At 39.6% G+C, this 243,812-nt stretch overlaps 4 protein-coding genes across 14 annotated transcripts; 2 read left to right on the plus strand and 2 right to left on the minus strand.

Moving 5' to 3' along the window:
* Positions 1–1,017: 1,017 nt before the first annotated feature.
* Positions 1,018–9,602, minus strand: LOC124139811 (mitochondrial import inner membrane translocase subunit Tim9-like). Its single transcript, XM_046507146.2, has 3 exons — positions 9,423–9,602; positions 3,758–3,853; positions 1,018–1,450 (listed from the first exon to the last, which is right to left on the minus strand). The coding sequence occupies exons 1-3, from the start codon at positions 9,453–9,455 to the stop codon at positions 1,277–1,279; spliced, it is 303 nt and encodes a 100-aa protein (XP_046363102.1). The 5' UTR covers positions 9,456–9,602; the 3' UTR covers positions 1,018–1,276.
* A 560-nt stretch (positions 9,603–10,162) lies between these two features.
* Positions 10,163–31,526, plus strand: LOC124139812 (arfaptin-2-like). 3 transcript variants are annotated; one of them, XM_046507148.2, is made up of 6 exons: positions 10,163–10,226; positions 13,091–13,364; positions 18,124–18,528; positions 19,273–19,366; positions 19,518–19,692; positions 25,995–31,526. In XM_046507148.2, the coding sequence occupies exons 2-6, from the start codon at positions 13,109–13,111 to the stop codon at positions 26,145–26,147; spliced, it is 1,083 nt and encodes a 360-aa protein (XP_046363104.1). In that variant the 5' UTR covers positions 10,163–10,226; positions 13,091–13,108; the 3' UTR covers positions 26,148–31,526. The 3 variants fall into 3 exon arrangements, with proteins under 3 accessions (XP_046363104.1, XP_046363103.1, XP_046363105.1); XM_046507147.2 differs by lacking the exon at positions 10,163–10,226 and adding an exon at positions 10,276–10,457; XM_046507149.2 differs by lacking the exon at positions 10,163–10,226 and adding an exon at positions 10,316–10,457 and having other exon boundaries at positions 13,091–13,316.
* Positions 31,527–37,870: 6,344 nt separating this feature from the next.
* On the plus strand, positions 37,871–123,403 carry LOC124139814 (telomeric repeat-binding factor 2-interacting protein 1-like). 5 transcript variants are annotated; one of them, XM_046507158.1, is made up of 13 exons: positions 38,242–38,388; positions 39,447–39,493; positions 41,182–41,286; positions 101,264–101,347; positions 101,476–101,590; positions 108,609–108,741; positions 109,732–109,847; positions 110,082–110,294; positions 111,243–111,321; positions 113,997–114,071; positions 114,847–114,908; positions 122,248–122,362; positions 122,865–123,403. In XM_046507158.1, exons 1-13 carry the CDS (start codon positions 38,272–38,274, stop codon positions 122,993–122,995), a joined length of 1,392 nt encoding a protein of 463 aa, XP_046363114.1. In that variant the 5' UTR covers positions 38,242–38,271; the 3' UTR covers positions 122,996–123,403. The 5 variants fall into 5 exon arrangements, with proteins under 5 accessions (XP_046363115.1, XP_046363114.1, XP_046363117.1 ...); XM_046507161.1 differs by having other exon boundaries at positions 109,732–109,820; XM_046507159.2 differs by lacking the exon at positions 38,242–38,388 and adding an exon at positions 37,871–37,930 and having other exon boundaries at positions 109,732–110,294.
* A 1,162-nt stretch (positions 123,404–124,565) lies between these two features.
* Positions 124,566–186,404, minus strand: LOC124139813 (neuronal PAS domain-containing protein 2-like). 5 transcript variants are annotated; one of them, XM_046507153.1, is made up of 15 exons: positions 186,123–186,404; positions 162,423–162,479; positions 153,197–153,345; positions 150,370–150,461; positions 143,382–143,471; positions 142,929–143,046; positions 140,059–140,178; positions 139,405–139,591; positions 139,001–139,107; positions 129,057–129,204; positions 128,256–128,449; positions 127,806–128,062; positions 127,537–127,611; positions 127,246–127,420; positions 124,566–125,809 (listed from the first exon to the last, which is right to left on the minus strand). In XM_046507153.1, exons 1-15 carry the CDS (start codon positions 186,227–186,229, stop codon positions 125,547–125,549), a joined length of 2,139 nt encoding a protein of 712 aa, XP_046363109.1. In that variant the 5' UTR covers positions 186,230–186,404; the 3' UTR covers positions 124,566–125,546. The 5 variants fall into 5 exon arrangements, with proteins under 5 accessions (XP_046363109.1, XP_046363107.1, XP_046363111.1 ...); XM_046507151.2 differs by having other exon boundaries at positions 127,195–127,420; XM_046507155.1 differs by lacking the exon at positions 186,123–186,404 and adding an exon at positions 180,613–180,646 and having other exon boundaries at positions 127,195–127,420.
* Between the last annotated feature and the right edge of the window lie 57,408 nt (positions 186,405–243,812).

Below are 243,812 nucleotides of genomic sequence, written 5' to 3' on the forward strand. Positions count from 1 at the left end.
GAGGCCATGTGCTCCTCCTGACACTCCACTGTTCTTAAACATGATGCCTCTCCTTGAGCTTTCAAAAGATTTGATTTTTAAAATATAGCTGTTCATATACTCTGTAACCATTCTTACAATTGAGGTCAATCACTTTATAGACAAATGTGTAAAGACCTCTAACTTGTAAGTGGAAGACTGAACAAAACTGAGATAGATTAGCTAGAATATAACTGAATTGATTGAACTCATTGATAAATTGGGCTCTAATGGATCACTGATATGTACGATATCATCGATACTAAGGTACAGACAATACTTGACTCACTGTGAGACCATGATATGCTATAAATAGAACAGAATAGATAAAGTCAACTCCCGTAATGGCAGAAGTAGCATAGCGCAACTTCAAAGGATGTGGTAATCGAGGATGTGCATGCTACTAAACTATTAAACCATCCCTTCATCTGAAACTTTCTTTTTTTAACAAGTTTTTGTTGTCTGTCAGTATGTGTCTGTTGGTTAATAGTAAGTGTCTGTTGGGTGAGGTGAGGTGAAATGGGGTTTAACGTCGCGTCCAAGATTATTGCACTTCTATAGCGATGTGCATGCAGGTGTATGTGTGTGTGTGGCTGCTTGTACTAGTCCGGAATGATACCGATTTATAGTAGTGTCTGTTGGGTTATTGTTTTTGTTTTTGAGATAATAATAAGTAAATGTATGAATCCAGAGGTTTTAGAGGTATATTTCAGTGATTTCATAGTGTTTCCTATTTGTTGGTGTAGCGTGATACCAGTGGCATCATCAGTCTGTATCGTGATACGCACTGTATCGCAAAACACCAGGCGATACTCAGCTCTATTGATAAACATCTAAGAAAAGCAAAACAGCAAATGCCTTTTGAAGATGTTCCTCATATCACTGTGCATGTTGTGCATATGTACAATCAGCCATCATGTGTGTCAAGTATCATTCTGACAGTGAGTGCATTACTGAATAGTTTCATCCCCCCGAATAAAACACAAGACAACTTTCAGGTTGGCTTGAACATTCTTTATGATAAATAACTTGTGCATTATATAATCAATCTGCCGCTCCTGCAAGCCTTGCTACCATCCCCGGGGCCTGAACAGTCACATGATTATCCAGGTTCGTGCACCTACAGCCAGTGACTGCTGCATGCTGGGTCTTGTAACACTCCACAACACTCGTGTTCCCGATCTAGTAGTACTGTAGTATTGTAACCTCCACTCCATGGCTAATAGGTATGAGAGGTGAAGGCCGAGACTGTGGCCTTTTAGGAGTTGGGAGTGTCCCCCGCCGGGCTGGGAGCGACTCCGCCCTGCTGGGCTGCTGCCTCCGTTTCTCGTGCTGCTGCCTGCTGTCTCAAGTTCTGGTGCTCCATGAACTTCATCATCAGCTTCTGGTTGTAGGTGACATAGCGGTCTGTACACACACCGACACAGTCAGTCTAAAACATAAACACTGGATTTATGTTCATCTTTGAGAAACAGTTGGAAGTTGGATACATAACTTGCTTCATAATGGCGTTAGAAATAGAATCTACACACACAAAATACCACAACTGTTATGAAGAAGTTGATCATCTGCATATCTTGTCATCAATCGGACATATCTTGTGAATCAGCCAGTGCATTGTTTTTTCTGTGCTCAATATTCTCTGTACAGCTTGTCATTATGCACATAAGCACTAGGATATTCCTGTATCTATGTACCATGATACGCCTATTACATCACATATGTTTCACACTCTGCTGTGATACATATATCCCTGAATTATGCATACATTTTAGAAAAAAAATGAGAAATTATAATTTTATACGTGTAGCATTTTCTCCTATTTCTAGAGATCTATTCATTTCTTCTTTGCATACATTGGCTCCATTTTGTGAGCATATGCATTGGAAGAGTAGTATAGCAGGAATTAGGGAATTAGAAAAAGATACAGTTTGACATGGTTGTGTCGACTTTGATGTGTCAAACTAACGCTTGTCTCAAAGTAAAAGCTTGGTCCCTGCGTATTCCTTCTTTATTCATCAGTTTTGGTTTTGGCAAGCCTTGGATAACTTGAAGTTTTTACGTAAGTCCCTTCAACTTCGACACAACCGTGTTTGACTATACATTATGATGATTTAGTAAATACAAAACAAATTGTCAAAGTTTCCCTCCTATCTGGCTCAATGAATGACCCAAAATTATGCACAACAACTGTATTTATCTGCATGTCTTATTAATTAAAACAGAAAACATAAAAACAATACGCAGATTGTCAGATTGTTTCTGAATACTTGCATGAGACATTTATTTATGTATATACGATCCCTGAAATCCTACATACTGCTCTCAGTGAACACGCTGTTTTTACAACATTGTTGTACATATTTGGTCATTTCTTAGAGTTGAAGGTCAGATGTATATTGACAGATTCACTAAAATTTTCAGTCAATATAAGTACTGCCTGCAAATGAGACTGGATTGTAGACAGAATGACTGAAATAAAATCCCGTTTTTCGACTTAATAAGCTCCCAGGGCACTCTCAAAATTAGAAATAGGGGGCACTTATTAGAATAAAATTTTGGAAATAATTGAAAGATAATAAATTTCGTGGTTTATACTGACAGCCTGTAATGATACAAAAGAAAAGTCTGTGCGTACACCACAGATATATTCTTATATTTTCCAGAACTGATTTGCCCATAATCAAGGATGCATATATAACACACATATTATATACACGTCTTGTGTACATTGATCAATCAGAAGGGGTGCTAATACGGATTGTTCACTAACCAATATATTAGCAAATATCACCGTGGGCACTTATTAGAGCGGGGCGCTTATTACGTCGAATACGGTAGATTCTTTATTCTTCTCATTTTAATTTGAATCTGTTTTGATCTTACAGTGTTCAAAGTAACTTCTCTAACATCTTCCCAAGGCAAGAGAGTTAACTGACTTTAAAAGTCCAGTTTCCACCCTTGCCATACTAGGCTGGAATTACTGGGCTCGATCGTAGCACCACCAGTGGCTATTACCAGTTATGTCCCTTCTAAGCCTCTCCTATGGACCAATCAGATGCCATCTCTCGTATCACTTGCGTTTGCTTCACACAAAATGGTGGCGCCCGGTCAGGACGATTTGATCGATAATCTGGATCTATATTGTGATAAAACAGGTCTTACATCACGAAATGCATCAAATCATGTGAGCACCTTGATTAAAACCATGAAAAGATTTGGAATAATATCTGCTGACAACGAGTTGGCTGTGCACACGCTTTGCAAATACTGCAATCGATCGAAATCTGCACGAGAGTTTACGAACCGGATTTCGATTTCGGTGCGAGATTTTGATTGGACTATGCATAGACTCGTTAGTCCAGCCAAAATGTAACTCCATAATACCAGCCTAGTTCGGCAAGGGTGGAAACTGGACTTTTATAGTCAGTTAACTATCTGCTTCAGGAAGATGCTTCTCTAAGTACATGTATGCAGCTGACGATAAGCCAAGGTTCAGTTGAACAGTTCAGCTGATGCAAAGGACATCTACACTGCATGGCTAAGGAACAATATTCAAAAGACTGGTCTATGCAAAAGCATTCACTTTTGGGCACTTGCAAAAATGTGCATCGGAAAAATAACTCATTATCCAGGGTGGTGTGAGACTGCTACAACAGACATTACCAAATGTTTAGTAAACTTCATTCACTTCAACTGGTAATGCCTTGTTAACTCTTGTCCATAGCTTGACACCCACCTCTGCCTTGGACACACCCACATTGTTCAGGTTGTATACACATCTCTCAAAACACTGCTCTGTTAATTTGTTGTACAGCAACAAAAAATCTTTCAACTGAAACAAACAAGGATACATTCAAACATTGTATGCACAGTGTGATACGACATGGTCGACTTATGTGACAATTCAAGGCATTGAGTAAGTATTTTACAGTCATAAACTCATAATTCATGCCCTTCTTCATATGTTGCACAGCTATGAGATGAAATAAAGCAAAAAGAATGAATACTTAATAACTAATAATACTATAAACTTAGTAAAATCTAAATATATTTTACATTTGTATACTTATCCTGCATTACTCCTTAATGCATGTACTGCTGTTTTCCGACAGAAAGACGAACTGTGTGAGTTGTTCCAAACATTAGAGGCAGCACCCTCGCACAGTCGGCACGTGAACCAGAAGTTATGACATCACTTCAAGACACATAACTGCTTGAAATGCAACATCTGAAACTTCGTGGGGAGGCAGCATAGCAAAGGGAGGGTACTTATATGTCGTAATGCAGGATAGGTATACAAGTGTAAAATATATTTAGATTTTACTAATTTTTTTAACTTATCCTGCATTACTCTGATCTTTATCAGATGTCACGGCTTGGAGGATGACCGCCCAGAGCCACTGGGAAATAGTATTTCAGCTGACCTTCAGCCGTGACAAGGGGGAGACCAGCAGGAAAAGGTGCTTCCTAGACTTCGCAGGCTTTAGACTGTCGTAGGAAAACCTTTAATGCCCTAACTGGGCATAAAAAGAGCTAAACGTCCACACCCACAATGGGCAAGTAAGAGTTGAGATAACCAGGCGCCAGTGGCACCGCCGAAGTCATGAAAGTCAAGGGTGCCGGTGCTGCTGTGGTCGACATAGATGGCAGAGGAGATGGAAAACCTGGTCCTGTAACACTGTTACAGGTGTCACCGGGGAAGATGTTGTCGACAAAGGTGTGTGCAAGGGAGGCGTAAAAGGTTGTCGGTCATGATGAGGGAGACAGTCTCCGAGTTGTAAGCCATGTCAGGGTCTCAACGAGCATGTTGAGTGAGACGTTTTCTGGATACTTGCAGGTAAGAGTTGAAGGAACACAGCAACAAGGGACTGCAGTATCGGCACTGCACCGTGATGGTACAGGGAGTCGTACAATCAAGGCAGCGGGTGTTCCCGCAGTTGCCGCAGCAGTAAGAGGAACAAGGCATTAAGTCTGGAATTTAAGCAAAAACACAACAGGAAGCATAATGTAACACAAAAACCTTTCATGTTATAAAAAGTTTCTAAGAGCAAACAAAAAGGTAGTGAAAAAGCAAGGCTTTAAACTAGCCTACACAAAATAAATAAATTTAGTGTAATACTCAAGCCAAATAAAGAATTCAAAACGCAAACCACGAAAGTATGTGGCCACGGGGTTCATCGCAAAAATGGCGGGAAACAACAATACGCCCCTAAATAACTGTGACTAGAGTCACAAACGAACGATAAACATTACCAATTACAAAAGGGAAGACCCCAAAGGTAACAAACCATAAACAGGTAACAATATAGCAGCTAATGATGAATGTAGAAACATGCAAAGTATAAAGAGCTTTAATTTCCTCAAGGATACAAAGTACGTCCATCCGTGGAGGTGACAAAGCAGTTATGTGTTTTGATGTGATGTCATAACTTCTAGGTCACGTGCCGACTGTGAGAGGGTGCTGCCTCTACTGGTTGGAACAACTTTTCTTCAGCAGCTGGATCTCACACAGTTCGTCTTTCTCTCAGAAAACAGCAGCAGTGCAGGATGTGTCTGGAGGCATCCTAATAACTGCCATACAAGCATCAATATAATGATCACAGATTCGAGGGTGGGTCTGTAATATTCGGGTGGGATCACTATGTACCACAGAATACTGTGCTCACTTTTTAGGTTTCACCAAGGCAAGACTGAATTTAACCCGGTGCAGCTTAGAGCGCTTCTTGGCTCTGGGTATGGCTCTTACTTCACTGAGTTTGCTGTGCCTCTTCGATCCTCATGGTTAGTTGGCTTAGGGTAGGTTACCCCCAATTCTTTCCTTAGGCCTGAGTTCCTTTCCAATCAAGTACCCCATTGCAATTATTTGGGTAAGTACCCCCTTCTATCAAATATCCCTTTGCAATCCTTAGAAATGGGTACCCTTTGCCAATCAAACACCCCTTTACGTTTCCTTGGGCAAAGTACCCCTTTAACAATCCTTGTGATGAGTTGTGAGTTGGATGAGGGGATGGGTTAGCTATCTCATCTATTTTGTAATTTGAGGAAAATTTGTAAATCCTTATAGTTTTGCACTGCACAGAGAAAAATGGCTACTCAGCATGTGCTTCATGGTAAAAGTTGACCAATCTTAGCACGTTACCTGATTTACATCATACTTCGGCTGACCATACTTGCCTAGACCTAATGAACCCCTTGGCTGCAGTACTCCGGAAAGCAGCCTCCAAGTGATGTCATTGTTAATGAAAACTATACTCACATGCAAAAGAAACGCAAGTCGAGTATGCAGTATACATGTTATTTATTTTCAACAGTAAAGACAAGAAATACTAATAGGGCAAAATTGACAAAAATGTGACTGAAGACAGTTTAATGGATTAAAAGGCAGATGACATAATTGTTTTTTTCAAATGTTAAGGGCTTACACAGTTTCGGGTCAATACCCAAAATGTCAGTCAATACCTGGTGTGACCACCATTAGCACTGATCACTGCCACACATCTCCTGTACATTGAGTGGATCAGGCAATTTGTGAAGGCCCTAGGGATCCTCCTGCACACATCCAGAGCAGCTGTGCGTAGTTCATCAGCAGTTGTAGGGACTGGGCGCACATCGTGCAGACGCCTTTGAACCTCATCCCACAAGTGTTTAATGGGGTTCAGATCAGGGCTGAGGGCTGGCCACCGTAGAACACGGATGTTGTGTTGTTGCAGAAAGGCCATGGTATCTCTGGCAACATGGGGACGAGCGTTGTCCTGCTGGAAAATGTGTTGTTGATGTTGTGCAAAAAATGGAACAACGTGGGGTCTGATCACTTGGTCAATATACCGCTGAGCAGTGACGCCGTGTCCCCGACCTTGACCAACATTCAGAAGGTCTACCCCATGGATCCCTTTCCACAACGTTTCTGTCAGCGAAACGATCACTTCGACGCCATCAAATTCTGACTCTTCCGTCTGCATGGGAGACACAAAAGCGACTTTCATCAGAGAAGATGACACGCCTCCACTCACGATGAGGCCAATTGCGATGACCCTGTGCCCACTGAAGTCGTGCTTGTCGATGCCGTGGTTGGAGAACAGGGCGACGTGCTGGTCGGCGACATCTGAGGTTGTTGGAACGGAGTGTCCTGGCTAATGTGTCGATTATGTGTTCCTATGGTCTGTCGAGCACTTTCACTTGCAGTTAGGAACAGATGTCGCTGGTGTTGATGGGTAATCTGCTGATCTTGTCGAGGTGTGGTGACCCTACTCCGAGGAAGGTCATCTGTGGTCTGTGTAGCATTGTATCGATGCAGGAGACGGTAAATTGTGGTTATGTTAACGTTGAAATGAAGGGCAACATCTTGGACAGACTCTCCAATAGCCTGGTTTCTCTGAATTTGAGTTAGGCCTGGTATTGTTGACAAAGGAGTGGTAGGTCCAAAAATAGGCCACAGTTTTATACCCACTACAGTTCGTGACAGTTCATGCATTTTCGATTTCACGAGAAATGGGTGCATGATACCCACATATTCATTGAAATAGTGCGTTTTGGCGATTCGTTTTTTATGTTGCATTTTTACTCAGGGCTTCCAAAATGCAACCAAAAATATTGATAACACCATCAGGCTTCACTACATGCTAAAACTCGTATCAATTTATGGTTCCGTGTTTGTTACTTATTTGCTTAAAACCACTTGCATATCTTTTGAGTGTGAGTATAGTTTCATTTATTGATTCAATCACAAATAAAAACATTTAACAATTATAATTAATTAGGTATTGATACTATACATTAATAACTCAACTATGTTGATGCATTTGCATCTCTGTTTTATGTTCCAAGTTATTCCGAACCTTCTCGTCACTTAACAAGAATTAGAAGACCAGTACGCCAACGGTTCTAGGTGCTTTCAAATCATGCATGAAATAATGTCTGAGTGTGATGTTACACTGTTTGTTCACGGACTGATTCATTTCTCAAAAGAATATTAGGGGTGAAATGATACATTCTAGCATCGTGAGTTTTCATGCACGATACATTTTTTCTGTATAATTACACTTGGTGAAATATATTACATACTACTAGTTTAACAACCTCAAACATTTTTTTCAGTCAAATATCGCAAAATATTGACGTTTTAGGATTTTTTCTCAATGGAAGTTAAATGTTTCATGACATGATTTCCTAAGTGTGTAGACTCTTCAATAACAGAAGAAAACCATGTGCAATATCTTGAACATAATCGGCTTCACATGACCGAGGCATTTCTATTGTAATATAGACTTTGATAAACACTGGCTTCTAATCCTATCAAGCTGGCAATTAGTATTTTGTATATAATATAGGTATGAAATGATACATAGGTCATGATACGATATGTACTGTGACAAGCAATTTTACGCCATGAAACTTCTTGACTATAATTAATTCTGAGCAGCTTGAAAAAGAAAAGCTAGCTGTAGACACATGTTTGTAGAGACTCTTTTTTACAATAAACATTACAATAAACTATTTACATCTGCACGTTTACATTGGTTGCATGGCTCCACATGCTGTCATCGGAGCCCTACAGTGAAACAGCAATACAGTCACTGAAACGTGTAAAGCTATATTATCATGTTCACTGTAGCAGTTGTAGTAGTATATCAATATAATTATGAAAATAATATGTAAAAAGCAAAGAAAGGCTTCCATTAGGCCTGCCTGTTCATCTTTCACAATAAGCGCATTTGTTTACGAACAAGAGAAAGGTCAGGCCACGTGATATGCAATTCCCATGCTGTGGTCACTGGAGCAGAAACTTCTATCGCAGAACAAGGGATTGGGGAGTTATCAGCTGCTGCTTGCAAAAATATTCTTCAGAACAGTCGACTTATTGGCCCTATGTCAAGCAATAAAATGCTTAATGTTGTTAATCTCTCATACTTGTGTGATCTTATGTATCCTTGGTAATACTGTGCTTCCTGTTTATCAAGATTGTGCATCCACACCAATTATTGATCAGTGAAATTGTTCCTGATATAACATTATATATGATTGTCTGATATAACAATAATAGTTCTGGGCAAAACTATACTGTATTACACTACACAAAGTATATTTCACATGGCTCTTGTCAGACTTATGTTTCTCCGAGCAACCATTTTGTATGGTGAACATATCTTAGGTTTTATCTTTTATTTCGGTACTACGCTGGGTTACCCACAATTAACACTGGTTAACTCAGGTTAAACTTTGTCAACCCTGGTTTCCAGAAATGTGCTAACTTCGGTTGACCTTGGTAAGTGCTGTACTCCAACACAGAATGTGATGTTCGGTACTGGTACGTTACTGTAAATATCGCCAGTATCGCCACTATCGGTGGTCAAGTGGCTTTCCCATGCCTAAGATAATAATACATACTATTCCACATTACTAACGTTTCTTTGTTGCCCTTCGTCTGCTAAATTCATTCTGTTCAATATGGCCACTGTATCAAGAAAATGATTTTTGACTAAATAGGACAGTCCCGATGTCAGTGAAACGCAGGCCTTCTTAGCTTGTTAGTCACACATGTGCTTTCTGCTTTGCCCTGAGTTGACAACAAACACAAGATACAACCTTCGTAACAACATAGTAAGTTAATAATTATTGAAGAAAGTATTACGTGAAATAAGACAAGACGTTGTGTATATATATATAACCTACGTTTTTTATCTATCCCTTCTACGGAAAAAAATGTAATGTCTTAAGCATGTACATACATGGGAATTCATGTGTGAGGCAGTGGCTTTTGCATCTTCATAGGATAGGGAACTGTACAAAAAATTGTTTTGTTTGTGTGTAGCTACAAATTCCTAGATTTGGATACTCTGTGGTATAATTTCATTCCCGTTTTTTTATATCGTTGATACGATGATTTTGCTCCACCCACAATCATGATATTTAAAGAGGTAATTTGATCACTGCTCAATTTTTTGGTGTCTGTATTCTTTTTGTAGTCATCACTTCATCAAATTTGTTTTAAAAACGTCATCACGCTTTTCTATAATTTCACTTCATCAAACACAGTCGACGGAACATTGGAAATGAACTCGGTGAGTGCATCTCCATCTCCATCTGAATGCCACAAGCAAAATACATTAGTAGTTGTAGGAGAAGCACTTCCATAACAAAATAACGGGATTTATCGCGAGATGACGTCATTAGCCAACACGTCGATGGACACACAGACATCTCGGCAGGTGAGTATTACCACAATATAAAACTAGTACTGATTTATTTTTATTTACTTAGCGTGAAGGGGTTTTGTATTTTAGTAACTACTGATTATATTCCCGCGGTGAATGCATTGTCCTGCTGACTTATAGGGTGGCCATTGTTTGAGAAATAAGGAAATCGGCTGGAAACTCGTCGATGCAGCGGTCACTCTCAGAATGTGATCACTGGTGCACACAATTTCATTTGTTCGTCAGGTGACTCGTTCGTCAAACTATTTTTGTAAACTTTGCTTGCACTCCTTTGATGCTCTGCTGTCCATTTTATGCTTCCCGTTCATATTAAATTGAACACGATAGAAATTTTGTATGATATCCCTTGCTCTTCAGACAACGTCAACTTCTCAGTATAGCCATTAGTCCCATTGACTATTGTTTACTGTGATTGTGCGAAACATGCATATAAGGGCTGGACGGGTAACTCGGATCGGGTGGATTCTGAGTAGGACCCGTATATCCACAGGACTACAAGTGGTTAGTCACATTGTTTAATGACAAAAAAATTCCAGAACTCCCATGTTTACGCTACAAGTCACTAATGTTTGCATTTCTCTCTGACTATACACACATTCCTTCTGACTTTCATATGTTTGAAAAAAGATAAGGCTTCAGTCAACTTCAGTGTTTGCATGACCAAATCTTTCTATATGTGTATCTAATTACATTTTGCCAAGGCTACGGTCAAACTAATCCCAATTGGATATTTTGTACCCATCTCTTGAGACCTACAACAGGTACCCGGGTAGGGTAATATAAATTCAACGAAGGTTCTTAAATACTTTCAAAACTAACATATCGCTTAACTGGAGAATCGACCTACCTTAAGAATTCAGCACCACGAAAGTTAACAAACACAATACCCTATGACGCAATTTGTGAAATTTTGTTGCAAAAGACACCTGCAAAACAATGCCCTGTGTGGCCAGCCTAGCAACAGAGTTGTTGGGGTCGTCTAGTGTGTATAAGCTCCTCTCAGTGATCTATCATCTCTGTATCATTGAATAAGCCCAGCAATGTTCACAGTTTTGAATATTTGTTTATGAAATATTGCCTGTGACAGCGCATATTATAGCAAGCGCTATAGTTTATGAAAAGCACATTTTTTAAAATATATTTTATATTTCGATTTCAACTAAATTCATGTGGCTAAAAGGATATATTATGTATACAGTATACATATTTCATTTTTTTTATTCATTAATTTTCATTATTATGCACGGGAATGCAGTTTATTAGGTATGTTATTTTGATACTGCACACATCCAAATGTCGCCAGCTGATTTACCTTGGAACATCTTTTTCACTAAATCAATTAGGTTTGTAGATTCCATATTTCTTGTGGCTGTGTCTCTGGCTTCACTGATCGTCTATCCTGAGGGTTAGTTAATTGTGTTGGGCAGGTTACCCCAAAATCCTTAGCCCTTGGATCCCCTTTATGATGGATCGCCCCTTTACGAGTTAGGTACCTGTTTAGTGGCTATTACCGGTAGATTCTATAGCAACTCCTAATATTCTTCACATAAAAAAGTTGAGAAAGCAGGATGAAATGGTTTAGTGTCAATATTTCCGTTACTGGAAACTGTCCTGGAACATCCACATAAGCCACTTTCACCTGCTACATTTGTTCAGTAATGATTCAAAAGCAGACTCACCAGCCATGCTTATGCCTTCCTTGACATCCTCCTTCCTCACTATGATCCACATTTTCCTTACAGTGATCCCTCCCACATTTTTCTGACACAAAATCACCCAACAAATGATTAAATATCATGTTATTCATATCATGTACCTGTGAATACGACTCCTGGAGCCGTTTTCAGTTCGTGCCATATTGGCTCATTCCTCACCACTTGGAATCTTGTAGATTACGGATTGGGACCAGTGTGCCAAATGGCAGTAGGATCACTCGTAAGTGTCCGTAGACTAAAGTCACGTGACACAAAGCCAACCCGTAACCTTTGTAAGAGTGTGTCACATATTCGACCCTTCTCGTTCAGATCCTAACGTCTTAGACATGACTAGGTAAATTTAACAATGTGGACTAGAAGTAGCTCAGTCTGTTGGCTGTCAGGCTAACTATCTTAAGGTTGAACATTTAGAATTTAGAATTAGCACCTGTCGAATGCATTATCACAATGTCTCCTGAGGATGATCTCTGTCCCGGGTCACGTCTTCAAGTGACCAGCAACCATTTTTTGTGAGAATCCGTAAGAACACTGTAAGGACAACTCGAATCATAGTAAGGAACTACAAAGTCATAGGCATGGCTACTGCCGTCACTAGGTTGTTGGCTTTTGAATAATTAGTGAAGAAATGTAGCAAGTGAAAGTGGCTTGGGTAGAAGAAATTCAATATGACAGTTTCCTGAAGTCAAAATCTTTGACATGAAACTACTTCATACTGTTAATTCAAATACGTTTGAGATTTGTTTAGAGATGATAGATCACTGATAGGAGCTTATGGACACTCGATGTCCCCTTACATCACAGGGTATTGTGCCATATATAAAAACTTTGTGGTACTGTATTCTATAGGTAGGCCGATCGATTTTACACTTTAGATCTAACAGTCATGTGACTATCATGACTATGGCTATTAACATTTCATTTGCTGAAGTGAATTTTAACTTGTAAGTTCCACCAAAGTCAAAACATAGAACCCTGAGGATAAATAGTTATCAAGTTTTAAGTTAATATTTTAAATGTTTTACTGATCAAACATTGAGAAAAATGGAAGCTGATAAAAAATTTAGTTCATTTCTAATATATACAATATTGTACAAAATGTAAGTTCTGTGTATAAACCTGTATTTCTTTTGTTTTGTTTACAAGGCAATGTAAATAGTCACCATGGCTAGAGAAGGGCAACAAGCAATACCAAATGGAATGGAAGGGGAAGAAGACACATTTGAAAGAGACTTGAAAGAGATGTTAGATGATGGGCCAAATTTGAATGATGCTAGTTCCAATGTTCAAGGTGGGACACCGACCAGAATGACCGCATCCTATGCAGGAAGTACAGCCTTGAGTTCATCATTTGAGTCTCCAGCAACGAGAAGTGCGTCACCCCAAGCCCGATTAACTCGCTCCTACACCATGCCTCCTGGTGTGTCTTCTCTCTGCTTTCCTTGCTTCTGACTTCATAACCTTGTTAGAGGTGTTATAACATTGCCCCGCAATGAATTAATTACCTTATAGTTATCCAAGCTAAAGCACCTTATCATCTGTCTAAATGAAGTTCTAGTACTTAACAGAATCATACCAACATGATTTGGAGGAAGCTAAGAGTGCAAGGTTATTAAAGGAGAAATAATACCCTGGATGAACAAGGATTGTTGATAACATGTTTGTTTAATCTTTGTACTCTTACAATTGCTCTCACAAAAGTTCAGAGAGTTCAGATGATGTCCAGTTGGTTTGAAGAATGATCATTTTTGATTTGGGGTGTCAATGCTTGGAATTTGAATAGTATCCATATATCGACTCAAAAATGTCACCATATATTATTGAATAACAAAATTAGTTATTTTATGGATACAGATGAAAACATCCTATATCAAGTACATGTATAAGCACCTGTAAATAATCAAGTTTATGTTGAATATGAAGAAGGCTGATCCATTTAATTGACAGTTTCAAATAAATATTTTTGCCTTTCTATCGTGCTTATGGTACATATAAATTTAAAAGTCATACATTTGTATAGATAGAGAATAAGTATTAAAATTGTACCAATACATCAGTTTTACACAATATACGATGGCATCCCTAGTTTTGATATTATCTGATCATGCTGATGTTGATGCTGAGATGTAGGCTATGAGCAATATAATCCGTGTAAATTTCTTTAGCATTGTTTCATAGTTTCACCTCTGACCAAATGAAATTGGGTTTTTTAAATAGAAATCAGCATGTTATTATATATTCTGAATATAAGGACTTCGTAAACAGAAATACATGCACCGGTAATGTTTTGCACACTCTACCTAACCATGTTACCTTTCCTCAGCTCATGCTTACTTAACAAACCATTGCTGTAAACATTACCTTCCCCTTCATGCTTGATAAAAAGATGTAGTTATACTATTCTACTATTTCACCACATGGCTTTAATTCATGTTTATATGCCTTTGACAATATATGGAATTACATCTGATTTCTGTCACACATGGTCACCTTAGTCAACTCTATATTTTAGTAAAATTTCAGAAAATCAAAATGTAGAGAAAGGCATGTGACCAGGCATATTTATTAAGCAGTATTTACTGAGAGTTGCTGTTGAGCATGTTAAGGATTAGAGAGGAGAAATTTGTAATTTCTGCAATTAATTGTTTTTTAGGGTTTGTTGTTTTTTTACGGCGCACTCAGCAATATTCCAGCTATATGACGGCGGTCTGTAAATAATAAAGTCTAGACCAGACAATCCAGTGATTGATATCATGATATTCGATCCACGCATTTGGGATCGATGACAAGCATCAACCAAGTCCGCAAGCCTGACAACCCGATCCCGTTAGTCGCCTCTTACAACAAGCAGTCGCCTGTGCTTCCTACTCTTACAAGGACACCTTCAATGGCTTTACTGTCATTTTTCTTGTTGAAAACTAGATGTCAGTGACAACTAGATGAAGTGAATGTAGATTCTAACTGATTATCGAGATAACTGTAGCAGCTGACACTCAGTCTGTCATGCACATGGCTGATGGCATTAAACATGAACAGGGGTTTTCAAGGCTTTCCATTAGGCAGGAATACTGCATATTTCCCATGCATAAACCAGCTCCCACAAGCAAACCATCAGCGTCACATCTCATGTATCTGTATTTGCCCTCGTACAACGTTACTATGAAAGAAAGTAGGTATTATTTAATCATTGCTATCACCCCTGGTTCTCTGTCTGGCTTGCATAATGTTTGCCTGTGAGTCAAGAGACAATAATCACATTGACATCTGAAAGACATATTGTCATCACAATTACTGTTATTAGACGATTTTGACCTACCTTTTAGGGGAAGGCTTGCAATGACATAATTATGCTGAGTATTTACACGTTTTTTAAAACAATTTAGTATCCATGGGGTAACTTACACATTTCAAAGGTTTAGGGGGTAAATAAAATCCTGACTCAGTCAAAGGGGAATATTTAAGAATGCATCCCTTGCATTAATGTTTCATTACTGGTATTTATGCTTGAAAAATGTGAAAATCAGTGTTGACAGTTACTTTTGTTCTGTGGCTGTGTTTGTTTTTGAACTGTTGACAACATGTAGGTGAGCTACAGTGCTGTGACACTATTTTTTAAGCACTATATACGGGGTATGATTTGGTTTCCTTATTTCTGTTTAATGTAAAGCATGATGAGTAAAACATGTGTCTACAGAACATTTTAAAAATAAGCATTCTTAGATTACACATATTCTTGATAAAACACTGCTTGTCTTGCTTTGATAGCCAGTAGCTCTTTTGCCTGAATATGTAAATAAGAAAACCTATTCTGACACAATGCTCACCATTATGCATGTGTATGATCTTGGGTTTGAATCTTGGTTGGCCCTGATAATGTTTCCACAGGGCTCGAAAAATCCACTTGTCCGCTCGTATTGATGAGTGGCAGCATGTGCTCATCCCACCGGACGAGTACATATTTCAGTCATGTCAATTCATCGCTTTTCGTTTTCAATATAATATGCAAAATAATTTCGAACCTAAAATAATCTCTCGCACGTTTTCAGCAGTAACAACAAAATACATGTCACTCATATCATAAAAAGCCAGCAAACTTGACAACTTTCTGTTAAAGAAATGAATAGTATTATGTGCAGAAATAAATTACATCGTATCACTTCAGGGTATTCGACCGCCTCCGTGGTCTTGTGGTAGAGCGTCCGCCCGGAGAGCGGAAGGTCCAGGGTTCGATCCCGGGCCGCGTCATACAAAAAGACGTTAAAAGATTGTACTTGTTGTTACCCTGCCTGGCGCTCGGCATTAAGGGGCTAAAACAAGGACTGGTCGGCTCGGAGTCAGTATACTGTGTCTGAGTGGGGTATTCATGTTAAACTGCGGCATGGTATCTCAGTGAGCTAGCACTATAAATCGGCATTAGTCCGGACTAGTACAAGCAGCCACACACACACATACACGTGCATGCACGTCGCTATATAAGTGCAATAATCTTGGACGCGACGTTAAACCCAATTTCACCTCACCTCACCTTCAGTGTATTCAGGTAAATGAAAGGGTGAAAACAAACTCAGTCACTTCAAATTTGAGATAAAACATCACTAGACGTGTTTATTTATCCTTTAAATTATATTTCCTGCTCTGCTAGGCATTGTTTTACATGCAGAAATTATGATAAAGTGTGTATATCTCACAAACTAAACCAGAAACAGCAATCAGCTGTACACACTTTTTCTTCCAATCTACTGGTGAATTGGTTAAAAATCACCCAATAATATAACTTCAAAGAATTTTGATGCAATGATCAGAAGTGTACATGAAAATATTATTTTATATATCTTCCAATATTGTGTTATTTTAGTTGCAGGTTGTTTATATATATTTCTGATTACAATAACCATACGCGTAGAACTTTGGTACAACTGATTGCTATTGCTGGATATTTTTTATTGTATGGAACATTTTGACCAGTCACGGTCGAGGTGATTGCGATAACTTTATGTTGACATTTTATACTACAACAAATATGGCTTTTAGCAAGTCAAAGTATGACATTTATGTATATGTATCCATTCACTGTCAACTAAAATTTGTTTCAAGGCATCAGTAGATGTAATCTGACAGTGGTTGCTGTAAATAATGCTGAGTTGTGGTTGCTGTAAATAATGCTGAGTTGTGCAATCTACCAATCACTGATCACCGACAATATAGAATGAAATTTTGAATAGAATCAATAAAATAGATTACAGACATAAGTCCACATGTACAATGAACACTCTTCATAGCCAGACTGTGTAATTACAAGATTAAATGGTGTACTTCAGTACAGATTTGTTGACATGGTATTTCCGGTGTTACATGCTCACAATAATGTCAAAGCGAAAGTGAAAACACTTTTAAGGGCAATGGTTGATGTACAAGTTTTTGATCAAGGACAATAGTGTTTGATGAGGAAAAACGTGATTTGATTATCAAACAGGGCGAAAAAGGAAATTGACTTCAATTACAGAAAGAAAATGTAATAATAACTGGGAACATAAAATTATCAAATATAAACTGGCAAGTGAAAATATTGCAGTACAAAATAATATCTACTAGCCCTGCAGGACAAGTTGAGTTTACAAGATTTTTCGAGCCCTGTTTTCAGGTTTGCCGGCTACACACCATTGCGTGTGGGTTTGACCAAAGTGTTAAAGAACTAAGACCTGCATCACTTCGGATTTTCCACCAGCAACAAGCTGGCATGTCATGATATAACTGAAAATGAAATACCGAACTCACTCGCTCAGAATCTAATTGCAACATGTAATATACGTTTCATTAAAGATGACAAGCTGACCTGAGCACTGCTGATGGTATATGATCAAGTTAATTCATTGATAATATTCTAGAGGTGGATCAAGTTTTAACTGTTTGCCAATTTCTTAACTAACCCAATGAAAGCATGATGATGTACCAATACAGTTTTATTACGTTTAGGCTTGGTGTCCTGATTTCTGACATGGTCACTATTGACATTGCATTGTCAGATTGATATAGGATCTTCCATAATACTCCCTGTAATCAAAATGTTGTTCTAATGATGTATGCAAGAAAGTTATGATGATACTTTTTGTCTAGAATGAAACGTAGTGACAATTGTGTTTCATGTCTGCCCTTGTTAACCACATGTTTTGTTTGTGCAGCCACCAGCAATGTGCCGCTGTCCTCACCACAGACAAATGGTGACTTTGTACCCAAGTCAATCACTCAGGCTGCAACCAAGCTGGAGTCACTGCGAGAATGGAGTATCAACACATTCAAGTGCACCAAGCAGATGCTGTCAGAGAGGTTTGGCAAGAGCTCTAAGACAGTGGATCTCGAACTAGAGGCTCAGATAGAAATTCTGCGAGACACCCAGCGCAAGTACGCCAGTGTGCTTCGTCTTGCCAGGGCTCTGACAAACCACTTCTTCTATGTGGTACAGACCCAGAGAGCCCTGGGAGAGTCTTTCTCTGATCTTGCACAGAAGGCTCCAGAGTTGCATGAGGAGTTTACATACAACTGTGAGACACAGAGGTCCTTGGTCAAGAATGGAGAAACCCTGTTAGGTTAGAATTTGACAAAATAGTTTAAAACATAATTTGCATACCACTCATTGGAAATCACACACATTTGGAAAGCATTTAGGAAAAGAAATTTCAAATTATGATTTGTTTAATGTACATGTATTTACAAAATACGAAATGTCTGTGTTTATTCTTGTTGCCAAATTGGTGGTGTCCTTAATGTTCATGCAGTGGGATGTAGCTTGACATGGCGATGCTGATAGTTTCCAATGTAACCGTACCAGGAAGTGATGCACATTGACATTGATGCTAGTACGGGTTACTTTATGCTGCAAGATTCTTGTATCTTACTGCTGCACATCTTGGATATTTCTTGCAGCGAAGTGAAGTAGACTAGGCATTACAAAGACTTTGTACAAGTACCAATTTTGGTCTTCACTATTTGATAGTTTTCTTAGTACATGTATTTGTATATGATATGCAGTTAGGGTCCAATGTCAGTATAGGGGCGGTCAGGTGGCCTAGTGGTTAAAGCGTTAGCTCGTCACGCCGAAGAACCGGTTCGATTCCCGACATGGGTACAATGTGTGAAGCCCATTTCTGGTGTCCCCCGCCGTGATATTGCTGGAATATTTCCAAAAGCGGCATAAAACCATACTCACTCACTCACTCACCTAATGTCAGTATTCATATGTTACATAAGTTATGATTCAAGAAGGAATAGGTATAGTTCTGATGTATAATACTGGAAACAGCTAATCAGTAACATATGGTGCTACGTTGCAGGTGCCCTGAACTTCTTTACCTCCTCTGTCAACACGTTGTGTAACAAGACCATGGAGGACACACTTCTCACTGTCAAGCTGTATGAAACAGCAAGGTAAGGGACAACTTCATACCTTATATTTCCTTGCGTTTGACTTTGAATAATTTTCTTTCTTAAATGGTAACTACGTTTTAACATATAATTTGTGTACATATCACATGCTCCTTGTTGTGTCCCACATCATACTGAATGGTCTTTGTTTCAGGCTGGAATTTGATGCGTATCGTAATGATATGGAGACTTTGAGTCTTGGTCCGAAAGATTCTACAACCGCCCAGAGACTTGATGAATCCAAACGGAAGTTTGAAGATCACAAGGTCAAGTTTGAGAGATTACGAGGAGATGTCTCCATCAAGCTAAAGTTCCTTGAAGAAAACAAGGTTTGCTTTAATGACATGATGTTAATTCTGTATAATTTAGTTAAATAATGTTATTCCCAGTCATACCAAAGCCGAACTGTTTCTTGTTTTCACTTCTGTGGAATCAATTATTTTTCTTGTTTACAATTCTGTGGAATCAATTATTTTTCTTGTTTCCAATAAGTCAACAAATTTTAAATATCTTCATGCAACTGTAAAGTAGTGATGCATTGGCTATTTTGCAAGCAATATGACATCTTCCCGAGGCAAGGGAGTTAACTGATTATATTAATAAGTATCCCATCCACACTGGGCATGGGGATAAGTCTCTGGTCAGATCGTAGGAGGCATCGTATCGCCCTTGTCTCACTTACAAATAGGTACAACCAGTCTAGAAACTATGGCTGGTAAAGCTTCTCAAACGAGAAACTGTATATTGGTGTGTATATTGGTTTTCGTACCTAGAAATAGGGGGCTTTCAAGGGGGACCGCCCTATACACAGGGTTGAAGAGTTTTGATATTTTTACATTATCGTGAGCACATAACACCAGAAATACCATGTAATCAAATCCATACTGAAGTGTTCATTGTATTATTGGACTTAGGTTTGTAATCTATTTTATTCAAAATTTCATTCAAGTTTGTTTCCACTTCATTTTGGCGAAAATGAGTGAAGTGATCAGTAGATCGCACAACTCACCAAATTTTTTACTTATCCTGCATTACTTCTCAATGCATTCACTGCTTACCTTATGACAAAAGACGGGACAGCACAATGGTCCTGTCCCTGGGTGAAGAAATACAATACTGTTATTTGTGGTCCCACTTTTCAAGACCATCACAGCTGTCCTGTGACCTTGATGACCCGAGGTCACATCACTGCCTCTCGTGCTACAGCACGGACGTCTACCAGCGGAGCTTTCATTTTGGATTAATTTAGACCTTCAGTTTTTGTCTACAATTGATCTGCGACAGGTGATGTATTCTTTTCATAACACTCTCACCATGTTGTGCAGTTTCATATGATCTATTTAGGCATTTTTTTCCCACCACATGCTGTTTGTTCACCGCCATTTTGAATTGTGTTACAAATGTTTGCCTGCAAGGGTAGTTAATTTGTTTACAATTCTCAGCTACTTATGTATAACATATTTATGTGTTCTTAAATACTACTAGCTTTGGCGTTACAATGAGTTGTGTATATACAAATTAATGACTACACCCTCAACTCGCTACAATATTTTTGCCGAGATTAATTCAATTCTATGGCACTCTTCCAGTTCCACATCATCAAAAAGTCTTTATTTGCGTAACTTATGCTTGCGCGTTGTACTAATTGTCGTGGAAAAAAATCTGCCAAGGATCTTCATCCACGTTGTTTGACATGCATGCAAATTTGTGCACCAAACTCTAAATGTGTCTTTTGCGTAAATCTCTCTCCGACGAGTTCTGCAATTTATAGGCAGGTCAAACATATTTTGCAGCAATCCCGTCGTGAGAAGATGACACATTTGCTGAATAGAGAGGGACATGGTTAGGTCATTACTACACAACCATTATCTTCGGCGGGTTATATGTCGGCCATTACTGTTACAGCTAAAGTGCATGTTCCGCCGAAAACCTCAATCCAGGGGATTTTGTGAGTATCATAACTGACCCTAATTTTCGGCCGCCTGAGACATCTAGTTCTGCTAGATCTGTGAGATCTCAAGACGCTTTGATGGGGGTAGCCCAAAACCCAAGCCACATTCCAGCCAACACCTACTATCCAAGCACATCGACAATGACATCAGCCCCAGGGCTATCCATGTACAATGCTATTCAGGCAACGCATGATCAGCTTACCAACATATCCAGCACAGCAGATACACGCTCAGGCGCCAACACCGTTCTGGAACACTGATTTGATGCAAGTCCATGTGGCAGCAGTCCATGACGCATTTGTATCCTGCGCCCACGCCTACGCCTATGTATCAGACTCCTGCGTCAGTTACATCTACGGCACAGGTCTTAGCACCTACGCCAGCGCCTAACGTATAAATGCTCCTGTTGTCAGTCATAATACAGCACATTCATCGTTGAATCGTGCCAGTGCACCTGCACATACTTGGACAATGACGCATGATTCCTATTCACCAGACGGATCATCTAAGCCCTCGGTCAGAGGTAGCACTACACATAGGAGTACAAGTCATTCACCATCTAGACGTTCACGTCAACATTTTAATGGTGAAGAGAAAGATTCTTCCACAGAATGGAATACTCATCTCAGTCTGGCACAGGTACCTGATTGGGAAGAGGATCGCCTCATTTCAGTGCCTTCCCCAGGTAACAGGCTGGATAAAAAGGACACACTATGGACACATCCTAAGTCGATCCGGTCGGCCTGATGAGGACAGATTAGATTAGACTTATGAATGAGGGCTTTTCCAGGCTGACGCTTACGCCGTTGTTTAAGCCACCCAAGTTTAGGTAGGATGAATTTCTATCCATGCTTTTGAGATTGCAGACCAGGCACATAGTTTGGATGAGGTTATACAGAGAATCACAGTAGGCTGCTACGTCACCCTTTGTCTTCCACATCTCTGTTTAATGAACAGATTACGAACACGCACGCCAAAGTTTCCAGTTACGCTAGGGATGAAACGGCACAGAACTTTGGAGCACGTTTCTCACAGTTTCCCGGCAGGTCAGGCAATTATAAGCCTAGATGCAAGTCTCTCAAGGAAGGCCAGACGCAGGACTCCTTTCATGGAATTCAACAATTCCTGAATCCTTACATCAGGCGTCAGGATCCACTCAAGGCCATTACTCTACCCGCTCAACTAAGGCCTTACCTCAATTGGTGGACGGTAGTCGAATGTCTTAGGAGCAGTCTCTTCATCCGGTTATCCCTGAATCTACACCTGTTCGTAGACGCCTCCCTTCAGGGGACGGGTGCTCACCTGTAAGGCCAGACAGCCTCAGGGCTATGGTCAGGCGCTCATCAAAAGTGGCACATAAACAACCTGTAGTTGGAAGCGTTTATTCTGGCCGTATCACATTGGCAGAATCAACTACATTCAGCCCAACTTGCAATATCCACAGACAACAGCACTGTGGTGTGGTGCCTGCGCAATCAGGGAACAACACACTCCCACTCCCTGCTTCAACAGACATTCAGGTTTTTTCATCTAGTGGAATCGGTTGCAACTAAAGTTCATAGTTCAACACATCCCAGTATGTCTAAACATGCTTTATCCATGCTTTATTGCGTCCAGACAGGGTGGTCCAAACCAAGTGGAAATTTCACTCAGAAGCATTCCAGGTACTGCTTCAGAAGTTTGGGCAACCAAACACCGTCCTGTTTGCAACTTGTCAAAATTACTGACTCATGACGTATGTCTCCCCGTTACCCGATCCGCAGGCTTGGGCAGTAGACGCGTTCAGCATCCCTAGGGAGGGGCTAAAAGCAAACACTTTTCAACCACCAGTTTTACTTCCCAGGGTAATGCAAAAGATCAAAGAGACAAGGAGTCTTGCTCTAACTTTGGTCACACCCTGGTGGCCAGCGAGATGATTGTTCGTTGAGCTCAGAAATCTAGCAGTAGACGATCCACTAACCCTCCCACAGTGGTCCAACCTACTTATCCACCCTCACAGCAAATTGCCTCATCCAACACCAGACAGGTTTCGTCTGCATGGTTGGTATGTCTTAAAAAGGCGTTAAGTGCAAAGGGCTATTCGGCACAGGCAGCAATCGTCCCTCTAATAGAGGTTTATACAATGACAAGTGGGGATTGTTTGAAACTTTGTGCAAGGCGAAAAGTCAAGACCCTACAACTACGTCACCACAAGTTCTCGCTTAATACCCCCTACATCTGTGTACCCAAATACACTTGAAAGGTGGCACCATTACCACGTAGTTGGGGCCCGTGAAGATGCGGGGTAGAATAGGTCTTCAGCAACCCATGCTTGCTGTAAAAGGCGACTATGCTCGTCATAAAAAGGCGACTAACTGGATCGGGTGGTCAGACTCGCTGACTTGGTTTGATGCATGTCATCGATTCCAATTGCATGGATCGATGCTCATGATATTAATCACTGGAATGTTTGGTCCAGACTCGATTTTTTTACAGACCACCATCATATAGCTGGAATATTGCTGAGTGCGGCGTTAAACAACAAACCGACCGACCAACCAACCAACTATGTACTTGGTTGCACTGAACTCAGTGTTGGCCATTCCGGAAAATCACAAGATGACTAAGGAAGCGAAGATGAGGGTGAACTTCAGCTATGCCCCTTGTGGGCATTACGAGTTTTCATCCGCCGTTCCAAGACTAGGCGTGGTTCAATGAAGCGGTTATTTATACCTGTTTCTCCTATGTCCATGACCGAAGTTACTCCATATCTCTATGGTTACGCACAGTCATCCTTCAGGCCTACGAGATCGCCAATCTGGATCCAGCAAGAGCGAATAATCCTCACGAGATCAGGGCAATAGCCTCTACCATGGTGTTGCACAGCAATTGCTCGATTAAAACAATCATGGAAGGATTCTGACACAGTTTTCGCCAGTCATTATTTTCGTGAGCACGTCTAAGTCATATGAAGTTTTGGAACGGTTGTAGCCCAGCAGGTTACCAACCTCCGGTACAAATAATGAACTCGCGCTATACAGAGCCATTCCATTTCCGGTGCAGTCGCTTAGATTTTGCCAGTGGAAGAATATTAGACAATTGGTTGTCTACAAGGACTCTATGTTGCTGTAAGTAAGACTTAGCTGGTAAGCTAATTTGATTTTATTGCAATGGTGTATAGGGAGCTATTCTTTAGTTCATGTTTTTTTCACATTGAAATACCCTGACCCTAATGGCGTTTTTCTGAACTTTTCCGCATCACAGTTTATTGGAGGGTTTCCCACCTCCAAACCGTCCGATACAGATGCAGACCATTCCAATATTTGGCAAGGTCATATTTCCAAGCTTGGATTTGTTTGGTTTGTTTGGATTTGTTTGGAAATGTTTGGAAATGTTTGGATACAACATGTCATAATCATAATGCAGGATAAGTAAAACAAATAGTAAAATCTAAATATTTTTTACATTTGTATACTTATCCTGCATTACTACGTTGAAGGCCCACCTGTCGCAGACTTGCCTCCCCACTTTGGCTTCAAGACCTCAACAGTATGTTGAGTGGGACTATGAGCAACAGTATTTTATTTCTTCACTCAGGACCATCGCCGTTGTGCTGTCCCGTCTTTTGTCGTAAAGTAAGCAGTGAATGCATTAAGGAGTAATGCAGGATAAGTATACAAAAATATTTAGATTTTGCTAGTAATACAGCAACCACGATCTGATTACTGTTATTGTCGCCTTGAAACAAACTTTCATGGACAGAGAATGGATATATGTATCATAACTGCCACACTTTGACTTGTTGAAAGTCATATCATATGTCAAATATAAAGATTTTGCGAGTGCAGGAGCATCAACGGTGATTGGTCAGATTGTTCAATACAAAAAAATATCTGACAATAGTGATCATCTGTACTAAAGTGTTATACTTATGGTTATTAATTTATTTTTAATATATATATATATAGAAAAGCTACAACTAAAATAACATGATAATGGAATATATTTTTCCTGATAAAATAATAGTTTCAGATACAAATCTCCCAATCATTATATTATTATGTTATTAGGTAATTTTTAACCGTATCACCGAGAAAACGTGTACAGCTGATCGCTGCTTCCGGCTTAGTTTACAAGACATTACACACAGAAATCTTAATCTCTGCATATGAAACAATTCCTAGCAGAAAAGGAAATACAATTTAATCGGTAAATCATGTCGTCTAATATTTATCACCTGTTCGTTTTACTGAATTCGCTGAAGGGCTACAAATGTAGGGATTGTGTATGCGGTGGTGATGTGCTTCATTCCGATTCACTTTACATATGGGGTATATAAATTAGCATCAATTTTGAAGGCTTTTACAGGGGGTTCGCTTTATGGATGGCGATATACAGTATGTCTTGGAAGTGAATCAACTACTGTAAACAAGCTCCTCACAGTGGAGCTCTCTGTACTTGTAAGGTAATGAAGGTGTCAAGCACTGGGCGCAACTTGGACAACTAAGGGAGATCACTCCAATGTACCAGCTGCCATGGGAGTATCACTGTGGGCCACCATATTCAACATTTTATGAGCGTTTCAGGCTGTGAACACTAACAATCATCAGGAATGGCATAACAAAAGGTTACTGTTATACTCGTAAGTACTGTTGCCATTTGTCTTGTGGTTGTGTTGATGGTTGTGGTCCTTGTTTCAGGTGAAGGTGATGCACAAACAGCTGCTGCTGTTCCATAACGCTGTGTCTGCCTACTTCTCGGGAAACGAGGCTATGCTGGACACGACACTGAAGCAGTTTAACATCAAACTTAAACGTCCAAATGCTGAGAAGCCATCATGGATAGAACAGTAAACATGCAGAAGATACCTTGGCTAATACTAGACTTTATTGTAAGGTGCTTTACACACATCAGACATTTGTTTAATGAACTGAATCTCTAATAATGTACACGTACATTGTGGATGAATGTTTGTATCAAGCACTGTAGATCCTTTACAGATATGAGTATGATAACATGTATTATTTGCTGACTGAGGGAAAACGTTTATGATGTACTGAGTTCATCAAATTGTGATGTAAGGATTTACAGCCATTAGATGGCTATTGATATGTTGTGCCTATGCTGGTGTGTCCACTCTTTCCATACTGGTGTGTGGGTTGTCTTGGTGTGTGCACTCTCTCTCCATGCTGGTGTGTGCTTACTCTGTCCATGCTGATATGTGCTTACTTTCTCTCTATGCTCGTTTTTGCTTATTCTGTCCATGTTGGTGTGTGCTTACTCTGTCCATGTTGGTGTGTGCTTACTCTGTCCATGTTGGTGTGTGCTTACTCTCTCCATGCTGGTGTGTGCTTACTCTCTCCATGTTGGTGTGTGCTTACTCTCTCCATGTTGGTGTGTGCTTACTCTGTCCATGCTAGTATGTACACTCTCTCTCCATGCTGGTGTGTGCACTCCCTCCATGCTGGTGTGTGCACTCTCTCCATGCTGGTGTGTGCACTCTCTCCATGCTGGTGTGTGCACTCCCTCCATGCTGTTGTGTGCTTACTCTGTCCATGTTGGTGTGTGCTTACTTTCTCCATGCTGGTGTGTGCACTCTCTCCATGCTGGTGTGTGCACTCTCTCCATGCTGGTGTGTGCACTCTCTCCATGCTGGTCTGTGCACTCTCTCCATGCTGGTGTGTGCACTCTCTCCATGCTGGTGTGTGCACTCTCTCCATGCTGGTGTGTGCTTACTCTTTCCATGCTGGTGTGTGCACTCTCTCCATGCTGGTGTGTGCACTCTCTCCATGCTGGTGTGTGCACTCTCTCCATGCTGGTGTGTGCACTCTCTCCATGCTGTTGTGTGCTTACTCTTTCCATGCTGGTGTGTGCACTCTCTCCATGCTGTTGTGTGCTTACTCTTTCCATGCTGGTGTGTGCTTACTCTTTCCATGCTGGTGTGTGCTTACTCTTTCCATGCTGGTATGTGCTTACTCTTTCCATGCTGGTGAGTGCACTCTTTCCATGCTGGTGTGTGCTTACTTTCTCCATGCTGGTGTGTGCTCTCTCTATACTGAGGTGAGCTCTCTCTATACTGGTGTGTGCACTCTCCTGCCAAGGCTGGATCAGTGTGTTTCTAGAACTGGTGTTTCCCTTTATAAACCTATCGAACTAAAATACTGTTCAAAGCAGCATTTAACCAATTTCCTCTCATTATTTAAAATATCTTGTAGTTCCTTTCAATCATTGTTGTGTTGTGAGAATACTTTCATTATTTTCCTGCACAGTGGCATGTGCCATTGTTTCCTCCTCCCAAGTCAGTAGTGATTGATGAGTTGTTTTGTTTTAGTGACTGGCGACAAAATGCTACTGTGTCACTTGGAATAAAATAATGTCAACAATCTCTGAAGTCATTTTCCTCCACAACATCAAACAACCTAGTTGGGAGAATTTTGAGAAAGTAAACTCAAATGACTTTTTTTCATGAATAATAATGGCATTAAGTATATGTTGAATATAGAAAGGGTTATTCATCGTGTTGGACACATGTCATTTAGCAAATAAAAGAAATAACTATTTACATTACTGGTCCTCTCATTATACGCAGCATTTTGCACACAGCGCTTTGCAGAGAGAAACCTTATGTTTGTTATTCCTGATCAAGCAAACACTCGCACACCTTGCTTCCTGTGGTACTATTATCAGTCTGTGACTGGGTTAACGGTGGCAGTGTCACATACCGCTGTACACCAACACTACTCATGGTAGTGTGGGAAGTGGATTGAACCTTCTGTTTGTTTATAGATGTTCCTACTCTCCATGCTCTTGGTGTACTGATGATTATAGTTATTACAATGTAATGTATGAAATGGGTATCTGTTTGCTCCTTGTTTCATTTGAGAATGAATATGAAAGGAAGTAAAATCTGTGGTATTTCAAAGAGAAGTATTTATGACATGTTTCACCAGGTAACATTGTGACTTCATTGGTTATTGTTGGGTAGTGCTTGTCATTGCACTAAGCCTTTTGTAGCTATTTGTACTCAAAGAAATTCACCATACTTTAGCATACATTTCGTTTGAGCACTCTGTTTTTAACTGTTTGCATTGAACTTCCAGGTTACTTTAACCCTACTTCGGTAATACTGGTCCAAATTGTGTAGGTGATGACGTGCCCTGTCGCTGATAAAATAATATGCCAATCCTCGGTTAGTAATGGAGTTTACTACTACTACTACTACTACTACTACTACTACTACTCCTACTATCTAAAGAGCATGTTTCACATTTCATAATAATACAGAAGGGAACAAATCCTTGGTGGATCAGTTTTGGGTATAAAAAAGACTATGACATCAACTAGAACATGTAAACTCTAGTCAGTTAACTGTATTTATGCTTCTTTATCACATGGTGAATTCACTGGGGGCCAGACTTTATACTGATACAGAAGTTTCAGTATTGCCCAAGTTATTCATTGAGTTAATGGTTTTAATCTTGCATGTCCTACTAAAGTAATTCCCTTCACTGACCCTACCTGTGTGAAGCAAGTGACCCTCAGTCGCTTTAGCTTCTGTGTGACTTGCCATGACTTGGTGGCAGCAATGTAAAAATAAATTGTAAATTTTGCTTTTGATTGAAATTGACACAAAGATGTACATTTCAATCACTATTAGCATTATCTGCGTTGTATATACCATCTGTTGTCATTGCCTGTAACTGTACATAGCATATAATGCATTGCTCATTTTTACACTCCTAATGGTGTAAGTTTGTAAATATCTTTGTATGGGAATCCTAGTTTTAGTACCATTTCCTTTCCTATTGTTCAGCATCACGTCAGTGTGTGTACTAATGAATGACTGAATGGATGACAGCTCCTCAGTGTAATCAACATGATGAAATTCAACATCACCAGACCATAAGGGGACAGCAGTTTGAAAATGTTTACATGTTTTATGGTAGCTAATAATCACAGACATATGCACCTGAGTTGTAGGCTGTTGATCTAGATAAAAATGTTTTAAATTTATCTTATTCTAAATTGCAACCTGGCCTTCACATTAAACCCAATCATATTAGTTTCAGTTATAGCTGTATGTTTTTTTCCCAGATATTAGTTGAGCAAACTTCTCTGTTTCTTATGCATGATTGTATTGTTTGACTTGTTTAAGAACATGGTATGTCCCAGTGTCTAAGGGGGAGGGTCATGGTTAATCTGTTGATATCATGGCAGTGGATTGCCTGGTACCCAAAGTATAACATGCTGTAGTTAGTTCACTTTGTGCTTTGACCTTTTATCGGTTTTTCGCTAAGTAGTTTTGCGTACATTTCAAACATATATTTAAGTCCCAAAATTTTATGAACATATTATGGTTTCCTGTGTTACCTTCCAACTGTTTGTGTTGTTTGCTTCCACACAATGATTTTTTTTATTTGTGTTTTTGCAACCCTGAATTCAGTGTTGTGCATTAAAAGACTGCATAAAGAGATAGTTCATCATCACATTATATGTAGTAATTGTGCAGTGCAGGTGTTTGCTCATTATGAAATCCAGTTTGATATGATGTGAAACATTGCTACAGTAGTCCTATTACATGCTTTGTTTATATTTGGGTAGTGCCCTCATGTATCAATCTGATTTCTGTAGTAACTGGTCTTATTAACTACATGTGTGTGATGGACAAACTGAATGGCCAGTTTTCACAAACCTCCGTTAAGACCTCTCAAAAGGAAAAAGAAAAGTTATTAAATAAATAATTATGTTTCAAGAAAACAGATTTGTTTTACAGTTTTGATATTTTATCTGTTTGTGTTAACATAATGAATACAGTATCACATTGTGTTTTCTTTCCAAGTTTGTATGGTAGTTGTAAAATTCTAGATAATCAGAATTAAGTTATGACTTAACTGGATGCAGTGTACTGCCAGCATAGAAAAGGTGGAATTTAGGACATTTAGAGTATTTATTTGGAATATTTTGTTTGCTTTTAGATGTGCCTGGTTATAGATATGTTTTAATTTTTTGTTTGATAGTAGCTGTAAAATATGAAACCCAAATAATGTATAATAAACATGTATTCCTATGGTCACTGTGAATTACTGTCAACATTGTATGAGTAACATTCAGTTTGAAAACAGTGCATCATTGTCTTTGAGTGATATGTCGTCTCAGGCACACATGGACATAACCTTGTGTGTGATAAGGATCTTTCTGACCCATAAGGGAAGCCAGATAGAGGGTATAAAATGTTCTGTAATGATCTGAGGAATTAGTTTGTTTTTATAAATAACTCTGCCTTTCATTTGTTGCCAGTTCTACTTTTCGCATATTCTGGATTCTGATTCTGATTCTATGACTGCAACTTGATCAATATTCCCTATACATCCATCAACTTGTTCAAACTTTAAAATGTTCTTACTGAGCCACTGTAACGTTATGTCAACACTTGTGACCAACATTATGAATTCTCTCACTCGCCAATGTTGACTTATATAATTGTTATCTTACGTTGGTTAAAGTTGATTAATTAATTGCAATAACACGTTTCTTACATTTTTCATCCTTTTGTCTAAGTGCAAGCGATACAAGTATACTAAATTTGAATGGTAATAGTGAGCTATTTAACACAATCACATGAGTCATGACAAGGCCACTTGTTTACTGTTTGTTGTGTTGGGATACATCTGTTTTTAGTAACAGCTGCTTATGATTTCGAAGGTGGTTGGGAATGAGATATCCTGAGACAATTCCAGTGAATGGGAAAGATAAACTAATTCTTCGTATCTCATTAGTTATGCTCATAAACCATCATAGTCAGAAGAGTTAGCTGGGATGACTTTAGTACCTTACAATGCAACAGCTGCTTGTATATTGGCATCTTCAGAGGGGTATGGCTTGCTATTATAAGGTTGAGTCCATAGTACTGTCTTGTAAAGCTTACCAGTATATTGTAATGCAGAATCTGGTAGATTGTTGACGACTTTGCATCTGTGTCTATGAATGGGATTTAGTTATCCTTACTGTAGTCACATCTTGCTTTGCTACACATATATATATGTAAACACTTGGACATTATTACCACTCTTCAACTTCATGAAATACAAAGGTATTTGTTGTTGCCGACTCTGTTTATATTATTTACTTTTGTTTTTGTTTTCATCTGTGATCATAACCTGATTTTTAAAGCAAATATTGATTTCACCATAGCATAATGGATGAGCAGAAATAAATTTTCCATCTTGTCTGAAGAATCCTGTTTTGTTGTATTTACAATCTCATTAAAATCAGATCTTAGTTCTCGCTACCGCTCAACAAAGGTCTGAGGACATCCTATTAGGGATCACGTCAGAACGACCTTTCATCAAGATCATGAAAGTGACAGTCGGAATGTGAATTCTAATCATGCAGCCTCGAAAACTTTAAAACAGAGTATTTCGAATGATAGTTACGGGTTTAACGACTGATTCTATACATTCTAGACCATATATTAGCCATTCAAGAATGTTCTTTTGATCAGGTTTCAAATTTTTCGAAGTGTAGTTGCCAATTTGAAATAAGTGCCGTAAAGCACGAGAAAGCTGCCTTCTGATTGGCTAATGTCGACTTCTTGTCAGTAATTCCATTGGTCGGTCAGAGTTCGCGTAAGGTCGGTCTGACGTGACCCGTTATGGGATGTCCTCAGATCTTTGTTTAGCGGCAGCGAGAACTGAGATCTGATTTTAATGAGATTGTTGTATTTAGTACTTCACACTGTCCCAACATCCCTTCTGATCTGTCCTGTCAAAGCAACATCACAGGTCACTGGAGACAAGTTAGCAAAGTGCTCATAATCAGATTGTATTTGTTGAAGTTCCAGGTAATAATTGTACCCAGCAATTATCTACTTGTAAGTACCATTGTCTCCCTTTGGGCTTTTAATATGTTCCTTCATGTAAGTACTTTTATACTTTTCGTGCATCTTTACACAAACCTTTCCATATCTATTTCAAATCATCCAATAATTTTGCGTGGCATATTCGTTTCCATATCCTCGTAATAGCATTGAGCAATTTCTTTGACACTTTGGTGATGGGTCCTGTCAAGGTAATCCTAGATGTCATAGCCTTAATGAAACTTGTTACAGTAGGGTGGGACCAAGGTCTCAAGAGATCATGAGTGCCCTACTTATAAGATCAAGATCACAGTAAAGATCTTCCAAAAAGTTGTTTGCTGTCTTCTGCCATCTTCCAGGGGCAAGAGAGTTAACTGGCTTTAAAAGTCCAGTTTCCACCTTTGCCGAACTAGGCTGGAATTATTGGGCTCGATCGTAGCGCCACCAGTGGCTATTACCAGTTATGACCCTTCTAAGCCTCTCCTATGGACCAATCAGATGCCACCTCTCGTATCACTTGCGTTTGCATCACACAACATGGTGGCGCCCGGTCAGGATGATTTCATCGATAATCAAGATCTATATTGTGATAAAACGGGTCTTACATCGCAAAATGCATCAAATCACATGAGCACTGTGATTAAAACCATGAAAAGATTTGGAATTATATCTGCTGACGAGTTGGCGGTGCACATGCTTTGCAAATACTGCAATCGATCAAAATCTGCACGACAGTTTACGAACCGGATTTCGATTTCAGTGCGCGATTTTGATTGGACTATGCATAGACTCGTTAGTCCAGCCAAAATGTAACTCCATAATACCAGCCTAGTTCGGCAAGGGTGGAAACTGGACTTTTACAGCCAGTTTACTCTCTTGCCTCGGGAAGATTTCTTCTGCATATATTTTAAATTATTTGTATACATATGTATGACGGGGCACCAAGTTATCAGTCATGGTTAATAACGTGGTGTTTCTGCTCAAACGAAAAAATCAAATCCCTGTCAAAATATGTATATAAGTACAGGGATGTGAGCAGGTTTTGCCGAAAAAAGAGGAAAAGTCTAGGGGGGTCTGGGGGGTCTGCCAGAAATTTTTAAAACATTTGATTGCATTTTAAGCAATTTCATGCAGTTTGGACAACATTCACACCAAGAAATGTAATAAGTCAATGGCAAAAGTCAATAAGTAAAATAAACAAGATGGCAGATGCAGTAAAATTTCGAAGTTAAATCAGTACTTTAAAAAAATCGGGCATAGCTTTCGCGCACCTGGCTACCCGCCAGGTCTGGGAGCAATACTGCCATAAACTTCAACCCCCCATCCCCCAGACACAAGGACAACTGTCACAAGTGTGCAATGTCTGACCCTTTCCCCATGTTGAAGCATATTGAAAAAAAACTTACCTTGTACTTACCTTTTGATGAAAAAAACAAAACTCCATTGCAAACATAAGACATTAATACAATATATATCCCCATGACATGGGGTTTTGGACGCTGAAGAAACATTCATAAATTTCTCGCTTATCACATGAACAACTGTAAAACATCTCATTCACTTACAGGCTAAAAGACAACTTTATCTTAAAAACAAGCCATCAGCTGACTCTGAGTATTTACAATTTCTGTGTGACGCCATGCCCCATGTTATAGTGCAAGTATTCGTGACAGAAAACGTATGATGTACGAAAACCTATGCTGTGAAAGCTCCGATCGAAAACAGGACAATCCGCGCAAATTGTCCGGTTTTCGATCATATTTTTCGGAGTGTTTTTTTTTTTAATTTAATATTTTTTTCCGCGGAAGATGATTTTTTCCGAGGACTACTGTTTTAAAAAACGCGATTTTCCGCGTTTCCGCGGAGATTTCACATCCCTGTAAGTAAACAAAGAAGAAATGGGCATCAGCATATATGCCTGTACATAAATAAGAGATTCTGGTCTACACTTAACTCTTAGATATATTATTTTATACACCTGGAAAGTATAACTGAGACAACAATAACATCACCATTTATGTTAACTGTAATGACAATAGTGACTGACGAGAATAGTGTTTTTGTAAGGATGGGACTGTTTATGTTTGACATTGATGTCGGAATACTTGTGGCATGTGCATGCAGCATTCTACAAAATGCATTATGTTCAGGCCTAAAATGTGGGCATTTAAATGTAAATTCATTCCCTGTGAACATGGAACAATAGAGGATATCAGTGGGGTAAAGAATCCACAGGATATGTGATGTCACAGTGTAACGACAGGGCATTGTTTCCATTAGTATGACTTGGTAATGTTTTGGATTTGTATCTCACATGATTGCAAGCCGTACCTGGTCACCACACAAAGCAACCTCACACGGAATCAGTAAATATGTCCTTGAACCAGTTGTCACTCATTTTGACAACCACCCACTCGCCACAAGGCCTTAGTTCATGGATGATAACGCCAAATCCCATCGTTCCTGAGCTGTGACAACCTCCTCGATCTGAATCCACTAGGACATCCTTTGGAGCTGTTTTCAGGCACTGAAGCCTCCTGTATAGAACCTGCATGAATTGGAAACAGCTTTGCATCCGGAATGGCTGCAATTGCCCCTTCAGTATGCACAAATTCTGACTGGAAGGATGAAACTCAGCGTGGAGGCTGTTATCCAGGCATGTGGAGGGTTTACTTTCCACTAAACCTTTGAATTATGGGTGTCATCTAGGGACTCAAACTTACATTTTTATCCAGAAATAACCAACTGAAATCATCATTTGGCTATATTGCTATAAAATACTTCTCTGGAACTAAGAGATAGATATCAACCATATTTGGTTGGAAGCATTCTCCGATGGTGAAGATTAAAAATTGTACAAATGGTGGGGCTAACCCCTTTAGGGGCTTAGGGGCAGGGCCAAATAGGGGTAATTTGGCTACATTGCTTTAAACGACTTCTTCTCTCGAACAAAGAGATAGATATCAACCATATTTGGATGGAAGCATCCCTAGGTACCATGATTTATCCTGGATCATAACATGGAAACGGTTCAGATTTTTATGCTACATTTGTATCAAGAGAAATACACGTACATGCAGTCCGATTTGCCATGCACCCATTTTAAATGCTGTCCGAGTCAAAATTACGAAATATTTGCAGCATTATGTACATGCACAATGCAAACGTATATTTGTCATGATTGTGTAAATATCCAGGTGAGCGATACAGACCCTTTGGGCCTCTTGTTTTATTTATGTTTTTAAAAGGAAATAAAAACAAAATGTGCAGCACACTTAATGATGATGCAGGCGGTGCCTGAGAACCAAGACTTATTTTTGTTCGCCTAACAAGTACCATCTTTTCACATCTTTTGGATGACATGGCTGGGATCGAACCATCAACTTTCCGCTCTCCAGACATCCACCCTATCCCACAGACTACCGAGGCTGACTGACGGGCATACCTTATTTCAGAAAGAAATATTGTACAGATAATAAGTTATGCTCCGGACACAAACATTACCCTCAATTAAATCCAACTTGCTGCACTGAAAATGCAAGAGATAGAAAATACAAAACTTTTGGAATAACAAAAGGCTCAAGTTCAGTCCATGCCTGATTTGTATACACTTCATGAAGAAATATTGCATGGTTTACGAGTTCTGCTTCGAACACATAATGTAATGGAGGGATGGCGCCCATTTGTACATAAGTGCAACAGCTGTCAAAGTCAGGCAAAACCCCCCAAAATATTCCTAACACTAAATGTTTTCAGTGGCTGATATGCCAACTTGATTGCAGCATCTGTCTACTATATTATCTATCTTGTGATGCTAAGCAGCATCATGGATGTGTCAGGAAGCTGCCTGCCTCAGCTCAAACATCAATAAAGAGAAAATATAAAGGTGTGGCTATTTCTGTTAATCCAACAAAAATAACATTGCATACATTGTTGAGTGTGTGAAACAACCTTTGATCTGGACATTGTGAATAGTTAATATTACAAGAAACTAATGTTCAACGCCAGATCAGGCCTCAAAGTTGTGACTAAAACAGTCGCCCATGCGACCAAAATTTCAATTTGTTTTCTGACTAAAAATGCAGAGGTCGTCAAATGGCTACCTTGAAAAATATCTTGTGGCGACTAAATTCCATTGCTTCATACGTAGACATTAGAAACCAATTTTTATCCAATAAAATTCCATGTTAGTATTGTTACAGATACGAAAAGACTGAAGGTGATGTTACAACCGTGTTGATGAAAAAACAAGCTGTCTAGCGGTGTCTCATATGACAGTCTTCAACGAACGAGTTTTCATACGAAATTTAAAAAAATGGAGGTATTTCTTCATGTTGCTGAGCGCCTTTTGCGGGAACTAAATTATTTTATTGTTGCTAATTTAACAAAAGAGTGAACCTGGAAAAATATTGATTGCATAATGAAATGGTAACACCATTTACAAGAACGGTTTTGGCTTTTAATGTCTTATCACTTTGAATATATTCAGTTATGATCTAAACACATTGTCGAAGACCTATATAGAAATCTGTTAATGACAGATTGTTGTCTTCTGCATGCCAATGAAAAGAACAGCAGATCGTCGAAAACATGTCTGCTAATAATAACCATACTCGCGAATAATTCCTCCTTAAGTCGACAATGTCAGAAATACATAATTATAATGTAATTACCATTTTATTTTAGTTGACAATGCTCACTGGATAAGCAAGGATATACCTATGTCATCTAGTCTAGTCTGTCATCTTGTACATATTATAATAGTTATTTGATAAAAGATAATTTCAAAACTATTTAGCTACTTTACATTTGGGCTTGTCTTGTTGATTTTACCACTGGCTACATGATAAAAAATACTGGTAGCCATATGGCTACTGGTTAAAAAATTAAACATTGAGGCCTGCAGAAAATTCACAAAGCAAATACTAGTCAACAGCTACATATTCATAAAATTATACCATGTATACAGACATTCGGTCATTCTGATTTGGAACTTCTCAAATTATTTATAAATATTGGAAAAATTCAGCCTCTGACATGCCAGACATGAGAAACTGCATCATGCTACAGAGCTTAATTTAACATTTGTCCTAGGCCTATATCTAAAACATAAGGATACAAACAACAAAGTCATACACTCATAAGGTTTTATTCTATGACAAAAGATTATGAACAAGATATGGTGTTTACAGACAGGTTCATTTCAGATTATGACCATCTTGCATAATTGGTAGATTGTCTATTTGTAGACAGAGACCATATGTCTCTCTAAATTACTGTCCGATGCAGCATGTAAGTTGACATTATCAGACAGATACGACCACCAAATTCGTCACATCCCCGTATAATCATCAGTTCTAATCTCCCGTTGAGCTCCTTGTGTTTTCAAGTCTGTTTACAACATAGTTAGTTGTATCTATGAACCTCTCAACACAGTTAACCATACATGTTTCTGTTCTGGAGTCCAGTTTCTGTCCGGGTTTGTCAACACACATTTCAAAACATTTGTCTGTCAAGCCATGAACAAGTTGCTGGAATCGTTGTTTCTGGGTCTCTTGTTCGACAAAGTGTCGCATTCTTGGATCTCCCATCGACTCGCCCATCTTTGAACAACACACTTCAGACCAGAACACACAGTCCTTGCTATATTCGGTCGGCTTCTCGTTTCAGCCCGATAGGTAAGCGACCTCCTCAACTTCCGGCTGAACTTGACAGAAGCTCCACACATAGATATTGACTGTGTAATACTACTACTGTGCATGTGCGTGGATTTGCATAAAAGTAAGGATTTTTGCCGTTCAATTGCTACAAGGTGGTATTCCCTCTACAATCCAACTATTACTGTAAACATTAAATTTGTCTTCATCAAAAGCAAAGCGCAATGCACAGAGTTTGTTAAAATGTCAATGTTACAATATACGAACTAATGAACGAAATGAAATAATCATAGCTTTTAATCTATTTAGCATATAAGCCTTACTTTGAATATTCTAAGAGCCGAAATACAGAATTTTGTAATTTACAATTGCTCACATCATTATGTGCAATCTGTCTTAAGACCAGGATAGAGAGAACATGTGTTCGTGTTTCTGGGAATACTTTTTAACTACCCCTTCTCAGATATGGCGGCAGAAAACTTCAAATTCAGTCGCACTTTGTTCATATCAGAGAATGGTCACCCAGTCACGTTTTATATGCGACCATGTTCCGAAAGAAAAAGGTTGAAGCCAATGATAGAAGTAATGGAAACACGCCTGTGTTATTATGATTTCACCACAGATACTTATATTTGTTTTGCCTACATGTCAGCCGAGAGCCGCGATGTGGTCCCGACAGTCAAGTCACAATGTAGGGTTAGGGTCCACATTGTCTGACCACATTGCGGCTCTTGGGTAACATGTAGGCTAAAAAATATAGTTTCGTCTGTGCATGCACCAGTCACAAGGTCTTAGTCAAAGGTTCCTTGCACGAATTCAACTGTCAAAAGCGGCAACATTGCAGTTTACCCGGTTCATCTTATTGAGCGTTAGGTCCCTATTTGGCTCAGGCTGACGGCTGTGACACTCGCTCGCTTCACGGATATCGCGTGCCTCTTCGATTGTTAGGATTGTGGTAGATTCTATCCGTACCCACTGAATCCCCTTTACGACGATAAGAGTTAGGTACCTCTTTCTGATCGAATAGATCTACCCTTCAGGATCCTGAGGGTCGGACACATCTTGCCGATCAAACACCCCTTTGCGATCCGTTGGGTTGGCCGAGGAACCCCTTATCGATCCTCAGGGTTATATGTGGCCTATCTATCAAATAAGTACAATGTCATTTGAGGAAATCTGGAAGACTTTCACCCATATCCCACCTTAAAAAATATATTGAACTAAAAGGATTGAGCAGCAATGCATACACATACAACTTTTGGTGGTTGGATACGGGCGGAAGTCTTTCTGAAATCTGTTCAGTTTTTAATCAATTTTCGAAAATAGCTGAGTGTCCTTCGTTCCAGTAAGCATAGCCAATGCCAGCCCATACATAAGATATGAAATCTGGAAGGGATGCAGAAGGATAAGTTCAGGCTAGTTGATTCACAAAAAGTTTTGGCACAGACTGTTTCAATGTTAAATAAATCTTTGGGTTACACATATTAGTAATTTTTAATAGATTGTCGTGACATTAACACACAATCCAGATGCTTTAACTTTGAACTTTACTCTATGGATAAGCAGAATTTCTCTGTAATCAAAACATTTATGTATCATTTGGTGAAGTTGTCAATATGTATAAATATCTTTAATTACAGCATGGTGGTGGCAGTGTATCAAGCAAACAAACCAAAACTTGCATCAAGTGAGTTCCAGATATTATTGCATATATTTACATATTGTAACCAGGTAAACATGCCGCACAAATTCTTTCCATGATTGTAGAAGTTCATCCTCAGTTATAACAGTGGAACTTTGTAAAATAGGTCTTCAGCAACCCATGCTTGCCGTAAAAGGCGACTATGCTTGTCGTAAAAGGCGCCTGGCGACTAACAGGATCGGGTGGTCAGGCTCGCTGACTTGGTTGATGCATGTTATCGATCCCAATTGTGTGGATCAATGCTCAAGATATTAATCACTGCGGGCGGTCGGGTAGCCTAGTGGTTAAAGCGTTCGCTCGTCACGCCGAAAACCCGGGTTCGATTCCCGACATGGGTACAATGTGTGAAGCCCATTTCTGGTGTCCCCCGCCGTGATATTGCTGGAATATTGCTAAAAGCGGCGTAAAACCCTACTCACTCACTATTAATCACTGGATTGTCTGGTCCAGACTCGATTATTTACAGGCCGCCGTCATATAGCTGTAATATTGCTGAGTGCGGCGTAAAACAACAAACCAAACCAAACCAAATCTCGTGAGGGCCAATCAGAGTAAAGTTTCAGTACTTGCCTGGTGGGTTGCTTGTATTTGCCATCACTCACTGTCAAGAATCGGTTATGGCATGTCTTGACAAGTCTCATTCATATTATGGACTTTAAAAAGTAATCTTTCAACTGTTTTCAAATCAGAATGCAGTGGTACATCTGTTGATTCGATGATAGTTTCAGATGAATTTGATACAGGTACCAGTAACTTTTTAAATGAAAATTGACCTACCGTATTTGACGTAATATGCGCCCAGGGCGCTCTCAAAATTAGAAGTAGTGGGCTCTTATTAGAATACTATTTTGGTGGAAAAAAACTAGAGTTGAAAGATAAATTTTGTGGTATATGCTGACAGCCTGAAGTGTTTATGTACGACAGATATATTTTTCCAGAATTTAATTGCCCATAATTTAAGGTGCATATAACACACGAGTGTGTATTATACGCGAATAAATAAGTCTTGTGTACATTGATCAATCGGAAGGGGTGCTAATTGGGATTGTTCACTAGCCAATATATTAGCAAATGTCGACGTGGGCGCTTATAAGAGCCGGGGGCTTATTACGTCGAATACAGTAATTACGTGAAATTACAGCAGGCTTTTTGCAAAAACAAAACATGCAGTTTGGGAAACAGGGAAATAGTGATCAGAATGTCCATCCATCCATTCGCTGTCTGTTTTCTGTTTCCAGAGAAGAGCTCCTAAACTGTTAAATATTTCTTGTTGAAAGTTCCTATACAGATCAGTCTAGTGGTGATCTGCTGCCTCTTGATGATTTAGGATTATTATTATTATTTCATTTTATTTCTATTTATTTTAATGACAACAAGTTGGACTTAAACTGGAAATGAGGGCAGTGCTATTTCTAGATGAAACTTGCTTTTACAGATCAGTCTTGTGGTGAACTGGTGCCTTTTGATGATTTTTGGATTTTTATTTTTGTTATGTTTTTTTTTGTTTTTATGATGACCCTATTATTATCAGGAAACAAACACAACAAAACATTGCATGGTTAGCCAATTAAATGTCATGGTATCACTTGCAATTTAGTATGAACATGTATATAGATGTGGTGTGGTGTGATTATGTTAATACTGATATCACTACACTTGACGTTGTATTGCAGATTACTGGAACCAGGAGGTTCTGTGACGACGGGTGGTTTTATCAAATCAGAATTTGTGCTGTGCTGTGTCAAAGAGAACAAGCTGGTTGATATGACCAAGTTCAGGTATCGTAGTGTTGAAATTTTAATAATCATTCCTGAACGGAATTCCTGTATCTGTTCATCTGTCCATACACCATAGACTGTCCATACACCATCGACTGTCCATACACCATAGACTGTCCATACACCATCGACTGTCCATACATCATCGACTGTCCATACTGTCTGATACACCATCGACTGTCCATACATCATCGACTGTCCATACACCACAGATTGCCGATACACCATCGACTGTCCATACACCACAGATTGCCCATACACCATCAACTGTCCATACACCACAGATTGCCCATACACCATCGACTGTCCATACACCACAGATTGCCCATACACCATCGACTGTCCATCCACCGTCGACTGTCCATACACCATCGACTGTCCATATATCATCGACTGTCAATACACCATCGACTGTCAATACACCATCGACTGTCCATACACCATCGACTGTCCATCCACCGTCGACTGTCCATACACCATCGACTGTCCATACATCATCGACTGTCAATACACCATCGACTGTCAATACACCATCGACTGTCCATACACCATCGACTGTCCATACACCATCGACTGTCCATACACCATCGACTGTCCATACACCACAGATTGTCCATACACCATCGACTGTCCATACACCACAGATTGTCCATACACCGTCGACTGTCCATACACCATCGACTGTCCATACATCATCGACTGTCAATACACCATCGACTGTCAATACACCATCGACTGTCCATACACCATCGACTGTCCATACACCATCGACTGTCCATACACCATCGACTGTCCATACACCACAGATTGTCCATACACCATCGACTGTCCATACACCACAGATTGTCCATACACCGTCGACTGTCCATACACCATCGACTGTCCATACATCATCGACTGTCAATACACCATCGACTGTCAATACACCATCGACTGTCCATACACCATCGACTGTCCATACACCATCGACTGTCCATACACCATCGACTGTCCATACACCACAGATTGTCCATACACCATCGACTGTCCATACACCATAGACTGTCCATACACCATCGACTGTCCATACACCATCGACTGTCCATAATTGTTTCGTTTCCGGAGCACAACTTGAAAACAGTTCAATATTTTTCAACAAAACTTGGCAGATATATCAAACAGATCCTGAAATAGTGCCTTTTGCTATTTGGGTGGGTGCTTTTTATTTTTCTAAATTTTCTATGGAAACAATTTAGACTTTGTATTTCTGGAGCACAATTTGAAAACAATGAAAGATTTTTCAGCCAAACCTGGTACATGTATTAACCAAGACCTGAAGTGGTACCCCTTGCTATTTTGGAATTTTTCAAAATTTGATTTTCCCCTGTTTCCATGGAAAGAAGTTAGACTTAGCTGAAACGGAGGTAGGTGTTGTTCCAGAGCAGAACTAAAAAACTATTCAACATTTCTCATCCAGACTTGGTACATCTATTAATCAGGGGTTGAAGTGGTGCCTTTTGCTATTTAGGAATTTTAAAAAGTTATATTTTTCATCTTTCGTTGGCAACAATTTTAACTTTGATTCTGTTCATAGTGTTGTGTTTGTCCAGACCATATCTCTTCGACCACTTTGCACACACAAAGACCAGGTTGTCAAATGTTGCCTTTTTGTACTTAGGGGTGTTTAAAATTAATGTTTTCCATGGCAACAAGTTTGATTTTGACTCTGTTCACAAAGGAGTGTTTGCCTGGACCATGTCTCTAAAAGTAATAGGTATTCTTTTATGAAACTGTGCACACGCAAAGACCAGGTTGTCAACTTGTGCCTTTTGCTTTTTAAGGATTCGTATCCCCTGCCATGAAGTGGAAGGGGGATATAGGAATGGGTGCCATCCAACCGTCCGTCACATTTCGTTTCCGGAGCAGAACACAAAAACCATGAGAGATATCTTAACCAAACTTGGCACAAAGAGTAGTATAGATGATGGGGATTCTGGCTCACTTCCACTGGAGCCAGATTTATACCCAATAGTGTTACTACAGAGGGAACTTTTATGCAAAAATGATGATGCGATTCAACGATCGTCATGATTCGTATTAAAAGAATCATCAATATTAATTAAAAATGAATAAAATTTACTATAGCCCACTAGGATATTGGAAAGGTATAGGAGCAATACAAAAATTAGCCACTGCAGCTACGGTATCTAAAGATGTTGCCAAGGATTGGCTAAAGAAACAAGCGATGTGGCAAATATACTTACCGGCACCGCATTATATCCCGAGGAAGAAGTTTGATATTTTTACAACGAATGAAGTTCATCAGGCTGACCTCTTCTTTCTTCCCCATGATAAGGTAAGACGCAAAACGTATAAATACGCTTTAACCGTAGTGGATGTGGCTTGTTGCTACAAGGAGGCTGAACCGTTAACCTTGAAAGATTCAACAGAAGTAGCTGATGCACTGAGCCACATACATAAATGCGGACCACTAAAATGGCCCAAGTTATTTCAAGTAGATCCCGGTCGCAAGTTTATGGGATCGGTAACTAAACTGTTAACAAAGCACGATGTCACAATCAGGCATGGTGAAAAAGAGGCCCACCATAGTCAAGCTATCGTTGAAAGATTTAACCGGACATTAGCGGAACGTTTGTTTGGCTATCAGTATGGGAATGAAATGAAATCAGAACGATTAAGATCAACCGAATGGGTGACACGATTATCAGCTGTTGTATCAGCGCTGAATAATGAAGTAATGAGATTAATCGGGAAGAAACCATCCGATGCGATTAAAATGAAATCTGTGACTTCTGAATCTTCAGCACCGAGGAAAGGCAAAGAACAAACACTTCCGGATAGAGTAAGCGTAAGATATTTTTACCGGCCCGGTGAACTCGAAGGAGGCCTACGTCGCGCAACCGATCCGATTTGGTCTCTTAAGATATATGCCATTAGTCAGTTGGTTATGAAAGAAGGAGAGCCTATTCTACATTATCTTAAAGATGGACCAGGCAGGGGATTTGTACGAGAAGAGTTGCTCATAGTTCCCAACTATACAGTATTAACACCATAACCATAAGCATAGGTAGTTACACCATCCTTATCAATCCATCTCTTTACATCTAAGGGGGATAATGATGTCTTGTTCATTCTTAATCCATATATCCTATGAGTGTAACTTCTTAAAGAGTTCATTTCATGTTTGAACGTTCTACCGTTGAATAATGCTTCTTTATACTGTTCGTGTTTGATATGCTTTTTACCACATACTTCTTAGCACCCTTAGCTTTTCTTATCTCTCCATTATAGGACTTCTTTATAGAATACATCTTAGGTCTTAATCCGACATACTCTGCTATAGGAGTCCCATCACATTCATCCTTCATCTTACCTAACACCTTTTTATTTACAACGCTGTGCAGTGGATTATCTTTTGGGTAATCGCTCGTGTCGTAATATCTATTTTTTCTGCCATATCTTTATACACATCCTCGGTTTGTATTTCCATCAACAAGGAATCTGTGTTGGTATATAACACCTTGCATCTATCACCGTATTGCTTCTTAAGTTTGTTGTAATAAAAGTCATACATTAAGTGTTTTGACAAGTCGAGAATACTCATACCAACATACACCGGTCTGTTGAATTTTATATTACTCTTCTGCATATGCAACGCGGCTAAGTGGTTATCGAATATCTTGCTTCTGTTAAAAGCCGGACTGGCTATAAGTTTCCTGAGTCTTTCTTCCTCATTAGATCTGACTAATTTAACATCAACACGCTTCCTTAGATTCTCCATAGTTTTACCAAATACTGAATTATTCATGAGCTTATATAGATTCTTTTCAAAATCGCTGGTAGCTATCTTTCTTAAATCTGTGTTCAACCTTATATAGGGCTCCATCCAAGGGCTTTGATCAAACTTTAGAACTCTGTGTATTTTTTCTTAAGTTTCATACCTAACGATAGATATAACTGGAGATTTCTGTAGTGAACTATAGATTTTGTCTTATCCATCAGATTTGGTACGAGTTTTTCTACGTTAGCTAACCTTGTATTACCCATCAAGGAGTGTTGATATTCCGACATCCAATCTTTATTAACCATTAATCTTTCGTGAGCTAGCAGATAACTGTTATGGTCTTTATGTAACGAATTTGGATATTCCAAGTCAACATGTCTTTCTAAATATCTCAATATATCGGCGAGTAACAGTACATTGGTTTTTAAGTACAGATCGTGATAATCGCCTAAATTCTTACAACCTAATTTATCCCACACCTTCAGAGCGTGTTCATAATCGGCATCTGTTGTTTTAGATTCTGTTAAGTTACTATAGAATGATTCAAGGGGTGGTAATTTAGTTTCGTCGAATCTAGACCAATCATCCATATATTCCTAAGGATATACACCTTTCTCAGCAACAAATGACGAGTTAACCTATCGGTATATTGATTTGTTATCGCAAAGTCATCGGGATTGTTCGCATTAGCTAAATTGTCCAGGGAAGATAACAGAAACTGTATGGAGTCTATGAATCTAAGCCCATTACTTTGTTTTATTCTGGCTTTCCCATCCTTGTCTCTATAATGTATAGTTTTAGTCAACGAGAATGATATTTATTTTATATTATTAGGAATGCACATTAAGCCACCGTCGGTCTTTGAGATAGCTTGCCTAATGAGATGTGAATCGTATCCCCTAAGGTTATGAAACACAACGGGGATGGGTATTGTTTGAGAATTCATTTTTAGTTTCAAGTTACACTCGTTATGCGGGCTCCCCGATAATTACCCGTGACGTGGCAATGATTTCTTACGGAATCCCCATTCAGGGGTTTATTACAAACATGATAACTCGTTGACCTCTTATAAGCCCTCCAATTATCCCTCGTCATACACATGGGTTTCTTACGCGATAAATTTTCCCTGATTATTCTATCTTCATTTTGTAGATATTCTAGGAACTTTCCCGCTGCATCAGGACCTCTGTAAATCACAGGCGGGTTTGTTTTCCCATCATACCTTACAACTATATATCCAAACCCACAAGGAATATGTTCCTGAGTTTTGTATGTAAAACTACTATCTTGATTATTATCTTGATTATTTTCTATAGGTTTGATAAGCGCTTCGAAGTCAGCGTAAATTACGTACGGTACTGGCATTTGATTACAATTATGTTCAAATTTTAATATATTTTTCCCCTCTTTAGGCATATCGATCCTGATAGCAGTCTGTCCAACACCTCTACAGTCTTCTTTATGCGCTTCCAATAGATCTTGTCTGCTGTACCCATGCCACGTCCGTCACATTTGGTTTCCGGAGCAGATCTTGAAAACCATACCATATTTCTTCACCAAACTTGACACATAGATAGATCTAGTGGTGAACTGGTGCCTTTTGATAGTTTGGGATTTTTAAAAAAATTATTTTTTGAGTTTCCATGGCAACGACTTTGATTTAGACTGAAAATGGCAGTAGTCCTCGTTTCCGGAGCAGATCTTTAAAACCGTACCATATTTCTTCACCAAACTAGGCACATAGATAGATCTAGTGGTGAACTGGTGCCTTTTGATAGTTTGGGATTTTTAAAAAAGTTATTTTTTGAGTTTCCCTGGCAACAACTTTGATTTAGACTGAAAATGGCGGTAGTCCTCGTCTCCGGAGCAGATCTTTAAAACCGTACCATATTTCTTCACCAAACTTGGCACATAGATAGATCTAGTGGTGAACTGGTGCCTTTTGGTAGTTTGGGATTTTAAAAAAAGTTATTTTTTTGAGTTTCCATGGCAACAACTTTGAATTAGACTGAAAATGGCAGTAGTCCTCGTTTCCGGAGCAGATCTTTAAAACCGTACCATATTTCTTCACCAAACTAGGCACATAGATAGATCTAGTGGTGAACTGGTGCTTTTTGATAGTTTGGGATTTTTAAAAACAATATTTTTTTAGTTTCCATGGCAACGACTTTGATTTAGACTGAAAATGGCGGTAGTCCTCATTTCCGGAGCAGATCTTGAAAAACGTACTATATTTCTTTACAAAAAGGCCCAGTGAACATAGTTCACAGGAGCTAATGCATTGCACACACCCGACATGTCATATTGGCGGGGGATGTGAGTATTTCATGCTTGTTTCTTTTTATAATACGGAGGTAAATCTATATAAGATCCACCTTTGAAGGGCATATAATTTACTGTATCTAAATATAAACTATCGATTTTATCCACACCCCAACCCGAACCTCTATTAGTCCAGCATTCTTAAGTTTTCTGTATCCTCTGAATTGATGTATCTAATGATACGTTTATAGTATCGGATTCGGTTATAACTTCTTGATTGCTTCGGAAATATGGTTCGGTATATTCAGTGCTATCGTCTGTGTTACTTTTACTCAATGACATTTTAATCGTCAGCTGGTATTTTATACTATGTAAATCATCTAACTCCTCGTTAATTTTGCTCGATATGATGGGCTTAACATCATTAACATCCATGTTGGAATTAATATCCAACTTCCAACCTCTTAGATATTTACCAACGCCGGCGGATGTAGGTACAAATTTTAATTCTTGTTGTTTTTTATCTTGTTGTTTATCATCAACATCATCTTGTTGAACATCATTATTATCTAGTAAAGCGATCAATTCAGCTCTTCTCATTCGAGAATAACCTCTCGGCCCACTGTTTTTTGCTTGAGCTTTGAGTTCTCTAACAGTCTGGGGTTTGTTGTATTCCAAACCAAGTAAATCGATCAATTCAGTTTTTCTCATTCGAGAATATCCACGTAGACCATGTTGCTTTGCCAAAGCCTTCAACTCTCTGACAAAAAGCATTGTGATTTAATGGTATATACAAAATGATTCATTTGTCTAAATGGTTGTTTTTCAAATGTAAATACGTATTCTCCCCAACCTATTCAGCACCGTGACTCTTACATAAACTGTAACTACATTTGACTCCAATCCCACATACAGAACAAACGTAATTTTTAAAACCCTTTCTGATGTTATAAGCGTGGGTGCCACAGTAAATACCAACGGATGGCTTCTGACATTGAATCGATTTCCCCATGAGTGTATATTTGCACAGATTCATGGTTATACACATATCATATCATTTGTCTAAAAGGTAAATCACATCTCCACTGGTGATTTATTGATTAGCAGTCAGAGTGACTCGCTCGCCCGCCCTAACTAGGTCATCACACCAGTCAACCCAAATATTATGAATATGACCACGCGTTTTTTCTGAGCCTCTGACGGTGTATAAAACTGACTCATTGTTGGTCTCGGCATTGGGTCAAGTTTTTTCCCATAAACGAGGAAGTATTCGTGCTTGGCAGATTCGACATCCTTAATCGTTTGAATTGAATGTCCCTGTCTACGCAGTTCTTCATGAATAAAATCTAATCTCTCTATTTTCAGTCTGGTCCATTGTGACTGGGCTGCTTCGAGTTGTTCTAATGCTTTATTATGTCGTTTACGCTCCTCTTCTTTAGCGTTTGATTCCCTCATACTAGAAAATAAAAAAATACTCCCCGAAAAAGCTAGAGCATTTACAATAGCTCCACCGACCATCATCGCAATTATTGCCATGTTTATATGAATATAAAATATTCAAATGTTCAATAATATATGATATTTAAATGTTTAATTACTTCATTATATCTTCCGGGATAAGCCCTTGTTTGATGAGCATATCTTTTGTTGCCATTGCTAATCCAATATCGAGAATCATCATACCGATATCATAACCATTAAAATCTAGCTTGGGAGGTGTGGCTTTAGTAATCATTTTAGCTATACGGGCATAGCCAATGGCCAAGCCGCTGACGACCAGTGAATGATAGGTTGCGTTTACCAACATTTTACCGTCTGTAACTGGGGTAGTCATGCTTCTTATAGCATTATATGGGGGCTAACCTCCAATTGAACTTGTTGTGACATCGGGGGTGACGTTTTCTCTTCTCCGGTCTTATAAAACAACCATACAGCCGCTATAGCAACAACTCCAACTAGTGCCCAAGTTTTAATTGGATCAATATTTGAATTATTCATTAGTTTCGCTTTCCGCGCAAGTCCGCCCTTTCTACCAGCCGCGATTTTTGGGGGGTTCTTCCTCGTAACTCTGGCTTCCTCATTCACACGTTGTGCAATCAGGGTTATTATTTCCTCGTTCACATCTGTTGTGATTGTGTTTCCGCAATCTGTTGTGGTGTCACTTGAGTCTCCATTATTATTAAGTGGGCACGTATGTTTAAATTGACAACACCTAGCCGTTATTAAAGCTGTGGTGAGTGGAGCTAAGAACATTCCGTATCTATGATAAAACTCACAGCTCACTGAGCGTGTTTGATGAATGGGTCTTTCTTGAGAGATTCGCATAAATACATGTGATGTTCTGCCGGGATAGGAAGAATTGTACTAGCTATGACTGTGTATAGTTGTAATATAGCCGAACCTATTGTTTTAGTCATGGTAGCTCCCAGTCTAGACTCGTAACGCGCGTACAGTTTTTTAATTTCTTCGTCGGTCATGTTATCAATTTTTTCGATGGTATAATTTTCCCCCAAATATTGGGAACATTTTCGACCGGCTACCAAAGCCGCGAGTCTTTCTCTATGTTTATCTAAAGATTTATCTGTCATAGGTTCTGGCTCATCTTTGAGCATTTGTTCGATGAGTTCGTCGCATTCCATAATGTAATACCTAAGGAGATATTTAAGTCTAACATAATATAATAATTTTAATATGGCATATTCAATACAGCCCGTAATAATAAACTGTTGCGAAAGAATGAGGATTTCAAACCACATTGTCATATTAACCGCTAATATTCAATTTATCATATTTTTACTATATTTGCTATAATTTTGCTATAATTTTGCTATAATTATATATAGTATTCACGACCGTCCGTACGTCCGTCCGTCCGTCCGTACGTCCCACCTGTTTGTTGCCGCGATATCTCAAGAACTAAACACTGCATTGTCTTCATATTTGGAACTATGGTGTATATACAGACTCCGCAGACACCAGTCAGTTTTGGTTACCTTGACCCCATTTTAAAGGTCACAGCAGGCATATCTGCTTTTGGAGTTCGAAAACAGTGTTGCCGCGATATCTCAAGAACTAAACACTGGATTGTCTTCATATTTGGAACTATGGTGTATATACAGACTCCGCAGACACCAGTCGGTTTTGGTGACCTTGATCCCATTTTCAAGGTCACAGCAGACAAATCTGCTTTTAGAGTTGGAAAACGGTGTTGCCGCGATATCTCAAGAACTAAACACTGGATTGTCTTCATATTTGGAACTATGGTGTATATACAGACTCCGCAGACACCAGTCGGTTTTGGTGACCTTGATCCCATTTTCAAGGTCACAGCAGACAAATCTGCTTTTAGAGTTGGAAAACGGTGTTGCCGCGATATCTCAAGAACTAAACACTGGATTGTCTTCATATTTGGAACTATGGTGTATATACAGACTCCGCAGACATCAGTCGGTTTTGGTGACCTTGATCCCATTTTCAAGGTCACAGCAGACAAATCTGCTTTTAGAGTTGGAAAACGGTGTTGCCGCGATATCTCAAGAACTAAACACTGGATTGTCTTCATATTTGGAACTATGGTGTATATACAGACACCGCAGACACCAGTCGGTTTTGGTGACCTTGACCCCATTTTCAAGGTCACAGCAGGCAAATCTGCTTTTGGAGTTGGAAAACGTTGTTGCCGCGATATCTCAAGAACTAAACACTGGATTGTCTTCATATTTGGAACTATAGTGTATATACAGACTCCGCAGACACCAGTCGGTTTTGGTGACCTTGATCCCATTTTCAAGGTCACAGCAGGCAAATCTGCTTTTAGAGTTGGAAAACGGTGTTGCTGCGATATCTCAAGAACTAAACCTCTCGATTGTCTTCATATTTGGAACTATGGTGTATATTACAGACACCGCAGACACCAGTCGGTTTTGGTGACCTTGACCCCATTTTCAAGGTCACAGCAGGCAAATCTGCTTTTGGAGTTGGAAAACGGTGTTGCCGCGATATCTCAAGAACTAATCACTGGATTGTCTTCATATTTGGAACTATGGTGTATATACAGACACCGCAGACACCAGTCGGTTTTGGTGACCTTGACCCCATTTTCAAGGTCACAGCAGGCAAATCTGCTTTTAGAGTTGGAAAACGGTGTTGCCACAATATCTCAAGAACTAATCGCTGGATTGTCTTCATATTTGGTACTATGGTGTATATGGCGGGGGATATTTCGTCACTCTGTGACAAATACTTGTTTTGCTATAATTTTGCTACATTTTTGCTTTAATTTTGCTACATTTGCTAAGCAATTGCATAAGCAGCTGGTTGATCGGTTTTTAATATGAGTTCACAGTGCTTCGTTGCTGCTAACAGTTTTCTGACTTTATCTCGTTCGAGCTTGGTATAAATAACATCATTTTCGCGTAGACATTCCTCGAATGAATCTTGGTCTTTGCAATGACCCAGGGCTACCCATTTGGTCTGCTCTCTGAGATCTTTCAGGACAGAGTTGTATTTTTGAGTAAGTACCCAAACGCTATGCTGAGTATGCCGACCGGAGAATGCTAAATATGAAAGCATATCTTTCTTATTGGTGAGTTCTTTACTCGCACTGCAATCGTCTATTACGAAAAGGGTTGATTCTCCTTTGTATTTTTCGTGACATACCCGTAAACAGTCTTGTAAACGATTGCCCAGATCAACTCTGTGTACCCCGTCGTCATTCATTACCCAATCTCTCGATAGGTATGTTTTATTAATGCTTATAGTCGGGCACAGAATAATAATATGATCGAAAACGTCCCGATAATGACTTTGTAAAATATCTAGAATAAAAGCTGTTTTTCCACTACCCGTTTGTCAGAATATGATAGCGCAGTGCGGTTCTTTAGGTAAAAGATTATCAATAGATTGCTTGCACAAATTGTCCATTCTGTATATTAAGTTGCGCATCCATAATCACGTACAAATATATGTTTAATTTACCAGCTGATTCCTGGAGCTTCGTTATCTGTATAGTGACACCCTCGCTGGCATTTTCTATTTTCTGCCCACTGCCGTGTAGTTGGTCATCGTCCGTGGTTCGCATGTTGAGCCATAGCGCGTACTTCGTGGTTAGGTATTCACCCATAATCCCCGAGAGACAGATCTTTCGCGACCGCGTTAACTTCTGGGCTTCGTTTTTTAGAAGGAATTTTTTTAATCTCATCACATTGTTGATACGCTAGCATTCCTTGACTATATAGTTGATTAGTCGATAGTCAGTTCTACTTTTGTAATCTTGGGATTGTAGAACTTCTCGGTATTTCTTTTAAATGCATCGGAGGGGTCCTCGAACAACATTAAAATACCCTTCAACGACCTCGTGGGGACGTTTAGATTGATATTCCACGTCGTATCTTTTTTGTTCCTCGTGATCTTTCGATGTCGAAGCACGCGGTCGTACAAAATGGCTAAACTTCCTGTATACTGGTTACGAATTTGTCTGGCTAATTTTGGATCTGTTATCATATCATACTCCAGAGAGATTGTCAATGGAATAGCTAGCATCTTCAGCAGCTCTGATTACTCTGCCGTAGTCATTAAAAGTGAGTTCGTATTCTAACCTATCGCCTAGGGAAGCTTGATGGAAGGGCATGTGGGAATCTAGTAATTCAAAGTCGAGCGGAATATAGAATCGGTTACCTAATGCGCCGGCAACAGCGAGATCTTTTACGACGGTATTATCACCATTTTCAGCACCCAAACGCACTCAATGTGTTCCGATTACAAATACCTTGGTACTGTAAGTTTTCCCGCTCTTTATCCGTTCTCCAGAGATCCATGTAGCAATAGTATACATCGCTATCGTCGATACTCAAAACCTCATTACCGCTAATTTTAATCGCGATTTTCTTCACGACCTATGTTCTGAACAGGCTCCCTGTTAACGTCTGTAGAAGTCAAACTAATCGTAAATGCTAGTCGGACAGTTCCCGGAACTAACACATCGTGTGCGCCGAGATAAGGAAAGCGAACCAGAAGCGTTTGAGTCTGATCAATGGTACTCGGGTTATTAGTTATAGTTATAGACTGACGAATTGCTTTGACCCCTAATGGATCTTGAAGTCTACGTTGTGGGGTTAACTTGCGTCCGTATTGCGAAGACATTGTTATATTGAAATTATGTAACCTTATGTTTAATATAAAAATGGATGATTTTAATGTAGATGATTTTGATAACCCTAGTACAATCGAAGAGGGTACTGATGAAACCAGCTTTGGTGGCATGAATCTTAATGATGAACTTTTACAATCAACCGTTAATGATTATTACGATACCTTTAAAGATGTTAGTCCTATTGTTCGTGACTTTTCAAAGTTTACGATAGATAGTAAAGGAATATTGCGACTGCGTGGCGCTCCGGATATTGATCTTATGAATTCTCGTACTTGTAAGCCCCTAGCCTTGCCTACGATAGCTGCTAAACACGGTATCAGCACTGTTCGTGATGAATTAGGTTTTGTAGACTACTCATGAGGAGCAAAACTTCCCGCGAAGACTACTAAGGTTCTTCGGACTGTGCGTGGTGAACTAGGTACCATAGATAATTTGGAAGAAAGCTCTAGGCTGGCCTCGGACGGACTCAGAGAAATCTTGGATACCTACAACGATAATTCCAAGGTCAGTGTATCACCATATTCAGAGTTCAGTATTAGGGAATTACGAGGCCTTGACAAGGCAATGCGAACAATGCTGGGAGAACTCATCAATAATATAGCCATGCTATCCGAAATCGACAAGCATATAGCTTATGAGAAGACAAAACTTGAACAGGCGGGTGATGAATTCAGTAGACGTCGCGTTGCAGAAAGATTACGTAACTTAGACGAAAGACAAAAGATCGGCCCGCCTTGAGGCTACTTCTAGTAATAGAAAGGCACTTCGTTCACAAATCAGTCGAATTCGAGAAACTATCGATCAAGTCCTCAACGATGACACTACACTGGCCTATAAAATCAAAACATTCTTCAGAGAACAGGGAATAACCATTGCCAGTATTTTAACCGCATTGGGATTTATTATATCGATTTTGACTCTCACGCTAACCGGTGGCAGTGGACCTCCCACACCTTCCACACCGCCTAGGTCGAATGGTATAAAAGAGTGGATAAAAAAGCATTTAAAAGCATTAGATTCAGCACTGGGAAAGCTCGCTGGGAAAGCCGCATCTGCACTTCCGGGTATCATAGGGAGTATAATTTCCTGGCTCTTGAATTTATTAGCTAAGACCACCACTTGGCTTAGTCAAAACTTGTGGGCACTGATCGTAGCAATTTCAGGGCTGTTGTATTTATCCAAATCATGAGTAAACCAGCCGCGACTCCACCTACTATAAGCGCTGTTTTCTCATCGATATGTTGTTGATTTTTAGCTACAATGTGCGGTGGCACTTGTGGTTGTGAGTTAGTAGATGTGTTAGTAGATATTTGTGACTTGACTATTCCCGTTTCGCCTGTTTGTTTGCGTTATTAATTTGGTGTTAATATCTGAATTTATACCTGGTTTTTGTTGATTATTATAACCTATCACTTGAACAATCTTAAGTTCCATATTACTCGGATACATGTATAGTCCCGGCGCATATACGTAGTCCACTTTGGATTGAGCATACTGTAATACATCTTGATAACGCTTTATTGAAGATGGTATGTCAACTGGTGAATTAATAGCATCCTCCACGTTTGCGACAAACTGTTTTTGTGCATCGAGCGCCGTCCCAGAACCAATAATGGACGTTCATGTTTGCGATTGTGCACCGAGAATTGCCCATACATAAGTTCTTATTGATTCATTAAATCTTACAAATCCTGGGTTTCTCTCACATTTAGAAGGATGCTTACATAAGTATATAATATTGAAGAAATTACAAACCAACAAAGGAAGAACTCGAAAAAGCTATCGAAACATTTATGCTCAGGGACAAAATTATCAAATGGAGAGAATTACCACAAGGTATATATTATATCAGTGATGTCAAACCAACCAAATACGGTCATCAATTGTTTCTTTCCAATTACCAAGAAGAGTATATAGTCTGGTCTCCTAGTAAAATGAACGTAGAACTTAGTAAAAATGTCGAATATCACTTTGTTAAAAATAATGGTATACGTATTAGTAAAAATAATAGAGAATATTTTCATTACAATTTATTTTAATCTCATGACGATCGTTGAATCGCATGACACATAAAAAATTCCATCTGTAGTGGCAGTATAGGTTTATAAATCTGGCTCCAGTGGAGTTGCGGCAGAACCCCCATTACCTATAAAAATTTATATCCTAGAAGCATTGATTGAGTCCAGGTGGTGGTGAGCTAGAGTCAGTTTAACTTAATCTCATGACTATCGTTGAATCGCATCATCATTTACACATAAAAAATTCCATCTGTAGTGGTGGTATGGGTATATAAATCTGGCTCCAGTGGAGTTGCGGCAGAACCCCTATTACCTATACTACTCCTGGCATGTGTTCGCAAACGTAACAGTGCCCAAGCCAGCTGCAGCTCGCTTGAATTGTTGGAAGTCTCTCTTGCAACGACCTGGATTGAGTACCGGTGGGTGTGCTGTGACGTCATTATCTTCTGGACCAATGACTGGGCTGAAGTGATTCAGAAGTATGTCAAGGGAGGTGAGGTCTTGAAGTGCCTGTGGGTATCTTAAGGGATTTAAAACGATGTCTAGTGACCGCAAGACAGTAAGACTTTCAGCAGGAACACGATTGCGTAATGAATGAATCGAATCTTCAATAAAACCCACTCGTTTGGCTTGAAAGGCGATGACAGACCTCGGATCTGCGTATGTCAACTTGACACTACAAAACTCGCCATCGACTACATTCTCATTCAAATGTTTTTCGTATTTTCAAGTTTCATTCAATAAAGTTTGTAGGCATCCAATGGTTGACTCCACCATAGGCTGTATCATAGCTAGGTTGAAGTTGTCCTTTTGAAAGACGTATGGCAGAACATCAGACAACATGTACGTTGTCGCAACAAATGAAAACGTTTTCATTTTTTTGCGAGATTCACCGCCACTGTGTTACGCTTGGCTGCTTCTTCCTCAATTTCAATGACTAAAGCTGACCAATTTAATCATGTAGAAGTAACAGCTCGAATCAGGGACAACCACCTTACGGTACAGGGCTGTTTGACACTGGAGAATTCTGTGTCGTCCAAAACTTTAGAAAGTTGTTTTAATCTGTCATACCGTGTCGCAGAATACTGGTACAGTTTATACACATCATTGATTGTTGTACCGTAATCGGATAAGCACTTTGATAGTTTAGCTGCATCCTGCAACACCAGGGCAACACGATGTGCAATGCAGTGTACGTGCACTAAGCACGGACAATCACTTGTTTTAAGTCTCACACCAACACCACTCCTGATGCCGGTCATGACGCTCGCCCCGTCCGATCCCAAACCAATTATTTTGTTCATTGGCATACCCCATTCCTCCATCACCTCTCTGATCTTTGCAGTTATTATTTCTGCCATTCCCCCATGAACGGTATAGTTTCCCAGAAATATTGTCTCTGCTTTGCTGCTATTTACCATACGAGCGAAAATGATCAGGTTTTTTTCAGCAGTAATGTTGACAGTTTCGTCAATAATCAAACTGATATATTTGCTATCTGAAAGGTTTTTTTTCAAATGTTCTATTGTCGATTCGGTAATTGCGCTTTCCATTTCTTCCACGCTGTCCCCATGGGTGTATACAACCCCCGATAATGACGAACAGCCATTTCTTTTCTGCAGTTCAATAAGGCTTGAAAATTTGTCTGCGGCAATATTCTCTTTTGCCATATATAACACCGTTCTCATCATCACGGTTAGGTTGTCGTCCGTTTTCACTTTAGCTACGGACCTGTGGCCTGCCATGACTTTTGCATGTTATGCACCCCTTGGTGAACCCATTCAGCTTCCCTGCTGCCTCACATATACAACAAAACATCGTCTCTGTTTCGGACTCGTGGCGTAACCATTTAAATTCATTCAACCAGTCATCGTGAAATTTCCTGATTTTTGTCGTTTTACCTTTTGTAGCAGTTTGGGGCTTTTTAATCCCGCCGTCACAATCAGTACTATCACTGGATGACTTTTCTAATTCATCATTTGTACATTTGCGGGGATTCTCGGGGCTGCCATCGAAAAAATTTAAAAGCTTCGTCTGCTTTGATGGCGCCATGTTACATAATCTCGGAGCACGTGGTTTGAAATGACTATTCACTTTGGTTCGAGACTAAGTCACTACAAATAGATATTTAACCTCCATGCAAAGCGTATTGTTATTTCCTTGCACTGAAAATAGACAACAGGGAAACCCTGCTGATAACAGACAAGCTGGCTTCGTTAAAAAAATATACTTTATTCAATATCGCCGATCTTTTGTTCAACAACAAAGATTTATAAGGCACTTTTTGCCGGTCCAATGGGACTGGCAGGCAAATGAATTACCAGTCCTAGCATAATTTTACCGGTAAAAAAACGAACGTTAATTACCGGTAAATGGGAACACTGTGTCTGGCCCATTGTGACAAGGCTGTTTCGAGTAGTAGTATAGGTAATGGGGGTTCTGGACCACTTCCACTGGAGCCAGATTTATATACCTATACTGCTACTACAGGTGGCATTTTTTATGTGTAAATGATTATGCGATTCAACGATAGTCATAAGATTAAGTTAAATTGACTCCAGCTCACCAATACCTGGGGCCAGTCATTGCTTTAGATGAGCCTAAATGGTAATAAAAATATTCTTCATTATTTTTATCAATAAAGCGATATTCAACATTTTTATTAAGTTCTTCGTTCATTTTACTAGGAGACCAGACTATATAACTACACTCTTCTTGTAAATTGATAAGAAACAATTGATAACCGTATTTGGTTGGTTTGACATCACTGATATAATAAAAACCTTGTGGTAATTCTCTCCATTTAATAGCTTTCTCTATTATTATATATGTATGTAAGCATTTGTCTAAATGTGATCAAACGATAGTAAGCAATCTATTTTTAATCTCCAACCAGTTCTTTGGTTTTGGCACAGAATAATTGACGCGCTTGTTGCCTCCCCTGTTCTATGAACTTTTTTTTCTCGTCTTCGCTAATACCACTGGTCTTATGAGATTTTGATCGAATCTCCTGCTTCATTTCGTTGTATTTGGTGAGTTCCGACAGCACTAAACGAAACTCATCCTCGGATATCTTACAATCGGCCATTGCTGTTGAAATATGATCCTCAATGCTGTTCAACTTTGCTTCGGCTAGTATCCGAATACTATCGTGTTTTAATGCTTTCTTTTGTAACCTACGAGAAATGAATTTTATCGCTATTCCTGCCAGTCCCGAGACTCCAGCGGCTATTTCCATGCCGAGCACGATATGCGCTGCGATTATAGTTGATAATAAACTAACCCCGGCTACACCGAGTCCCATGCCAGCCGTTACAAGTGCAGTGTCAACTCCGTCCAGAGCATTCACGGCTCTGCGATACTTTATATACAATCCAAGTCTCAACTCCCTATCCTTCTCTATTCGATGTTTTATGTCGCTTATTTGATGTAATCGAAATCCATCAACAGTTTCCATCTTTTCAATTGCTTCATCGAGCGCCGGATATAAACTCATAGTGTATGTTACGATCATATAATAGTCTTTAATTGGTCTTGCTTAAATGTTTTGAGACTATACATCAACCTTATCAAATGTATATTATATGGCAAGAATATCTTAGAAAGAGAAATACTACCACTTTTAATAATTTGAACCCCCTCGAGGGTTGCAACGGGCGATGCTCCGATATGAATAATACTGCAACGTTGACGCTCGTGTTTCTTGAGCCATTTAATCGATAGACCTGGTAATATTTCGAAGGCATCTACCGGTACATCTCCGAACAAGACTTCAATAATAAGCGTGGAAATATTAGGTATTGCACTCAAGTTATCTTTAATATCATCGAATTCAGTAACCAAATTTAAACTAACGTTTTGGATTTCCGGACGACTATATAACATATGACCTGGGTTTTCTGGCAGGGGGTAACTAACACACTTTTTCGTTTTGATGGGATATAAGCCGCGAGTACGATGCCACTATTTATTATCTTAGTTAAATTATGTCCCTTACCCATCATCGCATAAGGTGGGGTAATGACGATATTCAGTAGCCACTCGATGTTTGCTTCGACCATAGTCCATTTATTCTTGCCATTGAGAATAATATTGTACGAAGTGTTTTTAATGAGTCTACTAACGTCGACATCGCTTAAATCTTCTAGATTACCCGTGAATGTAACTTCTTTCCGTTTGTATACATTATCATGTAAGTGAAAAGCGTATAACTTACCATTGCTACCGGGTTTATCGAATCCTTCCGTGTCTCCGAGATCGGAAAGCGCAACTGTATTACATTGTCTGAGTGTTCCAGGGTCTGATGCATCAACCATTATTTATAATATGGAGTGTTACACTTAAGTATCCTATATGTACAGGTTGGTGTTTTACATCTAATATAGAAATTTTGAGGTCTGAAATAATACCACGCTTTAATTTTTTATATTGTAATGGTGAGAAAGATTCCGTTCTACCGCTATTATATTTTTCATTTTTCACTGGAATAGATCTGAGCAGAGTTGAAGGACTTTCTAGTTGAATATTATTTGTTGTGCTTATTTGATCAAGATGGATACACAACTCCTTATAGGGAACTAAATCGGGCAATGTATCTCCATCAGGATCTGTGCCAATTAAGCGTTAAAATTCATTTGTAGCTGATTGGTCAAATAAAATTATATTTGTTTTGTCGAATTTCACTGTCCCAGTCGACTCATTTTGTGTTAGACTAACTCCATTAGGCTTTAAAATTTCATCATTGAGTGAGCTTACGCTGTAATACCCATCAGGTATAGTAATGTATTTGAAAATAGTACCATATGAAGTTAATAGTATTATCCTATTATTATCTTTTGCAGCATTTATATGGGTCCACCGTGGGTAATACGTTACATCGCATAGAGTGACTTCGAGTTGTCCATCCGAGTTATCGATAGTACGAAGCAGTTGAATAGACTGGCCATTTGTTATTCCCAGGAGTGTCACATACATATCAAATATACAATGATACTATATCATAACTTAAATATGGAATCAACCATTATTTATAATATGGAGTGTTACACTTAAGTATCCTATATGTACAGGTTGGTGTTTTACATCTAATATAGAAATTTTGAGGTCTGAAATAATACCCCGCTTTAATTTTTTATATTGTAATGTTGAGAAAGATTCCGTTCTACCACTATTGTATTTTTCATCTTTAACTGGAACACATCTGAGAAGAGTTGAAGGACTTCCTTGTTGAATATTATCCGTCGTACTGATCTGATCAAGATGGATGCACAACTCTTTATAGGGAACTAAATCAGGTAAATCGAGTCCCTGATCTGATGTCTTGAGTACTGTTATTTCTCCTCTCCATCCAATTGTGTATGCTAAGTTCTCGTAAAGCTTTACATCCTTTTTTCCAGCGTTTAAAAATCAGTAACCCATTCGACTCATTTTGTGTTAGACTAACTCCATTAGGCTTAAAAAATTCATCATTGAGTGAGCATACGCTGTAATACCCATCAGGTATAATGTATTTTTCACCATTTATTTCTTTCTCATTATTATAACCCCTCGCAGCATTTATATTGGTCCACCGTGGGTAATACGTTACATCGCATAGAGCTACTTCGAGTTGACCATCCGAGTTATCGATAGTATGAAGCAGTTGAATAGACTGACCATTTGTTATTCCCGGGAGTGTAACATACATATTAAATATACAATGATACTATATCATAACTTAAATATGAAATCGAAACAGATTACTAATCTATCGATTATGGTAAATTCCTATGGTGATGATTTTTTTCGTTAAATTCCCTGATATCTTTGAAAAGTACAGGGTCACGGCAACTAGCGATTAAATGGTGCACGATTGGTTTCACAATCCGATGCAATTTTGGCAGAATCAGTTAAACTTTGCCATATGGTGTGCCACAACGGGATGTGGTGTATCTGTTAATGCCCCAGGATTTAAACTATATAAGTCTGTTTTATTATTTCACGTGTACTATCAGATTAGACGTATACTTAAAGAAATTAATGCTCCATTACCGCAGGATCGAGCGTGGAATTCCACAAATAATAATTATGATAGGTCTGCGTATGAGCGTATTTGTCAGGAATTTAATGTTTCTACGAGTAAAGATTGGCGTATTAAAGGAGCAAACCATGGTCTAGGAGTTCCTTACACAGAGGAAAATATATCCGTCAAAGAAGAAAGCGATTATGTATATAAAGAACTTAATAAACTTCATGTTCATTTTAATAAGTTGCGGCAGGACAGCAAACTTTACTTAAGAATATATGATCATTGGCATAAAACCAGTCATTGGTATAAAGGCTGGGAACTTTATAGTAACAATTGGAGAGGGGATATTATGAGTTTTAAGAGTGGATTAATTTATATTGTTAAAAAATTTGTACAACTGAACGATGACGCTTGGAATGAATTTCTTAATGATAAAACGGAAAATAATTTTACTAACCCAGGATTTGTAAGATTTAATGAATCGATAAGAACTTATGTATGGGCAATTCTCGGAGCGCAATCACAAACACGAACATCCATTATCGGCACTGGGACGGCGTTCGATGCGCAAAAACAGTTTGTCGCAAACGTGGAGGACGCCATTAATTCACCAGTTGACATACGATCGTCTATAAAGCGTTTTCAAGATGCATTACAGTACGCTCAATCCAAAGTGGACTACGTTTATGCGCCGGGACTATACATGTCTCCGGGTAATATGGAACTTAAGATCGGTCAAGTGATAGGCTATAATAATAAAATTGTTATTGCTACCGATCAACAAAAAACAGGTATAAATTCAGATATTAACGTCGAATTATTAACGCAAACAATCACGGGCGAAAAGGGAATAGTCAAGCCGCAGTTATCTACTAACACATCTTTTAATGCTCAAACATCTACTAACGCACAAACACAAGTGCCACCACATATTGAGGCTAAAAATCAACAACATATTGATGAAAAAACAGCGCTCGTAGTTGGTGGAGTCGCGGCTGGTTTACTCATGATTTGGTTAGCGAACTGATTTGGTTAAATAGTTCTTAGCGAACTGATTTGGATAAATAGTTCTTAGCGGATACGTACAACAGCCCTGCAATTGCTACGATCAACCCCCACAAGTTTTGACTAAGCCAAGTGGTGGTCTTAGCTAATAAATTCAATAGCCAGGAAACAACACTCCCTTTTATACCGGGCAGTGCAGCCGCGGCTTTCTCAGCGAGCTTTCCCAGTGCTGAACCCAATGCTTTTAAATGCTTTTTTATCCACTCTTTTATACCATCCGACGTAGGCGGTGTACTACCACCTGTACCACCTGTACCACCTGTTAACGTGAGAGTCAAAGTCGATATAATAAATCCCATTGCAGTTAAAATACTGGCAATTGTTATTCCCTGTTCTCTGAACAATGTTTTAATTTTATAGGCCAGTGTAGTGTCATCGTTGAGGACTTGATCGATAGTTTCTTGAATTCGACTGATTTGCGAACAAAGTGCCTTTCTATTACTGGAAGCTGCTTCGAGGCGGGCCGATCTTTCGTCTTCTAAGTTACGTAATCTTTCCCCTACGCGGCGTCTACTGAATTCATCGCCCGCCTGTTCAAGTTTTGTTTTCTCGTAAGCTATATAGTTGTCGATTTCGGATATCTTGGCCGTATTATTCATGAGTTCTCCCCGCATTGTTCGCATTGCCTTGTCAAGACCTCGTAATTCCCTAATACTAAACTCCGAGGATGGTACCTGTAACGTTGAATTATCGTAATAGGTATCTAAGATTTCTTCGAGTTCGTCCGAGGCCACCTTCGAGGAAGCTTCCAAATTATCTGTGTTACTGAGTTCTTCCCGCACAGTCCTAAGAACCTTAGTAGTCTTCGCGGAAAGTCGTGAGTAGTCCACAAAACCTAATTTATCACGAACAGTGCCGATACCGTGTTTAGTGGCTATCGTAGACAAGGCTAGTTCATCGTTAAGATTCGTGCCACCAAAGTTGGTTTCATCAGTATCTTCGATTGGATTCTGGTTATCAAAGTCATCAAAGGTATCTAGATCAAAATCATCCATTTTTATATTAAACACAGGGTACATGTTTTCAATATAACAATGTCTTCGCAATACGGACGCAAGTTAAACCCACAACGTAGACTTCGAGATCCATTAGGGGTCAAAGCAATTCGTCAGTCTGTAACTATAACTAATAACCCTAGTACCATCGATCAGAATCAAACGCTTCTGATTCGCTTTCCTAATCTCGGCGCACACGATGTGTTAGTTCCAGGAACTGTCCGACTAGCATTTACGTTTGGTTTGACTTCTACAGACGTTAACAGGGAGCCTGTTCAGAACATAGGTCGTGTTGTCGTTAAGAAAATCGCGATTAAAATTAGCGGTAATGAGGTTTTGAGTATCGACGATAGCGATGTATACTATTGCTACATGGATCTCTGGAGAACCGATAAAGAGCGGGAAAACTTACAGTACCAAGGTATTTGTAATAAGAACACATTGAGACTGCGCGTGGGCGCTGAAAATGGTGTTGATACCAACGAAAAAGATAAGACCTTGCCGACGCATTAGGTAACCGATTCTATATTCCCCTAGACTTTGAATTACTAGATTCCCACATGCCCTTTTATCAAGCATCCCTAGGCGATAGGTTAGAATACGAACTCACTTTTAATGACTACGGTAGAGTAATCAGAACCGGTGGTGAAGATGCTAGCTATTCCATTGACAATATCTCTCTGGAGTACGATATGATAACGGATCCCGAATTAGCCAGACAAATTCGTAACCATTATTCGGTAAGTTTAGCCATTTTGTACGATCGCGTGCTGCGACATCGAAAGATCACGAGGGACAAAAAAGATAGGATGTGGAATATTAATCTTAACGTCCCTACGAGGTCGTTGAAGGGTATTTTAATGTTGTTCGAGGACCCCTCCAATGCATTTAAAAGAAATACCGAGAAGTTCTACAATCCCAAGATTACAAAAGTAGAATTGACTATCGAGGGCGTTCCTAATCAACTATATAGCCAAGGAATGCAAGCGTATCACTAGTGAGATGAGATTAAAAAACTTCCTTCTATAAAACGTTCCCCGGAAGTTATCACGGTCGTGAAAGATCTGTCTCTCGGGAGTGTATCGATGGGTGAATACCTCACCACGAAGTACGCGCTATGGCTCGACATGCGAACAACGGACGATGACCAACTACACGGCAGTGGGAGGAGAATAGAAAATGCTAGCGAGGGTGTCACCATACAGATAACAAAGCTCCAGGAAATGGCTGGTAAATTAAACATACATTTGTACGTGATTATGAATGCACAACTTAATATACAGAATGGGCGATTCGTGCAAGCAATCTATTAATAATCTTTTACCTAAAGATCCGCACTGCTCTATCATATGCGGGCAAACGGGCTGCGGAAAAACAGCTTTTATTCTAGATATTTTAGAAAGTCATTATCGGGACGTTTTCGATCATATTATAATTCTGTGCCCGACTATAAGCGTTAATAAAACATACCTATCGAGAGATTGGGTAATGAATGACGATGGGGTGCACAGAGCGATCGTTTACAAGACTGACTCCGAGTATGTCACGAAAGATACAAAGGAGAATCAACCCTTTTCGTAATAGACGATTGCAGCGCGAGTAAAGAACTCACAAAAAAAGAAAGATATGCTTTCGTATTTAGCATTCTCCGGTCGGCATACTCAACATAGCGTTTGGGTACTTACTCAAAAATACAACTCTGTCCTGAAAGATCTCAGAGAGCAGACCAAATGGGTAGCCCTGTTTCATTGCAAAGATCGAGATTCATTCGAGGAATGTTTACGCGAAAATGATGTTATTTATACCAAGATCGAACGAGATAAAGTCAGAAAACTGTTAGCGGCAACGTAGCACTGTAAACTCATATTAAAAACCGATCAACCAGCTGCTTATGCAATTGCTTAGCAAAATGTAGCAAATTGTAGCAAAATTATAGCAAATTATAGCAAAATTATAGCAAAAATGTAGCAAAATGTAGCAAATTGAACATTAGCAATTAATATTACATAAAATGTGGTTCGAAATCATCATTCTTTCGCAACAGTTCATTATTACGGGATGTATTGGATATGTCATATTATATTATGTTAGACTTAAATATCTCCTTAGGTATTACATTATGGAATGCGATGAACTCATCGAACAAATGCTCAAAGAATCTGATGCAGATCAACATGCAGATCAACATGCAGATCAACATGCAGATAAATCTTTAGATAAACATAGAGAAAGACTCGTGGCTTTGGTAGCCGGTGGAAAATGTTCCCAATATTTGGGAAAAAATTATACCATTGAAAAAATTGATAACATGACCGACGAAGAAATTAAAAAACTGTACGTGCGTTACGAGTCTAGACTGGGAGCTACCATGACTAAAACGATAGGGTCTTCTATATTACAACTATACACGGTCGTAGCTAGTACGTTTCTCCCTATCCCGGCAGAACATCGCATGTATTTATGCGAATCTCAAGAGAAAGACCCATTCATCGAACACGCTATAAGTGCAGTGAGCTGTGAGTTTTATCATAGATACGGAATGTTCTTAGCTCCACTCACCACAGCTTTAATAACGGCTAGGTATTGTCAATTTAAACATACATGCCCACTTAATAATAATGGAGACTCAACAGGTGACACCACAACAGATTGTGAACGAGGAACAACAGATTGCGGAACAACGAGTGAATGAGGAACCACCACCTGTGAATGAGAAAATACAACATGTGAATGCACCACATGTGAATGCACCACAAACACAAAAACAAGCTGGAGTTACTAAGAATCCCAAAAAAATAGCCGCAGGAAGAAAGGGAGGACTGGCGCGCAAAGCGAAATTAATAAATAATTCAAATATTAATCCGATTAAAACATGGGCACTAGTAGGAGTTGCTGGTATAGCAGCTGTATGGTTCTTTTATAAGACCGGAGAAGAGAAAACGTCACCCCCAATGTCACAACAAGTTCAATTAGAGGTTAGCCCGCATATAATGCTATAAGAAGCATGACTACTCCAGTTACAGACGGTAAAATGTTGGTACCGTATATGACCGCGTATAAGCCGAATTTTGAGGACCAGAAAAAAGATTCTGTAGAAAGGGGTCGGCTTATCCACGGGATACACTTTCATGATAGTATATTTCAGATCGTGATCTGTCAGAAATATCGCCTGAATGACGGTCCGATAGATTACAACTTCCCGAAAGTTTGGAAGTTGCCACGACTAGAGCCATTATTGTTATAAATTATCAATAAAGTTATTATTATACACCAATGTTGTCATTATTAAAAAAATGTTATGCATGTTACTACTTCCGATAATAAGTTTTCAATTGAATGTTCAGATTTATCGTTCTTCGTAAACTCCACAATCTTTACATGTAACAATATATGTAATTCACAGCAATAATATATAATCCCCAGATAAAATCGCCAATAGCTATTACGTACGTTTTGCAAAGTTCATAAATTGATAGTGAACAAGTGTCTACCTTTATTGAAAGAGGCAAATAAACAACTGTATCGGCGAGTTATTCCGTTCGCCATTTGCAAAAACATGTGATCAGCTGTTTCCTGTGACGTCACAAACGGTGACCACTGTGATTGCTTCCTGTTGTTTAAAGCAACACGGTACACAAGGAAATGAGCATTGATAATAACGGGCCGATTGGTATTGTCAGGTTGTTTACACAAACATTTTCAAGTTGTGGGTGCTTAGCGATCGTGTTGGGAATAGGGGCTTAATAATCTTGTTTTCGAGAGATTAGTTTAATAAACTGGAAAAGCCTGTGAGTAAGTGATGGTCATTCAATGTGTTCATAGTATGATAGTTTATTTAATTCAATTGGATTAACATACAATAGTGGTTTTAAGGGGGTTATAAAAGTTGGTATATTTTTACTGACTGACATTTTCATCATGAGTTTTAAACGAAAACGCCATGCTTACGATGCTGAATTCAAACTGCGAGTCTTCGCTCCAGCTGATATATTTTCTCACGGGTTCATAATTCTATATACACCGACTCACAAAATGGCGCTTGGTTGTTGATGGCAACATATAACGATCATTATGAGATTAAAAAAAACCACGAGAAACAGCTTCCCACATTATGAAAGTGGATGACTGGTTTGTTAAATCTTTATTAGAAATAATAATGACTTTTTCAATATAATTACAACGTTTTTCATCTTATATTTTTGAATATCTGCGAGTACCGGCACATGTTTTTCAGTCCGACTTCGCAGTGTTTTTTGTCTTTCAATTCCTGATTCGGCTTATCTGCGGGTCATATCATTTTCTTTCGTATTTCAATGGTCAAAATAACACCTCGGCTTATCTACGGGGTCGGCTTATCTGCGGTCATATACGGTAAACGCGACGTATCATTCAGCGGTGGTCACCGGCTTGGCCATTGGCTATGCCCGTATGGCTAAAATGATTACTAAAGCCACACCTCCCAAGCTAGATTTTAATAGTTATGATATTGGTATGATCATTCTGGATATTGGATTAGCAATGGCAACGAAGGATATGCTCATCAAACAAGGGCTTATCCCGGAAGACATAATGAAGTAATTAAACATTTGAATATTTTATATTATTAAACAAATGGCAACAATTGCGATGGTGGTCGGTGGAGCTATTGTTAATGCTCTAGCTTTTTCGGGGAGTAATTTTTTATTTTCTAGTATGAGTGAATCAAACGCTAAAGAAGTTGAAGAGGAACGTAAACGACATAACGAAGCAATGGAACAACTCCAAGCAGCCCAGTCACAATATACGCGGCAGAGAATGAAGAGATTAGACTTTATTCATGAAAAAACTGCTTAAGGAAGGACATTCAATTCAAACGTTTAAGGATGTCGAATCTGCCATGCACGAATACTACCTCGTTTATGGGAAAAAACTCGACCCAATACCGAGACCAACAATGAGTCAGTTTTATACACCGTCAGAGGCTCAAAAGAACCGCGAGGTCGCATTTGTGATTATGGGATTGACTTCTGTATTGATTTTCAGCTATACAATTATGCATAAGTCAGAGTGACAGCTGTGGCTATGCATAAACCATGACCTAGTTAGCTAATCTATAAATAGCCTAATCAATATCTCACCAGTGTAGATGTGATTTGCATTTAGACAAATGATATGATAGATGTATGAACATTGCATTTAGACAAATGATATGATAGATGTATAACCATGAATCATTGCAAATTTACACTCATGGGTAAGACGACTCTATGTAACCGACGCTGTGTTGAAATTTACTGCGGTATACACAATTATTACATCAGGCGTGGAAACATAAACTATACGTGTTCTGTATGCGGGATAGGGGTCAAAGGTCATTATTGTTTATGTAAGCAACACGGTGCTGATAGGGTCAGGAACCAGATTATTTATGCTAGGAAGAGAGATTACATCAATGAGAGGAATAGGTTGGGGAGAATACGTATTTAGATATATGAAAACAACCAATTAGACATTTGTCTCATTTTGCATATACCATTCAACCACAATGGTTTTTGTCAGAGAGTTGAAGGCTATGGCAAAGCAAAGTGGTCTAGTGGATATTCTCGAATGAGAAAAGCTGAATTGATTGATTTACTCGGTTTGGAATACAACAAACCGCAGACTGTTAGGGAACTCAAAGCTCAAGCGAGAAACAGTGGGCTGAGAGGTTATTCTCGAATGAGAAGAGCTGAATTGATCGCTTTACTTGATGATAATGATATTCAACATAATGATGATGATAATGATGATGTTGATAATAATCAACAACAACAAGAATTAATATTTGTACCCACATCCTCCGACGTTGGTAAATATCTAAGAGGTTGGAAGATGGATATTAATTCCAACATGGATGTTAACTATATTAAGCCCATCATATCGAGTAAAATTAACGAGGAGTTAGATGATTTACATAGTATAAAATACCAGCTGACGATTAAAATGTTATTGAGTAAAAGTAACACAGACGATAGCACTGAATATACCGAACCATATTTCCGTAGCAATCAAGAAGTTATAACCGAATCTGATACTATAAACGCATCATTAGATACATCAATTCAGAGGATACAGGAAACTTTAGAACGCTGGACTAATAGAGGATCGGGTTGGGGTGTGGATAAAATCGATAGTTTATATTTAGATATAGCAAATTATATGCCCTTCAAAGGTGGATCTTATATAGATTTACCCCCGTATTATAAGAAGAAAAAAGCCAAAATTAACGTAAAAAATAAATCCGATGACTGTTTAAGAATGATAAGATCTGCATTGTTCCCCGTAGACAAGCATCCGGATAGACCTTCTAGCTATCCCCAAAACGATGGACTCATTTCGATGGTATAGACGAACCTACACCAATATCACAAATTGATAGGTGGAAAAGCAAAATAATTTAGCAATAAATGTTTTCGGACATTCTTCTAAAGGAATTGTTGTACACAGGATAAGCTCCGCTCCGGAACATATTCCCAGAATCAATTCATTTCTGATCGAAAAAGATGGTAAATATCATTATACGTGGATAAAGAGTTTAAACAGGCTATTATACGATCAAACAAAACATAAGGAAAAGAAATATTTCTGCGAAAGATGCCTACATGGGTACAGCAGACAAGATCTATTAGAAGCGCATAAAGAAGACTGTAGAGGTGTTGGACAGAATGCTATCAGGATTGATATGCCTAAAGAGGGGAAAAATATATTAAAATTTGAACATTATTGTAATCAAATGCCAGTACCGTACGTAATTTACGCCGACTTCGAAGCGCTTATCAAACCCATAGAAAATAATCAAGATAGTAGTTTTACGTACAAAACTCAAGAACATATTCCTTGTGGGTTTGGATATATAGTTGTAAGGTATGATGGGAAAACAAACCCGCCCGTGATTTACAGAGGTCCCGATGCAGTGGGAAAGTTCCTAGAATATCTACAAAATGAAGAGAGAATAATCAGGGAAAAATTATCTTGTAAGAAACCCATGTGTATGAGGAGGGATAATTGGAGGGCCCATAAGAAGTCAACGAGTTGTCACGTTTGTAATAAACCCCTGAATGGGGATTCCGTAAGAGATCATTGTCACGTAACGGGTAATTATCGGGGAGCCGCTCATAACGAGTGTAACTTGAAACTAAAAATGAATTCTCAAACAATACCCATCCCCGTTGTGTTTCATAACCTTAGGGGATACGATTCACATCTCATTATGCAAGCTATCTCAAAGACCGACGGCGGTTTAACGTGCATTCCTAATAATATGGAAAAATACATATCGTTCTCGTTGACTAAACCTATACATTATAGGGACAAGGATGGGAAATCTAGAATAAAGCAAAGTAATGGGCTTAGATTCATAGACTCCGTACAGTTTCTGTTATCTTCCCTGGACAATTTAGCTAATGCGAACAATCCCGATGACTTTGCGATAACAAATCAATATACCGACAAGATTACTCGTCATTTGTTGCTGAGAAAAGGTGTATATCCTTACGAATATATGGATGATTGGTCTAGATTCGACGAAACTGAATTACCACCCCTTGAATCATTCTATAGTAACTTAACAGAATCTAAAATAACAGATGCCAATTATGAACACGCTCTGACGGTCTGGGATAAATTAGGTTGTAAGAATTTAGGCGATTATCACGATCTGTACTTAAAAACCGATGTACTGTTACTCGCCGATATATTCGAGATATTTAGAAAGACATGTTTAAAACAATACGGCTTGGACCCGGCATGGTACTATTCCAGTCCCGGACTATCGTGGGATGCATTGTTGAAGAAGACCGGCGTAGAACGAAAACTACTCACAGTTTACGATATGCACTTGTTTATTGAGAAAGGATTAAGAAGTGGTATATCAATGGCAGCGAAAAGGTATTCTAAGGCTAATAATAAATTAGTGGAAGGATACGATCCGAGTAAACCCAACACGCACATATTATATCTCAACGCTAACAATTTGTACGGATGGGCTATGAGTCAACCTTTACCCACAGGTGGTTTTGAATGGGTCGATGAGAATGATATCCATAATAATGATGCGAATAAAGGGTACATACTAGAAGTTGACTTGGAATATCCAAGTTCGTTACATAAAGATCATAACAGTTATCCGCTAGCTCCCGAAAAATTAATGGTTAATAAAGATTGGATGTCGGAATATCAACGCTCCTTGATGGGGGAATAGTAGGTTAGCTAACTTAGAAAAACTCGTACCAAATTTGATGGATAAGACAAAATATATAGTTCACTACAGAAATCTCCAGTTGTATCTATCGTTAGGTATGAAACTTAAGAAAATACACAGAGTTCTAAAGTTTGATCAAAGCCCTTGGATGGAGCCCTATATAAGGTTGAACACAGATTTAAGAAAGATAGCTACCAGCGATTTCGAAAAGAATCTATATAAGCTCATGAATAACTCAGTATTTGGTAAAACTATGGAGAATCTAAGGAAGCGTGTTGATGTTAAGTCAGATCTAATGAGGAAGAAAGACTCAAGAAACTTATAGCCAGTCCGGCTTTTAACAGAAGCAAGATATTCGATAACGACTTAGCGTTGCATATGCAGAAGAGTAATATAAAATTCAACAGACCGGTGTACGTCGGTATGAGTATTCTCGACTTGTCAAAACACTTAATGTATGACTTTTATTACAACGAACTTAATAAGCAATACGGCGATAGATGCGAGGTGTTATATACCGACACAGATTCTTTGTTGATGGAAATACAAACCGAGGATGTGTATAAAGATATGGCAGAAAAAATAGATATTACAACACGAGCGATTACCCAAAAGATAATCCACTGCACAGCGTTGTAAATAAAAAGGTGTTAGGTAAGATGAAGGATGAATGGCTGGGACCCCTATAGCGGAGTATGTAGGATGAAGACCTAAGATGTATTCTATAAAGAAGTCCGATAATGGAGAGATAAGAAAAGCTAAGGGTGTTAAGAAGTATGTTGTAAAAAAGCATATCGAACACGAAAAGTATAAAGAATCATTATTCCAGGGTAGAACGTTCAAACACGAGATGAACTCTCTAAGAAGTTACAATCATAGGATATATGGATTAAGAATGAACAAGACATCATTATCCCCCTTAGATACAAAGAGATGGATTGATAATGATGGCATAACTACCTATGCTTATGGTTATGGTGGTAATACCGTACCGTCGGGAACTATGAACAACTCTTCTCGTACAAATACCCTACCCGGTCCATCTTGAAGATAATAAAGAATAGGCTCTCCTTCTTTCGTAAACAATCTACTAATGTTATATGTCTTAAGGGACCATATGGGATCGGTTGCGCGACGTAGGCCTCCTTCGAGTTCACCGGGCTGGTATAAATATCTTACCCTTACTCTATCCGGAAGTTTTCGTTCTTTGCCTCTCCTCGGTGCTGAAGATTCGGAAGTCACGGATTTCATTTTAATAGCATCGGATGGTTTCTTCCCTATTAATCTCGTTACTTCATTATTCAGCGCTGATACAACGGCTGATAATCTAGTCACCCATTCGGTTGATATCAATCGCTCGGATTTCATTTCGATCCCATACTGATAGCCAAACAAACGTTCCGCTAATGTCCTGTTAAATCTTTCGACGATAGCTTGACTGCGGTGGGCCTCTCTTTCACCACGGACGATTTTGACATCGTGCTTTGTTAACAGTTTTGTTATCAATCCCATAAACTTGCGACCAGGATCTACTTGAAATAGCTTAGGCCATTTTAGCGATCCATGTTTATATATGCGACTCAGTGCATTAGCTACTTCTGTTGATTCTTTCGAGGTTAATGGCTCAGCCTCTTTGTATCGACTAGCCACATCCACTACTGTTAAAGCGTATTTATACGTTTTGCATTTTACCTTATCGGTGGGAAGAAACAAGAGGTCAGCCTGATGAACTTCATTCGTTGTAAAAATATCAAACTTCTTCCTTGGTATATAACGCGGTGCCGGTAAATATATTTGCCACATCGCTTGTTTCTTTAACCAATCCTTGGCCACATCTTTAGATACCTTAGCCACGGTGGCTAATGTTTTTATTGCTCCTACACCTTTCCAATATCCTCGTTGGCTATAGTAAATTTTATCCATTATTGATAATATTGATGTTTCTTTGAAAATGACTTTCGTTGAATCGCATCATCATTTTTATACTTATAGAAGCAATGATTGGCCCCAGGTATTGGTGAGCTAGAGCCAATTTAACTTAATCTCATGACTATCATTGAATCGCATAATCATTTACACATAAAAAATGCCACCTGTAGTAGCAGTATAGGTATATAAATCTGGCTCCAGTGGAAGTGGTCCAGAACCCCCAATACCTATACTGCTCGAGTTGTTCTAATGCTTTATTATGTCGTTTATGATACGTTGCATTTACCAACATTTTACCATCTGTAACTGAAGTGACTCTGCTTTATAACATTACATGAGGGCTTAACTCTAATTGAACCTCATCTAATTTTTGAACTTGTGGTGTTTTCTCTTCTCCGGTCTTAAAAAACAACCATAACACCGCTATAATGCCTATAGCATAGGGAGCCCAAGTTTTAATCGTGCTATGTTCAGTATTGTGTATTAGTTTTGCCTTCCTCGCTAGCGTACCCTTCCTACCAGCTGTGACTTTTCGAAGATTCTTAGTCACTCTGACTTGTGGTGCAAACGCTTGTGTTTCCTCGTTCACTTGTGGTGTCACTTGTTGTGCAATCGGAGATTGTGCAATCAGTATTTTCGTGTCCATTATTAGTAAGTGGGTACGTATGTTTAAATTGACAATACCTAGCTGTTATTAAAGCGTTGGTAAGTGGCACTAAGAACATTCCGTATCTATGATAAAACTCACAGCTTACTGCGCTTATAGCGCGTCCGACAAATGGATCTTTCTCGAGAGATTCGCATAAATACATGCGATTTTCTGCCAGGATAGGAAGAAACGTACTAGCTACAACTGTGTATAGTTGTAACATAGCCAAACCTATTGTTTTAGTCATGGTAGCTCCCAGTCTAGACTCGTAACGCGCATACAGTTTTTTAATTTCTTCGTCGGTCATGTTATCAATTTTTTCAGTGGTATAATTTTCCCCAAAATATTGGGAACATTTTCCCCCGGCTACCAAAGCCAAACCAAAGTCTTTCTCCATGTTGATCTGTAACTACAGGTTCATCTTTGAGCAGTTGTTCGATAAGTTTGTCGCATTCCATAATGTAATACCTAAGGAGATATTTAAGTCTAACATAATGAAATATTGCATATCCAATACAACCCAAAATAATAAACTGTTGCGAAAGAATGAGGATTTCAAACCACATTATTACATAATAACCGCTAATGTTTAATGCTATATTTGCTATAATTTGGTATAATATGCTATTTTTGCTATAATTTGCTATAATTTTGCTATTGTTGCTCAGCAGTTGCTATATTTTTGCTATAATTTTGCTATTTTTGCTAAACAATTGCATAAGCAGAAGGTTGATCGGTTTTTAATACGAGTGTACAGTGCTTGTCAGCACCATACCCGTGCTCATGGGTTTCACCGAAGTGGTAAACGTCTAAGACCTGCATCACTTCGGGCTTTCCTCCCACATTAAGCTGACATGCCGTGATTTAACTGGAATAGTGTTAAAAGCGGCATTAAACCCAACTCACTCACTCACTGGTAGAATCTATTGGAAGCTTATTGATATACACTTTAGTGAAACAATATAACTGTTAATAAACGAATATAATTGTCGAGCTATTTTAATTAATTTACTGGAAATAATAGCAAGTTTTTTATGAACTCAGAGTAACATGGTTAAGTAATGATATAGATTATAATTTAATCAAGTTATTAATAATTATTCCAACCAGTTATTTAATTGACGCTGTATAAAAGTAAGATTAATATGATTTAATTGCACTAACTAACAAACACTAAATGATTGATGGTACAACATCCACCTGGTATAAAACTTAACTTGTTGGCTCTATCTATAGGACATAATATTATTTTAAAAAATCTTTTTAAATATAATATTTTTAAAAAAGAGAGTGTTGAAAGTGATTGATTACCTGTATCATAATGCATGATGCTTATTTCAAGATACACAGAAATTGTAAAAACAAAGGCAGTATCTCTTTGTCACACCCTGATCAGCCATTACCCACGTCTTTCAAAGTATGTTTATTTCTGCCACTTTTTTAATCGTAGTATATATGTTCCTTTAATCTGGCTAAATATGTCATTAATCGCCAACAGCTGAAGGGATGATGTAAATCCGTCTGAGGTCCATGCAGGTAGCAAAAGTATTGTAAGTCCCCATGGACCCTAGCATGGTGATCTACCTTCAACTGCTGGCGATCTATAGCCCTTTTTTATATTGTACCGTTATATATAGTGATATCATTTTATAGTTGTATGCTAGTTTTAAATATTAATCTGTGATATTCTAGTAATTTTACTGTCCCACTATGACAGGTTTTAATTTAGTTAAAATATATGTATTAAAAAGTATAATAGTATGGCTGAAATATTTGAGATGTGACGTAAAGCTTTAACTCACTCACTTTCTCAGAGTGCCTGATCAATTCTGATACAGAATAAATCTTATAATTCTTAATACATTTCATATATAACTGTGAATTTTGAAATGTATTTAAACCAAAACGTAATTCTTTACCTTGATCTGAGGAGATAGTCAATATTTGATAATTGAGCAAGAGCTAATGTTTATTAAGGATGTTGGTTATTTACATATTGTTCAAGTTTTGGTTATGATTATGTTGAGAATGAGCTTCATATTTACTTCAGTGATTTTGCTGGCTTCAGGACATTTTCAAGTGGGGATTTTATCTTTTGATATGACTTTACCAAATGTTAGAACAACTTTAGGACATTATGGATGACAATCAGTCAGTATCCTAGAAAAGGAACTGGTCTGAATCCCCGTTTATGTGTATTTTTATGATTTAAGCATAAGTCATGTTCACGCCAGTATTTGTGAAGCATACTTGGGATGTGTATCTAATGAACTCCAAGTGTCCAGCTGCCTGATATTTGCATTTAAATGTATGTTGTTTCATGCATAAGTAATACTTGTCACTTCACATGTGATTTGTAAAATGAAATATATATATTATTTAGTGTTATGTCCTATAGGCATGTGGTTTCTGGTGCAATAAAACAATTATTTCTTCTTCATCAGTAACAGTCATGATGTCAACAGGTAATTTTGTTGATTAAAGCTTTGAACTTATGACGTATTTAAGTCTTTGGATGGCATTTAGAAGTGATACACATAAGGAAGAGATTTTAAGGATGGTGGTGTTCCTCATAATTAAGAAGTTGACATCCATAAATTCTCTTCCTTATGTGATATTTGTTATCCCCCGCCGCGCGAAAGCGCGAAGCGGGGGATATAGTATTCACGACCGTCCGTCCGTCCGTCCGTCCGTCCGTCCGTACGTCCCACCTGTTTGTTGCCGCGATATCTCAAGAACTAAACACTGGATTGTCTTCATATTTGGAACTATGGTGTATATACAGACTCCGCAGACACCAGTCGGTTTTGGTGACCTTGATCCCATTTTCAAGGTCACAGCAGACAAATCTGCTTTTAGAGTTGGAAAACGGTGTTGCCGCGATATCTCAAGAACTAAACACTGGATTGTCTTCATATTTGGAACTATGGTGTATATACAGACTCCGCAGACACCAGTCGGTTTTGGTGACCTTGATCCCATTTTCAAGGTCACAGCAGACAAATCTGCTTTTAGAGTTGGAAAACGGTGTTGCCGCGATATCTCAAGAACTAAACACTGGATTGTCTTCATATTTGGAACTATAGTGTATATACAGACTCCGCAGACACCAGTCGGTTTTGGTGACCTTGATCCCATTTTCAAGGTCACAGCAGGCAAATCTGCTTTTGGAGTTAGAAAACGGTGTTGCCGCGATATCTCAAGAACTAAACCTCTCGATTGTCTTCATATTTGGAACTATGGTGTATATACAGACACCGCAGACACCAGTCGGTTTTGGTGACCTTGACCCCATTTTCAAGGTCACAGCAGGCAAATCTGCTTTTAGAGTTAGAAAACGGTGTTGCCGCGATATCTCAAGAACTAATCGCTGGATTGTCTTCATATTTGGTACTATGGTGTATATGGCAGGGGGATATTTCGTCACTCTGTGACAAATACTTGTTGTACTTAATTTACATGTTTAGTCTTTAACAGTAATAATTTTTGGATTCATGACAACTCTTTTGAATAAAAGATCATATATGAATTTTAATTTGTGTTGTATATTTTATCAATGCAAGTTAATTGATGGGAAGTACTGCAGACCCTGTCTTCAGATACTTTTACCATCGCAAGTTTCCCTTTTCAGGAACATAGATCCGATTGATTTGCCATAACCATGGCAGTTACAGGTGCTCATTTTATCTTGGATCCTCTCAATGTAATAAGCGCCCACGGGGATATTTGCTAATATATTGGCTAGTGAACAATCCCAATTAGCCCCCCTTCCGATTTATCAAGGTACACAAGACTTATTTATTCGTGTATAATATGCACTCGTGTGTTATATGCACCCTTAATTATGGGCATTTATATTCTGGAAAAATGTATCTGTCGTATATAAACAGTTCAGACTGTCAGCATAAACCACGAAATTTTTCTTTCAACTCTGTTTTTTCCACCAAAGTAATATTCTAATAAGAGCCCCCTATTTCTAATTTTGAGAGCGCCCTGGGCGCTTAATACGTCGAACATGGTAACATAATTTCCTTACATTCTGCATTATTTTAGGATGGCATAGATATGTTAAAACTTTTGAAGAGGGACAGTTTACTGACATCTGCTAGAGATTTGGGGCTGAATATCAGTCTCTGAGCAGGTCTGGATTTATCCCTGGCGACATGCCCAACCCCATGTTCCAGATGCCCAAATAAAATATATATTATGATTCATTTATTACATAATGAAACCAATGTAGCAGTGGGGGGAAATAATGTACTGCTTTAATTTTATCAACTACCGTATTTTCTTGAGTATAGTGCGCACCCATGTATAATGCGCACCCCCCTCTAGTGGGTTTAATATTTTGGAAAAAAAGAAATTTGAATATTTTGTGTAGAAAAAAATTACACCGTACCCTTTCAGCGAAGTCGGCAAACGAATGGGTGATGAGAAACTTCGTCAGTACAAATTCGAAATTTGAGATAAAAAATCACCAGACATGTTTATTTACCGATTAAATAGTATTTATTGTTCTGCTAGGCATTGTTTTATATCTAGGGATTAAGATTACCTTGTGTATTTTCTCGTAAACTAAGCCGGAAACGGCAATCAGCTGTACACACGTTTTCTTGGAATCGAAAACAAAACACACCCGATGATATAACTTTATAGGATTTTTAATGCAAGGATCGGCAACAATTGTATCTGAAACTATTTTTGTTTATCAGGAATAATATATTCCATTATTTTCTTAATTATATGCAGCCTTTACTAAACATATAAAGAATAATAATAACCCTAAGCGAAGCAGCTGATCGCTATTCCGGGGTATTATTTGTTACATCGAACCAGTCTGACCAGTCACCATCAAGGCTCACGCGCACGTGATCGCGAGAATTTCATGTTGACATAGAACCGTCAAACAAAAACAAATATGACTTTTAACGAGTCAAAGTATGTCATTTATGATATATGTATCCATTCTCTGTCAACTAAAGTTCGTTTCAAGGCGTCAATAGCGGTATTCTGACCGTGGTTGCTGTTAATAACGGTGAGTTCACTGAGTTGTGCGATCTTCCGATCGCTTCACACACGATTTCGTCGAAATTAATAAAAACAATATTAAAAAGAATTTTGAATAAAATTAATGAAATAAGTTACAAACATAAGTCCAGAAATACAAAGAACACTTTTCATAGCCAGACAGTGTAATTACATGATTATTTTGCGTACTTCAGTATGGATTTGTTGACATCGTATTTCCGGTGTTTCGTGCTTACGGTAGTGTCTTTCCATGGGGGAAAAAAACATCCAAACTCATAATTCGTGTATAATGCGCACCCCCTTCTACACAGCTGTGTTTTTTCGGAAAAAAGTGTGCACTATACTCAAGAAAATACGGTATTCTTTTATGTTTATTCATTAAAAGGACCCACTAACTCTATGCCTTTCAGGTTATATTGGTTTTACTTAGAGCACCAGACAAAAAACGTGGGCAATGTAACTGTTGACAATCTATTTATAGATATCCACATGATTTGTAACTTGTTCTTGTGTTTACGGTTTCCGGTACTTTCCATATATTTAAATTACGATGGAAAGTAAAAACAAAATGTAGTTAACCCGCCCTTGAATGAATAATATATTATTGACATGCTGTAAATTGACAATATATTATGCTCTGCCTGACATGAGTGCTTCGATGTAATGCACGCTTCTTAACTTTCAGCCATGGTGACTTCCACATTGACCGATACACCATTACATCGGACACATGACTCATGCTCACTTACCATATGCAATTTGACAACTAAAATAGAACCCAAAACAGATCATATGTAACTCTCTTTAGATATTTTTGACACACGACTGGTAACAAAGCATTCTAAGCCAAATTCATCGCCCAAGCATTCAAGTTTCGCCGGCTGTGACGCCATTGCGAATAGCTAGTGGTTGTCCCCCCTAACGCCTAAAACGAGGACGGCAGCTTGTGCGTGGGCGGGGCTTATCGGTCGGGACTGGATCGGTCTATTGCCGGGCTGTTGTACTTATCCCTTAAAGACTATTTATCCAAATCATGAGTTAACCAGCCGCGACTCCACCTACTATAAGCACTGTTTTTTCATCAATATGTTGTTGATTTTTAGCTGCAATATGTGGCGGCACTTGTGGTTGTGCGTCAGTAGATGGCTGCTTCGGTGACTGTGGCTTGACTATTCCCGTTTCACCTGTGTTTGTTTGCATTATTAATTCGGTGTTAATATCTGAATTAATACCTGCCTTTTGTTGATTGGAAGCAATAACAAATTTTTAAACTTATCCTATCTCACACTATGCATTTCCTCCAATTCTTCAATCTTGGTGTGGAAACGTCCTAGAACAAAGTTTCCAGCTTAAAAAACACCACTCACCCAAACACATCCCTTACATCACCAATCACCACTGTGATCATGGTTCACGCACCACTAAAATCCCGTGGGACATGACCCCAGCGACCTGATCACCTGACATATCCAGCACCCTCATTCTCAATTCTATCGCTATGGTGTTCGGACGTTGTTCTTGAACAGAGAATATTTGTTTGTTTGTTTTGTTTTTATATATATAAAATTTAAATACACGACATCACTACTAAAGTTTACCATTACCACTAAGAGAGAGTGGTATTAAAAACGATGTCCATTGTGTACCACATTGGAGACACAGAAGGATTTGGTAAACCCGCGGTACCTATGGCAAGTTATACGCTTTACACTTACAAGATAATGTATACAAGTGGAAAGAAGTTGTATACACAGCTAATCTAGGAGATTTAAGTGATGTCGACGTTAGTAGACTCAATAAAAACACTTCATACAATCTTACTCGCAATGATGATAATAAATGGACTATGGTCGAAGCATAAATCGAGTGGCCACCGAATATCGTCATTGCTCCGCCATATGTGATGACGGGTAAGAGACATCAATTAAATAAGATAATGAATAGTGGGATCGTACTCGGGCCTTATATTCCCTTAAAACGAAAAGTTTGTTAGTCGCTCCCCTGCCAGAAAACCCAGGTCATATGTTATTGAGTCGTCCAGCATTAAAAAATGTTAGTTTAGATTTGGGTACTGAATTCAATATAAAACAGAACTTGAATGCCTTACCTGATCTTTCTACAATTATTATTGAAGTCTTGTTTGGGGATGCACCAGAAGATGCCTTCAAAATATTACCAGGTCTATCAATTAAATGGCTCAAGAAACATGAGCGTCAACGTTGCAGTATTATTTATATTGGAGTATCACCCGTTGCAACCCTTGAGGGGGTCCAAGTTAATAAAAGAAAAAGCATTTCGCTTACTAAGATATTTATGCCACATAATATACATTTAATAAGGTTGATGAATACTCTCAAAACATTTAAGCAAGACCAATTAAAGACTAGTATATGATATAATATTATACATTAGGGGTTTATATCCGGCGCTTGATGAAGTATCTGAAAAGATGGATACTGTTGATGGATTTCGATTACATCAAATAAGCGACATAAAACATCGAATAGAGAAGGAGAGGGAGTTGAGACTTGGATTGTATAAAAAGTATCGCAAAAGCTGTGAATGCTCTCAACGGAGTTGACACCGCACTTGTAACAGATGGCATGGGACTCGGTGTAGCCGGTGTTGGTTTATTATCAACTATAATCGCAGCGCCTATCGTACTTGGTATGGAAGTAGCAGTTGGAGTCTCAGGACTGGCAGGAATAGCGCTAAAATTCATTTCTCCTAAGTTGCAAAAGAAAGCATTAAAACACGATAATATTCGGATACTCGCCGAAGCAAAGTTGAATAGCATTGAGGACCATATTTCAACAGCACTGGCTGATTGTAAGATATCTGAGGATGAGTTTCGTTTAGTGTTGTCAGAACTCACCAAATACAATGCAATGAAGCAGGAGATTCGATCCAATTCTCGTAAGACCAGTGGTTTTAGCGAAGACAAAAAAAGGTTCATAGAATAGGGTAGACAACAAGCGCGTCAATTATTCCGCGCCAAAACCAAAGAACTGGTTGGAGATTAAAAATAGATTGTTTCCTATCATTGGATCACATTTAAACGAATGATTACATAAGTCTATAATAATGTCAACAAAAACATTTATGCTCCGGGACAAAATTATAAAATGGCATGAATTACCACAAGGTATATATTATATCAGTGATATCTAACCAACCAAATATGGTCATCAATTGTTTCTTTCCAATTTCGAAAAAGAGTATACAGTCTGGTCTCCAAGTAAAATGAATGAATAACTTAGTAAAAATGTTGAATATCACTTTGTCCAAAATAATGGTATGCATATGAGTAAAAATAATACAGAATATTTTCATTACAGTTTAGTTTAGTCTCATGACGATCGTTGAATCGCATCATCATTTGTGCATAAAAAATTCCCTCTGTAGTAGCCAGAAGTGAGCCAGAATCCCCATCATCTATACTACTCATAGATAGGTCTAGTTGTGAACTGGTGCCTTTTGATAGTTAAGGATTTTTAAAAAAAATAAAATTCGAGTTTCCATGGCAACGACTTTTTGACTTGGACTGAAAATGGTGGTAGTCCTCGTTTCCGGATCAGATCTTGAAAACCATACAATATTTCTTCACCAAACTTGGCACATAGATGGGTCTAGTGGTGAACTGTTGCCTTTTGATAATTTGGGATTTTAAAAAAAAATACTTTTCAAGTTTCCCTGGCAACGACTTTGACTTAGACGGAAAATGGCGGTAGTGCTTGTTTCCAGAGCAGATCTTGAAAACCGTACAATATTCTGTCATGGTTGAAAGAAAACGGTATCCAGGAACTTTAGCATTGGGCCTCACAATCCACAAGTCTCAAGGTAGCACCTTTGAGCAGATGATAGGGAACATGACAATTACACAAGAAAGTAACTTTAAAGCCCAGCCTGGTCAAGTGTATACTATGCTCAGTAGGGTCAAATCAAGGAAAGGCCTAAAACTTGAAGGTTTTGCTGAACACAAAGTTGAAGTGAACAAAAAAACATTGGCTGAGATGACTAGATTGTGGAATGAAAGACTGTTCACCTGGACACTCCCTGTAGAGAACATTCATGGTGATGGATTCAAGGTGGCTCACTTGAATGTTCGATCCCTCAGTGCTCATTTTGAAAATGTGAAGGATAAGTTTGTCAGTGTGCTTGGTGAGGAATGTTTCACAGAAACGAACATCAATGATTACAGTGAAAGCGACCTGCCAGGATATCAAGTCTATCCAGGAGACACAACACATGGTATTGCTGTGTATGTTTCAACAAGTTTCAAGAACAGTGTCCAGCTATGTGATGTAACGTCATCTCGCAGTATTGAATACATTTTCTTTCTTGTTGGCAAGTTCTGCATGGACACGGTTGTTGCATTCACTTGCTAACTTCATGCAGAAACTTCAGGATCTCTCCAAGCAGCATGAATGTGAACATGTCTTGGTTACTGGGGATTTCAACTATGATCTGAGTGAAAACTGACACAACTCATTCATTCTCTAACTCACTGTCTTGGAGCTACACTGGACTTGTTGTTTACTGATCCTGCCAGTGCTGTAGCAGTCCAGACTCCAGTCTACTACTCAGATCATCAGCTGATTGGTCCTGTACCTCTCAGTACACCTCATGGTGACCCCTGCTCTCATTGATCTCTAAGTAAAGTAGGATCTCCCTTACTTCTCTGATTATTGTTTAAGTAATAACACAACTCATTACAAAAACAACAGTGTAACTGCATCTTAAACCTACTCAACTATATAAACACTGCCTCCTATCCTGTATATATACTTGTCAACCATAATCTGTACTTCACTTGCTAGATAACAGTGTTAGAACCTATACCGAAACATCGCTCCTAATTCCATCATAAATTGCAGATGGCAAAACACCAGTAATAACTTTTTTAGTGCTGCAATTTGGCCATTTACAAAAAGGTCTAGTGAACATCGTTCACAGGAGCTAATGCATTGCACACAACGGGACATGTCATATTGGTGGGGGATATGAGTATTTCATGCTTGTTAGAATTTGTTTTTTCCATTTCCATGGCAACAAGTTTGACTTTGACTCGTATTGGTTCATATTCATCTTGACATAGAAATACAAAGTTCTAAATCCCAATTCCATAGTGACCCGTGAAGATTCCGGGGAAGAATAGGTCTTCAGCAAACCCATGCTTGCCGTAAAAGGTGATTATGCTTGTCGTAAAAGGCGACTAACGGGATCGTGTGGTCAGGCTCGCTGACTTGGTTGATGCATGTCATTGATCCCAATTGCGTGGATCGATGCTCATGATATTAATCACTGGATTGTCTGGTCCAGACTCGATTATTCACAGACCGCCGTCATATAGCTGGAATATTGCTGAGTGCGGCGTTAAACAACAAACCAACCAACCAACCAATTCCATAGTATTGTTTTGATAGCTTAATAACTACTCTTGTATACAGACAAATTAGATAGAAATTCTCTCATCAAGTTGGGCTTAAAGTAAGTCATGATTTGTTCTTTCGAAGTATCGAAGGGGGGGATTTGTCGTCTTCTGATACTTTTGTTGATGCTGTAGTACTTGGATTAACTCATTGTTTGAATTGTCATGTAGAGATACAAATTGTCTGCATCCATGCTTGTGACTCGTAGTTTTAAATTGTGTTTTGCTCCAACTAGAAAAGTCCCAAATAAAAAAAAATAATTAAATGTATTTGCTAAGGCAACACCACCTTGCGGGCTATTTATAGTCAGCAACTATGCTTGTCGTAAAAGGCAACTAACGGGGTCGGGCGTTCAGACTCGCTGACTTGATTGATGCATGTCATCGATCCCAATTGCGTGGATCGATGCTCATGATATCAGTTACTGGATTGTCTGGTCCAGACTCAATTATTTACAGACAGCCATCATATAGCTGGATTATTGCTGAGTGTGGCGTTAAACAACAAACAACAACAGGGTGGGGCTTTAAGGCATTGGAGCATGTGTCTCATAGCTTATCCCAACGAGCAGGCAGGTCAGGCAACTACAAGCCGAGACACTCGGCTCTCAGGGAGCAGGACCAGGATTCCTGTCGTGGTAAAGGGCGTGGCTGGCAGAGGCAGACCACAAGGCTCCTATCAGTCCTGCCGTGGAAAATTCCAAGGCAGGGGCGAGTATAAGAGGTGGAAACACTGAAGCATTGAACAATCACGACTGGGAACTCCCACCCCCAGTCATCCCAATCGTCAACACCCCTGTAGGTGGGAGACCTCTTCTGGCTGAACTGGACCATACTGGAAGACGCTTTCATACTCAATGTACTACACTACGGCTACCGTCTGAACATAGAGGCAGATCCACCGTTGACCAAAGCTTCTCCATCTTGGGATTATCCAAGGAAGCAACATCTGCTACTAAAATCCACCATGAACATCTTATTGAAGAAAAGAGCTGTAGAGATTGTACACACCCCAGCGTTAACACCAGGCTTTTACTCTCCCATATTTCTGGTACCAAAAAAGGACACAGACAAGATGCGGATGACTCACAATCTCTCTGAAGGACTCATGGCTAAAGATCTTACACCATCTGTCACCTGCCCTGCATCAATCATGCACACTTCACCAATGGTAAGTGTTGCAGGGCTACTCACTTCAGCCCAGGATTTGATAATCAGAAGCCATCTACATCTGCGCCCAATACATCCTATCTGGCTGCTTACATCAGGCATCAGGATCCTCTTGCAGCCATCACTCTAAGGACTAATCTCAACTGGTGGACGATATTGAGTCGAACGTCTTTGGAGGATCTCCTTATCCAGGTTAACCCTAAATCTACACCTGTTCATAGAAGCCTCATTTACAGGTCCAGACAGCCTCAAGAGTAGTATATGCCAAAATGACTATGTGATTCAACGATGGTCATAAGATTCAGCTAAATTGACTCCAGCTCACCACCACCTGGAGTCTATGATACAAATTTTTATAGGTAATGATGGTTCTGGCTCACTTCCACTGGAGCCGGATTCATATACCTATACTGCTACTACAGGTGGCATTTTTTATGCCCAAATGATTATGCGATTCAATGATAGTCATGAGATTAAGTTAAATTGGCTCTAGCTCACCAATACTTGGGGCCAATCATTGCTTTAGATGAGCCTAAATGGTAATAAAAATATTCTTCATTATATTTATCAATAAAGCGATATTCAACATTTTTATTAAGTTCTTCGTTCATTTTACTAGGAGACCAGACTATATAACTACACTCTTCTTGTAAATTGATAAGAAACAATTGATAACCGTATTTGGTTGGTTTGACATCACTGATATAATAAAAACCTTGTGGTAATTCTCTCCATTTAATAGCTTTCTCTATTATTATATATGTATGTAAGCATTTGTCTAAATGTGATCAAACGATAGTAAGCAATCTATTTTTAATCTCCAACCAGTTCTTTGGTTTTGGCACAGAATAATTGACGCGCTTGTTGCCTCCCCTGTTCTATGAACTTTTTTTTCTCGTCTTCGCTAATACCACTGGTCTTATGAGATTTTGATCGAATCTCCTGCTTCATTTCGTTGTATTTGGTGAGTTCCGACAGCACTAAACGAAACTCATCCTCGGATATCTTACAATCGGCCATTGCTGTCGAAATATGATCCTCAATGCTGTTCAACTTTGCTTTGGCGAGTATCCGAATACTATCGTGTTTTAATGCTTTCTTTTGCAACCTACGAGAAATGAATTTTATCGCTTTTCCTGCCAGTCCCGAGACTCCGGCGGTTATTTCCATGCCGAGCACGATATGCGCGGCGATTATAGTTGATAGTAAACCGATACCCGCTACACCGAGTCCGATGCCAGATACTACAAGAGCGGTGTCAACTCCGTCCAGAGCATTCACGGCTCTGCGATACTTTTTATACAATCCAAGTCTCAACTCCCTATCCTTCTCTATTCGATGTTTTATGTCGCTTATTTGATGTAATCGAAATCCATCAACACTTTCCATCTTTTCAAATGCTTCATCGAGCGCTGGATATAAACTCATAGTGTATATTACGATCATATAATAGTCTTTAATTGGTCTTGCTTAAGTGTTTTGAGACTATACATCAATCTTATCAAATGTATATTATACGGCAAGAATATCTTAGTAAGAGAAAATCTGTCACTTTTAATAATTTGGACCCCCTCGAGGGTTGCAACGGGTGATGCTCCGATATGAATAATACTGCAACGTCGACGTTGGTGTTTCTTGAGCCATTTAATCAATAGACCTGGTAATATTTCGAAGGCATTTTCCGGTGCATCTCCGAACAAGACTTCAATAATAAGCGTAGAAATATTAGGTATTGCACTCAAGTTATCTTTAATATCATCGAATTCAGTAACCAAATTTAAACTAACGTTTTGGATTTCCGGACGACTATATAACATATGACCTGGGTTTTCTGGCAGGGGAGTGACTAACACACTTTTTCGTTTTGACGGGATATAAGCCGCGAGTACGATGCCACTATTTATTATCTTAGTTAAATTATGTCCCTTACCCATCATAACATAAGGTGGGGTAATGACGATATTCAGTAGCCACTCGATGTTTGCTTCGACCATAGTCCATTTATTCTCGCCGTTGAGAATAATATTGTACGAAGTGTTTTTAATGAGTCTACTAACGTCGACATCGCTTAAATCTTCTAGATTACCTGTGAATGTGACTTCTTTCCGCTTGTATACATTATTGTGTAAGTGTAAAGCGTATAACTTACCATTGTAACCGGGTTTATCAAATCCTTCTGTGTCTCCGAGATCGGAAAGCGCAATTGTATTACATTGTCTGAGCGTTCCAGGGCCTGATGCCTAAGTATCCTATATGTACAGGTTGGTGTTTTACATCTAATATAGAAATTTTAAGGTCTGAAATAATACCCCGCTTTAATTTTTTATATTGTAATGTTGAGAAAGATTCTGTTCTACCACTATTATATTTTTCATTTTTCAATGGAATAGATCTGAGCAAAGTTGAAGGACTTTCTTGTTGATTATTATCCGTCGTGCTTATTTGATCAAGATGGAAACACAACTCTTTATAGGGAACTAAATCGGGTAATGTATCTCCCTGGTGTGCTTCGTTGATTCTCATAATTCCCGTTTTAAGCCTAAATCCAAGTGTAACTGGTAAGTTACCATAAAAATAAATTGAACCTTTTTCTCCAGTGTCGAATTTCACTGTCCCATTCGACTCATTTTGTGTGAGACTCATTCCATTAGGCTTAAAAATTTCATCATTGAGTGAGCATACGCTGTAATACCTATCAGGTATAGTAATGAGTTTATTTTCTTCTTTTATAAACATCTCATTATTATATTTGCAGCATTTATATTGGTCCACCGTGGGTAATACGTTACATCGCATAGAGCTACTTCGAGTTGTCCATCCGAGTTATCGATAGTATGAAGCAGTTCAATAGACTGACCATTTGTTATTCCAGGGAGTGTAACATACATATTAAATATACAATGATACTATATCATAACTTAAATATGAAATCGAAACAGATTACTAATCAATCGATTATAGTAACTGCCTCTGGTGCTGAATTTTTCGTTAAATTCCCCGATATCTTTGAAAAGTACAGGGTCACGGCAACTAGCGATAAAATGGTGCACGATTGGTTTCACAATCCGATGCAATTTTGGCAGAATCAGTTAAACTTTGCCATATGGTGTGCCACAACGGGATGTGGTGTATCTGTTAATGCCCCAGGATATATGCTGAATAAGTCTGTTATATTATTTCACGTGTACTATCAGATTAGACGTATACTTAAAGAAATTAATGCTCCATTACCGCAGGATCGAGCGTGGAATTCCACAAATAATAATTATGATAGGTCCGCTTATGAGCGTATTTGTCAGGAATTTAATGTTTCTACGAGTAAAGATTGGCGTATTAAAGGAGCAAACCATGGTCTAGGTGTTCCTTACACAGAGGAAAATATATCCGTCAAAGAAGAAAGCGATTATGTATATAAAACACTTAATAAATTTCCAGTTAATTTTGGTAGGTTGCGGCAGGACAGCAAACTTTACGCAAGAATATATGATCATTGGCATAAAACCAGTCATTGGTATAAAGGCTGGGAACTTTATAGTAACGATTGGAGAGGGGATATTATGAGTTTTAAGAGTGGGTCTATTTATATTGTTAAAAAATTTGTACAACTGAACGATGACGCTTGGAATGAATTTCTTAATGATAAAACGGAAAATAATTTTACTAACCCAGGATTTGTAAGAGTTAATGAATCGATAAGAACTTATGTATGGGCAATTCTCGGAGCGCAATCGCAAACACGAACATCCATTATCGGTTCTGGGACGGCGCTCGATGCGCAAAAACATTTTGTCTCAAACGTGGAGGACGCCATTAATTCACCAGTTGACATACCATCATCTATAAAGCGTTTTCAAGATGCATTACAGTACGCTCAATCCAAAGTGGACTTCGTTTATGCGCCGGGACTATACATGTCTCCGAGTAATATTGAACTTAAGATCGGTCAAGTGATAGGTTATAATAATAAAATTGTTATCGCTACCGATCAACAAAAACCAGGTATAAATTCAGATATGAACGTCGAATTAATAACGCAAACGATCACGGGCGAAAAGGGAATAGTCAAGCCACAAACACCACATGTTTCACAAACATCTACTGACGCACAAGTGTCACCGCATATTGCGGCTAAAAATCAACAACATATCGATGAAAAAACAGCGCTTGTAGTGGGTGGAGTCTCGGTTGGTTTACTCATGATTTGGTGGTTAAATAGTTCTTAGTGAATACGTACAGCAGCCCTGCAATTGCTACGATCAACCCCCACAAGTTTTGACTAAGCCAAGTGGTGGTCTTAGCTAATAAATTCAATAGCCAGGAAACAATACTCCCTATTATACAGGGAAGTGCAGCCGCGGCTTTCTCAGCGAGCTTTCCCAGTGCTGAACCTAATGCTTTTAAATGCTTTTTTATCCACTCTTTTATACCATTTTTATCGCTAGGCGGTGTACCACCACCTGTACTGCCACCTGTTAACGAGAGAGTCAAAGTCGATATAATAAATCCCAACACGGTCAAAATACTGGCAATTGTTATTCCCTGTTCTCTGAACAATGTTTTAATTTTATCGGCCCGTGTAGTGTCATCGTTGAGGACTCGATCGATAGTTTCTCGAATTCTACTGATTTGCGAACGAAGTGCCTCTTTATTAGTGGAAGCAGCCTCGAGGTGGGCCGATCTTTCGTCTTCTAAGTTACGCAATCTTTCCGCTCCGCGGCTTCTACTGAACTCATCGCCCGCCTGTTCAAGTTTTGTTTTCTCATAAACTATATGCTTATCGATTTTGGATATCTTGGCCATATTATTTATCAGTTCTCCCCGCATTGTTCGCATTGCCTTGTCAAGACCTCGTAATTCCCTAATACTGAACTCTAAGGATGGTGATACCTGTAACTGAGGATCATCAATGGTGGTCAAGATTTCTCCGAGTCCGTTCGAGGCCACCTTCGAGGAAGCCTCCAAATTATCTGTGTTACTGAGTTCAGTACGCACAGTCCTTAGAACCTTAGTAGTCTTCGCGGAAAGTCGTGAGTAGTCCACAAAACCTAATTCATTGCGAATAATGTTGATAACACCACAACGTCTGGCTATCGTAGACAAGGCTAGGGGCTTACGAGTACGAGAATGCATAAGATCCATATCCGGTTCGCCACGCAGTCGCAATATTCCTTTACTATCTATCGTAAACTTTGAATAGTCACGAACAATAGGACTAACATCTTTAAAGGTATCGTAATAATCATTGACGGATAGTTTCAAAAGTTCATCATTGACGTTGATTGTAAAAGTTCATCGTTAAGATTCATAAAGCTGGTTTCATCAGTATCTTCGATTGGATTCTGGTTATCAAAGTCATCAAAGGTATCTAGATCAAAATCAGTCATTTTTATATTAAACATAGGGTACATGTTTTCAATATAACAATCTCTTCGCAATACGGATGCAAGTTAAACCCACAACGTAGACTTCGAGATCCATTAGGGGTCAAAGCAATTCGTCAATCTGTAACTATAACTAATAACCCTAGTACCATCGATCAGAATCAAACGCTTCTGGTTCGCTTTCCTAATCTCGGCGCACACGATGTGTTAGTTCCGGGAACTGTCCGACTAGCATTTACGATTAGTTTGACTTCTACAGACGTTAACAGGGAGCCTGTTCAGAACATAGGTCGTGCTATCGTTAAGAAAATCACGATTAAAATTAGCAGTAATGAGGTTTTAAGTATCGACCATAGCGATGTATACTATTGTTACATGGATCTCTGGAATACGGATAAAGAGCGGGAAAACTTACAGTACCAAGGTATTTGCAATAAGAACACATTGAGTGCGAGTGGGTGCTGAAAATGGTGTTGATACCATCGTAAAAGATCTCGCTGTTGCCGACGCATTAGGTAACCGATTCTATGTTCCCCTAGACTTTGAATTACTAGATTCCTACATGCCCTTTTATCAAGCATCCCTAGGCGATAGGTTAGAATACGAACTCACTTTTAATGACTACGGCAGAGTAATCAGAGCTGCTGGAGATGCTAGCTATTCCATTGACAATATCTCGCTCGAGTATGATATGATAACGGATCCCGAATTAGCCAGACAAATTCGTAACCATTATTCGGTAAGTTTAGCCATTTTGTAAGATCGCGTGCTTCGACATCGAAAGATCACGAGGGACAAAAAAGATACGATGTTGAATATCAATCTAAACGTCCCCACGAGGTCGTTGAAGGGTATTTTAATGTTGTTCGAGGACCCCTCCGATGCGTTTAAAAGAAATACCGAGAAGTTCTACAATCCCAAGATTACAAAAGTAGAATTGACTATCGAAGGCGTTCCTAATCAACTATATAGCCAAGGAATGCTAGCGTATCATCAGGGGGATGAGATTAAAAAACTTCCTTCTATAAAACGCTCCCCGGAAGTTATCACGGTCGTGAAAGATCTGTCTCTCGGGAGTGTATCGATGGGTGAATACCTCACCACGAAGTACGCGCTATGGCTAGACATGCGAACAACAGATGATGACCAACTACACGGCAGTGGGAGGAGAATAGAAAATGCTAGCGAGGGTGCCACCATACAGATAACGAAGCTACAGGAATCGGCTGGTAAATTAAACATATATTTGTATGTGATTATGGAAGCGCAACTTAATATACAGAATGGAAGATTCGTGCAAGCAATCTATTGATAATCTTTTACCTAAAGATCCGCACTGCGCTATCATATGCGGGCAAACGGGCTGCGGAAAAACAGCTTTTATTCTAGATATTTTAGAAAGTCATTATCGGGACGTTTTCAATCATATTATTATTCTGTGCCCGACTATAAGCGTTAATAAGACCTACCTATCGAGAGATTGGGTAATTATTGACGACAGGGTACACAGAGTCGACCCGGGCGATCGTTTACAAGACTGCCTCCGAGTATGTCATGAAAAATACAAAGGAGAATCAACCCTTTTCGTAATAGACGACTGCAGCGCGAGTAAAGAACTCACAAAAAAGAAAGATATGCTTTCATAATTTAGCATTCTCCGGTCGGCATACTCAACATAGCGTTTGGGTACTTACTCAAAAATACAACTCTGTCCTGAAAGATCTCAGAGAGCAGACCAAATGGGTAGCCCTGGGTCATTGCAAAGACCAAGATTCATTCGAGGAATGTTTACGCGAAAATGATGTCATTTATACCAAGGGTGAACGAGATAAAGTCAGAAAACTGTTAGCGGCAACGAAGCACTGTAAACTCGTATTAAAAACCGATCAACCAGCTGCTTATGCAATTGCTTAGCAAATTATAGCAAAATGTAGCAAAATTATAGCAAAATGTAGCAAAATTTAGCAAATTGAACATTAGCGGTTAATATTACATAAAATGTGGTACGAAATCATCATTCTTTCGCAACAGTTCATTATTACGGGATGTATTGGATATGCCATATTATATTATGTTAGACTTAAATATCTCCTTAGGTATTACATTATGGAATGCGATGAACTCATTGAACAAATGCTCAAAGAATCTGAGCCTGATCAAAATGTAGATAAATCTTTAGATAAACATAGAGAAAGACTCGCGGCTTTGGTAGCCGGTGGAAAATGTTCCCAATAGTTGGGAGAAAATTATACCATCGAAAAAATTGATAACATGACCGACGAAGAGATTAAAAAACTGTACGCGCGTTACGAGTCTGGATGGGAGCTACCATGACTAAAACAATAGGGTTGTCTTTATTACAACTATACACAGTCGTAGCTAGTACGTTTCTCCCCATCCCGGCAGAACATCGCATGTATTTATGCGAATCTCTCGAGAAAGACCCATTCATCGAACACGCTATAAGTGCAGTGAGCTGTGAGTTTTATCATAGATTCGGAATGTTCTTAGCTCCGTTCACCACAGCTTTAATAACGGCTGGGTATTGTCAATTTAAACATACATGCCCACTTAATAATAATGGAGACTCAACAGGTGACACCACAGATTGTGAACGAGGAACAACAGATTGTGGAAACGCAACAACAAGTGAACGAGGAACCACCACCAGTGATTGCACCACATGTGAATGCACCACAAATACAAAAACAACCCAGAGTTACTAAGAACCCCCCAAAAATAGCTGCAGGAAGGAAGGGAGGACTGGCGCGGAAAGCGAAATTAATAAATAATTCAAATATTTATCCGATTAAAACATGGGCACTAGTAGGAGTTGTTGGTATAGCGGCTGTATGGTTCTTTTATAAGACCGGAGAAGAGAAAACGTCACCCCCGCCGCAACAACAAGTTCAATTAGAGGTTAGTCCTCATATAATGCTATAAGAAGCATGACTATTCCAGTTACAGACGGTAAAATGTTGGTAAACGTGACGTATCATTCAGCGGTGGTCACCGGCTTGGCCATTGGCTATGCCCGTATGGCTAAAATGATTATTAAAGCCACACCTCCCAAGCTAGATTTTAATGGATTTGATATAGGAATGATGATTCTGGATATTGGATTAGCAATGGCAACGAAGGATATGCTCATCAAACAAGGGCTTATCCCGGAAGACATAATGAAGTAATTAAACATTTGAATATTTATATTCATATAAATATGGCATCAATTGCGATGATGGTCGGTGGAGCTATTGTTAATGCTCTAGCTTTTTCGGGGAGTAATTATTTATTTTCTAGTATGAGTGAATCAAACGCTAAAGAAGTTGAAGAGGAGCGTAAATGACATAACGAAGCTTTAGAACAATACCAAGCAGCCCAGTCACAATATACACAGCAGAGAATGAAGAGATTAGACTTTATTCATGAACAACTGATTAAGGAAGGACATTCAATTAAAACGTTTAATGATGTTGAATCTGCCATGCACGAATACTACCTCGTTTTTGGGAAAAAAACTAGACCCAATACCGATACCAACAATGAGTCAGTTTTATACACCGTCAGAGGAACAAAAGAACCGCGAGGTCGCATTTGTGATTATTGGGTTATCTGCTGTATTGATTTTCAGCTATACCATGACTACGCAGTGACAGCTGTGGCTAGTTAGGAGAGTCAGAGTGACTGCTAATCTATAAATAGCCTAATCAATATCTCACCAGTGTAGCTGTGATTTGCATTTAGACAAATGATATGATAGATGTATGAACATTGCATTTAGACAAATGATATGATAGATGTATAACCATGAATAATTGCAAATTTACACTCATGGGGAAGACGACTCCATGTAATCGACGCTGTGTTGATATTTACTGTGGTATACACAATTATTACATCAGGCGCAGACACATAAACTATACGTGTTCTGAATGCGGGATAGGGGTCAAAGGTCGTTATTGTTTATGCAAGAAACACGGTGCTGATAGGGTCAGAAACCAGATTATTTATGCTAGGAAGAGAGATTACATCAATGAGAGGAATAGGTTAGGGAGAATACGTATTTAGATATATGAAAACAACCAATTAGACATTTGTCTCATTTTGCATATACCATTCAACCACAATGGTTTTTGTCAGAGAGTTGAAGGCTATGGCAAAGCAAAGTGGCCTACGTGGATATTCTCGTATGAGAAAAGCTGAATTGATTACCTTACTCGGTTTGGAATACAACAAACCCCAGACTGTTAGAGAACTCAAAGTTCGAGCGAGAAACAGTGGGCTGAGAGGTTATTCTCGAGTGAGAAGAGCTGAATTGATCGCTTTACTAGATAATAATGATGATGATGATGATATTCAACAACAAGAATTAATATTTGTACCCACATCCGCCGGCGTTGGTAAATATCTAAGAGGTTGGAAGATGGATATTAATTCCAACATGGATGTTAACGATATTAAGCCCAAATTAACGAGGAGTTAGATGATTTACATAGTATAAAATACCAGCTGACGATTAAAATGTCATTGAGTAAAAGTAGCGCAGATGATAGCACCGAATATACCGAACCATATTTCCCAAGCAATCAAGAAGTTATAACCGAATCCGATACTATAAACTCATCATTAGATACATCAATTCAGAGAATACAGGAAACTTTAGAACGCTAGACTAATAGAGGTTCTGGTTGGGGTGTGGATAAAATCGATAGTTTATATTTAGATATAGCAAATTATATGCCCTTCAAAGGTGGATCTTATATAGATTTACCCCCGTATTATAAGAAGAAAAAAGCCATAATTAACGTAAAAAATAAATCCGATGACTGTTTAAGAATGATGATAAGATCTGCATTGTTCCCCGTAGACAAAAATCCGGATAGACCTTCTAGCTATCCCCAAAAGGATGGACTCAACTTCGATGGTATAGACAAACCTACACCAATATCACAAATTGATAAGGTGGAAAAGCAAAATAATTTAGCTATAAATGTTTTCGGACATTCTAAAGGAATTGTTGTACACAGGATAAGCTCCGCTCCGGAACATATTCCCAGAATCAATTCATTTCTGATCGAAAAAGATGGTAAATATCATTATACGTGGATAAAGAGTTTAAACAGGCTATTATACGATCAAACAAAACATAAGGAAAAGAAATATTTCTGCGAAAGATGCCTACATGGGTACAGCAGACAAGATCTATTAGAAGCGCATAAAGAAGACTGTAGAGGTGTTGGACAGAATGCTATCAGGATCGATATGCCTAAAGAGGGAAAAAATATATTAAAATTTGAACAATATTGTAATCAAATGCCAGTACCGTACGTAATTTACGCCGACTTCGAAGCGCTTATCAAACCCATAGAAAATACCAACCGTAGCAATCAAGATAGTAGTTTTACGTACAAAACTCAAGAACATATTCCTTGTGGGTTTGGATATATAGTTGTAAGGTATGATGGGAAAACAAACACTCCCGTTTTTTACAGAGGTCCCGATACAGCAGGAAAGTTCCTAGAATATCTACAAAATGAAGAGAGAATAATCAGGGAAAAATTATCGTGTAAGAAACCCATGCGTATGACGAGCAATAATTGGAGGGCCCATAAGAAGTCAAAGAGTTGTCATGTTTGTTATAAACCCCTGGATGGGGATTCCGTAAGAGATCATTGTCACATCACGGGTAATTATCGGGGAGCCGCGCATAACGAGTGTAACTTGAAACTAAAAATGAATTCTCAAACAATACCCATCCCCGTTGTGTTTCACAACCTTAGGGGATACGATTCACATCTCATTATGCAAGCTATCTCAAAGACCGACGGCGGTTTAACGTGCATTCCTAACAATATGGAAAAATACATATCGTTCTCGTTGACTAAACCTATACATTATAGGGACAAGGATGGGAAATCTAGAATAAAGCAAAGTAATGGGCTTAGATTCATAGACTCCGTACAGTTTCTGTTATCTTCCCTGGACAATTTAGCTAATGCGAACAATCCCGATGACTTTGCGATAACAAATCAATATACCGATAAGATAACTCGTCATTTGTTGCTGAGAAAAGGTGTATATCCTTACGAATATATGGATGATTGGTCTAGATTCGAAGAAACTGAATTACCACCCCTTGAATCATTCTATAGTAACTTAACAGAATCTAGAATAACAGATGCCGATTATGAACACGCTCTGAAGGTGTGGGATAAATTAGGTTGTAAGAATTTAGGCGATTATCACGATCTGTACTTAAAAACCGATGTACTGTTACTCGCCGATATATTCGAGATATTTAGAAAGACATGTTTAAAACAATACGGCTTGGACCCGGCATGGTACTATTCCAGTCCCGGACTATCGTGGGATGCATTGTTGAAGAAGACCGGCGTAGAACTAAAACTACTCACAGATTACGATATGCACTTGTTTATTGAGAAAGGATTAAGAGGTGGTATATCGATGGCAGCTAAAAGGTTTCTAAGGCTAATAATAAATTAGTGGAAGGATACGATCCGAGTAAACCCGACACGCATATATTATATCTCAACGCTAACAATTTGTACGGATGGGCTATGTATCCATAATAATGATGCGAATAAAGGGTACATACTAGAAGTTGACTTGGAATATCCAAGTTCGTTACATAAAGATCATAACAGTTATCAGCTAGCTCCCGAAAGATTAATGGTTAATAAAGATTGGATGTCAGAATATCAACGCTCCTTGATGGGTAATAGTAGGTTAGGTAACGTAGAAAAACTCGTACCAAATTTGATGGATAAGACAAAATATATAGTCCACTACAGAAATCTCCAGTTGTATCTATCGTTAGGTATGAAAGATAAGAAAATACACAGAGTTCTAAAGTTCGATCAAAGCCCTTGGATGGAGCCCTATATAAGGTTGAACACAGATTTAAGAAAGATAGCTACCAGCGATTTCGAATAGAATCTATATAAGCTCATGAATAACTCAGTATTTGGTAAAACTATAGAGAATCTAAGGAAGCGTGTTGATGTTAAATTAGTCAGATCTAATGAGGAAGAAAGATTCAGGAAACTTATAGCCAGCCCGGCTTTTAACAGAAGCAAGATATTCGATAACGACTTAGCCGCGTTGCATATGCAGAAGAGTAATATAAAATTCAACAGACCGGTGTACGTCGGTATGAGTATTCTCGACTTGTCAAAACACTTAATGCATGACTTTTATTACAATGAACTTAATAAGCAATACGGCGATAGATGCGAGGTGTTATATACCGACACAGATTCTTTGTTGATGGAAATACAAACCGAGGATGTGTATAAAGATATGGCAGAAAAAATAGATATGTACGACACGAGCGATTACCCAAAAGATAATCCACTGCACAGCGTTGTAAATAAAAAGGTGTTAGGTAAGATGAAGGATGAATGTGCTGGGACCCCTATAGCAGAGTATGTGGGATTAAGACCTAAGATGTATTCTATAAAAAAGTCCAATAATGGGGAGATAAGAAAAGCTAAGGGTGTTAAGAAGTATGTGGTAAAAAAGCATATCAAACACGAACAGTATAAAGAATCATTATTCGAGGGTAGAACGTTCAAACACGAGATGAACTCATTAAGAAGTTACAATCATAGGATATATGGATTAAGAATGAACAAGACATCATTATCCACCTTAGATACAAAGAGATGGATTGATAATGATGGCATAACTACCTATGCTTATGGTTATGGTGGTAATACCGTACCGTCGGGAACTATGAACAACTCTTCTCGTACAAATGCCCTACCCGGTCCATCTTGAAGATAATAAAGAATAGGCTCTCCTTCTTTCGTAACCAATCTACTAATGTTATATGTCTTAAGGGACCATATGGGATCGGTTGCGCGACGTAGGCCTCCTTCGAGTTCACCGGGCTGGTATAAATATCTTACCCTTACTCTATCCGGAAGTTTTCGTTCTTTCGTTCTGCTGAAGATTCGGAAGTCACGGATTTCATTTTAATAGCATCGGATGGTTTCTTCCCTATTAATCTCGTTACTTCATTATTCAGCGCTGATACAACTGCTGATAATCTAGTCACCCATTCGGTTGATCTCAATCACTCGGATTTCATTTCGATCCCATACTGATAGCCAAACAAACGTTCCGCTAATGTCCTGTTAAATCTTTCGACGATAGCTTGACTGCGGTGGGCCTCTCTTTCACCACAGACGATTTCGACATCGAGCTTTGTTAACAGTTTAGTTACCGATCCCATAAACTCGCGACCTGGATCTACTTGAAATAGCTTAGGCCATTTTAGTGGTCCGCGTTTATATATGCGACTCAGTGCATTAGCTACTTCTGTTGATTCTTTCGAGGTTAATGGCTCAGCCTCTTTGTATCGACTAGCCACATCCACTACTGTTAAAGCGTATTTATATGTTTTGCGTTTTACCTTATCGTGGGGAAGAAACAAGAGGTCAGCCTGATGAACTTCATTCGTTGTAAAAATATCAAACTTCTTCCTCGGTATATAACGCGGTGCCGGTAAATATATTTGCCACATCGCTTGTTTCTTTAACCAATCCTTGGCCACATCTTTAGATACCTTAGCCACGGTGGCTAATTTTTTTATTGCTCCTACACCTTTCCAATATCCTCGTGGGCTATAGTAAATTTTATCCATTATTAATTAATATTGATGTTTCGTTTAATACAACTCATGACTATCGTTAAATCGCATAGTCATTTTGGCATAAAAAATTCACTCTGTAGTAGCAGTATAGGCATATAAATCCGGCTCCAGTGGAAGTGAGCCAGAACCCCTATTACCTATAAAAATTTGTATCATAGACTCCAGGTGGTGGTGAGCTGGAGTCAATTTAGCTGAATCTTATGACTATCGTTGAATCGCATAGTCATTTTGGCATAAAAAATTCCCTCTATAGTGATGGTATAGGTATATGAATACCAGAACCATCATTACCTATACTACTTCAGGGCTGTGGTCTGGTGCATCATTTTGTAAGGCATAGAATCAAGATCCTACGACAGTGTCACCTCATTTCTTAGCTGAATACCTCCTACACTTGCGTACCAAAAGGCACTTGAAGGGTAGCACCATTACATGTATTTGGTAGCCTTTAATTCATTTTTTTGCGTTCCGGAAACATTGCAAAATGACTACAGGCCCTACTTAGCTCTTTCAGGTTTGAGGATCAGAAGGCCAAATTCCGCTCCCCTGCATGGGATTTGAATGTGGTACTTCAAGGTTTGCAAGCATCCCCCTTTGAGCCCCATCGAGCCCCTTGACACATACTCATTTTATGACCTCACCAAGAAAAAAATATTTTCTCTTGGCTTTAGCCACTGCGGTGTGGGTGAGCGAGATACACACACTTGACATCTACCGTGTCCGTTTTGAGCAGGGTACGCAGGGGTTGTGCTGGGATTTCATAGGAAAAAATCAACTTCGAGGTCCCTCACCATTCCTTCCATTCTCTACGATTGTGGGGTTGGAAGATGAGGGTGAACTCCGTGGGGTTAGAAGATGAGGGTGAACTCCTTGTACCCTGTATGCTCACTAAAAGCTTTCATCTGATTGTTAACCTTGATCCGCCAAGAGCGAACATTCCTCATGAGATGAGTGGTAGCCTTGACTATGCCTCTACACAGCAACTGCTCTATTAGAGCAATAATGGAGTAAAAAAATTCGTAAAATCTAAATCCAATCCATCGCAGACTTGCCTCCCCGACTATCGCTTCAAAAACTCTTTTTGGTAGCTCGGGGGACTAGCAGTAATATGAATTCGATGTAACATCACATGTAGATTTGTATATTGTATTAGTCTGTATATTATGTTTCAGACTCTATGTTTAATTGTATGATATTGATGGTAAATTTCAGATGTGTCCCTGGGAGAGTACCCTCTAGTGATGATGACTTGTCACCTGCCAGAAATATTATCAGGACAAAGAGACCTGTAAAGGGGTATGTTTTTTATAGTCTAGTGTGCCAGAAATATTAAAATATACAATGATATGATGTTATCAGATTCCTAGTAAGTGTAGAGAAGTAATTTTAAGGTTCCATTTTTTTAAATTGTTGTGTTTTTGAAGGAGGCAGAAGTACACCAGAGAAGAAGACTGGAAGATTGTGAGCTACCTGGTGCGTGAACGTCGCTATAATGAGGTGAATGGCAGGAAAGTGTGGCAAGATATGGAACTCTTTGAGGTAAGGCTACAGTCTAGTGCCCTGACCACTTTAGAATTTCCGAACCATTTCCTGCAGATCATTTTAGGGCTCCAGGCTATTATTATTATCAGATTTATTCTGTCTGATAGCTGGTAGACCAGATCACATACTTTGTGTACCCCTCTGATAAGTGTAAATATAACTTATCCTGCATTATTCCTTAATGCATTTACTTATGTTTTTTGACAGAAAGTCAAAGCTGTGAGAGGTCCAGCTGCAGAAGAAGTTGTTCCAACTAGTTGTGTGGCAAATACACTTGCATAGCTGCCACGTGAGTTCGGAAGTGGAGACGTCTTGTATGAGCACATTACTGCTTGTCATTAAAAACGGCTAGACGTCTAAAGCTAAAAAAAATCTACCATTATCCTTTGCTTGTTATTGCTATCTCTATACGTGTGATTGTTTATGGTTTGTGACTTCATGTCTCCACTTTTCATTGCATTAATCACTGGTGCTCAATAGTCAGAGTAATATCAGGTGTATAGTTGTTCCAATAAGCCATTTTTGAATTGTCCATGTGGTAACTTTCTTGTGCCGTGCGTCATGAATTCTTGTTTATTGCCTGGTAATTGTTTCATGTAAATTGCCTATAATATATGCGGGCGTTTAAGTGTTTGTTTGCACTTTCCTTTGCGTAATTTTCTCATTCAACCAATGAGTTTTTTACTTATAATTTGCCTGCCCATTTTCATTGTTCTGTTGCACACATAATGAATACAATCTTTACTTAAATTGCAGATTTATGCCTCGTATTACTTGCATAGTAACAAGTCTAGCAGGGATCCCCACCTTTTGTGTTTGGACAGAACGGACCCCTGTTAGACAATATCTCAGTGCTGTTTCTGCCGTCCCCTCGCCCCTCAAGCCTTCTCCAATTACCCGAGGGTATCTATGTTATGCCAAACGCAGCAGGCGCTGAGACACCCTAAGACGCCTAGCACTGCAGAGACACCCTCTACCCTTGCTATGTTCAATACGCAGGCTACTACAGCTGAGATGCAGAAACCCACCACACCCCCTGTGCTTTTGACACCTGATACAATATACCTGCGTTTACGAGTAGCACCCCTAATAATATGTGCACTGTGCAGATCAAAGGGATTCCACTCAGCTTCTTCTGAAGGCTCTTTTGTGCCCAAGTACGACAAATCTTCCCCTGAGAAGGACACTCATCTAGGCCGTAACCAAGTCCCTGACTGGATGAAGGACCCTTATCCATGGTCCAGTGGAAGAGCATCTGTCCAGAGAGTGGAAGGTCCAGGGTTGAATCCCTGGCTGTGTCATACAAAAAGACATGAAAAGATGGCACTTGTTGTTACCCTGTCTGGTGCTCGGCGTTATGGGGCTAAAACAAGGACTGGTCAACTCGGTGCCATGTTTGGCCACCGTTACTTCATCACCTGGCCAGGGTGTGCATAAATGAGTCCACCTCCATGCCGTCGAATCAGATGCTGAAGGATCTGGTCTTAGCATTGGACGAAGATTTTGCCATGTTATCTTCATTGCCGGTGTTCAAGATTCCTCGGTTTCAGGACATTTTTCCCATCCATGCTTTGGATGTAGCGGACAGGACACACACACGGGATACGGGATCTCCACCGAATGACAGAGTCATCTTAGCAAATGACTATCCAGATCCCAGACACACTTTTGGCTTTCATACAAACAGAGGTCCTTCTTGTCCTTCAAGCCCTTTGTCAGTCCCGCCTGAGCATGGGGTGAAAATTCCTGCCTTTTTTCCTGTCTCTCGGTGTATGATCTTTCTGTACACTCTTTCGTAACTCGCTCTTTCCACCAACGTCACAGTTGTTTGGTGCCTACAGAATCAGGGGACGACACACTTTCACTCCCTCCTTCAACAGATGTTCCAGTTCTTCCATCTGGTAGATCGGCTGGACCTATGCCTTTTGGTCCAGCACATTCCTGGATGTAGGACTCAAACTACCAGGTTGGTCAAACAGACAGGTTTCATCTCATGCCTGGTACATCTGCAAAGGCCCTGACGCACCCATTCGTTCACTTCTGATGTCTGATGTACAATTCTCTTGGGACCCTGAACAAGAAGACAGCTTCCAGAAACTCAAGAAGTTATGCAGTGCACCACCTGTCCTGGCATACTTCAATGTGAACAAACCTGTTGAAATTCAGTACGATGCGTCGCAGTACGGATTAGGAGCTGTTCTGATTCAAGAGGGGAAGCCAGTTGCTTTCACTTCCCGCTCTCTGACTGAAACTGAGAGGAGTTACGCCAAATTGAGAAGGAGATGTGATCCATCGTCCATGCAGCTACCAAGTTTCACTGCTATATATTTGGGAAAGAAACCAATGTGTACAAAAATCATAATCCACTTGAGGACATTTGCAGGAAGCCACTCCTCACAGCACTGATGAGACTTCAAAGAATGCTTCTCAAACTTCAGTGGTATGACCAGACTGTCAAGTATGGGAAAGGCAAGGACATGTTAGTGGTTGACGCCTTGTCAAGAGCCTACCTGACATCTAATCAGTTTGATTTTGTCGACCTGAACGCAGTCAACAGTCAACACGACTACTTTTCGAGGTACATAGACACTGTTGAGCTCAACTCACTTACCACATCTGCAACCATCAATGCTATGAAAGCCATCTTCAGCAGCCACAGCATCCCCACAAAGTTGTGGTCAGATAATGGCCCACAGTTTGACTCTCGTGAGTTCAAGGACTTCTGTAAGTGGTATGGAATCCAACATGTCACCTCCAGTCCTCACTTCTAAAGTTCCAATGGGGAGGCTGAAGGAGATGTTCAGACAGAGAAGAAGCTATGGAAGAAGTCTCAAGACAAAAACCTTGCTCTTCTAGACTACAGAATGACCCCATTGGAAGGTATCAACGTGTCTCAGATACTCATGAGCAGGCCACACTGCCAGCCACTCAAGAACTTCTTGTGCCAAGACCCAACTGTCAACATGAAGTCAAGCGCCACCTTAGCCTTGAGAAACAGAAGAAAAGTGTCAAGGAGCTTCCTGAGCTCAAACCAGGCGACAGTGTAAGACTGTCTCCACTAGGTAACACCAAGGCCTGGACACCAGCCATCGTCAATAGACACCACGAAAGTCCTAAGTGACAATGGTACCTACCATAATAATCGAAAGCATCTGAGAAAGGTTACCGTGTCCGCAAACTATCAACGTACAGCACCTGAAATAGACCACCCTGAGACAGATAGGAAGGATTTACACTCACCCCAGGTGTATGTTCCACCTTCAACTCCACCACCAAGTGACCAGCCCAAAACTACCAGGTGTGGAAGGAGCATCATTCCACCCAAAAAGTTGGACTTGTAAATACCATATCCAGTTGAACTCAGAGTTATCATTACTAAGCCAGGGTCGACAATTGCAAGTGACAGGAAAGTGACTGTATGTAAACCTGTCGAGCCAATTTTATTGCTCAATATTTCATCTAGTTTGTGTTTACAATCTAGTTACAGAATCTAGTGCAAGGGATGAAGGCGAAGTAAGCAAACTTACTATTCTATACTACCCAATTAGACGTTCACTTTGCGTTCAACTGTCATTGACCTGAGGTCACCTCTTCACATCACAATCAAAACAAATACACGCGACTATCTCGAAAGCATTGATCTACAGGATCCTTATCTTCCCGAGGCGAGGGTGTTCACTGACTATAAAAGTTCAGTTTCCACCCTTGCTGAACTAGGCTGGATTTTCGGAGGTTTTTTGGCTGGTCTAAATCAAAATCTCAGATGGCTCAAAATTTTACGCATCCTGTCACCTGCTCTTTATCAACTACACACACTTTGCCAATGTTGTTAGCGTTACTCACCTCGCCGCTGGTCCGGCGCTCTTAAAAAACAACAACTTGGAGTTGGAAGCGTTAATTCTGGCCATATCTGGCCTGTTTGCAACTTCCCAAAGTTACCAACTCATGACGTATGTCTCCCCGTTACCCGATCCGCAGGCTTGGGCGGTAGACACGTTCAGCATCCCTTGGGAAGGCGTAAAAGCAAACACTTTTCAACCACCAGTTTTACTTCCCAGGGTAATGCAAAAGATCAAAGAGACAAGGAGTCTTGCTCTAACTTTGGTCACGCCCTGGTGGCCGGCGAGATGATTGTTCGTTGAGCTCAGAAATCTAGCAGTAGATTATCCACTAACCCTCCCACACTGGTCCAACCTATTTATCCACCCTCACAGCAAATTGCCTCATCCAACTCCAGACAGATTTTGTCTGCACTGTTGGTTCATCTTAAAAAGGCGTTAAGTGCAAAGGGCTATTCGGCACAGGCAGCAAAAGCTAAAACGTTAGCTCATCATTCCTCTACTACAGGTTTATACGATGACAAGTGGGGATCGTTTGAAACTTTTTGCAAGGCAAAAAGTCAAGACCCTACCACTGCGTCACCACAATTCCTAGCTGAATACCTAGGATACCGATATCTGCATACCCAAAGACACTTGAAAGGTAGCACCATTACTACGTACTTGATTGTACTTAACTCAGTGTTGGACGTTCCGGAAAATCGCAAGATGACTAAGGTCCAGGAGCTACAGGCCCTATCACACTCATTCAGGCTTGAGGATCAGAAGGCCAGGTTCCGTCCACCTGCTTGGGACTTAAACGTGGTACTTTGAGGTTTGCGAGGCCCCCCCCCCCCCATTTGAGCCCCTCCATGCATCCTCATTTTATGACCTCACCAAGAAAACAGTGTTTCTCTTGGCATTAGCTACGGAAAGCATGGGTGAGCGAACTACATGCGATCGACATCACCCCGATTCGTTTTGAGCATGGGACGCACGGAGTGGTACATATGGGGTTGTGCTGGGATTTTATTGCAAAAAATCAACTACCTGGCCAACATGATCTTTCCTTCACCATCCCACCAATATCGACTATTGCTGGAAGCCAAGATGAGGGTGAACTGCTACGCCCGTTTCTCCATGTGCACGACCAAAGTTAGTTGCAACACCATATCTCTATGGTTATGCGCAGTCATCCTTCAGGCTTATTCAATCGCCAATCTGGATCCACCGAGAGTGAAGAATCCTCACGAGATCAGGGCGATAGCCTCTACCATGGCGTTACACAGCAATTGTTCGATTGAAACAATCATGGAAGGATGTTTTTGGAGGTCTGACACAGTTTTCACCAGTCATTATCTTCGTGATATGTCTCTCAAGGACGTCGAAGGTGTACAAGATTTTGGGCTGTTGGTTGTAGCCCAGCAGGTTACCAACCCCCGACACAAATAATGAACTCGCCCTATACAGAGCCATTCCATTTCTGGTGCAATCGCTTAGATTTCACCAGTGGAAGAACAAGGTTTTAAAAGACCTTTATTCCTTTATTCAGGAAAACACACAGAAGTCTCCAGAACAACTATTTCATTCTGGATGAGAGCTGTCATTCTCAGTGCATGCATACATACAGATACAGTCTTTGCAGATCACTATCTCAGAGACCTTGCCATAGAATTCATAGCTGGCATTCACCAATTCGGACCATAAGTTGTGGCACAGCAACTCATGAATCCTACCAGATGACACCAGAGATCACACTCACTGCAAATCACGTAGACTCGTTGACGTCAGGTGACTAATCCATTTCCCAACGGCCGAGAGTCAGTTCCCCGTTTTACTCTGTGATTCAGCACATGAGTGATAAATGATTGTGTTAAGTTAAAGTTTATTGAGTTACACCTAATCGTTTAAGGTGAACAAAATTCTAGAATGTATGGAACCCTTTCAAATCCACAAATCTATAAGATTTACTTCCATGTTTTGATACTCACAAAAAGGAATGTGTTACCCCAATAAAAGATAAAAGAAGAAAACAGCGCAGAAGATCAATCAACGTTCCCATTTACAGAACAGATCAGCGTTTATCACACATACAGGTGGAACACATCACCTACTGTGAGATTCAAGCATAAATATGTATTTTTCAGAGTTAAAATATCATTTACATTTATCCTGATTCATTCACATGAGCACCTTCTCGGCCTTCCCCTCGTTCCACTGATGTGTTTTACGGACCATTTCGTAAGTAAATAGAGAGTGATGATTTTTGGGGCTTGGTCATGTGGTTCCGGTGCGCAGTTGAAGCCTACCTCAATCGTGCTATTTTATTGAAAAGAATATGTTACCATATAGTAGTCAACTACAACAAATATGATGCTCAACAAGTCAAAATATGGCATTTATGATATAGGTATCCATTCCCTGACAACTAAGGTTTGTATCAAGGTGTCAATAGCGGTAATCTAAATGAGGTTGCTGTAAATTACTGTGAGTTGGTGCAATCTGCAGATAAGTTCATGTGTTTTTGCTGAAATTAATGAAAACAATGATGAAGGAAATTTTGAATAAAATTAATAAAATAGATTACAAAGTCCAGATGTACAATTAAACACTTTTTATAACCAGATAATGAATGTGCAATAACAGGACTATCTTCCATACTTCAGTATGGATTTGTTGTCATGCTATTTCCTTGGTTACGTGCTCATGGTAACTTGAAAACCTATTCTTTGCTTGTTTTATGCACACCCCCACAGCTGTAGTTTTAAAAAGGTAGTGTACGCTATTCTCAAGAAAACTATCATGTTCCTGCTGAAAGAAATACAAAATATAATGAGAACTAATTTATATGGGACTTGGTTTTCTGTTTAACATTATTTTGTACATTTTTATTTCTGACAGGAATATCGATGGAAGTCAAATCCCAGATCTGCCCATTATGTCTTTGAAGCTGTAAAGTTTGACAAACCCATGTCACTTTGGGCTCGTCTTGAGTGTTAAATTTAGCATGAAACCCTGACTCACACTCTCACTGGATAGTTGTGGCCATGGGTTGGGTACTCCCCAGGCAACCCACCCCTACAAAGTAGTGAGTTTCGTGTCATGATGTATAACGAACATGTTAGTTTCCAATGTTGCCCAATCCAGTCACTATGGATCTGTCACGATGACCCAGGTAGAAATGGTATGTTTTCCAGGTTTCCATGCACCCAGGTGAGTCTATGAGGACCCATTACCTGAAGTTTATCCTGCCTAACATCAAGACGTACACTAACTTCCCCCAGCACTGGGTGGCCTTGCTGACAGGAAACACAGCAGATGCTACTCAAGGTGACTTGTCGGGGAATGAAAATGAAATTGTTGACAATTAGAGTGTGTGAGGATTCCATGTGATTATTATCCTACATTTAAGGTCGGGGAACTGAATTGAAACTGTAGATGATTCTCCAATATCTCAGCTTGGTTTCCCCTGTTGTCTATGCTGCCACACTTCGTTATGCGCTGTGCCAGGATCTAACTGGAATGAACTCGCCCTGATAATGATCCTAGGTCTGTTATCACCATAACTCTGTTGATGGGCCGTACCAACTTTGTAACAACCTGCATTACTTTTGGATTTCTCCCACATTAAACTGTCGTGTTATAACCAGGGGTTTATTTGGACCTGCTCAAAGGCATATATTCGCCCCCAAGCCTGCAATAAATGTTAGTAAGATTCACAAATTGGAATTAAATGTAAAAAGAATTTCAATGAAAGCAAGATTCAGAAGATGTTGGTGATACGTCCATGAGAAGAGTTCTGCATCTGGCAGGGCTAAAACTATGTCCAGAACAAGAAGGCTTCAGAGTGACTGACTGAGCGAACTTCAATGGTTGCGACACATGTGTGATATGGGGTGATATATTGTTCTGTAGAATTGGTGAGGCCGCAGAAAAATTCAATGGTTTTACAAGGGATGTATAAAAATGTACCAATTAAGGAGCATCAGGACAGTGTCACAAGGTTAACTGATAGGACCGGCAAGTTATCGTATCTGTCGGCTTTTAAAGTGCTTCCAGTCCAGTAAACCGGTAAATTTGTAATTGAATTATCCACTGGCTGGTTGCAATGTTAGAATTTCTTCAGAATTTACAAAAATATAAACTTTAAAAAAATCAAATTTTGAACAAAGTAATAAAAAAAATTCCCCAAGGGCACTTAGTTTCAATAGAATCCTAAATAAATCGCTGATAATCAAAAGAGTATGTGTAAAAGATCAACTGATTAATCGAATAATTGTGATGTCCTAAATCTGTATGTTGGCAATCTTCTCGCCCTAGTTGACAGATCCAAAGAGATCCCCAAAACATCCCTAGTTAGCAGTCCAGGGAAATCAGCACAGGTGAGAAGTCCCAGGACATCAGCACAGGTGGGAAGTCCCAGGACATCAGCACAGGTGAGAAGCCCCCCAAAAGAAGTACTGGAAACTGATGACAGCATTGAACTCTCTCAGAGTATTCTAAATGATTACACCTCAAAGACCATATGTACATCACCTGGAAAAGAATCTTCCCACTGTCAATATCAAACAAAACCAGGAAGCTCAAAAACAGTCAAAGATGAAACCCTTTCCATTCCCCCTGCATCACTCCAAGGCCAATCTCCTTACTTTTCTCTCATTGTCAATAAGAATACACAGAACCATTCCGACTCGTCAGAAGTAGATGAATTTGACAAGAACCTGCTTCAGACAGCAATGGCTACTGCTTGTGTAGATGAGGACAACAGGGAGCTGGAGGTTTTCCAGGAGCAGTCTGGACCACCCAAGATCCACCCAGAGAACACCCCATGTTCTGGGAACAGGAAAAGAACTGTCACTGGAGGATCGACATCAAATCAAGAGGTTTGTATCACATGACAAAAATCTCTCTTGTTTTAACAGATGCTGATATCTGCTTGATTTCAAATGCCAAGTACTGAGAGCAATGTATTTGCATTGTCCTGTCAAGAGAAAAATCAGCTCTAACAAAGTTAGTAGCGAATTAGTTATGATCAATGAAATTTTGCATATGGACATTTTTCACACTTTCACCATTGAGCCCAAACCAAGGCAAAGCTCCATGGAGAGTGGACTTGCATCAGTTGATCGGGACCAGAGAACATGTTTTGTTTGTGTCCACATATTGATGTTGCTGCCAAAGTGACAGCTTCTCTATACCCATGCCAGCTTCTCTATACCCATGCCAGCTTCTCTATACCTATGCCAGCTTCTCTAAACCCATGCCAGCTTCTCTAAACCCATGCCAGCTTCTCTATACCCATGCCAGCTTCTCTATACCCATGCCAACTTCTCTATACCCATGCCAGCTTCTCTATACCCATGCCAGCCTCTCTAAACCTATGCCAGCCTCTCTAAACCTATGCCAGCTTCTCTATACCCATGCCAGCTTCTCTATACCTATGCCAGCTTCTCTATACCCACGCCAGCTTCTCTATACCCATGCCAGCTTCTCCATACCCATGCCAGCTTCTCCATACCCATGCCAGCTTCTCTATACCCATGCCAGCTTCTCTAAACCTATGCCAGCTTCTCTATACCCATGCCAGCTTCTCTATACCCATGCCAGCTTCTCTATACCCATGCCAGCTTCTCTATACCCATGCCAGCTTCTCTATACCTATGCCAGCTTCTCTAAAGTAGATTCTTTAGTCTTATACAAACACAATATCATGTGCGTTGACTGGAATCAGACCTGAGACTATTGACTTCAGTCACTGACTTTGTGACTGTCTGTTGTTTTCATGCATGTTGTGGGGAACTGATCATGACGTTGCTCTTTGCCTTGACCAGACTGACTCGACTGATGATGAGGTGAGCCTCCGAAATTCCCACCACTCGGCCAGCAGAACACCATGCAACACAGCCTCAGGTAATCTGATCATACACATGCACTCTGATAACATATGTTTAGACAAACTGGTATACTGATATCAATTGTATGAACATGCATCATGACATGTACACTGATACCACATGTTTAGACATTCCGGTATACTGATATCAATTGTATAAACATGCATCATGATATGTACACTGATACCACATGTTTAGACATTCCGGTATACTGATATCACTTGCATAGGTATGCACCATGACATGTACACTGATATCACTTGCATAAACACACATCATGACATGTACACTGATAACACATGTTTCGACCTACCGGTGTACTGATATCACTTGCATAGACACACATCATGACATGTACACTGATAACACATGTTTAAACCTTCCGGTATACTGATATCACTTGCATAGGTACGCACCATGACATGTACACTGATAACACATGTTTCGACCTACCGGTATGCTGTTATCACTTGCATAAACACACATCATGACATGTACACTGATAACACATGTTTAAACTTCCGGTAAACTGATATCTCTTGCATAGGTACGCACCTTGACACGTACACTGATAACACATGTTTCGACCTACCGGTGTACTGATATCACTTGCATAGGCACGCACCATGACATGTACACTGATAACACATGTTTCAACCTACTGGTATACTGATATCACTTGCATAGGTACGCACCATGACATGTAAACTGATAACACATGTATCGACCTACCGGTGTAGTGATATCACTTGCATAGACACACATCATGACATGTACACTGATAACACATGTTTCGACTTACCTGTATACTGATATCACTTGCATAGGTACGCACCATGACATGTACACTGATAACACGTTTCGACCTACCGGTGTACTGATATTACTTGCATAGACATGCATCATGACATGTACACTGATAACACATGTTTCGACCTACTGGTATACTGATATCACTTGCATAGGTACGCACCATGACATGTACACTGATAACACGTTTCGACCTACCGGTGTACTGATATTACTTGCATAGACATGCATCATGACATGTACACTGATAACACATGTTTAAACCTTCCGGTATGCTGATATCACTTGCATAAACACAAATCATGACATGTACACTGATTACACATGTTTAAACCTTCCGGTATACTGTTATCACTTGCATAGGTACGCACCATGACATGTACACTGATAACACATGTTTCGACCTACTGGTATACTGATATCACTTGCATAGGTACGCACCATGACATGTACACTGATAACACATGTTTCGACCTACTGGTATACTGATATCACTTGCATAGGTACGCACCATGATATGTACACTGATAACACATGTTTCGACCTACTGGTATACTGATATCACTTGCATAGGTACGCACCATGACATGTACTCTGATAACACATGTTTAGACCTACCGGTATACTGATATCACTTGCATAGGTACGCACCATGACATGTACTCTGATAACACATGTTTAGACCTTCCGATATACTGATATCACTTGCATAAACACACATCATGACATGTACACTGATAACACATGTTTCAACCTAGCGGTATACTGATATCACTTGCATAGGTACGCACCATGACATGTACACTGATAACACATGTTTCGACCTACCGGTATGCTGTTATCACTTGCATAAACACACATCATGACATGTACACTGATAACACGTGTTTAGACCTACCGGTATACTGATATCACTTGCATAGACACACGTCATGACATGTACACTGATAACACATGTTTCGACCTACCGGTATGCTGATATCACTTGCATAGGTACGCACCATGACACGTACACTGATAACACATGTTTCGACCCACCTGTGTACTGATATCACTTGCATAGACACACGTCATGACATGTACACTGATAACACATGTTTCGCCCTACCGGTATGCTGATATCACTTGCATAGGCATGCACCATGACATGTACACTGATAACACATGTTTCGACCTACCGGTGTACTGATATCACTTGCATAGACATGCATCCATCATGACATGTACACTGATAACACATGTTTCGACCTACCGGTATGCTGATATCACTTGCATAGGTACGCACCATGACATGTACACTGATAACACATGTTTCGACCTACCGGTATGCTGATATCACTTGCATAGGCATGCACCATGACACGTACACTGATAACACGTTTCGACCTACCGGTATGCTGATATCACTTGCATAGGTACGCACCATGACACGTACACTGATAACACATGTTTCGACCTACCGGTATGCTGATATCACTTGCATAGGCATGCACCATGACATGTACACTGATAAGACATGTTTCGACCTTCCGGTATACTGATATCACTTGCATAGGTACGCACCATGACATGTAAACTGACAACAAATGTTTCGACCTACCGGTGTAGTGATATCACTTGCATAGACACACATCATGATATGTACACTGATATCACATGTTTCGACCTTCTGGTATACTGATATCACTTGCATAGGTACGCACCATGACATGTACACTGATAACACGTTTCGTCCTACCGGTGTACTGATATCACTTGCATAGGTGATAACACATGTTTCGACCTACCGGTATACTGATATCACAAACACAAATATTCACTCACTACATCTACAAGATTCTTGTCACACTAAGATACAACACCTTGATTGTTATGTTCCAGACTCTAAGAAGATGCGTGGCGGCAACTCGAGGTGGAGATTAGAGCACTGTGACACAGAATCACAACAGTCTCAAGGTATCACCACGTTTAGCTCAACTGACCAAAACTTGCACCTTAACTTTTAGCATTTTCAAACTGTAGAGAAAACAACAGTAGAAACTAACTGATGTTAGCCCCCATCCACAGACAAGCAGTTTTGAGAATAACAAATACTGTACCTGTCATTTAATTTGAAACCAGATCCCTGTTTCACAAAGGTATTGTAAGGGCTATGACTGACATTAGTCCATGTTGAGGCGATGGTAGTTACAATAGTCATAGCATTACAATTGCTTTGTGAAATGGGAGTGGATTATTTGGAGGTATTAATTCAATGCAAATCCTTGAAGCAAATTGCTGAATCACTAATAACCTCCTTTGTGCAAAGTATAAGGGTGAGGGTCATTCATCAAGTTATTGCTAAATATTCTTGAAATGTGAATTAATGCAATGCAATATTTAGTTTTCTTTCAATTGTAAATTTATGAAACAGTTTTATTAAGTGTTTGGTTTTTTTTATTATAGTTTAGTTATGGCATTGGTTTTGCCCAGATCTAACCTTGTAATGACACTGTGTCAGCCCAGCACACCACTGCTCTGACTACTTCATCACATCCCAACCATTGTCCTATCCCTGTTTTACAAGTGTGTGAAGTTTCCCCTTCCCTGGTGCAGTAAGGAAAGACACATTGTTTCTGAAAAATAATGTATTGCACCATAATACAATGGAAAAAAAAGCACAATTATATGTGACTGTGGAATATATATGGTCAGTTGATTTGCTAACAGTATCCTGTGTACCTTGTTCCAGAGGGAGACCACAATGCAGCTGACCTGCTCCAGGCAGTGGAGGAGACATGCTTCCACCTCAAGGTAGGACTGTCCATAGCAGGGTGGAGCCTCAGGGACAGCCCTGTACGTTACATCTAGCTAAGGTCGAGTTTCTGTGCAAGGAGTAGGATCTCTTAATACCAACTTCTTCGAGAGGCGTTCAGAAGTTGGAGTACTAAATGACGATGAGATATATGGATGAACAAGTTCTTTATTACAATTAGGAGCAGCGTTTTGGTGTAGGTTCTAACACCATTATCAAGAAAGTGATGTACAGAGTATGGTTGACATTTGACAAGTATATAGACGAGAGAGAGAGATTTGAGGGATTTTACGACCGCTTCAGCCGTCGGCTATTTCGCAGTCGGGGCCAGCCAGGTTTTATATAATAACATAATATTGGGGAATAAAGATGTAATCGGCTGGCCCAAAAAACTATGAATGAAGGTGTGTAAAGAAGAAAGAAATACAGTAAAGGTGGTGAAATGGGATAAGAAGGCTTAGTGACAGAGTATGACGCTGTAAGAAACCTAGTCTACTGGGAGCACCTAATGGGGAAGATTTATGATTGAAAGTGATCAGTTAGGCTGATATGCTAGTATAATAATATAACTGCTATGAAATAGAAATAAAGTAACAGTGGTGGGTTGGGAAACCTACTCTAATAAACGTTGGGCTTACTTGGCAAGGTATGGGGGGACGCGGGAGTCAGGGGTGGGTGGCAGTAGTGAGCGTGAGGATTAACGAGCATGGTTATATGTGGCTGGATATGGGCGAATTTATCGCGCAGATGTCGGAGAAGGCAATCCTCACTAGGAATTTGGATCCCGATCCTAAATTGCAAAAGTGGTGATTTTGTAGATGGTGGTTTTAGCTGAGATTTGTTAGGATGGTTCTAAAGTCTGTTGATAAGGTTTGTTGATTTAAGGAATTTGGCTATATGGGTATATTTAGAGGGGTTATTAGCCGGGTTGAGTAGTAGACTGATATTGTTTTTGTACTGGGGGGGGGAGGGAGTTATATAGCTGAACTTGTTGTTGTTTGTATGTTTTGCAGTGGTTAAATATATGATCTAGGTTTTCAGGTGTATTGCAATGGGAGCAGTTTGGGTGTGGGTGTCTATTTTGTTTATGTAGTATTTCATTGAGGTTGATTTGGCCACTGAGCATTCTATTTATAATTTTTTCAGTGATGATGGACTTTGTAAAATTGTGGCATTTAGTAACAGGTTTAGTAAAAAGAGCTTTTATCCATGCGGATTTAGAATTTTGAATGTTAATTTGGAAATTTTGACTCTTTAGGTTTATTCCTGATTATTGATTTGATTTCGGCCTTACTTGTGGTGAAGTTAATGCAGGGTGATGGGTGTGTGGTGGCTAATTTTGCTGCTATGTCTGCTAAGTGATTGCCTTGTATTCCAGTGTGTGCAGGTGCCCAGAGTAGTGTTATTGTTTTGTTTGTTTCTGTGATTTTATTATGTATGTCTATGATATTGTTTATGATATCTTGACGTGATTTGGATGTTTTGTTTTGAATTTGGGTTAATGAGCCTAATGAGTCCGAAATGATTAGAGAGTTTGTGTCCTTGGATTGTTTGATATAGTGATATGCACATTGGATGGCAAGTAGTTCAGCAGTAGTAGTGTGTGTGTAGTTGGTATAGTGAAAATTTGTGGTAATGAGTACTGGTTGTGTGATTTGGATTCCTAAGCCGGTGATATTATTGTCATTTTGGGAGGCGTCAGTATAGATGGGTGTGTGATTTGGCCAGTTTTGTTGTATATAATGATGAGTTTTTTGCAGTGTGTCTGTTTTAGTTAGGTCAGTTTGGGTAGTGAAGAGTTTGTGTAGTGTGCAGTCTGTATTAGGAGCCGGTTTGTCATTAATGTATGTGTAGCAAAGAGGGGTGTGTTTGATGTTTTCAAGTTTGTGGGTTTTAATGAGTTTATATAGATGTGTTAGAAATGGGGCTAGGTTATGGTTGTTTTTGAACTTTTTGAGCGTGGCAGGTCTAAGGTTTGTGTATTTGTCTGTAATTTGTTGAAATATGGGATTGTGTTGGGCCCCAGCCCAGTAATTTAATGTAGTTTGATTGCGTCTAAGCTTAATTGATGTGGTTCCAGAGATTAGCTGGAGTGAAGTAAGGGAGGCACCGGTTCTGGTCCCCAGGGCTGTTTTAAGGGCTTTATACTGAATAGATATGAGTTTTTTGTCTAGCTTTTCCGTGATGGAGTGAAGGACCGGAGCGGCGTAGACAATTTTGGGTAGTATAAGTGATTTATATATGTTGAGTAGTGTTTGTTTGTCAGCACCCCAATCAGAGCCACTTATGGCTCTCATTAGATTCAGATCTTTTTGGCATGATGTGACCAAGTTATGAATATGGGGGGCCCATGTTAGTTGTTGGTCGAAAGTAACTCCTAGGAATTTTGCTTCATTTTTAAATGTGATAGCTTCGTTGTTAAGGGTGAGTTTGGGTGTATAATTTTGCATACGTTTGTTTTTGAAGAGTAAGCCAATGGTTTTTTGTGTATTGATTTTGAATCCCCACTGGGATGCCCATTTTTGTACATGGTTAAGTAGGGGTTGGATTCTTTTTTGAATTTGTTTAATAGATGTAGACGACGTCCAAAAAGAAATGTCATCAGCAAATTTGGCAGTGGTGGTGTTAATAGGATTTTGCGGAAATATGTCGTCTATCATGAAATTAAATAGAGTTGGAGAAATGATGCTTCCCTGTGGGGTGCCATTTTCTAGAAAGTGGGGATCAGATAGTGAGTTGTTGGTTTTAATTGTGATATTTCTGTCAGTTAGAAAAGAGTGGATGAAATTTAGAATCCTACCATCTATGGCTTTTTCTTTAAGTTTTTGTATCAGGCCGTTATGCCAAACCATATCAAAAGCTTTACTAAAATCAATGAAAATGGCCAGGGTGTATTGTTTCTGGGCGAGTGCTGTTTTGACATCATGTTCCAAATGTAAAATATGATCTAAAGGTTGTCGGTTTGCCCTAAAGCCGCTCTGGTCCTGGTGTAGAAGGTTTTGGGATGAAATTTGGAATTTAAGTCTGTTGTTAATGATGGATTCCATAATTTTACAGATATGGGACGTAAGAGAGATAGGCCTATAGGAATCCGGGTCTCGTGGGGGTTTCCCTGGTTTGAGAACCGGTACCACCTGAGCTGTTTTCCAAGATTGGGGTATAGTGCCGGAAGTCCAGATCTGATATAATTGTAATAGTAATTTTTGTATTTTTAAAGGGAGGTGGTTAAGAATAATATAACTGATATTGTCTGGTCCTGTGGCTGGGGCTGTATTTTTGCTGTATATTGCTGTTTGTAATTCATGTAAGTTGATTATTTTATTGAATGTCTTATGGGTGAGAGGAGGTCTGTGTGTGTAGGTGGGGTGGTTTTTGATTATGTTTTGCATGTTTGGTGTGTGGTTGGTGGAGCTACTAGTTGCCTTTTCTTTATCAGTGTTTAAGTTAGGAAAGGTGGGGGCAGAATGGGCTTTGGAGTTTCCTTTTATTGCTTTGAGTTTTTTCCATAGAATTTTGGTGTTTTGTTTCCCCATTTTCAAGGTGCTTGTGAATTTTTCCCAATGGTTTCTTTTGGCTGCTCTTATTAGTTGCTTGGTAGAGTTTCTAAGAGCTTTGGCCAAGGGGATTTTAGTTATGTCCCGCTTGGCCTTGTTTAGTGCCTTTTTTTCTTAATTTTCTTGATTTTTGAATATCTGGGCTCCACCAGGGTACAGGTGTGTGGTTTGGTGATATTTTGATGGTAGGAATACATTGGATGGCTATTTTGTGTATGGTGTGGGTAAAGTTGGTATTAAATGTGTCGTTATCTTGGTGGTAAATGTGGTGAATGTCTGTCTGGTTGCACAGTGTTTTGAATTTATTCCAATCAGCTTTTTGAAAATTAAATTTAGGTTGTTGGGAGGGGTGATCTGAAGAGAGGTGGGGTTGGGATGGTGTAGGGTTTTGGCTGGATGGGGTTATAGTTGTAGAAATTTTGATGGGCAGGTGATCACTGCCCCAGGTGTCTGTATGGACCTCCCAACTGAGTTTAGATTGGAGGTGTGGTGTGCTGATAGATAGGTCGATAGAGGTGGGGGATTGGAGGGGGTTGAGAGGGATTCTGGTTGGTTGGTTGTTGTTAAGGCAAATAAGGTCATTGGTTTCGATCCAGTTATTGATGAGTGTACCAAATTTATTAGTATAGTTTTTAGTGCCCCACAGTGGGTGGTGGGCGTTGAAATCACCAACAAAGAGTGTGTTTTGGTCAATAAATTTAGTTAATATGTCCAGATCCTCAACTGGAAAGGGTTTTGTTCTAGTATGGTAAACATTTATGATAGTCATATTAGTTTTGTTGATAGTAGTTTTGATGGCCAGGCATTCAAGGTTTGGGGTAGGAATGTTAATTATTTCATAGTTGAGGTGTTCTTTAATGAAAATACCGAGACCTCCATGTGGTGGTCCCGGGAGATTTAGTGGAAGTGGTCTGTCCTTCTGAATGAAAACATAGCCTGGTATTTTGAAGGCTTTTTTGGGTGAAATTTTTGTTTCCTGGATTGCAATTATTAAAGGTTTGATTTTCCCAAGGGCTATGAGTGCCTTAAGCTCATGCCCATTGGTGGTGATTCCATTGCTGTTCCACTGTATGAACACCATTGTCGGGTTTTAGAATGGGAGGAGGTTGGATGCCTAAATAAGGTGGTGTTCTGGGGCTAATTTTGATGGTCCAAGAAGAGTCTGGTTTTATTTGAGTGCTCTGAAAGTTTTGGAAAGTTTTTTGGTAGAGGATGGAGAGAAGGGCCAGGGAGTGGATTTTCTTGGGGGTGGGATTTTTAAGAAGAATGGCTTCAGTTAAAAATTCTATAAGTTTGTTTATGTTTGAGTGTAGTTTTTTGGGTGTGACTGTTTGCGAGGGGGCTGTATTTGTAATTTGTGGTTGAGTAGCTGTTTTCTCGTTGTGTTTATTTTGTAGTTTATCTGTCTGTTTTTAGGTGGGTGGTTGGATGGTACAGGGATGGCTGATCTAGTAGGGTGAGAGGCTTGGGGTTTGGGGAAAGTGGGTGGGGGTGGGGGGGTGAAAGTGAGGGAGGGAGTGGGGTCTGGTAGGTTGGGGGTGGTGATGGGCGGGTTTGTAGCGGCTTGGAAAGTGGAGGGGAGTTGAGGCGCTACAGGGGTGGGTAACAGGACCCTTTTTGGGATTGAGTCCATGGGGGGGTATAGGGGGGATAGTTGTGGGGCGGGGGATGGGAGTGGGAATGGAGGGGGGGTGGGGCCGGCGGGTGTGAGTCGACGGGAATGGGGGTGGAGAAGAGTTGTTTACGATTAGTTTTGAGGTGGGGGTGGGGGTGTGGGTGGGGGTTCAGAGAGGGAGCTGGCCATGGAGTCTGATGAGGTGTTGAGATCATAGAAATCGGGTATGGTGCTGTGTATGGGTATGGTTGCTGGTTTGGGTAAGTGTTCTTTGGTTATGTGTTTGTTAAGTTTGAGTATATGTGTTTGTTTGATAGGGCAGGTGTTTTGTGTGGCTGTGTGACCTTCTGTTTTACATTGGATGCAATATGGGGCCCATGTGCATTCTGTGGCTTCGTGTCTGTATGAGCCACATTTCTGACACATGGGCGGCTGTCTGCAGGTGGATGTAGGGTGATTGAATGAGTGGCAAATGTTACATTGTTGGGGATTTTTCATATAGACAGGTATGAGGCAGTATTTATACTGTTGAGTAGATGTAGTTACACTGGAGTGGAGCAAGGGGTGATATAAGGTAAATATCTTACAGTTAAAGCCAGTAATATAAACAAAAGGATTATGACTGATTTGGGTCTTTGGGGAGTTAATGGTATGCAGTGGGTATGTAATAGCCTTGATCACAGTTGACTGACAGTTTGAGTTTTTTTATGTTGATGGCTTCTTGAAGTTTTCTGATTTTCTGTTCCGAATGCTGTGACTTCTCTTGAAAACCATGCACCTCAATGTTGGCCTGTTTCTTTAGAGTCTCTGGATTTACAGTCCCAAAGTAGGGGAGGCTGATCACAAAGGCTGCAGATTGTTGACGGGGAGATTTCCCGAGACACCCGTCCAACAGTCTAATTAGTCAACGTTCACTAACCTGCCTCTCATCAAGCTGTTGACATAACACTGAGTACTTCAGACATACGCCAGCCAGTCTATACTGTTAGAGAAACACGCTACTCCAACCCCCTCCCCACCCCCACCTTGTCAACTACAACAACACATCCATCTATTGTTTAAAAATCACTGTTCCATCACGCCACTTCCTAATTATCAACAATAACCCCTGCAAAAGTAGCTTTGATCTTTGGTAATCTCATCAACAGGGTGTCACAAAACTTTCCAGACATAGTTAAAGCTATTGTTAGCCTTTAGCAGTAATTTCTTGGCGTAAAAGTTTCCAGATTTACAGTAGTCAAAGTAGGAACATTACAAATTTAGATTTAATCCATTGAAAGCTTATTTTTTTAAACTTATCCTATTACTCCTATTCATTATTTCTTTCTTCTTCAATCCTATGTAGAGACATGCTTGAACAAAGTTTCCAACTTCCAAAACTATTCACCCAAACACATCCCAGCATCACCATGGTCACCACCCAAGTGAGGTCCTTCATGTTCCCGGTTCAAACATAATTCTGTATCTCATAAGCGTGCTGTAGATTGCAATCAAAGTCTCAAGACACAGAGAATGTTAAGTTCAGTTCTCTTTCTCTGTGTCTCTCTGTTTCTCTCTGTGTGTCTCTCTCTCTCTTCCCCTTTAGCCCCCCCCCAATTCTCGATATTGTTGATTGTTCCTCTTCTCAGATGAAGGACCTGACATACAAAGACTAAGTTACGAATCCCAATTCCATGGCATTGTTTGATAGCTCAATAACTACTCTTGTATAAAGACAGACAGATAAGATAGAGTAGGACTTGCTGTAACAATCACATGATTTGTTCTTTTGAATTGGCCGATTGTCATCTTCTCATGGCCCTTGTTTGTACTTTGTTCCTCGTGTTTATGATAGGAAGATTTTCTGACCAAAATCATTCTGTCTATAGTGTTTCATCACAATTGTCATGGAAGACAGATCACGTTGAGTGGGAGAGGTTACATTTGTGAAGCAAACAAAAGAGTTTATTCAATAGAACTGCTATCATTCCATACTATGTCAATGAAGTCTACAGATTTGATATTGCTGTTTCCTAAATTTCAAAGATAAGGCTTCTCGCATTAATTTCCAAATGTATTTAGGCTTGGGGTCAGCACTCAGCACTCAGCACTCGCATTAGTTTGATGATGCATTAATTTCATGATTTACAGTATTTAATTCATTGCTTATTTGGCAAATGTATTTTTCAGAGATTTGGCAAGAGTTTGAGTCTTACATTACAAGAAGTGCTGTACGCACTGTACATCAACAGTGGCAGTGAAGATGATGCTTTGCACTGGATCCGATTTGGTGTGGACACAGAAGGTAGTGTTGTACAAAGCTTTGCTGAGGTATATATTTTACATTATGGCAGTGTGGTTGTCTAACTATCACACACCTGTGTCGTTCCAACATGTCCCCTGCCGGGTGTGCTGGGACATTGCTGTGGGCTGGTGGAGACAAGTCTCAACAGTTTCTGGCTGAAATCAAGGGCATTTCCAGCCTGCAGCAAGGACCAGACAGAGGATGGGTTTGCAAGCTCTCACTCACCATCTCCAATATGAAAGCATTGTATAGTTTAAAGAATATAACATTATTTAAGGTGTTAAGTGGAATTAATTAATTTTCTTGTTTAAATGTCTTTAGAGCTTATCTGCTTAAAAAAAATTGAGTAAATATATCTCAGGCACATTGTATGTCCTATTTTGGTTTTGATAATATGAAGTCAGAGATCACAAAGCAATGACTTTAACTGAAGTTGTTATCACAAACTGTAAGAATTGTATTGCTGTGGCACAAACCCAATCCTGACATTCTGTATCTGCAGGGTACCCGGCCTGGAGTCAGAAGGATGATGAGATATTGCTGGGCACCGATGAGGACAACATGGTTGCCCTGGAGATGAAACATGGACCAAAGCGCTTGATGTCCCGTAGAGCATTCATTGAGGGCATATGAGCAGAAGTTAATTGTCAGAAATTATTGACCAGAATGAAAACTGTTACATTTCAAAATCTTTATTCAAAGTATATTTACATATTTTGAACATTGATAAATAATGTCATCTTCATGGTTATATTTACACAACAGGGGAATGTACAAATATTTAATTATTCTTCTTTTTTTTTAATGAAGGTTTTGGGCACAAAACACTTTCATATATACACTTTGGCAACATTGCAGTATACGCTTGAAAAAGAACCCTTGTTCTTTCATGACAAATCTCAAATCCCCTGAGTAAGGCCACTCATTTTTTAATTCTATGCAAACAAGCGATGAATGGTTGAGAAAGGGTCATGTGTAGCTGATGAATGGTGAACATACAGACATGATTTTGTCATTGCAATAAATATGCTCTAAACGAAACAAATTTGTTTTGTGGATTCTCAAGCTAATATATTCTTTTGATTAATTGTCAATGACCAAACACTTTAATCTAATAAAAATCAGATCTTAGTTCTCGCTATTGACAAAGATCCGAGGACATCTCATATGACCTTTCAATCTGATCAGGAAAGTGACAGTTGGAATGGGTTTTCTAATCATGCAACGCAGGGTATTCCAAACGACCACTGAATCCATCAAAATCATGGTCTGTGTCTCGCTTCAATGGGATAAACATTAGAATGGAGAGACTTTGCATTGCCTAGATTGTATGCCAGTACATTGGATATCTATTAGGTATTCTAGATTTGTATTGTCATTTTGAACATAGTGCATGAGAAAGCTGCCTTCTGGGATGTCCTCAGATGGTAATACATATCAGAAACAAATGCTTCCCTGTTGATGCTTCATGCCAGCTTCTTGCAAATGGTGAAATGTATATCTACACTATGTCATAAGTAAAAGGCACTTCATCAGCAAAGTTGGTTGGCTTTTTAGTTAGATGATGTTGATCTAATAATTTCCAATCAGGTTTTCAAATCACAATAAGCCCCCCTTTTCATATCACCATAAAACTCTCTCTTTTTATCCCATTGTCAGTAGGCATCTTTAAATATGTACAGATATAGTTTCCAATTTGTGATATGAGTATTACCATGTAGGAAAATATACTGCTTCAGGATATACAGTGCCTTATTCTGTTTAAAGGGTGCTGACAGCGATTCCTTAATTCAGATCCATGACTCAATAAAACTTGAGTTGGGATTTCAATGTAGAGCTAGGTTACCTGTAAAACCTCAAGCTGCTTAATGGTCAGATTTACAGGAAGAACACAGTATGTTTTACCTCCTAAATGACCACATTTCTATATAAAAATATTCACAGCCACATTTGGGATATCACAAAATATAAATAACTTAATTAATATTTCATACAAGAGATCCTAAGATAATGATGTGACCTTCATCTTGACAGACTATTAGAAGGATTTTTGCATAAATGTAACCACAAACGTTTTAGTGAGATTGTCTCATGACAAGTGCCAGATTCACAGGGTCCTTTATTGCTACACTGAATAATCTGTCACAAGGACCTCAAATTGGACCTTGACATTTGATTTGTGGGATATTTTTAGTAACATGAAAAAATACAGTTCCATGTCAATGAACTTTGGAAAATCACCAGTGACAGCACTCAGTTTCTAACAAAACCTTGCCTGCTTAAAATATCTAAACTTGATCAATAAATTAATCTAAGCCTGTTGTCCTGACCGTAGTGCATGAACAATCACTTTTTCATGGGATCGCTAACATACACAGTGTGGTGGTTGTATGGTGGGTCTGCACCAAACTCTAACCAATGCACCTGCCCAAAGGCTGATGGATCCAAGGTACCCAGGTATCCTTTTTGTCATTCAGATATTAAAAAATTTAGTCTGCCACAAGGCTGCAATGTGATTAGGATTATTGAGAGTAGAATGACAAAGCCAATCATAATAACCTTGACACAATATGATGTGCATTGTCTTAAGTAGCCATGGAATGTACAAGTTGGGTTTGCTCTCAAGACAGTGGAGACTACAGTTCTACAGTATTGAGGAAAATGTAACAATAACAACAAACCCTTTTTGAAGATTCCAAAGACTTGCACATTTCAGACATTATTCAACTCATTGAATGGCCAAAATATATTTATGCAAGTTGTCAAGTGAAACACTATATACAAGTGAGGTGGTACCCCTTATTATTATTATGAGTTGGGGAACAGGATAAATAATTCACAGTGTGGATCTCAACATGATGTATCATGGGCTGGAATACATGGTTGATCATATCTTCATTTTCATCATCAAAGGGATGCACATGCATAAGTTGACCATAGTAAATAACAACTTTTCTCATTAGTCATTAATCTTACAGTTCATGAATTCTGTTGAAATACTGCCTCAGTCACAGGGTTTTGCTGTGAGGTATCCTCCTACAACCAAACACTACTGGAACCTTGGAAGATTTGTCCACCCTGAGAAGTGCTGTACATTCATCAGACCTATGGTGAAGATCAGCATCCTTATCACTTAAAGTGAAGTTCGAGTCATCAAAGACTTGTGCATACAACTGACGATAGACTAATTGTCTGACATTTCTTGATTATTGAAATTGACATCATCAGCCTCGGGGACGATCTGGAAGGGAAGACATGGCTGCAGCTGATGCTGTTGCACTTGCTGGATCTGCACCTGTTGATGCAGCTGAATTTGGTGTGGCTGTTTGATAACACTCAGTGTGCTCATCTGTGGGATCATCATGACCTGCTGCCCTGTAGCAGCCATGGTCATGGGTTGGACCTGGGGCTGAAGGATGAGTGAGTGGGAGGAGTCTGGCGGAGGACCTGCATCAGACACACAATTCACTCAGTACCAGTGGTGGGATCATGTGTGGCAACTTCTAGATACAAGTATTGGTCACACACTAAGTAAAAACTAGTGATTTATATCGTAAATGTTTGCTTCAATAAATATTACACCAAACACGAATTAGTAGTGAAAACAAATATTTTCATAAATTGCACCATACTTGACTTTGCCATCTGTAAATCGTCTGTGTGCCATGTATTTAGCCATCCTGTCACCACTGATAAAAGCACATGCATATGCGTTGGTTTGCACAGTTGGTGTATCATCCCAGCCCTACTTATTACTACTTTACACTGCAGAGATGGAGAGAGGCTGAGCTACTATGGTGGGTGCAGTGTGAGGTGGAGAGAGGCCGAGCTACTATGGTGGGTGAGGTGGAGAGAGGCCGAGTTACTATGGTGGGTGCAGTGTGAGGTGGAGAGAGGCTGAGTTACTATGGTGGGTGCAGTGTGAGGTGGAGAGAGGCCGAGCTACTATGGTGGGTGCAGTGTGAGGTGGAGAGAGGCCGAGCTACTATGGTGGGTGCAGTGTGAGGTGGAGAGAGGCCGAGCTACTATGGTGGGTGAGGTGGAGAGAGGCCGAGTTACTATGGTGGGTGCAGTGTGAGGTGGAGAGAGGCCGAGTTACTATGGTGGGTGCAGTGTGAGGTGGAGAGAGGCCGAGTTACTATGGTGGGTGAGGTGGAGAGAGGCCGAGCTACTATGGTGGGTGCAGTGTGAGGTGGAGAGAGGCTGAGTTACTATGGTGGGTGCAGTGTGAGGTGGAGAGAGGCCGAGCTACTATGGTGGGTGCAGTGTGAGGTGGAGAGAGGCTGAGTTACTATGGTGGGTGCAGTGTGAGGTGGAGAGAGGCCGAGTTACTATGGTGGGTGCAGTGTGAGGTGGAGAGAGGCCGAGTTACTATGGTGGGTGCAGTGTGAGGTGGAGAGAGGCCGAGCTACTATGGTGGGTGCAGTGTGAGGTGGAGAGAGGCCGAGCTACTATGGTGGGTGAGGTGGAGAGAGGCCGAGTTATTATGGTGGGTGCAGTGTGAGGTGGAGAGAGGCCGAGTTATTATGGTGGGTGCAGTGTGAGGTGGAGAGAGGCCGAGTTATTATGGTGGGTGCAGTGTGAGGTGGAGAGAGGCTGAGTTACTATGGTGGGTGCAGTGTGAGGTGGAGAGAGGCTGAGTTACTATGGTGGGTGCAGTGTGAGGTGGAGAGAGGCCGAGCTACTATGGTGGGTGCAGTGTGAGGTGGAGAGAGGCCGAGCTACTATGGTGGGTGAGGTGGAGAGAGGCCGAGCTACTATGGTGGGTGCAGTGTGAGGTGGAGAGAGGCCGAGTTATTATGGTGGGTGCAGTGTGGTGCTGCTAGAGTTACCTTGAACTACAGGGGTGGAGAGGTGCCGAGCTGCTAGAGTGGGGCTGTTACCTTGAACTACAGGGGTGGAGAGGTGCTGTGCTCGTGTGAGTTGCTCTGTGATCTGTCTCAGTTCCTCTTGCTGGTGTCGGATGGCATCCTGAAGCTGTTCAGACTTATGGAGCAACTGGTCATGTAGAAGGCGTTGTGCCCGAGTCATGAAGATCTGTGGCTGCTGAAGAAGATTCTGAAACACAAGTATTAATTATTTATTGTCCATCAAATATTTCATGATTCCACATTTATCCAACTTCAAAAAACACTTTTCATGATCTGGACCATGTGTCTCTGTCTTAATCTCACCTCCTGAGGACTCATGACTGGCGCTGGTGACAAAGATGGAACCACACTAACTGCATCTCCCATTGTTACCCGGGACTGAAAATACATCAATCACATCCAAGCTTTCAGTGTCTTTTGCTATTTATGACAAAATATTTCACATCTCTTAAGATATTATATATCCATGCTGAAAACCTTCCTCTTAAAAATTGAAAAAATAGCTCGGCCAAAAAAATCTGATGAAATTACAGTAAGATAAAGCTGTAGCTTGTGAAGCCTGATCAACTCACCAGCTGATTCTGCTGGACTGCCAACATGCCATGAGGCAGGCTCATTATGTTGACTGGCACCATTCCCCTTGGGAGCACCTGCGGTAGCACTGGTGTTGACGGGGATGTTGTTATCTCCTGCGCTGTCTGGGACTGTGTGGGCTGCTGCTGTAGGAATGTCTGTAGGTTGCTAGTTAGTGGTTTACTGGAGATGCCCCGATCAAGTTGTGTGGAGTGAGGCATCTGACTACTTTCTGACACCTCTAATTGATTGACACCTGAAGAAAAATGATATACTGATTAAACCTATCAACAAGCAAACCAGTGACAGACTCCCTTAACTTCTTTCATAAAGATCAGAGGGTACAATTTATGAAAAGATACCATAACACTGTTTAGTAACAATCAGAATTTCCATTCAAAAAGTCTTTCTGAACTGACACACTCGCAACAGAACCTGGTCAACATTACCTGTGACAGTGGCATCAGGTGTCTCTGATTGGACAGCAGCAGAGAGTTGGTGTGAGGCTGGTCCAGATGTCACTGAACACGATGGACTGTGCTGGCCTTTCTCCATCTCAGTCTCATCCACTGACACCATTTCAGAGTCTTCCTCCTCTGTCATCCCCATCTCTTTACGAATACTGCTGCGAACCTCAGAGAAGCTGTATAGGAACAACAGCATCACAACATGTAAACCCTATGCTGTTGTCATTCATTCGTCTTCTATATTTAAGATACTGAAGTCCAAGGAATCACATTTTATTTGAACCAAAGGAATGGAGGCGTTTAGTTTGAGTATGTATTGTTTTACGCCGCTTTTAGAAATATTCCAGCAATATCATGGCGGGGGGACACCAGAAATGGGCTTCAACCACTAGGCTACCCCACTGCTCTGTGTGAAGATGGAACTATAAGAGATCAAGTACTGCTCTGGAACCAATCTGCACAAAGCGTCATGCAAGTTTGTAACTTTATTGATGAGAAGTTCTGATATAGACTACAATTCTTGCGTAGGGCTATTGATAATCAATATTTTCATACACAAAATGTTGGTGTGAAAATGCATTTTATTTATGTGGTATCAAATGGAAATAGACACTTGATTTTTACCAATCAGTATCAAGCATTCTTCAGTGTCATGGTAGAATGACAAACCAGTATGTTATTGTCAGCTTTTATTTTTTTTTGACACTATACAAACGAAAACAAAAGTAGTATGCCATTGGAATGGAGCCTTGACAGGTTACTAGTTATACATGTACAACTCACCTGACAACTGTGTTGGTACAGACAATGAATTCAGGCTTTGAATTCCACTGGTGGTATGTAATATAGTAATGTGTCTTGAGCCAGATCCACTGCTGGCCCTTGGTAAGGAAGCGATAGTGACAGGAGGTGCCCTCACCAGTCTGCATCACTGCAAGTACCAGAATGTTACACCCATCATCCACTGGCAACAGGAGGCTAAGATGCCTCGCACGCACGCACGCACGCACACACAGAGACAGAGCAAGTACCAGACTGTTGCACCCATCATCCACTGGCAACTGCAGGCTCTCACTCAAACACATATTGTAAGCAGGCACTGAAAGCTTCACCACAGCACCACAGCACCACAGCACCACTCAATATTGTACAGGCAGTAACAATAATTGTAAACTTATAATTGTTAATAATAAAATTGGGTTTCTTCAGACATTTGGATTGGACAGTATAACATTTGTTCCTGAAATATATGGAAACAGGCTCAGAACTTTTCAGGCACCCCTAGTATGCTACTAACTATGATGGAATGCATTGATGATTATTTTTCAACATAGTGCAGCACCATTGGCAGAAGTGAGAGGATTGTCTGGATCCCACTTGGGGGGGAAGGCTTCCTCCTGGTGGTGTAAAATATCCTCCAAAGGAAAAATGACATACTTTGCCAGACACTTCTTTTTTCATATTTTGGAAGAAGTGGAAATTTGACGGTGCCAAATCTGGTTAATACAGAGTTCAAAGCCACGAGGACAACAGGCAGGTTGTGCACAGATGCATTGTCCTGTGGGACAACACACCTTTAGTGAGCTTATTATTTATGACATTGAGCCTTGATATTCACAGTTGCCTAAAGAGAATAGGCATAATATTGGCCATTAATGGATTTGCCTTCTTTGGACTTTAGCTGATTGTGGCGAACACAACACAAATCCATGGTTACAAGTCTGCAGGATCTGCTTTAAAGAGATACCATGAACTTAGAGAAGAGCCTGAAACCTTTGTCATGCCAGACATTCCTCAGTGTCCTCATTAGATATGCCTCGTGTTTTGGCCATGTGACATGTGGTGAGTCGCTGATCATCTTCAAGGCTTCTTCCCTTCCCACCTCTTGGTAAATGGAGGAGCATCATACCCTAAACTTGTCTGAATGGATGGATGTTGGACCTTCAATTTACATCAACAGAGAATACACAATCACTTTGATGTCTGTGTGTGTATTTCATTTAAATGCAGCTGTAAGCTTGGAAAGTATTGTTCTAAAACATGCACACTGTATTACATACACATAAAAAAAAAAAACACCCCCAACCACCCCAGAAATTGTGTATGGTAACATGAACAGAGTGAAGTTGGAGAAAGCATTATGTTTGTAAAGAGCTGAGAACAAACAATACAATTTTGAGCCAGACTGAAATTTCAATTGAGAACACCAATGCTGTTTTTACCACAACACAACACCCTCTATAAGTATAGCACTGCTAATCTGGAACAATGATAAATTATTGTACATAATCAATAAAAATGTGTATAAATGTCCGTGTCAAAAAGTTTAATAACGGGTGGGGCCAACGCGTGCCCGGATGACAGCCTCGACCTTTTTCCTCATCCCTCCAATCATCTCAAGGGGAAATGGCACCCATTCATGATGCAAAGCTGCTGCCAGATTGTGTGGAGGAGGGTCGATTGTCTACACTCTATGCCCAAGAATGTCCCAAATGTGCTCTATGGGGTTAAGATCAGGACTCATTGCAGGCCAAGGTAGAGTTGCAATGGCTTTTTTTTTTGCCAAATATGCAGTTACAGCTCTTGAACGGTGGGGTCTAGCGTTACCGTCCATGAACAGGGGTCTTGATGCCAGAGGGTCAAAATGGGGAACAACAACTGGTTCCAGAACTTCCCAGATGTAACGTTCACCATATAATCACAAGGTCTAGCTTGCAATCGTGGGATTGCACATCCATATCATCACGAAGCCACCACCAAACGGAACAGTTGGTTTAATGTTCTTGGGGGTGTATGCTGTACCTTGGTGCCTCCACACTCTCGTTCGGCCATCATTCACATGCAGCTGAAACCTGATTTCATCTGGCCAATGGATACGTCTCCATGTTCTGAGGTTCCACCCTTGGTGTGCCAAACACCATTGTAATCACAGTCTCCGATGACACTGTACCAGTAGGGGGCTTTTGACGACTCTTTGGGCCCTCTTTCCAGCAGCTCTTACACAATTCCACAGACGTCTATGGGGTAACCAATTATACCTCAGGTAGGTGCTCTTTGCACTAATATCTTGTTTTCACGTCGTGACGTCACAGGAAGGCGTCCTATACGTGGCAGGTACTTTACTGAATTGGTTTGGGCGTGTTTTCGCACTAGTCGGCTGATTACTGAGTAATGGTAACCCAGTTGACGTCCAATCGCCTTGGAAGACATCCCTGCGGCATGCATACCAATGATTCTCCATCTTAGTGCTTCAAATAATCTCTTTCTTGCCATTTTCAGACTTGGGGATGACACAAATCAGTTTACACTGTGTGAACATACAGGCATGATGCAGGCAAAACACGGGAAATTAGGACATCACATTATTTGGATAAAACAACATTAATATTATTAGTACTGCCATCAACATTAAGCATTATGGTAGTATTATCATACACAATATTAGGGGGTGATTAACCTCTTTTCCTTTTTTATGTGTATACATCCTTCCTTGTTAGACCCAGAACTTTTCAGCCACCCCTTGTACCTCACCTGTTTTTTTCAACCAAACAGAAAACTTGGCATACAAGGTGGTATGTGTTTAAGCAGAAATGTCCACCAATGCTGTACACTCGGCTCAATCAACACACTGAACATTCAAGTCACTAGCTACAGTTGAAGCAAGCTGGCAAATGCACTGTTCCACCCGGCAAATGGATTTTCTGCCCAGTCAATTCCTTCTGTCCACATTGTGAGGCATTACAAAGAGATGTGTCCCCTGCACTCTACTTACGGAAAGGACTACAAACAGCAGAGGTGTGTTGCAATAGGAAAATCACTTGCAAGCAATGTACAGCGATTCACCTTACAACAGGGCGCCTTGTTCTCAAACCAAAATGATGGCTCAGTTCGACAGCAGAACAAGAAATTCTTGACTGGACGCGCCCTAGGTTAAACATAGTACCATGGCACTGTAGCTCACCTATATGTGTAATCAGCATTTCAAGATGTTAAGGCGAGGTGAGGTGAAATTGGGTTTAACGTCGCGTCCAAGATTATTGCACTTATATAGCGATGTGCATGTACGTGTGTGTGTGTGGCTGCTTGTACTAGTCCGGACTGATGCCGATTTAAAGTGCTAGCTCACTGAGATACCATGCCGCAGTTAAACATGAATACCCCACTCAGACACAGTATACTGACTCCGAGCCGACCAGTCCTTGTTTTAGCCCCTTAATGCCGAGCGCCAGACAGGGTAACAACAAGTACCATCTTTTAACGTCTTTTAATATGACGCGGCCGGGGATCGAACCCCGGACCTTCCGCTCTCCGGGCGGATGCTCTACCATTAGACCACGGAGGCGGTCCTCAAGATGTTAAGAGAGTGACGCTCAACAGTCTGGCTCAGCACTGATATTCAAATAGTTTCTGCATAAATACTGCCACTAACTGACAAATATGAAACAAACATTTCAACAATGCTTCTTAATCTGCAACAAAAAAGATTTGTACAATTTCTTTTTTATTGATTTAAAATAACACTTTCAAATTTATTATACGGACAAAGAGTTTCAGCAAATTTGGTTCACTATATTCAAAGAAAAATAGTTTCACAGCACAGTAACTTAACTGGATATAACGGGTTGCAGTCAGCATTGATATTGTATCAACAATGTTCTGCACAAATACTGAGGACTAAAGATTCAAACAAAATATGAGTCATCCTAAGGAGAAACATTCATGCCAAAGTTCAGCTCTCATGCTGGTGATTTCAAGATGTTTACTAATCCAAATTAGGTCAAAACAAGGTGAAAATTTATAATATTGCAAGAAATGAATCTGTTGAAACTAAAACCACAAATATGTCTCAGTAATGGCAAAACATAGATTTTTCGGTATGAACGCTGAAGTAGCTCTAATTCAAACCGCTTGAACAAACTGGGGTGTCATCACTGGTGGGAACAAGCATGTGAAACTTGATATTGTATGAAACTTGTGAATAGTTCTGGTATATGACTCGCTTTCGCTCTTCAAATACCAGAACTATTCACTCGTTACATAAAATTGGTATTACACGGGAGTGAGTTGAGTATTCTATATTTATGCAACGGTGGAGGGTCTATTGCCTGCATTCTATGCCCAAGAATGTCCCAAATGTGCTCTATGGGGTTAAGATCAGGACTCATTGCAGGCCAAGGTAGAGTTGCAATGGCGTTGTTTGCCAAATATGCAGTCACAGCTCTTGAACGGTGGGGTCTAGCGTTATCGTCCATGAACAGGGGTCTTGCATAAAAATTGGATTCAAAGCTCTTGAACAGATTTAGCAAAATCAAAATATTTTTTACATTTGTATACTTATCCTGCATTACTCTGTATTGCATTTACTGCTGTCTTTTGACAGAGAGACGAACTGTGTGAGATCCAGCTGCTGAAGAAAAGTTGTCCCAACCAGTACAGGAAGCAGCGCTCTCTCGGCACGTGACCCGGAAGTCATGACGTCACATCAAAACACATAACTGCATTAAACATAACATCTGAAACTTTGTGGGGAGGCATGCATGGCAGGCATACCTTCAGATGTGATCCATAATAAACCCCGGTCAAGGTCCAATGAATCCGCACCGCATACAAGTGATGACCGGAACATCTACGACCATTCCTGTCTTCAGGAAACAAGAGTCAATGCAAAAACGAAACACCCAAATAGGTAACCAAAATAGAATGAGGCAGGTAGCCAAAAACTAGAACTTACCTAAGAGCGAAACGCAGTAGAGCCCTCTAATCGACGTGCCCCGCTCGGGGTATCGAAGTATCAGCGGCATCGGCGGCAATATCTACGGCCATACCCAAGAGCGAATGTGAAACGCAGGAGAGCCCTCTAGCCTGGAGGCGATTAACACCGGTGAGGTCGACGGGCACCGCTCAGGATATTGGAGAATCAGCGGCGATGGCGTTGGCATTGGCGTTGGCGCCGGTGTCAACATCTACTACCATTCCTGTCGTCAGGAAACGAGAGTTGATGCAAAAAGTAAAACCCGGATAGGTGACAGAAATAGAATGAGGCGGGTAGCCAAAAACTAAAACTGACCTCAGAGCGAATGCGGAACGCAAGAGAGCCATCTTGTCTGGGGTGATAAACACCAGAGAGGTCGACGGGTCCCGCTCAGGGTATCGGAGAATCAGTGGCATTGGTGATAGGTGACCTGTTGGGCTACAACCAGGGACCAAAACTGTGAACGCCGGCGACATCTTCCAAGACTACATCACGGAGGTAGTGGTTGGCGAAGGCGGTGTCCGATCGCCAAGAACAGGCTTCCATGAGTGACTGGATGGAACAGTTATACTGTGAAGAGCCCTGGTAAATGCGATTACCCTGATCTCGTGTGGGTTGATAAGCCTTGGGGGGAGTGTCCAATCCGGCGGCTTAAAAAGCTTTGAGGATGACCACCCGGAGCCACAGTATTCCTGCTGACCAACGACTGCGACGAAGGGGAGACCGGGAAAAGGTGTTTCCTAGACTTGTGGCAGGCTTTAGATTGACATAGAAAACCTTCAGTGCCCTTACTGGCATAATAACGCTCCTCCTCATCCTCAGCACCCACAATAGATAAGGGGGGAGGGGAGAATGAATGATCTATCAGGCTGTCCTGGGAGTTGATACTTTACGATGAAGCAAGGTCCATGATGAATGGTGCCCTAAGAACCGCGTTCGAACCGGACACGGGAGACGTCGAGGGTGTGGAGCTCATTGACCCGAGCGGCAGTAGCCACAACCAGTAGCAACACCGTCTTCTTCCTTAGGTCATAGAAGGAAGACGAGTGGAGTGGTTTGAAGGGAGCCATTCGAAGGGCATTTAAGACCACATTCAGATCCAACGCAGGTGGTCTGAACTTGGCCTTCTGGTCTTCAAGACGGAACGAGCGCAGCCAGGCCTGTAGTTCGGGAATTTTTGTCATTCTCCGATCGTCCGGGATGGCAAGAACTGAGTTGTTGTCGACCAGGTATGTGGAGATGGTAGAGCCCTTCAACCGACAGGTGCTACGCAAGTACAGAGTGAAACTGCGGTGACACTGTCATCGGATCCTGGTGTTTGTCTGAACAAAATGCCTGGAACGAGCATCATTTATCATCATACAGTACCAATGTAGATGGACGGTGGGCTGAAGCAATAGCCTTGGTCGCTCTAGCCGAAAAGCCCTTGGCTCATGGGGTTTTCTGCAGATGTGCCAGGCGTGCAGACGAAACCAGATAAACCAACTTCTGGCCGGCCACCAAGGCGCGACCAAAATCAGTGTCAGATGCCGAGTGGCCTGGATCTTTGAAGAACTGTGGGAGGGAGAACTGGAGGCGGAAACGCGTACGCGTCGACTGCCACAGCGGCCGGATCTGGCACCAGTGAAATGTAAGGCGACAGCTGGCAGTTCAGAGATGAGGCGAACAGATCGATGTTTGGGGTGTCGACCGTTTGACATAGTCTGGTGAAGACTACTGGGTGGAGCTTCCACTCGGTGGGAGCCACCTAGTTAGGCCTGGACAGAGCCTGTGCCAGAACATGCTCTTAACCTGGTGAGTGCAAAACAAGCTCCATTTTCTTAAATTACAGGTCCAGGCTGACCACCAAGTCGAGGAAGCGGAAGGTCTGGTTTAGCAAGGATGGAGAGTGGAGAGTACCCTGGTTCCTCACACACCACACTATTGTGATGTTGTCAGTGGAGATGATCAACAGGGCATGACCGAGAATTCTCTACCTGCAAGTGACGTCCTGGATAAGCGCTTTTATCTCGAGGCTGTTGCTGTGCCAATGGTGTTGATCTCCGGATCACAGTCGGTCACATCGTGGGCTGGTGTGGGCAATCCCAGAACACTAGCCACTGACAAGGTGGAAGTGGCAGTGGAAGAGCGGGAAGCCATGGTATATGAGGTCGTCTACAAGACTGCAAAGTTGAAAAGTCAGCAACAGGGGTCTGCGATCGTGTACCGTCGGGACAATACATGGAGAGGTGTGCTCGCCTGCGAACCAAACCCCATGTAGACAAAATAAACCAGCTTCACAATCGACCGCCTAGGCATCGACGTAACCGGGTAGTCGGAAGTTGAGGCAATATGTCCAGAAGAGAATGAGGAAATCTGTAAAACTGTGGTTCGGGTAGATCGCACCGTACTGCACGAAGTAATGAGATCGTTTCCATCCCCAGAGCGTCGTATAAGCACTCCTGTTCTTAAATCGAGGTGACGATGAAGGACGACAACACGATACTAGGCAAGTTGTCAACAGGGGTCGATGGAACGGTCGTGGGACAAAGTATAAACTCGACGACAATTGTAAGACAACTGTTTCATCTTGGTTCCCTGTGTGATGATCTATGAGATGTCAGTAATAGAAGCAGATGTCAGTGGCGCCAGAGAGGCGATTGCCAATGGCGCCCTTTATGCCGAAAGCAGGAGATCGGTAGCGATACTCAGCTTGTTGATCTGAGCTTGTTGGGCACCGGAGAGCTTGAGGCGCCGGGAGCGCCAAAGAGCTTGAGGTGCTGGAGGTATTGCTTCTCAGGAGCGCTGGAGGAGCTATGCAGCTTGGCTGAGCGCGGCTGCTGTCAACTTAGATCGCTGAGGAGACAGAAGACCTGTCCCGTTACGGGCGTCACCGGAAGGGGCGATGTTGTCTATAAAGGTGACGGCAAGAGTGGTGTAGAAAGACCGCAGTCTCCGAGTTGTAAGCCATATCGGGGGGTCGACGAGCACGTTGAGTGAGGTGTGTCCTGGATACTCGTATCAAGTTGAAGGAGCACAGCGACGAAGGACTGCAACATCGGCACTGCCTTTTGAAAGTACAGGGTGTCGTACAATCACGGCAGAAGGGGGGCCCTGACCAGATTTGTGCAGCGAGGCAGAAAATCTGGAATTTAAGTAAAACATAACTATGTGGCAAAACCACAAAGTGCGGGAAGCAACATATAACTCAAAAACTTTGTATTTTATTGAAGTTTATGAGAGCAAACAATTACGCTGAAAGGTAGCAAGGCTTTAAATTACCCAAGCCAAAGAAAGAATTCAAAAGTGAGAACACGAAATTACGTGGCCACGTGGTGAATGGCAAAGTGGCGGGAACAACATTGCGCCCGTAAATTTCTGTGACTAGAGCCACAAATGAGCGATAAACGTAACAGGCCATAAACAGGTAACAATGTAGCAGCATACGATGAATGTAGAAACACGCAAAATATAGAAACAATAAGCTTTAATTTCCACAAGGGATACAAAGTACGTCCGTCCGTGGAGGTGACAAAGCAGTTATGTGTTTTGATGTGAGGTCATGACTTCCAGGTCACGTGCCGACTGTGAGAGGGCGCTGCTTCCTGTACGTGTTGGGACAACTTTCTTCGGCAGCTGGATCTCACACAGTTCGTCTCTCTGTCAAAAGACAGCAGTAAATGCAATACAGAGTAATGCAGGATAAATTAAAAAATTTGGTTCTCTTCATTGGTGCCTATCAATATTTCGTTACGTGACAGCAAAACCTTTGGTGGAACTATGACTTGTCAAACTTGTTCCACACTACAATAACTAACAATGTACCAAAGTGCTAAACTTATAATTACTTTTACTTTTACTTACTATATTATATAGCAGCAACTAAAAAAGTAAGACATTAGAATATATTGTTCCTGGTAAAATATTTGTTTCAAATTTAATTTCTTCCAACCATTGCACTTACTGAGGTATTACTTAATTGAATCACCTATATCGGTGAAAAACATATTTCTTTCAATTCTGAACAAACATGGCTGAATAATATGCCACACACAAAAATGGCTATGGACTAGAACTTCAAAAAAATTGGGAGTGTTCTGTCATCATTGTTCTGTGGGAACAAGTTTCAGCTTCATCATAGCAGTGGTTTGGAGAAGAAGTTCATACCACACAAACAGGCCACAGCATAAGTAGGAAAGTGGTAAAACTGTAGCCAAACGTGGCAAAAGGAAATTGACTGGGCTCAAAATACCTCTTAACTGTGCAGATATTGTTCAATGTCCTGTTAACACCAATCAGCTGAGTGGGAAATATTCTTACCTTGCAGTCTTTTATTAGACAGAATATTGGTACACATGTATTATCCAACACACAATAATGTAGTGTGAATACTCTACACACGGATTTCCTTTGTCACACAGAGAAGTGCAACTTTCAGGCCTGGAGTGAGTAGTAACAAGCCTGTATAGGTCAATGCCACCCTAGAGTCAATACCCAACATACAACACTCATCCTGTTTCAGTAATTAATACCCTCCATAAAGACCATCATGTAGAAAACATTGTATATACATCACCCAAGGGGTAACTAGTAGATAATATCCCACATCACCTGAGGGTTCATCGTAAGACAATATCCCACATTTTCTGTGTACGACTCTACATACACAGCTCTCACAGGTAAATCTTGTTTCATTAGGAGTTAACAAAGAAGACTTTTTCAGTACAGTATGTCTTACTAAATGTTCCCATTAATCAAGTTTCTAGACTGTAGCCTTTGGGCTGTCAAAATAGTGGACCCAACTTCTGCCAATGCCGATGGATGGCAACAGGAATAAGAATGTCTGGTGAATGAGTCCCTCAGTTGTAACTGTGAAGTGATAAGTGTATTGTGTGCAGCTAACATAGATTACCATTAAGTGGTGGGATCTCCCAGCTCCACAGTCTAGTCGCATGCAGGCAGTGTACAACATACTGACATAGAGGCTGATACTTACACTGCTCGTGGCATCGGGCAATATTGTCCAGGTCATCTGGATGATAGTAATCATACCCTGATGTGCCCAGAAGTTCAAAGGGCAGATAACCTATGACTGGAGGTGCCCTGAAACACAAGCAAGCATCACCTGTTTTACTTCCAACTACATGAAATACTAAAGCATACATAAGATATGAAAAACATCTACATCCTATAAGCTACACATAAACATCAACAAAATATCACCATCTTGTGTGTAGCAGGGTCTGCACTTCAGCTGTTGACAAGGGCACACCTAAGTGTGTACTATGTGAATTGTGGGGCAGATAACGTCGAGACATGCCAAACTTGCAGCTGTTGGTAGTACCTGCTTCAAATGCATAAGCTTCTTAATATTCTTACAAGATTTACTAAAAGACTTACCTATGATCTAAAAACAAAAATTTCCAGCCCAATGAATGCCTGGATGTGAATTCTGATGCCAGGTCAGTTTGTATTGGCATTTCACGGATGATCTTGGTGGTCTGTAGGCGTACTGTGCAGCAGAGGCAGGTGGAGTCCACAGGGGGAGATCGCATGTACACATAGCTGTCGGTGTCAGACTGGGCATCTACGGCAAAAAACAACACAATGACACTATTGCTATATAGCGCAAAAATTACCACTGTGTGGTTTATCCTGCAGAAACAAAATTATAGGATGTAGTTTTCAGGCAACATTTAGGTGCTTGAGAACCATGTTGTTACATGTATGTCCATTTACTGTCTTAACACAGAATAACATCAAGCACAAATATAGTTCCTGGTTCAATTACCATCAGCTCACAGCTGTTCCTGCATGAGAGGGATTCCTATACTAAACAAAATAAAGTTAGGGATCATTAATACTTTGTAGGATATTTTTTTTGCAGTCAAAAAAGAGCACACAATTTCATAAAAATATCCCCCAAAATATTCATGATCCTACAGTATTTTTTTCAGTGTATATGGATGTAGAATGAGAGACCTTCCTATGAGAGACATTGGAGCTCACACACCCAGGCGTGTTAGTGTTCAGTGTTGAGTAATGAACACCTACCTTCATCGCCATCCCAGGGGCGGCATGTCCCTGTGAACTCCACCTCCTCAAACACACGGAGGTCTTGAGGGTTTATAGCACCACACTGGACATGACATTTGAAGGAAATCTGATTTTCTTCTGAAACAAGAACAACCCAAAATTACACTACAGCCAAGCTAGAGTATTACTGTATGACATCAAACTTCACAAAGTAGAACACATTTCACTCACACACACACAATGGTTTGTGGCAATGTCATAGATAATGGCACAGTAATGAAGGGTAACTCAAGTTCTCCTGTCGGGTGGGTATCCACAGTACTACCCTGACCCGTGGTTAGTCACGTGGTATATTGTTTATTGACAAAAATTATCTAGAACCCTATGGTTACACAACAAGTCACTAATGCATGCATTTCTTTGTGACTTTGCATCCATTCCTTCTGACCTTTGGTTTGAATAAAAAATAAACTTCAGTTAACTTTAGTGTATGCATGACCAGATCTTTTTATATGTGTATCTAAATACATATCGCCAGGGGTCAAACTATTCCCCATCGGACATTTTGCACCCAACTCTTGAGACCTACAGAGGGTACCCAGGTAGGATCGGGTAATAGCAGGGTGGGTACCTGGGTAGTAAATTTGGACTCGTCCAAGCGTACTTTGCACTGTAATGGTCAGTCACTGGGGTCACAGGGTGAAGTGAAAACACTGCCCAGGCGCTGTTCTGGACTGCTTGAACTTGTTTCACTACTTTTCTCCTATACCACAAGGATGGTAAAACTGACTGGGCCACAAACCTCTCCTGATGTTGCTTGACACATTTCAACTCAAAGTCAAGTTTGGTTTCCATGGAGACCATATGCGGAAACCTTCTTTTTGCAATTGCTCATAAAATGTATGCAGATAATTTGATGAAATATGGTGGCAGGCTAAAATTTCAAAACATTTGATAAACATAGTGCCATGAGCACTGTAGCTCACCTGGATATAGTCAACAACATAAAATGTCAACAAAGGCATGCAAGTTGCTGTCAGCATTCATATTCAAATATTTCTGCATAAACACTGAGGAATATAAACTGACACTAATTTTTTTTGACAAAATAAGATGTCAATTTCAGAAGAAAAATACTTACAGAGCAAGAATGCCTTTTGAGAGGATTTAAGACTCTCAAACTCCATTCCATTCCATAAATAGGTTTGTCAATAAGGAGCAGGGTCAAAGTAAATGGAAAAACGAGGTCAAAATTTAAATATCACAAAAAAAACAGAACATTTATGTTCAGTTCTAACTACACATCTACCAAATTTCACTGCATTCTGAGAAGTTGACGAATTGACGAATTAAAAGTCACATTTACAATCACGAAAAATAACGTTGAGATAGTATTCAGCATCATATTTTGTTCTATATACTAAATATATTGCTCAGCACACTATCTATCTATCTATCTATCTATCTATCTATCTATCTATCTATCTATCTATCTATCTATCTATCTATCTTTAATATATAAAGTTGTAACTAAAATAACATGATATTAGAATATATTTTTCCTGGTAAGATAATAGTTTCAGATACAATTTCTTGCAATCATTGCATCAAAATTCTCTTAATCACTGGTAGATCTGGGTGAAAAACTGTATACAGCTGATTGCGATTTGTGGCTTAGTTTCTGTGACAAATACACTTGGTCATCTTAATCCATGTATATAAAGACAATACCTAAACAGTACAGGAAATACAATTGAAATGGTTGATCCCAATGTCTAGTGATGTTCAATTTTTTTACAGCACATAGTACTCAAAATGTCTTTTTAATAAAATACGGCTAACTTTGTTGGATGTTAATTAACTTTCAACATAATCTCCTCTTGTGTCCGCACACTTCTGCCATAATGCAGGAGTAGCTGGATCCCACTGGAATAGAAGGCTTCCTCCTGGCGGTGGAAAATGGTGTGCAGAAATGACATAATCATCAATTCTTAATGCTCACCAGGCAGTTCATTCTTCAAGTGTGGGAAGAGGTTGACAGTACCAAATCTTTTGAATATGGAGGATGTTCAAAGCCACAGTCATGCATTGCAGACATGGCTACCACAGACTTACAGACATACAGGTGCACCTGGTGAAACAACACACCTTTTTCCTAAACAGATTAGCATCATATCGGTCATGAATGGTCTGACCTTTTGGGAGGCAAGTCCACCTGAAGGAATCATTTGGAATCCCAGAAAACCAAATTCATCACCTTGACAGCTGCTGGAACAGACTTTTCCTGTCTGCTTTAAAACGACCTGGAGCATTTCTGATCAGGAATCAGAAGCCTTGGAAACTAGCATGCTGAATCCTTATGTCCAGTTCATACCTCAGACTGTTCTCAACTCTCTCATGAGTGATGCCTACTGTATTGGTCATTTGATGTGTGCTGCTGCATCATCCATCATTGTATCATGTACTTCATCAACGTTTTCCTAAGTAGTGGAGTTGAAGATCTTCCTGATCCTGGATCATCTTCAAGGCTCTCTTCCCTTCTTGAACTCTGCTGGCCACCTCTTAACAGTGGCATCATCTCCTAAAGTTGACCCCATGTCGCCATGGATGGCTGTTGAAGTTGCCCCTTTCAGATGGACATACTTGCTGACAGTGTAGTGGTCAATTCTGTCCATATACATTAACAGAGAAAACCTAGTCACTTTGATGCCTGGTTGTGTATTTGGTTTAAACTCAGCCTGTAAGCATAAAAAGTATTGTCCTAAATACATGCAAACTAATACAAGTGTACTATACATCCTTCAGAACTTTACAGTCACCCCTCATAATGTCAGACGGACAGACCCGCTAGCCTACATTTTGCCATGCGGACAGATATTCAGGCTCACCTTTACCAAACTCTGCTGATGTGTTGGCCATGGAGTGGAAATCTTGTAGAAAATTAGACACTTTCTCTCGATCATATTCATGTAAGAGGTTAAACAAAGACTTGGTGACAAGATCACTCTGCAACATAAACGAAAAGTGTTAAAATCATAAACGTGATGTTGTATGTTGACAGAATTTAATTACTTTTCTTCATTAGTCCATCTCATGTCCACATTAGAAAACAATGCTGGGATAATGACTCAACTGAATCATGTTTAACTTCTAATCGCCCCGAAGGATAAGTTTAACATTTGGCAGCATGCTTCAGGCAAGAGTTGAATATTCTCCTTCTTATTGAGAACTTAAGGTCTTTTTTTTCCAAAGCAAACCCCAATTTAAAGGCTTTCCGAGACAATCTCTGAAATTCAAGGACTTTTTTGTGTGCGGACCATGGGAAAAAGCAAACAACTTACAGGAAGGTGCCCCAGTAGAGATGTTACACTCTCTGACACATACAGGATCTTCCCCTTTACTGTGAAGACAATGAGGAAACTGTCCAGCGCCTGCAACACAAATTACCATCACCATCAGGCAGCTGCACATAACATTTTTAAAACGGAAGGTCCTATGCCTCTAACTCATTTAATAAGAAAGCTGTAAGAACTTCTGGTTTGTGAGCACTTCTCGCTTTCAGAAAACACATGATTAGCACAAACCATATAGTCACATGCCTGTAGCTTCCATGACAAGGAAGTTATATACACTTCCGGTTTGATGACATCACTGACAGTTTTGAAATACATCAACCAATGAACCCGATACTGGTCACTCTTCACCCTTCACACATTTTCGATGATTATTGCAATATCTGAGTGTACCTATACCTTAATGAAATGACTGCATTGGGTCAAAGCATAATTATAGCCAATATACTGATTCCCAAACAGAACATGAATACTCACCACTGATTGGTTTGACAAACATTAAAGCAGGACTCTATCCCAAATGTAAAGGTATCCTCTCTCCTTCATCTCTTGACCTTTGACCCTTTCGTGATGTACCAGACTAGAAACGGGTTTGCATTACATATTCACCTGACAATATGACCATTCTACATGACTCAACACATCAACTCAACATGCTTGATGTAAACAATAGCTTGATCTTTACTCCACTACAACTGTTATACAAGTGACAATCATCAACTGACGATACTGTTATGCCATAATCCATATCTACAGTGACAGTACCTCAAACTTACCTAACATAGAACATGTTGGAATTACCTAACATGGTGCCTCTATATGCTGACACCTTTGCTGACACCACAAGCCCTAACTCCTAACTAATTCTTTAGGCTCAAAACAATGCATACTTCTAGCCATTTAACACATGCAAAACAAAAAGCATGTCCATCTTCACCATTTCCCGAATGCCCATAAACATTGCCATCAGTAACATAAACCATATCATAAACCTTTCTGACATTAACACATAAAGGTAGTACAACTTTGAAACAGAAAGCCCATGCCTCAAGCTAGTTTATTAATAAAGTTATAAGCACTTCTGATTTAAAGAAATCACCTCTGATTTAAGATAATGCATGCACAATGCAGTACAACTTTGAAACAGAAAGCCCATGCCTCAAGCTAGTTTATTAATAAAGTAATAAGCACTTCTGGTTTAAAGAAATCACCTCTGATTTAAGATAATGCATGCACAATGCAGTACAACTTTGAAACAGAAAGTCCGAAGTACTTTAATTTTAATGACCTTGACCAGCAATTGCAGCCATGATTTGTTTGTTTGACATGCATCAACCAATGAGCCTGACCACCCGATCCCGTTAGTCAGCTCTTACGACAAGCATAGTCACCTTTTACAGCAAGCATGTGTTGCTGAAGACCTGTTCTACCCCGAATCTTCACGGGTCTGCAGTCATGAACTGCCTAGATATCTCACACTTAAAGTTCTTCAAAAAGCAATCTTGATGCTCAAGATATTGAGCTTTCGGGGTATACTGAGCATGCTGAGTTACTGACCTTCAACATCACACAATTACATGCAAGAACATCCTTCTACACCATGGCTATGTTACAAGTGAAGTCTCCTCATTAACTGAAGTTTTATTAAATAGTTTTGGAATTCCAGAGTTGTAAGATGCTCTTGTGTATACCTGCATTTTATTTTTTCTAAAAATTCCCTGAATTTTACAAAATTTAATTGTATCTGAAAAATGTAAAACTTTTTACAATTTTTCGCAGCTCTTAATTTTGCAACCATCCCTAAAATGTGTCATATCTTTGAAAATATCTGTCCATTCGTCATTTGAAAATATGTCCAAATTTTTTAAACCATTAACATAATGTCCACAATTTTTTGCCTAGAAATTCCAAGATATAATATGTATCTATCTATTCAATAAACAAATATAAATACAACTGGGATATTACATCCAAAAATATTGTGTTCATCATGCATTGTTTTTTGGACATGTGGTCTTCAAAAATACCAGAAAACAGAAAAAAAATTGGTTTGTCAAGTAAAAACAATGCATCAAAAGAAACTTATTGTGTCTAAATTGTAAGTTTATCGAAATGAGTTATCTTACTGGATTAATATTCCTGCCTGTTCACATGAAATCGTCACACTATGTGGTATCAGCTGACAATGGCAGAAGTCAATAAAAAAACAATCACAGGTAAAGTATCAAAACGCAGGCAAACTTTCACCACATGACATTCAAAGGGCAGGGCTTGAAAATCAAAACTGTAAACAATGTCTTAAAAATAAAAATATCAAAGGGATTTTGGAAACACAACAAAACACAAACTAAATGGATATACATCAACGCTTCCTCCTTAATTATTTATTTACATTCTTTAGACCACAAACGATCATATTTTAGATGATATTCAATTTAGATAAGACACGAATGGTGAAAGAGTTTTCACAAACGTACCCACCTACAAGAATGGTCTCCATGCGGGAATTACAATTGTTTAACTATTTCTTGTGGCCAAACAGCAAGTTAAATTTAGAGTTGATACCTTTTCTTCCAGATGTGTCCATAGATGTGAAAAACATGAGTTAATCATTCAAATGTAACTCACAAACATTGTAAATGTTTTTAACTTTCGGTCACTCATCATCATTTTTTGGCTGCTGCCCATGGAAAACACACTGCCTTCTGAGAGAAATAAATGATAATAATACTTGTTGCTATAAAACAAAAGAGTGAACCTGGAACAATATTCACTATTAATAACCATATTATGAACTGTCACTACTAATTGAAAGAAAATTCAACAATAACTTTTCGATACAGTACACACTACAGACAGAAATAGACAGCAAAATTGACGAAAGCACCATCATACCTCCAGGTAAGTAGAGTCTCTACAGTCATACCTCCAGGTAAGTGGGGTCTCAACAGTCATACCTCCAGGTAAGTGGAGTCATACTTCCAGGTAAGTGGAGTCTCTACAGTCATACCTCCAGGTAAGTGGAGTCTCTACAGTCATACCTCCAGGTAAGTAGAGTCTCTACAGTCATACCTCCAGGTAAGTGGAGTCTCTACAGTCATACCTCCAGGTAAGTGGAGTCTCTACAGTCATACCTCCAGGTAAGTGGAGTCTCTACAGTCATACCTCCAGGTAAGTTGAGTCTCTACAGTCATACCTCCAGGTAAGTAGAGTCTCTACAGTCATACCTCCAGGTAAGTGGATTCATACCTCCAGGTAAGTAGAGTCTCTACAGTCATACCTCCAGGTAAGTTGAGTCTCTACAGTCATACCTCCAGGTAAGTGGAGTCATACTTCCCGGTAAGTGGAGTCTCTACAGTCATACCTCCAGGTAAGTGGAGTCATACCTCCAGGTAAGTGGAGTCTCCACAGTCATACCTCCAGGTAAGTGGAGTCTCTACAGTCATTCCTCCAGGTAAGTTGAGTTCTCTACAGTCATACCTCCAGGTAGGTAGAGTCTCTATAGTCATACTGCCAGGTAAGTGGAGTCTCTACAGTCATACCGACAGGTAAGTGGAGTCTCCACAGTCATACCGACAGGTAAGTGGAGTCTCTACAGTCATACCGCCAGGTAAGTGGAGTCATACCTCCAGGTGACCCGTTTGTGCAGTCATATTAATTCATAAACACTTCAAGAATTAGTGTCACAATCTATGCTTCAAAAGTCACACACTCAGCAACCACAGTAAGTCCAGATACTGTGCCAAATGTGAAGAACTGACTTCACTTCAACACGCCAAATGTTTATATTAAATCAAGCGGTTGCAGAAGCAGAGGAGTTAAAGCCTTGGCCAAGAGACTGACAATTCTAAGACTGATCAATCTGTATTATAGGCAAATAGATAATAGCTCAATTGTGTCATTGCATTAATCTGTTTGGTCAATTTCTGCTAAGATATAACTAACTTAGAATGCATAAAGAAATTATTTTTCCACCATTTCATAAGTGTGTGACATGCTTGTATGGTTTCATAAAGTGTAAATCTACAGGGTCTCATATTTGTTTACAAAGGAAAAATAACTTCCAGTGTGACCTTTCATGGGTGACCTTTGTGAGGTCAGGGTTAATGTGTTATCAAGGACTGGGGGTCATTCAAACAGAGTGCCAATCCTAAATTTTTGAAATGATGGCTTGGGGAGTCACAGCAGTTGTGCCAAAGTCAAAATAGTGTTGTCCATTAAGGAGAGTTGATTAGGTATTCCATAGTTCCTACAGGTGGAACTTAATTACTCTGTACATCTAGGACAATGTGTTTGGATTAGAGATGTTGCTTCTGGGTTTTGTCATATTAAACAAGAACAAATTTGCACAAGTTCTGCAGAAATTTCTAGTTACTTTCACTCAGCAGATTTTCCGCAGTTTAAAAGGGAAGTTGGCTTAAGTTGATTTAACTCCAATATGCATCCAAACAGCATTGCCTATCCTGGTCTGTTGAGACGAGAAGTTTGTTATGAATACAGCTGGAACATTGATCAGCCTATGAATCCCTATAGTCTGATATCGTCATCATCATAGAATGTCAGTTATCAAGAGGTATTTCAAAGAGATAATTTTAATTGACAATAGGGAACCATTTAGAGACTATCCACGCAAAGTCTCAGCCCCTTGGTCATGAAGTTTGTAAACAGTTATTGCAAGGTGCTGTGATCGGTTCAGGATTTTGGGTAAATTCATTCATTTAGAAACATAGCGGGTGGGTTAGGTTTAAGGGAATTTGGGTGGCTGACATACCGGTAGTACCTATCTATGTAGTCTTTGTTGTAGCTTTTGCCCACATGGGCATAGTGGCTAGGGAGACGTGATTATGTCACGTTCAGCTAGGCATAAGCCATGATTGAGAGAGTCGAGATGCACGGAGCGTGTTCATCGGATGGGTCCGTTTTTCTGGTCATATGGTCCGCTTGTGGCCTATATAATCCTACCCTAGGTAGGGAATCATCAGTCGTTCTTTCACCAGTATGTGTATTTAACTTAGTATGTGTTTGAGAGGAGCAGCACAAAAGCTCTTAAAGTAATCTTATGTTAGGACAACTCAATAGTTATCAGGCAGTCAAAGATGCATTGTGTCAGAGTTACCATTCAGTAGAACAAAATGAAGCCTATAGAAGTGAATTCCAAAATCATCGACAAGGTCGCGATAAAGCTGTCTAGCACTTATTCATCACTAGAGGTACATTTAATTGGTCAGTTCTTAACTGGCCTGCATAGCTTTGCCATGGGGGAAAATGCCACATTTGCACATCCACAATCACTAGAAAATACTATTTCATACGCCATGGAGTTTGAAGCTGATGAAGGTAGCACGGAGGAGAGTCCTGAAACTCTAGACACACTAGCAGGAATCAATCAATCTGTTCAGTTGGTAGTGGTGATGTGACACTTGAGGCAGTTGCCAAGTTGATAGATGATTGCTTAGAAAAGTTCAAATGTAGCTTACCTAGTGTTAAGGCTCAATACCTTCTATGTCTGCAATCAACCAGGTCATTTTCGTGACTGGTGTCCTTACTTGTCAAAACTGGTTATCTTTATCAATATCAGGTGTAGGGAAACCGATGAAGTCATCGACACTGACGATCTCGTCCACAGGAAAAATTGTTTGGCGTTCTTTGAAGCTTCATAAATGTTTGTACATAGATGTTCTGATGAAAGGGGTTACCTCAAGAACGTTGTTAGAAACTGGGTCCCCAGTCCATTATCATGATTATCTCACAAGATGATGTCCTTAAACTGGGTTTACAGGATGTTAGGCTTTTGATTTTTGTGTTGGAAAGTGATGTTTCAACAAGAGTTTGTGGTTGCAGATTTAGGTGCAATGGGTAGATGGCAAAGGAAATGCGAGACGAAAGACACTGTCTTCATCAAGAGGTCGGCTCCCGTTGTACAAATTAAACACAAGCAGTTGTGCACGGGTCAGAATTATTGATAAGGTTATTGTTCCTGAGAGTTCTGATTAAAATTAATCCAATGTACTATTGATGGTTCATTTGGTGCTGATTCGGGTTCAGTTGAGCCAAACAATTATTGGAGAAACAAGGGAATTTTTATGGTTAGGAGTCTAGTTCAACCTGACAAGGATATAGTAGTCATTTCAGTGCTGAATATGAATAGCAAGAGATTGACCACAGATAGCTCATCAGTGATGGGTACAGTTGGCATGGTAGAACAGGTGGTTGCTTATGATGATGGTATTGTTACCGCTGATGCTGAAAGCCAGGACTTACCAGTCACTTGCAGTCACTCGTTGATCAGTGTTCCACTGATCTTTGGAAGGTCAAAAAAATCTGTTTCTGATTTATTGGGAAAATTTCTTGTGAGTGAAGATGGTTTGTTAGGGCAGACAGATGAGATAACTCGCACCATCACTACTGGTGGGGCAACTCCTATCAAATTGTCTGCTAGGAGGGTTCCTTTGACTAAGAAACAGTGAGTAGAGAATGAAATTGGGACGAGTAAACCAAGGTTAGATTTAGTCCGAGATGTGGTCACAACGGACACAGCCAAACAAAGAGGTTTATTTGCGGATATTTATTTCGGGAGTTAGAGGGCTGGTTGTACTATATAAAGTTCAACAGTAGGTGTATGAAAGTTGTACGTAGGTAGCAAAGGGGGAAAGTAGGAAGGTTTTCCTTTAACTAAGTTGATGAAAGTTGGCCCCATTGTTTAGTTAAAACATACTTGAGATCAAACTTAACTCTTTGTGTTTTATCAATAATTATAGTTGATAACCCAGTCAGGAGCCCAATATGACATATAGACACAAGACTACTGCACAGGGAGAAGAAAGCACAACGCAAAACACCACAGTAAAATATCAGACCTTTTGCCACCCATGTATACGGTTCTACTGTCACTGGGTGCCTATTACAGTACTAATCCTACCTAAGAGAACGTTGGTCAAAATTCTACAACATGAATAAGGCTGACAAAAAGACCCACCTCAAGCATAAGTTGAGAAAATTCATCATTAGACAGAAAAGATGGCTTCCAGTCCTCCTTTATTTCATGGATTTGAGATTGAACGGCAATTTCTGTAAATAAAAGACAAAACAAGATAAGTGGCAGTATGTGAGATCCAACAATTTCATCTTGGTAACTTGGTAAGCATCCAACGTGCAGCTGTCTCGTCTGGATGCTTGTTACACTGTAGTTAGAACTAATCTGAACATGGCATAACTTATTCGTTACTGAACTGATGTTGTTCAGTGGTTGGTATTGAACACAAGAAACTTGACTAACCTCAGAAAACCATACAGATGTATTTATCACTATTCAACATGTTCAAATCCATTACATACAATAACCACTATGCACTGTGTTATGACAATGACATATTTTTTCCAGGCCCTTTTTGCATATTATTTTCTAAAAGTACAACAACGAATCATGTGGTCTCCTGAAAGCCAGCTTAGCCTGAAATCGGTGACACAATGTCAGGATAAAACATAAACATTCCCCATGTCCAGTCAGTCTCCAGTGGGACATCCTATCTGCCAATTGAACATGTTGGTTGGCAATGAAACAATTTTGTCAGGAGTGAAAACAAATTTACTCTGCGAAGTATGAAACATTGAAATGTTTTAGAGGTGTTTAGCCCATGCAATGTGCAAGCCTGATTAGGTCAACTGTTGAAAACATTTTAGAGGTGTCCAGCCCATGCAATGTGCAAGCCTGATTAGGTCAGCTGCTAAGATATACATCAACATGAGAATTGTTGGGAAGAAAAAAAAAGAAGAAAATAAATCAACTTGGTACAAGCAGTTTTGAAGTGAGGTGAGGTGAGGTAAACTGGTGTTTATACTGCGCGTCCAAAATTATTGCACATATATAGCAATGTGCAAGCATGTGTGTGTGTGGCTGCTTGTACTAGTCCGGACTAATGCCAGTTTTATAGTTCAAGTCCACTGAGATACCATACTGCGGCTTAACATGAATACCCCACTCAGACACATATTCTGACTCCCAGCCGACCATTCCTTGTTTTAGCCTCATAATGAAGAGCAACAGGCAGGGTAACAACAAGTACCATCTGTTAACGTCTTTTGGTATGACGCAGCAGGGGATCGAACCCCGGACCTTCTGCTCTCCATGCGGAAGCCAGACCACTAGACCACATAGGATGTCCAAACTATTTTAACAGTGGCAGGGTGCATTTCTTACAGCAAACATCTTTGTCATACATTAAAAAATGTTTTATGTGAAGTTTACACAATGCACAGATTTTTAAAGACATTTTTAATAAATCATATTATCTATCTGAGGCAACAGTTGCCAATCATCACCCATTCTTATTTTATTTATATAATGACGAGCACACAACTGAGGTATTTTGCCAAAGGGGAATACTAATTTGTTAATAGAAAGAAAAATCAGTGGTGATAATATATGTGTTAAAATACTTGTTATAACTTTTAAATATATTGGGTGTAAACATTTCATAAGTTAAATATTTTATTCTAGGAGATAAAGATTGTTAAAGAAAATATAGTACATGTTGCCAATCATCTCCCATTCACTTTTGTCTTACACCCCTAACAAAATAACACCCCAAAGTAGATCCCAAGCGGTTACCATGCATGGCTGCCTACACTGATTCAATGGATTGGGAAGGAATGCACTTAGGTGTTTGTCCACCGATCAGTTCAACTTCATTCTAGAAATTCGACCAATCACAATGTAACCATAAATACAAATTATTGGACTCTCATTTATATTTGTAGAAATCGCATTACCCTGATCAACATGCATGAGCACTTTTCAGCTTTCATCAAAGTATGTCCATTACTGAGCAGATATGTCAGCTGCGACAGTCTCCGGCAGATAACACAATTGACTACCTTACCAATAAACAATTGATTACCTTACCAATAAGCAATTGACTACCTTACCAATAAACAATTGACTACCTTACCAATAAACAATTGACTACCTTACCAATAAATATCTATCTTAGAAACATGATAAAGGGGAACAGTGTTCTAGTTGCCAAAAGGTGGGATCGGTCTGGCCCTGCTTTTTCAAAAAGAAGGGCCTAAATAAAGAAACACATTTCGTTAACAATAAATCCAACACAAAGCTTCACTTGATATTAAGAATCAGGAATAGAAAGCAATAAATCATCATATCACCATCAATTTCCAGAATTTTGATTTGGGAAAACGCATTAAAAGTGTCTGAAAACCATTGCCATTACCGTTACTAAAGAAAGTTTACATATGTTATTGTGAGCCAATCATAACAATTTCTAACAGAGACAATCAGTTTCATGTGTCAAATAATGCAATCGGCAATTGGAGTGTGATGATATATCTAATTATCTATATATTGCAATTGTTTACCAGGCGATTGTACTGTTTGATAGGAATCTAAAATTGCCAATAGTATTCTCGATAGTACTCATTACAATAAATTTTTCAATGGTCACCATTAGTTATGAAAAAACAAATTATGCATCACATGTTGATTTGCAAGGATTACGACAACTTCATATTGGAGTTACTTCCCTTTGGTTTCGGTAGCGACAGAGAGAAGAATGGATGCTTTTGACACTGTCTGCAATACTATAGTCATTTCTATTACATTGATTAATATAAATATCAAGAGTTGGTTTCATACTAATGCAATACTACTGCAAAAGTTGATGAGAAAAGTGTATGTTACCATAGCATATCATCCTTCTGCGGCACTTAGACAATATCTCCTAGGTGTTTATAACCAAGTTTATGACAGTGTGTTTGATAATATAATTTGGTCCATCTCTACATACCTTGATGGTTTTTCAGGAAAGCTATGGTGGACTTCAGTACAGTAGACTTGTCCATTTTTTTGTTGTTGACAGACACCATGGAACACAGTTCATTCACCAACATGTTGAATTGGTCTCGCCGTTTCTTTTCACTTAAGTTACGGGTTTTCCTGAAACAGAAGAAGAAAACAGGAGATAATCAAATATCAGCCTTGATCTCATAGGTTCTGAAGATGGCATAGACTGGGGCACTTCTTTAATCATAAAACACATCAGTTTTGTTACAAACATCAGGCATTTGGGGCAACCAGAAATTGGCTTCACACGTTGTACCCATGGGGGAAAATGAATCTTTGTCTTCGGCATGAAGAGCATACGCTTTAACCACTAGGCTACCACACTGTCCCATATTCTAAATGAAATGTCCCTGGCAGGAAAGATGGGGGAAAAATGATTATTTCTTCAAAATTTGATTTTTTTTAAAATGATTTTAACATGGCCCTAAATGAAAAATCATAAAACCAGCAATAAAGCCCCTTCCTCTCTACTAGTCTTGTTATCAGAGAATATCAAGTCACTTCTATCAAGCCATAACAGTAGTTGGATAACATGAATTGGAAATTTCTTTATTCCAATTTGGGAATGTTTACTGGCATTAACTGCAGACTTGGGGCAAGGCCTGTGACCAATTGAATTGATAATGTTCTTAGTTCTGTGTTGTCTCACTGCTGGGTTCAAGGGCCAATGGTGGAAATCAAAAGCATTAAAAATACATTGTTCAACTCTAATCAATCTCACCAACACTGAATGAATAAATCATCAATAAGTTTCAAAGGGATGGTAAAATGACAGTAAACTAACTATTAATCAATCATTATGAAAAACAACACATATCTGACTTTTTAAAAGTTGCTTCAAGAGGAAAGCAAGTTATGAATTAAAGGAAGGATACTAATGTGAACACTTAAGGTTGGTGCTCAACCCTGTATCCTCACAGTTTGTGTCAACACAGCAGCCCAATCCCCCTCAGCAGTGGCCTGGCTTTACTCAGGTCACAACAGGTCGGCACACTGGCTAGGGTGGTCACTGGTTTGTGTCAACAATCACAGACAGGAAACTGGAATGGTCACTGACCCTCCCCACAATATGTCAATAACCAAGACCAGCACGTTGGGAATTAATCAGACCAAACCTAATGACGTAACATAATAGACAATAGAGTGAATATGGTTTTACGCCGCTTTTAGCAATATTCCAGCAATATCACGGCGGGGGACACCAGAAATGGGCTTCACACATTGTACCCATGTCGGGAATCGAACCCGGGTCTTCGGCGTGACGAGCGAACGCTTTAACCACTAGGCTACCCGACCGCCCCTCTCACATAAACTTAGACCTCAAATAAACTGAGCTTTAGGAATAACAAAATTATGTATGCAATAATACAAGTGTTGTTTGTCACTACATACAATATTCCTATTTGATGCCTTGTCAATACAAGAACCATTAAACTCAAACATCTGAACTTTCAATGAATTCATTGATGATTAAGTTAAATAACATGTGATAATGCATATTAAACTGTAAGTGGAGAATGTTAGAACCTTTGCACAAATAATTTAAAACTTCACTTTTGCAATTAGTATTTCCAGATAGTCGAGTCACGTTAATCCGACATCGTCTGTTGCACATGATTATGTTTGATTTACAAGTATGTCGGATAAACGAAATTAAGTAGTAACAACGTTCGTGTTTGAAAATTTGACAACTACACGATAGATAACAATACATATACGTTGTAATAAAATAATGAAAAACAAAATATTCATATTGTTGTGTTATATTTTAGTAGAATATGTTTTCTAATCATGGAAACTCTAATGCTTAACATAGGGTATTCTGAACTACTGTTACAGACTGTATGACTGATTCAAAAAACTTTTGAAAGCATAGTCTGGAATGGAAGTCGCCAATTTGACACTAGTGCGACAAAGCTCAAGAAAGCTGCATTTTTAGTGGCTAATGTCGACTTCCTGTTAGTCATTCATTTGGCGGTTGAAGTTCACAAATGGTTGTTCTGACATGACCTGTAATGGGATTTATCAGCAGTAGCTAGAACTTATATTTGATTTTAATGAGATCAAGGTAATCTAAACATGTGAATTAATCCTGGTATTTTGTTTATTTAAAGCATTAAAAGTTTATCTCTGCAGCTGTTGTTATATGCAGCCACTAGACAACTCGTCTTGCATCAAAACATGGGCTGTGTACTTGTGGGCAGATGACCACAGAGTACACTGATCACTGTATCAGATTAACGAGACTGATTAATGAGTGATTTCTGAAATTTGTTGCAAGATAGGTGTGTCAGAGTTGTAATGCAAGACTGTCGGATTAACAGGTCTAAATAGCACTGATTTAATTGGTTCCCATCATAAGTGTCGGATAAAGCCGACTGTCTGATTCACAAGTGTCGGATTACCAAGACTTAACTGTACAGTGGAAACTGTCCAATTTGGACTCAGTTTGGACTGGTAAACAAGTCTGGTTTACACAGAGTACAATAAGACAAAAAACGCAAAGATCGTTCACATCATTGCTGAAGCTAAAATGTTTAGAATAGAACTTGTATAACAATCATTGTCGGTAGACGCATTTAAATAATCATATGAACAATTATAGGCTACAAAATGTAAAGTTGCAGTTACAACATGTGGTAATATATTTTGTGCTGAAAACACTATAGAAATCTACAAAGTGTTAGGAACAACAGAGAGCTTGCTATTTGGTGCTTTTCTAAATACGACTCTCTGACATCATATCTTTTGTGTCACAATGAGCAATATGACGTCATAATAGATCAAAACCTTTGCAAAGGCTTGCTTATTTTTCTTTAGGGGTGCCCAGATCACCCTGTTCACTGAAAAGTTAGGTGGAACAGTGTCAGGTATAACCAAACAAACAGATATTACTGAACTGAATGCAATTTCAATGTATTTTTCTCACAGCTAATGCCATGCACAAACTGATAAACTTAACTCCCTCTTTTGTGAGATGTTTTGCTGTTTTCAGCGATTCCGCAGTCACAGAATATTTTGCAGAATGTCCTTTTGCTGTTTTTGGCAATTCCATGGTCACAGAATATTTTGCAGAAATGTCCTTTTGCTGTTTTTGGCAATTCCATGGTCACAGAATATTTTGCAGAAATGTCCACTCGGTACAGAAATGTACCTATCTTGCAGAAAATTACATCTTGTGCAGAACTAGTACAGAATTTTGCATTTATCTGCAGCAAAATTTGTCAAATACACTGCAAAATTTTAACATTTGAGACAAAAGCTGATTTTAATTGTGTAAAGGGATATACATTTTGTTTTGAAGTGAAGTTGATTTTTGTATTATTGTATCCTGATTCACTTCAATAAGCTACTCTAGCCATGAATAAGTTTATCATAAAAATGCCTGCCACATGTCAAACATGTGCAAAACTACAAAATTCTCGAAAACTAAGCTTAAAAAATTGCAGAATTATCAAAATTTGGTTTCAGAATTTACAAAAATTGTCTTTACAAATGATTGATTCCTATTGAAATGTTTGGTGTATGCATTAGTTATGTATTTATGTCATGAGAACAAAGCAGAAATAAGGTGGGATATAGAAACAGCTGTTTGGTAATGCCTGACACTGCTCTACATAACTATTCAAATTATTGACCTGTGTCTTTCACAGAGTTTGAAAAGGGCATATATTCAAACATGCATGAAACCCTTTTAGAGGCAATAGTGTCATTACAAACAAGGATTTAAATGGGGTGACTATGGTATATGAATGAATGACATGATTTGATTTGTTAAACCTTTTAAGATGACAAAGACCCTAAACAGTTTCTGTGACGTTACTAAAGCATTGGAGTAGTGTTTGACAAAAAGTGTATTCCATAAATTTAGGTTAAATGGTATACATGGTTCACAAGTGAAATAGTAAGAAAGGTATTTGAGCAAAAGAAAACTGATCCCTGGAATCAATATATTAGCCAGTCCTAGTCCTATTGCTTTTACTATTCATCAAGCATCAAGTTAAAGACATTGAATGTAACATGAAATTATTTGCTCACTCAGCCAGCTACTCTTAGATTTAAAACTGATATTAAAATGGGCTAAAACCTGGAAGGTCAAGCTTAATCCAACTAACACAGAATTGATTCTGTTTTCTAAAAAAAGGAAGTATATCAAGCACGCCATACAAATTCATGAATGGTAATCCTGCATGGAAGCTGCAGCCACAGGTGTGAAGATAGTCTCCATTACATGATTATTTGTTTCAATAGCCAAATTACAGTGTTGTCAGATCAAATTGTTATTTCCATATTAAGGGTTTTGATATTAATACTGTAATAAACAGAAATTGTAATTTATCACATGAAATTAACTTTAAAATAATTAAATATGTTCACAAATATAATAAAACATTTTCTTTTTCCAAAATTGTAACAGTGTATATAATGTTAGAAATTTAGTAATGCATCTGTTTATTTGTCATTATGTACACCATGTGTTGTTCAACAGCCAATATAATGAACGACTCTGTCAAAGAGATGACTCCAAATTTCTTTACTTTCTTTGATCTTCACTGCAGTAAACTATTGTTTGAATAGAATGGTAGGATGGCGAGTGAGTGCAGGAGGTCAAGCTGGCCAGTGTCTGGCTACTTCCTACACCGCCAACAGGAAGAGGAAGACCGAGGAGCAGGTCAACACGGTCAGTCATGCTGTGGCAAGCTCAAGTGAAACAATGCCAACTCTGACAAGTAAACACAGCAATCGATTCGACTTAGGGGTTAAAACACTACTCTTCCGTTATGCCTATTGTATAGGCTCAGCAAGGAGTCACAAATACCCTGGAGTTCCCAGTGTAGGTTTGAATTGTTTTTTATGCCAAAGTAGGAAAAGGGAGTATCACTGTTCCAAGCCACACTGAGCAGCAGAGTAAAAAATACAATTACCAATCTTCTGCAACAATGGATGTACTTCAAATCCTGTAATCCAAATGGCTTGTTATAATCAATGGTCAAGATTTGGTGCTCGTACATGGTACAATTGACTAATATTCTTATAAAACATGCTTTCAATGAAAGTGTAATTATGGCCAAAAACAAAAACTGGTTTATCAACTCACTGGTATCTTGGACATATGAAAGATGCATCAATATGCAGTGTTGGAAACAAGCACCTGCAGGTAGATCTTGTGTAGTAGTAGGCCAGTAGTTTCAAATTTGCAAGGGTCCTTATGGCCTGCAGTAAATGTATGTGAAGACAAATTTGTCACAATAAGCTGCAGTGTTGTTAATGAGGGCCGGGAGAGTTTAGCATGTTTAGGCTTAGCATGTTTAGGCTTAGCATGTTTAGGCGAGGCAAGCAGCTTCTAAAGTCTGTGGGTCAAGATGGCAACGAGCGTGTGATTACTCGCTGAGTCCACCACAGGGAACACCAGATAACATCATCCTGCACACAGGAGAAAGATGCTGACACATTGAAAAATCCAGCCTCTTACTTTACTTTGCCTATTTACCATAATTACAATCTAACCAGAGCATTAGATAAGCGGCATATTTGTGTAAAATACGTAAAATAAATCATTAATATTAATATTGAGTTGCTTGTCAACAATTAGACATGAACAATCTAAAAAAAAAACAGTATAAAAACTGCATAATTACCCAGTATAGACTTTTCAGCTTGCATGTGGAGAATTTACATATAAAAGCACTTCCAGTATTTAGCTCCTGGGTTTAATAACACGATTTATTTCGGGGGGTTTCGCTCATGGGCCTAGATTAAGAAATCAATTTCTAGTGATACATTCCCAGCAGAACTTTCCAAACACTTGAACAAGATAGACTCAGTGCTGAAAGACTTCCATATTTATATGGTCTCCTCATTTGTATTTCATCATGTTTTGGTATTGAAGTTGGGCATTAGTGTTATATTGTACTTTTGAACTTAGTCGTGTTCACATATTTTCTGTATTTAAGCCCAGGGCTTAGTTTTGGATAAAATATTTCTCCCTCCAGCATAATCTACTGCAGCAGTAGGCTGGACCTGTGTTTGGGAGACATTTCAGCTCAACAGATGTCATGGTGTCAAATAAAATATCACAGATCAATGTCATTTCATAGTTGCTGATGAGTACAGATGGAGCCAACAAGTTCTGACGTATGCATCATTATTACAACATTCTAGTCTTCGTCATTTCTCTGGAGAGTTACCTCATCAAGAGTTGCAGCCCTGTGGGCGCATGTCAACTAACTATGTCATAGGTAACAAGGCCTTCCTTCAAAATCTCAATCTACACATTTACTGAAATCATAGTTACACAAAAATTACTTCCTCCAAAGTGCAAATTTGAATACAAAAGGGCCTTTAATGCTATCCTGTTATGCAATGCTCTCCCATAATGCTATGCTATAAACTAATCACATCCAAGAAGGTACATGGTCAGATTTCTATGAATTCCATACAAAGCTTATTGTTCAAGTCATTTCTAAGTTCTACTTTCTAAGACAAATTAGAAATGGCTGTAAATTATGTTGTTTTTCTACATGCATTCCAGCTTAGCATGCCACTGGGAATTGTTACTTGAAGTGACATGTTCACACAGAAGCTACTTTACCACTGGCCAGCTACATTATTAGTCATTATTACAACATCAAAGCAGATCTGATGGTTGATATATTTGTCTAAACGGCTGAGATGGATTTGACCTCAGTAAGCATGCATGGAAGCTGATGTAACAACAGTGTACATTCTAGAGTGCTGCATTACCGCATCTTCTTCAGTAACTATCACCCCCATGCATGGAAGCTGATGTAACAACAGTGTACATTCTAGAGTGCTGCATTACCGCATCTTCTTCAGTAACTATCACCCCCATGCATGGAAGCTGATGTAACAACAGTGTACATTCTAGAGTGCTGCATTACCGCATCTTCTTCAGTAACTATCACCCCCATGCAGCAGTTGGGCAGCAGCAGTTTCCCATATGAAAGAATCTCACATAAATACCTCAATGGGAAATATTTAATAGATAAACATACTGTGTTTTTAGACCTAGGTTACATGTAGATTTAACCAAACTACATTGAATTTTGGAGTGAAAAAGCAGCATTAGCTTTCAAGTGTTAATTCATGGTTAAATCTACAGGCAACCTAGCTTTCCATTAAAAGAACAGTACCCTGTACATTTATCTTCAATCTACCATAATTTAAAAAAACATGAACTCTTTGGTGTCAGCAAAATGATTAAGTGAAGTGGCATGGGTTGAGTAAAATGTTTTGAGCGGCTTGTCAATCAGAATTACGGAGTCAAGAACAGCAATTAAACAAAACATTCTTTTTTTTACACCTGAAGACTTCACTTGAAAATATGATGGGCATTGAAACCATGTAGCACTGCAACGTTGTGAGCTAACATGAAGTGGGCACCCCCCAAGTAAAATGAGCATGCCTTGCAAGGTTTCATTCTACAAAGCACGTCATTGTTATGATGTCGCATCACTCATTGTGATGCAAAAGAGTGAGCACCAAATTTCAAGCTACTGTTGTCCCTAAAACTTTAAAAACATTTTCATTGAAGATTTCTATTGTGTTTCCTACACAAAATGTATTGCCACACATCTTTTGAATATTGTACTCACTGTGACTGTGCATTTTGTAACTCATAATTCTACCTATAAATACTTTTGACAGCAAAAATAGTACAATTCAATATACATTAGCTTCCACAGTGATGCTGCTATCAAGCTGGCTGTTTCAATCAGAGGAGGATTATTGTATTGTCATAACCTTTGACTGACCAATCACAATCAAGTTATTTCCAAATTCTGGTAGAATGTATGCTATTAACATTTGTGAACTTGTTGAACTAGCCAGTGTTTATACTGAAGTAAGTAGTGTGCAACGCCACCAAGCAACCTCCATCATGCCGCATGACATCTTCTTTAAAACAGGCTGCCTGTCATTCCTAAACCATCTACTGATAGGGCAAAGACTGCTGTCCACAACAACATACCGGTGAGGTCAAGCATGTAAAGACGCAAAGGATATTTGTACTAAAGTATGGAAAAATACAGCGAATCTTGTGATCATGGTGATGGGAGACAAACTACTTGGTGGTTCCCCTTTTGAAAATGACCACCTCTCTTGAAAAATGTCCCCTCTTTTATGTCACTAGTGGGCCTGAAGTGCCCTTCCTTTTTGTCAACTTGTCACTGCAACCAGCATCAACATGTCCCAAAACATATGGCCTTGCCATAAATCATGAAGAAGAACTAATCTGGAAATACATTCTCATGGTGTTTTTCCACTTGTTGGTAAGATTAATTGAAGATATTTCATATCATCTCCATACATTGGAGCCACATGTGACTGTCAATAGTAATGCACCCAAGACTGGAACCTACAGGAAGTGCAATAGAATTAGAGTTTCTGTCACCTCAGACAAAGTGGCTTTCGGTGTTGAGAAATTTCATATTGAATAAAATTCAACTTTACAGATGGAGCAATTAAACTGTCTGTTGACAGCAATCATCCATATCACCACGTGACTGTAACAGCAACACCTCACAGGTGAGACATATTTACAACACTAACTGCATTCCTCAAAGTGGCTTCATTCCTTTCTCAGCCACAGTATGAAAAGACAACCTAGTGAAGCACATCAAACAAGGAAACTTTGGCATCAAAATCCAACCGATACACACTTGCAGACATGTGCATGTTCACACAAAGCAGCATAGTCACACAGACAGACACTTGACACAGTAGTTGTAAATCATATCAAGCATGTTCAAGGTTACTTCATTGTGTTTCTGTACATTCTATGTCATATTCAGTTGCAGTAGTTTAGCAGTGAACCAGTGACACAAGAGTGTGATGAGATGATGTCAGATCTGTAGTTCCACCAGTACCACAAGCCCACTCTTCACTGGTATTGACAGTCAGTGTTGGTAGGACAGTTCATATAGCACCACCCTGGGCATCCACCAATACAACCTTCTCAGCCAGACCATGGAGAAGCTTAGTACTTAGTGTCTTGTGAAGTGGCCTGCTCATAACAAGCAACAGCCCCATCAGATGTACTCTTATGAAATGGTGACATGTTTGTCCCTTGAAGCCACAGACAAGCACAATCATCATGCAGTGTAACAAGCAATGCTACCATGGCAGCCCTAGCGGAGGGACAAACCTACCTTTTCACATTATCTTTCACATCATCCTCAAAATCGTCAAAGCCCATGATACTCTCACTGAAAGGAAACAAAACGTACACAAATGACATACATGCACATAATATGAAATTGGTATAGGATGTGCGCATGTGCGGCTGTGAGGACAGGTGGATCACATAATAGACAGCCTCCATATTACCTTATCAATCTCCAATGTATCAACAGATTTCATATTGAAACAAGCTGTCATCTGCACTTCTGAATCTAAACACCAGGTCACTTACAATGTGAAATATGTCAAACATGTAACAGCCACTGTTACTTATGTAACTTTCACTATGAAACGACCCTGAGTCAGCATGAAGATACAAGGCAAATAACTTGGACCCAATTCAGAATATGAACTTGGTTAACATTATATTCTGCTTCAACCTCAACCTCCTACTGGATCACCTATAAATGCAGCACTATACAAATAATTTCTCACAGGTTCCTATCTTTTTATTTTAAGACACAAAGCTAGCAGCACATCTGTGACTATAATAATCAAATTGGCCAACAATTTCAAATTCTTAATTTCCTTCCTCATATTTTCTACTGGGCACAAGGCTTGTGAATTCCCCCCAGTCAACAGACTGCCAGCAACAACTGAGCACATGGGATTGCATAAATACTGCAAACAGGAAAACAGTGCCTGCCATGTCCTCAGTCAAGATGAGTTCTTCACTTGCCCTCAAGACGGAAGGACACTCAAATATTTGACATGAGATTGAGTTCAGATCAATGTTGTTACAAGCAATTCCTGTATCCACATAGTGTGTGTCTCTAAATACGGGAGAAGTCTTGGAAGTGGCAATAGGACTGTATATATGGACAAATACATAAACATCCATTCATGGAATAGTTTCTAAACCCTTTTCAAACTTGTTGCTAGTTATCCCTAAAGAAATATATTAGGATACCAAATCAATTGATCAAACCTACGTACAACATACTGAAATGCATGTCACCAGTACATGTGTAGGTTCAGGTAGGTACGAGAGTTGAGTATTACCAGTACATGTGTCACTGAGGTTCAGGTAGGTGTGAGAGTTGAGTATTACCAGTACATGTGTCACTGAGGTTAAGGTAGGTACGAGAGTTGAGTATTACCAGTACATGTGTCACTGAGGTTCAGGTAGGTACGAGAGTTGAGTATTACCAGTACATGTGTCACTCAGGTTCAGGTAGGTACGAGAGTTGAGTATTACCAGTACATGTGTCACTGAGGTTCAGGTAGGTACGAGAGTTGAGTATTACCAGTACATGTGTCACTCAGGTTCAGGTAGGTACGAGAGTTGAGTATTACCAGTACATGTGTCACTCAGGTTCAGGTAGGTACGAGAGTTGAGTATTACCAGTACATGTGTCACTCAGGTTCAGGTAGGTACGAGAGTTGAGTATTACCAGTACATGTGTCACTCAGGTTCAGGTAGGTACGAGAGTTGAGTATTACCAGTACATGTGTCACTCAGGTTAAGGTAGGTACGAGAGTTGAGTATTACCAGTACATGTGTCACTCAGGTTCTGGTAGGTGTGAGAGTTGAGTATTACCAGTACATGTGTCACTGAGGTTCAGGTAGGTACGAGAGTATTACCAGTACATGTGTCACTGAGGTTAAGGTAGGTACGAGAGTTGAGTATTACCAGTACATGTGTCACTCAGGTTCAGGTAGGTACGAGAGTTGAGTATTACCAGTACATGTGTCACTGAGGTTCAGGTAGGTACGAGAGTATTACCAGTACATGTGTCACTGAGGTTCAGGTAGGTACGAGAGTTGAGTATTACCAGTACATGTGTCACTGAGGTTCAGGTAGGTATTAGAGTTGAGTATTACCAGTACATGTGTCACTGAGGTTCAGGTAGGTATTAGAGTTGAGTATTACCAGTACATGTGTCACTGAGGTTCAGGTAGGTATGAGAGTAAGATACATAAAGAGAGAAAGTTCACAATCTATACTAATACAATCAATTAATGCAAAGAGAAGGGCAAGACATCCTAATTTTGTTCACCTGCTTCAATCTGAACAGGACTGCAGGTACATAGTTCATTCAATTCACTGTCTTGATTGAAACAACATTTCATATTATGAGGCAGTGTTTAAGCCTGACAGTCAGTGGGTCCTTTTTATGGCCCCTATGTTAAACACTGAAGATTTAAGTGCCGTTATTCAAATACTTCAAGAGCTCAATAACCCCAGCACCTCATTTGGATATGGAACATGCTCGTCAGTTGCTAGTGTATCTTAGTCATTAACATGTTCTTGTTATGATGACCAGAAGCATCACATTACCAAGAATACCAGTGCTGGAATTCTTAAATTCAAACCCAGGAAAACTACAGCCAAGGACCATGTCACTAGTTAAATAGACAGAATCCGTACGTCATTAGTACAAAGTAACAAATGACTGAGTGAATGGTTTACATGATGCATAAATGTATATAATAGAATAAAATAGAATATGTTGCATCCCGAGGAACGTAAAATAATATTCACAGCATCAAATTCTTGACGAGGTCCTCCAATTAGCAATTAAAGTAAAACGTTCAGTACAGTACAGTACAGTAAAGTACAGTACAGTACAGTACAGTACAGTACAGTACAGTACAGTACAGTACAGGACCCTCCTATTTCCTGTAAGGACCCTTGAAATTCATTAGTGGGAGGCCATGGACCCCTAGTTTTGTAAGCCAGGATAAAACCTTGGTGGCTTTGCTCTTATTTTGGATTATCATGGCATGATAACGTACTGTGGGAGGGAAGTGAAAAGTAGCAAATCACAATCATACTCTTCCCCTACAAATATATTTATCCTGAAGCAATTACTGAGTATAACACAAAAAAAACATCTTCAAACTGAGATTTTCAGTACACAGTGAGATATACATAGTTCAGTACATAGATTAACATGTGCAACTAACACTAGAGGAAGCACGTTTCTTTCCATGCGGCCAAGGCCAGTTGAACACAAGTAACATCAATGAACATGCTGGAAGGTCTCATTTCATATTGTTTACAATAAAGGTCATAGTTGTAAATCTAAGAGGCATCCTGACTTTGATCATGTTGATCAAAACAATCATTTTAAGATTCAAGATTTAATTAGATTCCACAGTATTACTACTACTTCTCATGGTAACCAGCACTAACATATAGCTAGGAAGGAAACTTACCTGGGGTAGAATTCCTCATGATAAGAAGGCATGTCTGCTGGAAGTATATGTCCTTTCACCATGATGGAACTTAGCACAAATGAACTCACTCTTACAGGTCCCCTCTTTTACTTCCGCAATTCAAATTGTAACTGAAATGCCCTCTCTGAACGCCCAGTGACCTGCTTTTGGCAGCAACGAACCAGCATGACCCGGCAGAGAGCGACAAGATGTTGACATGCTGCCTTTAACAAATACACCAGCAAACTTGCACTTCCTCAAATGGCATGGTTGGGACCCCTCTTTCTTAGCTTAAACCCTTGTCAGTAGATACTTCATGTCTGACAACTCTTCAGTTACTTCCCTTTTGTATTTCTCTACCAATGTCAAGTAAAAGAGTGGGATATTTGATAGGAGAAACACAGTGGGTTACATGGGTCAACAAAACATTGGCAGCAGTCCTCTCCCCCTACAATGCTGGCTCCTCCTGACAGCCCCAGGGAAACAATCCCCCTACCCACTCTCCCGGCAAAGGGAAACTCTTTTTGTATATCTTGTGGGGTTTTGTTCCAGAAATTCGTAAAAACATTGAGTGTACATAGACTTGGGGCCGTCTACAATGAAACAGGAAGATGTGGAAGCGTCAGACAAGACAAGCGAGATTGCTAGAACATCAAAATGAATATGATGAAACCTCAACAATACAACCAGAATATTCCATTTACATATCAATACTACATTACTTATCGCACACTATTAAAGCTCCAAATATGACAGCTAATTATTGACACATATCATGCAGATTATGAAATCAATCCAAATTATGCATGCTTACCGTATTTGCTTGTGTATAGTGCGCACCCCCATTCTTGGGCACGAGTTTCGGGAACATTGCTATTCCATATATAGTACGTAGTCAAAACTTCATGTTGCATCATATCACTTCAGGTGAACAGAAGGAAGATAACTTGGTCAATGAACATGTTAAATTTGCGATAAAACACAAGACATCATGACTTACAATTTCAATTGTATTTACTTCATATGCTTGCCATTGTTTAATAAGCAGAGATTAAGATTACCATGGGTAATTGTCTCTTAAAATAACGCAAAAATAGCAATCAGCAACACACACATTTTCTGCCCATTTTACCAGTGATAACGTTTAAAAATACCCAATATTTTAACTGAAAAGTAGAAATTGTCTCTGAAACTTTTATGTCACCAGGAACAATATATTCTAATATCTTGTTATTTTCATTGCTGCTTTTGAAAAAAAAATAATTAAATATCCATAAGCGTCACACTCGGTTATGTTTCCAGATATTTCATACGTATGGAACAGTTTGACAAGTCACCGTTTAAGGCTTTCCAAGGACTTGCTGTTTTGATCATGAAAACAATATGTTGACATAAAAGGGTCAAACAACAAGCATGACCTTCACGATTCAAAGTACATCATCTATGATATATGCATCACTTCACTGACAACTAAGTTTTGTTTCGAGGTACATGTATCAATAGCAGTTATCTGATTGTAGTGGCTGTAAGTAATGGTGAGATAGTGCAACAGCCATGAACTATGGTAGGGCTGATCTATGGCAGATTCCACAAATAGGGCAGATGTTGGTGTATACTCAGATCCATGGCAGATTCCACAAGTAGGGCAGATGTTGGTGTATACTCAGATCTATGGCAGATGTTGGTGTATACTCAGATCCATGGCAGATTCCACAAGTAGCGCAGATATTGGAGTATACCCAGATCTATGGCAGATTCCACAAGTAGGGCAGATGTTGGTGTATACTCAGATCTATGACAGATTCCTCAAGTAGGGCAGATGTTGGTGTATACTCAGATCTATGGCAGGTTCCACAAGTAGGGCAGATGTTGGTATACTCAGATCTATGGCAGATTCATTAAGTAGAGCAGATGTTGGTGTATACTCAGATCTATGACAGATTCCACAAGTAGGGCAGATGTTGGTGTATACTCAGATCTATGGCAGATTCCACAAGGAGAGCAGATGTTGGTGTATACTCAGATCCATGGCAGATTCCACAAGTAGGGCAGATGTTGGTGTATACTCAGATCTATGACAGATTCCACAAGTAGGGCAGATGTTGGTGTATACTCAGATCCATGGCAGATTCCACAAGTAGGGCAGATGTTGGTGTATACTCAGATCTATGGCAGATGTTGGTGTATACTCAGATCTATGGCAGATTCCACAAGGAGAACAGATGTTGGTGTATACTCAGATCTATGGCAGATGTTGGTGTATACTCAGATCCATGGCAGATTCCACAAGTAGGGCAGATGTTGGTGTATACTCAGATCTATGACAGATTCCACAAGTAGGGCAGATGTTGGTGTATACTCAGATCCATGGCAGATTCCACAAGTAGGGCAGATGTTGGTGTATACTCAGATCTATGGCAGATGTTGGTGTATACTCAGATCCATGACAGATTCCACAAGTAGGGCAGATGTTGGTGTATACTCAGATCCATGGCAGATTCCACAAGTAGGGCAGATGTTGGTGTTTACTCAGATCTATGGCAGATTCCACAAGGAGAGCAGATGTTGGTGTATACTCAGATCCATGGCAGATTCCACAAGTAGGGCAGATGTTGGTGTATACTCAGATCCATGACAGATTCCACAAGTAGGGCAGATGTTGGTGTATACTCAGATCTATGACAGATTCCACAAGTAGGGCAGATGTTGGTGTATACTCAGATCTATGACAGATTCAGCAAAAAAAGCAGATGTTGGTGTATACTCAGATCCATGACAGATTCCACAAGGAGAACAGATGTTGGTGTATACTCAGATCCATGGCAGATTCCACAAGTAGGGCAGATGTTGGTGTATACTCAGATCCATGGCAGATTCCACAAGTAGGACAGATGTTGGTATACTCAGATCTATGGCAGATTCCTCAAGTAGGGCAGATGTTGGTGTATACTCAGATCTATGACAGATTCCACAAGTAGGGCAGATGTTGGTGTATACTCAGATCCATGGCAGATTCCACAAGTAGGGCAGATGTTGGTGTATACTCAGATCTATGGCAGATGTTGGTGTATACTCAGATCTATGGCAGATTCCACAAGGAGAGCAGATGTTGGTGTATACTCAGATCTATGGCAGATGTTGGTGTATACTCAGATCCATGGCAGATTCCACAAGTAGGGCAGATGTTGGTGTATACTCAGATCTATGACAGATTCCACAAGTAGGGCAGATGTTGGTGTATACTCAGATCCATGGCAGATTCCACAAGTAGGGCAGATGTTGGTGTATACTCAGATCTATGGCAGATGTTGGTGTATACTCAGATCTATGGCAGATTCCACAAGGAGAGCAGATGTTGGTGTATACTCAGATCCATGGCAGATTCCACAAGTAGGGCAGATGTTGGTGTTTACTCAGATCTATGGCAGATTCCACAAGGAGAGCAGATGTTGGTGTATACTCAGATCCATGGCAGATTCCACAAGTAGGGCAGATGTTGGTGTTTACTCAGATCTATGGCAGATTCCACAAGGAGAGCAGATGTTGGTGTATACTCAGATCCATGGCAGATTCCACAAGTAGGGCAGATGTTGGTGTATACTCAGATCCATGACAGATTCCACAAGTAGGGCAGATGTTGGTGTATACTCAGATCTATGACAGATTCCACAAGTAGGGCAGATGTTGGTGTATACTCAGATCTATGACAGATTCAGCAAAAAAAATAGATGTTGGTGTATACTCAGATCCATGACAGATTTCACAAGGAGAACAGATGTTGGTGTATACTCAGATCCATGACAGATTCCGCAAGGAGAGCAGATGTTGGTGTATACTCAGATCTATGGCAGATTCCACAAGTAGGGCAGATGTTGGTGTATACTCAGATCCATGGCAGATTCCACAAGTAGGACAGATGTTGGTATACTCAGATCTATGGCAGATTCCACAAGTAGGGCAGATGTTGGTGTATACTCAGATCTATGACAGATTCCACAAGGAGAGCAGATGTTGGTGTATACTCAGATCTATGGCAGATTCCACAAGTAGGACAGATGTTGGTGTATACTCAGATCTATGGCAGATTCAACAAGTAGGGCAGATGTTGGTGTATACTCAGATCTATGGCAGATTCCACAAGTAGGGCAGATGTTGGTGTATACTCAGATCTATGGCAGATTCCACAAGGAGAACAGATGTTGGTGTATACTCAGATCTATGGCAGATTCCACAAGTAGGGCAGATGTTGGTGTATACTCGGATCTATGGCAGATGTTGGTGTATACTCAGATCTATGGCAGATTCCACAAGGAGAACAGATGTTGGTGTATACTCAGATCTATGGCAGATTCCACAAGTAGGGCAGATGTTGGTGTATACTCGGATCTATGGCAGATGTTGGTGTATACTCAGATCTATGGCAGATTCCACAAGGAGAACAGATGTTGGTGTATACTCAGATCTATGACAGATTCCACAAGTAGGGCAGATGTTGGTGTATACTCAGATCCATGGCAGATTCCACAAGGAGAACAGATGTTGGTGTATACTCAGATCTATGGCAGATTCCACAAGGAGAACAGATGTTGGTGTATACTCAGATCTATGGCAGATTTCACAAGTAGGGCAGATGTTGGTGTATACTCGGATCTATGGCAGATGTTGGTGTATACTCAGATCTATGGCAGATTCCACAAGGAGAACAGATGTTGGTGTATACTCAGATCTATGACAGATTCCACAAGTAGGGCAGATGTTGGTGTATACTCAGATCTATGGCAGATTCCACAAGCAGGGCAGATGTTGGTGTATACCCAGATCTATGACAGATTCCACAAGTAGGGCAGATGTTGGTGTATACTCAGATCCATGACAGATTCCACAAGTAGAGCAGATGTTGGTGTATACTCAGATCCATGGCAGATTCCACAAGTAGGGCAGATGTTGGTGTATACCCAGATCTATGACAGATTCCACAAGTAGGGCAGATGTTGGTGTATACTCAGATCTATGGCAGATTCCACAAGTAGAGCAGATGTTGGTGTACACTCAGATCCATGGCCGATTCCACAAGTAGGGCAGATGTTGGTGTATACTCAGATCTATGGCAGATGTTGGTGTATACTCAGATCTATGGCAGATGTTGGTGTATACTCAGATCTATGGCAGATGTTGGTGTATACTCAGATCTATGGCAGATTCCACAAGTAGAGCAGATGTTGGTGTAAACTCAGATCCATGGCAGATGTTGGTGTATACTCAGATCTATGGCAGATTCCACAAGTAGAGCAGATGTTGGTGTAAACTCTGATCTATGGCAGATTCCACAAGTAGAGCAGATGTTGGTGTATGCTCAGATCTATGGCAGATGTTGGTGTATACTCAGATCTATGGCAGATGTTGGTGTATACTCAGATCTATGGCAGATGTTGGTGTATACTCAGATCTATGGCAGATGTTAGTGTATACTCAGATCTATGGCAGATGTTGGTGTATACTCAGATCTATGGCAGATGTTGGTGTATACTCAGATCTATGGCAGATGTTGGTGTATACTCAGATCTATGGCAGATGTTAGTGTATACTCAGATCTATGGCAGATGTGGGTGTATACTCAGATCTATGGCAGATGTTGGTGTATACTCAGATCTATGGCAGATTCCACAAGTAGAGCAGATGTTGGTGTAAACTCAGATCCATGGCAGATGTTGGTGTATACTCACATCTATGGCAGATTCCACAAGTAGAGCAGATGTTGGTGTAAACTCAGATCCATGGCAGATGTTGGTGTAAACTCTGATCTATGGCAGATTCCACAAGTAGGGCAGATGTTGGTGTATACTCAGATCTATGGCAGATGTTGGTGTATACTCAGATCTATGGCAGATTCCACAAGTAGGGCAGATGTTGGTGTATACTCAGATCCATGGCAGATTCCACAAGTAGGGCAGATGTTGGTGTATACTCAGATCCATGGCAGATTCCACAAATAGGGCAGATATTGGCATATTCTGAGATCTATGGCAGATTTCACAAATAGAGCTAGTCCTGCACCATGACCGTGGAATATATTTATTTCATGAAAAAATAATAATCTAGAAACACATACAAAAGCAAGTATAGCCAGCTCAAGCCAGCTCTATTCCACAGCATAGGGAATTTTTATATATTTTTGGAGTCAACCTGGTCAATAAGGATATTGTGTAATATAAGATTTCGGAGACTAAATGTTAATCTAAAATAGAGCAGATATTGGTGTATACTCAGATCTATGGCAGATTCCACAAATAGGGCAGATATTGGTGAATACTCAGATCTATGGCAGAATCCATAAATAGAGCAGATATTGGCCAATACTCAGATCGATGGCAGATTCCACAAATAGCGCAGATATTGGTGTATACTCAGATCCATGGCAGATTCCAAAAGTAGCGCAGATATTGGAGTATACCCAGATCTATGACAGATTAACACATAATATTATTCATTGTCAACTTCTATAGCGCTAAAGGTTGTATACATTCATATACAGAGACAGACTTTCAATGCTCAATGCTGTGATTTCTCTGGATTATTTTTTTTATCATTTCCCCTTTAGAACCACATCATCAGTGCAGTGATTGCATATCGGTATTTTTCTTAAAAACTTTCTTCGTAGAAATAATTTTCGAAGCCCTCTACACCATTCTCTCATTTGACGAAGTTGAGAAAATCCTGAATATTTTCATGCTTCCTCACTACAGATCAGATTCAGAGCCTTTATGTAAGGAACGTTTTGGATTCTTTACAATTTATTTAGTAATGATCTGGCATTAGGGTATTTCCATTCTGGTTTCTTGCTCTGCTTGCTTGAATCTGAAACCTTGGTTTTCTAGGGTGTCCGGATCCATCATTTTCGACTGACTGCTGTGTCTTTCGGTAATAGACGTTGAACTAACATGACGTCATCACAGGCGAGGAGTAGTGTGTCTCAAGCATGACGTTATGGAACAATGAGAATGTGCTACGGATCTGAGAATAGGCCACGGATTATAGTCCCGCCATATACCCGAGTCCTACACATATATATTGAATGAAATCTTGAAAAAAATTAATATAATAGATTTCAAACATAAGTCTTGATATACAATGAACATTTTTATAACCAGATTGAGCAATAACAGGACCATCTTGTGTATTTCACTATGAATTTGTTGACATGAAATTTCCATGCTCACAGTAATTTCTCTGAACAAGACCATATACATCTGATACATTAATAATTAAATTCAAATACAGTGTTCCCTCTCTATTGCGCTCTTCAATATACTCTTTTATAGCGCGCAGTAAAGCATGCCTCCCAAAATTTACTAACATAAACTCAAGTTTTCCAATGACACAATGTTTTCTCCATCTCAGAAAACATTATCAGCTGATCACCGCAATCATGTAACACAGGAAATACCAGTCAACAAATCCAAACAGAAGTACGCAATTTAATCCTATTATTATAATATCTGGTTATAAACAAATTGTTTCATTGCTTATCTGGACTACTGTTTGTAATATATCTTATTAATTATATTCAAAATTTCATTAAATAATTTTAAGAATGTTTACAATAATTTCAGCGAAATTGTGTGAGAAGTGAATGGTAGATCGCACAACTCACCGTTATTTACAGCAACCACGGTCAGATTACCGCCATTGACGCCTTGAAACGAACTTTATTTGCAAGAGAATGCATACACATATCATAAATGCTGTGCCATGACTCGCTAAAAGTCATATTTGAGGCAGTTAGACTGTTAAATGTCAACATAACGTTTTCGCAAGCGAAATACATGCAGCGCAGGAAGTCCCTCCTGTGACTGGTCAAATTGTTCCATACGTAAAAAAATATCCTGTACTACCTGTACCAAAGTGCTACGCTTATGATTCTTATCATTTTAAATATATATATAGAGGAAGCTGCAACTAAAATAACACGATATTGGTATATATTATTCCTGATATAATAATATCTTCAAATACAATTTTTTCTGACAATTGCATCAAAATTCTTTGAAGTTGTATCACTGGGTGCTTTATAACTGAATCACCGGTAGATTGGGAGGAAACGTGCATAGCTGATAGCTATTTCCGGCTTAGTTTACGAGAAAATACAAACGTAATCTTAATCTCTGCATATAAAACAATGATGTCAAATTTAATACTTTTATTGACCAAGTTTGTTACACCTGTATATTCACCTGAACTCGCTGAAGTGATATGATGTGTTTCTTTTAAAGTGCATATTATTTCTAAATGAATCTTTTTTTACACTATGAATCATAAACAATTTTATTCTAATCATTTTTAAACTCTGAAACGTGCAACGTAGATCGTGTTAGGTAGGCAGAGCATGTATACTGTTTTGTTGGTCATCTACCACCTACGACTCGACCTTCATTAAAGGGGCACTGATCAAAAGCAGTTCCCTGGGACTGGTTGTTGCCTTTGTTATTGTTTTTTCCCCGTGAGTACCCGGATGATATAGCAGAAACCTAGACTAGTTCGCAACCTGTGCTGCGCAATTCGTAAGCGCATTTGACACTTTTATTGATAGTATAAGGGCGTATGGTCACATTGATCAACAAAATGAAATACAGTTTTGGAAATGATAAGGAAATGTAGGTATCTTTGTGGGTAGCATCAGTAATGGTGACAAAGTTTTGATAAGTCACATGCTTGGTAATTGTGCGATTTCCGTTTACACTATTTTGACTTGCAACACATAGTAAATATTTCTCCTGAGCATTGCTTATTTTATCGTGTTTATATTTTTACAGTCAAAATGTGCAAAATTTTCACTTAGGAAATTTATTAAACACCTGAATATTCAGTTATTTTACAAATTGACTGAAAAATATGTCCATCTGTATTATTATTTATTATGACAACGAATTCCAAACATTTTTATGTTTAATATCATCACCAACAGACTGAAAATGTTACAATGAAAAGTACATTTCTATATTGTTTGGCTTCTAATCCTACATAATAATCTATTGTGATGTTTTATAAATTGCCTGGGAGAATCACATTTTAAAAATTGACTGTAATATACAAAGGAAAAGACTTGTGAAAACAACGTCTATCGTGCATTGAAGAATTTCCCAACCAAGACGTAGAGGAACAAGAATGAGTCTGTCCAATGTTACTGCAAATGAAGGAAAACAAAATGCGAATATCATAATTACAACCTACCAAATTGATGTGTATAATTTTAAGCAGCTTCCTTGTTCGAGGAATGTATCTGTGAATATCCACACAAAGGTACAATATCCCAAACGTCTGCAGCTGTACAAAGAAACGTATTTGATTTCATGTGTCTCTGTAACAATCAAATATTTTAAAATATATATATCGTTTCGGGATATTATAACCTGTGTTTGTTTCTCAACTGATCACTTAGATTGTTTCAGGTGTTCACATAGGTGTCAAGTCTCAAAGGTCGGCTGAGAAAGCCCAAGTGACAACTATTTTCACAACGTCCACGGTTCCTAAAAAAATCCATTGAGTTAGATAACAATGAGCAATTAATCAACGTATTATCGGTTAACCCTTTGAACAAAATATGTTGCTTTTACATCGGCGCTTCACGCAAGGATATGAGTGTATTCCCTTTGTTTTAGTAAACCTAGACATGTAAACACTCACTTTTGACATATCCACCATGCAAGATAACAGTGATTAATCAATCAATGTATTTTCTGTTCATCCTTTGATGACTACGAACGATCCGCTGATTTACAAAAAAAAGTAAATCAACTGATCATTCATCTCTTGCTGGGCTGCCACGTGCATATTACATAACACACATTTTACCTCACTTCAAACCTGGATTTAGATTGAATAATTACCCCAGACACAATAAATGCCAAATTGGAACCTTTGTCAGGTAATCTAAGTGGTGCTACAACTAATTGTACCTGTAATAAATTCATTAACTGAGCATCAAATGAATGATTACAAATACAAAGGTGTAGGGTTATACCAGAAAACGTGGATGACAACAAGGGAGTAGTAATCGTATTATCAACGCAATCCCAAATCCGAAAATGCTTTCACTGCATTGATACTTTTTTTTAAACTATAACAATCAGGGGTATTTCCAAATGACGACAACCGATGAGTTCCGCCGTTCTTTTTGCCTGTTTGTTTAGGCTGAAGAAATTAATTAACATGCGCCCTTTGTCAAAATCTTAATAGATCACGGGTAACCAGTCAGTGTTCAAAAATGGATAAAACAAACATTGGCTCCAAGTTTATTTCGCTGTCCTTGCAGACGGTAGCCCAGTCTCTTGTCACGCTCAGTTGCGTTGCGTATCATCCGGGTACTCACGGGGAAAAAACAATAACAAAGGCAACAACCAGTCCTGGGGAATTGCTTTAGATCAGTGCCCCTTTAAACCGCTGATCATCTATAACGCTCATGAATTATTTGGACCCTGAAGGTAGCGTTGTAGCGAGGGATCACTGTAACACAGAACATATGTGTTGAGCCCCACTGCTAACTTTACATATACGAAATTGTATAACATTTCAAATAAAACTAGAGCCATGAAAAACAAGCATGAAATACTCACATCCCCCGTCAATATGACATGTCATGCATTAGCTCCTGTGAACTATGTTCACTGGGCCTTTTTTTAAAGAAATATAGTACGTTTTTCAAGATCTGCTCCGGAAACGAGGACTACCTCCATTTTCGGTCTAAATCAAAGTCGTTGCCATGGCACCTCAAAAAATAACTTTTAAAAAAAATCCAAAACTATCCAAAGGCACCAGTTCACCACTAGACCTAACAATGTGCAAAATATGGTGAAGAAAAATGGTACGGTTTTCAAGATCTGCTCCGGAAACGAGGACTACTGCCATTTTCAGTCTAAATCAAAGTCGGTGCCATGGAAACTAAAAAAATATTGTTTTTAAACATGCCAAACTATCAAAAGGCACCACTAAACCTATCTATGTGCCAAGTATGACGAAGAAATATGGTACTGTTTTCAAGATCTGCTCCGGAAATGAGGACTACCGCCATTTTCAGTCTAAATCAAAGTCGTTGCCATGGAAACTCGAAAAATAACTTTTTTTAAAATCCCAAACTATCAAAAGGCACCAGTTCACCACTAGACCTATCTATGTGCCAAGTATGACGAAGAAATATGGTACGGTTTTCAAGATCTGCTCCGGAAACGAGGACTACCGCCATTTTCAGTCTAAATCAAAGTCGTTGCCATGGAAACTAAAAAAATAACTTTTTTTTAAAATCCAAAACTATCAAAAGGCACCAGTTCACCACTAGATCTATCTATGTGCCAAGTTTGGTGAAGAAATATGGTACGGTTTTCAAGATCTGCTCCGGAAATGAGGACTACCGCCATTTTCAGTCTAAATCAAAGTCGTTGCCATGGAAACCCGAAAAAAAAAAAAAATTAAATCCCAAACTATCAAAAGGCACCAGTTCACCACTAGATCTATCTATGTGCCAAGTTTGGTGAAGAAATATGGTACGGTTTTCAAGATCTGCTCCGGAAACGAAATGTGACGGCCGGACGGAAGGACGGACGGACGGCACCCATTCCTATATCCCCCTTCCCCTTTGTGGCGGGGGATAATAACAGGGATCATGTTAAGATTCATCGTTTCAGCTCCATTGGGCTTGTAGTGTCAGAGGAGACATCGAAAAAGTAAAAGTTAACGGATGGACTACAGCACAGACAACTAGGTGGACCATGGCCTGACCTTGATTAATGGCCATAAATAGAATTTTCAACGACAGATTTGGATTCATTAATATCAAATCTTAGTTCTCGCCACTGCTAAAAAAAGATCTGGGGACAGCCCATTACAGGTCACATCATAACGACCTATCGCGAACTTTGACTGACCAATTAAATGACTAACAAGAAGTCAACATCAGCCAATCAAAAAGCAGTTTTCTCAAGCAATACAGCACTAGTTTCAAACTTGTGACTTCTATTCCAGACTACACTTTGAAAAATATTGTGACAAAGTTCTCGATTCAAAATTGGAAAACTGAACAAAAGAACATTCTGGGATGTCTAATAGATGGACGCGATTGTATGACAGTACTTCCCATGAGTCTCTTCTATTCAAATGTTTATCCCACTGAAGCAAGAGATAGACAATGATTTTGACGGAATCAAGCTCGGTGAGCTAAAAATAAGGTTTTATAAGAACCACGTTAGGATCAAGATTAATCTCAAGCTATTGTTCATACAATAAGAAACCTGACCAAGATTTAACTGAAGGGACATGTTTCTAGTTAATAATCTACGTAACCGTAATGATTAGGCTGTTTCAACATCCAAAGCTCTTTTTGTGTCTTTGTTTATGTTGAAGAATTCTCAAGCAGCCTTTGTAATATAGACATCTTCATACAGTATGTCTAACTGTCAAATATTCAGCAGCTCAAGAATCACACAACTCCCAAGTGAAGCCACACGTCTTTACTCATTGAAACTCACATATAGAACTAACCACTTATGTCACAAAATGATGTCTGTTAATCTTATCCTCATAATCATGATAATTCAGTTAAGCCCCCAATACACAATGAAAGATCATATCTGACAGTTGTATTTTGATGGGTTAGGGCTAGGGTTGATGGAGAACTCTCTGAGAAATGGTAAAAGGCAGTAACAAAGAAAAATAAACATATATACACAAAATCAAACTCACTTGCATATGTTGGAAGAATCCAGATGTATGTGTTCATCTTTTACTATCCCCATCATGCACATAGCTCACATATACAAAGAAATAAACATTTGTTCGCCTACTTATAGAAACCAATAAACATAATAATTAACATGATAATGACATGAACAATGAAGCAAGACTATGCCACCCACATTGTACAAATTGAAAGTGTTACCACTGGTTACAACTATCCCAAAATCACAGCCATCAAACACACAATTATGATTATACACCCAAAAAAAATTGACATATCAACCAAATGTTAAATGTAAACAATTAATTTAGTGACATGAATAAACATATAAGAGCACCGGTACTCACACCATGCACACTGTGGTTAGCTGCAGATTTGCCATTTTGAAACCATGTGCATCAAACACGAATCCGGGACAAGAGCTCTAAACATGCTAAACACTGGGGCATTCATTATATATATTTAGGATGTATTAGGATGTATTTAAGGATTAACTGTGAAATTTTTTTTCGGTTCATTGAGGTATGAATGAAAAAAACGATGTGCAAACTGTATGAATCCGCATAGCAGATTCTTACAAAAGTTTGCACATAGGGTTTTTTATTCATACCTCAATGAACTGAAAAAAATACAGTAAATCCTTATATTTAAATTTGACTATGAAAACATGTGTTATGTACAATAGTTTCTGTAAAATAGGTTAGATAAATCAAAGAAGACAAACATGTTGAGATTGATAATCATTCCGCGTATTGGAATACATACCGTGGTGTGACATGGATCAGGTGATTTTTTTATTTATGCACAAGACTTGACACTCCAACAAATCAGTAGCCAATCAACGGAGAGAAGGATCAAAAGAAACTTCATAGGACATGTCAATCAAGGCAAGAGGCAAGAGGCAAGAAGCACTGCAACAGCCAAACTAACGAACTGAAACAAATATGTTCGGGGAAGGTGGCTTTTTCAAATGACATTGTCAGTTACCGCCAGAATCAAACATTAGTTCCCTGAGAACGGGAAGAAACATTTGGAAATGTGAGGGTTAGAAATGAAACATGAAGACATGAAATTTGTGGAACCCAAGCCAGTGGCCAAAAAATAGGCAAGCAAGCCTGCACATTTGCTGTTTCATTCCTTCTCGGCCTTTGGTCTCAAACAGTAGTTTGGACAATGAAAATTCACGAATTTTGCTATATGTCCTGTGCATGATGATACACGTGAGTAGAAATAAGGGAAGTCCTTCGTCTGTCAGTTGTGATTCCCAGATATTCCATAGTAATAAAAGGAGTCACCTTTGGTGGACATGCCTTAATTTTTTACATTCATTGACAAATTAATGTAATAACATGTGACCACTTCAGCTTATCAGAATGCAGGAATTACAATGAACACAACGAAAATTTAGTTATTACAATACCTGTACAATGTCACTGCTTTCACTGTATCATGCGAGAGAGTGGGAATGATGTAAATAAGGATACTACACTAACCAATCAGCGTAAAAAAATACATATCGTCAATGCCTTGAAATATATTGCAGACATACAGACGGAAGCCCAGTCCCTCATTACGCTCAGTAGCCAGCTAATTAACTCAACGCTGCTGATGCACCTCAACAGGCAATGTCAGACTGCATGGTAAAAGCCACAACCTAATGCTCCTTTAAACTTTTGAAGTCAAACATTAAGGAGTCTGGACAGCAATGAAAATTCTTATTGCAAAATGCCAACAAATCAACCTTAAAGGAATAAATAATTGATCCCACCACACCACTTCCAATGGCCATCAATCCAACTGAGTTAAATTACAATGTTGACAGATGTGTCTGTAGCACTGCATCATGGAATACATATATTCATGAAATGAAAACTGATCTCTCATTACTTAGTTGAATGAATATATGTACAATGGAGCAGTCATGGTCATCTCTGATCATGCTGATGTAACACTGCATCACGGAACATACCGGTGCACTTCAGGGTATGACAAGATACATCAGTGCTTAGACACAAAGTTATGTTATATACTGTCCATATATCAATCACCATGGGACATTGACGGATGCACTGGTTTAACAGTGTTCCCACTGGTTTTACAGTGTTCCCACTGGTTTAACAGTGTTCCCACTGGTTTTACAGTGTTCCCACTGGTTTTTAAAGCTACTGGTCCCAGGGACTGCTGGTTAAGAAAAAGACCAAGAAAACGGCTTTGTGGCGGCTTGCACCATCTCTTTGCTCTTTAATCTCAGATTTCTGACCATAATACCGACCTGTGAAGCCATTCTGCTCTTCTGCTGCACCAAAATCCTGCAAATCATGAGCTTGTTGCAACATTCATCAGTGGAAACAATCAAGAAACAGACACTGAAGCAGACCAACTTGACATTTCATACTTTCCTACGAGACTTTTAATAGCATTAACAGCAAGTAACATGTATATCAACTATTAAATAAACTGTTACTGCTAGTTTCCAAGACAAACTGACACACCTACGTCAGTCAGGGCAACCATTAGACAGAGTAGGCTATTTTGAAGCCATGTGGACATTTTCAACTATCACAAGGTGGATCCAGCATTTTGGAGAGGGAGGGTCCAAATTACAAAATTACTCTCTAATGGGGTGTGGGGATGGGATAGAGGGTGCAACTGTAATTGACTTTTAACATCATAACTAGTGATCTAACTGCTCTCTTAAAAGAAAGCAGAAGATCAAACATTGGCTGGTGTTTTTCAATGAACAATTAGCAAATCTTCCACCTATCAATTCATACTTTGTGGTGAATGTGCAGCGAGGCAAACCTTCCTTCCTATTCTGTTCTAACGTATATTTGGCATCATCTGCACTACTCATGGGAAGAGTGCAAACCACAACGATCAGTTTCCGGGTCTTGGATATATGTCAGGGTCAGGTGCTTTCAGACAGTCTCGCAAAGTCACAGGGTTTCCGAATGTGATGTCACATCTTTAGTCCATGCACTATTCAATTCTGAAACCAAGTCAGTAGAGCTCCGCACAGCGAAGCTGACAACCCAAGCACTGCACAGAATAACTGGCTTCGATCATGTTTTTATTAGAAGCAAATTGAAGGGAAAGCTTGTGTGTTTTTGTTACGAATGAGTTGCAAAATACTAATTGCCAGCTTGATTGGATTGGAAACCAGTGTTTATCTGAGCCCAGATTACAAAATATATGCCTCGGTCATATGAAGCCACAAAGCAGTACACTTTACTCCTCAGAGCTCCTTGCGGCCAGCCTGGTACCTCTGCCACACCTTCACATATTACACAGTCCATTGAACATGTTCAATATACTGCATATGTTTTTCATCTGCTTAACTTTCTTTGAGAAAATTATCCAAAATTTGAAAAACTCTTTCCATTTGCCATGTTTGCATAGTTATATCCTTGTTTACATTATTTGTACAGCTAGACGTTCTGTCATTGAAGCCCTTCAGAGAGCTTGCGTTACGGTCACTTTGATTTGAAAAGTCATATTGTCATGCACCTGACTGTTGCAGTTGTAGCAGCATATCGAAATAATTATGCAAAACAAACTGATTTAGGCCTGTCTGTTCTTATTTCAGAATAAGGGTGTTTGTTTACAAAACAGAGAATATCACATGATAAATGTACAGCAGCTGTGGGTCACTGAAGCAGAAACTCCTCTCAGGGGATAAAGCAAGCAGAGACAAGTAATCTTGGGAGTTATCGGCTATTGTTTGCAAACAATGATTCAGAATGGTCGACATACTTGTCCTTCAAGATCCTTTGAATAAATGTCTTAAAATTCTGGTCCAATGTTCTTTCTGACTTCTTCTATCCCATTGTTAGTTGTGTCAAAGCCTACCCTTGTTAACATTTTGGTCTTGTTTTTGAAGTTTAACTGTCAATGCCATGGTTTCACCAACTCAAGAATATTTTTCACCATGAGCAAATGCAAACAGACTGCAGTGTGTAAAAGACCTGTGTTGCAAGTTTCTAACAACGGCAAGGCAGACGGATCAGTGACTGCCACAAAGAGGATACATATGAACTCATACAACTCAATGTTTCAAAATATGTGTGCCTTTCGACCCATTGTGGCTTGTACAAACCCTACAGTGCTTTAACATTACTTTGAGAAAGAAACAGAAATATATGACTGCAAGTACAGTCCGTTTGATTCCATTTGAAACCGATGAATTGCTCACTAACTCACAGGGATGAAAAAATCTCCGCGGAAACGCGGAAAATCACGTTTTTTAAAACGGAGTCCTCGGAAAAAATCATATTCCGCGTAAAAATTTAATAAATCTTTTTTAAAAAAACACTCCGAAAAATATGATCGAAAACCGGACAATTGGCACGGATTGTCCTGTTTTCGATCAGAGCTTTCACCAGCATAGGTTTTCGGACATCATACGTTTTCTGTCACGAATACTTGCACTATAACGTGGGGTGTGGCGTCACACAGAAATTGTAAATACTCAGAGTCAGCTGATGGCTTGTTTTTAAGATAAAGCTGTCTTTTAGCCTGTAAGTGAATGAGATGTTTTACAGTTGTTCATGTGAAAAGCAAGAAAACTATGAATGTTTCTTCAGCGTCCAAAACCCCATGTCATGGGGATATATGTTGTATTAATGTCTTATGTTTGCAATGGAGTTTTGTTTTTTACATCAAAAGGTAAGTACAAGGTAAGTTTTTTTCAATATGCTTCAACATGGGGAAAGGGTCAGACATTGCACGCTTGTGACAGTTGTCCTTGTGTATGGGGGATGGGGGGTTGAAGTTTATGGCAGTATTGCTCCCAGACCTGGCGGGTAGCCAGGTGCGCGAAAGCTATGCCCAATTTTTTAAAAGTACTGATTTAACTTCGAAATTTTACTGCATCTGCCATCTTGTTTATTTGACTTATTGACTTTGGCCATTGACTTATTACATTTCTTGGTGTGAATGTTGTCCAAACTGCACGAAATTGCTTAAAATGCAATCAAATGTTTTAAACATTTCTGGGGGGGCATGCCCCCAGACCCCCCACGACTTTTCCTCTTTTTTCGGGAAAACCTGCTCACATCCCTGAACTCAAAATCTAATAATTGCAACAAAAACAAAATGTGCACAGCGACATGAATTGGACAGACCTACTCTGATGGTTTGTCTCAAAATTTTGGACACCCGAATAAAAAAATTGTTTAACAAACGATCATCATATTGTTGACATTTTTCGCCATCCCATACCAGGGAGGACCAGTCGTTCATAGAACAGACAGGTTGGCGAGTTTCATGTGCGAAAGTGACGTAAGGCTTGCTGAGCAAACCATAGATGCGTGATTGCTATATCTGAAACAATGAGAACATCACTCGACTCGAAGTCAATTATTTGCAACGTTTGTGAAAGAGGTAGACCACAATATGCTTTGAAAAAGTATCGTTTACGAACTGCACGTGCAGTTGGGATAACAGAAGGGAAGTTAAAAACTATGTTAAAAAAGTGTACTGATTCAACCTGCAGTGACACACCTGAGGGGACCATCTCAAAACCCAAGCGATGTTTTAAAGTCGATTCATTTCAACGAGATGGTTAGAAACGCCATTAAGACTCTGTATAAACAAAATATCTATGTCTCTCTCCGTACTCTAAAAAAATATACGGAGACAAATCATTCTTTGACCATTTCAAAATATCAGTTATGGAAATTGCTATACCAATTTGGTTTCCGTTACAGAAAAGTAGGCTCCGAAAATAGACATGCATTATGCGAGAGGTCTGATATTGAAAAAAACGTTACGAGGGTTATGAGCCCGTATACTTGGACGAAACCTGTTCTGTATGATATTATAAAGTCTAATAAAACCACACCTGTCTTTAAAGTTGACGAGTATCTTAAAGAACATGGCCATTCAGTTTTGCGATTGCCGCCCCATATCATTGCGATTTAAACCCAATAGAACTAATTTGGGGTATCATTAAATCGGATGTTGCCAGGCAAAATACAACATTCAAACTGCGGGATGTACAGAAACTGGTTCAACAATCAATAGACACCATCTCGCAGGAAACGTGGCAAAAGTGTGTTGAGAAAGTTGAGAATGAAATAGAGAGACATTATTGGGATCATAGTGGATTGGACCATGCCACAATCAAGCCAGTGATCATCAGGGTAGACTCGGACAGCGGCGACACCGATTCCGAATGCACTGTCACGGCTTCAGAAAACTGCAACAGTGACTCCGATTGAACACCCAAAACGGCTTTTGAGATGACCCCCATATACGGTGCACATGCTTGTTCATTACCTGGCTGTTCCATAAGCGACTGGTCCTCCCTGGTATGGGATGGCGAAAAATGTCAACAATATGATGATCGTTTGTTAAACAATTTTTTTATTCGGGTGTCCAAAATTATGAAACAAACCATCAGAGTAGGTCTGTCCAATTCATGTCGCTGTGCACATTTTGGTTTTGTTGCAATTATTAGATTTTGAGTTAGTGAGCAATTCATCGGTCTCAGATAGAATCAAACGGACTATAGATAAATAGATAACATCAGTGTCTCAAACACATCATACTTTTTTTCCTTTGTTTTGTTGGGGTTAGCTGAGCAGATGGATGATTGATAGCACATAGGAAGTCTACTGTGAATTCAAGCTCTTATGTGATTTGTTAATAGCAGAGCAGTCATCCAATGAAAATGTGATAAAGCTAAAATCGTACAAAGGACTCTGCATCCAGCTGACATTTTCAATGTTTATAGACAGACTTTTGTCGCTTCAATATTAGATTATCCAAACAATTCAGATTTGTTAGCCTAGATTTTACATATCTAACTATACAGCTAAAACACTGTGCTTGAAAAAGTACTAGTTAAAAGGATTTTCTAAATTCAGAGTTAATATTCCTTCAACAATGACTCCGAACGATCACTTGACTAAATGACTGAGCAGTGAAAAACAATGAAAGTGAAGAAGTGATATCTACAAAGACACACAATAAATTACGAAGAACTCATTACTATTCACCGGTCACTTGCATCCGAACACATGAACTTGTTATTCCACTGTTCACTTAGGTGTTTGCTAGTTTCATTTGCCTCATTGTACTGGTTGTACTTGCAGTAGAACTGATATAAATACAACATACATATGACAATTTATTTTCCGATTTTCACCATCCAAATCATGAGGAAAGACATCAACTACACATAACCACAAAATATAGAAGGCAAGTAACTGTGATTTCCCCTCCTTTGAAAGTACTTGAGTACTCGGTAAAGCCCTCGTAATACTAACACATACCCACTGAAGGTATTATCATTGATTAATGGTTGATATGAACATTCACAGTATAGTTGTAATATACAGCATTACATCAGGATACTTCGTTCCATAATATCACATAGCCATCTGATAGCTATATGTCGTACTGTCACACAAACGATACAATGTATCCTACATACATGATGAAAAAATATGGTAGGGCACAGAATTGAATATCATTCATTTCCAATTCATCAAGCAAGTGTTAGTTTTATTGACAAGATATTGTTGGTCTCTCAGTGAAATGTCAATATCCTGCAACATGCATATAACCTGACCGCAATGTACCACAAGGGGCGAAACATGCACCGGGGTCTAGTGCAAGAAATACCCAGCTGTCTTTTGCAGCTCTACATGCACACACAGCGTGTTACTCGCTGTGCCCGTCCACAATCATGGTGTCATTCATGCATTTGGAATAACAGAGAGTGAAGTGTCAATATTGCGCCGTGTGTGGTGAACACTGATTGAGCGTGGACCCTACCTGTCGGTGTTCATGTTGGAGCTAATGGAAGAGCTCGCCTTCATACTCTTTACACTGCTGCACTTGGTGGGAAGAGGAATTAGGGCTATACGTTTTCCGTAATTCATTTTGCCGTGGTGCAACCCCTTTTCAGATTGTAATCCCAGTGACAAAAGGTACACTCCAGTTTGTCTAGGTATTACCCAAACATTTAAACATCACACACATTGCTTCCGCCATTAGGTTGTATATGTTTATCAGACCACCAATCAGGCGTTCTTTCTACTGATAGCACAACTCGTACGCGCGTGCGCGAAATACGATGTAAAACTCTTTGCCGGGATGTACGTGCATACATTGCGATAGGTCTTAGTCATCGCTATGGCCCCGACGCTGCACCGAGTACACAATGGCCTTCGTGAAGAGGAACTCTTATAGTTATATAAATAGATTTTTTTCCAGCGTACAGAAATTTATGGGTTATATAAAATTAGAAAATTCTTATTTGAGTGTGAGATTAGTATTTAAAATATACTATATTAGAAACAAAATTTTGTTAGACCAAATTAGTGTACTATAATTTCATTGAACAATGATATCCCTATTTCTGATATGTAGTTCACGAAGAAGCTAAAGTGGGGCACATTTAGTATCTCAAAGATTGTATTGCTGACATACTTTATAGTTATTTTATGTATCTAGTTTTGTGATATCAATTCTCAATTATGATTTGATTATTTCTTGAGGCGTTTTTATCCACACACTTTACATGGAGGGAAGTGATGGCTCTGCTCTGACGTGTTTGAGCTATTGTTTCTTTTTTTCTGTATTTTTATTTCTTATTCGCTTTTTTTACTTAAGTTTAATCTACACACATTTGTAACACTTATCATACGACACTGACCGCAAAGTATGTCTTGTTTAATATGTATTACACACACACACACACACACACACACACAGATCCGCCTTATCATTGACGCGCGTCGCTAGTCGTATATACAATGTATACAGATTCTTGTGGTGCACACTAGATTCTCCAATATCAACAAAGCGTCGTGTTTGCGTATTTGTTTTCTTAATTTTATAATATTCTTCTTTTTCTTCCTAATGTGCAACACATGAATAACAACAATTAACAGTTTGATATATCAATCTGTTAATTGTTGTTATTCATGTGTTGCACATTAGGAAGAAAAAGAAGAATATTATTTTATTTTGATGTCACATATTATACATGTCACATATACACATATACTGTATATAGTTCATTAAAATATTCATTGGTAGAAAATGTACAATATCTGGACAGAGGGCCTATGAACCACCCAGATCTATAATAATAATAATAATAATAATAATAATAATAAAGGTAATATATTACGATCTTGCCACGTTGTGGCCAAAAGACACCACACACATGTATATATAAATTAATATAGATGCACAAAATCAGTCACACATGCACCAAACATATAAAATCTTACCTCTCCTCCATACATCCACATCATAGGCGTACCTGTCATCCGTCCACTTAAAAGGAGGGGGAAAATACAAATGCATACAAACCGCAACCATCTATCAAAGTATACCAACTAAGTTTACCATGTACATACTTCCACACGTCCATTCTTTCATATAAACATCTTTTCACGTCAGACATATAGTACATATATACCATCACACACTATGTAAAATATCACACAATATATGAGAAACAAAGGTGTACCATTTACCCCGTGATCAAAACACAAAATGTTAACATTAATGATTTAACAAAATGTGTAAATCTACCTAATTCTGTTTCTAATGGCAGAGTGCCGCAGCGCAGCTTTCTCATTACACTGCGTTGAGATCTACCCATGATAGCAGAAACATATGTTTCAACAGTCAAGGTGTCCTTGAACAGTCTATATGTACGCAACTTGTTGCCATTGTCTAGACGCTGTCATTCAGCCAGTCGTAACTATCAAATGACAACAAAAAGTGTTTGGCAAGGTTGAAATCTAAACATGAGATATTATACAAATCGGCAATTGGTAACTGCAAACTATTGAGCAAGGGTAAAAACATTATTATTCCAAGATGTGATAGGCTGGACTAACCTTCTATACAGAGTATTATAAACGTGATAAGCCAAACCACCAACTGACTTAAATTTACAAATCAAAACACCAAGTACCCGATTAGCATATTTAGCAATTTCTTTTGCAGTAAAATTCAAGTCAAGATTTTCATGTAACCAAATCCTAGATAGTTGTAAACATGAGCAATTTCTACCTCTTCACAACCAATCAAAAACTTAAAGTCGGATCTTTTAACAGAACATGGGCGGTAATGAACAACCTTAGTTGTCTGAATGTTTACAAGTACATGCCACTGTGAACACCAGTTGGCCACACATTCTAACATTCGTTGTAAACAATACTCGCCTGGTGCAACGAGAGCGATACCATAAGCGTACATCAAAATACTAAGAAAATAATTATTTAACTGGATACCTCAATTTAAAATGTTCATTTCAACGGCTAGATCATTAATTAACACTGAAAACAAAGTTGGCGACAAAACGCAACCTCGCCTAACGCCAGACTACACAGAAAACTGGTCAGTGTTAACATCATTCACACGTACACATGACCAACCATCATCATACATGTACATTGCTTGAACTGCATGTAGAAATTTACCTTAAACTCCAAGTTTAATCAATTCATACCAGAAAGAATTACGATCTAGTTTATCAAAGACTTCCATGGAATCAATATAACATACAAATGTAGATTGCTTGGACAGTGTCCTGTTATTTATAACAGAGAATAAATTGTTTTTATGTTTTGCGTATTTCGCTTTGAGCGGAACCCATTGGCTCATCCGCCAGTATATTATTACACTCTAACCGTTCATAAAAACGGATATTCAAAATTTCAGAATACATCTTGCATACAGAAAGAAGGGACATACCATGGTAACCAAGTGGGTCACGAGGATCAGTATCTGATTTCTTAATTAAATTAATTAAACTGGATCGCCATACATCAGGGCATATCGTATTGTCAAAGGAGTATTTAGTTAATCTAAGCAAAATGTCAATACGTGTACTATTTTTTAACGATTCACTTGGGAGTAGGTCAAATCCAGCTGCCTTCCCACGTTTTGCACGTGCAACTGCACTCTCAACCTCTGATAAGGCGATCGGAGAATCTAGGTCACTAGTGTCAAACACATTTTCTGATGTCACCTGGTTGTTTATCAACTCCTCACAAACCTTCTGTAAACTACAGTCATCAAAACTAGGCGAGGCACCATCAAGTAATAGGGGACTATATTCATCCATCCATTTATTCAGAACAAACTTCCTATTACCGTAGAAACAACACTATCGTGCATTACTTCCCAGTGAATACCATTGTTTCTATCATTAGCAATACCTATTTTACCGATCGCCTTCTAAAACTACGCGAGTCGCAGTTACTGTAATTGTCTAACAAGCGTTGTTGTTCATTCAGTTGATATGACCTCTTTCACTTACGTAACAATTTATCAAAACTTTTCCTTTCTAAAACAAAAGTGTTTTTCATAGATTTTCTTTTAACACGAGATTTACAATTTAGCAACAGCTTTCCGGCAGCACAAGCTTTATCCCACCGCAACTGCAATTCGTTACACCAGTATGGCTTATAAAAGGATTTACACTTTTGATTTCGACGTTGTAATGGACAAGGTAAAGCACATTTATCCAATTCAGAGTGCATTAAAGAAACAAATTCAGTGTAGGCTGCGTTAATATCTCCAAGACTGGACAACTTGGTTTCATACTAGACAACACGTAGTCGGCTCTGCAATCAACTATATACCTAATGTGCAACACATGAATAACACCAAGTAACAGTCTGATAAGGGAAAACAAATACGCAAACATGACGCTTTGTTGATATTGGAGAATATAGTGTTGTCTAATATTTTTCTGCGAACCTTTTATGACACCGTATATACGGCAACTGAAGACACAATAACTAATAATAAACACCACTACTGGGACTGGTTAGTCGAGATCGTTATTCGGTGCCAACACTGGTATAAACAAAACCTTACATTCTTTAGATTTTAGCACAGTTATCATCAATATAGCTATGTGCAACCCAGCGTAGTTATATTGGATGTTACATAACGTGTATCAGCTTAGGCTCAACATTATCGCTATTTGGTATCATTAGTAATTCGACGATTTAGTAGGAGCAGTAGCAGTAGTATCTGTAGTAGAATAGTCAACATTATCGCTATTTAGTAATATTACTAATTCTATACGATTTATTAGTGTTATATGGCAGTGTAATTTAGAGTTAAACAATTATTGTAACTGTATTACATTGTTTCTGTTCAAATTCAGTAGAAGTTCATTGCATTGTATATGGACAATGATTATTTGTCAGGAATGTTGTACTATTTAATGTAAGCAGTGGTGAGGAAGTTATTATATTTAGATGCCTCAGTACCCATTGGCTTATGCGAAACTTGCTAAAAAACAACAAACACAAAACAGACGTACATGAAGTTGAACATTCTACTACTCCTCATGGTTGCGGGGCAGATAATATGGACTGTGACAATGTGTCTAAACGAGTGTGTTAATAACATTAGAACTAATCCTAGCAGCAATTAACACAACGAGGGACTCTTCCGCTGACAAATTATCAGAAAATGAGGCCAAAGTGACAAGAACTTTAACAGCAATGTTGAAACAAGAAACTGCAAACACGAGAAAGGAGTTTTACTTATAAATTACAAAGTTAGCGGAGATATCTGATAACTAGAAACTTCCCATACAATATCAACTGACAATCATACAAAGAGGCTGGAATCTGTTACAAGCCAGGTGAATACGCTACAGACTAAATTCGCGGATGCTGTGAAAAGACAGTGATTGTGACTTAGATCATATTATTGTCATTCGAAATGTTCATGTCGACAGTCGGGAATCGAACGATACAAACGTCACAATTCAAATTGTTACCAAACTGTTTCGAGACGGCTTGAAATTTACTGATGTGCGGGTGGCATGTGCAAAGCGGATGACACGTAAGGATAATAAGCCAGGGATTGTTTTTGTGACACTAGAGACAGTCGAACATAAGAGAAAGTTGATGTTGAACAAGAAGAATCTGCACGTCAGTAAAGACTATTCTCTAGAGAGGACTTGACCTCAAGAAGGAATATGCAAAAAATGACTCGTAGCAACCAAGGAATAGGGGTCAGTGCGGTTTAGATACTGGAATACAGGTGGATGGTCACAGCGGGAATCTTCTAACAAATAATTTAGAGAATATGTTTTTATTACCGGATTCTTACAAAAGTTTGCACTTCGGGTTTTCGATTCATACCTCTATGAACCGAAAACAATCCGAAGTCATTCCCTTATAATTAAATTCGACAACGAAAACAAGTGTTATCTGCAATAGTTTAAGTAAAAACAGTTGTACATATCAAAGCAGACAAAATGACGCGATTGATAAACATTCAAGGTGTAGGAATACATACTGTGGCACGACATGAATCAGATGGTTGTTTAATTTATGCACATAACATGACATGCCTACAGTCAGTAGCTAATCAACGAAGAATAGGATTAAAATAAAGTTCACGGGACCTGTCAATCAAGGCAAGAGGCGAGAAGAACTGCGACAGTCAGACTGTATCGAACCGGAACAAATATGTCCGGGAGAAGGCGGCTGTTTCAAATGACACAGTCAGCTACCGCCGGATTAGTTCCCTGAGAACGGGAAGACACTGTTGAACAAATTAGGGTTAGAAGTGAAACCCGAAGACATGAAATTTCACTCTCCTACCCAGAGTTCCATGCGGCCGGCAGCCAGCCAGCATAGTACCTCTGCCACCGGCCAGCGCCATGTGACGATTCGTCACATCTTTCACTGTTCATTCAAGATATTGAATATGCTTTTCATCCGTTTCATGTTTGACAAGTCTACACATTTTCACATACAAATGTCAAAGAATGGTTACGGTTTATGAAGAAAGTATCCCAATACGTGAAAAACTATTTGTTTTTGCGTAGTTATCCTTTGTTTACATTGGTTGTACGGCTCCACGTGCTGTCATCGAAGCCAAAACGGAGAGCTAGCGATACGGTCCCTTTGATGTATAAATATATTGTCACGAAACTCACTGTCGCAGTTGCATTAGCATATCTATATAATTATGCAAAACAATATGTTAAGCGCCCCAAATGCTTGCATTAGTCCGTTCTATACTAATTTCTGAAGAAGCGCGTTTGTTTACAAACAAGAGAAAAGTCCGGTCACGTGATATGCAAATTAGCCTGTGGCAGTGGTGTTATGCAGAGTCACCACTGTGCCGGAGTGTGATGAAATTTTTGAACCAAGGAAAGTGAGCCTGCATGGTTGCTTCTCGGCCTTCGGTCATTAAAGGGTAGTTTGGTCAAACAATATGCATGAATTTCGCTGAATGTTCTGTGCAGGACGATATACGTGAGCAGAAAGGGAATTCCCTCAACTGCAATATTGAGATTCCGCGATATTTCGTAGTAATAAAAGTAGTCCGCTTAGGTGGGCCTGGCTTAATGTTTCACATATATTGGGAAATGAATGCAATAACGCGTGACCTATTCTTCTAATCAGAATGCAGGAATTACAATGAACACAATGAAAATTTAATATCAACATCCCGAATGCGACATATTCGGTGTGTGTGAAACTTTTCTACGAAAGAACGACGCCCTTAATGTTGACGGTTTTACCTGGATAGGCAATACTAGGAATATCATTGATTCACGGACTATATAAACGCGGGTCGGGTGGGAATGGTGCCTTTCTTTTTTTTGAAATTCTAATGTGGATGTTTTAGACAATTACCCAGATGGCATTATTTGGTTCAAGGTAGCATCATGTGAGGATCCAGATTTGGTACTACTCTCTGGGTCTGCTACCTCCCGCCTGCGTGTTCCAGCAGGGCGGACGACGGCGAGAAGTGTTTTGAAGTGCTTCTAGAACCCCTCTCCTTAAACCAAAACTTAGGTTCGGTTTGTATTTGTGGTGATTTTAATTCTCGAATTGGCTCAGAAAAGGATTACATAGAGGGTGTAGATACTGAAACAGAGTGTGAAGTTATCGAAAATACATATGGTCACTTATTACTTGACCTTGGTGAACTGCAACATCTGTATATTAAACAATATATATAGTTTCAGACATAGTACTTTCGCTGTCTCATGACAGCTCTTCAGTGTAACTGACAATGACATATAATATGACGTCATACTTATGATGACGTCATAAATTACAACTGTGACGTCATATAGAGAATCTCACCCGAGTGTCTTTTGATTTCAAATATATCAACACGAGTTGATATATTTGATGTCAAAAGACACGAGGGTGAGATTTTATTTATCATCCAACATCATTCTTCCAACTTTTTCAATTTGGAGACAGTAATTAGAAGTGTCTTCAGTGTAAAAAGTACTGCTAACAGCTTCTGTAGCAGAGCCATTAGTGATGTCATTTGATTGTGACGTCATGGTAACCAGAGATGTCACAATGGTCTGCAGAGCATTGTGATGTAATTTCATTGCAGCGATATCTACAGTGTAGATATCGCTTGTTATTACTTGCCCATGAAGATGCCCGTTTAATAAACATACAGCTGTATTACACATTGTGTAATACCAAAACGCGTGCTTATGTACTCTCGGAACACGTTTCACGAACAAATATTGAAAGCTCTCAACATCCATTGGCTTATTCAACGACATTGCGTGTGGAGATGATAGATCACTGAGAGGAGCTTATGCACACTGGATGACCCCAGCAACCTTGTTGCTAGGTTGACGTCACATGGTATTGTTTCGCCGAAGGATCTTGCAACAAAATTCCACAAATTACGTCATCGGGTATTGTGACGTGATTGTAAACTTTGAGGTGCAAGGCCCCGTTCCACAAGGCGATCGTACGGTAGCGCGATGACAGTCGTTGGTCTAAGTTAAAGTATATGAGTTGCGATAACCTTAACGCTACCATAATTTTGTTGAACGGACGCTTGAATTCTAAAGGTGGGCCGCTGGATGGTATTAAATTCATACGTTTCAACTTTTGACGTGTTTGAAGTATTACTGTGTTAAACTCAGTTGGATTATGCCGTGGATCGTGTAGGTGTCAGCCTATTCACAATCAACAGTATAATTCTAAAAACGTTATAAATGGCCAGTAATAAATAAAATACTAAACTCGCTCCCGTGTGAAACCAATTTTATGAAACTCGTGAATAGTTATGGTATCTGACTCGCTTTCGCTCGTCAGATACCAGAACTATTCACTCGTTTCATAAAATTGGTATTACACAGGAGCTCGTTTAGTATTCTATATATCTCATCCAAGCGATATCTCCTGTGGGAGCCAGTTTTGGATGATAAAATGTATTTATACACTCCAGCGACGACACCAAGTAATTTAACAATAAATAATTATTGTAGGGAGACATTTGAATTAAAATATACAGTATTTGTAAAGTAACAGTGTAACATTTACGATTGAAATGACAAATCTATTAATACATTCTCGAGTTCAATTTGGGTTTCATCAATTGGATAAACATTTGTTCTTTTTCCAGTCTCAGCTGCTTATTACTTGTATACAATTTATTAAACGGAAAAATACTAAATTTCCCGTTTCCGCAATCATCAATGTGTTTGCTGACACCTTAGCATCGAACTTCGGGGTATATACTGTATATTTTAATTCAAATGTCTCCCTACAATTGTTAAATTACTTGGGGCGCGTTGCAAGCCACGAATCGGTCAGAGAAAGCAAATTAATCGCTCATCCTGGTGTCTGCAACAATTCGAAGCGCTTGCCCACTCTTCCAAAATGGCGGCGCAACTAGCGCTTGGTTGCCTTGACGTAATGAAGAACGTAATAGAAGAGGCTCGATGACGAGCTGATGGAATTTATGACTACTTTGGGTGAGTGAGTAAGGTTTTACGCCGCTTTTGGCAATATTCCAGCAATATCACGGCGGGGGACACCAGAAATGGGCTTCACACATTGTACCCATGTCGGGAATCGAACCCGGGTCTTCGGCGTGACGAGCGAACGCTTTAACCACTAGGCTACCCGACTGCCCCTATGCCTACTTTGAAAATGTAGAGCAGGCTGAGGATGATGGGGTCTTCGCTGCCTTTGATGATTTCCTCGTTGATCCACTCAAGAATTTCTTGTTCCGCTGTCAAAGTAAGCCGCCATTTTGGTTTGAGAACGAAGCGACCCCAGCCAGCAAATGTTTCGCTTGCAAGCGGCTGAAAGTTAGCGCACTGTTGTAAGGCGAATCGCTGTACATCGCTTGCAAGCGATTGGCGCTTTGCAACGCACCCTTGGTGTCGTCGCTGGAGTTTTAAATACATTATGACGTCACAGTTGTAATTTATGACGTCACCATAAGTATGACGTCATATTATATGTCATTGTCAGTTACACTGAAGAGCTGTCATGAGACAGCGAAAGTACTGTCTGAAACTGATATAAAGAAGATGATGGACTAACGTGGACTTTATTATTTTATTACATATTACATGTACACCGAGTGAACATTTACCTCATTTTTGTATATATATAAAATAATAAAGTCCACGTTAGTCCATCATCTTCTTTATATCAGTTTCATATATATAGTAATAATTAAATAAGTGGAGTAAGATTGAACACAGTTTTAATAGGCTAGCGCTTTCAACTCGTACCACGTACGAGTCTCATCAGGCCATAACTGAATAACGGACATGAAGTAGTAACATATAGTTACGTGACGTCATAACATTTTAACATTTAGGAAACTATGACGTCACAATACCAAGGTGACAATGGACAAATAACTTACGCCTTGACATTTAACTTAGGCGCGTACCATCGTTTCCGGGAATGATGTTAAAACTACTCGCCTTGCTGAACTTAAGAGTTTCCTACTGCATCAAAATTATCCCGCAAAGCTAATTGAAGATAGCATACAGAAGGCGCTAAGTTTTAAGCAACTAAAACTGAGAGAAAAGTGGGGAATAATTTAACTCTAGTATCTACCTTCAACCCTAACCATGAAAAAACAGTATCCATGGTTCAACGATACCTGCCTATTTTGAATCAAAGTATTAAAATGGAGAAGATATTAAGCAAATACCAAATTATCAACTGCCAAAGACAACCCCAAAACCTTAGAAAGATTTTGACAAGTTCTAAATTTGATTCTGTTGTCATCACTCCACAGGTTTCTAAGTGTGGTGACAAACGTTGCCTAACTTGCAGCAATATAATTGAAGGCTGTACCAAGGACATTAAATTTACTGTAAAACAAAATATGACTTGTGATACTAGAAATGTTATTTACTTGATTGTTTGTAGTGGATGCAATGAAAAGTATATCGGAAAGACAGAACTTAAATTAAAAAGAAGAATGAATCTTCACCGTTCACAAATAAAGCAGCCACACAACCGCACGATTCCACTCAGTGAACATTTAGAAGCATGTGGAAACGGCAACTTTTTAGTTTTCCCGCTAGATAAGCTAAATTTTGATCATGAACCTACATTGTTTCAAAAAGAGCAACATTTCATTCATAAATACGCGCCTAAGTTAAATGTCAAGGCGTAAGTTATTTGTCCATTGTCACCTTGGTATTGTGACGTCATAGTTTCCTAAATGTTATGACGTCACGTAACTATATGTTACTACTGCATGTCCGTTATTCAGTTATGGCCTGATGGGACTCGTACGTGGTACGAGTTGAAAGCGCTAGCCTATTAAAACTGTGTTCAATCTTACTCCACTTATTTAATTATTACTATATTGTGCCTGAGAGTTAGAACTTTACTGTGCTTTTTATATATATATATATATTTTACATTGAAGCAGATAATACTGAAAAAGCTGTAATTAAGAAGATTAAAAAATATAGTGATGACTTCTCTGGAGATCTACACCCTAAAGAAAAAGACTACTTAATAAACAGTGACCCGCAGACGGCTAATTTCTATGGACTACCCAAGATCCATAAAAGTAAATTGATAAATAATGCTATTGCCGAACAGAATGCGGAGTATATCGAAATTACCAGCTGTCCTGATTTGACATTCAGGCCGATTGTCGGAGGACCGAACAGCCCGACTCAGCGCCTAAGTAATCTCGTCGATATCATTTTAAAACCATTAACAAAGCATGTACCGAGTTTTGTAAGAGACGATGTAGACTTTCTTTCCCAGCTGCCCGATGCCGTACCTATTGATGCGACTCTAGCCACCTTTGATGTGAAGAGTTTATTTACCAACATACCCCATGATCTGGGATTGGAAGCAGTTCAGTTTTGGCTGAGAAAACATCCTGAGGCTATCGACACTGAATTTTCGGAAAGTTTCATCGTGGAAACTTTAAGATTAGTCTTAGAAAATAATACCTTCTGTTTCAACGGAAAATTCTATCATCAAAGAAAGGGAACGGCCATGGGAACGAAAGTCGCCCCAACATACGCTACACTTGTGATGGGTTACATAGAGGATATTCTTTACAGGAAGGTACACGATTCCATGTCAGAATCCATTGCCAAACATGTGCGCGAAACTTGGAAGCGATTCTTGGACGACTGCTTTTTAGTTTGGCTCTCAACCCGTGAAAATTTTGACATTTTTCTGGATATTATTAATAAGCTCCACCCTTCCATCAGTTTTACTATGGAGTCTAGCGAGAGCGAAATTCCATTTCTGGACGTCCTTGTAGTTAAGGAAGATACTAAATTGAAAACTGATATCTACTACAAACCAACGGACACCCATCAATACCTACAATTCGGTTCATGTCACCCCAGGCATACACGAACTAACATTCCTTATTCACTTGCGCGGAGAGTATGTACCATCGTGTCGGAAACGGATAAAAGAGATTTAAGATTGAAAGAATTGATGGGGTATCTCAGGAAGCTAGGATATCCGCTTCGCGTCATAAATGACGCAATAGAAAAGTCTTTAAAAATTCCAAGACATACTCTCCTGAAACCTAATGAAAAATCTGTGGGCGATCAAATTATACCGTTTGTGTCTACCTTCAATCCTAATAATTGTGATATCATGCCAGTCATAAGGGACAACCTCCCAATTTTACAGCAAAGCGATAAAATGAAACAAGGACTGAATAAATTTAAAATTATACAAAGTACCAGGCAACCAAAAAATCTCAAGCAAATTCTTTGTCCATCCAAATATTCTTGTACAGAGAGTGTACCATGTGTAAGTAGATGTAACACACCAAGATGCGGCACGTGTAACATCATAAGTGAAGGTACTACTTTCCTTTTTGCAAATGGCAAGGGTTTCAATGTGAAAGCCGACATGAACTGCAGCAGCAAAGATGTGGTGTATGTTATGAGATGTTCGGGATGCGGCGAAAACTACATCGGTGAAACAGGCATGGAATTAAAAGATAGAGTCACTGTACACAAACAGCAGATTAGAGACCCTAATGTTCGATGCTTAGGTGTCAGCAAACACATTGATGATTGCGGAAACGGGAAATTTACTATTTTTCCGTTTTATAAATTGTATACAAGTAACAAGCAGCTGAGACTGGAAAAAGAACAAATGTTTATCCAATTGATGAAACCAAAATTGTACTCTAGAATGTATTAATAGATTTGTCATTTCAATCGTAAATGTTGCACTGTTACTTTACAAATACTGTATATTTAATTCAAATGTCTCCCTACAATTGTTAAATTACTTGGTGTCGTCGCTGGAGTGTGTAAATACATTATGACGTCACAGTTGTAATTTATGACGTCATCATAAGTATGACGTCATTATATGTCATTGTCAGTTACACTGAAGAGCTGTCATGAGACAGCGAAAGTACTATGTGTGAAACTGATATAAAGAAGATGATGGACTAACGTGGACTTTATTATTTTATTATATATATATATATATATATATATATATATATATACACACACACACACACACACACACACACACACACACAGACAGACACACACACACACACACACACACACACACACACATTAACGTCTTTACAAATGTATGCATACATAAAATACATCAGATTAAAAAACATAAAATCCAATGAGGTTCTCTAGTTGGAGTTATGAGTGACTTGAAAACTTTAATGACATGCATCACTCAACAAATTACTACAGTCACTGCAAACTAATGCAGTTAGTAAATTAAATTGCAATTATGATTTTGTTAATGATCCACTCAGTGTGGTGTTTTGTGGAGTGACTTATAACCTAAAATATCAACATCTAGCGAGATCGCACCGTATTTTGTAAAAATAAAACCTTAATCCTCCATACACTCTCTCCAGACAGGTAGTTTAACATATCGCACAGTTCTATACCTATTGTTGACCCACAACTGACTAGTAACCGCCGTAGAGCTCTTGTTCTTACAACAACAAGAAACAAAAATGTTATGAACTTGTCGCGTGTCCGGTTGTTACGTCTGGGAGACACGTGGGGCATTAAGCATCATTTACCCTTACTTTACCGTAGTGCACCAGGGTGTAGAGATTGGTCCATGTGAGCCTGCCCAGTTAGGTCTGCCTCTCCTGGTAGTCTATGGGTCTGCCTCTCGTCCGCCCAGTCTGCGTGTTGTCTCAACAAGCCATGCGACTGGTGACTGTCATTGGCTGCAGCCAAGATGCGACGTTGTCATCAGGCGTTGCTCCTTGCGAAATTGGTGTATCATACAGACAGCTTGTTCTCTCAGTTGTGGCATTTATTTTAGTATGCTATTTGTCACTGTCCAACAGTTTGGGTGTAAAGACATTCAGCCTTTGTTTGCCAGTACACTTATAAAGATGTTTAAACGTAAGCAATCATTCAGCAGACATTTAGCATTCAGCGGATGTAAATTTTATTGTCAATGCATTTTATAGTATATAATGTCTTATTGTGTCTCATAAGCCTAACGGCTGGGTGTTACTTTTTAATATGCCAAAGAACATCGCTCTCTCTCTCTCTCTCTCTCTCTCTCTCTCTCTCTCTCTCTCTCTCTCTCTCTCTCTCTCTCTCTGTATATATGTACGGGGTCTTCCCAGTTAGCTCAAAGCTGAAATTCGGGATGATTGAGGGGATTAGGGCTGGGGGATTAGTCTGTTCCTGACAGGTGAACGTTAGTTAGCTAAAAAGCTTAGAAGCTATTTGACCATTATTGAACGATATCAGATCATCGATAGTACTCAAGCTTTAGTTCAACCTCTTGGCCAAATGCCAGTGTTTTGATCTTGCCATTCTGATGAAACAAGAAGGGAGCACAACTGGCGCCAATGGGGTGTTTACCTCTTCCATCAATGTAATCCTATCCCAAATTCCACATAAATGTTATCTATGAGAAAATCTCGCATTTCACATACTTTTTCAGTAAACTTCAGATGAGATTTGCTTTTATTTTTGACAAATTGTCCTGAACCTTTGAAGTTAGTAACTATTTCAGCGGTCAACAGGTTTGGTGACAAAAGCCGGATGGCTCCACGAACGAAGAACCCCCGTTACGTTGGCCGTGTGGGGTGAAGGTAAAGAGCTGGACAAATCAAATTATTCGACAGAATAGAACTTGGTTTTAATGAGATTTCCTAATTGAAGCAAATCCTTTGAACCTTAGGGTTTTTGTGGTACATTTGCTGGACATATTTAGACTGTATTATGTACAATCTTTGATTGTACACCATGAGAACTATCAAACAGATTCTCAAACATGATTAAACATATTTTGTGTATGTTTTAAATCAGCATTCGCAGGCAATAATATATTTGTATATAATATCATATGATTTTCGTATATGTCCTTCAAACTTCAGAAGAGTCGACATCTTTTCACAAGAGTGCAGGTATATGCTCATCATCCATCAACAGTACTATAATTTACTGATACCCTCCATCCTGTCACCATTATCAGCAGTATACAGGTTGTCTTTATTTAGTATACATAATTATAAATACCGCTCTTAATGGAGGCAGAATGAAGGGTAGTAGTGAAGACTACCTGTGTACCGCTCATATATGATGGCAGAATGAAGGATGTTAGTGAAGACTACCTGTGTACCGCTCTTAATGGAGGCAGAATGAAGGGTACTAGTGAATACTACCTGTATACCGCTCATATATGATGGCAGAATGTAGGGTACCAGTGAAGACTACCTGTGTACCGCTCATATATGATGGCAGAATGAAGGATGTTAGTGAAGACTACCTGTGTACCGCTCATATATGATGGCAGAATGAAGGATGTTAGTGAAGACTACCTGTATACCGCTCTTAATGGAGGCAGAATGAAGGGTAGTAGTGAAGACTACCTGTATACCGCTCATATATGATGGCAGAATGTAGGGTACTAGTGAAGACTACCTGTGTACCGCTCATATATGATGGCAGAATGAAGGATGTTAGTGAAGACTACCTGTGTACCGCTCATATATGATGGCAGAATGAAGGATGTTATTGAAGACTACCTGTATACCGCTCTTAATGGAGGCAGAATGAAGGGTAGTAGTGAAGACTACCTGTATATCGCTCATATATGATGGCAGAATGAAGGATGTTAGTGAAGACTACCTGTGTACCGCTCATATATGATGGCAGAATGAAGGATGTTAGTGAAGACTACCTGTATACCGCTCTTAATGGAGGCAGAATGAAGGGTAGTAGTGAAGACTACCTGTATACCGCTCATATATGATGGCAGAATGTAGGGTACTAGTGAATACTACCTGTGTACCGCTCTTAATGGAGGCAGAATGAAGGGTAGTAGTGAAGACTACCTGTATACCGCTCTTAATGAAGGCAGAATGAAGGATGTTAGTGAAGACTACCTGTGTACCGCTCATATATGATGGCAGAATGAAGGATGTTAGTGAAGACTACCTGTGTACCGCTCATATATGATGGCAGAATGAAGGATGTTAGTAAAGACTACCTGTGTACCGCTCTTAATGGAGGCAGAATGAAGGGTAGTAGTGAAGACTACCTGTATACCGCTCTTAATGGAGGCAGAATGAAGGGTACTAGTGAAGACTACCTGTATACCGCTCTTAATGGAGGCAGAATGAAGGGTAGTAGTGAAGACTACCTGTATACCGCTCATATATGATGGCAGAATGTAGGGTACTAGTGAAGACTACCTGCGTACCGCTCATATATGATGGCAGAATGAAGGATGTTAGTGAAGACTACCTGTGTACCGCTCATATATGATGGCAGAATGAAGGATGTTAGTGAAGACTACCTGTGGACCGCTCTTAATGGAGGCAGAATGAAGGGTAGTAGTGAAGACTACCTGTATACCGCTCATATATGATGGCAGAATGAAGGATGTTAGTGAAGACTACCTGTGTACCGCTCATATATGATGGCAGAATGAAGGATGTTAGTGAAGACTACCTGTATACCGCTCTTAATGGAGGCAGAATGAAGGGTAGTAGTGAAGACTACCTGTATACCGCTCATATATGATGGCAGAATGTAGGGTACTAGTGAAGACTACCTGTGTACCGCTCATATATGATGGTAGAATTAAGGATGTTAGTGAAGACTACCTGTGTACCGCTCATATATGATGGCAGAATGAAGGATGTTAGTAAAGACTACCTGTATACCGCTCATATATGATGGCAGAATGTAGGGTACTAGTGAATACTACCTGTGTACCGCTCATATATGAAGGCAGAATGAAGGATGTTAGTGAAGACTACCTGTGTACCGCTCATATATGATGGCAGAATGAAGGATGTTAGTGAAGACTACCTGTGTATCGCTCATATATGAAGGCAGAATGAAGGATGTTAGTGAAGACTACCTGTGTACCGCTCATATATGATGGCAGAATGAAGGATGTTAGTGAAGACTACCTGTATACCGCTCATATATGATGGCAGAATGAAGGATGTTAGTGAAGACTACCTGTATACCGCTCTGTGAAGGCAGAATGAAGGATGTTAGTGAAGACTACCTGTGTACCGCTCATATATGAAGGCAGAATGAAGGATGTTAGTGAAGACTACCTGTGTACCGCTCATATATGATGGCAGAATGAAGGATGTTAGTGAAGACTACTTGTGTACCGCTCATATATGATGGCAGAATGAAGGATGTTAGTGAAGACTACCTGTATACCGCTCATATATGATGGCAGAATGTAGGGTACTAGTGAAGACTACCTGTATACCGCTCTATGATGGCAGAATGAAGGATGTTAGTAAGGACTACCTGTATACCGCTCATATATGAAGGCAGAATGAAGGATGTTAGTGAAGACTACCTGTGTACCGCTCATATATGAAGGCAGAATGAAGGATGTTAGTAAGGACTACCTGTGTACCGCTCATATATGATGGCAGAATGAAAGATGTTAGTGAAGACTACCTGTATACCGCTCATATATGAAGGCAGAATGAAGGATGTTAGTGAAGACTACCTGTGTACCGCTCATATATGATGGCAGAATGAAGGATGTTAGTGAAGACTACCTGTATACCGCTCATATATGAAGGCAGAATGAAGGATGTTAGTGAAGACTACCTGTGTACCGCTCATATATGATGGCAGAATGAAGGATGTTAGTGAAGACTACCTGTGTACCGCTCATATATGATGGCAGAATGAAGGATGTTAGTAAGGACTACCTGTATACCGCTCTTAATGAAGGCAGAATGAAGGATGTTAGTGAAGACTACCTGTGTACCGCTCATATATGATGGCAGAATGAAAGATGTTAGTGAAGACTACCTGTATACCGCTCATATATGATGGCAGAATGAAGGATGTTGGTGAAGACTACCTGTGTACCGCTCATATATGATGGCAGAATGAAGGATGTTAGTGAAGACTACCTGTATACCGCTCTGTGAAGGCAGAATGAAGGATGTTAGTGAAGACTACCTGTGTACCGCTCATATATGATGGCAGAATGAAGGATGTTAGTGAAGACTACCTGTGTACCGCTCATATATGATGGCAGAATGAAGGATGTTAGTGAAGACTACCTGTATACCGCTCTTAATGGAGGCAGAATGAAGGGTAGTAGTGAAGACTACCTGTATACCGCTCATATATGATGGCAGAATGTAGGGTACTAGTGAATACTACCTGTGTACCGCTCTTAATGGAGGCAGAATGAAGGATGTTAGTGAAGACTACCTGTATACCGCTCTTAATGAAGGCAGAATGAAGGATGTTAGTGAAGACTACCTGTGTACCGCTCATATATGATGGCAGAATGAAGGATGTTAGTGAAGACTACCTGTGTACCGCTCATATATGATGGCAGAATGAAGGATGTTAGTAAAGACTACCTGTGTACCGCTCTTAATGGAGGCAGAATGAAGGGTAGTAGTGAAGACTACCTGTATACCGCTCTTAATGGAGGCAGAATGAAGGGTACTAGTGAAGACTACCTGTATACCGCTCTTAATGGAGGCAGAATGAAGGGTAGTAGTGAAGACTACCTATATACCGCTCATATATGATGGCAGAATGTAGGGTACTAGTGAAGACTACCTGTGTACCGCTCATATATGATGGCAGAATGAAGGATGTTAGTGAAGACTACCTGTGTACCGCTCATATATGATGGCAGAATGAAGGATGTTAGTCAAGACTACCTGTATACCGCTCTTAATGGAGGCAGAATGAAGGGTAGTAGTGAAGACTACCTGTATACCGCTCATATATGATGGCAGAATGTAGGGTACTAGTGAAGACTACCTGTGTACCGCTCATATATGATGGTAGAATTAAGGATGTTAGTGAAGACTACCTGTATACCGCTCATATATGATGGCAGAATGTAGGGTACTAGTGAATACTACCTGTGTACCGCTCATATATGAAGGCAGAATGAAGGATGTTAGTGAAGACTACCTGTGTACCGCTCATATATGATGGCAGAATGAAGGATGTTAGTGAAGACTACCTGTGTATCGCTCATATATGAAGGCAGAATGAAGGATGTTAGTGAAGACTACCTGTATACCGCTCATATATGATGGCAGAATGAAGGATGTTAGTGAAGACTACCTGTATACCGCTCTGTGAAGGCAGAATGAAGGATGTTAGTGAAGACTACCTGTGTACCGCTCATATATGAAGGCAGAATGAAGGATGTTAGTGAAGACTACCTGTGTACCGCTCATATATGATGGCAGAATGAAGGATGTTAGTGAAGACTACTTGTGTACCGCTCATATATGATGGCAGAATGAAGGATGTTAGTGAAGACTACCTGTATACCGCTCTATGATGGCAGAATGAAGGATGTTAGTAAGGACTACCTGTATACCGCTCATATATGATGGCAGAATGAAGGATGTTAGTGAAGACTACCTGTGTACCGCTCATATATGATGGCAGAATGAAGGATGTTAGTGAAGACTACTTGTGTACCGCTCATATATGATGGCAGAATGAAGGATGTTAGTGAAGACTACCTGTATACCGCTCTGTGAAGGCAGAATGAAGGATGTTAGTGAAGACTACCTGTGTACCGCTCATATATGATGGCAGAATGAAGGATGTTAGTGAAGACTACCTGTGTACCGCTCATATATGATGGCAGAATGTAGGGTACTAGTGAAGACTACCTGTGTACCGCTCATATATGATGGCAGAATGAAGGATGTTAGTGAAGACTACCTGTGTACCGCTCATATATGATGGCAGAATGAAGGATGTTAGTGAAGACTACCTGTATACCGCTCTTAATGGAGGCAGAATGAAGGGTAGTAGTGAAGACTACCTGTATATCGCTCATATATGATGGCAGAATGAAGGATGTTAGTGAAGACTACCTGTGTACCGCTCATATATGATGGCAGAATGAAGGATGTTAGTGAAGACTACCTGTATACCGCTCTTAATGGAGGCAGAATGAAGGGTAGTAGTGAAGACTACCTGTATACCGCTCATATATGATGGCAGAATGTAGGGTACTAGTGAATACTACCTGTGTACCGCTCTTAATGGAGGCAGAATGAAGGGAAATAGTGAAGACTACCTGTATACCGCTCTTAATGAAGGCAGAATGAAGGATGTTAGTGAAGACTACCTGTGTACCGCTCATATATGATGGCAGAATGAAGGATGTTAGTGAAGACTACCTGTGTACCGCTCATATATGATGGCAGAATGAAGGATGTTAGTAAAGACTACCTGTGTACCGCTCTTAATGGAGGCAGAATGAAGGGTAGTAGTGAAGACTACCTGTATACCGCTCTTAATGGAGGCAGAATGAAGGGTACTAGTGAAGACTACCTGTATACCGCTCTTAATGGAGGCAGAATGAAGGGTAGTAGTGAAGACTACCTGTATACCGCTCATATATGATGGCAGAATGTAGGGTACTAGTGAAGACTACCTGTGTACCGCTCATATATGATGGCAGAATGAAGGATGTTAGTGAAGACTACCTGTGTACCGCTCATATATGATGGCAGAATGAAGGATGTTAGTGAAGACTACCTGTGGACCGCTCTTAATGGAGGCAGAATGAAGGGTAGTAGTGAAGACTACCTGTATACCGCTCATATATGATGGCAGAATGAAGGATGTTAGTGAAGACTACCTGTGTACCGCTCATATATGATGGCAGAATGAAGGATGTTAGTGAAGACTACCTGTATACCGCTCTTAATGGAGGCAGAATGAAGGGTAGTAGTGAAGACTACCTGTATACCGCTCATATATGATGGCAGAATGTAGGGTACTAGTGAAGACTACCTGTGTACCGCTCATATATGATGGTAGAATTAAGGATGTTAGTGAAGACTACCTGTGTACCGCTCATATATGATGGCAGAATGAAGGATGTTAGTAAAGACTACCTGTATACCGCTCATATATGATGGCAGAATGTAGGGTACTAGTGAATACTACCTGTGTACCGCTCATATATGAAGGCAGAATGAAGGATGTTAGTGAATACTACCTGTGTACCGCTCATATATGATGGCAGAATGAAGGATGTTAGTGAAGACTACCTGTGTATCGCTCATATATGAAGGCAGAATGAAGGATGTTAGTGAAGACTACCTGTGTACCGCTCATATATGATGGCAGAATGAAGGATGTTAGTGAAGACTACCTGTATACCGCTCATATATGATGGCAGAATGAAGGATGTTAGTGAAGACTACCTGTATACCGCTCTGTGAAGGCAGAATGAAGGATGTTAGTGAAGACTACCTGTGTACCGCTCATATATGAAGGCAGAATGAAGGATGTTAGTGAAGACTACCTGTGTACCGCTCATATATGATGGCAGAATGAAGGATGTTAGTGAAGACTACTTGTGTACCGCTCATATATGATGGCAGAATGAAGGATGTTAGTGAAGACTACCTGTATACCGCTCATATATGATGGCAGAATGTAGGGTACTAGTGAAGACTACCTGTATACCGCTCTATGATGGCAGAATGAAGGATGTTAGTAAGGACTACCTGTATACCGCTCATATATGAAGGCAGAATGAAGGATGTTAGTGAAGACTACCTGTGTACCGCTCATATATGAAGGCAGAATGAAGGATGTTAGTAAGGACTACCTGTGTACCGCTCATATATGATGGCAGAATGAAAGATGTTAGTGAAGACTACCTGTATACCGCTCATATATGATGGCAGAATGAAGGATGTTAGTGAAGACTACCTGTGTACCGCTCATATATGATGGCAGAATGAAGGATGTTAGTGAAGACTACCTGTATACCGCTCATATATGAAGGCAGAATGAAGGATGTTAGTGAAGACTACCTGTGTACCGCTCATATATGATGGCAGAATGAAGGATGTTAGTGAAGACTACCTGTGTACCGCTCATATATGATGGCAGAATGAAGGATGTTAGTAAGGACTACCTGTATACCGCTCTTAATGAAGGCAGAATGAAGGATGTTAGTGAAGACTACCTGTGTACCGCTCATATATGATGGCAGAATGAAAGATGTTAGTGAAGACTACCTGTATACCGCTCATATATGATGGCAGAATGAAGGATGTTGGTGAAGACTACCTGTGTACCGCTCATATATGATGGCAGAATGAAGGATGTTAGTGAAGACTACCTGTATACCGCTCTGTGAAGGCAGAATGAAGGATGTTAGTGAAGACTACCTGTGTACCGCTCATATATGAAGGCAGAATGAAGGATGTTAGTGAAGACTACCTGTGTACCGCTCATATATGAAGGCAGAATGAAGGATGTTAGTGAAGACTACCTGTATACCGCTCTTAATGGAGGCAGAATGAAGGGTAGTAGTGAAGACTACCTGTATACCGCTCATATATGATGGCAGAATGTAGGGTACTAGTGAATACTACCTGTGTACCGCTCTTAATGGAGGCAGAATGAAGGGTAGTAGTGAAGACTACCTGTATACCGCTCTTAATGAAGGCAGAATGAAGGATGTTAGTGAAGACTACCTGTGTACCGCTCATATATGATGGCAGAATGAAGGATGTTAGTGAAGACTACCTGTGTACCGCTCATATATGATGGCAGAATGAAGGATGTTAGTAAAGACTACCTGTGTACCGCTCTTAATGGAGGCAGAATGAAGGGTAGTAGTGAAGACTACCTGTATACCGCTCTTAATGGAGGCAGAATGAAGGGTACTAGTGAAGACTACCTGTATACCGCTCTTAATGGAGGCAGAATGAAGGGTAGTAGTGAAGACTACCTATATACCGCTCATATATGATGGCAGAATGTAGGGTACTAGTGAAGACTACCTGTGTACCGCTCATATATGATGGCAGAATGAAGGATGTTAGTGAAGACTACCTGTGTACCGCTCATATATGATGGCAGAATGAAGGATGTTAGTGAAGACTACTTGTGTACCGCTCATATATGATGGCAGAATGAAGGATGTTAGTGAAGACTACCTGTATACCGCTCATATATGATGGCAGAATGAAGGATGTTAGTGAAGACTACCTGTGTACCGCTCATATATGATGGCAGAATGAAGGATGTTAGTGAAGACTACCTGTATACCGCTCATATATGAAGGCAGAATGAAGGATGTTAGTGAAGACTACCTGTGTACCGCTCATATATGATGGCAGAATGAAGGATGTTAGTGAAGACTACCTGTGTACCGCTCATATATGATGGCAGAATGAAGGATGTTAGTAAGGACTACCTGTATACCGCTCTTAATGAAGGCAGAATGAAGGATGTTAGTGAAGACTACCTGTGTACCGCTCATATATGATGGCAGAATGAAAGATGTTAGTGAAGACTACCTGTATACCGCTCATATATGATGGCAGAATGAAGGATGTTGGTGAAGACTACCTGTGTACCGCTCATATATGATGGCAGAATGAAGGATGTTAGTGAAGACTACCTGTATACCGCTCTGTGAAGGCAGAATGAAGGATGTTAGTGAAGACTACCTGTGTACCGCTCATATATGAAGGCAGAATGAAGGATGTTAGTGAAGACTACCTGTGTACCGCTCATATATGAAGGCAGAATGAAGGATGTTAGTGAAGACTACCTGTATACCGCTCTTAATGGAGGCAGAATGAAGGGTAGTAGTGAAGACTACCTGTATACCGCTCATATATGATGGCAGAATGTAGGGTACTAGTGAATACTACCTGTGTACCGCTCTTAATGGAGGCAGAATGAAGGGTAGTAGTGAAGACTACCTGTATACCGCTCTTAATGAAGGCAGAATGAAGGATGTTAGTGAAGACTACCTGTGTACCGCTCATATATGATGGCAGAATGAAGGATGTTAGTGAAGACTACCTGTATACCGCTCTGTGAAGGCAGAATGAAGGATGTTAGTGAAGACTACCTGTGTACCGCTCATATATGAAGGCAGAATGAAGGATGTTAGTGAAGACTACCTGTGTACCGCTCATATATGAAGGCAGAATGAAGGATGTTAGTGAAGACTACCTGTATACCGCTCTTAATGGAGGCAGAATGAAGGGTAGTAGTGAAGACTACCTGTATACCGCTCATATATGATGGCAGAATGTAGGGTACTAGTGAATACTACCTGTGTACCGCTCTTAATGGAGGCAGAATGAAGGGTAGTAGTGAAGACTACCTGTATACCGCTCTTAATGAAGGCAGAATGAAGGATGTTAGTGAAGACTACCTGTGTACCGCTCATATATGATGGCAGAATGAAGGATGTTAGTGAAGACTACCTGTGTACCGCTCATATATGATGGCAGAATGAAGGATGTTAGTAAAGACTACCTGTGTACCGCTCTTAATGGAGGCAGAATGAAGGGTAGTAGTGAAGACTACCTGTATACCGCTCTTAATGGAGGCAGAATGAAGGGTACTAGTGAAGACTACCTGTATACCGCTCTTAATGGAGGCAGAATGAAGGGTAGTAGTGAAGACTACCTATATACCGCTCATATATGATGGCAGAATGTAGGGTACTAGTGAAGACTACCTGTGTACCGCTCATATATGATGGCAGAATGAAGGATGTTAGTGAAGACTACCTGTGTACCGCTCATATATGATGGCAGAATGAAGGATGTTAGTCAAGACTACCTGTATACCGCTCTTAATGGAGGCAGAATGAAGGGTAGTAGTGAAGACTACCTGTATACCGCTCATATATGATGGCAGAATGTAGGGTACTAGTGAAGACTACCTGTGTACCGCTCATATATGATGGTAGAATTAAGGATGTTAGTGAAGACTACCTGTATACCGCTCATATATGATGGCAGAATGTAGGGTACTAGTGAATACTATCTGTGTACCGCTCATATATGAAGGCAGAATGAAGGATGTTAGTGAAGACTACCTGTGTACCGCTCATATATGATGGCAGAATGAAGGATGTTAGTGAAGACTACCTGTGTATCGCTCATATATGAAGGCAGAATGAAGGATGTTAGTGAAGACTACCTGTATACCGCTCATATATGATGGCAGAATGAAGGATGTTAGTGAAGACTACCTGTATACCGCTCTGTGAAGGCAGAATGAAGGATGTTAGTGAAGACTACCTGTGTACCGCTCATATATGAAGGCAGAATGAAGGATGTTAGTGAAGACTACCTGTGTACCGCTCATATATGATGGCAGAATGAAGGATGTTAGTGAAGACTACTTGTGTACCGCTCATATATGATGGCAGAATGAAGGATGTTAGTGAAGACTACCTGTATACCGCTCTATGATGGCAGAATGAAGGATGTTAGTGAAGACTACCTGTGTACCGCTCATATATGAAGGCAGAATGAAGGATGTTAGTGAAGACTACCTGTGTACCGCTCATATATGATGGCAGAATGAAGGATGTTAGTGAAGACTACTTGTGTACCGCTCATATATGATGGCAGAATGAAGGATGTTAGTGAAGACTACCTGTATACCGCTCATATATGATGGCAGAATGTAGGGTACTAGTGAAGACTACCTGTATACCGCTCTATGATGGCAGAATGAAGGATGTTAGTAAGGACTACCTGTATACCGCTCATATATGATGGCAGAATGAAGGATGTTAGTGAAGACTACCTGTGTACCGCTCATATATGAAGGCAGAATGAAGGATGTTAGTAAGGACTACCTGTGTACCGCTCATATATGATGGCAGAATGAAAGATGTTAGTGAAGACTACCTGTATACCGCTCATATATGATGGCAGAATGAAGGATGTTAGTGAAGACTACCTGTGTACCGCTCATATATGATGGCAGAATGAAGGATGTTAGTGAAGACTACCTGTATACCGCTCATATATGAAGGCAGAATGAAGGATGTTAGTGAAGACTACCTGTGTACCGCTCATATATGATGGCAGAATGAAGGATGTTAGTGAAGACTACCTGTGTACCGCTCATATATGATGGCAGAATGAAGGATGTTAGTAAGGACTACCTGTATACCGCTCTTAATGAAGGCAGAATGAAGGATGTTAGTGAAGACTACCTGTGTACCGCTCATATATGATGGCAGAATGAAAGATGTTAGTGAAGACTACCTGTATACCGCTCATATATGATGGCAGAATGAAGGATGTTAGTGAAGACTACCTGTGTACCGCTCATATATGATGGCAGAATGAAGGATGTTAGTGAAGACTACCTGTATACCGCTCTGTGAAGGCAGAATGAAGGATGTTAGTGAAGACTACCTGTGTACCGCTCATATATGATGGCAGAATGAAGGATGTTAGTGAAGACTACCTGTGTACCGCTCATATATGATGGCAGAATGAAGGATGTTAGTGAAGACTACCTGTATACCGCTCTTAATGGAGGCAGAATGAAGGGTAGTAGTGAAGACTACCTGTATACCGCTCATATATGATGGCAGAATGAAGGATGTTAGTGAAGACTACCTGTGTACCGCTCATATATGATGGCAGAATGAAGGATGTTAGTGAAGACTACCTGTATACCGCTCTTAATGGAGGCAGAATGAAGGGTAGTAGTGAAGACTACCTGTATACCGCTCATATATGATGGCAGAATGTAGGGTACTAGTGAAGACTACCTGTGTACCGCTCATATATGATGGTAGAATTAAGGATGTTAGTGAAGACTACCTGTGTACCGCTCATATATGATGGCAGAATGAAGGATGTTAGTAAAGACTACCTGTATACCGCTCATATATGATGGCAGAATGTAGGGTACTAGTGAATACTACCTGTGTACCGCTCATATATGAAGGCAGAATGAAGGATGTTAGTGAAGACTACCTGTGTACCGCTCATATATGATGGCAGAATGAAGGATGTTAGTGAAGACTACCTGTGTATCGCTCATATATGAAGGCAGAATGAAGGAAGTTAGTGAAGACTACCTGTGTACCGCTCATATATGATGGCAGAATGAAGGATGTTAGTGAAGACTACCTGTATACCGCTCATATATGATGGCAGAATGAAGGATGTTAGTGAAGACTACCTGTATACCGCTCTGTGAAGGCAGAATGAAGGATGTTAGTGAAGACTACCTGTGTACCGCTCATATATGAAGGCAGAATGAAGGATGTTAGTGAAGACTACCTGTGTACCGCTCATATATGATGGCAGAATGAAGGATGTTAGTGAAGACTACCTGTGTACCGCTCATATATGATGGCAGAATGAAGGATGTTAGTGAAGACTACCTGTATACCGCTCATATATGATGGCAGAATGAAGGATGTTAGTGAAGACTACCTGTATACCGCTCTATGATGGCAGAATGAAGGATGTTAGTAAGGACTACCTGTATACCGCTCATATATGAAGGCAGAATGAAGGATGTTAGTGAAGACTACCTGTGTACCGCTCATATATGATGGCAGAATGAAGGATGTTAGTGAAGACTACTTGTGTACCGCTCATATATGATGGCAGAATGAAGGATGTTAGTGAAGACTACCTGTATACCGCTCATATATGATGGCAGAATGTAGGGTACTAGTGAAGACTACCTGTATACCGCTCTATGATGGCAGAATGAAGGATGTTAGTAAGGACTACCTGTATACCGCTCATATATGAAGGCAGAATGAAGGATGTTAGTGAAGACTACCTGTGTACCGCTCATATATGAAGGCAGAATGAAGGATGTTAGTAAGGACTACCTGTGTACCGCTCATATATGATGGCAGAATGAAAGATGTTAGTGAAGACTACCTGTATACCGCTCATATATGATGGCAGAATGAAGGATGTTAGTGAAGACTACCTGTGTACCGCTCATATATGATGGCAGAATGAAGGATGTTAGTGAAGACTACCTGTATACCGCTCATATATGAAGGCAGAATGAAGGATGTTAGTGAAGACTACCTGTGTACCGCTCATATATGATGGCAGAATGAAGGATGTTAGTGAAGACTACCTGTGTACCGCTCATATATGATGGCAGAATGAAGGATGTTAGTAAGGACTACCTGTATACCGCTCTTAATGAAGGCAGAATGAAGGATGTTAGTGAAGACTACCTGTGTACCGCTCTTAATGGAGGCAGAATGAAGGGTACTAGTGAATACTACCTGTATACCGCTCATATATGATGGCAGAATGAAGGATGTTAGTGAAGACTACCTGTGTACCGCTCATATATGATGGCAGAATGAAGGATGTTAGTGAAGACTACCTGTATACCGCTCTGTGAAGGCAGAATGAAGGATGTTAGTGAAGACTACCTGTGTACCGCTCATATATGAAGGCAGAATGAAGGATGTTAGTGAAGACTACCTGTATACCGCTCTTAATGAAGGCAGAATGAAGGATGTTAGTGAAGACTACCTGTGTACCGCTCATATATGAAGGCAGAATGAAGGATGTTAGTAAGGACTACCTGTGTACCGCTCATATATGATGGCAGAATGAAAGATGTTAGTGAAGACTACCTGTATACCGCTCTTAATGAAGGCAGAATGAAGGATGTTAGTGAAGACTACCTGTGTACCGCTCATATATGAAGGCAGAATGAAGGATGTTAGTGAAGACTACCTGTGTACCGCTCATATATGAAGGCAGAATGAAGGATGTTAGTGAAGACTACCTGTGTACCGCTCATATATGATGGCAGAATGAAGGATGTTAGTGAAGACTACCTGTGTACCGCTCATATATGATGGCAGAATGAAAGATGTTAGTGAAGACTACCTGTATACCGCTCTGTGAAGGCAGAATGAAGGATGTTAGTGAAGACTACCTGTATACCGCTCATATATGATGGCAGAATGAAGGATGTTAGTGAAGACTACCTGTGTACCGCTCATATATGATGGCAGAATGAAGGATGTTAGTGAAGACTACCTGTATACCGCTCTGTGAAGGCAGAATGAAGGATGTTAGTGAAGACTACCTGTGTACCGCTCATATATGATGGCAGAATGAAGGATGTTAGTGAAGACTACCTGTATACCGCTCATATATGAAGGCAGAATGAAGGATGTTAGTGAAGACTACCTGTGTACCGCTCATATATGAAGGCAGAATGAAGGATGTTAGTGAAGACTCCCTGTGTACCGCTCATATATGATGGCAGAATGAAGGATGTTAGTGAAGACTACCTGTATACCGCTCTGTGAAGGCAGAATGAAGGATGTTAGTGAAGACTACCTGTGTACCGCTCATATATGAAGGCAGAATGAAGGATGTTAGTGAAGACTCCCTGTGTACCGCTCATATATGATGGCAGAATGAAGGATGTTAGTGAAGACTACCTGTATACCGCTCTGTGAAGGCAGAATGAAGGATGTTAGTGAAGACTACCTGTGTACCGCTCATATATGAAGGCAGAATGAAGGATGTTAGTAAGGACTACCTGTGTACCGCTCATATATGATGGCAGAATGAAGGATGTTAGTGAAGACTACCTGTGTACCGCTCATATATGATGGCAGAATGAAAGATGTTAGTGAAGACTACCTGTGTACCGCGCATATATGATGGCTGAATGAAGGATGTTAGTGAAGACTACCTGTGTACCGCTCATATATGATGGCAGAATGAAGGATGTTAGTAAGGGCTACCTGTGTACCGCTCATATATGAAGGCAGAATGAAGGATGTTAGTTAAGACTACCTGTATACCTCTCTGTGACGGCAGAATGAAGGATGTTAGTGAAGACTACCTGTATACCGCTCATATATGATGGCAGAATGAAGGATGTTAGTAAAGACTACCTGTGTACCGCTCATATATGATGGCAGAATGAAGGATGTAAGTAAAGACTACCTGTATACCGCTCATATATGATGGCAGAATGAAGGATGTAAGTAAAGACTACCTGTATACCGCTCATATATGATGGCAGAATGAAGGATGTTAGTAAAGACTACCTGTATACCGCTCATATATGAAGGCAGAATGTAGGGTACTAGTGAATACTACCTGTATACCGCTCATATATGATGGCAGAATGTAGGGTACTAGTGAAGACTACCTGTATACCGTTCATATCAGCATGTTTTGTCGACGGGAACAACTAGACCGTCCGAAGTATTTATTTGTGTTGATAACATTTGGAGTCCCGTCGCATTGGAATGAAAAAACATTACTTGTGTTTTGTGAAAACAATCGAACCTATGCTGCAGACATTATAAAGAATGATAAAACAGATATGAAAAAATGTATGTTCTATTTGTTACCGAAGTGACGATACCAAGGATGCTCTATAAATACATATGGTACGAGTATATCACTGGTTCTTCCGCCCCGGAATAACAGACCTAAATAACTGATGAATCAGAACATTTGTAATGCGTGAAGGTTGTTAACGTCACAGTCAGCTGTATTACAGCTATATCACACCTGTACCTCATTGGCGAAAACGGTCCTGTCAAAAACAACCGACACAGAATATTATAGAAACTGAAGATCACTCTATGTATTAAGATCATTTACATATGTATACTTCTAAATATATATGATAAATTTCCATTTTGTGACTGTACATTACAAACACAGGTACATATTATTCAGAGGAAATAAACTGAACATATATCCTGTGAACATACATCATGAACGTTGTCATTAAATGAACACAACCCTTTGAAATTGATACATTAATACCAAATACAATACAGTGTGGTGTCACATAATTGTCGAGCTGTGATGATGCCTTGCACAAATCCTGCCATGCTTCAAGAGTAGCCTATGGTGGCCGAGAGGGGACTCCGCTTTCTCGCTTTCTCGCTCCATCGCTTTCTCGCGGGAAAGCAATATTCCCTCTTGGCCACTATATGGGTCACATGTGTTATGTGTTTCTATACGATAAAAAGAATATACGTAAAACAACATTAATGAATTGTTAAACCTGACCTCAGTGGGAGAGGCTGAGGTTGGTTTTAATCATAAAAGAATTGTCCAGTCACATTTCAAAACCATACATATGGGTGGAATGTTGAAATTTTCTCACTATCTACTTAAGCATAATCTAACTATTTAGGAGTTTTATTGCATCCCCTGCCCACAGGCCAACTTATCAAAACAAACAGCAAATAACACTGCTCATTACCGCTGAGTAGTACCTACCTCCCAAAAAACAATAGTGTCTTCCTAAAAACAACACTCAGGTTATATCAATGTTTATTCTGCTTGCGGAGTAGATCAAAGTGGAAGTCCTCACCCAAGCAATGGTAAAGCGAGAAAGCGATATTTACCTTAATGCCGTACATTAAAACGGGTTTTGCTGATCCATTCCTGTAATTCTCACCGCTATTTTGCCTCTTATAATTAGATTTTTTAACATGTTGTAGTAGATAAATATGTTACAAAGACAAACATATTTTTTTTCTCGCTTAGCTTGTATATACACACGTGTTTATTTTCCTGCAGTGTATATAAGCAAGATTCACAGACAACAACAGATCATACATCAAATGTCAAAAAGAATATTTACGGACAACAGTATGACACACTGTTACATCATATACTACCGATTACAGAACACCCATAATTATAAGATTGTATTTTTGAAAAACAATCAGCCATGACTAATTAACCATAGTCTTCTAAACTTCTTTTGAAAAGTATACATTTAGATTTTAACCTGATTTATTTTGAGCGTATTGCCATGATCTGCCACGCGCTTTCGGCGTGATGGTCACATACAACTGAATAGGGCCGTGAATCAATCAATTACATATTATGCAAAACTCTGTGGATTGTTTTAAAATCACCTACGTCTGTACAGGTAAATTATGTTTTTTAGTAAATAGTGAGAAAAATTCAACATTCCCTCCTAATTGCAGCAGATATCACATGCGGCCCCTATAGTATAGTGGTCAAGAGGGGATATTGCTTAACCGCGAGAAAGTGATAGAGCGATAAAGCGAGAAAGCCTTGTCCCCTCTCGGCCACCATAGTATCCTCAGTTCTGCACTGCCCTATTGTATTGTACGCGAGTATTAATAGCAACGCCAGTGTACAGTATTGACAACATATTTTAGCTAATTATTTTGCTACAGTGGTATCAATTACGCAAGTTGATCCCCAGATAAAAGTAAACTGATTTTTGCTTGAACAATATTTTATTCACATTTCCACAACATAACTCACTGTTTCATCAAAATCGGGAATTATTCGTTTCTATAATGGAACGGCCATTTGATGTAGAAAATAAAAGCAACAAAACCCTTTCCATATTCATAAGAAATCCCTGGAAACACCAGAGTCGATTGTACCATTCCAAACTCGAAAGGTTGCGCGGGAATCATCTCATACCAACTTTGACTGGAGTAGGTCCAATAGTTTTTCAGATATTGTAGTAAACGTCGGTACCTTAAATTAACTTCCAGACTCATAGTCTAGGAAATCTTATATTACACAAAACCCTTCTCGACTCAAATAAATAAAAAAATAATTTCCCCGATGCTGATTTCATATGGAATAGAGCTGGCTAGACTTGCTTTTGTATACGTTTCTGTTTTTATTTTCATAAAATAAATATATTCCACAGTCATGGTGTAGGAGGTGTCCTCCCAAAACTCCTACATGCCAAAACTTCTACAGCTTAAAACAATAAAGTTTATGGTCCACTGCACCACTAATCTCCTGGCTATTACCTGTTGGGCATTGATTGGAACAGTCCAATTAATTAAGTGTACAACATACAACAAAACAAAACATTTGAAGAAAATGAAGACAATTTACTCATATAGCACTGGTATAAATAAATAGTACACACTTTTTGCACTAGACTACTTACTAATTTAATGTAAGCACTGGTATAAATAAATAGTACACACACTAATTTATTGTCACAACTGGCCTCACTCTGTCACATACAGCACTAAAATTACTATATTTCAAGTCTCTTAACCAAGTTTGAGAAGATGACCAACAGCATCAAGGAACTCGATAGGGGTTTTCTGTCCTTGAGTCAACATGTCCATAAGACGTCTCAGGCGATTTTCAGTCTCTCTGTAAACTCGCTTCCTGCTGGGTGGGGCGGCACCAAAGTCTAACTGTGCGCTTCTTGTCCTGTCTGCACACTCAATCTTCTTTATCACTTCTACAAATCGGTAGATATTCGGGTGGCGGTGGGGTAAGGTTCTGTTAAGGCGATGGTGAAATCCCTCAAGATTGTTGTTGGTGCGAGGGCCGGCTGTCTGGTGGTGATTCCACAGAGGTATTGGAAACCGAACATCATCGTCAACCCAGTTGATGACCATATAGTCATTGAAGTCTTCAGCTCTCGGAACTGGTGGAGTTGCCTGCATAGCATCCAACCAGGTGTCCTGGACATCAAGCAAGGACAGGAGGGCAAGTCCAGCAGCTCTTCTGATCCATTGTTGTACTGCAGGATCTTCCTTGTACTGTACTGCTAATCCAAGATCCCGTGTCTTCCGCCAGATCGCCTGACAATAATAAAAAAACAACCTTTGACGTCGGCATTCGGGAACTCTGTGTTGACGGCACGAATGGCAGCCTTCTCAAAATCCGTCTGGACAGTGGCAGGAGCGAGGGGACGGTTGAATCTCTGTTGGACTTCTGTTTTGAGTCGGCTGAACAGTCTGGTGTAAGTTGTGGTCTGTGTGTCAGGCAGGAGGGCGAAGACAAGTGGGTACATACAGGAACCACTTCTTGCATATATCATGTTTACCTGGTTCCACAGATCTGGGCAAGATGTAAATGTTCCGTCCATGTATACAGTGTCTGCAGACTGCAAAGCTTGGAGTTGGTCATGGGTAGAAAATACAACAATCTTGTTGGCATCTCCATCACTGAAAAGCTGGAATGGGCGGCTGTCTGTTGTTTCAGTCCAGTTTCCTTCAAGTTGGACTTCAGCTCTTGTCTGTGGAAGTGCTGGGATGTTCTTCTGCCTGTGTCGGTACAAGGTACTGCTCATGGATGGGAACGATGGCAGCAGCTGTGGCTGGTCTGCTGTAGCTACCCCATCGTTGTACAGGGTACGCATGGTTTCTTCTCTGGCCCTCTTCCTCATGGTACTGATGAATCTTACTCAACTGCTGTCTTCGGTCTCCTCCCATTAGTAAGACAGCCCAGTTGTGAGACACCTTAAAACAACAATGTCATACCTGGTTGCACACGTTAATCAGGTAATTAACCCCTATCATGAAAATGGACTTGTCTTATTATAGACAAAAGAAATGACTCAAGATGCTTGATACCCTCTTTTACTTTATTTCATTTAACATTTTAACTCATCCATCCCTTAAATCCATTTTTTTAACATATTCGCCACTTAGAGTTCAGTTAAAGTTAATATCAAAGTTTACATCACAGTTCACATCGAGGTTGTCACACTGACACCACCTTAATCCATCTTCAGAAGTTTGCCAACAGCATCCAAGAACTGGAGTGGTGTCTTGACACCCTGGGATAGCTGATCCAGTCTGGAAAGTCGATTGTCAATCTCCTTGTACACACGCTTTCTTGGTGGTGGAGCTGCACCTAGGTCTAACTGAGATAGCTTGGTCTTCTCAAATTTCTCAATCTTCTTGATGATCTCGATGAACCTGTAGCGATTAGGATGACGATGATTCAGTGATGCATTGAGGCGACTGTGGAAACCCTCCAGGTTGTTGTTGGTCCTTGGGCCGAATGTCTGGTGATGGTTCCACAGCGAAAGAGGGAATATAGCTTCATAATCCACCCAGTTTGTGACTATGTAGTCATTGAATTCGTCAGCATTGGGTACATCGGGAAACTGGTTCATGGAGTCAATCCATGCATCCTGAACCTGTTGAAGAGGCAGCAGAGGCAAGGCAGCAGCTCGTCGGATTCACTGTTCCACAAGGGAGTTATCTCTGTATCCAATAGCAAGACAAAGCTCCTGTGCTTTCCGCCAAATCGCCTGGGTAAAGTGGATGAAACACCCCTTGATGTCTGAACCTTGATGTTGTTGTATGTGGACCTTCAACTGAGCAAAGAGGCGTTGGTAAGTTGTAGTCCGACGATCAGGCATCAATGCGTAGACTAGGGGATAGGTAATGCTTCCTTTCCGTGCATGCAGTATGTAAAGCTGATTCCAAAGATCTGGGCAGGCAGAGAAAGTACCATCCATGTAGACAATGGAAGCTGACTGGAGGACTCTAAGCTGATCATCAGTTGCAAATACCAGCATCTTGTCTTCTTCACCATCGGCAAAAAGCAGAAACCGCTCACCATCATGGGTCCCTCTCCAGGGTGCTGCAATGTCGACTTCGGATCATGTCTCAAGACCTCGTCGTTGTAGAGGGCTGGCATAGGAGTGGTTGGTTCTTCTCTTGCTTTCTTCCTTAAGCTGCCAAGGAACTGGATTCTGCTGGTGTCTTACGGTGGGTGGTTGTGTACAGTGAAATTTCTAACAAAATTTCCAACTGTTGTGCATTTGCCAATGCAGGTTTTAACGGTACATCGCTAATGAATACCAGTTTGTCTTACTTTGTTCTTGTAGTGGAGATATCTCTGAAAGAGGACCTGGAGAGTACCTCTTTGACTGGTAATGAACTCAACCTGCTGCAAACCTGCCATGATTGTGCATGAAATGTTCGTTGTTGTTGTTGTTGCATTAAGTGTTTAAGAGGTCGCCTTCTGCCTAGGCAATTTCGGCTGACCTGTCCCTCTTTGGGACTCCTGTGTGTGAGTAGGGTACACATATCTATTGTATGTTTGGTGTTCACATAATTTCTGTTTTTGTATTGATATGATTTCTTTCTATTTTCTTATATTGATATGATTTCATTTTTATCCTTGGCTGCTCTGTTTATATACGTTCGAGTAGCTGTCCATCTCTCAGAAATAGAGTTAATTTGGCCTTCGCTGTTGCATCTCTTGGCTTTAGGAGATCTATGACAGATAGCGGATCTAACTGCAATTGTTGTTTTAACCTAGCCCGGGCTGGGGCATTGTCTTGACATTCTAGTAACACGTGATCAATGGTTTCAGCCTGATTGCCAGATGAACAAACCTTGTCATAGTGCATTTTGTGACCGAGTCTGAGGCGTGAGATACCAAATTCAATTTTCCTTTCATTTGAGTATGAGTTTGGCTTTTGTTGGACCTTGGGTTGAATTTTGTATAGCCATCTGCCGATCTTACTTGCGTCCCATTGGGCTTGCCATCTTTCTGCTATGGAGGCTTTGATTTTGATTTTTATCTCTAGTTTACTAAAGGGAATAGGCTGTATATCCGCTTTGTCTAGAGCTAGTTTCGCCAGTGAGTCTGCTTTTTCATTTCCATGAATATCTTTGTAAGAGGGGATCCAACACAGCTCCACCTGTTGCCCTTGGTCCGATAGTTTTGTATATTCGTATAGAATATTGTTGACTGTGTTTGGCCTGGAGTTTGAGTTTCTGCCACTGATGGCCTGAAGTGCACTTAGCGAATCTGATAGGACGACTGCCTTTGCTTCCGGAAGTTCCGGTATGAGTTTGAGTGCATGATGAATTGCCTCCAATTCAGCAGTGAATACTGACTGACCATCAGGCAAGCGAACTGAATGTGCTTGGGGTTTGGAGCTGTGGATATGGATCCCGTAACCAGCACTGTTGTTGATAGGATTCTTGGATCCATCAGTGTATATATGAGTCCAGCTGTCCAAGGTAGTTTGAATTTTAGTTGGATGAAATGTTCACAGACTAGGGGGGGATTTATATGTGTAATAAGTAAGGTTTAACAAAACATGCATCTCAACTTTTTGAGTAAGCTCCTACTAGCTCCTAACTCATTTATTTCCTGAGAATATTCAAACAGAATTACTGGCCTACTCTTATTAATTAATCCGCTAATCATGGGCTATGACCATTGTTAAGTGGGTAGACTGGCTGTTTTTGTTTAATTAATCCCACCTACTCCACTGTCTTACAATGGGTGTCTCACTAATGGGATGTCTTACTAATGGAATGTAACCCTGTCTTCAGGTGGATGAGTGTGATCAGAGACATTTCTGATGAAGTCACCTACAGTGGTGCATCTGCCCTTACAAGTGAAGTCTGCGCACTTCCAGTGAATGCATGTCTGTCTGACAACAATCTTGTTATAACGATAGCCATCTAGGAACACCTGCACAGTACCCTTCTGTGACATGACATACTCCACTTTCCTGATACCAGCCATAGTGATAAATTATCATCGAGAGAGAGATTTGAGGGATTTTACGACCGATTCAGCCGTTGGCTATTTCGCAGTTGGGGCCAGACGGGCTTTAGATAAATAATACAATACTGGGGAATAGGGATATAATCGGCTAGCCCAAAAAAACTGTAAATGAAAGATGTAAAGAAGAAAGGGAAAACAGTAAAGGTGGTGAAGAGGGATAAGAGAGCAGTAGTATAGGTAATGGGGGTTCTGGACCACTTCCACTGGAGCCAGATTCATATACCTATACTGCTACTACAGGTGGCATTTTTTATGTGTAAATGATGATGCGATTCAACGATAGTCATGAGATTAAGTTAAATTGGATCTAGCTCACCAATACCTGGGGCCAATCATTGCTTTAGATGAGCCTAAATGGTAATAAAAATATTCTTCATTATTTTTATCAATAAAGCGATATTCAACATTTTTATTAAGTTCTTCGTTCATTTTACTAGGAGACCAGACTTTATAACTACACTCTTCTTGTAAATTGATAAGAAACAATTGATAACCGTATTTGGTTGGTTTGACATCACTGATATAATAAAAACCTTGTGGTAATTCTCTCCATTTAATAGCTTTTTCGATTTCCATTATTATATATATTTATGTAAGCATTTGTCTAAATGTGATCAAATGATATTTTTAATCTCCAACCAGTTCTTTGGTTTTGGCACGGAATAATTGACGCGCTTGTTGCCACCCCTGTTCTATGAACTTTTTTTTCTCGTTTTCGCTAATACCACTGGTCTTATGAGATTTTGATCGAATCTCCTGCTTCATTTCATTGTATTTGGTGAGTTCTGACAGCACTAAACGAAACTCATCCTCGGATATCTTACAATCGACCATTGCTGTTGAAATATGATCCTCAATGCTGTTCAACTTTGCTTCGGCGAGTATTCGAATACTATCGTGTTTTAATGCTTTCCTTTTGTATCCTACGAGAAATGATTTTATCGCTATTCTTGCCAGTCCCGAGACTCCAGCAGCTATTTCCATACCGAGCACGATAGGCGCGGCGATTATAGTTGATAGTAAACCAACACCTGTACACCGAGTCCCATGCCAGCTGCTACAAGCACGGCGTCAACTCCGTCCGGAGCATTCACGGCTCTGCGATACTTTTTATACAATCCAAGTCTCAACTCCCTATCCTTCTCTATTCGATGTTTTATGTCGCTTATTTGATGTAATCGAAATCCATCAACAGTTTCCATCTTTTCAAATGCCTCATCGAGCGCCGGATATAAACTCATAGTGTATATTACCATCATATAATAGTCTTTAATTGGTCTTGCTTAAATGTTTTGAGAGTATACATCAATCTTATCAAATGTATATTATACGGTAAGAATATCTTAGTAAGAGAAATACTACCACTTTTAATAATTTGGACCCCCTCTAGGGTTGCAACGGGCGATGCTCCGATATGAATAATACTGCAACGTTGACGCTCGTGTTTCTTGATAGACCTGGTAATATTCCAGGCATCTTCCGGTACATCTCCGAACAAGACTTCAATAATAAGAGTAGAAATATTAGGTATTGCACTCAAGTTCTGTTTAATATCTTCGAATTCAGTAACCAAATTTAAAGTAACATTTTTTAAGGCCGGACGACTATATAACATATGACCTGGGTTTTCTGGCAGGGGGGTGACTAACACACTTTTTCGTTTTGACGGGATATAAGCCGCGAGTACGATACCACTATTTATTATCTTAGTTAAATTATGTCCCTTACCCATCATAACATAAGGTGGGGTAATGACGATATTCAGTAGCCATTCGATGTTTGCGTCGACCATAGTCCATTTATTATCGTCGTTGCGAATAATATTGTACGAAGTGTTTTTAAGGAGTCTACTAACGTCAACATCGCTTAAATCTTCTAGATTACCCGTGAATGTGACTTCTTTCCGCTTGTATACATTATCGTGTAAGTGTAAAGCGTATAACTTACCATTGTTACCGGGTTTATCAAATCCTTCTGTGTCTCCGAGATCGGAAAGCGCAGATAGCATTCCAGGGCCTGATGCATCAACCATTATTTTTAATATGGAGTGTTACACTTAAGTATCCTATATGTACAGGTTGGTGTTTTACATCTAATACAGAAATTTTGAGGTCTGAAATAATACCACGCTTCAATTTTTTATATTGTAATGACGAGAAAGATTCCGTTCTACCGCTATTATATTTTTCATTTTTCTCTGGAACACATCTGAGTAGAGTTGAAGGACTTTCTAGTTGAATATTATTTGTCGTACTGATTTGATCAAGATGGATACACAACTCTTTATAGGGAACTAAATCAGGTAATTTATCCTCCTGATCTGTGCCAATTAAGCGTATAAATCCAAGTGTAGCTGATGGGTCCAAAAAAACTATATTTGTTTCTTCTTGGTTGAATTTCACTGTCCCAGTCGCCTCATTTTGTGTGAGACTAATTCCATTAGGCTTAAAAATTTCATCATTGAGTGAGCTTACGCTGTAATACCCATCAGGTATAGTAATGGATTTGATAATAGTACCCCATGAAGTAAATAGTATTATCCTATTTTTATCTTTTGCAGCATTTAAATTGGTTCACCGTGGGTAATACGTTACATCACATAGAGTGACTTTGAGCTGACCATCCGAGTTATCGATAGTACAAAGCAGTTCAATAGACTGACCATTTGTTATTCCCAGGAGTGTAACATACATATCAAATATACAATGATACTGTATCATAACTTAAATATGGAATCAACCATTATTTATAATATGGAGTGTTACACTTAAGTATCCTATATGTACAGGTTGGTGTTTTACATCTAATATAGAAATTTTGAGGTCTGAAATAAAACCCTGCTATAATTTTTTATATTGTAATGTTGAGAAAGATTCCGTTCTACCACTATTGTATTTTTCATCTTTAACTGGAACACATCTGAGTAGAGTTGAAGGACTTTCTTGTTGAATATTATCCGTCGTACTGATCGGATCATGATGGATGCACAACTCTTTATAGGGAACTAAATCAGGTAAATCGAGTCCCTGATCTAATGTCTTGAGTACTGTTATTTCTCCTCTCCATCCAAGTGTGTATGCTAAGTTCTCGTAAAGCTTTCCATCCTTTTTTCCAGCGTTTAAAATCAGTAACCCATTCGACTCATTTTGTGTTAGACTAACTCCGTTAGGCTTAAAAAATTCATCATTGAGTGAGCATACGCTGTAATACCCATCAGGTATAATGTATTTTTTACCATTTATTTCTGTCTCATTATTATAACCCCTCGCAGCATTTATATTGGTCCACCGTGGGTAATACGTTACATCGCATAGAGCTACTTCGAGTTGTCCATCCGAGTTATCGATAGTATGAAGCAGTTCAATAAACTGACCATTTGTTATTCCAGGGAGTGTAACATACATATTAAATATACAATGATACTATATCATAACTTAAATATGAAATTGAGACACATTAATAATCTATCGATTATGGTAAATTCCTATGGTACTGATTTTTTCGTTAAATTCCCTGATATCTTTGAAAAGTACAGGGTCACGGCAACTAGCGATAAAATGGTGCACGATTGGTTTCACAATCCGATGCAATTTTGGCAGAATCAGTTAAACTTTGCTGTATGGTGTGCCACAACGGGATGTGGCGTATCTGTTAATGCCCCAGGATTTAAACTATATAAGTCTGTTTTATTATTTCACGCGTACTATCAGATTAGACGTATACTTAAAGGATCGAGCGTGGAATTCAACAAATAATAATTATGATAGGTCTGCGTATGAGCGTATTTGTCAGGAATTTAATGTTTCTACGAGTAAAGATTGGGGTATTAAAGGAGCAAACCATGGTCTAGGAGTTCCTTACACAGAGGAAAATATATCCGTCAAAGAAGAAAGCGATTATGTATATAAAACACTTAATAAACTTCCAGTTAATTTTACTGAGTTGAGGAGTGACAGCAAACTTTACTCAAGAATATTTGATCATTGGCATAAAACCGGTCATTGGTATAAAGGCTGGGAACTTTATAGTAACGATTGGAGAGGGGATATTATGAGTTTTAAGAGTGGTTTAATTTATATTGTTAAAAAATTTGTACAACTGAACGATGACGCTTGGAATGAATTTCTTAATGATAAAACGGAAAATAATTTTACTAACCCAGGAATTGTAAGATTTAATGAATCGATAAGAACTTATGTATGGGCAATTCTCGGTGCACAATCGCAAACACGAACGTTCATTATCGGTACTGGGACGGCGTTCGATGCGCAAACACGAATGTCCATTATCCGTACTGGGACGGCGTTCGATGCGCAAAAGCAGTTTGTTGCAAATGTGGAGGACGCCATTAATTCACCAGTTGACATACCATCGTCTATAAAGCGTTTTCAAGATGTATTACAGTACGCTCAATCCAAAGTGGACTACGTTTATGCGCCGGGACTATACATGTCTCTGAGTAATACGGAACTTAAGATCGGTCAAGTTATAAGCTATAATAATAAAATTGTTATCGCTACCGATCAACAAAAACCAGGTATAAATTCAGATATGAATGTCGAATTAATAACGCAAACAATCACGGGCAAAAAGGGAATAGTCAAGCCACAAACACCACAAACATCTACTAACGCACAAACGCAAGTGCCACCGCATATTGAGGCTAAAAATCAACAACATATCGATGAAAAAACAGCGCTTGTAGTGGGTGGAGTCGCGGCTGGTTTACTCATGATTTGGTTATCGAACTGATTTGGTTAAATAGTTCTTAGCAAATACATACAACAGCCCTGCGATTGCTACGATCAGCCCCCACAAGTTTTGACTAAGCCAAGTGGTGGTCTTAGCTAATAAATTCAAGAGCCAGGAAACAACACTCCCTATTATACCGGGAAGTGCGGCTGTGGCTTTCTCAGCGAGCTTTCGCAGTGCTGAACCTAATGCTTTTAAATGCTTTTTTATCCACTCTTTTATACCACCACTGGGCGGTGTACTACCACCTGTACCACCTGTGCCACCGGTTAACGCGAGAGTCAAAGTCGATATAATAAATCCCAACGCGGTTAAAATACTGGCAATTGTTATTCCCTGTTCTCTGAACAATGTTTTAATTTTATCGGCCAGTGTAGTGTCATCTTTGAGGACTCGATCGATAGTTTCTCGAATACGACTGATTTGCGAACAAGTGCCTCTCTATTAGTGGAAGCAGCCTCGAGGTCGGCCGATCTTTCGTCTTCTAAGTTACGCAATCTTTCCGCTACGCAGCGTCTACTGAACTCATCGCCCACCTGCTCAAGTTTTGTTTCTCGTAAACTATATGCTTATCGATTTCGAATATCTTGGCCATATTATTTATCAGTTCTCCCCGCATTGTTCGCATTGCCTTGTCAAGACCTCGTAATTCCCTAATACTGAACTCTAAGGATGGTGATACCTGTAACTGAGGATCATCAATGGTGGTCAAGATTTCTCCGAGTCCATTCGAGGCCACCTTCGAGGTAGCTTCCAAATTATCTGTGTTACTGAGTTCAGTACGCACAGTCCTAAGAACCTTAGTAGTCTTCGCGGAAAGTCGTGAGTAGTTTACAAAACCTAATTCATTACGAATAATGTTGATGACACCACGACGTCTGGCTATCGTAGACAAGGCTAGGGGCTTACGAGTACGAGAATGCATAAGATCCATATCCGGTTCGCCACGCAGTCGCAATATTCCTTTACTATCTATCGTAAACTTTGAATAGTCAGGAACAATAGGACTATCATCTGTAAAGGTATCGTAATAATCATTGACGGATAGTTTCAAAAGTTCATCATTGACGGTTGATTGTAAAAGTTCATCGTTAAGATTCATAAAGCTGGTTTCATCAGTATCTTCGATTGGATTCTGGTTATCAAAGTCATCAAAGGTATCTAGATCAAAATCAGTCATTTTTATATTAAACATAGGGTACATGTTTTCAATATAACAATGTCTTCGCAATACAGACGCAAGTTAAACCCACAACATAGACTTCGAGATCCATTAGGGGTCAAAGCAATTCGTCAGTCTGTAACTATAACTAATAATCCTAGTACCATCGATCAGAATCAAACGCTTCTGGTTCGCTTTCCTAATCTCGGCGCACACGATGTGTTAGTTCCGGGAACTGTCCGACTAGCATTTACGATTAGTTTGACTTCTACCGACGTTAACAGGGAGCCCGTTCAGAACATAGGTCGTTCTATCGTTAAGAAAATCGCGATTAAAATTAGCCGTAATGAGGTTTTGAGTATCGACGATAGTGATGTATACTATTGTTACATGGATCTCTGGAGAACGGATAAAGAGCGGGAAAACTTACAGTACCAAGGTATTTGTAATAAGAACACATTGAGACTGCGCGTGGGCGCTGAAAATGGTGTTGATACCAACGAAAAAGATAAGGCCGTTGCCAACGCATTAGGTAACCGATTCTATGTTCCCCTAGACTTTGAATTACTAGATTCCCACATGTCCTTTTATCAAGCATCCCTAGGCGATAGGTAAGAATACGAACTCACTTTTAATGACTACGGTAGAGTAATCAGATCCGCTAACGAAGATGCTAGCTATTCCATTGACAATATCTCTCTGGAGTATGATATGATAACGGATCCCGAATTAGCCAGACAAATTCGTAACCATTATACGGGAAGTTTAGCCATTTTGTACGATCGCGTGCTTCGACATCGAAAGATCACGAGGGACAAAAAAGATACGATGTGGAATATCAATCTAAATGTCCCCACGAGGTCGTTGAAGGGTACTTTAATGTTGTTCGAGGACCCCTCCGATGCGTTTAAAAGAAATACCGAGAAGTTCTACAATCCCCAGATTACAAAAGTAGAATTGACTATCGAGGGTGTTCCTAATCAACTATATAGCCAAGGAATGCAAGCGTATCACCAGTGGGATGAGATTAAAAAACTTCCTTCTATAAAACGTTCCCTGGAAGTTATCAGGTCGTGAAAGATCTGTCTCTTGGGAGTGTATCGATGGATGAATACCTCACCACGAAGTACGCGCTATGGCTCGACATGCGAACAACGGACGATGACCAACTACACGGCAGTGGGAGGAGAATAGAAAATGCTAGCGAGGGTGTCACTATACAGATAACGAAGCTCCAGGAAACGGCTGGTAAATTAAACATATATTTGTACGTGATTATGGAAGCGCAACTTAATATACAGAATGGGCGATTCGTGCAAGCAATCTATTAATAATCTTTTACCTAAAGATCCGCACTGCGCTATCATATGTGGGCAAACGGGTTGTGGAAAAACAGCTTTTATTCTAGATATTTTAGAAAGTCATTATCGGAACGTTTTCGATCATATTATTATTCTGTGCCCGACTATAAGCGTTAATAAAACATACCTATCGAGAGATTGGATAATGAATGACGACGGGGTACACAGAGTTGATCCGGGCGATCGTTTACAAGACTGCCTCCGAGTATGTCACGAAAGATACAAAGGAGAATCAACCCTTTTCGTAATAGACGATTGCAGTGCGAGTAAAGAACTCACAAAAAAGAAAGATATGCTTTCGTATTTAGCATTCTCCGGACGGCATACTCAACATAGCATTTGGGTACTTACTCAAAAATACAACTCTGTCCTGAAAGATCTCAGAGAGCAGACCAAATGGGTAGCACTCTTTCATTGCAAAGACAGAGATTCATTCGAGGAATGTTTACGCGAAAATGATGTTATTTATACCAAGCCCGAACGAGATAAAGTCAGAAAACTGTTAGCGGCAACGAAGCACTGTAAACTCGTATTAAAAACGGATCAACCAGCTGCTTATGCAATTGCTTAGCAAAATTATAGCAAAATGTAGCAAATTAGCGGTTACATTAGCGGTTAATATGACATAAAATGTGGTTCGAAATCATCATTCTTTCGAAACAGTTCATTATTACGGGTTGTATTGGATACGTCATATTATATTATGTTAGACTTAAATATCTCCTTAGGTATTACATTATGGAATGCGACGAACTCGTCGAACAAATGCTCAAAGAATCTGAGCCTGATCAAAATGTAGATAAATCTTTAGATAAACATAGAGAAAGACTCGCGGCTTTGGTAGCCGGTGGAAAATGTTCCCAATATTTGGGAGAAAATTATACCATTGAAAAAATTGATAAAATGAACGACGAAGAAATTAAAAAACTGTACACGCGTTACGAGTCTAGACTGGGAGCTACCATGACTAAAATGATAGGGTCTTCTATATTACAACTATACACACTCGTAGCTAGTACATTTCTCCCCATCCCGGCAGAACATCGCATGTATTTATGCGAATCTCTAGAGAAAGACCCATTCATCGAACCCGCTATAAGCGCAGTGAGCTGTGAGTTTTATCATAGATACGGAATGTTCTTAGCTCCACTCACCACAGCTTTAATAACGGCTAGGTATTGTCAATTTAAACATACGTGCCCACTTAATAATATAAATGGAGACTCAACAAGTGACACCACCACAGATTGTGAACGAGGAAATAACTGCACAACCACAACAGATTGCGGAACAACGAGTGAATGAGGAACCACCACCAGTGAATGAGAAAATACAACATGTGAATGCACCACATATGAATGAGAAAATACTAAAAGCCAGAGTGACAAAGAATCCTTTGAAAATAGCTGCAGGAAGAAAGGGAGGACTGGCGAGGAAAGCGAAATTAATAAATAATTCAAATATTAATCCGATTAAAACATGGGCACTAGTAGGAGTTGCTGGTATAGCGTCTGTATGTTTCTTTTATAAGACCGGAGAAGAGAAAACGTCACCCCCAATGCAACAACAAGTTCAATTAGAGGTTAGCCCCCATATAATGCTATAAGAAGCATGACTACTCCAGTTACAGACGGTAAAATGTTGGTAAACGCGACGTATCATTCAGCGGTGGTCACCGGCTTGGCCATTGCCTATGCCCGTATGGCTAAAATGATTACTAAAGGCCACACCTCCCAAGCTAGATTTCAATAGTTATGATATACCAATGATGGTTCTGAATATTGGATTAGCAATGGCAACGAAGGATATGCTCATCAAACAAGGGCTTATCCCGGAAGACATAATGAAGTAATTAATTAAACATTTGAATATATTATATTATTAAACATATGGCAACAATTGCGATGATGGTCGGTGGAGCTATTGTTAATGCTCTAGCTTTTTCGGGGAGTAATTTTTTATTTTCTAGTATGAGTGAATCAAACGCTAAAGAAGTTGAAGAGGAGCGTAAACGACATAACGAAGCAATGGAACAACTCCAAGCAGCCCAGTCACAATAGACGCGGCAGAGAATGAAGAGATTAGACTTTATTCATGAAAAACTGCTTAAGGAAGGACATTCAATTCAAACGTTTAAGGATGTCGAATCTGCCATGCACGAATACTACCTCGTTTATGGGAAAAAACTCGACCCAATACCGAGACCAACAATGAGTCAGTTTTATACACCGTCAGAGGCTCAAAAGAACCGCGAGGTCGCATTTGTGATTATGGGGTTGACTTCTGTATTGATTTTCAGCTATACCATTATGCATAAGTCAGAGTGACAGCTGTGGCTACGCATAAACCATGACCTAGTTTAGAGCGATCTATAAATAGCATTGGCTGACTGCCTAATCAATATCTCACAAGTGTAGATGTGATTTGCATTTAGACAAATGATATGATAGATGTATAACCATGAATAATTGCAGATTTACACTCATGGGTAAAAAAACTCTATGTAACCGACGCTGTGGTGAAATTTACTGCGGTATACACAATTATTACATCAGGCGCGGAAACATAAACTATACGTGTTCTGTATGCGGGATAGGGGTCAAAGGTCGTTATTGTTTATGTAAGGAACACGGTGCTGATAGGGTCAGGAACCAGATTATTTATGCTAGGAAGAGAGATTACATCAATGAGAGGAATAGGTTGGGGAGAATACGTATTTAAATATATGAAAAACAACCAATTAGACATTTGTCTCATTTTGCATAAACCATTCAACCACAATGGTTTTTGTCAGAGAGTTGAAGGCTATGGCAAAGCAAAGTGGCCTACGTGGATATTCTCGAAAGAGAAAAGCTGAATTGATTACCTTACTCGGTTTGGAATACAACAAACCCCAGACTGTTAGAGAGCTCAAAGCTCGAGCGAGAAACAGTGGGCTGAGAGGTTATTCTCAAATAAGAAGAGCTGAATTGATCGCTTTACTAGATAATAATGATGATGAACATAATGATGATGATGTTGATAATAAACAACAAGAATTAATATTTGTACCCACATCCTCCGACATTGGTAAATATCTAAGAGGTTGGAAGATGGATATTAATTCCAACATGGATGTTAACGATATTAAGCCCATCATATCGAGTAAAATTAACGAGGAGTTAGATGATTTACATAGTATAAAATACCAGCTGACGATTAAAATGTTATTGAGTAAAAGTAACACAGACGATAGCACCGAACATACTGAACCATATTTCCGTAGCAATCAAGAAGTTATAACCGAATCCGATACTATAAACGCATCATTAGATACATCAATTCAGAGGATACAGGAAACTTTAGAACGCTGGACTAATAGAGGTTCGGGTTGGGGTGTGGATAAAATCGATAGTTTATATTTAGATATAGCAAATAATATGCCCTTCAAAGGTGGTTCTTATATAGATTTACCCCTGTATTATAAGAAGAAAAAAGCCATAATTAACGTAAAAAAATAAATCTGATGACTGTTTAAGAATGATGATAAGATCTGCATTGTTCCCCATAGACAAGCATCCGGATAGACCTTCTAGCTATCCCCAAAACGATGGACTCAACTTCGATGGTATAGATGAACCTACACCAATATCACAAATTGATAATGTGGAAAAGCAAAATAATTTAGCTATAAATGTTTTCGGACATTCTAAAGGAATTGTTGTACACAGGATAAGCTCCGCTCGAGAACATATCCCCAGAATCAATTCATTTCTGATCGAAAAAGATGGAAAATATCATTATACGTGGATAAAGAGTTTAAACAGGCTACTATACGATTAAACAAAACATAAGGAAAAGAAATATTTCTGCGAAAGATGCCTACATGGGTACAGCAGACAAGATCTATTAGAAGCGCATAAAGAAGACTGTAGAGGTGTTTGACAGAATGCTATCAGGATCGATATGCCTAAAGAGGGAAAAAATATATTAAAATTTGAACATTATTGTAATCAAATGCCAGTACCGTACGTAATTTACGCCGACTTCGAAGCGCTTATCAAACCCATAGAAAATAATCAAGATAGAAGTTTTATGTACAAAACTCAAAGAACATTTTCCTTGTGGGTTTGGATATATAGTTGTAAGGTATGATGGGAAAACAAACCCGCCCGTGATTTACAGAGGTCCCGATGCAGCGGGAAAGTTCCTAGAATATCTACAAAATGAAGAGAGAATAATCAGGGAAAATTTATCGTGTAAGAAACCCATGTGTATGAGGAGGGATGATTGGAGCATCCATAAGAAGTCAACAAGTTGTCACGTTTGTAATAAACCCCTGGATGGGGATTTCCGTAACTTGAAACTAAAAATGAATTCTCAAACAATACCCATCCCCGTTGTGTTTCATAACCTTAGGGGATACGATTCACATCTCATTATGCAAGGTATCTCAAAGACCGACGGCGGTTTAACGTGCATTCCTAATAATATGGAAAATTTAGCTAATGCGAACAATCCCGATGACTTTGCGATAACAAATCAATATACCAATAAGATAACTCGTCATTTGTTGCTGAGAAAAGGTGTATATCCTTACGAATATATGGATGATTGGTCTAGATTCGAAGAAACTGAATTACCACCCCTCAAATCATTCTATAGTAACTTAACAGAATCTAAAATAACAGATGCTGATTATGAACACGCTCTGACGGTCTGGTATGAATTAGGCTGTAAGAATTTAGGCAATTATCACGATCTGTACTTAAAAACCGATGTACTGTAACTCGCCGATATATTCGAGATATTTAGAAAGACATGTTTAAAACAATACGGCTTGGACCCGGCATGGTACTATTCCAGTCCCGGACTATCGTGGGATGCATTGTTGAAGAAGACCGGCGTAGAACTAAAACTACTCACAGATTACGGTATGCACTTGTTTATTGAGAAAGGATTAAGAGGTGGTATATCGATGGCGGCGAAAAGGTATTCTAAGGCTAATAATAAATTAGTGGAAGGATACGATCCGAGTAAACCCGACACGCACATATTATATCTCGACGCTAATAATTTGTACGGATGGGCTATGAGTCAACCTTTACCCACGGGTGGTTTTGAGTGGATTGATGATATCGAAGTGAATGATATCCATAATATCAATGTGAATGATGCGAATAAAGGGTACATACTAGAAGTTGACTTGGAATATCCAAGTTCGTTACATAAAGATCATAACAGTTATCCCCTAGCTCCCGAAAGATTAATGGTTAATAAAGATTGGATGTCGGAATATCAACGCTCCTTGATGGGTAATAGTAGGTTAGCTAACGTAGAAAAACTCGTACCAAATTTGATGGATAAGACAAAATATATAGTTCACTTCAGAAATCTCCAGTTATATCTATCGTTAGGTATGAAACTTAAGAAAATACATAGAGTTCTAAAGTTCGATCAAAGCCCTTGGATGGAGCCCTATATAAGGTTAAACACAGATTTACGAAAGATAGCTACCAGCGATTTCGAAAAGAATCTATATAAGCTCATGAATAACTCAGTATTTGGTAAAACTATGGAGAATCTAAGGAAGCGTGTTGATGTTAAATTAGTCAGATCTAATGAGGAAGAAAGACTCAGGAAACTTATAGCCAGTCCGGCTTTTAACAGAAGCAAGATATTCGATAACGACTTAGCCGCGTTGCATATGCAGAAGAGTAATATAAAATTCAACAGACCGGTGTACGTCGGTATGAGTATTCTCGACTTGTCAAAACACTGAATGTATGACTTTTATTACAACGAACTTAAGAAGCAATACGGCAATAGATGCGAGGTGTTATATACCGACACAGATTCTTTGTTGATGGAAATACAAACCGAGGATGTGTATAAAGATATGGCAGAAAAAATAGATATGTACGACACGAGCGATTACCCTAAAGATAATCCACTGCACAGCGTAGTAAATAAAAAGGTGTTAGGTAAGATGAAGGATGAATGTGCTGGGACCCCTATGGCGGGGTATGTAGGATTAAGACCTAAGATGTATTCTATAAAAAAGTCCGATAATGGAGAGATAAGAAAAGCTAAGGGTGTTATGAAGTATGTTGTAAAAAAGCATATCAAACACGAACAGTATAAAGAATCATTATTCAACGGTAGAACATTCACGAGATGAACTCTTTAAGAAGTTACAATCATAGGATATATGGATTAAGAATGAACAAGACATCATTATCCCCCTTAGATACAAAGAGATGGATTGATAATGATGGTGTAACTACCTACGCTTATGGTTATGGTGGTAATACCGTACCGTCGGGAACTATGAACAACTCTTCTTGTACAAATGCCCTACCCGGTCCATCTTGAAGATAATAAAGAATAGGCTCTCCTTCTTTCATAACCAATCTACTAATGTTAAATGTCTTAAGAGACCATATGGGATCGGTTGCACGACGTAGGCCTCCTTCGAGTTCACCGGCCTGGTATAAATATCTTACCCTTACTCTATCCGGAAGTTTTCGTTCTTTGCCTCTCCTCGGTGCTGAAGATTCGGAAGTCACGGATTTCATTTTAATAGCATCGGATGGTTTCTTCCCTATTAATCTGTTTACTTCATTATTCAGCGCTGATACAACTGCTGATAATCTAGTCACCCATTTGGTTGATCTCAATCGTTCCGATTTCATTTCGATCCCATACTGATAGCCAAACAAACGTTCCGCTAATGTCCTATTAAATCTTTCGACGATAGCTTGACTGTGGTGGGCCTCTCTTTCACCACGGACGATTTAGACATCGTGCTTTGTTAACAGTTTAGTTACCGATCCCATAAACTCGCGACCTGGATCTACTTGAAATAGCTTAGGCCATTTTAGTGGCCCGCGTTTATATATGCGGCTCAGTGCATTAGCTACTTCTGTTGATTCTTTCGAGCTTAATGGCTCAACCTCTTCGTATCGACTAGCCACATCCACTACTGTTAAAGCGTATTTATACGTTTTGCGTTTTACCTTATCGTGGGGAAGAAACAAGAGGTCAGCCTGATGAACTTCATTCGTTGTAAAAATATCAAACTTCTTCCTCGGTATATAACGCGGTGCCGGTAAATATATTTGCCACATTGCTTGTTTCTTTAACCAATCCTTAGCCACATCTTGAGATACCTTAGCCGCGGTGGCTAATTTTTTTATTGCTCCTACACCTTTCCAATATCCTCGTGGGCTATAGTAAATTTTATTCATTATTAATTAATATTGATATTTCTTTTAAAACGACTTTCGTTGAATCGCATCATCATTTTTATACTAATAGAAGCAATGATTGGCCCCAGGTATTGGTGAGCTAGAGCCAATTTAACTTAATCTCATGACTATCGTTGAATCGCATCATCATTTACACATAAAAAATGCCACCTGTAGTAGCAGTATAGGTATATGAATCTGGCTCCAGTGGAAGTGGTCCAGAACCCCCATTACCTATACTACTAGAGCTTAGTGGCTAAGTGTGAAGCTGTGAGAAACTTAGTCTACTGTAAGCACCTAGTGGGAGAGACAGGTAATGGAAATGATCAGTTAAGCTGATATGCTAGTGTATTAATATAACTATTAAGCGATAATAAAAATAAAAGTAGAGGTAGGGGAGGTAACCTATTCTAATAAACATTGGACTCTTGGCTATGGGGGTAGGTGGCTGGATGAATGAACATGGTTCTGTGTAGCTGGATATGGGAGAAATTGTTGCGCGGACGTCGGAGAAGGGATTCCGCGCTAGGAATTTGGATCCCAATCCTAAATTGCAAGAGTGGTGATTTTGTAGATGGAGGTTTTTAGCTAAGATTTGTTTGGGATAGTTCTAAAGTCTATTTATAATGTTTGTTGATTTTAGGAATTTAGCTATATGGGTATATTTAGAGGGATTAATAGTCGGGTTGAGTAGTAGACTGATATTGTTTCTGTACTGTGGGGGGAGGGAGTTAAATAGCTGAACTTGTTGTTGTTTGTGTTGTTTGCAGTGGTTAAATATATGGTCAAGGTTTTCAGGTGTATTGCAATGAGAGCAGTTTTGGTGTGGATGTCTGTTCTGTTTGTGAAGTATTTCATTTAAGTTGATTTGGCCACTAAGCATTCTATTTATGATTTTATCCGTGATGATGGACTTTGTAAAGTTGCGGCATTTAGTGACAGGTTTAATGAAGAGAGATTTTATCCATGTGGACTTAAAATTTCCAAGCCAATATTCAAAATTTTGACTCTTAATGTTTTTCCTGATTATTGATTTGATTTCGGCCTTACTTGTGGTGAAGTTAATGCAGGGTGATGGGTGTGTGGTGGCTAATTTCGCTGCTGTGTCTGCTAAGTGATTGCCTTGTATTCCAGTGTGTGCAGGTGCCCAGAGTAGTGTTATTGTTTTGTTTGTTTCTGTGATGTTGTTATGTATGTCTATGATATTGTTTATGATATCTTGACGTGATTTAGATGTTTTGTTTTGAATTTGTGATAATGAGCCTAATGAGTCCGAGATAATTAGAAAGTTGGTGTCCTTGGATTGTTTGATATAGTGATACATGTATACAGTATAAAAATATATACTATTTTGACGTGACGTGAGATAAACACATATTGATGATTTGAGATTTGCCGAGCGCGCTCCCACGCCTCGGCCTCGGTTAAACGGCTCATCGTCTATAACGCCCACCAATTATTTGGACCCCATTGGTAGCGTTGTAGCGAGCGACCACTGTATGCACATTGAATGGCGAGTAGTTCTGCAGTAGTAGTGTGTGTATAGTTGGTATAATGGAAGTTTGTGGTAATGGGGACTGGCTGGGTGACTTGGATTCCTAGGCCTGTGATATTGTCGTTGTTTTGTGAGGCGTCAGTGTAGATATGTAGGTGGTTAGTCCAGTTATGATGTATATATTGGTTTGTTTTTTGCAGTTTGTCTAGTTTGGTTAAGTCGGTTTGGGTAGTAAAGAGTTTGTGTAGTGAGCAGTCAGTGTTGGGAGCCGGTTTGTCGTTAATGTAGGTGTGGCAAGGGGGTGAATGTTTGATGTTTTCAAGTTTGTGGGTTTTAATGAGTTTATACAGAGGAGTTAGAAATGGAGCTAGGTTATGGTTGTTTTTAAACTTTTTGAGTGTGGCAGGTCTGAGATTTGTGTATTTATCTGTAATTTGTTTGTATATGGGGTTATGTTGGGCCCCAGCCCAGTAATTTAGTGTGGTTTGATCGCTTCTAAGCTTGATTGATGTGGTTACAGAAATTAGTTGTAGTGAGTTAAGGGAGGCACCGGTTCTGGTCCCCAGGGCTATTTTTAGGGCTTTATACTGGATAGATATGAGTTTTTGGTTTAGCTTATCTGTGATAGAGTGGAGGACCGGGGCGGCGTAGTCAATTTTGGATAGTATAAGTGATTTATATATGTTAAGAAGAGTTTGTTTGTCAGCACCCCAATCAGAGCCACTTATGGCTCTCATTAGATTCAGATCTTTTTGGCATGATGTGACCAAGTTATGAATATGGGGGGCCCATGTTAATTGTTGGTCGAACGTGACTCCTAGGAAATTTGCTTGGTTTTTGAATATGATGGGTTCTTTATTAAGAGTGAGTTTGGGTATATAATTTTGCATGCGTTTCTTTTTGAAAAGTAAGCCAATGGTTTTTTGTGTATTGATTTTGAATCCCCACTGGGAAGCCCATTTTTGAATATGATCTAGGAGAGGTTGGATTCTTTTTTGGATTTGTTTTATTGATGTAGACGACGTCCAAAAGGAAATGTCATCAGCAAATTTGGCTGTGGTGGTGTTATTATGGTTAGGCGGGAATATGTCGTCTATCATGAAATTAAATAAAGTTGGAGAGATGATGCTTCCCTGTGGGGTGCCATTTTCTAAAGGATGTAGATCAGAAAGTGAGTTGTAAGTTTTTATTGTGATATTTCTGTCAGTTAAGAAGGAGTGGATGAAATTTAGAATCCTACCATCTATTGCTTTTTCTCTAAGTTTTTGTATCAGGCCGTTATGCCAAACCATATCGAAAGCTTTACTAAAATCAATGAAAATGGCCAGGGTGTATTGTTTCTGGGCTAGTGCTGTTTTGACGTCGTGTTCCAAATGTAAAATATGGTCTAGTGTTTGGCGGTTTGACCTGAAGCCGCTCTGGTCCTCTTTTAGAAGGTTTTGGGATGAAATTTGGAATTTTAATCTATTGTTAATGATGGATTCCATGATTTTACAGATATGGGACGTAAGGGAGATGGGCCTGTAGGAATCCGGATCACGTGAGGGTTTCCCTGGTTTGAGAACCGGTACCACCTGGGCTGTTTTCCAAGATTTGGGTAAAGTGCCAGAAGTCCAGATTTGATTGTATAGTTGTAGGAGTAATTTTTGAAGTTTTAAGGGGAGATGGTTAAGAATGACATAGCTGATATTATCTGGTCCTGTGGCTGGGGCTGTGTTTTTGCTGTATATTGCTGTTTGTAATTCATGTAGATTGATTATTTTGTTGAATGCCTTATGGGTGAGGGGGGACTTTGTGTGTAGGTGGGGGGGTTTTTGATTATGTTTTGCATGTTTGGTGTGTGGTTGGTGGAGCTACTTGTTGCTGAGAAGTGAGCGGCCATGGCATTAGCCTTTTCTTTATCTGAATTTAAGTTAGGAAAAGTGAGGGCCGAGTGGGCTTTAGAGTCACCTTTTATTGCTTTGAGTTTTTTCCATAAAATTTTGGTGTTTTGTTTCCCCATTTTCAAGGTACTTGCTTTGTAGAGTTTCTAAGAGCTTTGGCTAAGGGGATTTTTGTCTTGTCCCGCTAAGCCTTGTTTAGTGCTTTTTTCCTTAATTTTCTTGAATTTTGAATGTCAGGGCTCCACCAGGGTACAGGTGTGTGGTTTGGTGATGTTTTGATGGTAGGAATACATTTGATTGCTTTTTTGTGTAAGGTGTGAGTGAAGTTGGTGTTAAATATGTCGTTGTCTTGATTGTGTATGTCGTGGATGTCTGTTTGGTTGCACAGAGTTTTAAATTTGTTCCAGTCTGCTTTTTTAAAGTTGAATCTAGGTTGCTGGGAGTGGTGGTCTGAGGGGGGGTGGGGATGGTGTAGGGTTTTGGCTGGATGGGGTTATAGTTGTAGAAATTTTGATGGGCAGGTGATCATTGCCCCAGGTGTCTGTATGGACCTCCCAACTGAGTTTAGATTGGAGGTGTGGTGTGCTGATAGATAGGTCGATAGAGGTGGGGGATTGGAGGGGGTTGAGAGGGATTCTGGTTGGTTGGTTGTTGTTAAGACAAATAAGGTCGTTGGTGTCAATCCAGTTATTTATGAGAGTGCCGTATTTATCAGTATAGTTTTTTGTGCCCCACAGTGGGTGGTGGGCGTTGAAATCACCAAGAAAGAGTGTGTTTTGGTCAATAAATTTTGTTAGTATATCTAGATCCTCAACTGAGAAGGGTTTCTTTCTGGAGTGGTAAACATTTATGATGGTAATATTAGTTTTATTGATAGTAGTTTTGATGGCCAGGCATTCAAGGTTTGGGGTAGGGATGTCAATTATGTCATAGTTGAGGTCTTCTTTAATGAAAATGCCCAGCCCACCATGTGGTGGGCCCGGGATATTTACAGGACATGGTCTGTCCTTCCAAATGAAAACATAGCCTGGTATTTTGAAGGGCTAGGGAGCTGGCCATAGAGTCTGATGAAGTGTTGAGGTCATAGTAGTCGGGTATGCTGCTGTGGGTGGGAATGGTTGCTGGTTTGGGTAAGTGTTCCTTGGTGATGTGTTTGTTAAGTTTGAGTATATGTGTTTGTTTGATAGGGCAGGTGTTTTGTGTAGCTGTGTGGCCTTCTACTTTACATTGGATGCAGTATGGGGCCCATGCGCATTCTGTGGCTTCGTGTCTATACGAGCCACATTTTTGGCACATGGGCGCCTCACGACAGATGGAAGTGGGGTGATTGAATGAGTGGCAGATGTTACATTGTTGGGTTTTTTTTCTTACGGGGTGAACTTTGTATGTGAGTGTGCCGAAAATGATGTGAGTGGGAAGATTTGTAGTTTTGAAGGTAAAGAAGACTGTCTGTGTGGTTGTCCTGCCCGGTATAGGTGTGCGGTTGTTGATGTTTTTAAAGTTGATGATTTTTGGTTGTGTGTGAATTTTGTTTGCCATATGAATGTAGTCTTGTATGTCTTGTTGTGTGTCTCTGTAATCTATGTGTATGACTCCTTGTATTTGGGTAAACCACTTAGGCACCTGCCATGGAATGTTTAAACCGTCTATGCTAGGGTTTTTGCTTGCGTGTAGGAGTGATTCTTGTGATGGAAAGGTGAGTTTGAACCCTCTGCCGCATCTGTTTATGTATTTGTAAGTTATGTTGGCTTTGTGTAGGCAGAGGGCGAATTTGTTTGTAGAGTAAGTGTCATTAAGGGGTGTGGATGTAGTTGAGAATGCTAGAAGGATATGTTTTGGGGGAGTGGATGTTTGCGGGGGTGTTTGTTGGGAGCAGGTTTTCTTTTGAGTGATTTGGGAATCCAGTGGTGAGTGGGAGGGGCGCTTTCTTTGTTTTGGGGAGGGTGGTTTTTTGGCAGTTGCGTTGTGTGTGGAGATGTTTGGTTGGGGATGTTGCTGGATGATTATGAGTGGTTCAAGGTGATTTGGAGGTGGGGAATGATCAGGGTTGTTTGTTGGGGGGAGGTGAGTGTGAGTGTGAGGGGGTGGGGTGGGGTTGGGGGGTAGAATGAGTTCTTCCAGGTCTATGCCAAAGTCAAGGGGAATTGGTTTGGAGGTGTGAGTGCCTATACCATTATAACAATAGGTAAACTCAATCAGCCATGACAACTCTCTGTAGATGTTTTGGCATGTAGAACTGCACTGCCGCCGCTGGACAATAGAATTCAGCGAGCGCGATGGGTGCTGGGTACCTCCATGTAACGTCACTATAGCCTGCTTTGTATAGTTGTCAGTGTTCAGTCTGACACGTAAACGTCTACAGTTCAATTTATTGTAGATATACTGTAGGCAATGAAACCTGTATGAATATTTTAATTCTATATATATTTAGTTTTTATTATAAAAATATCAGAAAAACTAATATTTATAGAAAACATTGGAACAATATTGAGTGTATTTGACACCGGTAGGGTACCATGAAATGCACAAAAACAGTTGTTTGAATCATTAAAACCAATTCTGTTGTAGCCATGGTAACATGCACATACTATATTACCCTCCTAGTCCGATTTTCATCAGTGACATTTGATTCACAAGGGAAAACCCGTCAATGACTAGATGTTTGTGTATTGCTTAACTAGATTAGACAATACAG

Source organism: Haliotis rufescens, unplaced genomic scaffold (assembly GCF_023055435.1).
Source record: "Haliotis rufescens isolate VD_foot unplaced genomic scaffold, xgHalRufe1.0.p SCAF_7, whole genome shotgun sequence".
NCBI classification, from domain to species: domain Eukaryota; kingdom Metazoa; phylum Mollusca; class Gastropoda; order Lepetellida; family Haliotidae; genus Haliotis; species Haliotis rufescens.

Excerpts from the sequence above, each read along its gene's own strand:
- LOC124139812 (XM_046507148.2), top strand. The coding sequence starts at position 13,109 with ATGGCTAGAGAAGGGCAACAAGCAATACCAAATGGAATGGAAGGGGAA. Across the intron at positions 13,365-18,123 it reads CTCCTACACCATGCCTCCTG|CCACCAGCAATGTGCCGCTG; the intron begins GTGTGTCTTCTC and ends TTGTTTGTGCAG. Across the intron at positions 19,367-19,517 it reads AAGCTGTATGAAACAGCAAG|GCTGGAATTTGATGCGTATC; the intron begins GTAAGGGACAAC and ends TCTTTGTTTCAG.
- LOC124139813 (XM_046507151.2), bottom strand. The coding sequence starts at position 186,229 with ATGAATTACGGAAAACGTATAGCCCTAATTCCTCTTCCCACCAAGTGC. Across the intron at positions 139,108-139,404 it reads TTTTTGTTTTTAGATCATAG|GGCACCTCCAGTCATAGGTT; the intron begins GTAAGTCTTTTA and ends CTTGTGTTTCAG. Across the intron at positions 129,205-139,000 it reads TGCCCGATGCCACGAGCAGT|TGATGCAGACTGGTGAGGGC; the intron begins GTAAGTATCAGC and ends TGGTACTTGCAG.
- LOC124139811 (XM_046507146.2), bottom strand. The coding sequence starts at position 9,455 with ATGAATTTAGCAGACGAAGGGCAACAAAGAAAC. Across the intron at positions 3,854-9,422 it reads ACGAAGGGCAACAAAGAAAC|TTGAAAGATTTTTTGTTGCT; the intron begins GTTAGTAATGTG and ends TGTTTGTTTCAG. Across the intron at positions 1,451-3,757 it reads TGGGTGTGTCCAAGGCAGAG|ACTGACTGTGTCGGTGTGTG; the intron begins GTGGGTGTCAAG and ends TTTATGTTTTAG.
- LOC124139814 (XM_046507156.1), top strand. The coding sequence starts at position 38,272 with ATGGCGGCAGAAAACTTCAAATTCAGTCGCACTTTGTTCATATCAGAG. Across the intron at positions 101,348-101,475 it reads ACAAAGAGACCTGTAAAGGG|GAGGCAGAAGTACACCAGAG; the intron begins GTATGTTTTTTA and ends GTGTTTTTGAAG. Across the intron at positions 101,591-108,608 it reads AAGATATGGAACTCTTTGAG|GTTTCCATGCACCCAGGTGA; the intron begins GTAAGGCTACAG and ends TATGTTTTCCAG.